This window comes from Bubalus kerabau, chromosome 6 (genome assembly GCF_029407905.1).
Source record: "Bubalus kerabau isolate K-KA32 ecotype Philippines breed swamp buffalo chromosome 6, PCC_UOA_SB_1v2, whole genome shotgun sequence".
Taxonomy (NCBI): domain Eukaryota; kingdom Metazoa; phylum Chordata; class Mammalia; order Artiodactyla; family Bovidae; genus Bubalus; species Bubalus kerabau.
This window is the reverse complement of record NC_073629.1, coordinates 98,311,966-98,600,323: the sequence shown is the minus strand read 5'-3', so window position 1 is coordinate 98,600,323 and position 288,358 is coordinate 98,311,966. Positions and strand designations below refer to the sequence as shown.

At 39.9% G+C, this 288,358-nt stretch overlaps 2 protein-coding genes and 1 non-coding gene across 6 annotated transcripts; 2 read left to right on the top strand and 1 right to left on the bottom strand.

Moving 5' to 3' along the window:
* The first annotated feature begins 55,238 nt into the window (after positions 1 to 55,238).
* SLC5A9 (solute carrier family 5 member 9) lies at positions 55,239 to 75,849 on the top strand. The gene is made up of 14 exons (XM_055586961.1): positions 55,239 to 55,400; positions 57,828 to 57,899; positions 60,667 to 60,771; positions 61,073 to 61,237; positions 62,390 to 62,495; positions 63,303 to 63,383; positions 63,693 to 63,898; positions 64,102 to 64,237; positions 64,711 to 64,818; positions 67,582 to 67,732; positions 69,241 to 69,409; positions 71,555 to 71,770; positions 74,672 to 74,831; positions 75,395 to 75,849. Exons 1-14 carry the CDS (start codon positions 55,239 to 55,241, stop codon positions 75,601 to 75,603), a joined length of 2,046 nt encoding a protein of 681 aa, XP_055442936.1. The 3' UTR covers positions 75,604 to 75,849.
* A 22,916-nt stretch (positions 75,850 to 98,765) lies between these two features.
* TRNAT-AGU (transfer RNA threonine (anticodon AGU)) lies at positions 98,766 to 98,839 on the top strand. Its single transcript has one exon. It is a non-coding gene; the product is annotated as a tRNA-Thr (tRNA).
* Positions 98,840 to 104,245: 5,406 nt separating this feature from the next.
* SPATA6 (spermatogenesis associated 6) lies at positions 104,246 to 264,417 on the bottom strand. Of its 4 annotated transcripts, none has more exons than XM_055585959.1 (14): positions 264,144 to 264,417; positions 242,580 to 242,717; positions 241,051 to 241,099; positions 212,816 to 212,923; positions 206,267 to 206,308; positions 205,096 to 205,220; positions 191,288 to 191,368; positions 184,322 to 184,615; positions 180,312 to 180,399; positions 174,773 to 174,813; positions 155,023 to 155,207; positions 151,045 to 151,144; positions 120,421 to 120,512; positions 104,246 to 106,174 (listed from the first exon to the last, which is right to left on the bottom strand). In XM_055585959.1, exons 1-14 carry the CDS (start codon positions 264,192 to 264,194, stop codon positions 105,994 to 105,996), a joined length of 1,575 nt encoding a protein of 524 aa, XP_055441934.1. In that variant the 5' UTR covers positions 264,195 to 264,417; the 3' UTR covers positions 104,246 to 105,993. The 4 variants fall into 4 exon arrangements, with proteins under 4 accessions (XP_055441934.1, XP_055441935.1, XP_055441936.1 ...); XM_055585960.1 differs by having other exon boundaries at positions 151,093 to 151,144; XM_055585961.1 differs by lacking the exon at positions 212,816 to 212,923.
* Between the last annotated feature and the right edge of the window lie 23,941 nt (positions 264,418 to 288,358).

The window sequence follows — 288,358 nt, the reverse complement described above, 5'->3', positions numbered from 1 at the left end:
TTTCTGGAGCTATTTCTCCACTTCTCCAGTAGCATATTGAGCACCTACTGACTTGGGAAGTTCATCTTTCAGTGTCATATCTTTTTGCCTTTTCATACTGTTTATGGGGTTAAAGAAACATGCCATTGTTATACACAATATTGATGAATCTCAAAAACTTTATATTGAGTGGAGGAAGTTAGTCTTAAAAGATTACATACTTCATGATTTCATTCTGTGACTTTCTCAAAAAGACAAAGTTATCATAATGGAGAACTGATCATTTGTTAGGAGTTAGAGGGTGGAGCTCATGTCCATTGAGTCAGTGATGTCATCTAACCATCTTGTTCTCTGTCATCCCCTTCGCCTCCTGCCTTCAACTTTCCCAGCATCAAGGTCTTTTTCCAATGAGTTGGCTCTTCCCATCAGGTGGCCAAAGTATTGGAGCTTCAGCTTCAGCATCAGTCCCTCCAATGAATATTCAGGATTGATTTCCCTTAGGATTTACTGGCTTGATCTCCTTTCAGTCCAAGGGATTCTCAAGAGTCCTATCCAACACCACAGTTCAAAAGCATCAATTCTTCAGTGCTCAGCCTTTTTTATGGTCCAATTCTCACATCCATACATAATTACTGGAAAAACCATAGCTTTGACTATATCATATGGTAAGAGTATTCTGTTTTTGTGAGAAACCACTCAACTGTCCAAAGTGGCTGTACCTTTTTGCATTTCTCTCCAGCAGTAAATGAGAATTCCTTTTGTTTCCCATGCTCAGCACATTTGGTATTGTTAATGTTTTGGATATTGCATGCTCAGTCACTCAGTCATGTCCAACTCTTTATGGTCCCATGGACTATAGCCCGCTGGACTCCTCTGTCCATGGAATTTTTCAGGCAAGAATACTGTAATGGGTTACCATTCAGTAACCCATTACAGTATTTCAGTAACCCATTTCAGGCAAGAATACTGTAATGGGTTACCATCCTTCTCCAGGGGATTTTCCCGACCCAGGGATCGAACACATGCCTCCTGAATCTCCTGTGTTGGCAGGCTGATTGTTTACCACTGAGCCAGTTTTGAAAAGCCAGTTTTGGATATTATCCCCTCTTAATAGTGTACAGTGTTATCTCATTGTTGCTTTCACTTACAATTCCCTCATAATTTATGACGCTCAGTATCTTCTCATATATGTATGCCGATCAAGAAGTAACAGTTAGAACTGTGTATGGAACAACTGACTGGTTCAGGGTTGAGAAAGGAGTTTGACAAGGCTGTTTATAGTCACCGTGTTTATTTAACTTATATGCAGAGCACATCATGAGAAATGCCGGGTTGGATGAGTTACAAGCTGGAATCAAGATTGCCAGGAAAAATATCAACAACCTCAGATATGTGGATGATATCACTCTAAAGGCAGAAAGTGAAGAGGAACTAAAGAACCTCTTGATGAGGGTGAAGGAGGAGAGTGAAAATGCTCACTTAAAGCTAAATATATATATAAAAAAAACTAAGCTCATGGCACCTGGCTCCATCATTTCATGGCAAATACAAGGGGGAAAGGTGGAAGCATTGACAGATTTTTTATTTCTATAGAAACTTTCATTGAGACATCGGCAGGGATTACACTGAAGCTGTATATGCTTGCAACATAATTATTGAAGAATTTTTCTCATTTGTTCTGTCATGTTTTTCATTTCTACAGTTGATGGATTGTATCTCTGTCACTTTGTATAGTGTATTCTTCTTGTTCTTTATGTCCTGCAAATTGGAGGTTAAAAGGGAGGTTTAATTTGATTCAGGTTTCTTTTGCTTCCTTTTTTTTTTCTGCCAAGAACACACATCATAGGTAGTATTTTGTTCCTAACATGCAGAATAATATAATCTCTGGTGGTTTCTCTTTCTGTGATATTAGCAACCACTGATGTTCAGAAACTAGGTTATTAATATATTTTCAAATTGCTTTATTTAAGTAGTCATTATTTTGCAACCATAACTATTTATTGTTAAATTAATATTTTATTGATAAAATTGTTTTTCATATTTCTTATTTATCATTCATCTAATATTTTAGACATTGTCATTTCCATTTGGGAAAATTTTTTTCTTAGATAATTTTCATAGAGTCTACAGTAATGGTACATTCTGAAAGTCCTTGACTAGTTTTCATTTTTACTTATGAGAAATTATTTGAGATGGACAAACTTGTAGGTTCAAAGCTCATTTTGCCCTCAGAATTCTATATACGTTACTGTTTCTTCTGACATCTAGTGATACACGTTGGGTGTCAATGTTCATTTAATATTATGAAAGAAATTATACTAAGAAAGCAATGATGATTACTCATGGCTTTTGAATTGCAATCTGATTACAGGAAAATTTGAAGGGAAGATCATTATCTGAGGTTTCTTGGCCTTCATTTATAACAGAAACAAAATTTTCACAACAAAATCAGATACATCTCTAACTTAATACCTATTACTTGGGATTCTTTGGGTGAACAAAGATGGAGAAATGGTGAGATTTGTTCAAGAAAACAGGGTGAATAGAGTTAATGTTCAAGTAGTATCAAGTCTTAGTAACTTTCAGTGAATGGAATAATGTATAAAGCAGGTTAAATTGACCTATGTGGAAAGCACTGTCACAAGATGTGCTTGGAGAGACATGTATTGTGTTTTTTTTGGGGGTGCTGGAGATAGAGATGTCAACAAAAAAATTGCCCACATATTACAGGAGAAGGGTAATAAGCCTGAGGAGCACAGCTATGATTCCGTGTGTTACTAGCCAAAAGAAAGGGCAAAAGAAGCTTGTTGTCACTCTTTGGTTCCACACTTGAAGGGCTATAACTTAACCTTAGTTATTAAGTGACCATAGTATGTTAATGTATAACTTGACAAAACATAGATTTGGGCCTTTGTCTTTTCTCTGGAAACAGGATGAACCTTGGGCTGATAGCCAGGTAGGAAGTGGGCCTTTTCAGGGAACGGAAAATAAATAAGTGCTGGAAAAATAATAGCCTCAGAGTCAAGACTCTCCCCACCCACTTACTTCTTAGCGTCATGCCTAAAACAATGATTAATAGACTGAAAAATACCATTGAACCAGCTATAACCATTGCCATATCCCACATCCAGTCATTGTACAAGGGAAACAAAGGATCTGAAATAGAGACTGAAAAAAAAAATTTAGTTGAGTTGTGAATTAGGGGGAGAGAATATTTAAGAAATAACAATTAATATTACTTATACTGAGAATTTATTCTTTAGAAGTCATTGTTCTACCACTTAAAATGGATTAATTCCGTTAATCCTTATATTAACTATATAAAATAGATTCATTAATGCTCTTTTGTTATAATCTTTTTTCTTATCAACTTTGAGTTGAATTTATAAGATGAAACCTTTGGATGAACAGAATGGCTTTTGTATTTGGGAGGAATGTGACTCTTTGGGAGCTAGACTATTGTAGACAGAATAGGCCCCTAAAAGTATCTGTGTCCCAAAACCTGGAACTTGTGAATATGTTACATTCCATGGAAATAGAGACTTTGCAGAGGTAATTAAGGTTATGAACCTTAACATAGGGAGATTATTCAAGTTTATTCATGCAGATCCAATATAGTTATATGAGTCCTTAAATCAGAGACTTTTTAAGACTGAAGTCAGAGAGATGTAGCAGAATGCAAGGTTAGAGAGAGTCAAATGATGAAATGGACTTTACCCACCATTGCTGGCAGAGCCACATGGAAAACATGTGAATAAATCCAGACAGGCTGCAGTCCTCGGGCTGACAGTTGATAAGGAAATGGGACCTCAGTCCCACAACTTTAAGGAACAAAAATTGGCCGACAATCTAAATGAATTAGAATGAATTAGAGTGAGGCTCTATAAGTATAACCCACACTGTGGCAAAATTCCTCTTCATCTTTGAAAAGTAAAAGTGCAAGTCTCTCAGTCATGTCCGACTCTTTGAGACCCCATGGATATACAGTCCATGGAATTCTCCAGGCCAGAATACTGGAGTGGGTAGCTTTCCTTTCTCCAGGGGATCTTTCCAACCCAGGGATCAAACCCAGCTCTCCCTCACTGCAGGTGGATTCTTTACCAGCTGAGCCACAAGGGAAGCCTTTCATCCTTGGGACCATGGAACTAGAAAACCAATTATTTACTCCTAACATATAATGGTGCCACAGGCATAGGAGAATATTTTAGTCATTCTCATTGAATTGTGAAGAAAATGAAAAGGAAAAAGTAGTCACTGCTCCCAAGTAATTTCAAAGGTCAACTGGGAAAACTCCATTAGGTTTCAAGTCCTGAGGATAAACATGTATGACTCATGACTCTAGCCTCTAGGCTTACAGCTTTGTTTTTGGAGACATTTTTCCTTCATGAAGGGCATGTGTGGGGGTGGTTTAGTTGCTAAGTCATGTCCGACTCTTGTGACCCCATGGACTGTAGCCTGCCTGGCTCCTCTGTCCATGGGATTCTCTACACTGAAAAATGATCCCAAAGATATTCAATATCTAATTACAGGCTGGAATAAAGGTTGCCAGATGAAATATCAACAACCTCAGATATGCAGATGATACCCCTCTAATGGCAGAAAGGAAAGAAGAGCTAAAGAACCTCTTGATGAAGGTGAAAGAGGAGAGTGAAAAAGCCTGCTTAAAACTCAACATTCAAAAACTAAGATCATGGCATCCAGTCCCATCACTTCATGGCAAATAGATGGGGGAAAAGTGGAAACAATTTTTTTTTCTTGCATTCCAAAATCACTCAGATGGTGTCTGCAGTCATGAAATTAAAAGATGCTTGCTCCTTGGAAGAAAAGCTATGACAAACCTAGACAGCATATTAAAAAGCAGAGACATCACTTTGCAGACAAAGGTCCATAAGTCATAAGTCAAAGCTTATGGTTTTTCCAGTAGTCATGTATGGATGTGAGAGTTGGACCATAAAGAAGGCTGAGCACCAAAGAATTGATGCTTTTGAACTGTGGTATTGGAGAAGAGTCTTGAGAGTCCCGTGGACAAGGGGATCAAACCAATCAATCCTAAAGGAAATCAGTCCTAAATATACACTAAAGGACTGATGCTAAAGTTGAAGCTCCAGCCCTTTGGCCACCTGATGGGAAGACCAAACTCATTGGAAAAGACCCTGATGGTGAGAAATATTGAGGGCAAGTGGAGAAAGGGATGACAGAGGATGAGATGGTTGGATGGCATCACCAACTCAATGGATATGTGTTTCAGCAAACTCTGGAAGTTAGTGAAGGGCAGGGAAGTCTGGCTTGCTGCAGTCCATGGGGTCACAAAGAGTTGGACACAATTTAGCAACTGAACAACAATAACCCATGGAACTCATGCATAGTACCTTATGTGATAAAAGAGTAGAGATGTCATTAAGTTATGAAACTCAAGGTAGCATATTATCCTGGATTATCTGGGTGGGCCCAATTCAATCACAAGTACTCAGAGGTAGGCAAAAGTTTACTTTATACACAGAGGAGAAGACAATGTGAAGATACAGCTGAGAGAGTTTTTAAATGTATTTCTACTGTCTTTGAAAATGTAAGAAATAATCCATTAACCAAGAAATGCAAGGAATGCAGCTCTAGAAACTGTAGAAGGCAAGAAAATGGATTCTCCCTAGACCTTCTGAAGGGATTGCAGGTTTTGTTACATATTGGATTTAGCCCAGTGAAATCCACTGTAGACTTTTGACCTCCAGAACTGTAAGATAATAAATGTATGTTGCTTTAAGATACTAAATCTGTGGTAAGTTGGTACAGTGGCCACAGGAAAAACTTTTGTGCCTCAAATAACATCAACAGGGGGAATTCCCTGGTGGTCTAGTGGTTAGGACTTGGTGCTGTCTCTGCTGTGGGCCCAGGTTCAATCCCTTTTCAAGGAACTAAGATCCCACAAGCTGTGCAGTATGACCACACACCAAAAAAAAAGAAAAAAGGGAAAAGAACACTATTGGGAAGCAAAAGATAACCTACAGAATGTGGAGAGCAGAGGTAAGTCATGTATCTGATAAAGACTGTGTATCCAGAATATATAAAGAAATACAACTCAACAGTTAAAAGACAAGTAACACAATTTAAAAATTGGCAAATGATTTAGACATTTATCCAAAGAAAATATGCAAATAGCTGATAAGTACAAGAAAATCTCTTCAACATCTTTGCTTATTAGAGAATTGAAAATCAAAAATCATGTAGAGCAATGCTTGAGCTCAACAAAAGGATGTACATATCATATGGCTAATAGTGAAAGATACACAATAATAAGTGTTGGTGAGAATATGTAGAAGTGGAACCCTCACATGGTGGTGAGAATTTCAAATAGTAAAGCCAATTTGGAAAATATTTTAGCTGTTATAAAAAAATATGAAACATAGAATTAATGTGATCCAGCAATTGCATTCCTAGGGGTATATCTAAGAGAAATGAAGGCATATATCCACTCAAAATATTATACTCAAATATTCATAATGGAATTATGAATAATAATCAAAATTGGAAACAAACCAAGAAGCATTATTAACTAATGAGTGAATGAACAAAATGTTCTATATTTATATGATGGAATATTATTCAGCAATAGAAAGGAATGAAGATTTGATACATATTAAAATATGAATAGACCTTTAAAACATATGCTAAATGAAAGGAGTCAGTCAAAAATGAGTAAATATCATTTGATTCCACTTATATGAAATGCTCAGGAAGAGCAAATTAAAACTGAGATGAGATACCACTGAACACACTAGCTAAAATTAGAAAGATTGAGGGAAACCCAAAGTGGAAAACATGAGGAATAAATGTTCTCTTATCCATTGCAGGTGATGTGTGAAACAGTACACACAGTTTAGTGGTTTCTTATAAAGTTAAAAAATTCACCTAGATTCCGTGGTTGCTCAGTAGGAAAGAATCCGCCCACCAAAGCAGCAAGACATGGGTTTGATCCCTGGGTGGGGAAGAGATGGCAACCCACTCCAGTAGTTTTGCCTGGAAAATCCCATTGAGAGAGGAGCCTGCTGGGCTAGAGTCCACGGAGTCACAAAAGAGTAGGACATGACTGAGCAACTAAACAACAACATATGATTTAGTTTAATTCCTAAGTATTTATTTAAAAGAAATTGCTGACCACAGCTAGGTGATCATTAAACCTGAGGGGGGAAAAATCTTTACAATCAGAAATAATTTATATTTCCTTGGGCAGCTCTTGTAAAGACTCAGTTGGTCTATATCCTGATCTGTTGGCCCCTCATGTCTACTTCTACAGAATCCTCAGGAGTTAGTGTTTTGACTTAGTTCAGATTAAGAAGTCCAGAGGAATTTTGGCTTAGGTCGACTATTTTTCTCAAACATCATATTCAAGTGCTCGGTTTGTTTATACAAACATTAATTTTCCTCTTGGCAATAGAAAGTAGGGTCTTTCCATCCACTGATATGGTAACTTCTGAGGCAAGGTTTGCAATTTTCAGTGGACAGATTAGAAATATAGGACTGTGCATGTTGTGGTTCAAGGCTGCCTGGCATGAGGAAGGGAGGAGAGGGGACCGAGAAAGTTCTACTAGGGACCATCCTAATTCTCTAAAATTCTCTTCTGTGGTTTGACAGGAATGCCTCAAGTAAAACAAAGGGTTTCTTTGCCTTGATTAGATGGCAATTGTCTCGTACACACATATTCCTTAGAAATCTCTAAATTATGAACTGCCAAGTGTAAAATCATTTTTTGAATACCATTCTATTAGTTTATCAATTTCACCTCTAAATGATGACCATATTTCATAATAGTCCAAGGAAAGAAAGTGAAAGTCGCTCAGTTGTGTCTGACTCTTTGCGACCCCATGGACTATACAGTCCATGGAATTCTCCAGGCCAGAATACTAGAGTGGGTAGCCTTTCCCTTCTCCAGGGGATCTTCCCAACCCAGATATCAAACTAGGGTCTCTTGCTTTGCAGGTGGATTCTTTACCAACTGAGCTACCAGAGACGCCCAAGGAAAGAATCATAAGCTTCCTGAGACTGCATGTAGATTTAAGAGGTATATGTGAGCACTGCAATTGGATTCATGTTAACATTATATTTTCAAAGTAGACTCTAAGCCTCAAAGAGATAAGAAACATTGACCTAGAGTCATGAATGTACACCAACAACGGCATAGTAAATTAGTGGCCGGACCCAGTCATGTTTTCTGAAGCCAGAATGTTTCTTATTCCTTATGGCAGGAGTTATGTCCTTAAGCACAGTTGATAACACTGGTGGCAGTCAAAGCAGCTCCAGTCTTTGACACCCACAATAATCAGTGTCAGAATTTGGTCCTCTGAGATGTCACCTAAACTGTTGATCTTCCTGGTTATGAGGAAAAAGTCGTACAGCTCTTGCTAAACAACACCAAGAAAACAGATATCCAGGGAAAGGAGATCTTTTAAGCTCTTAGTAGTCACCACGATTAACCCCATTTACCTCATTTCCGGAACTTCAGATATATAATGAGCATTCCAGAAAAGGCTAAAAGACACAATAATTGAGTGTTGCTTGAGCTCAACCAACCGAGGAAGTCATATGGGAACACTAGAACAGAGAGTTTGTATTAATGAAAGAGAAACGCAGGAATACGGGTTACCATTGACCTAAGAACCATTATCAGAAAAAGCACAGTCATTGCTTCATGCCCACTCAGCCTAGGTAGGGCTAGGATGTGAGTTTACTTTGTGGGTGGTGGCTGACCCTAGTAAAACTGGACACAGCAGAACTAGGAGGAGTTTTTTCCCTAATTCTCACCACCTAATCTAGCACTGAATTAGTCTCGGGGAACCAGACAGATGCCCTGGGATCTTCATTAGATTTCTGGGAGTTCTGAGGGTTGTGAGATTAGACAGATGGCGCCGTGGTGACACTGAGGTGACTGAAAGAAGAAAACACGCTTTAAACCCCTCAGCCTTAATTTCCCTGTCAAGGGGCTTATTTCTACAAATTTAACAGAAATAATTAAAATGTTTTACCATATATTACTAAAATAGTTATTCTTTGATCTCTATCAACTTTCAGAAGAAAATGACCAGAAATAATGAGATACTCCTCAAAGAAGCTCAGTTGAAGTGAAATTATGACCTCAAGCCTTTAAAAGACTTTCCTGCGGAAGACAGAGAAGAGCCACTCATTGTGATGTAATTGGTAGAAATCATGGATCAATAGATTTTATTTCCAAAATGAAGAAAATTCCCATGGTAACTATGGAATAGGCATGTTTCCTGAGTTTATAACCTCCTCAATCAGTAAGGTGTGCAAGTAGAAACCTGAAACCAGTTACTGCAAATAAGCATAATGACTGGAGCATGGGGATTGGAACCAGAGACATCTGCCTTCCAGGCTTGGCTCTATCACTTATAAGCTCTGATTTGTGACATTTTCATCTGTAAAATGGTGACAATAAAAGCAAGCCTTTAGGATTAATTTAGGTGACTTTGGTTAAATGAATATTATTGATACAATGCCTAGCATAAGGTAGGCACCGAATAAATGTGGTACAGGGTTTTATGGACTAGGTAGGGAAATGGGTCCAATAAATTATATCTTCTCCCTTGACTCATCTCCTTTAAAATTATCTAGAGTCAATTGCTAGATTCACATCCCCCATCTAGCAGCTTACACAACTATATAGAATCTATTTTGCCTGGACATAAGTTGGGAAAAGAATTGTTTTTAAAATTGTTCTATGTCTTTTTACCCAATGGGTCACTATCATTCAGTGATATGTTTACTCAGAAGGATGATACATTCATTCAGTTTAACCACAAAACCAGATAGAAGAGTCTGGTTGTAAAGAACGTGTTGGTTTCGAGACCTATTTCTTTTTCATGTTGACATTATTTAAGTTCTAAGAGGGAGGTGGTATCTTGAAAGTTAATGAGAATCTATATAAGCAAAAAGACTGTCATCAAATTAAGTGTATTCTAGAACAAGACTCATAGGATTCATCCATCACAAAGTGATTTTGAGTGAGGCAGATGCTGGATTAACTTCATGTTGATTGAATATTTACTTAAGAGAGAAAGCACTTACCTTGAGGGCATAGAACTAACTGTGGGTCTGAACCACTCAGGAAACATCTATACTGACCTCCCTTGTCCTGAGAAGTTCCTAATTAAGAGATGTGAAGTTCAACATTTCTAAAGTGAGAAACAAGCCCTAAATCTTCCTATGATTGGCATTCATTGACAAATGTTGTACAGCTTTGCCTAAACACCCCATGTGACTTACACATCACTTTAAGAGAGATTCTCTTAGTGACTCCACACTGGTTGCAGCAGTTATCTCCATTTGTGAAACATTGACAACAAAGGAGCACAATAGCCAAAAACAACATCACGAACAGAAGCAATACAGAGAATGTCATCCAAATGTGATCTGGGTAAAACAGGTCATCTGAAAGAAAGGGCAGAGCCATTTGAAGATCAATAAACCCACAACATGGAGCACCATTGGATTAGGAATTTTACTGCTGATAAAGCAAGATTCTCTTTCAGGTCCTGTTTTTTCTTCACTTTTTTGTATGTGGGTGGGGGCTAAAGTTCACTGGAGCTGTTTTAGTGGCAAATACAGAGCCTGGAATTGAGTTTGTTTTGCGGGTAGAATTTATTTATTTATTTATTTTTATTTTTTTATTTTTTTTTATTTTTTTGTACTTAATGATTTTATTTTATTTTATTTTTTTTAATTTAATTTTATTTTTAGACTTTACATAACTGTATTAGTTTTGCCAAATATCAAAATGAATCCACCACAGGTATACACGTGTTCCCCATTCTGAACCCTCCTCCCTCCTCCCTCCCCATTCCCTCTCTCTGGGTCGTCCCAGTGCACCAGCCCCAAGCATCCAAGACCAGAAACCATAAAACTCCTAGAGGAGAACATAGGCAAAACACTCTCTGACATACATCACAGCAGGATCCTCTATGACCCACCTCCCAGAATATTGGAAATAAAAGCAAAAATAAACAAATGGGACCTAATTAACCTTAAAAGCTTCTGCACATCAAAGGAAACTATTAGCAAGGTGAAAAGACAGCCTTCAGAATGGGAGAAGATAATAGCAAATGAAGCAACTGACAAACAACTAATCTCGAGAATATACAAGCAACTCCTACAGCTCAACTCCAGAAAAATAAATGACCCAATCAAAAAATGGGCCAAAGAACTAAATAGACATTTCTCCAAAGAAGACATACAGATGGCTAACAAACACATGAAAAGATGCTCAACATCACTCATTATCAGAGAAATGCAAATCAAAACCACTATGAGGTACCATTTCACACCAGTCAGAATGGCTGCGGGTAGAATTTAACTTGAGGCTATAGGTGATAGAAGAAAGTCTCTCTCTCTCTCTCCCTCCCTCACTCTCCCTCTCATTTCTTATTAACAATTGCAGTGCAAATGCTTCCTAATTATAAAGGAAACAATCAAGCAGAATCCTGTACACCCTGCTTGTGGTTGAGAAGCTCAGTGGCTATAAGACAGCCTCAAAACTGTCTCTAGTGAGTTCTTAGGGTGTAAAGATAATGGAGACAAATAGATATTTCTTTACTTTTATGATCTGCACTTCTTGATAAAGTGAGGTTGCTCAGTCGTGTCTGACTCTTTGTGACCCCATGGACTGTAGCCTACCAGGCTCCTCAGTCCATGGAATTTTCCAGGCAAGAGTACTGGAGTGGGTTGCCATTTCCTTCTCCAGGGGATCTTCCCAACCCAGGGATCAAACCCAGGTCTCCCGCATTGCAGGCAGACGCTTTACCGTCTGAGCGACCAGGGAAGCCCTTCTTGATAAGGTCTCTTTATTTATTTATTTTTTAATTTAATTTTATTTTTTAACTTTACAATATTGTATTGGTTTTGCCATATATCGAAATGAATCTGCCACAGGTATACATGTGTTCCCCATCCTGAACCCTCCCTTAAAAATGTTTATTGTTTCACTTTTAACCTTTGACTTCTAACCTATAGGTAGTTTATTTCTGTATATAATTATATGTGAGTTTTTGTCTTCCAGAAATATAGACAATTATTCCAACATCTTATAGGAACTTTTTCATTTTTTTCAATGCACTAAACTTTATACTTCATAATTTGTTATACTGTTTTTTTATGATTTGAATCTCTTTCTGCCCTTCTTAGTTTTTAGCGTTGATACAATGGCCTACTCCTGTGACGGTACATAATATTCTATGGTTGGAAATAACCACAAACTGTTTAACATTTATTCACAATTACTTTATTATAGTCAGTCAGTTTTTAATCTGATAAAGGAAATTCTTCCTCACTTTTAAAATTATTATTGCTAAATTTACAGATATTCATTTTTCCATACTAACTTCAAACTTACCTTATCCAACATATTTTCAAAGACTTCCAAGAGATTTCTATCTGGAATGTCTTTAAATAAATAATTATAATAATTTTGGTTTATTTTTGTCTTCAAGGTGGTGAATATTCTTGTTAAAAACTGACTATTCCTCCACAAATATTTATCTCTTTTTGAGGTCTTTTAGGCAGAATATGTGCTATATTTCATAGTTCTGTATTTACCTTGTGATGAAATTTTGTGGTTAATGTTAAGCACATGTTACTTTTTCCAGATTTTCCTTGGGATTGAGTTTCTTATTATTAGTCCTTGTTCTAGTTCCCAATTAAGGAAATTCATCATCCATAAATATATACCTTTGGGTTGCATATTTACCACATATTTGATATTTTTTAATATTAGCAACTGCATTTGAGGGGCTAGTTTTTCAGGGAAAATAAAGCTTACCTGGCAGTGTTTTTGTAGATTTCATATTTATTTTATGTTAAATTTTTAATCTGTATGAATATGTGTTTATTGGATAAAAGTCTGAGAGCTTTTTATATGGGATGCGAAAAGTTGTTACAATATTGTTCACACAGCCTATGAAAGCCATTTTTTTCAAAATTATTATTACATGATTCAACTTTAAATATTAATTTAATTGCTTATGATACAGTTTTTTCTCACATATTATGTTTATGTTGTAGCCTATTCCAATTTGAATCCTATCTGAAACTAATAATTGAATATATATGCATGAGTGCATGCATGTTCAGTCGTGTCTGACTCTTTGCTACCCCAGGAGCCTACCAGGCTCCTCTGTCCTTGGGATTTCCCAGGCAAGAATACTTGAGTGAGTTGCCATTTCCTACTCCAGGGAATCTTCCTGACCCAGGGATCAAACACACATCTCCTGCGTCTCCTGCATTGGCAGGTGGATTCTTTACCACTGTGCCACCTGGGAAGCCCAAATATATCTATATAATGCTTACTAATTTGAATAAGAAACAACTATCCTTAGTGAAACAATAAGAAACATTTGAAAGATTTAAAACAGGTTCTGAAGAAAATTCTTCTTTACCATTGATAAAAGAGATCAAAACAAATGCTTCTAAATATTCAATTTTGCCTGCTGTGTTTATGTGTTTTCCTCCTATCTGTCTCCCTACTCCTACTCAGATGATTTGCAGATTTCTCTTAGTCATCTACAGGACATCTAAAAAGTAAATGCTCCGAAATTCAATTCTAGGAACCTGTTTTTTTATTTTTTCTATCCTTATTCAATTTGTATCTTGTCCAATTCCATTGTTTTAAATATTCTTCTTAAAGACATTCACATATGTCTCAAGCCTGGTGTCCTCCATAGAACTTTAAACTCACTATCTAACTCCCAGTTGATATTTCCCTTGCAAGTCTTATCTCTAAGATAGGCTCATTTCACAAACTTCCCCATCTCAGGAGATGAAAACATTTTTTCATGACTCAAATTATCCTATTAATTTTTCTTTATGTCGATATATTTACAACGAAACTCTGACAAACACTCACCAGCCAGGATGATTTTTGTTCGTTTCTCTTCACCTGTTAGAGGATTGCGAATGTAGCAAGTCATGTTGCCCCATGACTGGTTTCTAAGGACAAGAGTCATCTTCATGTGAAACAATCTGGCTCCATTCTGTGAATAGGATTTTGATAAATGTGGAACTATCTCTCCTCTGCCGTCTCTGGACTCCATCTGGGGCTTTGGGAACCACCCTCCTGAGTTATAGTCCACCGTGAGTCCCTCAGTGCCAGGAGCCTGAACATGGATTTGTGTTTCCAAGCCTAATGCTGGGGACAGTTGTTGCTTTGAGGTTGGATTGGAAATCTGAAAAGAGTCTCATCAACATTGTGATCTTCAACAGAAGAAGAGGCAATACTCAAATTCACATCCAAATTAAAATTAGGCAAATTCTGATCACTCTGCATTGTCTGTCCACTACATAGTATATTCTTGCATTAGATAAATAGATTTTTATTGTTATAGTATTTGAAACATGTTTGAAAGTGTGAAAAAATAAAAAGAAACATTGATTTATTTTCATATATTTCAGCTTACAGGGTCACAAGGGCATTGGTATGCAACATTCCACCATGAAACTTACCTGCTATGCTCAGATTCATGCTGGCCACATCATTAATGCCACTACCTTTAAACGAACACTGATATGATCCATCATCAGAAACACTGATATTATGAAGTTTGAGAGTCACCTTGCCCTGTCTAATGGCCTCATTCACAAACTCTGTGCAGTTCACATATTCTGGGGCAGCTTCTCCATTCACTTCATGGCCATCCCTGTATAGGTGAACAAGTTTGGAATTGTCCCCTCTGAACCAGCGCACCTCCATGCGCTCTGCACTTTGTGGTGGGGACAACTGGCAGCTGAGCTCAGCGTGTCCTCCTACTGTAGCCACCAAGTGTCTCACGGGAATGGTTACTGTCCAGTTTTCTGTGGAAGAAGATAGAAAACCAGGATACATGTGAGGCCAACAACTTCTTTGTTGCTACACATTGTAGGAGACACTGAGTTCTTATCATCCGACCTGGCCATTCTAAACGTCCAGCTATGACTATATCCCTTTCTAAACATCTCACTACAAAAAAAATCAACTAGACACAGAAGAAGTATGTAATGAAGGAAATTAGAAGCAAAAAGCTATGAAATATACAAGAATAAAAATACCAGAAGAAATTCATTACTTTAAATGTAAATGGACTAAACTCTCCAATCAGCAGACAGAGTTGGGAGAAGGGATAAAAACTCATGATACAACTAGGTATTGTCTGCAAAAGACTCACTTTAGATCCAAAGACTTGAATAAGTCGCAAAGAGTCGGACACGACTGAGCGACTGATCTGATCTGATCTGATCTGAAAAGGATGGAAAAAGTTATTCAATGCAAATAGTAACCAAAACAGAACATGCCTTGCTATAGTAATATCATGCAAAATAGGCTTTCTCCCCAGCTTTACTGAAGAATAATTGACAAAAATCATTCCTTAATATTCATTGGAAGGACTGATGCCAAAGCTGAAGTTCCAATACATTGGCCACCTGATGCGAAGAGTCAACTCATTAGAAAAGACCCCAATGCTGGGAAAGATTGGAGGCGGGAGGAGAAGGGGACAACAGAGGATGAGATGGTTGGATGGCATCACCAACTCGATGGACATGAGTTTAAGCAAGCTCCAGGAGTTGGTGATGGACAGGGAGGCTTGACATGCTGCAGTCCATGGGGTTGCAAAGAGTTGGACATGACTGAGTGACTGAACTGAACTAACAAAAAATTGTATATTTAAAGTGTATAGTTCTCAGTCATTATTGTTTCAAATATTTCTTTTATTTCCTTCTCTTTTTCTTTTTGTACCAGCATTCCATTTTATTTTTTTAGTTGTCCCACATTTTTTAGATTTTTCTCTTCCATTTTTTTTTTTACTCTTTCTCTGGTTTTATTTTTTTTAATTTAAATTTATTTATTTTAATTGGATGCTAATTACTTTACAATATTGTATTGGTTTTGCCATACATCAACATGCATCCGCCACGGGTGTACACGTGTTCCCCATCCTGAACCCCCCTCCCACCTCCCTCCCCGTACCATCCCTCTGGGTCATCCCAGTGCACCAGCCCCAAGCATCCTGTTTCATGCATCGAACCTGGACTGGCAATTCATTTCTTATATGATATTATACATGTTTCAATGCCATTCTCCCAAATCATCCCACCCTCTCCCTCTCCCACAGAGTCCAAAAGACTATTCTATACATCAGTGTCTCTTTTGCTGTCTCGCATACAGGGTTATTGTTACCATCTTTCTAAATTCCATATATATGCGTTAGTATACTGTATTGGTGTTTTTCTTTCTGGCTTACTTCACTCTGCATAATAGGCTCCAGTTTCATCCACCTCATTAGAACTGATTCAAATGTATTCTTTATAATGGCTGAGTAATACTCCATTGTGTATATGTACCACAGCTTTCTTATCCATTCATCTGCTGATGGGCATCTAGGTTGCTTCCATGTCCTGGCTATTACAAACAGCGCTGTGATGAACATTGGGGTACACGTGTCTCTTTTCCTTCTGGTTTCCTCAGTGTGTATGCCCAGCAGTGGGATTGCTGGGTCATAAGTTCTATTTCCAGTTTTTTAAGGAATCTGCACACTCTTCCATAGTGGCTGTACTAGTTTGCATTCCCACCAACAGTGTAAGAGGGTTCCCTTTTCTCCACACCCTCTCCAGCATTTATTGCTTGTAGACTTTTGGATCACAGCCATCCTGACTGGCGTGAAATGGTACCTCATAGTGGTTTTGATTTGCATTTCTCTGATAATGAGTGATGTTGAGCATCTTTTCATGTGTTTGTTAGCCATCTGTATGTCTTCTTTGGAGAAATGTCTATTTAGTTCTTTGGCCCATTTTTTGATTGGGTCATTTATTTTTCTGGAATTGAGCTGTAGGAGTTGCTTGTATATTTTTGAGATTAGTTGTTTGTCAGTTGCTTCATTTGGTATTATTTTCTCCCATTCTGAAGGCTGTCTTTTCATCTTGCTTATTGTTTCTTTTGTTGTGCAGAAGTTTTAAATTTTAATTAGGTCCCATTTGTTTATTTTTGCTTTTATTTCCAATATTCTGGGAGGTGGGTCATAGAGGATCCTGCTGTGATTTATGTCGGAGAGTGTTTTGCCTATGTTCTCCTCTAAGAGTTTTATAGTTTCTGGTCTTACATTTAGATCTTTAATCCATTTTGAGTTTATTTTTGTGTATGGTGTTAGAAAGTGTTCTAGTTTCATTCTTTTACAAGTGGTTGACCAGTTTTCCCAGCACCACTTGTTAAAGAGATTGTCTTTTCCCCATTGTATGTTCTTGCTTCCTTTGCCAAAGATAAGGTGCCTGTAGGTGCGTGGGTTTATCTCTGCACTTTCTATTTTGTTCCATTGTTCTATATTTCTGTCTGTGCCAGTACTATGCTGTCTTGATGACTGTGGCTTTGAAGTAGAGCCTGAAATCAGGCAGGTTGATTCCTCCAGTTCCATTTTTCTTTCTCAAGATCACTTTGGCTATTCGAGGTTTTTTGTTTTCCATACAAATTGTGAAATTATTTGTTCTAGCTCTGTGAAAAATACCGTTGGTAGCTTGATAGGGATTGCATTGAATCTATAGATTGCTTTGGGTAGTATACTCATTTTCACTATATTGATTCTTCCAATCATGAGCATGGTATATTTTCCCATCTATTAGTGTCCTCTTTGATTTCTTTCACTAGTGTTTTACAGTTTTCTATATATAGGTCTTTAGTTTCTTTAGGTAGATATATTCCTAAGTATTTTATTCTTTTTGTTGCAATGGTGAATGGAATTGTTTCCTTAATTTCTCTTTCTATTTTCTCATTATTAGTGTATAGGAATGCAAGGGACTTCTGTGTGTTGACTTTATATCCTGCAACTTTACTATATTCATTGATTAGCTCTAGTAATTTTCTGGTGGAGTCTTTAGGGTTTTCTATGTAGAGGATCATGTCATCTGCAAACAGTGAGTTTTACTTTCTCTTTTCCAACTTGGATTCCTTTTATTTCTTTTTCTGTTCTGATTGATGTGGCCAAAACTTCCAGAACTATGTTGAATAGCAGTGGTGAAAGTGAGCACCCTTGTCTTGTTCCTGACTTTAAGGGAAATGCTTTCAATTTTTCACCATTGAGGATAATGTTTGCTGTGGGTTTGTCATATATAGCTTTTATTATGTTGAGGTATGTTCCTTCTATTCCTGCTTTCTGGAGAGTTTTTATCATAAATGGATGTTAAATTTTGTCAAAGGCTTTCTCTGCATCTATTGAGATAATCATATGGCTTTTATTTTTCAATTTGTTAATGTGGTGTATTACATTGATTGATTTGCGGATATTGAAGAATCCTTGCATCCCTGGGATAAAGCCCACTTGGTCATGGTGTATGATCTTTTTAATGTGTTGTTGGATTCTGATTGCTAGAATTTTGTTAAGGATTTTTGCATCTATGTTCATCAGTGATATTGGCCTGTAGTTTCCTTTTTTTGTGGGATCTTTGTCAGGTTTTGGTATTAGGGTGATGGTGGCCTCATAGAATGAGTTTGGAAGTTCGCCTTCCTCTGCAATTTTCTGGAAGAGTTTGAGTAGGATAGGTGTTAGCTCTTCTCTAAATTTTTGGTAGAATTCAGCTGTGAAGCCGTCTGGACATGGGCTTTTGTTTTCTGGACGATTTCTGATTACAGTTTCAATTTCCGTGCTTGTGATGGGTCTGTTAAGATTTTATATTTCTTCCTGGTTCAGTTTTGGAAAGTTGTACTTTTCTAAGAATTTGTCCATTTCTTCCACGTTGTCCATTTTATTGGCATATAATTGCTGATAGTAGTCTCTTATGATTCTTTGTATTTCTGTGTTGTCTGTTGTGATCTCTCCATTTTCATTTCTAATTTTATTGATTTGATTTTTCTCCCTTCGTTTCTTGATGAGTCTGGCTAATGGTTTGTCAATTTTATTTATCCTTTCAAAGAACCAGCTTTTGACTTTGTTGATTTTTGCTATGGTCACTTTTGTTTCTTTTGCATTTATTTCTGCCCTAATTTTTAAGATTTCTTTCCTTCTACTAACCCTGGGGTTCTTCATTTCTTCCTTTTCTAGTTGCTTTAGGTGTAGAGTTAGGTTATTTATTTGACTTTTTTCTTGTTTCTTGAGGTATGCCTGTATTGCTATGAACTTTCCCCTTAGCACTGCTTTTACAGTGTCCCAAAGGTTTGGGGTTGTTGTGTTTTCATTTTAATTCGTTTCTATGCATATTTTGATTTCTTCTGTGATTTGTTGGTTAATCAGCAGCGTGTTGTTCAGCCTCCATATGTTGGAATTTTTAATAGTTTTTCTCCTGTAATTGAGATCTAATCTTACTGCATTGTGGTCAGAAAAGATGCTTGGAATGATTTCTATTTTTTTGAATTTACCAAGGCTAAATTTATGGCCCAGGATGTGATCTATCCTGGAGGAGGTTCCATGTGCGCTTGAGAAAAAGGTGAAATTCATTGTTTTGGGGTGAAATGTCCTATAGACATCAATTAGGTGTAACTCGTCTATTGTATCATTTAAAGTTTGTGTTTCTTTGTTAATTTTCTGTTTAGTTGATCTATCCATAGGTGTAAGTGGGGTATTAAAGTCTCCCACTATTATTGTGTTATTGTTGATTTCCCCTTTCATACTTGTTAGCATTTGTCTTACATATTGTGGTGCTCCTATGTTGGGTGCATATATATTTATAATTGTTATATCTTCTTGGATTGATCCTTTGATCATTATGTAGTGTCCTTCTTTTCACAGCCTTTGTTTTAAAGTCTATTTTATCTGATATGAGTATTGCTACTCCTGCTTTCTTTTGGTCTCTATTTGCATGGAATATCTTTTCCAGCCCTTCACCTTCAGTCTGTATGTGTCCCTTGTTTTGAGGTGGGTCTCTTGTAGACAACATATATAGGGGTCTTGTTTTTGTATCCATTCAGCCAGTCTTTGTCTTTTGGTTAGGGCATTCAACCCATTTATGTTTAAGGTAATTATTGTTAAGTATGATGCCGCTGCCATTTACTTTATTGTTTTGGGTTCGAGTTTATACACCCTTTTTGTGTTTCCTGTCTAGAGAATATCCTTTAGCATTTGTTGGAGAGCTGGTTTTGTGGTGCTGAATTCTCTCAGCTTTTGCTTGTCTGTAAAGCTTTTGATTTCTCCCTCATATTTGAATGAGATCCTTGCTGGGTACAGTAATCTGGGCTGTAGGTTATTTTCTTTTATCACTTTAAGTATATCTTGCCATTCCCTCCTGGCCTGAAGAGTTTCTATTGAAAGATCCGCTGTTATCCTTATGGGAATCCCCTTGTGTGTTGTTTGTTGTTTTCCCCTTGCTGCTTTTAATATTTGTTCTTTGTGTTTGACCTTTGTTAATTTGATTAATATGTGTCTTGGAGTGTTTTGCCTTGGGTTTATCCTGTTTGGGACTCTCTGGGTTTCTTGGACTTGGGTGATTATTTCCTTCCCCATTTTAGGAAAGTTTTCAACTATTATCTCCTCAAGTATTTTCTCATGGTCTTTTTTTTTTTTTTTTTTGTCTTCTTCTTCTGGGATGCCTATGATTCAATTGTTGGAGCATTTAATATTGTCTTGGAGGTCTCTGACATTGTCCTCATTTCTTTTCATTCGTTTTTCTTTTTTCCTCTCTGACTGATTTATTTCTACCATTCTATCTTCTACTTCACTAATCCTATCTTCTGCCTCTGTTATTCTACTATTTGTTGCCTCCAGAGTGTTTTTTAATCTCATTTATTGCATTATTCATTATATATTGACTCTTTTTTATTTATTCTAGGTCCTTTTTAAACCTTTCTTGCATCTTCTCAATCCTTGTCTCCAGGCTATTTATCTGTGATTCCATTTTTATTTCAAGATTTTGGATCATTTTCACTATTATTCAGAATTCTTTATCAGGTAGATTCCCTATCTCTTCCTCTTTTATTTGGTTTAGTGCGCCTTTATCCTGTTCCTTTACCTGCTGGGTATTCCTCTGTCTCTTCATCTTGTTTATATTGCTGCATTTGGGGTGGCCTTTCTATATTCTGGCAGTTTGTGGAGTTCTCTTTATTGTGGAGTTTCCTCGCTTTGGGTGGGGTTGTATCAGTGGCTTGTCAAGGTTTCTTGGTTAGGGAAGCTTGTGTCAGTGTTTTGGTGGGTGGAGCTGGATTTCTTCTCTCTGGAGTGCAATGAAGTGTCCAGTAATGAGTTATGAGATGTCAATGGTTTTGGAGTAACTTTGGGCAGCCTGTATATTGAAGCTCAGGGCTGTGTTTCTGTGTTGCTGGAGAATTTGCGTGGTATGTCTTGCTCTGGAGCTTGTTGGCTCTTGGGTGGTGCTTGGTTTCAGTGTAGGTGTGGAGGCGTTTGATGAGCTCCTATCAATTAATGTTCTCTGGAGTCAGGAGTTCTCTGATGTTCTCAGGATTTGGACTTAAGCCTCCTGCTTCTGGTTTTCAGTCTTATTTTTACAGTGGCTTCAAGACTTCTCCTTCTATACAGCACCATTGATAAAACATCTAGGTTAAAGATGAAAAGTTTCTCCACAGTGAGGGACACCCAGAGAGGTTCACAGAGTTACATGGGAAGAGAAGAGGGAGGAGGGAGTTAGAGGTGACCCAAATGAGATGAGGTGGAATCAAAAGAAGAGAGAGCAAGCTAGCCAGTAATCACTTCCTTATGTGCAGTCCACAACTGGACCTCTCAGAGATGTTCATGGAGTTATACAGAGAAGAGAAGAAGGAGGAAGGAGACAGAGGCGGCCAGGAGGATAAAAGAGGGGAATGAAAAGGAGAGAGACAGATCTAGCCAGTAATCAGTTCCCTAAGTGTTATCCACCGTCTGGAAAACACAGAGATTCACAGAGTTGGGTAGAGAAGAGAAGTGGGAGGGAGGAGACAGAGGCGACCTGGTGGAGAAAAAGGAGAGTCCAAAGGAGGAGAGAGCAGTCAAGCCAGTAATATTGCTCCCAAGTAAAAATGGGTACTGAAGATTGGGTTCTTAAAGGTACAAAATTGATAACAAATACCAAAAAGCAAAGATTAAAAATTTAGAGTAGAGGTTGGATTTTCAAAAATACAATATTAAAGAAAAGAAGAAGAAAAAAAGTCACAAAAATTATTTAAAAAAATATATGAAGTTTGCTTTAAAAAATAGGGTCTTTTTTTTGAAAAGTAATAGTAGGTTATAAAAATGAAAATTAAAGGAGTAATAGAGGACTTAAAAATTAAAAAAAAAGTTAAAAAAAAAGAATGATCATAAAAATAGTAAAAATATATCTAGGACTTTCTCTGGTGTTTTTGTGGGCAGTGTGGGGTCAGTTCATTTTCAGATAGTTCCTTGGTCCAGCTTATATTTCTCAAGATCTATAGGCCCCTTCCTATGTAGTCGATACTAACTACAGGGTTTTAATCTATTGCACCTGTCACTTCCAAGGCGGTTCCCTCTGTTTTAGCTTCTTCTGTTTTCTGGTCTCTTCAGTGTCTGATTTCTGCCCTGACACAAGGTGGGCCATGGTGGACACTTTTTTAAGGCTCACTGTTCAGTCGTGCTGTGGGGAGGGAGGGATGCTGCAAAAAACACTGGCATGTGCTCGCAGTGTCTCGGCCACACTGGACCTGCCCCTGGTCACGTTGCATGTGCTCTCCCTGCCCACACAGCTCAGGCTCTAGGTTCTCTGCTGGGAACCCTCCAAGGCCGGCCCTGGGGTGCATGCACCTCCCAGGTCTAAGCCGCTCAGGTTCAGGCACTCTGGTAGTCCTCAGAGGCGCAGACTCTGTGGGGCCTGCGTTTTGTGCCCTTCCCAGGTCCAAGCAGCTCAGGTGATGAGGTGTTTGGTGAGCGCGGTTGCTGCGACTTTTCACCTCCCCTGGCCCTGCTGCTCGGTTTTCTGGGTGTACAATCGGCACACCTTCTCAGGCGGATGATGACTGTCCAGAACCCCAAGAAGTCTTAGTTAGCAAAGAAGCCTGCTTGCAGTTTGGTAGATAATGTCTCTCTGCGGCTGCGATTGCCCCCTTCTGGCTCTGGCTGCCTGTCACGGGAGGGGGATGGTCTTCATCTGGCTATTTCTGTTCAGTCCTTTGTTCTGTGCGCGGTCCTGGTGGTGTCTTAGGTTAGAGCTTTTAGCGTGGTATCTATCCCACAGTCTGGTTTGCTAGCCCAAGTTGGTTTACTCTGATTACCCTCGGGGCATTCAGGTCAGATCCTTACTCTTAACCATTGCAGCCCGTGCCTCCCTGCCCAGCCCCCACCTGCTAGTGGCGGATGCAGGCGTCTGCGCTGCTTCTTCACTGGGGGAGTTACCGTTGGGCTCCTAATCTGTATGCTTTTGAACTGTGGTGTTGGAGAAGACTCTTGAGAGTCCCTTGGACTGCAAGGAGATCCAACCAGTCCGTTCTAAAGGAGATCAGCCCTGGGTGTTCTTTGGAAGAAATGATGCTAAAGCTGAAACTCCAGTACTTTGGCCCCCTCATACGAAGAGTTGACTCACTGGAAAAGACTCTGATGCTGGGAGGGATTGGGGGCAGGAGGAGAAGGGGACGACATTGGGTGAGATGTCTGGATGGCATCACCGACTCGATGGATGTGAGTTTGAGTGAACTCCAGGAGATGGTGATGGACAGGGAGGCCTGGCGTGCTGCAATTCATGGGGTCACAAAGAGTTGGACACGACTGAGCAACTGAACTGAACTGAACACATGATGTACCAGGAGAAAAACAAAACCTGATTAATGCCTGATTAAAGGCATTTAGTGGGAGAAGGCAATGGCACCCTACTCCAGTACTCTTGCCTGGAAAATCCCATGGATGGAAGAGCCTGGTAGGCTGCAGTCCATGGGGTCGCTAAGACTTGGACATGACTGAGTGACTTCACTTTCACTTTTCACTTTCATGCATTGGAGGAGGAAATGGCAACCCACTCCAGTGTTCTTGCCTGGAGAATCCCAGGGATGGTGGGGCCTGGTGGGCTGCCGTCTGTGGGGTCGCACAGAGTCAGACATGACTGAAGCAACTTAGCAGCAGCAAAGGCATTTAGTGAGTTAGTGGTAAGGTGTAGGAGGAGGGGAGATATCCTTTAGTTCTGTGATTAGATTTCAGTCTTTTAGTGAGCGTATGTCCTTGACTATGAACTTCATAATTGCTTCTCAGTTGCATCCCTCCTTGCTGCGTGCTTGTGCTCAGTCCCTTCAGTCATGTCTGACTCTGTGCGACCCCACAGACGGCAGCCTGCTAGGCTCCTCTGTCCATAGTATTCTCCTAACAAGAATACTGAAGTGGGTTGCCATGGCCCCCACTTGGCATGGATCAAACTAATCTCTCCTGTGTCTCCTGCATTGCAGGCAGATTTCTTTTACTCATGAGCGAACAGGGAAACCATATCCCTCCTTAATGGGACACAAAGGATACAGCGGATGGAAGTTGGATGTTTTCCTGCCCCCAGGTAATTAGACTCTGAGAAAATACCAATAGGTTAGGTTCTGGTAAAATATTGTCTCTTGAGGGCGGGCCTTGCTAAGAAGAACTTATTTCAAAGTAGTTGCTCTTCCCCTCCTCCTGCTAAAAACACAATGGCATTTCCCCCAATAGTCCCTGTGAAAGCCTAGTAAAAACCATGGAGGTAAAACACAAAAGTGAGCTTTCTCATGATTGGGCCCTCTTGGAGTTTTTAACTTTCAGACTTGTCTACACTTGAGCCTGAAAGTGAAAGTGAAGTCACTCAGTCATGTCCGACTCTTTGCGACCCCTTGGATTTGTAGCCCACCAGGCTCCTCTGTCCATGGGATTTTCCAGGCAAGAATACTGGAGCGGGTTGCCATTTCCTTCTCCAGGAGATCTTCCCGACCCAGGGATTGAACCCGGGTCTCCCACATTGTAGGCAGACGCTTTACTGTCTGAGCCACCAGGGAAGTCTGGCCTACAGCAATTCAATTATTACAATTTAGATTTTCCTACCCTTGTACTGGCTTCCACAAAGATTTATGGCCTGGAAAGTTGTGAGTCTGTCTCTCCACTTAGGGCTTCCCGGATAAAGTGAAAGTGAAGTCGCTCAGTAGTGTCCAACTCTGTGGCCCCATGGACTGGAGCCTAGTGGGCTCTAGGTGCCAGTCTGTGGAATTTTCCAGGCAAGAGTGCCAGAGTGGGTTGCCATTTCCTTCTCCAGGGGATCTTCCTGACCCAGGGATTAAACCTGGGTCTCCAGCATTGCAGACAGCCACTTTTACAGACTGAGCCACCAGGCTTCCCTGATAGCCCAGTTAGTAAAAAATATACCTGCAATGCAGGAGATCCTGTTTTGATTCCTGGGTCAGGAAGATCCCCTGGGGAAGGGATAGGCTACCCACTCCAGTATTCCTGGGCTTCTCTTGTGGCTCAACTGGTAAAGAATCCACCTGCAATGTGGGAGACCTGGGTTTGATCCCTGGGTTGGGAAGATCCCCTAGAGAAGGGAACTGCTACCCACTCCAGTATTCTGGCCTGGAGAATTCCATAGACTGTATAGTCCATGGGGATGCAAAGAGTTGGACACGATGAGTGACTTTCACTTCAGTATCCACTTCTGTATTTCTCTAATTTGGGAAGGAGCAATTTGTCCTATTACCTCAATTCTCTGTTGGATCTAGGAAGAGTTGTTGACTTTCAGTTTTTTTCCATTTTTTACTTGATAGCAGGCCATAGTAATGACTTCCAAGCTCCTTACATGCTAGAATGGACACTGTATACCTGCTCTAGCTTCTTTCCACAGCTGTGACTCAGTAAGAAGAGAGTGGATGCTCTTACCTGAAGATGATGTCATCACTTGTCGAAGAAAGCTCACACAGGACCCAGAAAAAGAAGAGGGTTTAAGCTTCATCGTGCCTGGAAAAAGAGACAAGTAGAAAGTCATAGACTGAGATATGAGGCAGGAAATGTCAGGATACTCAAAATTAAATCAAGATCATCAATAGGTACAACTTGGGACTCTTCTTTCAGAGTATAACCCCTCTCAGTATTCAGTAAAATGTCTGAATTTTACCATGTCTCCCCACTTGGTTCTTATCAGGAGAGGCCTTCTTAATCCCTCTTTCCCGTAAATTCACACTCTGCTTTTTTTCTCTTTCATTTTATGACCTAACTGACTAAATGAGCATTTCCTATGGCACGTGTAACAAATGGAGCAGAAAAAAATATCCTAAGTGAATAAATCAGGGGAGGGAATAAAAAATGGCAAATGCAAAAGCCTGAATGCTTAAATATGCATGATAAAATAAGGAGAGTCTTTTTTGGATTTATGTCCTTGAACAATTAAGATGAGATCAAATTATGGTGGAACTAAAATAGCTTGTCAACAATTTTATACATTAATTATAAAAAAGGAAGAGTGCTGAAATATTAGCTAGGTATCTTGTATTTTATCTGGCAACCCTCCTGTAACTCATAGAAACATGTGAGTTGGATTACAAAGTCAGTAAGTAAAAAACAAAAAAACATGAGATAATAACAAGAAAAAAAGGGGTTCAAATATTTATATATCTTTAAGGGAAATGTAAGACTGTATTCACATCATAGCTGTGTGCTAAAAAAATGAGTTAAGAGCTGAAGGAAGAAGTTCCTCTGGTCATGGGAAACAAAATCTGTCTACTATTGAAACTAAACAAAATTTATCTACTTTTGAAAAAAAAAAAAAGAAAGTCCTATTTGGCCTTTATAAAGCCCATGTGAAAATATTTAAAGTAATTGTGCTTTAAATTTTATTATTGTACATATCTGATAGATATGACAAATGATTATCAGCAATGCTAGCCTTTAAACAATTCACATCAATGGATAAAAGTAGGCATTTGGTTGGCATAACACCCAGAAAAACAGATTACAATTTCCAAAGGAATGTAATCTCTAAATGACTCATAGTTATTTTGGTATCTCCCTCCACTACCTCTCATTCCTATTTAGAATCATTAACTTAAATTTTGAATTTATGAAAGATAGTCCTTTTTAAAAGCAAGCTACAAAAGAAATAAAGGCACATGTTCAGACTTATAACAAATGTTCATATTTTTATTTGTAATACTCAATAGCTGAAAATGGCTCAAAAGTTTACATACAGATAAATGGATAAGCAAGTTGTGATATGTCCATATGATGTAATTAAGTCAGAAATAAAAAGGGATGAATCATTTTTACATGTGTGTGAATTTTGAAAGGATAGTGCTGAGTTAAAGAAACCAGACAGAAGATTATACACATTATTCATTTAAAAAGTATTTAGTTTATTATATTTCAATTATTCCTCATTAAATTTTTTAATCTACTTTTAAAAATACAGTTAAAACACTAGTAATACTCTTGTATGGGATACGTATATTTAATAACAATACGACATACACTTAAGGAAAGGATTCTTGGTTGCTGAGGATACCTACCATAGCGTCTAAAGATTGGCATCACTGTAAGCTTTTTGATGTCTTTAAAAAAAGAGGCTAGGGAAGGGGTTCCATTTCTGGGACCCAGTGCAGATAGGCTCGGTCTTTAATTGTCAGCAATCGAAAAATGAAATAATGAAAGCAGATCTTCCTTTTTTTCTTTTTTTTAGCTGCCCTGGATCTTCACTGTGGCTCATGGGTTTTATTTGCCCCATAGCATGTGGAATCTTAGTTCCCTGACCAGGGATGAACTGTATCCCCTGCAGTGGAAGGCAGATTCATAACCACTGGACCACCAGGGAAGTCTCCTAGATCTTCTCTTTTGAAACACCTCACCGTCTGTTACTTTTCTTTTTTTTTTTAATTTTTTATTTTTTTAAATTTTATTTTATTTTTAAACTTTACATGATTGTATTAGTTTTGCCAAATATCAAAATGAATCCGCCACAGGTACACATGTGTTCCCCATCCTGAACCCTCCTCCCTCCTCCCTCCCCACTCCATCCCTCTGGGTCGTCCCAGTGCACCAGCCCCAAGCATCCAGTATCGTGCATCGAACCTGGACTGGCAACTCGTTTCATACATGATATTTTACATGTTTCAATGCCATTCGTCTGTTACTTTTCTAAATCTACAAGTACCACTAGTCTCTGATGAAAAGATTGGCAAAATACTACACAATTAGAGCTAAAAGAACCCCTAACACCATGTTTAAGGAGGTGGAATATAGCCTTATGCCTATCTATCTTGAACAGTCTGGTCACTTACTTGAGCTCCAGAATCCAGAAGAAATTTCTTTCCAGGTCCTTCATTAAGTTGTCTCAATGTCCAAGCGTGAATCAGCCATGCTGCTGTACTGATAGTTTGTAAGAGATACTACAAAGTGGGTCCTGTGTGCCACAGCGTCCACCTATTGCCTGCCAGCTGAACTTGGTTTTATTCTAAGTTGAAATCAATATGCTTTAATAGAGACAACAGCAAGGTGCCTGTTGTCTGTATTATAAAATCTCAAAACCACTTGCAGCTGCAACTTCATCACCTGAGAGAACTCATGTTATCTTTGCAAGAGACATGTACTGACATAACATGCCTTAGCCTGAAATGACATCTGAGCTCATCAGTCTTTATGTGTACTCCCCTGGAATTTTCCTTTACATCATGAGAATTCTGGGGAAATCTTAAGGGGAATTCTTTCTCTTATTAACAGACATATGCCATGCAAGTTACCTATGTAAGCACAATTTAAAATTTCCTCTTACTCATCCAGCCCTACTGAATACTATCTATTCTTCCCTCCAACTGTTTTGTTTTCCTGCTGAAAACCATATTACATTCAATTTAGAGAAGGGCACAGGACAAACACTGGGAAAATAATTTTCAAAGCTGTAATGAAACAATGGAATTTTTAAATTAAGAGGAGCCTAGAGAAAGCTTAGACAGTCTGTGCTAGAAATTATCTGGTCCATAGGGGACTTCAATGATAGTGTTCTAAAAAGGACATGAACCTAGGTCACCAGTGACACAAAGTACAGCTATACAATGAGGCTTATGGAGGACAGAACTTACAAGCTGATACATACAGGACCATGGACTAACCTCTAATTCTCCCTCTTTCATAGAAAGCTGTTCTGAGGCCAGGCACTGCTGAACTGAAGGCAGCATGGATAGTGTTCCTCCTGTAATCCTCTGCTGTAATGCTCTACTTCTAAGACATGAGAAGTAGGAAGCATTCATGTGACTTTAGTCTTGTATGCATGCTAAGCTGCTTCAGTCATGTCCGACTCTGTGTGACGCTATGGACTGTAGTCTGCTGGGCTTCTCTGTCCATGGCATTCTCCAGGCAAGAATACTGAAGTGGGTTGCTGTGCCCTCCTCCAGGGAATCTTCCTGACCCAGGGGTCAAACCCAAGTCTGTAACAAGTCTGTGAATATGTCCTGCAATGGCAGGTGGGTTTTTTTCCACTAGTGCCACCTGGGAAGTCCTGACTAGTCCTAGCCTGCTTATTTGAGCTAACTCAGACCTTTTGAGCCATTTCTGCTGAGCTACCAAAAGGAGGGTTTGGAAATGAGGGCCATCTAGACTTTTTCCTCTATATCTCTGACACTTGGACGTTCAGTAAATATTTCTTCCCACTGTGTACACAGACTGGACTAATCTGTTTTTGGACCAGAGGAAAGTTTCACAAGGATTCAAAATTTGCTATTCTTTCATCCACATAAACTTTAGGATTATCTAATAATTTTCAGTTAAAAACTGTTGGGATTTTGATTAAAGATAATTGACATATTGAGACTTCTGATCAATGATTATGGGTATTGTTCAATTTATTTGAGTCATCTTTATCTGATTACTAGCAAGTGTAATTATCTTTTTGTTAGACAGTAGGGGATTTCCCTTTGTGGAAAACACATAATAAAATTTTGTCTTAGATGAGGATCCTGGGAAACTGTCTCTAAAATGTGGAATTGGATATAGGAAGTTTAATTGGAGTATATACTTGGGATCAACACCAAGAGTTAAGTGAGTGAAGTAGGATTTAGCAAGAACAGTTGTTGAACTGTGATGAAGCAACAATGAAGGTTGGTATCACAGGAAGCTAGGATGGTCATTTGGGTTGCTCCACCATGAGGTGCGCTTGGGAGCTGTAGACCCATATACAACTATAAGGACAGTCGTTGGTACAGATTTTCCTTGTACCTGAAGAGGATGCATGACCTGTGACAAGGAAGCTTTGGTTTGCTTTGGTTGAGGACAACTCCCATGAAGGCACTTAGCAGAGAAATTGTAATCACTGGCAACTTGGGAATGGGTGACTCAGTCTTGAAGGGAGATCTGGAGGGCCTACCAGAGCATCTGCTCTATACCACCCCATGAACTGCTTGATCCATGTGCATTCAATACTAAATTAATCTAGAAGTCTCCATGCTGTCTTTTCCGAGTGAGCTTACAGCTGATCTTAGGGCCACAACTAACACCATCTCCCTCTTCTGCTACTTATTCTAGACTCCTCAACCTTTCAGCTATTCCTCTCACAGCATCTCTGTGAGCCTATGTAGCTCAACTAATGTGATGACTGAGCTTCTGATCCCTGAGGTATGTAAGACCTTTATTACCACAACCTTCTCAAGTGATGAATGTTACATTTTACCATTTGCTATTAATATTTGACAAGTTGGGTGTCAAGCAGCAAGAAAGAACTTTTGGAGGTCATGGAAAGGTTCTATACCTTGAAGGTGGTCATGACTACAAGATAGAGATTTCTAAAAATGCCTCACACTACAAAAAGGTGCATTTTGTTGTATATAAATGGTATTTCAATAAAAATTTTTTAACTGAGAAATGGAGTAACAAATGAAGCTCCAATGGATTATCTGGCTGCCAAACTATGTAAATTATATTCTAAGAACCTTAAGTGTTTGTTAAAATGATTCAGAAGACTTAGTTTATTAAAAACTGTTTTATTACAAAGGACATAATCCAGTAACAACAGAAGGACATGCACTGAACAGAGTTTGGAATTCCCAGAAGTGGTCTTCTTGGTCTACCTGTAGGGTAGCCTCACGCAGAATATGCATTGCCTCCAGATCTCAGATCACCACTGTGTTTGGTGAAGCATTCCAGGGCTAGAAAGCCCCAAATCTACCTATGGTGGGGGTCTCATATTGAACTGTTCACATAAATCTATTCCAGCTATGTGACTAAACTTAGGCTTTGAACCCTGACATTACCTACTCCCTCCCCCCACCAAAATCTGGTGCTAATCTTAAATAAGATTATCATTCCTAAGCAATGAAGACAGACTGATGCTTCTTGCTTTGTAACAACTTACAGACCCATGGTTTCAGAACACCATTTATCTTTAGTTGATAGATTTTACATTATTTACCAAGGGTCAATAGCTCTAGAGATAAGCATTCAGTCAATCCAGACCAGCTGAGATTAACTGATGCTGTAAACAAACATAGTCTTCCCTCTCTCCTTTGTATGCCTCTTCCTGATGATAAGCATAAATTGCCCCTGTCAAGATAGTGGAAACTTTCCTCACCTGCTATTTACTTGGCCTGAGAAACCCAAACATTGAGTGGAACTTCTGATTCCGGCTATGATGAAGTAACAAAGATAGGACCTAATATTAATAAACAATGATTAAACAAGAAAAATAAATAAAATACATGAAATAAATTTTAAGAAATGGATTTTTTTAAATTGTGGAAACAGACACAATAAAATCAGTGAGGCAAGTTCTAAATCATTTAGGCTTCTGGGAGGCAAGAAGAAACGGTACCACAGGAGGAGAAAACTGTATCCTAAGGAGGAAAAAATTAGTAGGAATCTTTCTGAGCTTCTGGAATGAGGCTTACAGGCTTTGAAGATCAGTACATTTGTATGTGGGGAGAAACCATAGCTGTGTTCATGAGCTAGCAAATAGCAGTCAGTTTTGATGTCATGTAGCCCATGGGGTCGCTAGAGTTGGACACGACTGAGCGACTTCACTTTCCCTTTTCACTTTCATGCATTGGAGGAGGAAATGGCAACCCACTCCAGTGTTCTTGCCTGGAGAATCCCAGGGACGGGGAAGCCTGGTGGGCTGCCGTCTATGGGGTCGCACAGAGTCGGACACGACTGAAGCGACTTAGCAGAGGAACAGAGAAAAGAAACAAAAGGCCTGGCTGAGTTGAGAAGATCTAATAGATTTCAGGAAGGTAAGGTAGAAGGAAAAAGTAAGGCTGAATTCCAGGAAGAAGGGATCCATGAAGGAAAAGAGCTACCGAAATCTTCAGTTAAAGCACCTTGAACATTTTCTGATTATTAAATAGTGCATGTATAAAGTAAAACTCCACAAAACTGGGCAAAGGATGATAAATATTGCCTTAATACCAACACCAAAGGCACTACAAGAAAATTGCAGACCAAAATGCCCTGTGAAAACTGATACAAAAATCCTCAACACAATACTAGTAAATAGAAGCCAATAGCATATTAAAAGGATTATACAACATGATCAAGTAGGATTTATTCTTAGATTAAAAGGACGGTTCAATACAAAAAAATTGATCTAAATAATATACCATATTAACAAAATGAAAGGAGAAAAATCACATGATCATCTCAATTGCTGCAGAAGAAATATACAACAAAATTCAAAATCCTCACATGATATTAAAAAAAACAACTAGAAATAGAAGAAAACTGTCTCAACATAAAATATATGAAAACCCACAGTGAACATCATTCAGTTCAGTTCAGTTGCTCAGTCGTGTCCGACTCTTTGCTACCCCATGAATTGCAGCACGCCAGGCCTCCCTGTCCATCACCAACTCCCGGAGTTCACTCAAACTCATGTCCATTGAGTTGGTGATGCCATCCAGCCATCTCATCCTCTGTCATCCCCTTCTCCTCCTGCCCCCAATCCCTCCCAGCATCAGAGTCTTTTCCGATGAGTCAACTCTTCGCATGAGGTGGCCAAAGTACTGGAGTTTCATATTCAGTGGTAAAAGATGGAAAACCTTTCCTCTAACATCAGGAACAAGGTAAGGATGTCCACTTTTGGCACTTCTGTAAAATGGTAGATCAGCAGTAAAATAATCTGCTTGCCAATTCGGGAGACATGTATTCAATCCCTGGGTTGGGAAGTTCCCCTGGAGAAGGAAGTGGCAACCCCACTCCAGTATTCTTGCCTGGGAAGTCACATAGGCAGAGGAGCTTGGTGGGCTCCTCTATTGGCAGATGTATTCTTTACCAATGTGTCATCTGGGAAATCCATGTATATACCACTTACATCTTTTGTCTATTGATGGATACTTGGATTGTTTCCAAATCTTCAGCATAGTGTCTAGTTCACAATGTAGTATTGTGCTCTTCAAATTTTGTTGAAAGGATAGACCTCATGTTAAGTTGTCTGACCACAAACACACACACACACAAAATCAAACATAAAACAAAGGGATACAGGGAAACTTTGGGAAGTATTGGATACGTCTGTTACCTTGATTGTGGTGATGAAATCACAGGGGTTTGGGTTTGTTTGAACTCATCAAATTGTACTCATTAAATATGTTTAGTTCTTTGTATGTCAATTATACTTCAATGAAGCTCTTTTAAAAAAGAAAAAGAGTTAATGATTAAAGTACAAGTGCTCTTTCTCCTAAGCTATTGACAGAAATGTTGCCTCTCAATGCTGACAAAGATTCTTTGCTTGATCTAACATTAGTCAGGGTCATGAGGCTTTCCTAGGCCCATCTGTGCACTTCCTTATAAAATTTCATTTTACCAGGAACCTTGCTAAATCAGTTTAACCAGAATCCCCACACCCTCTCCTCACTATCCAATAGCCCCAATGTCTGACCAGGTTCCTCATCCTCCACCATTACCTGTATCATGCCTGATCACCTTGACCTGTCTTCATTCAGCAAAAATCCCTTGTCAGATTTCCCCTTACTCTCTCTGATGTTTCCTCTTAGTGCTTTTGTTCACTGACTTCCACCCTGCTGCTTGGCAATAAATTCCCATTTGCCCCTGCTGAATTTGGAGTTGAGACCAATCTTTCTCCCCCACTGTAAAATTCCATTCCATCCTACTTGATGGTCCTGCATAAAGAATGTATTACCATCTTTAACAAGTGTTGTTGAATATTTTTGGTACCATGGTGGCTCCCTTGGAGAGAGAGTTTGGGACTTCATCCTAGTGGTCTTCAATATTTTGTTCGCATGTCCTCTAAAAGGATTTAAGTAACTCTGTAATCCCTTGAGAGCGTCCTAGGTGGTTCAGCGGTAAAGAATCAGCCTGCCGGTTCTTTGGCAAAGGCAGCAGATGATCTAACCAATTTAGATGTTGCTGTAAAAGTATTTTTAAGATATGATTAACATTTAAATTAGTAAGCTTAAAGAAAAGCAGACTACCCTCCACAGTATGGGTAGGCCTTATTCAATCAGTAGAAGACCTTAAGAACTAAAACTAAGATTTCCAAAAGAAGAAAAAAGAAGAAAACATCTGGCTCATGGCTGTAATTTAGAAACCCTACTTTTATTTCCAGTTTGCAGAAACATCCTGCAGATTTTGGACTCAAGACAGCAATGTCAACTCTTCGTCAGATCTCCAGCCTGCTGGTTTGCCTCACAGATTTTGAACTTGCTAGTCCTCACAACAATCTCCTGACTCAGTTCCTCTAGTATATATATTTATACACAGATATTCATATATATGTGTATTATATATATGATAGACTAATATATATCAAAAATGAAAATTAATATAATTACCTCTCCATGACCCAACTGACAGAATTCCTTAAAATCGCTGAACCTAAAGCTAAAATCCTAAAAATAACCTTGCTAAATTAGCAGTTTCTCTCTCCATTAGTCATTTGGAGACCTGAGTTTGATATCTTTTATTATATTTTTACAGTTATAAGTGCTGATAAAAGTTTCCAAGAAACAAGCAATATCCCTCCATTTCTAAAACTCTGCTAGAGAAGAGAAACTAAGCCAGAAGCTACTTCTTCAGAGAGATACAACTGATGAATCTTTGACAATACTAATCATGGGGAAAAAGTAAATATGAATAAACAATATTAAGAATGGAAATCACAATGTAATTGCAAAGTCAAGAAAAAATAAAGGTAATAAGATTGAAACAATGATTGTATACTAACATATTGGAAAATAGATGAAATGAGAAAATTCACAGGAAACAATCAACAGATTATGGCAGAGACTACCATTTTTCCTATAGTATTTGTTATCTTGTCCTTCTATCTCATTAGAACATTTGTTTTAAGTGAGTATGTAGCCCAGTGAAATATAAACCACATTACTTAGCATCCTTTGTAGTCCTGTAGACAGATGAGACAATTAAATATAAGGGTAATGATGGTCCTACTCTGAAGAAATATCCACAGAAAGAGGATGTGTTCTCTTTACTTTGGTTCAGGTACTTTTATGAACTACATGGAAAAACAATACAATTGAAGCGATAACTGGTGATTGTGGAATGGACTTCCTGCCTTAGTGAGAGAGAGAAAAAAAGACATTGCCATCCTGTTTAAGCCATGATTACTTGGAGTTTGAATTAACTTGCATCTAAACCTAATCTAGAAAAAAACAAAATTGATGAACTGGATTTCATCAAAATTAAAAACTTCTTATCAACAATACCATTAAGAAACTAATGGAAAAGACTTCAATCAGAAGAAAATATTTGCAATATTACATCTGACAAAGGGTTTGCATCCAGAATATATAAATAACTTTTACAACTCAATAAAAAATTTTAAAACAACCCAATTGAAAAAGATTTAAACAAACACTTCAGAAAAGAAGATATATGAATGGCCAATAAGCACGCTAAAGCGTGTGCAATATTACTAGGTGTTAGGGAATTGCAAAGTAAACTACACTGAGATTTCACCTCAGAGTCACTGAAATAGCTAAAATAAAAACACTGGCAACACAACACCCTGCCAAGGATGTGACAACTGGAACTTCTATATACTGCTGTTGTGTCCAAGACTAGCAGTTTCCAGTAAAGTATATATCTACCCAATAACTCAAAAATTTCTACCCCAAGGCATTAATCCAAGAGAAATGAAAACACATCTACAAATGTCTTTGTATAAGAATGTTCATAGTGGTTGTATGGTCAGGCCACTCAAGATGGCTGTTCTCTTGCTCTCTGTACCTCTCCTCTGTTCCACCAGTGTTTGCTTTAGCTATGCCTTAGTTACATGACGGATCTTCTTTCTTGCCCCAGGTCCCAGATAATGATTGTTCCAGCTTAGGTCAGAACACTCCACTATGCTTCTCAAAAGGATGGTTAGGGACATGCCCCTTTGCTGTTTTCCCTGGTAAACAATGAGCCCACTAGATATCAATTGCCACTATAACTGATAACCTCCCCTGCCATCAGACTTCCCTTGTGGCTCAGCTGGTAAAGAATCTGCTTGCCATGCAGGAGATCCAGTTTCAATCCCTGGGTTAGGAAGATCCCCTGGAGAAGGGAATGGCTACCCACTTCAGTACTGTTGCCTGGAGAATTCCATGGACAAAGGAGCCTGGTGGGCTACAGTCCATGGGGTCCCAAAGAGTCAGGCACAACTGAGCGACTAACATTGTCACTTTCCCCCTGCCACCAGGAGTGAAGTCTGTCACCACGTCTTGGCTTGCCATCCACAGTACATGGTGGAGTGTGTCTCTAGGACCTTCCTTCAGACATGTAAGCTCCCCCATTCATTAAACCATTGATATCTCTGTTGCCGACTCTGGGCTCTTTCTTCAGTCTTGAAGCTGGGTAAGCACAGCCCTTGTAGTCCTGTCAAAAACCAGAAATAGTCCAAGTGCCCATCAAAAGGCAAACAGATACACTGTGGTGTATGGATAAAGGAAATATGCTATAGGGCACAATAAACAAGTACATGCATTTTTCAAAATTCTTTGAACTGCACACATGATTTATTTGTTGCACTGTAGTGTTAAATTATCAGAGAAGGCAATGGCACCCCACTTCAGTACTCTTGCCTAGAAAATCCCATGGACGGAGGAGCCTGGTAGGCTGCAGTCATGGGGTCGCGAAGAGTCGGACACGACTGAGCGACTTCACTTTCACTTTTTACTTTCACACATTGGAGAAGGAAATGGCAACCCACTCCAGTGTTCTTGCCTGGAGAATCCCAGGGACGGGGAAGCCTGGTGGGCTGCCGTCTGTGGGGTCTCACAGAGTTGGACACAACTGAAGCAACTTAGCAGCAGCAGTGTTAAATTAACCTTGATTATAAACAAGAGAATGATTCTATTGCTTATCCTCATTGTTAAGGGTGGGGAAAGATAAATTGATTGATAATCAGTTGACCCAGGATGGGAATTTTTCTAACTCCCCCTAATTTTTTCCTCCCCTGGGGACGTTTACCTGTTTCTACATGTTAGAATCTCCTTGACATTTAACAGAGCTCATTCCTGAGGTATGAGTGGGAAAGACAAAGGATAAAGAGGAAAATACTGAGCCGGGGAAATCTTAGAAAATTTTATCTTTGAATATTGGCCAAAAGCAATAGTAAAACATGGTAAGTTGTTCATACATGAAAAGATTCACTATAAAGAAAATCCCAAGGAACTGAAAACATGAAACAAAACAAAAAACTCCTGGAACTGATAAGCAGTGATAGCAAGATTGTAGGATACATGGTTAATATCCAGAAATCAATTGCTTTTGATTCTATCTTTGCCATTCCTTGGGAATATGTAATTATCTAAAAATTAAGATTCTAAAGTGGGAAATTTTATCTACTCTCATAAACTACAAATATCTGTAATCTTGCCTACTTTTGATAACTTGAATGCTGATAATCCATCAAATGACATCAAAAATTGCTGCTCCACCCTATGAGATTTATTGATGGGACATAAGCCAAGAAACCCACAAAAATATCTGAAAAATGAGGTAATTTATTTTAAAATCATCTTATACTGAAACACATGCACATCTGTAGCCCTGTCTCTCAAAGAAAATTACTAGTAATGTAAGCAGCTTTTGGCAGGATGTAGTTTTTTGCAGGAAAGAGCTCTTTACAGAAGGACCCTTTGTCTTGTCACCAACCTTAAACCAGGCACCTCTGGCTCTACTCATCTCCAGCCTAAGTGCAACTTTCAAATATTTTGATCACACAATGCCTTGACTAATCTATTGGTTCTTTCCATACATCAAAGCAGAAAATGAAGAATAAATAATTAACAGATGACTAGATCTTTTCTCTAGCATCCCCTTCAGTAATTTTGGCAACAAACCGTGTGAACAAGACAGAATCTAAAGAAAAATCACAAGAAGTTGACAAGCCTGCACACAGTGGGGGATGGAGTCTACCTTGACCCCTATCTCAGTGATTAACTGAGACTGTTACTGAATTCGAGCTTGCTCTGCTAGCCACATGAGAGGCCAATAAATCTGAGGGACAAGATACTGAGACAAAGAATATGGCTATTTGGAAAGTCGGCTGGCCTAGGAGATGGGAGACAAAGTTTGTCAGAGTCCAGATGCCAGGTTCTTTTAGAAGGTCAGAGAGAGAGGCCATGAACAATTTACGTAAAAAGGCAGAATAGAGAGAGACGGGGAGTGAGGAACTAAAGTCAAAAGAGTCCTCAGTCTTGCAAAACATCTCAGGGAAGGGCCAGCCTTTGGAAGGGGGTGTGTTAATCTCTTCTATTCACAGGTGGGCAGGGTCAGATTATCTTTCCGAACCAAGGCACTTTAGTTTACAATCAGGCAGAGGGGCAGGGTCTTCTGAGGCAAGTTATTATGTATGACTGTAATAACAAAAAACGAAAAGTAAATCAAAGAAACAGCTTCCAACATGGACTCAGAACTGGCTTCCTATTGACTCAATGGACATAAGTTTGAGAAAACTCCAGGAGATGGTGAAGGACTGGGAAGCCTGGCATGCTGCAGTTCATGGGGTTGCAAAGAGTTGGACATGGCTGAGGGACTGAACAACAACAAAGCTGGCTTTCCTTTTTCCCTTTAAAGAACGTTCATGACAAAGCAGAATCTTCAGAAGTAGTTTTTTGGGGGACATTGAGTTCATCATCTCCCCAATTTGCTGGCATTCTGACTAAAGGCAACTTTCCTTTCTACCAACAACTGCTTCTTGGGTACTGATCTTCCAGCAGCAAGCAGCCAGTCCTAAAATGGTATGAGTAACATTTTAGTAAGTGTTTCCCTGGTGGTTCAGGTGGCAAAGAATCTGCCTGCAATGCAGGAGACCTGGGTTTGATCCCTGGGTCAGGAAGATTCCCTGGGAAGGAAATGGCAACCCACTCCAATATTCTTGCCTGGAGAATTCCATGAACAGAGGAGCCTGGTGAGCTACAGTCCATGGGGTCGCAAAGAGTTGGATATGATTAGATAACATTTTGGAATATTTTCATGAGTGCTTACAAAACTTCAGCATGCATGGGAATCACTTAGAGAACTTGTTAAAACATGCACCACTGGGTTCCACCCAGAGAGTAGGTGGAGTTTCTGATTCAGTAGATATAGGCAGGTGGAGTCCAAGAAGTTCCAGGTAGTGGCAATACTATCTATGGATATCCAGATCACACCTTTAGAATGACTGATAAACACCATAATTGTATTTTCCAAAATAAAACTAAACTAATTGAGAAATAATACAAAGATTAAGGCAGATTGTGAAATAAAATGTCATTGCAACATTTTAGTCACTCAGTCATGTCCGACTCTTTGCGACCCCATGGACTGTAGCCTGCCAGTCTCCTCAGTCCATGGAATTCTCTGGCAAGAATATTGGAGTGGGTTGCCATTCCCTTCTTCAGGGGATCTTCCCAACCCAGGGATCAAACCCAGGTCTGCATTACAGGCAGATTCTTTACCATCTAAACTACCAGAAAAGCAATAATAAATCATTGGTATAAGATAAAGTTAGCATATATGAGTGGGTGGGTGATTCATGACTCTAGGATTTAGGCATATGACATAGAGTCAGACAGCTGCTAAATTTACCTCTGCTGAGAACACATGTGGTCCACTGGAGATGGGAATGGCAAACCACTTCAGTATTCTTGCCTTGAGAACCCCATGAACAGTATAAAAAGGCAAAATGATGGGATACTGAAAGAGCAAATCCCCAGGTCAATAAGTGCCCACTATGCTACTGGAGATCAGTGGAGAAATAAATCCAGAAAGAATGAAGGGATGGAGCCAAAGCAGAAACAATACCCAGTTGTGGATGTGACTAGTGATAGAAGCAAGAGCAATATTGCATAGGAACCTGGAATGTCAGGTCCATGAATCAAGGCAAATTGGAAGTGGTCAAACAGGAGATGGCAAGAGTGAATGTCAACATTCTAGGAATCAGCAAACTAAAATGGACTGGAAAGGGTGAATTTAACTCAGATGACCACTATATCTACTACTACTGGCAGGAATCCCTCAGAAGAAATGGAGTGGCCATCATGGTCAACAAAAGAGTCTGAAATGCAGTACTTGAATGCAATCTCAAAAACCACAGAATGATCTCTGCTCGTTTCCAAGGCAAACCATTCAATATCACAGTAATCCAAGCCTATGCCCCAGTCAGTAACGCTGAAGAAGCTGAAGTTGAATGGTTCTATGAAGACCTACAAGACTTAGAACTAACACCCAAAAACGATGTCCTTTTCATTATAGGGGACTGGAATGCAAAAGTAGGAAGTCAAGAAACATCTGGCAAATTTGGCTTTGGAGTACGGAATGAAGCAAGGCAAAGGCTAATAGAGTTTTGCCAAGAAAATGCACTGGTCATAGCAAACACCCTCTTCTAACAACACAAGAGAAGACTCTACACATGGACATCACCAGATGGTCAACACCGAAATCAGATTGATTATATTCTTTGCAGCCAAAGATGGAGAAGCTCTATACAGTCAGCAAAAACAAGACCAGGAGCTGACTGTGGCTCAGACCATGAACTCCTTATTGCCAAATTCAGACTTAAATTGAAGAAAGTAGGGAAAACCACTAGACCATTCAGGTATGATCTAAATCAAATCCCTTATGATTATACAGTGGAAGTGAGAAATAGATTTAAGGGCCTAGATCTGACAGATAGAGTGCCTGATGAACTATGGAATGAGGTTTGTGACATTGTACAGGAGACAGGGATCAAGACCATCCCATGGAAAAGAAATGCAAAAAAGCAAAACGGCTCTCTGGGGAGGCCTTACAAATAGCTGTGAAAAGAAGAGAACCGAAAAGCAAAGGAGAAAAGGAAAGATATAAGCCTCTGAATGCAGAGTTCCAAAGAATAGCAAAGAGAGATAAAAAAGCCTTCCTCAGCAATCAATGCAAAGAATTAGAGGAAAACAACAGATAAACAGTGGATATTTATAAATAGGCCTGTGGTCATATCCCGATAAACATAATAGAATTTACCACTTTGTTCTGTTACAGAGACAATTAGCATATTCTCTTAGGCAAAGGAGAGTCCAAGTACGAGTCCTGAGGCTCTTTTATTGGGGGGTCTTATTTTCCATTGGTATGCCATTTCTATAGACACCAGGCACAAAATTCAGAGTCCATTGGGAGGGTGACCATGCGTGTACCCTAATGTTCACAGCCTGGCCTAAGATGGAGTCCAGCTCTGTCTGTTTCCTCCTTCAGAACCAGAGATCAAATTGCCAACATCCACTGGATCATCCAAAAAGCAAGAGAGTACCAGAAAAACATCTATTTCTGCTTTATTGACTATGCCAAAGCCTTTGACTGTGTGGATCACAATAAACTGTGGAAAATTCTGAAAGAGATGGGAATACCAGACCACCTGACCTGCCTCTTGAGAAACCTATATGCAGGTCAGGAAACAACAGTTAGAACTGGACATGGAACAACAGACTGGTTCCAAATAGGAAAAGGAGTACGTCAATGCTGTATATTGTCACCCTGCTTATTTAACTTATATGCAGAATACATCATGCGAAACACTGGGCTGGAAGAAGCACAAGCTGGAATTAAGATTGCCGAGAGAAATATCAATAACCTCAGATATGCAGATGACACCACCCTTAGGACAGAAAGTGAAGAGGAACTAAAAAGCCTCTTGATGAAGGTGAAAGAGGAGAGTGAAAAAGTTGGCTTAAAGCTCAACATTCAACAAACGAAGATGATGGCATCTGGTCCCATTACTTCATGGGAAATAGATGGGGAAACAGTGGAAACAGTGTCAGACTTTATTTTTCTGGGCTCCAAAATCACTGCAGATGGTGATTGCAGCCAGGAAATTAAAATATGCTTACTCCTTAGAAGGAAAGTTACGACCAACCTAGATAGCATATTGAAAAGCAGAGATATTATTTTGCCAACAAAGGTCCGTCTAGTCAAGGCTATGGTTTTTCCAGTGGTCATGTGTGGATGTGAGAGTTGGACTGTGAAGGAAGCTGAGCACCGAAGAATTGATGCTTTTGAACTGTGGTGTTGGAATAGACTCTTGAGAGTCCCTTGGACTGCAAGGAGATCCAACCAGTCCATCCTAAAGGAGATCAGTCCTGGGTGTTCATTGGAAGGACTGATGCTGAAGCTGAAACTCCAATACTTTGGCTACCTCATGCGAAGAGTTAACTCATTGGAAAAGACCCTGATGCTGGGAGGGATTGGGGGCAGGAGGAAAAGGGGACGACAGGATGAGATGGCTGGATGGCATCACTGACTCGATGGACATGAGTTTGGGTAAACTCTGGGAGTTGGTGATGGACAGGGAGGCCTGGCGTGCTGCGATTCATGGGGTCGCAAAGAGTCGGACTCCAAATGCCCGGCTCTTTTCTCTGGGTCCAGTTCTAACTGAAACTTCCCTGTGGGAAGGGATCTGATTTCCACCTTCTTCTAAACCAAGACAGTTGTAGCACAGAATTAGAAAATGCAAATTCCTAAAGTTTGTCCCAGATAGCACCTGTTTTTTGTCTCATATCCATTTATGAAATGATTACAAGCTGTCATAGACAGCTGCCACAAAGGGTAGAGATGGTCAGAAAAGGACCCCCCTGATGAGAATAAATGAGTCATTGGAAAAGACCTTAATGCTGTGAAAGACTGAGGGCAGGAGGAGAAGGAGATGACAGAGGATGAGATGGTTGGATGGCATCACCTACTTCAGTTCAGTTCAGTCACTCAGTCACATCTGACTCTTTGAAACCCCATGGACTGCAGCATGCCAGGCTTCCCTGTCCATCACCAACTCCTGAAGAGCAGCATGCTGCAGTTCATGGGGTCCCAAAGAGTTAGACATGACTTAACAGCTGAACAACAACAACAACAACATAGAGATTTTTAATTTTAGAGACTTATAGAAAGTCAGCATTTTGAGGAGTTTCAGAATATTTCAGGGAGATAGTTGGTGCCCCAAAAGTTTCAGAGAAATACAGAAAACTCTAGATATTTACATATTTTAGAGAGATATTGAGAGAGTTGATCAGAAAGTGTGAAAAAATCAGAGAAAGATTGAGCTACTTCTCTGACACACTGACTCCTACATGCCGGGAATGTCTCAGAGAACTTTTGACATCTTGCTGCAATTGAAAAATGCCATGACTCCCTCATCTATCTACAGATATTGTCTGTGGGAGTTTAGCTTTGATCATGGGTGTGAGAGGGAGTGAAGAAAGAATTCTCACCTATTGGTTTCTCACCTATTAGAACTAAAGAGCCTCTTGAGAGAATGAAAAAGCTGGCTTAAAACTCAACATTCAAAAAAGTAAGATCATAGCATCTGGTCCCATCATTTCGTGCCAAATGAGAAAACAATGAAAACAGTGACAGACTTTATTTTCTTGGGCTCCAAAATCACCGCAGATAGTGACTACAGCCATGAAATTAAAAGATGCTGGCTCCTTGGAGGAAAAGCTATGACCAACCTAGACAGCATATTACAAAGCAGAGACATCACTTTGCCAACAAAGGTCCGTCTAGTCAAAGCTATGGTTTTTCCAATAGTCATGTATGGATGCGAGAGTTGGACCATGAAGAGAGCTGAGTCCCAAATAATTGATGCTTTTGAACTGTTGTTGGAGTCTTCTCCAACTGTTGTTGGAGAAGACTCTTAAGATTTCCTTGGACTGCAAGGAGATCAAACCAGTCAATTGTAAAGGAAATCAACTCTGAATATTCATTGGAAGGACTGGTGCTGAAGCTGAAGCTCCAACATTTTGGCCACCAGATGCGAACAGCTGACTCATTGAAAAAGACCCTGATGCTGGGCAAGATTGAAGAAGGAGATGACAGAGGATGAGATGGTTGAATGGCATCACTGACTCAATGGATATGAGTTTGAGCAGGTTCTAGGAGATGGTGAAGGATGGGGAGGCCTTATGTGCTGCAGCCCATGGGGTGGCAAAGAGTCAGACAGGGCTGAGCTGAGCGACTGAACAGCAGCATTGGTTTTTCTGCCCAGGATGGTGGAATGGAAGATGCTAAAATTTGTCCTATGTCTCCTCCCTGTGGTCATCTGTTGAACTTCACATTCTGAAAACTGTTTCAGGGGCCCAGGCCCAGACTCATCCCAGTCAGAATTACCCGCTTTAAAAGCCTAGATCTTATAATTCACACATGAGTATCTCCCTTCTCTAAATCCCTATCTCAGTTTAAATAGTTATAGTTGTGTGCATTCTTCCTGCATTTGACACCACCAAGAGCATTTCCCATGGATGCAGAACTGAGCAGTGTTTTCTATTCTCTCTTTAGTATTCACAAGCAAGCCAGGGATCCTGAACACTGAGCCTAAAAGACGTGAATTCACTTGTCCACAGTTAAACAGTTAGTAAGCGGAAGTGTTGTCATTAAGACCTACCCCTGTCTTACTTCAAATCCCTCATCCTTATTCTCTGTCCCCACCTCCGAGCTCTTCAGCTGAATTTCCTTAAAGGAAGGCATCTAAGATCTGCTTTATTTCTGCCAATCACAGGCCAAGCACAGGGTTGGGTACACAGTAGAAACTTGGTGAATGATGATAATGTAAAACTAATTGATGACTGACGGATTGATCACTTATTGATCAATGCCTGATTGGGGTCAGTGACTGCTTAGAAAGCCCTCCTAGGACAGATGGCTTTCCTGAAACCGAACAGGCTTGGTGAGACCACTGAGATATGTTACACCTCCATTTGCTGCATGATACAAAGGCAATTTTTTCCTGCATCACATTTGCCAGCATCAGCACGGGGGAGCCAGGAGCCCTACCGAAGCGGGTAAACTTCCAGAGAAAAGTTCCACAGGGAAAGGAGAGGAGGGGTAAATGCTGCAGACCAACCAGAGTGTCAGAGTCTAAGCTTCACACTATGGAGTCTAACAGAGCAAGCATCACACGCCTTCTCGTTGTTGTTCAGTCGCTGAGTTGTATCTGACTCCTTGCAACCCCATGGACTACAGCATGACAGGCTTCCCCGTCATTTAACTGTCTCCTGATGTCTGCTCAGATTCATGTCCATTGAGTTGGTGATGCCTTACAAGGGGCAAATCTCTCCCTCGGTGAGACTCCTTCTCTCCAGTTGTTGGCACATGACGCTGACAGCTCATCACAGGCGATTAGGCTTCTAGCTGCAGAATAAACTCCAGGTGAGGGGCCTGGTCCAGTCTGGCAGGCGTGGGGCCTGGCTGGGGACTGGGCAGTGGGAATGGGCTGGCGAGTCTCTCAGACTCCAGTGCAGGAGGAAGTCCAGCTTAGATGTTGGGATACTGTGCTCAAGCCTTGCTCTACCACTCGCTTTCCTCCTGACCTTGGATAGTGACTGGAGTTCTCTGAGCAAGGACTCTAACTTGCTTGTGGTCCTTTCACTGAGTCCTTGGGGAGCCCCCAGGCTGTTCAGGGTCTGAGCTCACAGCGGCCCATCAGAGCTGTTGTCAACCTAGCTGGGGACACAGCCAGGAAAAGCCCAGAGTGGGCAGTGCTCTGATGGGGAGTGCATGGCCCCAACCTGGCCACTAGAAAGGCAGCAAAGAGCAGTCTGAGGAGAGGAGGGGAGGAAGGCAATGATCTGTCAGTCAGCAAATCCCCTGGAGGAGCAGGAAGGGCAAGGGCTATGCAGCCAAGGCCTTGACCACCCACCCTAGTCCCGTGTGCCCGAGCAGGAATCCTCTGCAGTCTCCTGACAGTGGGAGCTGTCCAGCTTTAGCGCTCCAGGCCCTGGCCTATCCTGCTGGTGTCTCTCCTCCTTTCTCGATGCCCTGAGCCTAGACCACCTTGGACACATATACAGTTCTGCACAGACCCTCCGAAACTCTTCTCTCTCATTTTCACTAGAGGGTGAAAGAGGCCGCCTCCACCCCTTGCCGAAGGGAAGCGGGAAGGGTCACCAGGTCACTTTAACAACTTTTTGCAAAGCAATTGCCATGGGATTCTAGCTCAGTTCAAACAAAATTTCAGCTGGCCCATGGAGTGCTCTCCAGCCAAAAATGTCATTATTTGAGCCACACCTCCTGAAGTAAAAGGCCAGTCATCTGGGCTCAGTCACGGGCCAAGAGCGCCAGGGCAAGTGAGACCTCAGGGTGAGTGTTCAGTGCCAAGGGAGTGGCTGTGGCTAGGGCAGCAGGTGCCCTGAGCTTAGCTGTTGCCATGGTCTCCATGGCATGACTCCCCGGGTGTCCTGACTCACTTTTAGAATTCCAGGGAGGATACTCGGCCCCTATTATATTGTCCTCATCCATTGGACCTCAGCCAAAACTGAGACAGAAACTATCCCATTTCAACATCTCACTGCATACGCATTATCTCATGTAATAATCCTAACTCTTTAAGAGGTACATATTATTGCCTCACTTTGCAGATGCAAAATCTTGGCCTTGGTGGGTTAAATGATTCTTCTGTCACAGGTAAGCTAGTGAGCAGCAGAACCAGGACTCATACTCTGACTCCAAGTCTTGGCTCCGCTACTTCAGGGATGTGGGACTCCCCCTGGGAGCTCAGGGAACACAAGCATGTGCTGGTCACGCCTGTGCATGGGCTGTGGCCCCACGCCAAGCCCTTCTTCCATGCTCCAGACAAAGCCCCAATTGCCAAGTGTCAGCCCCACCTCTCCTCTTAAGAAACCTGTTTACCAGGCATGTGGGGACAATGGCAGCCACAGTAGCTGACTCTGAGCTGTAGGCTTCAGATCTGACCCTGGGGGCAGGAGAGCCCCAAGTCCAGGACAAGATCTCTTTCTCAAGTTCAACATCAGGAAGTAAGGACAGGCACTGTCCCTCAGAACCTTGGGCCCAGTGGGCTGGAGTGAGATTTCATCACCACAGGGAGGAGCCAGGCTGGTCTACATCCTAGATTTGAGTTGTCAGAAGCCAGGTCAGAGTCACATCAGACTTGGCAGCTTCTGCCCAGAGCTGAGGCCGAGACACTGAGCTCTGGAGGTTCCAGGCTGCGCTGTGCAGGTAGGGGTCTGACAGGGATCATTTAGTGATGAGTGTTTTTACTTCCTTCTTTTTCTTTCCTCTCCTTTCTCCATCCCTGGGTCTCTGTTATCATCTTTCTCAATCTTAGCCCCCTATACAGATGGCAATCCTTTCTTCTTGGAATTAAGCCTCCGATCTGTCCACATGAGCCCCCATCCTACCTGGGACCTGGGAGCAGGTGTGATCTGGACCTGGGCACAGTCCAGTGACTTGGCCCTTTGGTGGCTGGAGCGGGAGGCCCCGTGAAGAGGTTAGTGCCTCCCCTGCTGCACAGATGGCATAATTTTCTCCTCCATCACAGCCCCTCCTCCAGGATCAGGCCTGCTCTCCTCTCTCTGCCCAATACAGAGCACAGCCACTGCCCCAGGTACCACTGACATTGCATTCTTGGGAATGGTGCCCCCTGGAGTTGTGTGATGGGACAGCCCTGACAGAGGGCGTGGCCCAGAATGTGCTCAGTGAGTAACTGGGATCAGTTAAATGGAATTGCAATTGGATTTGAATTTAGAAGAGCATGTGAAAAAACAATAGCATCACCAGACCACGTGGGCTGAGGGCTAGGACACTGGCAGGAAGGGGGCAGAGGTGGCCAGGGGAAGAAGGGTGGCTGGGGGCTAGGGTGGCAGGAAGGGGGCTGACAGGTCTCTGGAATCAGGATCCAGACCCAGGGGGGGCTCCTGTCCTCTCTCAGAGCCCCTACAGGAAGGGAAAAAATGAAGCAGTTTCCTACCCACCCTGAGAAGGGATAAACCTCCATCTCTCTCCCTGTAGACATAGGACTAGGACAAAAAGGGTTGTGTGAGGCAGCCCAGCTTTTAGAGTCAGTCAGGCCTGAATTCAGAACCCAAACAAGCCACAGTTACAGGATGTCACCAGTGAACCTCAGCCTCTCACCTGTAAAACAGTGATGAGAAAACCAGCTCATTCAGTTAATACAAAATTGTGATTGTACTGGGGTTGTGAGCTACACAAATCTTCTGCCACATGCTGGTAGATATTAGTCCTTACCTCCTGTTGTTCTGGAAGAGGAAGTTCTCAGCAGGAAGGTTGGCTGCTGAGAGTGGTTTTTCAGGAAGAATTTGCCAGCAGCCAGGGCGGTGCCAGCCAGAAGAATAACACCATGTGCCCTGGTTTCTTCCTGGGCCTGGGAGCACCCCCAAAAGACAGGAATGTCCAGGCAGCAGTATGAAAGGGGGTTTCCTTCCACATGGAAAACTCAGCTTTCACAGTGTGGACTGGGCTCTGGGCCCTGAAAGCCCTCTCTGCATCAGCATTTCATTCTCAAGCTCAGGATCTCACCTTTAGAGCTTCACTTCCTCAGTCAAAGGTGTCGCTGGTTAGTCAGTCCCTTTAGGATTTGAACAAACCCAGGGCTGCTTCTTACCCAGAGCTCCATGTCAGGGATAAGTATTTGCAGGTTCTGGGAGCTGAGTGGAAGGTCTGCCAAGGGCTGGGGACACTGACATGGATGATTCTGGACCTTGGCATCACAGGTAGGGCAGGGACCCCAGGGGAGAGGAAGCCACAAAGGTCTGCATGCTTCCGGCTCAGTAAGAACAGCCGAAACCCTGTGCTCTCCATCCTTTCAACTAGGTGCCCTTCTCTGCCTGAACCTCTGTGCCAGCTTCCTCAGCCCCATCCACCCCCATGCTGGCCCCAGAGGGGTTCTCTAAACTGCCAGTCTCAACACCATGTCTCCTCTGGTATCCGCCAGTCTCCCTGCAGACCCTGCGCCAGGCACACTGCAAGCCCTCCCCTGAAAGCATCACTGCTGTTCACTCTTCGGTGCCTGCTGGTCCCTCTGCCTGGAGGCCCTTCCCCTGCTCCTGCCCCCGGCCCACCTCCTCGCTCCAACACCATATGTTAGACACAGTTTCCACTCTCAGTGCATTGATCCTGCCCATCACTGGGAACACAAATGTGAATGAGATACCAGGCTCCACATCTAAGAGAGACACACTCTAAATTGACAAGTACCTTCAGGGAGATAAACAGGGCTGCAGGCTGGGACTGTGGACTCCCCCAAACTGGGAGTCAGAGAGGACTTCCAAGAAACGATGATGATGGAGGACACAGAACAGACCGAGACCTGGTCGGCACGGCCCTGTTGGGAGTGGCACGTGGGCAGTGCGGGAATGAGGAAGCACACGCTGAGTTCTGACCCCAGCTCCAGGGGCTCGGGAGAAGGAAGAGCTTCCACATGAGCAGATGACCAAGGATGAAGGTGCTGTGGGACAAAATGGTCACTGTGACAGAGGATGGTGGGTAGCAGTGACGAGCTTGAGGATAGCAGTATGTTTGCTCACCATGGGCCCTGTGGATGCTGGAGGCGAGCAGAGGAGCAGAAGGTTGGGAAGGAGCCGGGCAAACCCAAGCACATGGGGACAGGGAGACAGGAGAGGTGAGTTGTCCCACTGGATTGAAATTTTGGGTAGTGACCTCAGAGAACAAGTTCATGAGGCTAGTAGGAATAGCTGACCCAGAGTCCAAGCAGAACTTTGGGCTCCAGAATCTTCCATGAGGGCACATCCTGAAGGCTAAGGGACACCCAGGCTGCAGGTGGCAGCAGTAAGGGGACTGATCTTCCATTTACTGTGAGCTACACATGGGGCTTCCCTGGTGAATCAGTGGTAAAGAATCCACCTGCCAGTGCAGGAGATGCAGGTTTGATCCCTGGGCCAGGAAGATCCCCTGGAGAAGGAACTGGCAGCCTGTTCCAGTATTCTTGCCTGGAAAATCCCACAGACAGATAAGCCTAGTGGGCTACAGTTCATGGGGTTGCAAAAGACTGGGACATGACTTAGCGACTAAACAACAGCACCACATGGGCTGAACAGGATGCAGGGAGTGAGAATCGGAAAGCAAGTGTCTCAAGCAACTCATGTGAGCAGCCTGTTCAGTGGGGTGTAGTTCCCCCTTCACCCCCCAAAACACAGGCTGTTCTGTGAGTGTCCTGGTTACATTTAAACCATGACAACACCCCACTGTCACTAACTCTGACAGCACAGATATGATTCAGAAATGATAACACCCAGCACCATATCCTATTCCACACTCCTTTCTTCACTTGAAATTAAGGCTTCTCCCTGCAGTTCCTGCCCTCAGTTGAGCTGGCTGCAAGCTGGCCTGCCATGGGAAGACAGACTACTGTTGACTTGCTTTTTTCTCACTCCCCTCATCCTGCTGCTCCCCAGGACCTGCAGTGCCAAAGAGGAGAAATCGGGGCAGGAAGGCTTTGATTTAAAGGCTGTGGCTCAGCTCATGACCTAACAAGTTTTAGTCTGACTCTTCCTTGTGGGTGCTCCCATGGTCCATTGGGGTTTGCTCAGTTGGAAGAGCCTCCCCAGGGCTCCCTGCCTCCACACCACATCCCTAATCCATTCTCCCATGGCTTCCAGGAATCCGGAGCTTCACTGCCCAACTCTTCCAGCTTAAGCCCCAGGCCCTTTCCAGGTGGTCCATTGGACAGGGTCTCGGAGGGTCCCCATGCTGTCTTTTTCATGCATGTGATCCATACCTAGTACACACGCATACACAGGAGGAAAACATGCACTCTTTGCCCAGCCCCAGGGTACAGGTCAATCCCACACTGATAACTCCTGTCCACCCCATGTGTAAGCAGCCGGGCAGCCACAGCTCCTGCCTTCTTCACGCGTCAGGCTGAGGCAGACTGCAGTGACCCCAGCTGCAGGGATATGCACCAAGCTCTCCAAGTTTCCCTGCCAAAACCCCTCTACTCAAAATCTTGGGGCAATGGGGAAGCAACCCCCAACACCTTTCTCCCTTTCTTTTGGGAAAATATAGCAAAGATACACCCAGAGAAATAGTCACAAAATACTTTATATACTCTTACAGAGCCTTTTTGTGATCCACAAGGCTTTAGTGTAGCCAATGAAGCAGAAGTAGATGTTTTTCTGGAATTTCCTTGCTTTTTCTATGATCCAACAGACCTTGGCAGCTTCATCTCTGGTTCCTCTGCCTTTGCTAAACCCAGCATGTACATCTGGAAGTTCTTGGTTCACATACTGTGAAAACTATCTTGGAGGATTTTGAGCATGACCTTACTGACATATGAAATGAGTGTAATTGTATGAAAGTCTGAATATTCTTTAGTATTGCCATTCTTTGAGATTGGAATGAAAACTGACCTTTTCCAGGCCTGTGGCCAGTGTTGAGTTTTACAAATCTGCTGACATATTGAGTGCAACACTTTAACAGCATCATCTTCCAGGATTTTAATTAACTCAACTGGAATTCCATCACTTCCACTAGCTTTGCTGGTAGTAATGCTTCCTAAGCCCCACTTGACTTTGTACTCCAGACGTCTGGCTCTAAGTGAGTGACCGCACCATTGTGGTTATCCAGGTCATTAAAACCTTTTTTATATAGTTCTTCTGTGTATTTTTGCCACCTCTTCTTAATCTCTTCTGATTCTGTAGGTCCTTACTGTTTCTGGCCTTTGTCGTGACCATTCTAGCATGAAATGTTTCCTTGATATCTCCAGGTTTCTCAACGAGATCTCTATAGTTTTTCCTACCTTATTGTTTTCCTCTATTTCTTTGCATTGTTCTTTGAAGAAGGCCTTCTTGTCTCTCCTTGCTGTTCTCAGTAATTCAGCATTAAGTTGGGTGTATCTTTCCCTTTCTCGCTTGCCTTGCACTTCTTTTCTCAGCCATTTGTAAAGTCTCCTCATGGGAATACCAGACCACCTTACCTGCCTCCTGAGAAACCTGTTTGCAGGCCAGGAAGCAATAGTTAGAACCAGATGTGGAGCAACTGACAGGTTCCAAATTGGGAAAGGAGTACGACAAGACTGTATACAGTCATCCTAGTTATTTAACTTACATGCAGAGTATATTATGCGAAATGCCAGGTTGGATGAATCACAAACTGGAATCAAGACTGTCAGGAGAAATAGCAGCAACCTCTGATATCCAGATGACACCACTCTAATGGCAGAAAGTGAAAGGGAACTAAAGACTCTTTTGATGAGGATGAGAGAGAAGTGTGAAAAAGCTGGCTTAAAACTCAACATTCAAAAAACCAAGATTATGGCATCCAGTCCCATCATTTCATGGCAAGTAGGAGGGAGAAACACAGAAGCAGTGACAAGTTTTAATTTCTTGGGCTCCAAAATCACTGCAGATGGTGACTGCAGCCATGAAATTAAAAGACGCTTGCTCCTTGGAAGAAAAGCTGTGACAAACCTAGACAGCGTATTAAAACACAGAGACATCACTTTGCCAATAAAGGTCCATATAGTCAAAACCATGGCTTCTCTGGTAGTCATGTATGGATGAGAGGTGGACCATAAAGAAGGCTTAGTGCTTAAGAACTGATGCTTTTGAATTGCAGTATTGGAGAAGACTCTTGAGAGTCCCTTGGACTGTAAGGAGATCAAATCAGTCAATCCTAAAGGAAATCAGTCCTGAATATTCATTGGAAGGACTGATGCTGAAGCTCCAATCTTTTGGCCACCTGGTGTGAAGAGACAACTCATTAGAAAAGACCCTGCTGCTGAGAAAGATTGAAGGCAAAAGGAGAAAGGAGTGGCAGAGGATGAGATTGTTAGATAGCATCACTGACTCAATGGACATGAATCTGAGCTAATTCTAAGAGAGAGTGAAGGACAGGTCATCAACAGGCATTTGAATCCTCAGCTGCCATCCAATAGTGCCTTGGTTGAGGGTGGGTTTGCCCTATTTTCCAGGTCTGTTTGCCCCAGTTTGGCCTGCACTTTGTGGCATCCTTTCTGCTTTGCCTGGTTTTAATGATGACTAGTGCACTGTCTGGCCATAAGTAGCAATTCTCCCAGCTATTCCTGTGCCGCCCTGCCTGCCTCGGGCAGCTTCTCTCCTGCTAAATTGTTGTTTCCAACAGGCTGTGAGCAGGAACATAAATGCCAAAGCACAACTGCCAGGCCCGAGTTGGGGCCTTAGGACTCAATGATATGGCAAAGGCTTGGGGTTTGAGCAGAGGCTCTATGATAGATATTCTGGTGGTTTCATAGCCTTTTGCGCCCCCACACACAGCCCCTTTTGCCCACCCTCCACACTCTCTAGGCTCTGAATCTCCAAGTTGCCTGATGACCTAACAGATAGTTCACAGGAGTGGCTGAAGCCAGCCCAAACCAATTTGTTTGGGGTTAGGGACTCCGGGAGATACTGAAGGGCAGGGAAGCCTGGAATGCTGTAGTCCATGGGGTTGCAAGAGTTGGACACAATCTGGCGACTGAACAACAACAAAAATGTCCAATGGGTTGCAGCTCAGCCTCAGGCATCTGTGAGGGGTGGCTGGGGGGCCAGTGCATGAGCAGCAGAACCCAGAGGGCCAGGGTGGGTCCCTTGGGTGGTGGGCATAGGAGAAAGTGCACACTCAGGTCATGTCCCCACTATACTCCTCTTCTCTTCTCTGGAGTGATCAGTCTGGATTTCTCACTGTGGTTGAGGAGCCTGAGCTCAGACATCTCTCTCTCTCCCTGATTAACACTCAACCATGTGGCCAGCCTCGTAGCCTCTACACTCACCCCCAGAAAACATGGGGCCCAGAGAATTCTTCTTTGTTTTTAAATATGAGCAGGGAGTTCGCTGGACCCCTGAGCTGCTCCCAAGCTGAGTCTACTCCAGCCTCTCTCTCAGTGCAGTGGCCCTGTCCCTGAGCTCAGCATGGCCTATGCCTGATGTTCTGAGCCAGGGGTCCAAGGAGCTAGGAAGAGGGGTGTCCCAGGAGCTATGTTTCACTTCCCTTTCTCCAAAAGGGGAGGGAAGAGGGCGTGGCCCTCTACACCCAGGCCTAGAATCCTCATAGGGTGCTGGGTTGGGTGTGGATGGCAGTGAACAGGGCCCCCTGCTCCCCTGGCCTGGCCCCCTGGCCCCTGAGTGTACAGCTGAATGCAGAGCAGATGCTCCCAAGACTGAAACGTCCCCAATTCAGCAACTTTCAGGGGGCAGTATGGGCACACCTGTGTGCCTGGTGCCTGGGCCCCTTGGTGGTTCATGTTTGTTTCTTGATGTGGCCCCCACCCCGCCCAAAAGCGGGCAATCAATCAGGGTTTGCAGAGGCCCTCAGGAGTGCATCCCAAACTCAGTTGCAATGTGAGGCTTCACTGAGGAGGACACAGGCTTAGAGTCACTGAGAAACCTGCCCATGGTCAGCCTGCTGTTGGAGACGTGCAGTGGGAACCTAAAAGCAGGCTGCCCAGGTCTCAGGCCTGGCCTGAACCCCCATCTCCTGACTCCATGTCTCAGGGCATCTGCATCTCTCCCTGGACCTGGGGGGGGGGCCCTCTGTCCTTTCCAGGAGCACTCCTTTGTCACAGCACAGGGCAGGAGTGTAGATGCAGCAGGTGTGAATTGTAGCCTTGCTCTGTAGCTTGGAGGAAACCATGTCTCTGCCCAGGCCTGTTTCTCATGTCCTGAAAAAAGGAAAATGACACCTGGGTATGTTGGAGGTAGGAGCACGTGACATGGTGGACCCTTTGCAAGGGTCACAGCAGACCCCCCTTCTCCCTGTGCATGGATCTGACCATTAAGATACCCCAACTCCAGGCCCAGCTTCACCTTTACTTCCGGGGTCCCTTTCACTTCTTGGGCCTCAGTTCCCTCTCCACATAAGCATGACCTTGAGCATCTTGATTCTGAAGTCTCCCTTCCACCCCCTGCCCAGTCCAGGTCACCAGGACCCTGCTCTTTGCCTCCTGTTCTTCCTCCTACTCCTGCTCCTCTCAGGGGTGGGAGTGTATGTGTGCAGGTGCGTGTGTGTGCACGTTTGTGTGTGCGTGTGTTTGCAGGGAAAGGGAGAGGCTTGGGGCTGGCAGTTAGGGGAAAGGGGCGGGAGTATCAGGACTTTATGTGCCAGTGGGGCCCAGGGATGGCTCAGCGGCCAATGGCGCTCGGGCCTGTTTAATCATTACAGGAAAGGAATGAAGCCAGGAGCACCTCAAAGTCCAGTCTGGTTGTGACTGACTAGCAGATGAGCACGGAGCTGGCAGCAATGGGGCCTGGCACTTCAGGAAGTGGGGTCAGCACTGCGACAGTTCCACGCTCAGCACCGGGGCCCAGAGGCAGCCTGCACGCCTACGATATTGCCGTCCTGGTCGTCTACTTTGTCTTCGTCATCGGAGTAGGGGTCTGGGTGAGTAGCCTGGAGGCTGGAGTTTGGCAGGGGAGGCAGAGACAGGCTCTCATCTGCAGCCGATCGTAGAGCTGGGGGCAGGGGTGGGCAGAAGGCAGGCATGTCTGGGAAGCACAGGGACCACTGTAGAAGGACTTTAAGAGGGGATCACCCTCTCAACCCCTCCATTTAGAGATGGGCAACTGAGGCCCAGAGAGGGCTGTGACTTGTCTGAGCGCATACAGTGAGCCCGAGGCAGGCCAGGCCTGAACCCCAATCTCTGGACTCCCTGTCTCTGTGCATCTGATGCCTTTGACCCCATGCACCCTTGGCTCCCTGAGTCCCATTCCTGCCATCTTCCTCATGCCAGGATCCCCAACTCTGTGAGTGCTTGACTCCTGACCCTACCACACCCTCCACTGGGCAGCATCTTGGCATTGAGCTGAGCTTTCTAAAGGAGCTGGGGCAAGTGTGCTCATGGGAAGGGAGCCAGGTGGCTCCCAATGGGTTCTGGTCTCCAGCTTTCACTGGAGCCTCGGTGCCATGTATGGCGGCCAGGCTTGGAGGCCATGGAGCCCTGAGTTCAGATGCCAACTCTAACAGTTAGGGCAGCGTGGTCCCGGGACTATACTACAGAGCCTTAGTTTTCTCACCCAGACAATGAGAATAAAAAGGACTACTTGCTTTAGGAACATGACACATTTAAGGATCTGGTACAGTGCCCAACACACAGCCTGCAGCAATAAATGACCCCTATTGTCTCCGCAGCAGTCGAGGGAAATGCCAGCACCTTTAGACTCCGCTGTGTGGCAGAGAGGGATCTGAGTCCCAGCTGGTCACTTACAAGGCTGTGGCAAGGCCAAGAACCCTCTCTGGGCCTCAGTCTCCTCATCTGTAAAGTGGGACAAGCAGTCCCTGCTTCCCGAGGTGTGTGAGGAAGAACGGGGCAAACGGGCTCGCTGGCTCCCAGGAGACTGCTGTCATGAGAAGCACCAGCTCCTCTCCTTCATGACTTTGGATAAACTGCTTCCCATCTGGGGACCCCAGTTTCCTCATCTGTAGTGTAAATTCTTCGGGTTCATCTATCCTTCCCGAGGACCAGGACTGGCACAGAAAGTCCAAGCAAAGGCTTGACAAGCCTCAGACCCTGCACAGCAGTCCTGCTCTACTGAGTAATATATGTCTTTCTCTCAGGGGAAGAGATGCTTCTTTCAATTTCCCTTCATTCTTCCAGTCCTTCAGGCATTTCTGATGTATGTAGACCCAACCAGATATTTACTGTCTTCAGCATCTTAATTTGTTTCGTCACTAAGTCATGTCTGACTCTTTGTGACGCCATGGACTTCAGTATGGCAGGCTTCCCTATCCTTAACTATCTCCTGGAGTTTGCTCGAACTCAGTCTGTTGAGTCAGTGATGCTATCTAATCATCTCATCCTCTGTCATCCCCTTCTCTTCCTGCCTTCAATCCTCCACAGCATCAGGGTCTTTTCTAATGGGTTGCCTCTTCCCATCAGGTGGCCAAAGTATTGGAGTTTCAGCATCAGTTCTTCCAATGAACATTCAGGGTTGATTTCCTTTAGGATTGACTGGTTTGATCTCCTTGTAATCCAAGGGACTCCCAAGAGTCTTCTCCAGGGCCACAGTTCAAAAGTATCAACTCTTCGGCACTTAGCCTTCTTTATAGTCCAACTCTCGCATCTTAATAATGGCTTTAAGTTTATCCCCTCTACCCTCTACCCTGTCTCACTTTCTGCATTCTGAGAGAAAGTTTTTTCATTCCTCACTCCTTTTCAGTCCTCAGAGTAATTCTTCAAAAAGGCAGCCACTGCCCCCCTCCCCGTGCAGGACAGGGTTTGCTCCAGGGTCCTGGGTGGGCCTCAGGGATGTGATCTGACTTGAGGCAGTGGCAGGAGACCCTGCCCACCCCCCATTCTCACCCCTGGCAGAGCCCTGCCTCTGTCTGGGACTAAGTGCTTTGTGTCCTCCCAGCCCCCAGGATGGGAGTCTGGCTGGGTGGAGGGAGCAGGGTGGTCCCACCATGGTAGCCTGAGGATGAGATCCCAACTCACTTCCTGAAGGAATATTTGGATGGGGTGGAGGGCAGGATAGGACACAAAAGGACATGCCAATAATCTGGGCACATGCACAGTGCCATGCATTCAGTAGGGCATTTCACATACCCCACCCCACCTCCAACCCAGCACCCCCACCCCATTAGCTCCTTTGTTCTTCGCACCAGTCCTGGTGGGTGAGGTGATGAACAGGGGGGCCCAGAGAGAGCAGCTGACCCCACCAAAGCCCCATAGCTTAAAGATGGTGAAACCTCCAGCCTCGGTTCGCACCCCATGTCCCCACAGTGCCAGCAACCAAAGGGCAGGGAATCTGGGGCAGAGGGCAGAGCCTGGGGAGACTCGGGATTTCCTCACTCTTGCCGTTTCCTTTCCAGTCATCCATTCGTGCAAGTCGAGGGACCATCGGCGGCTACTTCCTGGCGGGGAGGTCCATGAGCTGGTGGCCAGTGAGTTCACCTTCCTCCTTCTCCTTCCTCCACCTCTCAGTCCTACCTCATCTTCTCCAACCTGGACCAAGGCTACAGCCTCCGAGGGGTTTCCTGGCTCTGGATTCCTTCTCTCAGGTCCAGAGACACCTAGCAACCTGAGAGATGTTGCAAATGCACAGCTGGGACCCATGTCCACTGGGCGCCTCCTGAGTGTGGGTCCCAGGCAGGACGCTGGACCTACAGAGTCTACCCAGAGTGTTCCCATTCTAGAGGGGCTCAGAGCTGAACCAGGAGGACAGACTCGTAAAAAACTTGTTGGTTGCTCAGCCGGAGGGGAGCATGGGGCCTTTGAGTGCGTGGAGGAAGCCTCTATCCTCCGGACAGTGGAAGTGGGCTTAGGAAAGATTTTCTTGGGAAAGTGACACATAAATACTGCAGTTCAGGGAAGGAAATCCTAGCGGTAAAATTCCACCACCCTCAGGCCTTTGTGAAGCCCAGGCCCTCCCAGCAGGCCTCCCCACTTGCTCCCTTGGTCCTTCAGGCTAGCTTCCTCTTCCTGAAATAAGGAGGGAAGTGAGCCCTGCCTCAAAACTGACAGTGCAGAAGTCCACCCTGGGGTCACCAAAGCTGGGCACATGCCCGGGCATGCCTGACGCATGGCACGTGTGTGCATGGACACACACACCCACATACTCATACTCCTGTCTTGATTCTCACCAGCCTCCCCACCCAAAGAGCGGAGGAACCCAGGAGGTCCACAGGGCTCTCTGGAAGGTTTGGTGTCTGGGACAAGGAGAGGTGCAGGCAGGAGTATGACAGAATCCCCAGGGATGTGGGGGCTGTGGGCCTGGCAGCTCACAGGGACGGGGCAGGGCCACTGGCGCTGCCAGCACCCCCTCACCAGAATAATGAGAGCCCCTTGGAGGCCGTTCTGCTCAGCTTGTGCCCCCACCACCAGCCCTAAACTGCAGCCCTGGAAGTGAGTCTGTGAGAAGGACAGAAGAGGACTGGCACATCTCCTCTGGTCCATCAGGAGAGTGAGCAGGGACTGGCCTGGATGTTCAGTCCTGCAGAGAACAGAGCTCTGGGGTGTGAGGAAAGTTAAGGGTTTGGAGCAGGACGGGGTTTCCCAAAGATGGAGGTGGAGCCAGGTCTGGGAATGTGCACCTCAGGAAAGAGGATGTGGGGCGCCCTCCTCGGGGGACAGGGCTGGAGCTGAGCCACCTGCAGTGAGAGCAGCTTCAGTCTGAGTTGGGGCGGAACCAGCCACGGATGAGGACTCTCGGCCCCTCTGCCCCACTGGAATGTGTGTTTCTGGTGTCTATGATGATTGTCCAACAACTTGCCTGCTTCCCTACTCAGCCAGTCCTGAGAGGTGCCTGGTTACCCTCGTGTGTCCTGAGAGCAGTGTGGCTGGGAGTTAAAAGCAGAGGGAGCAGCAGCATCGTTGTTTCAGAGGGGCCATCTCCTGATGACCTTGTGGGTGTCTCCTTGAGTGACGAGTTAGGAGCCCTGGGCAGGGTGGAGGTGAAGGCACCTCGCTGCCCTGAGAGCAGCCTGGGGAGCCTCTTCCTCCAAAGTGGAAGGCCCAGTGCTCTGTGCTCTGGCCAGGGGTCCAGCCCAGCCGCAGCATCCCAGGACCACCAGACAAAGGGAGGGAGTATGCGCAGGCGGCAGGGTGGCTCAGAGTCCTCAGCTAGGTCAGACGGGTCATTATCTCTGTGCCTTTGCATGGCTGCTTCTTCTCTGAATGGCTCAGTACGTCCTGCTGCCCAGCGCCACGATTTTATTAAGGTGACAGAGGGTCCAAGACTGGCTCTTCCCCTCCAGCCCGCAGCCCCTCCTCTTACCAATAATGATCCTGTCTAATAATAAATGCTAACACTAACGAACGCTTACTAACTGCCTAGCACCCGTCAAGCAGTGGTTACTGGAGCAGATGGCCAGGGTCGAAATCCTCGTTCTGTCGCTGATTAGTTCTGGAACTTGAGCTAGTTATTTACCTTTGCCTCAGTCTCCCTGAGAACAATGGGGATGATAACAGAACCTTCCTCCTGGGGTTGTCATGAGGAGTCAGTGAGTTGCTATATTTAGAACAGAACCTGGCACTTGGCAATGCTGTTGTGTACGGACCGCTATGACTGTCATCATTATCTGTCTAACAGCATGGCCTCGGAGTAGCTGGCTGCCTCCAGGAGAAAAATTAACTCAGAGGCTGGCCCATCCTGTGCTTAGCCCCCGTGGCTCCTCCCCTGGAGTCTGCAGGAAAGGTGTGGCAGAGGGCCTCCCCCATCCCTCTCATGGGGGACTCTCCTCCTCCCTTTAGCCTTCTTCTCTCCAGAGGCCCTTAGACCCATGGCCCCAGAGCAGAGCTTCATGCTCCCTAATGGACCTTCCTTTCCATGTCTTTTCTTCTTTCCCACTTTGCCTCCCAAATCTCTGGGTGTTCTGGAGATGGTGACTTCATGTCTCCAAACATTAACTCCTTCCTCTGTAAAGTGGAAAGATTAGTACCATCCCTCCAAATACTTTTGGAGATTAAGTGTATTAGTGCATATAAAATGCCCAGCACAGTGCTCAACATACAGTAAGTGCCTAGTATGTGTCTGTTCTGTTCAGCCTCCTCATTGCTCCCCAGTTTCCTCTCCTCCCTCTGATCTCACATTTATGAGTTCAGGTTCTGCTTTCTCTGCCTCCATCCCAGATACTGAAGCTCATAGTCCTGACTCCAAATTGATTCAGATGAAAACTGACCCCTGACCCTCGACCCCCCTATGCCTTGCAGATCGGAGCATCTCTGATGTCCAGCAACGTTGGCAGCGGCTTGTTCATCGGCCTGGCTGGGACAGGGGCTGCTGGAGGTCTTGCTGTGGGTGGCTTTGAGTGGAATGTAAGGAAGCTGGCTGGAAGATTCTCAGGGATAGAGGGGTCTTAGCCCACTCCACCCTACCCTGTCCCGGACCTTAGTGCTGAGAGAAACCTCAAAGGTGCCTGGGGAGGCTGCATGGTAAATGGAGAACCCATTTTATAGATAAGGAAACCAAGTCCTAATGGACCTCATCAGAGGTCACACAGGACTGAAATCAGGCCTCCGGTCCCTTACTTCCCCGCCCAGGGCTCTCCTCTGCATGGACCACCCCTCCTCCATCTGCATTAAGAACATGGATCCCTTTTTCTCCCCATTCTCCCAGGCAACCTGGCTGCTTCTGGCCCTTGGCTGGATCTTCGTCCCCGTGTACATCGCTGCCGGTGTGGTCACAATGCCGCAGTACCTGAAGAAGCGATTCGGGGGCCAGAGGATCCAGGTGTACATGTCTGTCCTTTCTCTCATCCTCTACATCTTCACCAAGATTTCAGTGAGTACCGTTCCCATGTGGCCATATCATGTTGCTCTGAAAATGCTTAGTAGAGGGCACAGCATGTTGCTGCTATATGTATGTACAGATGGATAAATTGATAGCTGGATAGATGGATGGATAAATGAATAGATGGATGGATGGGTGGCTAGATGGATAGAGGAAGGATAATAGAAATGGAGGATGAATTCACACCCCTTCATCACATGCTCCCTGTCCACCCCCACTAACAGCAGGGTAATTAGAGATGGACGATAAATGTTTGTTGAGTGAATAACAGTCCCTCTATCCAAAGAACTCACAATTTCAAGTTCATTCACTCGCTTATCTTCCCATTAAATTAGTCTTCATTCAGCACTGAGAATGTTACCATTAAAAAGGACGTATTCCTCCTCTATTGATGCAAACTTGGAAGACAAACTCAGGTCAAATGATTTGCAAAGGTCCACACAGAACACTAGCTCTGGGGCTGGAACTAATGTTTGGGTCCCATGGCCCATTCCAAGCCTCCTGCGGCTCTGTCATGTTGTAGCCCGTCATGGATCACAAAACACTCAGCGCAAGGGACCAGGAAGCATGCCCTGAGTTCAGGGCTGGAAAAACTATAGCCTCTTTTCCACCAATGCTTGTAAGCAACCCTAAATCAGCTCAGGCCAAGTCTGTGACCCCAAGTCCTCCAATAAAGCCCAGCACGTGGGTATCCAGGATCTGCGTCATCTGCGGCTCCTGCTCTGTCAGGTCACCTGGGGCCCACATCAGGTCCGAGTGGGCTGGTGCTCTTTCAGGGAGCAGTTGAAGGCCCTCTGGGTTCCCACCCTCTCCCCCAGGGGCCTCTTCCTCCTGACCCCGACTCCTGCCTCATTTCCTCAGCGTGCTACTCCATCCTCTCACTGCCAGCACACGCCCCTGGGAGTGCAGCTGGATCACAGGGCTCTCAGGCTCAGAACTGTGTGCTCCTCTGCGCTGCAATCCCCCCGGCTCCTCAGGGTCCACAGGCCAAGCCCATCCTCCAGAGCACATCACTTAGGGCTCATCCTCATTGTGCTCTGAGGGCCAACAGCACCTGGCATCACTGAGCAGGAAGGAGACATTGCCCAGTGGCCACACAGAGGGCCTCGGGTGATCCGGACTCCTGGGTCCCTGTCCCTGCAGACTGACATCTTCTCTGGAGCCCTGTTCATCCAGATGGCCTTGGGCTGGAATCTTTACCTCTCCACAGTGACCCTGCTGGTGGTGACGGCCGTCTACACCATCACAGGTATGGCCAAGGGGAGGTCACGTCGGGTGCAGGTGCCGGGAACAGAGACACGGAGAGGTGGAATGGGAAGCTCCGGACAGCAGGGGCACAGAGGTCCAGGGAGGGACAGAGTGAAAACTGACCGGGAGAGTGAGAAAGAGAAGTCTGAGGGGGAAAGAGAGAGGCAGGCAAAGATGCAGAGTCAGAGGAAAAGATGGAAAGGCACAGTGCATCAGAGAAAAGGGGAGTCAGAAAGGGAAGAAACAGAAGGAAGCAAAGCCAGCCCGAGAGAGCCAGGGAAGGAGAGACACTAGGTGACACAGAGAAAGATGGACAGCAGGGACCTGGGTGACGAATGGGGGACTGTCACCCAGGCCAGAGTCACCACAGGCTGCTCCAGACAACAGCCTCAAGCCTGCCTTCTCCTGTCTCCTCCAGAGCCCCTCACGCAGGCCTGAATGCCCAAGATGTGGGCTCAGGCAGACTTTCTGCTGGTTAAGGTGTGGGGGAGTTTAAATGGGTGCTGGGTTGGGGAGGAAGGAAGGGAGGCCTCCTGGGGGAGCTAATAGTGCAGCCAAGGACGGGACTTGGTATTTCACAAAAGCACAGCTGGAGGACAGAAAGAGCAGGACCTGAGGGCCCGACCATGACCAACTTCACCTGCCAGGCGGACTGGAGGAACATGAGCGGCGGGGAAGACAGAGGCCAGAGTCCACTGGCTGAGGGCTCCGCGTGTTCTCTGGTCTCCCCAGTATGGCCGAGCACAGGGCGGGCGCCCTGAGAGGAAGGCCCTGCTGGTACTGATGAGCCCTCTCCTTGGGTCCCCAGGGGGCCTCACGGCCGTGATCTACACAGACACTCTGCAGACCGTGATCATGGTCGGGGGAGCCCTTGTCCTCATGTTTCTGGGTAAGGAAGAGGCCTGAGTACATCCCTGCCCCTCTAAACTCCTCTCTGATCTGGCTCTGGATGTCACCTCCATGGTCTGCAGAGCGCAGAGCCATTCCCCACTTCAGGCATGGCTCCCAAAGAACAGGATTCTCTCTACACCAAACCAGGGCTCTTGAGCCTGAGCCCCACTTCCGTCTCTCATCCCCAAGTCCCATATGAGTTCCAAGCTCAGGGATCCCACACAGGACCGGGATCTGGGTGTGGGGGTAGGTGACAAGCCCAGTGGGGCCCCAGGGCTGTTTCGTTCACTGAGGTCTCTCCCTGCAGGCTTTCAGGAGGTGGGCTGGTACCCAGGCCTGGAGGAGCGGTACAGTCAGGCCCTCCCTAACGTCACCGTCCCCAACACCACCTGTCACCTCCCCCGGCCCGACGCCTTCCACATGTTCCGGGACCCTGTGCGCGGGGACCTCCCCTGGCCAGGCCTCATCTTTGGGCTCACGGTGCTGGCCACCTGGTGCTGGTGCTCTGACCAGGTGATGCCCTTGCCAAGCTGGGCCAGCTCGCCACCAGCTGGGAGGGCTCCTGTGGGCAAACTGCATGTGCCAATGCACAGAGGGCTGGGACTGGCTCAGGGGGATGGGTGTGGGGCACAGTCAGCGGCCATGCCAGGGCTCACCAAGGCTGAGTGGAGCCCGAGCCCAGCCCAGGCGGCACACCTGCCCTGCTGCCTTTCCAGGTCATTGTGCAGAGATCTCTCTCCGCCAAGAGTCTGTCCCATGCCAAGGGCGGCTCCATTCTGGGGGGCTACCTGAAGATCCTGCCCATGTTCTTCATCGTCATGCCCGGCATGATCAGCCGGGCCCTGTACCCAGGTAAGAGCCAGTCCCCCTCTGGGCAATACTGGGCCAGAGCAGGGACCACACACACTGTTTCTATTAAGAACACATAGTAAATATGTTAGGCTTTGTGGGTCTGACATAACAGTATGTATTTTAGTAGAAGAAACTTGTATCTGAATGTCATTTTAAAGTCCATCTTTCTCTTTATAAGGGAAAGACAAACTGAGGCACTCATGGTGCCTTGTAATGATGTTTACTATTTGTTAAAATAAAAGGCCTAAAATCTAAAGGAGTCTATCAGGCTTTGCAGGGTGGTATGTGGTTGAGAAATTTACCAGATACCAATAAACCATAAGACCCAATATCAGCCTATTCTTGGACCCTCTAGATGCTGGTTCCTGCCAGAGTCACCAGTGAACATTTTTTCTATAGGGTCAGAAAGCACATATTGAGCCAACCCGAGAAGGCATGGGATAATTTGGGTCTAACTACCATCACTTCTGCAGATGAGGTAGGCTGCGTGGACCCCAACGTCTGCCAAGCGATCTGCGGGGCCCGTGTGGGATGTTCTAACATTGCCTACCCCAAGCTGGTCATGGCTCTCATGCCCGTGGGTAAGTCCATCTCCCTTGCAGCATGCCTCATACCAGCTTTCCAGCAAAATCCAGAACCCACTATCCAGAATAGATTGATTGCATTAAGGATGCACATGGATGGGAAGAGAAAATGGGAACATTTACCTCCGCACCCCACTTCCTAATACACACACACACACACACACACCCCTTTTCACAGCATCTCTGAGGTGCTGCTCTGTGCCCTGGCAGGGAGAGAGGCAGGGATAAAAGGCAGGACCCTGTGCAGTCTCCAGGGTAGAGGCACAATGCAATGTGACCAGCATGAGACACAGTGGGGATGAGGGACCCATATGAAGGCACCTGACCCACTTTGGGGAATGTGAAGGAAGGTTTTCCAGAGGAGAGGAAATAGAGCTTAGTCCCAGGGGATATCTTAGGCAGACAAAGGGGGAGGGGTGTGGGAAATGTCATTCTGGGGAGGAGGGCTGCATGTGCAAAGGCCCAGGGTTGCGAGAGAGCGTGAAGTCTGAACTGAAAATTGCCAGTGTGGACTCAGATGCAGCAGGAATGAAGATCACCTTTGCAGGGAGGACATGGTGGCCATGCCCCACTGTGTAGCATGGCCTTTACTCTGAGGGCAGTGGAGGGTCACGGGGGTTTCAGGCCAGCATGCATGATTAGGGGCTTCCCTAGTAGCTCAGATAGTAGCTAGTAGCTCCTAGTAGCTCCTGCCTGCAATGCAGGAGACCTGGGTTCGATCCCTGGGTTGGGAAGATCCCCTGGAGAAGGAAACGGCAACCCACTCCAGTATTCTTGTCTGGAGAATTCCATGGACAGAGGAGTCCTTTGGGTCACAGAGAGTTGGACACGACTGAGTGACTAACACACACATACTTATGATCAGATGTATGCTTTAGAAGGATCACTCTACATGGAGGGTTCAGCTTAGAGGGAGGCAGGGAGATGATTACTAAGGGATTTCCAGTGGTCCAGGTTGTGATGGTGGCTTGGCTGGGGTCAGTGGCTTTAGGGATAGACAGAAAGGGTTTAGTTTATATTTGTGAGAAAGAATTGGCAAGACTCGATGACCAATCGCATTTCAGAGACAAGAAAGACAGAGAGATCCAAAGAGGGCTCGTAGGTCTTGAGTTTATAGTAATATTGAGACTGGGGACACAGAAAAAAAGGCAGATTTATGGAAGAAAGTCGAGTTATTCCCTCCCTCCAGTAGAAACAGTGGAGGTGAAATGAATGTAACAAATAGTGGAGGTGGGTGGAGGCCCAGCTATGATGGAGCATATGCAGAGGGACCAGATGAGAGAGGTGGGAAGGAGGTAGAGGAAGAGGCCCGGGATAACTTGGAGGTGTCCGCTTAGAGACCAGAATTTATCATTAACCAACAGAAGAAGCAGGGGCCCCAGAGGAGACGCTGTCCTAGATTCGGGACCCCTTGAGCCTTCTAGGGAGGCATGCAGGGAGTGGTTAAATATTCTACTGAGGGGAAGGAGGACTAAGGTGGATCTGGCCAGAGAGTCATGTTTCTAGATGCTTCCTCATCAGAATCATATAGACCAGATATCAGCAGGCCCCACCCTCCCTTGTTACAAGTGTAAAACAGGCCCAGAAAGGATCAGGGCTGGTCCAAAGATCACACAGCTAGGTACTTGCAAAATCAGGAAACAAACCCATGGCTTCTGACCGTGGGAAACAGTAAGGAGTTTTCTCAAAAAACTAAAAGGAGAACGACCGTCAGACCCCGCAGTTCCACTCCTGGGCGTATACGCCAAAAACCCAAATACTAATTCTAAAAGATACATGCACTCCGTTGTTCATAGTAGCACGAGTTATAATTGCCAGGGTAAGGAAGTAAACTAAATGTCCATCAACAAATGAATGGATAAAGATGGTATGCACACACACACAGACACATAAATGGAATACTACTCAGCCGTAAGAAAGAACAAAGTTTTGCTATTTATAGCACCATGGATGACCTCAGAGGGCATTATACTAAGCGAAATAAGTCAGAGAGAGAAAGACAGATGTGGTATATTATCACTTGTATGTGGAATCAAAAAAAACAAACTAGTGAATATAACAAAAAAGAAGCAGATTCATAGATACAGATAAGGAACTAGTGGTTCCTGAGAACGGGGGACCCTGGGGTGGGGAACTGAAAGATGCAAATTACTGGGTATAAGATAGGCTCAAAGATGCAGTGTACAACACAGGGAATATGACCAATATTTTTTAGTAACTGTAAATGGGAACTAACCTTTAAAGTTTGCATTACAAATTAAAATAAATAAAATAAAAATTTTAAAAAGCTCAGAACATTCTGCTGTGCAGGCTGGGGCTTTAGCCTGGCACCATAGTGTCCATGATAAAGGTACAAAACACTGAAAAAAACTCAATAATTAATCATCACCCTTCTCCCAACCAGGGTCCACTAACCAAGTGTCTACAGGTTTAAAACCCAGATTGAGATGGCCAAGCTGAAGAGAACTTTAAAGGCCACCTGGTCCCACATCCTTTAACGTGCAGATGAGGAAACTGAGGCCCAGGGAGGGGAGATAACTTGGCCATGGCCGCAGAGGAAGGCAGAGGCAGAGGGTGGCTGGGACCAGCCTCTAGTTCTATGAGTTTCCTGGGTTCCTGGAAGGGCACCTCATTCAATACCTCTGCCATCCCTTCTCCTCCTCTGAGCTCCTGACTCTGCTGGACGCTGGTAGCCTCTATAGCTCCTGGCAGATCGGCTTTCACGGGTCAGTGGTCCACAGACACCTCGTCTCTCCCCAGGTCTGCGGGGCCTGATGATCGCGGTGATCATGGCTGCCCTCATGAGCTCACTCACCTCCATCTTCAACAGCAGCAGCACCCTGTTCGCCATTGACGTGTGGCAGCGCTTCCGCAGGAATGCGACAGAACAGGAGCTGATGGTGGTGGGCAGGTGCGCAGGCCCATCCTTCCTGGGTCCTCTCCCTGTAGACAGACGTCTTTCCCCCCTGCCCCCTGCCCCAGGTTACCCCAAGGAGATGTGGCTGGGTCTAGACGCTGCCCCGGCAGCCAGAGCACCTGGGTCCTAGGGCCACCTTTCTCTCTGACATGGGTAAGTTCTTCCCCAACTCTGGACCATTTATCTCCCTCCAGATAAGGAGAAAAAAAGTCTCTTCCCTGCCTGCCTGTTCAACTTTATCTTGGAACTGATCAAGAGGGTAAATGAGAGCAGCTGACAAAGCATTTAATCAATGAAAGATGAACTGTATTGATGGGAAGGAGTTAGCAAGCAGCTCACCCCCAGTGTCCCCCAGACCAGCTCTGGCTGTCACCCCAGGATACCAGAAAGACTCACTCTCAGCAGGCATCCTGCATCATACTTTTCTGCTGGGGATGCAGGGGTGATTTATATGGTCCTGCCCCGAGGGTGCACACAGTTTAAGAGAAAGGCAGAAACACAGGTAATGCAGTGAGGGGCATGGGTGGATGGAGATGTTCATAGAAAGTTTGTCTCCAAAGGATGCAGAGCTTTAAACACTCAGCTGAAAATTTTGAACCTTATCTCATAGGTATTCATTTTAAGGTTTTCAAGACATAACTTGGTGGCTATTTTTACTTTTTCTCCCTAGGTTGGGGATTTATAGATTACATAAAGTTAAGAGGACCTTTCCGAAATCTTTGCTTCATAATTTAAGGTCCTATAACTCAAGTTTCTGAATGTTCCTTCTCCCTTCTGGTAGATGGTACTTGAGTTTAGATAACTTACTCTTGTCCCTCTCCTTACCTTTGCCCTCACTGTTTCTTCCATCACGAGGCCTCCTGCCCACGGCTGCCCAAGGGACCCCTAATGCCCACTCATCTGTGCACCCCCAGCTCTACGCCCAGGGGCTGACCATTGAAGGATCTGAGTGCAGGACAGACTTGTACAAATGGGTGGAGGATGAGAGGGGAGTGAATGGAGGAAGGCCATTAGGTAGCTGCTGCTCTATTGGGGCCAGAAAGAGAGAGAATGGGAGGGAAAGGTGAGGAGAGGCCAGAATCCTTTTCTCTCTGCCCACCTGCCAAGTTTTACAGCAATCAGTGGGGATTGGGCGCCATCTCCTGGCAATATTCACTATTGCACCCAACACACCCAAGAACAGTTTTTCAACAGAGGCCCTTTACTGAGGTGTATGGTAAAGGGGAAAGGTATGGATTTCTTCCTGAAAGCAGGTGGTCCACACACCCCCTTCAAGGGATCTAATTTTTAAATTCTAGAGTTTTATTTGGGTTCTATAATTCTAATGTTCTGGGATTTTACGAATATAAATTTCTGTAATCTTTGCATCTGTGATCCTGGCCTTCTATCCGTCTCTGATTCAGTGGCCACGTGTTCCTCTCCTTTCTCCCTTCCTGGTTCCCACTCACCCCCCTGCTGTGCTGCCCTGAGCACTTCTCACAGCGCCCTGTGCTCTCCCGCAGAGTGTTTGTGGTGGTCCTGGTCCTCATCAGCATCCTCTGGATCCCCATCATCCAAAGCTCCAACAGCGGGCAGCTCTTCGACTACATCCAGTCTGTCACCAGCTACCTGGCCCCGCCCATCACTGCTCTCTTCCTGCTGGCCATCTTCTGCAAGAGGGTCACAGAGCCTGTGAGTACAGAGCACACCTGTCTCTCCCAGAACCCCAGAGGGTCAGGAGAGCTACTCGGTCCATAACCTGACTGCCCTCTCCAGGCTTCCAACTCCCTGTCCACATCGACAGGTTGAGATTTACTCATTCCCTCAACGAACATCACTCCCATTATGGAGGCTCTGGGGATGCAATGGTTTACAAAGTTCACGTCTGCCACCACTGGGCCAGAGGGAGGAGAGATAATTCAACATGTGGTAACATCAAAGTCAGATGGCTTCCCAGGTGGTGCGAGCAGTAAGGAATCCGCCTGCCAATGCAGGAGATGAAAGAGACGTGGATTCAGTCCCTGAGTCAGGAAGATTCTGTGAAGTAGGAAATGGCAACCTGCTCCAGTATTCTTGCCTGGACAATTCCATGAACAACAGAGCCTGGTGGGCTACAGTCCATGGGGCCACAAAGAGTCGGACACAACCGAGCAATAAAAAAATATACACAAGTAGGATGGCTGCTAGGGGAGCAAAAAGCAGGAGCACCTAACCTATGGGACACCTGGGATGGGGGTCACAAAGTGACATCTGAGCTGAGATCTGAAGGATTAATGGCAGAGGAAAGAGTGCTCCAGACAGAAGGGTCAGTGTGTGTAAAAGCCCATGGGGTCAGGAAGATCTCTAACACTGCTGCTGCTGCTGCTAAGTCACTTCAGTCGTGTCCGACTCTGTGTGACCCCATAGACAGCAGCCCACCAGGCTCCTCTGTCCATGGGATTCTCCAGGCAAGAACACTGGAGTGGGTTGCCATTTCCTCCTCCAATGCATGAAAGTGAAAAGTCAAAGTGAAGTCGCTCAGTCGTGTCCAACTCCTAGCGACCCCATGGACTGCAGCCTACCAGGCTCCTCTGTCCATGGGATTTTCCAGGCAAGAGTACTGGAGTGGGGTGCCATTGCCTTCTCTAACACTGTAAGGTTCTACATGTCAGCAAATTTACAGCAAAGAGGATGATGAAACAAATGTGAGCTTACAGGGGTGCACGTGTGCCATTCATGGAGCTGCACTGAAATCTAACAGGTCCTGGGAGGTGCCAGGAGGGTGACCTTGGTCACTCCCTGGGATAGTCTGGAAAAGAGAGCCCCAAATCCATTGGCTGTACCTTGGGGGAGGTAAGAAACGTTGCAGACATGACTGCACAGGGCCATGTGATGAACCTTCCCAGGGTCATCAGGAAGGATACCACAGAGTCCCCTCACCCTCAGTGGGGTAGCTGAGCCAGGCCTCTGCTGGGTCTACTGTTTGCAGAGCTTAAGGCCCCCTGCTGATAACCAGCATGCACACTGGGACTCTGTTAAGTTCTGGAGGTTTCTATTCATTCCAGAATTTTTGAAACTGGGCCAGCATCTCATATTTTGCAAATAAAAGCCTTCTAACCCTTATACCTGGGAAACAGGTGTAGGTTAGGGTCCAACAGTGCTACAGAGAAGATATGAAATTGAGCTTTTCTTTTAAAAAGGAAGTGCTCTAATTCTGATTTATTATGACAGGAATTTGGGGAGGAAGATCCTGGTTTTCCCCACTGATTACAAAGATTCCATTCTAGTTGAACATTAAACATCTATCCTTAGTACTTAGTAATTTGCTTATCGCTGCTCGTGAGTGAGGTCGAGTCACTGCTTTGGTCATTGTTCCACCGTGGAGCCTGGCCTGTCTGGTTCTGGAGCCCCTGTCCTTTCCAGTATATCACTCTGCCCGCTTTAGGATAAGACAGCACCTCAGCATTCATGGGAGAAGGCAATGGCACCCCACTCCAGTACTCTTGCCTGGCAAATCCCATGGATGGAGGAGCCTGGTAGGCTGCAGTCCATGGGGTTGCTAGGAGTTGGACACTACTGAGTGACTTTACTTTCACTTTTCACTTTCATGCATTGGAGAAGGAAATGGCAACCCACTCCAGTGTTCTTGCCTGGAGAATCCCAGGGACAGGGGAGCCTGGTGGGCTGCCGTCTGTGGGGTTGCACAGAGTCGGACATGACTGAAGTGACTTAGCAGCAGTAGCAGCATTCATGGGGAACTCACTCAGGCAGGCTTGCACACACTGTGACAACCTGTGGCTTTTAGCTTCTGAGGCTCTCCTGCCTGGATCCCACCCCTGGTGTGCCCTCTCTCTGCAGGGAGCCTTCTGGGGCCTCCTGTTTGGCCTGGTGGTGGGGCTTCTACGCATGATCCTGGAGTTCTGCTACCCAGCCCCAGCCTGTGGGGAGGAGGACCGCAGGCCAGCCGTGCTCAAGGAGTTCCACTACCTCTACTTTGCACTCCTCCTCTGTGGGCTCACTGCCATCGTCATCGTCGCTGTCAGCCTCTGCACAGCTCCCATCCCTGAGGAAAAGGCAAGTGGAGTGCTTGGAGTGAGGCCCCATGCTCCCCTTTCCCAGTGCCTGGAATTCCACCATTGACCTTCACTCTACTGAGTTGTGGTCACAGATGTCTTAGGGATGGTGAGCTCCTTGTGCTGTTAATTCCCAAGTGAAAAGTAATTCATTCAGTTGGAAAATTATTCAGTGGGCGCCTACTCTGGGCCAGGCCCTGTCCTGGGCTTACAAAGATGAACGGTCCCTGCCAGCCACTGTCCATGGGAAGTGGGGAGCGGGGGGAGGAGGAAAGGAAGACCTCAACACCACCAACAGTTACTCTACCAGGAGAAAGCACAGAGGACCAAGCTCAAGGGGAGCAGTCGAGAGTAGGAGAGGCAGGCACCCCTGGGGGAGGGGAAGGGTGGTCTGACAAGGCCACTTTGAGTTGGACCTTAAAGAAACCAGTCTATGAAAAAATAAACAATCAAGCAAAGTAAGAGCTCAGCTTGAAACCCTCACAGCTCCCATGCTGATGGATTTACCAGTCCCCAGACACGGACAGGGAGGCCTGGCGTGCTGCGATTCATGGGGTCGCAGAGTTGGACACGACTGAGCGACTGGACTGAACTGAGACAGGGATGCTCTGTCTTTTGAAACTTTGTTTTCTTTAGAGCAAAAGGGCATTAGTTCGCTCAGGCTGCCATAACAAAGTACAACATACTGAGTGGCTTCAACGATAGAAATTATTTTCCTGCAGGTCTGCAGGCCAGAAGTCAAGGTGTCAGCAGGGTTATTTCCTCCAGGGCCTCTCTCCTTGGCTCATAGATGGCCATCTTCCTTCTGTCTTCATGAGGGCTTTTACCTATGTCTGCCTGCATCCTAATCTCCTTTCTAAGGACACCAGTCACATTGGATTGGAGTTCACTCATCAGACTTCATTTAACCTTAATCACTTCTTTAAAGAGGAGCTTCCCAGGAGGTGTTAGTGGTAAACAATCCACCTGCCAATGCAAGAGAACTGAGAGATGTGGGTTCAACCCCTGGGTCGGAAAACTCCCCCAAAGGAGGGCATGGCAACCCACTCCAGTAATCTTGCCTGGAGAATCCCATGGACAGAGGAGCCTGGTGGGCTACCATCCATGGGGTCACAAAGAGTCAGACACAATCGAAAGGACTTAGCACACACCTCTTTAAAGAACCTTTCTCCAAATACAGTTACACTGTGAAGTAGGAGGTGATTAAGACTTCAGCATGTGAATTTGGCGGGAACAGTATTCTGCCCGTAACAGAGCCCATGCCAAAAGTTGGTCCCTGACACACTGGGTGGAAATAACTAATAACACTCCTTACCTTTAGAGTTGGCAAAACAATCTAGACCTTTGGCGTAATGAAATCCTACAAACAAGCAGCATCTTCACAGAAGAGCCAAGAGGTTGACTTCCCCAGGGGACTCACTCCAGAAATGATCTCTGCCCACTCCTTGATCCTGCAGCTTCCCCACTGTCTGCTGTCTCATTCCGCACCAAAATCCTTCCCAATGAAAATTCTCCTCCCTGGCTCCTGGTCTCCTCCAGATACAGTTGTCTCCCTCTCTGAGCCTCAGCAGCAAACTGTGAAGAATGGTCTCCATCCCCAGCCTCCGCTTCCCTCTCATCTACTTCCCATCCCACTGCCGTCTGGCTGGTGTCCCACTGCCCTCTGGGGTGGCTCACACCAAGATGCCCAACAACCTTGTAACTAAAAATCAACAGCCACTTTCCCATCCTCGTTAAGTGGATTCTGAGAAGAACCAGATATCACTGCCCACATGCTGCATCCTGGAGACCTCTCTTCTGCTCATTGTATTTTTTTCCTGCCAGCTGACTGCCCCTCTGCCATCGTCATGGGGTTTTCTTCCTGCTCCTATAAATATCATTGTTCCTTGTGTGAGCCGTCATTTCCTCTCTCCCCTGCCTGCTTACTCAGTCGTCACAACCTGCAGAGCTCACTCCTTAACCTTGACACTGCCCCCTCCTGTGACCTCTGGCTGCTCCTTTTTCCTTGTTTCACTTGCACAGCCGGCTCCAGGCTGGATCCCACCAGTTCACTCCAGGAGATCTTTCTAAAGCCTAGAACTCAACCTCTTTCCTCTGCCTCTGTCTTCCGTGACTCTCCACTGCCGGCCAGTTTCATTTACCGTCAGCTCCTCCACCTGACCACAGAAGTCGCTACGTGGGGCATAAAGGAAAGTTACATGGATCAAAATAGCCTGGAGTTAAAACTTCCCTTAGGGTCCTCCCCACCGTTCTATGCAAAACAAAGAACTCGCTCACCTGAAGGAAAAAAAAAAAAAAAATGGACATTAAGGTTGATTACGCCCAGCTCACAGCTGGTCCAGCCTCTGGCTGATCTCCAGAATTCCTTGCCCCAGCCGTTTAAGAGATAACTACTCTGAACAACCTTAGAAAAGAACAGGCCCCCTTAAGACAGTAGATTTCCACATATATGCCTATATATACTTACTCTTTTCTTGGGTTAGTGCAGCAGCTCACTAATCTGACTACTGCCCCTTCTCACCTCATTAAAGGTGATCTGTTCCTGTAAAGTGCCGGTCTATTTCCGAACCTCGCCTTCTCTAACTCCCTTACCCTACAGGGCACCTGTCTGCCTGTCCCCAGTCTTGCTTCTCCCTGTCTGTGAGCTCTGGGAGGTCAGGGGCCCATACTGATCCGCTGAGATTTTGGCCCCTGGCAGGAGGCCTGCGTGGAGCAGGTGCAAGGAGTTCAGGTTTTCAAAGGACGGGTGAGTCAGGGCTCAGAGCCCGGCCTCCTCCAGCCGCGAGCTTCTTCCTTGTTCTCCACGAGGCTCTGCTGGCCTCCCAGGAATAGGGTCCTCTCTTCTTACAGTCCTACTGCCCTCCAAAGGCACCTGAGCTGAGACTGTTTGCTTTCCCTCCAGCTGGCTCGTCTGACTTGGTGGACGCGGCATTACCCCTGCTCTGAGCTGGAGAAGGAGCCCCCTCAGAGTACAGCGGGGACAGCGGAGGTTGCCTCTGGGGAGGGCCCCACGGGGGCCAGAGGAGCAGAAGACCCCGGCCAGGGCCAGGAGCAGCCTGGAGGTAGGCTGAGGGCATACGGGGCGGAAGGGAGCGATGGAGACAGACACGAAGTCATGGGTCCTCGAAGACCCCATTTGGGAGTTCACTGGGGATGGGGTCTCTAAGGGAATCCTCAAAATATCACCCTTCCTCTTCCCAGACGACTACTGATATTAAACGAGTAAGGCAGATGGGAGCCAAAATATTGTCCTCATTACTGCGAAAGTGCAGGTGTAGGATCTGGTTTATACCGCAGGGCAGTGTGCTTCCTAATGCTGAGCCACTGGGTCCTCAGTCGCTCTGAACTGGAAGGAGCTTCATTACCCTCACCCCCAACACCCCCGCCCCTGGAGATGAATCTGCTATACAACAGTTTGGGGTTTCAGCGTGATGCCCTAGCTCAGCACTCCTCCTGCGGCTTGCACCACGGCTAAGCTGACCTGCCTCTGCCCCTTCTGTGCGCCTCGCTCCTTTCCTGGGTTTCTCACCATCTCTCTCCCGGCCCTGCTCTCTCATCATCTCCTTTCTCCCACCTGTGCTCTGCTGCTCCCCTGCCTCTCTCCCCTCTGACTCCTCTCCCTCAGCCCCACGCAGGTCCTGGGGACAGTGGCTCTGGCGGTGGCTCTGCGGGCTCTCGGGAGCCCCGGAGCAAGCGCTGAGCCCCGCCGAGAAGGCTGCCCTGGAGCAGAAACTGACCAGCATCGCGGAGGAGCCGCTCTGGAGGAGCGTCTGCAACATTAACGCCGTGCTGCTGCTGGCCGTCAATGTCTTCCTTTGGGGCTATTTTGCATGACTCTGCAGGCCTGGCTTCGGCCCAGGCAGGTTCAACACCTCCATTTGGCCCAGGCAGGTTCAGCACTGCCAGGCTTGGCCGGCTGCAGACAGGCTTTCCTCCAGCCTCGCTGTCCACATGGAACCCTCAGAGGTTGAGACTGCAGGGGGCCCTGACAAGTACCCCGGCCAGGCTGCACACTGAGGAGAGGAGCCAGGAGGCCCAGAGAGGGCGCTTGGTCTGCTCAGGACACACAGCAGGCCTTGCACTGGGCCTCGGGCTCCAGCTCTCTCCACCTCAGAACCTTTCACTCCTACCTCAAAAATAGTTTTCCCTCCTCTGGTGAGTCTGTTCAGGAGCTTTTACTCTACATGTGTCATGAGGTCAAAAAAGTGGAAGATAAAGAGTGGCAAGAAAGTTGCAAAAATCCTCGGGTGTCTTTGCTCACGCTTATTCTTTCCTTGTCCACCATCTCCCCCCTTTACCCTCTGGCTCCCAATCCCCGCTCATCCATTTCCAGCCGGAACCTCCCCAGGGCTTTATACTCTCATTGGCAGCTCTGCAGTGGTGGCTGTCAGACTGGAAGGAGTGAGGGACCAGGTGGAGGGTAAGCAAGGTGGCAGCTGGCATTGGGGCAGGGAGCTCTTCTTGGTACACTCAGATCTCCCAGCTTCCTACTCTCACATCCAAACATGCACCAAGTCTTTAAGCCCTTGAGGGACTTGGAGGCCAGCTGGAGAAACAGGGCTTGTTGGAGACGAGAGAGATGAAGACCGGCTGCTTGGTGCTATGAGTAAGCCTGGCAGAGGGGCAGCGAAGACCACCTAGGAGCCCCTGCAGCTGTGCCTCTGCCCTCTCCCTCTGCCTGCCAGGCATCCAGCTACCCTGGAAAACACCACGACCTTGCCTGGGTGTCCCTCTTCCAGGAAGCTGCCTGATGCCCACGACTGGATCAAAGTCCCATTCCTGCTCCCACACCCTCTGGGCCTGCTTCTGTGACAGTGCTGATCACAGGACTATGAGATTTGCCTCCCAGACCAGACAGCACTCCAGGGGCGGGGACCAAGTGACTTTGTACCCAGAAAGTAACAGGCGTTGCATTAGTAACAGTAAATGGTGGATGGTAATTCTACAAAGTCCTGGCTGGGTAGGGAGCTGGGGGTGGGGAAGAATCTATTTCAGCTGGAGTTTACACTGAGTATCAGATGTCTAGAATGAAACCACGGCCCTGTCCCATTGCCAGAGACACCCATGAGAATGTCCCTTCCTTCTTTTGTCTTCGTCCAGGCTGTCCCTACTCTCATGGGATCCATTTTAATGCTGACTTTGATCATCACTTTATGTTAATCACTCATCATAATTGAATACAAATAAAATTATTGTTTTGAGGGCTTCAATACATCTGTGTATATGAATACCTCTTGTGGCTGCTGCCTCTGCATTTCTGTGCCCCTCAACCTTTTCCCATTCTGTGTCACCTCCCATGTCTATGCTATCCTTACTGATCATCAGGACCCTTTCTGGGCACTCAGCTGTTTCCCCCAATTTCCCTCAAACCATCTACATAAGGCATTTATGTGCAACCGATTATACTGAAGGTTTGGGGAGGGGAAGAGCTGTAAGCTACAGAAGCACAATTTAAAATTAAATATTGAACATCTCCATTTCTCAGAGCTCTTCAGCCTGCTCTGAGAACTTCCCATGGGTCTCACCAAGTCCAGCCTCCTGCTACTCGCTGTGGTCCCCAGCTCCCTCTCCCAGCAGCTTCTCTCACGTATCCCTCTCCTCTTTTCTCTTTTGAGGACCTCTTCCTCAGTTCCCCTGCCTTTGTTGTACTGAGTCTCATCTGAACTCCAAATCTATAGAGAAATAGATTCATGAGCACACTGTTAACCACAGTCAGACAGCAGGAAGGGTGGTTCATTCTCCTTCTCTACCCTCTGTGCCTGGTTAATTCCTACTCATTGCTCACATCTCAACATGAAAGTCATGTCCCTCCAAAGGGAAGTTGTCATCCCAGGCACCATCTCAACTTGGCCACCTGCATGCCAGAGCAGGTGAGTCCCCAGTATCCAGCATGGAGTCTCATGGTTCCAACTTTACCTTTAAAGAAAGTGTCAGAGTAACATATTTGCATAATTACTACATTTACACTTATCTCGTCCCCTAGATTGTAAAGTCCCCATCACCTAGGAAGTTCCTTGGTCCATGTTGGGTGCTAAAAATATGTAAGTAAAACAATGAATGAATGAGTGAAAGAGCATCCTTACCAGAGGAAATCAAATATTCAAAATAGAGGTGGGGAAACTCATGACATAATTAGGAAAGGGAAAGTAGTTTAAAATGTCTGGATTGGAGGGAAAACTGGGCAGGACCGCCGCTACTCCACATGGCTTCTCTGTGCTGCAAGCAAGCAAAAGGCACCCTTCCTTCTTGTATCTGAGACGCCTCACCAGGGCTCACAGGTGTGGCCAGAGCCCAAGCTGCATCATCTCTGCCCCCACATGGCCCTCGGCCTGGTGCATTTGTGCAGGACCCCCACACATCTAGAAGTAGCAGCCCCACAATGTTGGGGAGTGGCTGGGGAGGTAAGGGGGGTTAGTCCAGGGAGGAGGAGCCCTGCTGAACTTGGGACTTCATCATACCTGGATTATTGCACCGGTCAGAATGCTGTTATCTCTTCTCAGTCTCTCCTCCTCCGATTCACCCTGTGCATGATGGTGAGAGTGACCTTTGTAAAATGCAAATCTTGAGTCATTTACCTGCTTAAGATTCTTTGCAGACAGTGTTTCCTAGCCTAGCATGAGGCCTTACCAAAACTGCCAGAAACAGTCCCGGAGTTCAGTACTTGGCCCCTTTCTCTACCCCAGCCAAAGAGAGTAGGGACTTGGAAGCCTGACCTTCTGAACCAAATCCCAGCTATGCCACTTGCCAACTGTAAGACATTGGGATAGTCGCTAATCTCTGTCTTCATTTCCAGTCTACAAAATGCAGATGGTAATTGCAGATACTTCATTGAGTTTTTGAAAGTTTTAAATGAGCTAATTCACATAAATTACTTAAAACAGGGCCTGGAGCAAAATTAGTCAATAAACAGTAGCTATTATTACTACCATTAGTAGCAAGTGTGACGAAGGCAGGACATGCTGTTAGAGCAAAGCAAGAGAGCAATTAATTCTGCCTGAGGAATCAGCAAAGGACATAATAGACAGTTCTTATTGGAACTGGACTTTGTAGGATGAATAGGAGTTTTCTAGCAGTTCATACAAGATAGAGGAATAGTATGTGCAAAGTTGGTAACGTGCAAAAGTGCATGGTGGGTTCTGTAAAATAAGGATAATGCCTATTTATTTGCAAATACCAACCCTGTACATTTAATTTCCCCTTATAAGTCATGTTTTGTTTCAGCCTCTTACCTCTAAGGCAGTTAAAGTTTATTGGCCAGGGCAGGAGGGAATGAGCATTTGGCCGCTGCAGCAGGGGATGTCACTGCCCCACCCATATCTCCTACGCATGATTGCTGCGTGACTCCCACTGAAAGACTAAAACTCTGCTGAGGGCTTCCTCCAGCTGCAGAAAAATACTCAGCCCCCTCCATAGAACAGGCTGGAAGTGCTGGGGAATTAACCACCCTTCAGCCAATGAGAAACAAGAGCTGCTGGGTCACTGTGGAACCACGGGTTCCTTGACCCCCTCCAGTGGGACAGCTCGGAGGCTTATTCGAAAGCATCTCCTGAGGCTCTCAGGGGGATTGAGCCCCAGTTGCCCACAGAGTTAAGGTGCTCATTACAACATCCTGAAGAGCTGCCTTCCCTTCCCGTCTTATTTCACCACGCCCTGCTCTGTTTCCCGGAATCACCTCCTAAATAAACTGCTTGCACTTGGTTTCCTGTTCCATTTCTGAGGAGGTCAAACTAAGAGAGTCTTAGGGACTTGAAGGTCCTCACATCCTGGCTTAATTTTATACACAATGGAGTATTACTCAGCCATTAAAAAGAATACATTTGAATCAGTTCTAATGAGGTGGATGAAACTGGAGCCTATTATACAGAGTGAAGTAAGCCAGAAAGAAAAGCACCAATACAGTATACTAACGCATATATATGGAATTTAGAAAGATGGTAATGATAACCCTGTATGCAAGACAGCAAAAGAGACACAGATGTATCAGATCAGATCAGATCAGTCGCTCAGTCATGTCCAACTCTTTGTGACCCCATGAATCGCAGCACGCCAGGCCTCCCTGTCCCTCACCAACTCCCAGAGTTCACTCAGACTCATGTCCATCGAGTCAGTGATGCCATCCAGCCATCTCATCCTCTGTCGTCCCCTTCTCCTCCTGCCCCCAATCCCTCCCAGCATCAGAGTCTTTTCCAATGAGTCAACTCTTCGCATGAGGTGGCCAAAGTACTGGAGTTTCAGCTTTAGCATCATTCCTTCCAAAGAAATCCCAGGGCTGATCTCCTTCAGAATGGACTGGTTGGATCTCCTTGCAGTCCAAGGGACTCTCAAGAGTCTTCTCCAACACCACACTTCAAAAGCATCAATTCTTTGGTGCTCAGCCTTCTTCACAGTCCAACTCTCACATCCATACATGACCACAGGAAAAACCATAGCCTTGACTAGACGAACCTTTGTTGGCAAAGTAATGTCTCTGCTTTTGAATATGCTATCCAGGTTGGTCATAACTTTCCTTCCAAGGAGTAAGCGTCTTTTAATTTCATGGCTGCAGTTACCATCTGTAGTAATTTTGGAGCCCAGAAAAAAAAAGTCTGACACTGTTTCCACTGTTTCCCCATCTATTTCCCATGAAGTGGTGGGACCAGATGCCATGATCTTCGTTTTCTGAATGTTGAGCTTTAAGCCAACTTTTTCACTCTCCACTTTCACTTTCATCAAGAGGCTTTTTAGTTCTTCTTCACTTTCTGCCATAAGGGTGGTGTCATAGAATAGTCTTTTGGACTCTGTGGGAGAGGGAGAGGGGGGGATGATTTGGGAGAATGGCATTCAAACATGTATAATATCATATAAGAAATGGATTGCCAGTCCAGGTTCGATGCAGGATACAGGATGCTTGGGGCTGGTGCACTGGGACGACCCGGAGGGATGGTACGGGGAGGGAGGTGGGAGGGGGTTTCAGGATGGGGAGCACGTGTACACCCGTGGTGGATTCATGTTGATGTATGGCAAAACTAATACAATATTGTAAAGTAATTAGCATCCAATTAAAATAAATAAATTTAAATTAAAAAAAATTTTGCTCCTTGCTTTGGGATGCTCCATACCTCAGCTTTTTCATCTTTAATAAGGGAGGTGCAAGGGTTTGAATTCATTGAGATGAAATCTTGGGAGCCTTCTAATGCTGACACGGTATGCTTCTAATTTGATTTCACAGAGTTCTCCTCGGGGCAGGGAGGGCGGGGGGAGCAGAGGGGTGAGTGGTAGTGGAGAGCATCCAGGAAAGCAAGTCACGTACCTTCACTTGAATAGAAACAGCACAAAGAGAAAAACCGACTAGTTTCAGAGAACTGAAATGTGATCGCCATGAGCAATAATAACATTAAGCAGCAGCTTTGGATGGTCAAAGGAAGATGTTTAAAAACAAGTAGCTGTTCTAAAAAATACCGTGAAGAAGCTATTCTTTGAGTGATTTGCAATATAGTTTAGATCCCAAAAGCACTCAATATGTGAAACTCTCAACTATGTCCCTGGGTGGGAACTGCCAGAAGCCCAGGCAAAACAGTGTCAGTTTTCCATTAACCTAGAGTGAGCGTCTCTCTAGACTTGCAGCCCTAAGTAAGATGATTGTTATTTCTCCTTTTCTCCAGGGTGATAAGTTGGGAGAACTTTAAAGTCTATCAGATAAATACAAATCCTAGAGGCTTAAATTGAGGTAATTACAGTTTACTTTCGTATTTCAAGATCAAATCTCAGCTTTTGCCAGGACTCACAAAATAGAAATATCAGACTTTTTACTGAGATCTTATATAAACATTACAACTTTCATTTAAAGAGGAAAGGAAAAGCACCATTATATCTTCCCCTGAATAGAATGCAAAAGCCTGGGTCCATCTCTCAATATAGTTCATATGTAAAGTTTAGAATAATATACGTCCAGAATGGGAAGGAACCTCAGGAGTCAACTAGCTTAGCCCTCCCACCCTCTTCAGTCAAGGTCAGTGTATCTCAGACAGCCTCCCTGACAGGCAAGTTTAGCCATCATCTGCTTCATTCAGTCAGTTCAGTCTTTCAGTTGTGTCCGACTCTTTGCGACCCCATGGACTGCAGCACGCCAGGCTTCCCTGTCCATCCAACTCCCGGAGCTTGCTCAAACTCATGTCCATTGAGTTGGTCATGCCATTAGCATCTGCTTGCACACCCCCAATAAAGAGAAACTAACTACCTGCCACCCCCCGAAAACAGAGCAACCATCGTCAGATGACACCGATGATAAGCAAGTCCTTTATTTTGCTGCCTAAACTTTGCATCCCTGAATTTCCACCATTTACATCATACATGTCACATAATTTGTGACAGCGTCACATAAATCATTTATGTTAAAATTACCCCACCACCCCCACTATTTGTGATCTATTCACAAAACAGGGAATATCCTGTAGAACTTCACATTTATCTGGGATGGGCAGCACACAAGGACTAACATATGCATGCTCAATTGCTTCAGTCAGCTCTTTTTGACCCCACAGACTGTAGGCCACCAGGCTTCCCCATCCATGGGATTAATCCCACCAAGAATACTGGAGTGGGTTAACATTTTATCCTCCAGGGGATCTTCCCGACCCAGGGATCAAACCTGCATCTCCTGTATTGGCTGGTGGATTCTTTACCACTTGAACCACCTGGGAAGCCCCACATAGAGACTAATAAAATAGGTCATTTTCCAAAAAAGAAAAAACCCTCACAACTATTGATATGAAAGTGCTTTTAGGCAAGAGCACTTTCATATCAATCGTCTCATTTGGTTCTCAATCCCACTCTGGGATGTTGAATTGTTTACAGATGAAGAAGCAACTGGGAGAGGTGCAGTGATGTGGCTGAGGCCTGACACTCAGTAGCTGTGCTGGCCTTTGAACCCAGAATTCTGCCCCCACCTTTAGGACTCTCCCCCTTGCACTACTCACGTATGCAGCATTCTTTGGGAATGAGACTCTAGGTTCTGGGCACATGGTATAAATGGGCAAAATATCTTCAGCCCCAACAGAGGCAATTTATTCATAACAATAAGGCAGGCAAGTAAGTAAGTTACTGCAGTCCCTTGCAATAGGACACAGATTAGAGGTAGGAACAAAATACTTCAGGAAAACAGAGAAAAGAGTAACAAATTCTTGGTAGAGTGGGTAGGAAGGGATTTACAGACTTGGATTTTGAAGGGTGAATAGAAATTTCCATGTGGAAAATGGAATGAATCCTATTTCCAAGCCGAAGAAACAGCACAAAGCTAGAAAGTTATGCTTAAAGTAAACTGAGGTACTTAGTGTGGCTGAAGCATCTGGTGTGTAGGAGAATAAAGCAGGTCAGCTAGGAGAAGTAGACAGATGTCATCCTAAGGACATGAATGTCACTATGAATTGGGTGCAATGATGTAGCCAAAAATGGACAGGGTCAGGGAGGGAAAGTGGGATTCCCAGATGGCTTAGCAGTAAAGAATCCACCTGCTGATGCAGGAGATGAAGGTTCAATCCCTGGGTTGGGAAGATTCCCTGGAGAAGGAAATGGAAATCCACTCCAGTATTTTTGCCTGGGAAAATCCCAAGGACAGTGGCATCTAGCAGGTTACAGTCCATGGGGTCACAAGGAGTCAGACAAGACTGAGTGACTGAGCTCGCATGCAGGGAGGGTGAATGAATAAAGGCAATGAATATACTCAAGGAGCATCTTTTGTTTTTAGAAAGATTGTTATCAACACAGAAAGAGAACACAGAAAGGGAATAAAGGATCAAAAGCTGTTGAGGGAGGGAAATTTATGAGGTGAGTGCAGTATCATTGAAAATAATAAGGATGAATAGACAAAAACAGTATGCTGTATACCCGCCCTGGAACACTATTAAGCCATAAAAAGGTATGGAATTTTGATGTATGCTGTAATGTGGATGGACCTTGAAAACATTATGCTTAGTGACATAAGCCAGACACAGAAGGAAGACAAAGGCATGATTCCACTTATACCAAGTACATAAAATAGGCAAATTCAGAGACACAATGTAAAATACAGGCTACAGGGTTGGGAGAGAGGCAGGAACGGGGAGCAATTGTTAATGGGTACAGAGTTTATGTTGGGGAAGATGAAAGAGTCTGGGCATAGATAGTGTGATGGTTACACAGGATGTGAATGGACAGAATGCCACTGAATTGTACACTTACACATGGTTAAACTCAGGTTAAGAATTTTACAGTTACAAGAATAAGGGCTGGTGGTTGTATAGAAATATCCTAAAGCAAATATAATAAAATGATGGGTTTAGATTTGAGCCCACTGATGCTGAGGTATCTGTGGGATGACCCACTAGGACTGCCAAAGAACTTTTTTGTATCTGTGGGTCTGGAGCTTGGAGGAGGGATCAATTCAAATTCTTGCCTGGGAAAAATGGAACCTGCCTCATAGAACTACTATTAGAACTGTGCTTCTGTGTTGGGGGTAGCGGTGCTGCCCAGTGGTGTAAAATAATTGAGGACAGGGAGTTACTTGAGTCTTTTATTTGGTGGGTACAACGGAGAAAGGGAGTGGGTGAGGCCTCTCTCTGTCCAGTCAGGCTTCTGGGAACTGGTTGGTTCACATATAACAGACCATGGAAGAGGAGGGGGAGACAAGGACAGGGCTTATTGCCCAGCTGCTGGCGGTTCTGGGGGGAGGCAGCCCCAACCAGCAGGGATGACCTCTGCTACAGAGCTACCCTGCCTGGGGTCCCACCCTTCTGAGGGCAGCCTGGGAAAGTGAAAGTGAAGTTGCTCAGTCATGTCCGACTCTTTGGGACCCCATGGACTGTAGCTTACCAGGCTCTTCTGTCCGTGGGATTTTCCAGGCAATAGTACTGGAGTGGATTGCCATTTTCTTCTCCAGGGGATCTTCCCAACCCAGGGATCGAACCTAGGTCTCCCACATTGTAGACAGACGCTTTACCGTCTGAGCCACTGCTCACCCAGTGACTAGTAAGTATAAAGTCCCAGACATTTCAGCCATGTCAGCCTAACATGAAACAACTCTGATGGGTCATTTGGTTCCAGAGCCCACACCCAGTGGGGTTGGCCAAAGCTGCTATCACATCTACATCACAACTTAACCATCCCTCCCATCCACTGGAATGGTCCAGGGTGCTCCCTCACAAACATCCTGCATGCTAACCTGCAGTCTCTGAGTCTGAACCTCACCTGTGACAGGAGACTAAGTAGCTACCAGCTTTTTCAACTTTACCTAGAAAAGACTCTGATGCTGGGAGGGATTGGGGGTAGGAGGAGAAGGGGACGACAGAGGATGAGATGGCTGGATGGCATCACTGACTCGATGGACGTGAGTCTGAGTGAACTCCGGGAGTTGGTGATTGACAGGGAGGCCTGGCGTGCTGCGATTCATGGGGTCGCAGAGTCGGCCACGACTGACCGACTGAACTGAACTGAACTGAACTGAGAGTAGTCATCCCAAACTGTGCTGACTGGATCCCTTAAGGCAGTCCCAAACTCTGGATTCTCCATGTGGACTGGTGAGTAGCTAATGGCTATTTTCTGTTTTATGAGATAAAGTGTTAACAGGCTTCAATTAATCCACTTGGACAACTAACAAAAAGACTATGTGTTCAGCAAATAATTCCATCCTGGCTACCCCAAAGCCCTCCTATAACAAAAGTCATTAAACCTTAATGTGTTTTATTTTCTTTCCTGCAGCCCTGAAGTATTTGCTGACATTTGAAGCCTGGTAATAATCACTGTCCCCCAGCCATGTTTCTGAATCTTCAGGCAAATTCTTGGCTGTCCCATTTTCTAAGTCAGATGTTCTAATCAACTAATTCATTCTAAACAGCCTTGCTTCTGGATATAAAGAAGGAAGAAAAAATAAACCTCTTTAAACTTTAGGGTCACAAAACTGCACTAGAAAAAGTCCCCAGTGGAATCACTGGATGGTCACAGATTACAGATTGATAAAAATCAATATAGTTGAGATGGCATGAATCAAATGAACCAAGATTGAAGACAAAAAAGAACTGCTCATTCAAAACCTCTTAGAGGGATTTGTTTTGGTTTTGCTTTGGTCTTCAGCTGCTTTTTCACAGTACATTTTAAAGCCCAGTAAACTAAGAAAAGCACATTTTGCATTGTATTTAAAGTAATCTCAGGAACATATAGACTGATTAACTAGGATATAGGTATATAAACCTTTATAAATAAGAGATTTCAAATGGACTCATTCTTTAAAATTGCATCTGCCTGATTAACAGTAGCAAATGTTTATTGAGCACTGATAATGTGCACATATAACTGTTATACATGTATTGTCTTGCTTAATCTTCCAACCCACCTGAGACAGGTAGAGCCTGTAGGCGTAAGGTGAATGATACCACTTGAAGTTGTGCAACGTGGCAGCCTGAGGATAGGCTCACTTTCTCTTTTTCTGATGAGGGAGGGAGGCGTGGAGGCACACAATGATTCAGCACCTTGCCACCAACTCGCACAATTGATGCATGACACAGATAGGACTCCAACTGGCTGACTGACTAAACCAGGGCTGTCGCATTACCCTGCACCTTGCCCTCTGCTGCAAGCCTCAAGAGCTCACTGTGGCAAGGAACAGCGTCATCTCTGTGATAACTTCCTCTGTGCTCTAGCTGTCCCCTTTGCTTTCACTCTCCTTTTGCACATCTCTTCCTCCCCAAATCCCATGCATCCATTAAGGTCCACAGAAAATGTCTATAAAAATCTCCCTGGACCCCCTTCTTCCTGTAATAGAATTAACCACATCCTCTCTTTGTCCCCAGAGTACTCTGTACCTGAATATTTTCTCGTTTCCCAAGACAGAATAGTAATAGCATTCAAAAACATTTAATGAATGCACTTCTAGTACTTATAGCAGTTATCTTATTCCTTGAGACACAGAAGGAGCATTTTCTCTTGCCCTTCTGCCCACCCGCCATCCCTCATCTCTTCTTTTTTTTTTACTCTTCTTTTGGACTCTACAGTTACCCGACTTGTTTATACTCACTATAGCATCTTCTGTAATGAAGGGTTACCACCTGTTTTTCCCTTTCTCCTTAGGACTCTAAATTTCTCAAGAGCAATGATGAAGTTTCATTCACTTCTGTATCCTCTTTCCTTGGCACCTGACACTTTTCCTAACTGACTTCTCCACGAAATTCAAAGAAATCTCTCTCTGGCCAGCTAAATTTGTCTACTGGATGTGGAATTCCATGTCTTAGTTCAAGGAGAGAAAAGCTCTTATCAACTGCATCAACTGAATTATATCCTATAGGATATAATTCAAAATGTAATTTCAATTTCTTGAAATTAAGGTCAATGTTACTGAAGGAATAAAACATTTATTAGCCCATTTCAAAATAGCTGCACAGAATATACAAAGCCCTGCATTTAGTCCTTTCATTTGTATTGGAATTGAAGAAAGGTTTCCATTTCAGAAAGAAAACACCATGAGTGTAAATAAAATGTACCATCATGTCTGTATTGGGTCAATGATAATTCTTGCATCATAGGCTGTATGATACGATAGTTTAAAACATACTTTCGAATCTATCTGAGGGTGGAAGGTGTATGATATAGTAAATCACCATACAAAGGAACCTCAATGTACCCTAAATGCACTTATGCTTCTCTCATATTAAAATTTATGTGAAAATTTATTAGAACATTAGGCCAAAATAATTTTATCCTTAGATGTCCAACTGGATTTGGAGAGACTATTAACATTTACACTAACACCTATGCTACGGACACAGCAAGTTCATCCACTTAGATGGAGCAAGAAGGAAAAAGAACTCTTCATGATAGTCAACATTGGTGACACAAGATCAGAACCTCAAAGCTCCCCAACAGGACATTTTCATTCTTGTTTTATACAATCATATCAAACTAGTAACCTCGTCCCCAAGCCCACTCTACATCATAAACATAAAAGGAGGAGGAAAAGAAATTCTGCAATAATGAGATGAATGGTGAACGAGGGAAGGACTAATACCAAGGCAGCATAAATGCTAAAGACTAAACAAAAGTCACATTAGGGTGGAGGCAGTGCTCGTTGGCACAAGTGGGTCTCCTCCACCTTCACAGCCCTGCATTTATGTTGGCCGATATAACTACTGATGTTGACTGGGAAGCCAAAATCATCAAGAATGCATTGAGGTATATCCGGGATCCATTTTTTTTTTCCCCTAAAAAAAAGGAGGTTAGGAAATATGTGAAAAATTTAGATGTTTCTGTCAATTAGAAGAATATTATAAAGTACAACAGAACTACTTGAAAAATTCAGATATTCAGAACCCATTCATTAGGGTTCAAGGAATAGAGGTTTCCATTTAGAGGACTTAACAGAGTGGAGAATATAAAGCCTGTCCAGACTAGTAGTTTTCTTTAAAGGCAAAGCAAACTTTTAAATGCTATCAGGTCCAATCCCTTTCTCAATTCAGACTCAACTTGATATGCCACTGCTTTTCAAGTTAGTTCATCTCTGACTACACCTAACTCGAAGTGTAACACCAGTCATCTCAAAACCACCTACATGGTGTGGACAATCCTACAAACAGACTTTCAGATGGGAGCAGGATGGTGTGTGGCTGAAAAGTAATCTGATTTTTATGCTTCCTTTCCCCTTCCCTCCCTCTTCACATTTAGTTTAAAAATCAATACTAAAGAATTGCAGTTTATATAATGTGTGCTATTGCCAAGTAGCACCAATAGTACCTTTTTTCTTTTTTTATTGGAGTATAATTGCTTCACAATGTGTTAGTTTCTTCTGTACAACAAAGTGCATCAGTTATATGTATACCCATATACATATATCCCCTCCCTCTTGGGCCTCCCTCCAGCCCCCACCCCCATCCTACACATGGAGGTCATTATAGAGCACCGAGCTGAGCTCCCTATGCTATGCAGCAGCTTCCCACTAGCGATCTACTTTACACATGGCAGTGTATATATGTCAATCCTAATCTCCCAATTTGCCCCACTCCCCATTCCCCATATGCTCATTCTCTATGTCTGCATGTCTATTCCTGCCCTGCAAATAGGTTCACATATACCATTTTTCTAGATTCCACACATATATGTTAATTTACAATATTGATTTTTCCCTTTCTGACATTTCACTCTGTATGACAGACTCTAGGTCCATCTACATCTCTACAAATGACCTGCAGCAAACATAATTTTCAATGTCAAAAACACCAATAGTATCTTAATTATAATTACTCACATCTGGCCAGACTTCAGATCTCACTGGACACATTTTCAATCTTACAAACATTAGGAACTCAAGGCTATATCCTTTATCATCATGTATAACCTAACACCTCAAAGAATCATTCAGTGTTTCCAGTTTGCTGGTTTACCTTCTGACAAGTTTTCTGAGAGAGATGGGAATGAAATTAACTTGCATTACATGCAAGATGCTGCCCACACAAATGCCAGAAAGGGAAGCAAAATGAACAGCCAGACCATATGGCATGAGCTGACAGCATAAAGAAACTAGTTCTGCATGAGCAACAAGGAACATCTTGAAATGTACAAGACATATGTGTTTTAGAAAGAAGGCTGAAGTGTTTCATAATAAAAACAGGACAAAGTGAACCATGAGTGCTGAAAAAAGTTTTAATTAAAAATGGTTTTTTAGCCTTCAATGTGAATATACAATATGCTTCACAGATGGATTTTTATATTTAAATCTTATCCAAACCAAAAAGTAAGTGAGAAAAATAAAGCTTCTGGAAATGACACAAGAGGCTAAAATGTATGTAAACAATAGAGGATTCTGGTACAAACAAACAAGAAAGGAAGAACAATCCTTCTGTCACCCATTTTCTGCTTGCACACTGCGTAAGTAGATCATATAACCCACCTTTGGTGCAGACACGTTTCTCCCTGGTTTAAATACATAACAGAAACACAGACTTGGGAAACGACCTAAGTGTGCAGCCACAGAGCAATGATTAAATCAACTCAGAGTATATCAGTGCATTATTAAATAGTCATTAAAATACATTTATGCACCACTGTAGAAAAATAAAGAAATGCGTATGTGTTACCATTAAAATAGAAAGGTACAAAATTTGTTTGTAAAAACAAATGACTGTAGAAATGCATAGAATATTGCCAGTAAAATGTACAAAATATTACAAGTTATCTCATTTTTACTTTCACATGAGTACTTTATAAGTCTTCCAATTTTTATGTATCTTTTTAAAATCAGAAAATAACATTTGAAAAATCCAATTAAAAATATTTCTAGAAATATTTTCCTAGAAAAACTGATATAAAAACAATGACTCTAAGTTTATTAGAAAATGTTCTTATATTAATCTTTGATGTCTGACTTGTGGACCTTGTCTATATGGTTCTGCTCTGGGTCCAAGAAAGGAAGGAATTATTCCTAAAGTTCACCGGCTATGGGCAAACAATGAAAGAAACACAGACATTTAGCAGATGAAGACATGAAAATTATGCTCTGTGTGTACACAGGGCCAATGGCTATACTTTTCTACCTTTTCCTTGAAAAAAAAAGTCTAAACCAAACAAAAAGCTATCTAAAGCTCTTCCAAATGCATTTAAACAGCTTGACGTTAAGCTGGAAAATCTCTGGCAATGATTTTAGTGTTTGAAAGTATCTTAATGCCAGGAATTACTCTTCTGTACAAAATATTTATTTTTTTAAGTTCAGCTGGGGTTTGAGCTTTATGTGAGATCTTTAAGATGGATCAAAAGTAAATTCAGGAATAGCATTTCTTATGAGGTTCTCTGAAGGTTTCATTTCAAAGCCATATTTATTTATTGTCAATGTTCCTTCCCTATGTGAAACTCTAGCTCCAGGCAACCAATCAACTTGTGATCCACGAACACACTTCGCAAACACTTACTTCCACACCTTTATGCATTGTTCAATTTTTTTTCCATTTAAAAGCACTTTTCTCTTTTCCCACCTATTCTAACCAACCCATGCTGCAGACTGGACTCATGTCCCTCCTCTGTATTCATAAAGCCTTTTCAGACAAGTGACTAGTTCTCTCCATGTTTTGAACCTTTACTACTCACTGACTCTTCAGCAATTATAGATTCTTATCTCTTACTAGATATTTAATACTTACTACAAGAATAAATTAAAAAGCAAAGATATCACTTTGCTGACAAAAGTCCATATAGTCAAAGCTATCGTTTTTCCAGTAGTCATGTATGGATGTGAGAGTTGAACCATAAAGAAGGCTGAGCACTGAAGAACTAATGCCTTTGATTTATGGTGCTGGAGGAGACTCTTGAGAGTCCCTTGGACTGCAAGGAGATCAAGCCAGTCAATTGTAAAGGAAATCAACCCTGAATATTCATTGGAAGAACTGATGCTGAAGCTGAAGTTCCAATCTTTTGGGCTACCTGATGTGAAGAGTCAACTCATTGGAGAAGACCCTGATGCTAGGAAAGACTGAAGGCAAAAGGAGAAGAGGGCGGCAGAGGATGAGATGGTTAGATAGCATCACCAACTCAATGGACATGAATCTGAGCAAACTTGGGAAGATAGTGAAGGACAAGGAAGCCTCGTGTGCTTCAGTCCATGGGATCAGACATGACTTAGCAACTGAATGACAACAAGAAGTATGTCATCTGCTAAATTAGAGTGAAAATTCAATGAGAACATTTAATAAGTATTTTTTATATTATCCAAAGTGTTTTGACATGCAAATGTTCAATAAATATGCAGAAGGATGAACAAATGGCTGGAGAAACAGACTACACAACTCTTGCCTTAGATCATAATATGACTTTGGGATGTCAAGTATATTCGCAAATGATACTATGAGAATGAAATGGTATTACATGAGTCCCTAAAACTTTCGGGGGTCTGAGGACAGAATTCAAATTCTATAGTAAGGCATATGAAGAAGGACCTTGATATAATGTCAACATACCCCCATTTCACCATACACCCTTGTACTCTAACCACAGTGAACTCCTGCAGTTCCCTGAAGATGCTGTGCCTCTTTCATGTCCACACAACCCCTGATGCACGGCCTCTTCTGAGAAAATCATCCACTAAGACCCAGGTGAAAGACTGATTCCTTTGTGATGTCTTCCTTCACTCATTAAGGAAGTGGCTGCTTCCTCTTCCATACAGCTTCCTCTTCCATACACTGACCCAAATATCACTCACATACATTTACAACATTTTACAACTCACTGTATGTATGTTTGAGAGGTCAGGATTCAGTTCAGTTCAGTTCAGTCACCCAGTCATGTCCAACTCTTTGCAACCCCATGGACTACAGCATGCCAGGCCTCCCTGTCAATCACCAACTCATGGAGCTTACTCAAACTCATGTCCTTTGAGTAGCTGAGGCCATCCAACCATCTCATCCTCTGTTGTCCCCTTCTCCTCCCACCTTCAATCTTTCCCAGCATCAGGATATTTTCACATGAGTCACTTCTTTGCATCAGGTAGCCAAAGTATTGGAGTTTCTGCTTCAGCATCAGTCCTTCCAATGAACCCCAGGACTGATTTCCTTTAGGACGGACTGGTTGGATCTCCTTGCAGTCCAAGGGACTGTCAAGAGTCTTCTCCAACACCACAGTTCAAAAGCATCAATTCTTCGGCCCTCAGCTTTCTTTATAGTCCAAGTCTCACATCCATACATGACCACTGGGAAAACCATAGCCTTGACTAGACGGACCTTTGTTGGCAAAGTAATGTCTCTGCTTTTTAATATGCTGTCTAGGTTGGTTATAACTTTCCTTTCAAGGAGTAAGCATCTTTTAATTTCATGGCTGCAGTCACCATCTGCAGTGACTTTGGAGCCCCCCCCAAATAAAGTCTGTCACTGTTTCCACTGTTTCCCCATCTATTTGCTATGAAGTGATGGGACCGGATGCCATGATCTTCGTTTTCTGAATGCTGAGCTTTAAGCCAACTTTTTCACTGTCCTCTTTCATTTTCATCAAGAGGCTCTTTAGTTATTCTTCACTTTCTGCCATAAGGGTGGTGTCATCTGCATATCTGAGGTTATTGATATTTCTCCCAGCAATCTTGATTCCAGCTGTGCTTCATCCAGCCCAGTGTTTCTCATGGTGTACTCTGCATATAAGTTAAATAAGCATGGTGACAATATACAGCCTTGACATACCCCTTTCCCAATTTGGAACCAGTCTGTTGTTCCATGTCCAGTTCTAACTATTGCTTTCTGGCCTGCATTCAGATTTCTCAAGAGGCAGGTCAGGTGGTCTGGTATTCCCATCTCTTTCAGAATGTTCCAGTTTGTTGTGATCCACACAATCAAAAGTTTTGGCATAGTCTAGAAAGCAGAAATAGATTTTTTCTGGAACTCTATTGCTTTTTCGGTGTTCAGCAGATGTTGGCAATTTGATCTCTGGTTCCTCTGCCTTTTCTAAAACCAGCTTGAACATCTGGAAGTTCACGGTTCACATATTGCTGAAGCCTGGCTTGGAGAATTTTGAGCATTACTTTGCTAGCGTTGAGATGAGTGCAATTGTGTGGTAGTTTGAGCATTCTTTGGCATTGCCTTTCTTTGGGATTGGAATGAAAACTGACCTTTTCCAGTCCTGTGGCCACTGCTGAGTTTTCCAAATTTGCTGGCATAGTAAGTGCAGCACTTTTACAGCATCATCTTTCAGGATTTGAAATAGCTCAACTGGAATTCCATCACCTCCACTAGCTTTGTCCATCAGATCAGATCAGATCAGATCAGTTGCTCAGTCATGTCCGACTCTTTGCGACCTCATGAATTGCAGCACTCCAGGCCTCCCTGTCCATCACCAACTCCCGGAGTTCACTCAGACTTATGTCCATCGAGTCAGTGATGCCATCCAGCCATCTCATCCTCTGTTGTCCCCTTCTCCTCTTGCCCCCAATCCCTCCTAGCATCAGAGTCTTTTCCAATGAGTCAACTCTTCGCATGAGATGGACAAAGTACTGGAGTTTCAGCTTTAGCATCATTCCTTCCAAAGAAATTCCAGGGCTGATCTCCTTCAGAATGGACTGGTTGGATCTCCTTGCAGTCCAGGGATCTCAAGAGTCTTTTCCAACACCACAGTTCAAAAGCATCAATTCTTTGGCGCTCAGCCTTCTTCACAGTCCAACTCTCACATCCATACATGACCACAGGAAAAACCATAGCCTTGACTAGACGGACCTTTGTTGGCAAAGTAATGTCTCTGCTTTTGAGTATGCTATCTAGGTTGGTCATAACTTTCCTTCCAAGGAGTAAGCGTCATTTAATTTCATGGCTGCAGCCACCATCTGCAGTGATTTTGGAGCCCAGAAAAATAAAGTCTGACACTGTTTCCACTGTTTCCCCATCTATTTCCCATGAAGTGATGGGACCAGATGCCATAATCTTCGTTTTCTGAATGTTGAATTTAAGCCAACTTTTTTACTCTCCACTTTCACTTTCATCAAGAGGCTTTTTAGTTCCTCTTCACTTTCTGCCATAAGGGTGGTGTCATAGTGATGCTTTCTAAGGCCCACTTGACTTCACATTCCAGGATGTCTAGCTCCAGATGAGTCATCACACCATCGTGATTATCTGGGTTGTGAAGATCTTTTTTGTACAGCTCTTCTGTGTATTCTTGCCACCTCTTCTTAATATCTTCTGCCTTTGTTAGGTCCATACCATTTCTGTCCTTTATCGAGCCCATGTTTACATGAAATGTTCCCTTGGTATCTCTAATTTTCTTGAAGAGATCTCTAGACTTTCCCACTCTACTGTTTTCCTCTATTTCTTTGCACTGATCACTGAGGAAGGCTTTCTTATCTCTCCTTGCTATTCTTTGGAACTCTGCATTCAAAGGGGTATATCTTTCCTTTTCTCCTTTGCTTCTCTTCTTTTCACGCTATTTGTAAGGCCTCCTCAGACAGCCATTTTGCTTTTCTGCATTTCTTTTTCTTGGGGATGGTCTTGCTCCCTGTCTCCTGTACAATGTCCTGAACCTCTGTTCATTGTTCATCAGGAACTTTATCAGTTTAGTCCCTTAAATCTATTTCTCACTTCCACTGTATAATTGTTAGGGATTTGATTTAGATCATACCTGAATGGTCTAGTGGTTTCCCTACTTTCTTCAATTTAAGTCTGAATTTGGCAATAAGGAGTTCATGTTATGAAACCTGTGACCCCACAGGAGACTTGCCTATGGGTGCCCGGGATTCTCCAGTGAAGGCATGGGTCAGGTGGCTTGCTGCAGGGTTGGGGGCATGGACTGTAGCAGTACATGCATGGGATCTTTTGAGGGAGGTCATCATTATCTTCATTACCTCCACCATAGTTTGGCCCCAGATAAGTAGCAGGGAGGGAACACAGCTCCACTCCACTCATCAAAAGAAAATTGGATTAAAGATTTACTGAGTATGGCCCCACCCATCAGAACAAGACCCAGTATTCCCCTCAGTCAGTCTATCCCATTTGGAAGCTTTCATAAGCCTCTTATCCTTCTCCAACAGAGCACAGACAGACTGAAAACCACAATCACAGAAAACTAACCAATCTAATCACATGAACCACGGCCTTGTCTAACTCAATGAAACTATGCATGCCGTGTAGGGCCACCCAAGACAGACAGGTCATGGTGGAGAGTTCTGACAAAATGTGGTCCACTGGAGAAGGAAATGGCAAACCACTTCATTATTCTTGCCTTGAGAACCCCATGAACAGTATGAAAAGGCAAAAAGATAGGATACTGAAAGATGAACTCCCCAGGTCCGTAGGTGCCCAATATGTGATCTCCACTGGAGATCAGTGGAGAAATAACTCAAGAAAGAATGAAGAGACAGAGACAAAGCAAAAAGAACACCCAGTTGTGGATGTGACTGGTGATAGAAGCAAGGTCTGATGCTGTAAAGAGCAATATTGCATAGGAACCTGGAATGTTAGGTCCATGAATCAAGGCAAACTGGAAGTGATCAAACAGGAGATGACAAGAGCGAATGTCGACATTTTAGGAATCAGTGAACTAAAATGGACTGGAATGGGTGAATTTAACTCAGATGACCATTATATCTACCACTGTGGGCAAGAATCCCTTAGAAGAAATGGAGTAGCCATCATGGTCAACACAAGAGTCCTTATGGTTCAGCAACACCTAGGCAAAGATCACAATCACCTAGAGAGACTCTTAAAAACTCTTTAATAAGTTAAATTTATTGTATCAGGATCTCCAGAGATTGAGAGGAGGAAACTTTCTAACTGCTTCCTGAGTGACTCTCAGTCAGGATTTGGAAATACTGAACTGGAACAGAAAAGCTTTACCAGCTTTAGACCTGGATGCTACATAATCACACTTTCAACTAATGAGTGGAATGTTAGGTATGTCTCAGATACTCTTGGCATCCTACACCTAAGTTACTTTCAAATTATGACAATTTCCAATTATTTGGAGTAACTAGATCACTGAATTCTTTAAATGTCATGGAACTCTTTACTACTAACCCTTTCTAGTACAACTCCTCATAAGTTATAAGCTGGCTAGCTTAACGTCCCTTGCTCTTCAATAGACTGGCGGTGTGTTCATAAGTGGGAGAATTAGCCAACATGTAGGGCCTGGGTAGAGAGAAGGAAAAACAAATGGCTGGAGATAGTCACAAACATATTGAAGAGTCTGAATGATGAAAACTAAGCCTTCTCCAAATATAGATGTGATCAATCAACGAGAACCAAGTATCACCTCTTAAAATCCAATATTAAAACCAATATTTAAGAGGAATATCAAGCAATAGCAGGAAAAGTTCAATAGGATATTTATGAGAAAATACTAATATTTGGTTTTAAGTCCTTACTGAGCCACTTATACACCCACTTATATCCCCACTGTGTGACCTGCAAGAGACACTTAACCCAAATTTGTAAAACTGTAGATTATAACCCTGTCCTACCTAATTTATGAACATGTTATGGAGAAATACAACAAAGATAACTTATGTTAAAGTGCTTGAAAATGGTAATAGGTATACAAAATACAAGTTATTACTTATCATAGAAGTCCAGTGGAAATAGTTTTTCTAAGGTTTTAATGGTTTGGTGGATTAAATTCACTGAAGTAAAATGTTCTTTTTCTTCCATTTTCCCCACATAAACACTTGGAAATACTTACTAACACAAAAGCTGGCATCTTCTCTCTCATTTGGAGAAAACAATTACCCCCTTGGGTTTCCAGTGGAACTGAAATTAGTTTGACTGTTTTAGTTTAAGATTATCAACAAAAATATCTCCAAATTATGCAGTTTCTATGCCAAAACACATTCTTTATTCCATATAGCTGTAGGAATGTATAATAAGTGAACAACTGCTGGGCCACAAAGGAGAGTCAGGATAATGCGAAATATTTTTAACTTATTCCTGTTGAGTGGTAGATTCCATTCAAGTATATCCTTTTATTTAGCAACAGAATATTACTATAAACAGGATAAATAGGGGCTGTACTAAATAATTGTTTCAGAAAACATACATGTTATAGGTAAGTCCAGTAGATAATCTGTCAGCCGTGTAACAATAACAACAATAACTGTAGTAACCATATATTTATGCAGTCCTTACCATGTGCAAGGCATTGCTTTAAGCACTTTCTATATGTTAACTACTTTAATATTCATAATGATCCCATGGGATTGGTAATAGTATCTTCATTGTATTGATGAGAAAACTAGGCACAAAGAAATCAGATAACCTGTCAAAGCTCACACAGTTATTAGGTGGCTGAAGTGGAACTGGAATCTAGAAGAGTGACTCCAGAGGCTGTGTATTTAATCACTAGGCTATTTTTCTGAGCAATGAATAATTCATATACAGTAAGATGCAACAGCTAAAATATAATCATTCATCAGCAATTTCCAAAAACAAACATATTTTAAAATTTATTTTATTTATATCTTAAGTTATAAAGGAATTTTTTGAAATTACTATTTTTAAAATTTAAGACTTCTAAAGAATTACATAGCAACCTGAGATGGGTCTACAGCTTTATGTGCATGTGTGTATGTAAGTAAGTTTTTCACATTCATAACAAATTCTTAAGACTTACAGGGATGTTCATCTGACTGAGATGATCCAGGGTTACTTCTGTTGAATTATGGAGATTTAACTCTAACTTCCAAATGGGGGTTTCCCTCATAGCTCAGTTGGTAAAGAATCTGGGTTGAGGAGTCAATCCCTGGGTTGGGAAGATCCCCTGGAAAAGGAAATGGCAACCCACTCCGGTATTCGTGCCTGGAGAATCCCATGGGCAGAGGAGCCTGGCAGGCTACCGTCCACGGGGTCCCAAGAGTCAGACACGATAGCAACTAAACCACCACCACCAGATGGGTAGATAGAGCCACTGAATCAATGGACATGAATTTGAGCAGACTCTGGGACATAGTGGAGGACAGAGGAGCCTGGCATGCTGCAGTCCATGGGGTCACAAAGAGTCAGATGTGCCTTAGTGACTGAACAACAATTTTAACTTCTGCCTCTAACATCCCCCAGATCAAAAGAATAGAGTTAATTTGCAAAACATAACTGTGCTAAGTCCAAAATAAACAGAGGACAAAATAAACTTCCTAGTATCAAAACTGGTTAATAGGACAGGCCCTCAAACAAGTGAGAGAAGCCACATATAAAGTTCAAGTGGACAGTACTCTCAAGGACTAAGTCATGTGTTTAGTTTCACTTGTAAAATCTACGGAAAACCTCTAGCAAAGTGCACAACATATACAAGGTTAATAGGATTCTAAATAATAAAAATAAATGATGCTAAGGTCTATGCCTGGGTGGATTTATACACAAAATAATGAAAGGGAAAGCGAAAGATGTCTACTTTAAGCATCTACTATTTTTTAGGTATAATACTAATCACTTTGCAACATTTACCTAATATATTCTTCATAGTAACCATTTTAGGTAGGTATCATTCCCATTTTGTAAAAAATAAAATTAAGGTCTAATATCTTCAGATGGCACCACAGAATAGAATACAAGGCTAAGAAAGGCTCTGTGGCTTAGCTGGTTAAAGCGCCTGTCTAGTAAATAGGAGATCCTGGGTTCAAACCCCAGTGGGGCCTGCTGGTGTTCTATTTAGGCTCTGGAAGTTGGTGAAGGACAGGGAAGACTGGCGTGTTGAGATCCATGGGGTCACAGAGTCGGACACGAATAAGTGACTGAACTGAAATGAATATTATACAACCTACATAAACTAAATAACTAGTAAACTTAAGAGCCATAATGAAAGAAATCTGATTTGGTCTTGTGTCCTGAAATAATTTTGAAAATTTTTTACATTTATTCCACTTTCTGTCCAATCAGATCCTCAAGATCTATCAGAATACTATCTCTACACTGACCTGGAAGTATAGCTACTACGGTTACCCTTTATTGAGCGCCATGCTTTGTATGAGGTGTTTCACATGCATTAACCAGTTAAATGAACTCTACGAAAACAGCTTCCACTTCACAAATGAGAAAATAAGTTCAGAAAAGTTAAGCAGCACAGAGGTTACAAGAAAACACAGAGAACAAAATCTGAAGTTCATTCAACTCTGCAACCAACAGTATTGTTATTATGCCAGATGGATTATTTTTAAAATTGTTGATTTCTTTTCCCAGATCATTTCCAAAAAATAATTAGGATAGTGCCTAACATGTGTCAAAGAATGTCCAGATTATGTTCCTACTTAATCCTAATACTTTTATGAGGAATGGAGGGCAATGTTTATTAATATCTTATTTCACAGGCTAAAAAAAAAGGTTCAGAAAAGTTGTGAAGAAAGCACTTTTTCTCTTATTCAGTGTTGTTGTCAATCTCCTAGAAATAGATGTTACTGGAAATGTATGTACATAAATCTTTCAACATTTTGTTTGCATATATCACTAATTTTACTGAAAAACAAACACACACAAAAAAACTCCAGTGAAGAACGTGTTTCACTGATGAAAATAAGTCTCTAAGAGGATACACCTATTCTCAAATCTATTACAGTGTTCAAGGTTTCCTCTCATTTCTGAACTATATCATAAACTCAAAAGATTAAACTTTTAAAAACTTAAACTGCAACAGAAATGTAGTGATGCTTTTGACAGACTTAAAGTCTATTTTTTTCCTGATAATACTATAGGCACCTGTGCCCTCTTGTTTAATATTTACATGGAATACTATTTTGCCATTCCTCCACTTTTAGCCTATGTGTGTCCTTTAATATAAAGCGAGTCTCTTGTAGATAGCATATAGTTGGGTCTTGCTTTATTATCCATTCAGCCACTCTATGTCTTTTGGAGAGTTTAATTCATTTACATTTAAGGCAATCATTGATAGGAAAGGATTTACTTTTGCCATTTTGCTGTTTTCTGTTTTATATTTTGTCCCTCTATTCCTCTCTTGTGATCTTCCTTTGTGCCTTGTTGATTTTTTGTAGTAAGATTCTTTAATTCTTTTCTTTTTTAATTTTGTGTGTCTTCTTTACATGTTTGTGTGTGTGTGTGATTATCATGTGGTTGGTTAAAATGTCCACTTCCCAAAGTGATATACAGATTTCCTATTATGCCCATCAAAATCCCAATGACATTTTTTACAGAAATAGAAAAAAAAAATCATAAAATTGTATAGAACCACCAAAGACTCAGAATCACCAAAGTGATCTTAAAAAAGAGCAAAAAAGCTGGAGACATCACACTCCTGATTTCAAGCTAAATTATAAACCCACAGCAATTAAAACAGTATGGTACTGGGATAAAGACAGAAAAAGAGCAGTGGAACAGAATAGACAGCCGAGAAATAAAGTAACACACACAGAGTCAACTGATCTTTGAAAGGGAGTCAAGATCATACAAAGGGGGAAAACCAGTCTCTTCAACAAATGATTAGGAAAATTATATATCCACATGCAAAAAAAAAAGAAAGAAGAAATCAAACCCTTAACTTACATTATACATAAAAATCAAGTCAAAGTGGATTAAAGATTTAAACATAAGACCTGAAATTGTAAAACTCCTAATAGAAAATATAGGGGGAAATCTTGACATTGGTCTTGGCAATGATCTCTTAGATACAACACCGAAAGCAAAAGCAATGAAAGTAAAAATAGACAAAGTGGAACCACGTCACATAGAACCACATAGAAAGGTTCTTCAGTGCAAAGGAAACAATCAACAACAAAAAGACAATCAATGGGATGAAAGAAAATACTTGCAAACCTTATCATCTATTATAGTACTTCTTTCATTGTAATAAGTAAATGTCAGTTTTTCCGCCTATGAACTTGGGTCAGGAACTAGGTTTTTGTTTATCTCTGGACATTAGACCTTCAATAACATTTGTTAAATGGATGAATACTCACAAGTTCTGGTTGTCTAAGGATCTTCACATAATTAAACTCAAAGTATATCATTCGGAGATAAATAATACTCTCATAACCCCAACAACAAAAAATTGAGTTTCTCTCTAACTTTTTCATTTTTGTAAATAAATTTCTAGCTAGTTAGATAATCTGGGATTGGGAGGACAATATCTTTCTTAATTTCTAAAAGGGTGTTCCTCAAACTAACTTTCTCTCACCAGGGCCTCAATAATAAGTAAAAAGCACAACTGCTTGGGGTCCACTACTCTCAAGGTGCTTATTATGGTCACATACAAATTAGGACAAGAGCAACATAGGTTTTTTTTGTTTATTTTGATCTGACTTCAAAAATCCATTTTCAATTCTTGAGTTCTCCCAAGTTTTATATCTTTAACTGATCTCTGGACATTTTCCTCAATCTCGCCTCCACCCTCGTAAAAACTGATCAATATTGAGTATATCCCATCTTGGTTTCCTGTTCACAAAAGTCCTTCCCATCTTCCAGTGTCCAGCTAAAAGGTTGCCTCATTTAATGCGGCTCCAAGTCTGTGGTTCTCTTTGTGGTCCATTTTAGCATTCATCATATCCCATCAAAGTTTTTGCAACCTTGTACACAATCTCTAGTTAACAGCATTTGGAGTTTTCTGAACAATCATTTTCTCTCCCATTTTCATGCTTTTATAAGTTCTGCTGCATCAAGCTAGCATACTCTGTGCTCATTCTTGTATTATTTTATCATAGAAGTTACCAAACCACTATAAATGCTGGAATATATTGTTTTCTTGTCTCTCTCAATAGATTCTTTGTGCTTATGGGAAGATACATTTAAAAATTTTATACTCTATATCTAACACAGTGCTCAATAAATATGTGATAAATGGGTGAATGAGTGGTTGAATGTGTAACTAGCCTAAGTTCCTAAGATAACATAAAAATAAACATAATAGTTGTAAAATGATTGAGTCACTTTGGAAAGCAATTCTTCAAAATGTTAAACAAAGAGTTTCCATATGACCCAACAATTCTACTCTTAGGTGTATATTCAAGGAAAATAAAAACATATATCCATCACAAACTTCACAAATGTTCATAGTACCAGCATTTTTCATAATATCCCCAAAGTGAAAGCAATGAAAACGCCCACCAACTGAATGGATAAACAAAATATGATATATCCATACAATAGATTATTTTTTAGCAATAAAAAGAAATAAAGTACTGACACATGTTATAACAGGTATGAGTCCTGAAAACATTATGCTAGATGAAAGAAGCCAGACAAGAAAACTCACATATTATATAATCCCATGTATATGAAATGTCTAAATGTCCAGAGTAGGCATAGAAACAGAAAGCAGATCAGTAAGAGTTGTGACAAGGGAAAAAAGGCATGGGGAGCAATTGCTAATGGATACAGGATTCTTTCTGGGGTGATGAAATATTTTATAATTAGCTAGTGGTTACAGTTGCACAACTCTGTGACTATACTGAAAACCACTCAACTGTATACTTTTAAAGGGTGCATTTTATAGCATATGAACTATCTCAAAAAAGCCATTATTAGGAATGAGCACAATAATGAGAATTCTCTCCTTTTGGTCCAGACTTTTAATCAAGGGCTTAATCTTTGAAATCAGAATACAACTCTGCTGCCAAAAACTTCCTAATCTACATCAATCAATTACACAATTATAAAAATGTTGGAACATTAAAAGATCATTCTAAATTAACCTCTTCCTCACCTTATAGGAAAGAAAACCGAGGTCTAAGAAGGATAGATGACTTAAACAAGGTTATATAACTAGTAGTGAAACCAGGGAAGACACACTCTCAGTCCAATGATTTAATTTTTTTCTTAGCTGAATTAACATTTTCATTCCTGAAATTCCTAGGATTTTTTTAAGAGAAAAATTACATTAAAAAGGAGACAGACCAATTTATCTTTCATATTGTCTAATAACTATTGCTAGGAAATATTAAAAAGGGGGTTAAGATGCCATAAACTATGGCATCTTTCCGCTTCTTTCAATGAGAAAAGGCAGCTATAAGTACTTAGAGGTTTTACTCTTGAAAGATAATACAACATAAGAATTCATCATAATAGTTAAGGAAAACAACAAAGACTACTCTTTCCTCTAGGGAATGGAAATAGACACTTAGCAAAAATGTTAAGTATGTGGAAATTTATATTTGATCCTTCAGGGAGATGTCAAATTTAATTCAGAGGAAAATGTCTCTCAAATATTTTCTAAAGTTCCCCTCTGAGACCCATTTTTTGGTGGCCTTTGTATGATAATGGCAAATATAGGTGCAAAGTAATATATATATATATTTTTTGGTACTTACTCACTCAGGAAATTTTCTATGATAGCAAATATTTTCTTTAAAGTTCATATTTGCTCTTTTTACCAAGGAGCCTGGGCTTCCCTTGTGGCTCAGCTGGTAAAGAATCTGCCTGCAGTGCGGAAGACCTGGGCTCAATCCCTGGAGAAGGGAAAGGCTACCCACACTCTAGTATTCTGGCCTGGAGAATTCCAGGGACCATACAGTCCATGGGGTCACAAAGAGTCGGACATGACTGACTTTCACTTCACTTCACTGATCTTCCCAGGTGGCGCTAGTGGTAAAGAACCTGCCTGCCAATGCAGTAGACAGGAGACTCAGGTTCATTCCCTGGGTCAGGAAGATCCCCTGGAGGAGGCCATGGCAACCCACTCCAGTATTCTTGCCTGGAGAATCCTATGGACAGAGAAGCCTGGTGAGCTGCAGTCTGTAGGGTCTCAAAGAGTCAGACATGACTGAAGCTATGTAGCACACCAAGAAGCAACGTTTAAATGGGGGAATTTTTCATTTGTTTCCATCAAGGAGGAAAAGATATTAAGTTTTATTGATGTATGATTTTTTAAAAAACCATCATTCAATGCTTACCTTCAAAAGCTTATACAAAAAATCATCAGAAAACTTAAAACCAGAGGGTAGCTGAGTGATTGTGGAGTCCAGTATTTTCCCAACTCTGTCAACATGTGTCTGCAGATGGCATTTCAGAGGAAGTCTCGGGAGATGGGGGAGAGGAATGGGAGGGGAAAGATAACCATAACAGCAAACACTGTTACACACTCAATTTAGTTTAGGAAAGTCTGGGTTAATCAATAAATATTTAATGAGCACCAAGTATGTATCAGACTTTCTATTAGATGCTAGAGCAAAGCATGTTTATGCCAGGATTTCTTACAGCCTCAAACATGCTAATGTTTTTACTAAGGTGACCATATGTAGTTTGCCTGAACAATTTACCACTGTTTTTTTCAGTATTACTAGCAACCCCTTTTTATTCCTGTCATCTTACCCATGACTCTCTAAGTTTGAGTGGTACACAGATTTTTCCTAAACTTACATGACCAATGTAAATACTTGTATTTACATTCCTAAAGCCATCTCTTAGAACAGCAGTCTACAAACATGGTTCAGGAAATGCTGACCTATTCCGTTCCCTCCACTGATAACTGAGGAAACCAGGACCAGAGATCTGTAGCCTAGGATACCTGGCTCATGTCTCTGATGTGCTTCCAATACATTGCAGATTGCCACAGATAAAACAATCAACATGAAGCTGAAAAGTCTTATTATTAGATAACAGGTATTACGTACTTTCTCCAAGTAGAAAAATAAATCGCCCAATTTACATACCAATTCCAACTTAAATAGAGTTCAACTCAAGTATTTTAAGATCATAACTATAAAATTAACCAAAGATGGAATCAATGAGAAAACATTATCTTGTAGTCAACTCTTAAAGTTTGTAAGTCAAGTTTATCATTTCCTGTTCTCTGCATTTCTTCTACTCTCTTTAATAAATACAAGGTAACTGATTTCTTTGTATCTTCAAAGCCTAACTGTCCTCAGATGTGTTTGGAGCCAGGGTAGAGGGGAGAGGGGGAAGAAGTTAATTTTATCAACCAACAACTTTTGAGTACAAAGAGTTATGCTCTAATATTTCCTCCCCTTTATGGTTCCCAGGTTTGTTTGTTTTTTTTTAAAGTAAGGTTGCTACTTTCATGGGCTATTTGATACCTATGAATACTCTAAAGAGATTAAATTACAACATAAATCCCTTATTCTTTATGAGTTTCTACAAGCTTTTTAACAAAGGCTATTTTCCGATTCTGGTTCCACCAAAAGTTTTGACTCTAGGAAAAAACAAAGCAAAAAAAAAAATCTATCTTTAAAAATCAGTTATTCATATCTGGGGTCACATTTGGCCATTCCTATTTCTCGCTATCTGTTAGGCATTTTAGGTAACTTAGCTAGCTCTTTTAGAGGAGAGGGAGTAAAGGATTATAGAAACTTTAAAAAGAAAGCTATATCTTAGGAGCTAAGACATTAATAGCCTTTTCTTAGGGAGCAAACAGTAGAAAATACTAGTTAAAATAGAGTTTAAACTCCTGGGAAATTCATCTCTGTATATGTTTTTTTGCCCATGACCAAGAAATGAAAATTAATAATAAAAATAATCTTAGACAAGATAACCAGTCGAGCAAATGGAAAGAAAATTACAAGGTGATGAAGGCAGGAGAGCATTTTTAGAGAGAATATGTTCTTGGATTTGTAGCTGGTGACATGAGAGACATGTGACAGGACAGCCTTCTTGTAATCAGAATGGAGGTTTTGACTGTGTTGCAGAACTGTGAGAATACAGCACTCTCTACTGTGACTGGAAAAAGAAGGCTTGCCCATGTTACTTTATCATTTGAAATAATAAAGTCTAACTACTGTGCTCAATTAGAACCACCTGATTAAAAAAAATAAAAGAGTACAGATATTGATCACATCAAACATTTTCATTGAGAAGTTGACAAGGACACTCATACAGTTTATCGCGGCTGATCTCAGAAGCTTTCCTGTGTACGAGAAACAGAACTACAGGCCTTTTTGTATAAGTTCCTGTATATCTTGTCCATGCTGTTCTCAAAGATGGGTCGGTGGGATTTTCCTTTATAAGAGGCTGCCCTGTTGGACCAGTATTCACCATCATCCAAATGGAGAGTGCCACGTGGCCGTTGAAATGAGCTATAGAAAAGGATATAAAAGATTAAAACAATAGTGAAGCAAAATGAGAGGTGGGATATAAAAATTAAATATTTACTAAGAACTTTATAGGCTTGATAACACTTTTTTATTTGTTAGAAATGAAATACTGACTTTTTAAAAGGCTAAGTTTATTTTTTAAACAAATAATGAACCCACTTCAATAAATCAAGTACTTATGATAGGTAAGACCTCTCAGGCATGTTAGATGTGCCATGTAAAACTGTTACGTTCTTGCTATTAAAGGTTACAAATATTTTAATCATCTATTTGGAATCTCAATCCACAGAAAACAAACAATTTCTTCCCTGACTTATCAGTCTCATGATTTTACAGTACTTGTGAACTGTGAAACAAGAACTCTTGAAGCTGGATATCTATAAAAAGAATCTGCTATTTCACCTGCAGTCAATCTGCCACATGAACACAATAAAAGTGGTCATGAAAAAAGGCACAAAGTGGCTTAGAGCCTGACACATCCTTAGAGCCTGACACAGTGTCGATGAGGATGTAAAATAATGAGAACACTTATACACTTTGCAAAACTGTTTGGCATGACTCAGTAAGGTTACATACACAACTCTAGCCAACCCCTTGGCTCCTAAGTATCCCAGCAAAATTCTTGCATGTGTGCACCAGAAGATATGTGCCAACATGTTCATAATCACACGCTTCGTAATAGAACTAAAAACTGCAAGCAATCTAAATATCTGTTTATGTTACAACAAAAAATTGAGCTGTGGTGAGTGCATACAGTGGTATAATATGCAGCAGGGAGAATTAAAGATCTACGGCTACATGCATCAACATAGATGAAACTAAAAAATCAATTCAGTGGAAAAAAGAAAACTTCAAACAATAAACAGTTAAAATTACATTTGTGTAGAATAGTTTAAAACAATGAAAATTAAATAATTCATTGCTTAAGGGTAGATACATGTGTGGTGTAACTATAAAGAAAAAAGAGAAGGGTTATCAGAAAAATCACAATAGCAGTTATTTCTATGGAAAGAGGTGCGACTTGTTAGAGGCATAAGGTTATGTTCTATTTCTTAAGTTGGATGATAAGTAAATGGGCACTCCTTTTATTGCTGTTGCTATTTAGGACACACAAGTCTTAAGTATATACCTCTGTTACGGTTGACATATTTTATAATAGCATTAAAAAATGCACTTCTGTAAATCGTGTTAAGAGGTGTCTCTATCTCCTGAAGGCTTTGCTAAAATGGGAATCTACCTCATATATTCCAGCAATCTTACTAGATTTTATCAAACTTTCTTTACACCTGGTACCACCTCTTTCACACTGGAAAATTTTGAAAATGATAACATGATTAACCTTACTTTTACTTTGTCCATTCAGTTTCAGAGAGATAATTAGCACAATTTTAAATAATGTTAGTATAATCTTTAAAATATTTCAAAAGGCCTTAGCCAAGTCTGCAATGCTATTGCTTTCATATAGTTTACACCTTTTATTAGCTTAGCTTCATAAACAGTCTAGCCAAATAAACACAAGTTCTTTCATACAGTTTCTCATAATCCAAACTTCTGCCTAAAAACAGTCACTCAAAACAGTTTTTTGGGCATTTTGAGTCAAATGGTAAAGAAATCACATACATAAACACATTAATAGAATATTTCTGCATATACTCTGTACCTCTGCAAATATTCTACAAGTCTAAGGCCCCACGTTTGCCTCTGTTCCCTCATACTACTTTCAGTTCGGTTCAGTTGCTCAGTTGTGTCTGACTCTTTGTGACCCCATGGACTGCAGCATGCCAGGCTTCCCTGTCCATCACCACCTCCCAGAGCTTGCTCAAACTCATGTCCATCAAGATGGTGATGCCATCTAACCATCTCATCCTCTGTCGGTCACTTCTCCTCCTGCCTTCAATCTTTCCCAGCACAGGGTCTTTTCCAGGGAGTCAGTTCTTCGCATCAGGGGGCCAAAGTATTGGAGTTTCAGCTTCAACATCTGTCCTTCCAATGAATATTCAGAACAGATTTCCTTTAGGATTGACTAATTTCCAAGGGACTCTCAAGAGTCTTCTTCAACACCATGGTTTAAAAGCATCAATTCTTCAGCACTCAGCCTTCTTAATGGTCCAACTCTCACATTCTTACATGACTACTGGAACAACTACAGCTTTGACTAGATGGATCTTTGTCAGCAAAGTAATGTCTCTGCTTTTTAATATGTTGTCTAGGTTGGTCATAGCTTTTCTTCCAAGGACCAAGCATCTTTTAATTTCATGGCAGTGGTCACCATCTGTAGTGATTTTGGAGCCCAGGAAAATAAAGTCTCTCACTGTTTACATTGCTTCCCCATCTATTTGCTGTGAAGTGACGGGACCAGATGCCATGATCTTAGTTTTCTGAATACTGAGTTTTCAGCCAGCTTTTCACTCTCCTCTTTCACTTTCATCAAGAGGCTCTTTAGTTCCTATTTGCTTTCTGCCATAAGGGTGGTGTCATCTGCATATCTGAGGTTACTGATATTTCTCCAGGCAATCTTGATTCCAGCTTGTGCTTCATCCAGCATGGCGGTACACATGATGTACTCCACATAGAAGTTAAACAAGCAGAGTGACAATATACAGCCTTGACATACTTTTTTCCCTTGACATACTTTTTCCTGGAACCACTGTTCCATGTCCAGTTCTAAATGCTGCTTCTTGACCTGCATACAGATTTCTCAGGAGGCAGGGAAGGTGGTCTGGTATTTCCATCTCTTTAAGAATTCTCCACATTGGAAAGCCCTCATAATACTTTAGGAGTCCCCATATGTTATCTTTTGTTCATTTTATTGTATTTGCTTTATTTGTTGCTGTGTTTTGTTTTACATCAAGTCATGCACTAATTAATATTCACAAAGCACAGATCTGTACTTTATGTCCCTGTTGTCCATAGTCATCAACTTTACTGCATAATAATGTCCTTTTCTGAACTCTGTATTTTGCCAGGCTAGTTCTACCACAATAAACCTACTCAACACAAATTTGAATTTCTATTAAGCCACTACCCAAATCTCAGAAAAGCAAGCAATAGTAGGGACGTTAACTTTGAAAATCATTGTGTAGGTTTTTCTGATATTTTAAATCTAATTCCTAATATCTATCATAAATTATTATATTTAATGCCATCAGGCATAGATTTGCTACTGCTTTGGTATTATTAGACAATACTTTTTTTTCATATCACAAAGCTGCTTTAAAATATCAATGCCATCTCAATGGCTTGCAATGAATAAATAAAGTCCAGTAACCTTTTTAGAAGCAACTGTGAACCTGGAAAGTTTCTGTAAAAAAAGAGCTGAAGTGGTCAAAACAGATATCCTAAAATGCTTTAAAAATCTTGCAGATTTTGACAGGGAGATATTTCTTTTTAAAATTGTAAAATTCTCACTTTAGTAGACAGTATTGTAGTTCTCTGGAAGGAACTGGGAATTGGCTCATCCTGTAAGTCTGAATTGCAAAGTAGAGATGTTTGCAAAACAGGTCCTAATATAGCCCATGGATAGGTGCAAACAAAGAACAGCAGAATCTTAAAAGCAACATTTACTTCTAGACATAGAAGCACTGGCTATCTAACTAATAGATTGTGAACATATTGAGTCAATTCTAATTTTCCATTACTGAGAACATTAATAAGCTTAAAATTGGTAAGCAACACTAGAACATCTTATTATAGTAATAGGCTTTTAAAGACCACACTTCTGTATTTTACTAAGAATATCTCCAGCATTCATTCATTCAAAGCACTCAAAGTTCCTACTCTACAAAGCATAGCATCAGTGTTATGTAACATAAAATGGTTATCTTCAAAGCAGGATAAAATTGCTATTTTATTAAATGCAGCATAGATATATTTTTTTTTAGCAATTTTCTCTTGCTACTTCAATAGGGAGCTCTCTATTTAATTATGACAATGCTATAAATTAAAAAAAAACACAAAAAAGAATAGAGACTAGATAATATCTGTGAACTAAGCACTTTCAAAATTTAAATGTTGTTAAGATATAAATTATAAATTTTTAAAGCCTTGCATATATTTAGAGAAGAGAAAGGTCTTGCGCAGCTTAATATGTACTAGGATACCAAGGGCATGACTAGGTTTTATACTCAGAAAAGGAGGAACTCACTTGAAACCCTGACAGTGTTTTTTGTATCAGTATGAAATGAAGACCAGGTACATACCACTTTACACACGGTATTCAGATAACATATCTATAAAGTGATATACATGAAAAAAAGGTCAGAGGGTAAGATATATGGCACACAAATGATATATATTAAGAACAGGTGGCAAGAATACACAAAAGAACTATAAAAAAAGATCTTTATGACCCAGACAATCACTATGGTATGATCACTCACCTAGAGCCAGACATCCTGGAATATTATGTCAAGTGGGCCTTAGGAAGCATCACTATGAACAAAGCTCGTGGAGGTGATGGAAATCCAGTTGAACTATTTCAAAATGCTGTTAAAGTGTTGCACTCAGGTCAGCAATTTTGGAAAACTCAGCAGTGGCCACAGGACTGGAAAAGGTCAGTTTTCATTCCAATCCCAAAGAAAGGCAGTGCCAAAGAATGTTCCAACTATGGCACAACTGCACTCATTTCACACGCTAGCAAAGTAAAGCTCAAAATTCTCCAAGCCAGGCTTCAGCAGTATGTGAATCGAGAACTTCCAGATGTTCAAGCTAGATTTAGGAAAGGCAGAGGAACCAGAGATCAAATTGCTAATATCCGTTGGATCATCAAAAAAGGAAGAGAGTTCCAGAAAAAACATCTATTTCTGCTTTACTGACTAAGCCAAAGCCTTTGACTGTGTGGATCACAAAAAACTGTGGAAAATTCTTCAAGAGATGGGAATACCAGACCATCTTACCTGCCTCCTGAGAAATCTGTATGCAGGTCAAGAAGCAACAGTTAGAACTGGACATGGAATAGCGGACTGGTTACAAATTGGGAAAGGAGTACGTCAAGGCTGTATATTGTCACCCTGCTTATTTAACTTATATGCAGAGTACATCATGTGAAACGCTGGGCTGGATGAAGCACAAGCTGGAATCAAGATTGCCTGGAGAAATATCAGTAACCTCAGATATGCAGATGACACCACCCTTATGGCAGAAAGCGAACAGGAACTAAAGAGCCTCTTGATGAAAGTGAAAGAGCAGAGTGAAAAAGCTGGCTGAAAACTCAATATTCAGAAAACTAAGATCATGGCATCCGATCCCATCACTTCATGGCAAATAGATGGGGAAATGATGTAAACAGTGAGAGACTTTATTTTCTTGGACTCCAAAATCACTACAGATGGTGACCACTGCCATGAAATTAAAAGATGCTTGCTCCGTGGAAGAAAAGCTATAACCAACCTAAATAGCATATTAAAAAGCAGAGACATTACTTTACTGACAAAGATCCATGTAGTCAAAGCTATGGTTTTTCCAATAGTCATGTATGGACGTGAGAGTTGGACCATAAAGAAAGCTGAGAGCCAAAGTTTTGATGCTTTTAAACTGTGGTATTGGAGAAGACTCTTGAGAGTCCCTTGGACTGCAAGGAGATCCAACCAGTCCATCCTAAAGGAAATCTGTCCTGAATATTCATTGGAAGGACTGATGTTGAAGCTGAAACCTGTTGTAAAGAATAGACTCATTGAAAAAGACCCTGATGCTGGGCAAGATTGAAGACAGGAGAAGGGGCTGACAGAGGATGAGATGGTTGAATGGTATCACCAACTCAATGGACATGAGTTTGAGCAAGCTCCAGAAATTGGTGATGGACAGGGAAGCCTGGCATGCTACAGTCCAGGGGGTCACACAAATGAGTGACTGAATAAATATACTGGATGTATGTATGATGGATGTATGGATAGATGTAAGTAAGGAATGTAGGAAGGAAAGATTCAAAATCCTGGAGATCAGGATAGATGATAGGGAGAGGCTTTAATATGAGGTAATAAAATCGTGAAAGCATTTTGCATCTTTAAAGATACAACAGAAAATAAAATGTCATAAAATATCATTAAAGCCATGAAGAGACTTCTGGTTCAAGATGCTGGAATAGAAAGATATGTGCTCATCTCCTACTGCAAGGGCACCAAAATCACAACTAGCTATTGAACAACCATCCACAGGAGGATCCTGGAACCTACCAAAAAAGATACCCCATGTCCAACGGCAAAGAAGAAGCTGCACTGAGATGGTAGGAGAGGCACAATCACAATAAAATCAAATTCCACACCCGCTGGGTGGGGGACTCACAAACTGGAGACCAATAGTACCAAAGAAGTTCTCCCACTTTTGTGAATGTTTGGAACCTGACATCAGGCTTCCTAGTCTGGGCACCCGACAAAGGGACTGGGAATCCTCAGGGAATCCGACCTTGAAGGCCAGAGGGATCTGATTATAATACTTCCACAGGGTTGGGGGAAACAGAGACTCCTGTCTTGGAGGGCACAAACAAAACCTTGTGTGCACCAAGACTCAGAGGAAAGGAGCAGTGATTCCACAGGAAACTGAACCAAAACTACCTGCTAGTGTTGGAGGGTCTCCTGTGGGGGTGTGGGTCAGCAGGGGCCCACCACAGGGATGGGGGGACTGGTGGCAGCCGTCTGGGAAAGCCCTGTTTTGGAGGTCACCCTTAACTCCCAAGGGATGGGTCACCTCAGGCCAAAAAGCTACCAGAGAGGGAGCAAACCCTTCCCATCATCAGATAGTCAGATCAAAGATTTACTGAGCAAGACCCTGCCCACCAGAGCAAGACTCAGTTTTTCCCACCACAGTCCTTCTCATCAAGAAGCTTACACAAGCCTCTTAGCCTCTGCCATCAGAGAGCAGACAGAAGAAGCAAGAATGACAATCCCACAGGGAGTAAAACAAAACCATGTTAAGAAAGTTAATTAGTATGAAAAAGCAGAAAGTTACATCCCAGATGAAGCGACAAGATAGTGTCAGAATAATGATAGTGGTTGATCCCGCTGTCAGAGGATGTCTGCAGAGGGGTAATTTTGGCCAAGATCTCAAGTTCCCTTTTGACTTCTGCTGAGAGAAGCTTCAAGGCAAGCAAGTGGGTAATTACTTTGAGTGTGATTCCCTCATATTTGAGATGGAAAGTAGAATGGGAGTGACTTCTTGCCCTATTATATAACTTGGGGATAATATCATAATCATTCATCCATGGACTAGTGTCTCCCTAATACACTCTCTAGTCTCTCCTGAACATATTTACAGCCTATGCATACACATAATATTCTAGACGACCAGGGATAGATAGAACTTTATCAAGGACAACTGTGGCTATCTTGTCCCTGGAATTTTATTGTCTGTCCATTAAGCAGTAAGTAAGATCTCAAGTACTCCCTTACTGTTTGCTATTATCAGAATAATGATAGTGAATATGATTCAGGATCTTGGAAAAAGAATGGAGGTAAAGATTGAGATGATGCAAGAAATGTCTACCACAGACCTAAAAGAACTAAAGAACAAACAAACAAGAGATGAATAGTACACTAGAAGGAATCCATAGCAGAATAACTGAAGCATGGATAAATGACCTGGGGGACAGAATGGTGGAAACCACTGCCACGAACAGAATATAGAAAAAAGGATGAAAATAAAAGAAGCCAGCCTAAAAGACCTCTGGAACAACATTATCACATGAACATTCACATTATAGGGATCCCAGGAGGACAAAGAGAGAAAAAGGACCTGAGAAAATATTTGAAGAGATAATAGCTGAAAACTTCCCTAACATGGAAAAGGAAATAATCAACCAAGTCTTGGAAGCACACAGAGTCCCAGGCAGGATAAACCCAAGGAGGAATACACTGAGACACATAACAATCAAACTGACAAAAATTAAAGACAGAGATAAAATATTAAAGCAACAGGGGAAAAACAACAACAACAAAAAACATATAAGGGAACTCCCATAAGGCTGATTTCTCAACAGAAACTTTACAAGACAGAAGGGAACAGCATGACATATTTAAAGTGATGAAAGGGAAGAATGTACAACCAAGAATACTCTACTCAGCAAGACTCTCCTTCAGATTTGATGGAGAAATCAGAAGTTTTACAGACAAGCAAAAGTTAAGAGAATTGCACCACCAAACCAGCTTTACAACAAATGCTAAAGGAACTCTCGGCAGAAAATAAGAAGGAAAAGCCCTACCTAAAAATAAGCCCCAAACAATTAAGAAAATGGTAATAGGATTACCTTCAGGCAAGATTTAATTACCTTAAATGTAAATGGATTAAATGCACCCAAAAGACACAGATTGGCTGAGCAGATGAAAATATGTGCATGTATGCACTTCCACTTACATTACTCTACTTGACCCCCCAAATTGTATGCAGTTATTTTATATTGTTAGGTTAATCATGTTCCCATTATGACTTGCAATTGTAATTATCTTTTATTTTTCATCTGGCTATTGATTGTGAAAACTGATAAACATCTTTTACTATTGTGATTATGTAACTATTACTCACTTAATACTACTGTATCATGATTGGTCAACAGAAAAATTATAGAATTCTATCTCACCAAAACTACCATTTAATAGAAAAACCTGTAATCACTTTTAAAAATCCATATGCATATCAGAATTACCTTGGAATTTTTTGAAAAAAAAAAAAAAAAAGACATCAAGATTTCTTGATAAATTATAGCAGTAGTTCTCAAACTTTAACACACATCAGAGTCATCTGAAGGGCTTATTACAACTCAGATTATTGAGCCTCACACCCAGAATAACTAAATGAATATGTCTGAGATGGGGTCCAAGAATTTGGATTTCTAACAAATGCCAGGGTATTTATGATACTACTCATCTAGGAACTACAGTAAATTATTGGCTTTTCTATAGAAATGTGAAACTTTAGGGAAAAAACTGGATGTTGTTTAACTTCTTTTACTATTCACATAAACTATACAGTAAACATTAATAGAAGTTTATTCAAACAAATTTACTGAAGACTGGTTACTTACAGGTCACTTACTTCCCTTTCTTGGATGTGTAGAAATGAGTCACTGACAAGAAATAAGATCTTATAGCTTTCATCATCATTAATTCCACTGTTGATTCCTCATCTAGAGATGTTAGTAAATATCACAACCATAAAATGTGTTTACTTAAGTAATGCCTTAAAGCTTCAACAAATGCAATTGATCATCATTAATAAAGGGCTTAATTTTAATATCTGAACTTTTTTTTTAAAAACTGAGCTCCTAGTATACATCAGAGACCTTGATACACAGTCAAAAACAAAGGCAGGCAAAACATCGGTGCCTTATGCTTAACACGAGGAGGCAAGACAGACACAGAATTAAACAATCATTATGAGATAAATACTGCCAATTGAAAATATATATGTGAGAGGAAATGGTAGGATAAAGGAAAAAATGACAGTCTAAGGAGATCCAACCAGTCCATCCTAAAGGAAATCAGTCCTGAGTGTTCATTGGAAGGACTGATGTTGAACCTGAAACTTCAATACTTTGGCCACCTGATGCGAAGAGCTGACTCATTTGAAAAGACCCTTGTTGGGGATTTTCTCCCCGGGACTTGGAAGAGATGAACCTGAAAGAATGACACTCGGACAGTCTCTTGCAAGGACTGACAAGTTTATTTCTGCAGTCAAGCCTTTTTATAGAAGCAGGAACAAACAGCTTAAAGTATACGGCCAGCAGAGCACATACAGGGTTAACACATAATCAGTAAAAACATTTCAAGGACAGTGCGCTCTAAGTGACTCATGTGCTTATCCCACAACCCGTTTTCTCAAGTAACATCCCTATTTATTACTAAATCTTGGCGCCGAGCATAACCAAAGGCAGGAGATGTTTTTCTGTCCACAGTACACAAAGCCGGGTACTTCTGGCCCTTCGCCATTTTCCCAAGGACTTTCTCCTTTTAGGGCTATTTTGTACTACACTTCCCAACAACCCTGATGTTGGGAAAGATTGAAGGAAGGAGGAGAAGGGGACAACAGAGGATGAGATGGTTAGATGGCATCACTGACTCGATGGACGTGAGTCTGAGTGAACTCCGGGAGTTGGTGATGGACAGGGAGGTCTGACATGCTGCGGTTCATGGAGTCGCAAAGAGTCAGACACGACTGAGTGACTGAACTGAACTGAACTGAACTGCTGAGGTCATATAAGGTATCTCAGAAGATGGAATAACTTGAGCTTAGTCTTAAAGAATGGATATAGACATTCACTAGATAAACAAGATTGCATTGGTTATTCTCTATATCATACTATAACAGAACCAAGGCACAAATTATCTGAAACATCATAATATACCAGGTCACACAAAATCCAAAGAATTCAAATCAGTATTAAGCAACATTTTTCTCACTTAAAACTGAAAGTTTATTCTTGTTCAAGGGACTTTAAATCTATATATTATTTCAAAATTTTTTTCCCATTTACTAGGACCAAAGACAGCTTTTTGGCTATGTGTTACACCTTGGTAAATTCATCAAGTTAATTTGATAGTGAGCAATGGTAGGAGATTAAAACTACAGTCAATCTGTGTTATTCAAAAACATATAGTCAAAGTTTAAACTAGTCACTTTGAGATTATGTTATAAACAATTTCATAATGATAACATTTATGTTGAGCATATTCCTACTGTTAGTAACCTGCAAAATATGTACAAGTAAATAGAAAACAGTTTATATAAATAGTCAGTTCCATAAAAGGACAACATAGCTAAAAGTTCAGGGCAATAGTTATAAATGGCCATCTCATGTTCTAAACATGAAATTAAAATTATTTTTATACTCTTTTCTATTTCTGCAGCCAACTCCCATCATAAAGTATCACCCCTTGCCTGATCTTTAGTTAGGACTAATTCTCAAGCTGGATAGTGATGCTAGAATTATACAACAATGTAGAGAATTTTCAACATCCATAAAACTGAAGAAATTTGAAATATATACAGAAGGTATTAAACAGAGAAAGAGCATCTCAGGACCCTGGTAATTGGTAACTGTACAATAGCAAATGTCTAAAATTTCCTGAAAGACAGGCAGTACGAAAGTTGAGAAGGACTATCTTCATGGTAGTACATTCTTTCCCCAATCCAGCTCTCAAATCCCAAATTATTAGAAGTAAAATGTCGCTTAATAATTTCTTAATAAGAGATTTTCTTTCAAGTGAATTTCATATTCAAAGGTGATAGAAGAGACAGGATAGTTAGCATGGGAAATACAATAACAAGTACTCTGATAACCACAATGAATATCTAGACCATAAGATAAAGGATTGAGTCCTGGGCATAGATTTTTCTGGGAAAAAAATATGAAAGAAAATAATTTCTCATTATGAATATTCTTTATTTGATTGTCATTATATTTCCCTTTAGTTCTTTAATCATAGCTGCTACATCCTCAGGCCTAGCTCGAGCTGTTTTTAATAATTCATTTTCCATGTGTATGGGTCACACTTTACTGTTTCTTTGCATATCCCATAATCTTTTGTAAAGAACAACAATTTAGATAAAAATTGCAGCAACTCTGGGTTCTGTCTCCTTACCTAGAGCTGTTGTCATTTGTTAGTGACTTGCCTAGACCTATGCCGTGGAGTCTGTTTCCCTTGCACGCTGTAGTTGCTGGTGTCTCTTGTTCTTTTCTTCTTTTTTTTAATTACTGTTTCCATTTTTAAGCCTGGCCTTCTAGAGGTTGCCCCGGGTCAGCACAGCTTAGTGACCAGCAAATGATTGGTCAGAGTCAATAACCCTATAAAGTTTCCATTTTTTGCCAATGGATCTATGTGTGGCTTAGGGAATATATTTAACGTTTATCTGGTTGACAAAACTGCCCTGGAGTTTGCTTTCTGCCTTAACAAGTTCTGACATTCATCCATGGACTAGTGGCTCCCTAATACACTCTCTAGTCTCTCCTGAACATATTTACAGCCTATGCATATACATAATATTCTAGATGGCCAGGGATAGATAGAATTTTATCAAGGACAACTGTGGCTATCTTGTCCCTGGAATTTTATTGTCTGTCCATTAAGCAGTAAGTAAGATCTCAAGTACTCCCTTACTGTTTGCCAGTAGGATCATTATTGTTTCCATTAATCCCTCTACACATGTCATTTCCTATACTATGCTCCATATAAAGTCAGTCCCCTCTGGAAGAGGAACTGCCTGTCTTTTGGCATAACTGCCCCAGAACTTTTGTGCCAAGGATCTGGGGGTCCAGGTGGGCCTTGGAGCTCCAAGGAAAATGGCATAGACTCCTAACACTCTTATAGAACTTCAGTAGATTTTCTTGATAAATGCTTCTCAATTTGTAAGTTTTTAGTCAATTTCCAGAGTCCTTAAGTCTTTTTTTTTTTTTTTTTTTTTGATAATTCCATTCACTTTTGTTGCTTTTGGAGGAGAGGATTTGCTGCGATCCTCACTCAGCCATTCCAGAGGTCCATGTGGATTCCCCTTGACCCTGGTGTCAGAGGATGTCTTCAGAGGGGTAATTTTGGCCAAGATCTCAAGTTTTGACTTCTGCTGAGAGAAGCCTTAAGGCAAGCAAGTGGGTAATTACTTTGAGTGTGATTCCCTCATCTTTGAGATGGAAAGTAGAATGGGAGTGACTTCTTCGCCTATTATATAACTTGAGGATAAAACAAATAATATCATGATCAGTTCAGTACCTTCTGGAGCTAATAACAAAGGTACTCTTATAAAATGTCTTGAAGCATTAACCACTCTGTCCTATTGTTTCAATTATGTCCTAAGGGTCCAAGAGAAGAGGCAAGGAGTATAATGTAATCTTAAAAATGTGTCAGCAGAACTTTCCTGATGCTCTGCTTAACTCTCTCACTGGAGGGGTACTAAAATAGTCTCAGGTGACCTAAAGCTTAGCTATTAAGATTGCCTATGAACTGGAAAAAGAACCAATACTAAGGTTTAAGGCAAACTTTAAATAGAAACAAGTGCTTTTCCAAATATGGTCCTTATATTACTTGCATTAGAATCATATACAATATTTTTAAAAATGCTGATTTCTAGGTCTCACTCCTATATATAAGGAACCAGAATCTATGGAAGTAGAAAGTAGAAATCTATATTTTTAGAAGCAATATCAGGCATATAAAATTTTGAAAATCAGACCGTTTACCAACCCTTTATCAACCCTACTCACTTCTTACCCAAAGTAGAATTAATTATGTGGATATAGAACACAAAATTGGAATGCTAATCCATATGACAATAATTTAGGGAACAGAAGTCTAAGTAACAATAATAAATGGTAAAAATTCTTCCTAAGGTATGTACTTTCTTGAACCTTCCTTTTCCTGTTTGGATTGTTTCTTCTTCAAACTCATTTAAAATACAGGGAAAGTAGAGTATTTCTCTAAGATTGGAAAGCATTAACTTTGGACAGGAGTTTACATTTATACTCTGTGTAATGAACACAAGGAAAAGTCCTCACATGTTCATGAAATACTTACATGAGCCTACCATGGTAAAGATCAGAGATTTCAGTCCATATCCCTGGTTAGCAATAAAACATATTCCATTATCTGGAACTTTTTTCCTTACACTTGTTCAGAAAACTCAGGAAGGTGGAAGACATAATAATCAGTGGTATAGCATCAATCAGTCATACAGACTCAGAGAAATTTTAGTTATATAAACTCAAAATTTACACATTCAGTTTTTAACACCACACTTAACGGCAATTAATACAGAGTTTTCAAAAGTTTTCATGAGATTTGTTAGTATAATTTTGCAAAACATTTATTATTACTACAACATTTCTGAAATTTTAGGCTAGAATAGCTGAATTTCTCCTATACTATTGAAAAATAATTTTTAAATTATAATAAATTAAAATAATTAATTTAAAATAATATGGACAAAAATTATGAAACCTGTTGTTTGGATGAGAGTTAATACATCCTGAAATAAATTAGGACTATGTGGATTTGCAAGACAGCCAAATACACTGTAAATTTTAAGTAGAAAGAAAGGCAACACCATTAACTGACCATATCTGTTTTCATTGAAAATTTTCAGTAATGCAAACATTAAAATATTTTACTAGGATTTTATATAGCTAAAATAAAATATAAATAAGTAAATAAATAAATATAAAAATTTGCCACAAATCCTGCAGATTAAAAACAAGGTTATTCTGATACTAACTATGAGAAGATCTCTGTACACTGCATTAGTCAAGCTCATACCTATACTCTGGGTCACTGTCATAGGCAGAGTCTCTATATAAAAGACCTCTTTTCAGTTCCAGTTCATCTTCTTTCTCTGGGTCTCGCTCATCCTGAAAAATTTAAAGATTTCCATTAATTTATTTTATAATTAAAATTACACCCATGTTTCTTTGGTAATTGTGATCCCCCTCTCCCAATACAAGAGATTGAATTAAATGCTGAATTTCTTAGGGAAAGAAACAAAAAGGTAAATGAGAATTTATTATTCTGTTAAATAAAACTAATATAGCTTTTTTTCTGTTATAGTATCACTTACACTGTTTATCAGAGACTAGCACACAGATGTTTTTTGCATCAGTGAATGATTAGGAATGGATACTATGTCAAGATACATAATAAAATGTGCAGAAGTGATAGTTCATATACTTTTCCCTGGTGGCTCAGATGGTAAAGCATTTGCCTACAATGCAGGAGACCTAGGTTCGATCCCCGGGTTGGGAAGATCCTCTGGAGAAGGAAATGGCAACCCACTCCAGTACCCTTGCCTGGAAAATCCCATGGACGGAGGAGTGTGGTAGACTACAGTCCATGGGGTCGCAAAGAGCCAGACAAGACTGAACGACTTTCACTTCACTTCAAAAAGATTATACCTACGCTCTGAAAAATAAGTATTTGGAAAAACTATGCAGATATAAGCATTTAGACATACCAATGACCCCCCAAAGAAGTGACTTAGCTTTATTACTCATATGCCAAAATGCAGTAACAAGCCGTGAGAAGCGAAAACAAAAGCAAAGTAGTTGCAATCAAAACGCATGGCTCCTCCCACTCCAGGCAGCCTCTTCTTTACTCCTGATAGACCCACTCAAAGGCAGAAGAAAAAGAATTCTAAAGAGATAGCTTTTTTTGTAAACTATGTCATTCACAGTAGTGCTCTTATATATATTAACTTTATATAATTCAGTATCAAATATCTTTCTCAACTATTGAATAATACTCTTATTCTACAGTCAAATAGGCACAGAAATAGAACTGATGGTAAAGGAACTAGTAAGCACAAATAGACTGTTATAAGGATTAGTATTAATATGTTATTCTTCATTTTATGTAAGAAATTTGTTGAATAAAGATTATGAAGAAAAGTGATTTTAAAAATTTGGTGATGGCATGAAATTAATTAGGAAGAGAGCATTCAGTTAAAAAAAAGTAGGGACTTCACTGATGGTCCAGTGATTAAGAATCCACTTTGCAGTGCAGGGGATGCAGGTTCAATCCCTGGTCAGGGAATTAAGATCCCATATACTGTGGAGCAACTAAGCCCACGTGCCACAGCTACTGAACCAGCATGCTCCAGAGAGTCCGCATTCTGCAGCAACTGAAGCCCACGTGCTCTGCAGCCTGTGTGCCACAACTAGAGAGCCTACGTGCCACAACTACTGAAGCCCTGGGCACTCTGGAGTCCACACATCACACTAGAGAGTCTGTGGGAGGCAAGACCCAGCATGATGCAACAAAGATTGTGTGCTGCAACTAAGACCCAACACAGCCAGATGAATAAGTAAATAATGTAAGCAATAAATACTACAACAAGTTTGAAAATCATGGAAAATATGAACATATATTTAGAATTATTATAATTTCCAGGTGAATTGAGCACATTACCATTATGAAGCAACTCCATTTATTTCTATTAATGCTTTTTCCCCTGACATTTTTTGGTTTACTTTTAATATAGCTATAATAGTGCTTGGATGATAAGTATTTGTACTTTTATTTTCAACTTTTCCTTATATCTTTTTCTTAAATACTATATAGATGGATGTTGCTTACTTTTGTCCAGTCTGATAAATCAATGAAGAAGAGTATATACTATATTAATATCACAGAAAATGTTATTGCCAGTAGTGAGTACAAAAAACATTACAAGAGAAAGTGCAAGGAATAAAAGAAAAAATGTTTACTCATTTCTAGATCATATAATAAATGACATCAGAAATAAACATAAATCAATATTCCTTATTTAATTTTGTCAGTACGGTTGAAAAAATTTTTTGACCAGAAGTAATAAAAACGTAGACTGAATTTTAAAAGTTTTTGTATGAAAAAATACAGAACTGCCTTTAAGATCTGAATCTCAAATATTCATTAAATAACCCGTTTTGAGCTGAGGAGACATGGGTTCAATCCCAGGGTCAGGAAGATCCCCTGGAGAAGGGAATGGCAACCCACTCCAGTATTCTTGCCTGGAGAATCCCATGGACAGAACAGCCTGGTGGGCTACAGACTATGGGGGTCTCAAAGAGTTGGACATGACTGAGTGACTGAGCATACACAGCACACTTACTATCCTAGACTCTGAGGACAGAAAGATGATTAAGACATGATTCCTGCATATACATGAAATAAGATTAGTTTATTCTGTGAATATATACAAGTAGAATGGATCGACAGGTAGAATTATTATGAGATACAATAAAGGACAAAATGAAGAAGACCTTTCTAATAAATAGAACATTCTAAAGCCAGAACAGTGTCTTAAGAGGGAGTACGATCACAGTCACTAAAGCTATTTCTATAGAGCACTGATACCTATCTAGAACCAAGGAGTTCAGGGAGGGAAATTCTGCCCCAAGAAACAAAAAGACTATATAGCCTTCATGGCTATTCTTTTCAAATTTTAAGACTGTATTTTGGGACATTTATTATACATATGCAAACACATACATATCTCTTACAAGCATCCTTATAGGCTTTTTTTTTGAAGATTAAATTGTGAAAAAGCAAAGAGGCAACAAACAACACACTTTATCCAAAGCTATCAACTATGAGTAAAGCAAGTATTTGAAGAGATATATCAGTCTCATTAATGCCAGAAAAATTCAGTTCTGGGGCATGGAGGAGGGATTCCCTTCTTATTTCTCATCAACATTCCCATTTGCCCACATGTAAACACAGATGAATGACACCAGTATTTGCTGAGTTCCTTCAAGGTATCTAGGACTGAATTAGGTACTTCTCATATGAATATCTTGTAAGCCTTCAATAACCTTATAAAAAAGGCACTGAAACTTGGAAAAATTAATAACTTACCCAAAGATTCAAGTTATTAAGTGGCAGAGCTGGAATTTAAACCCAGATAATTTACATTATCTTGTCTGCTACAATGCAAATAAGTTGGGCTATAAAATAAAAATCTCCATTCTAAGCCATTAGATTATTCCCCTATATGAAAATTAAGGTCAAAGTCTTTCAGCTAATATCTATTCAGTTAGTTTTTTAAGAGGGTATTCTGTAATAATTTAACCCAGAAGAAACTTTTTTAGGAATTCCATTAAGAAAAATTTTTCTTTCAGCAAAAGTCATTAATAAAATGACACTTTATTAAAAGAAGCTGTGGGCTCTCCTTCCCTGAAACTGGCAGTAAGTTAAAGATTCTCTTAAGGTTCCTATCATTGATGATCACTATCTTACACATGCAACTGACATCATACTTAGAACAACCCTGGAACAAAGAAATAAAAGGTATCTAACTCATGCTTGCAAACTAAAAAACTTAGGACAAAAGAAGTTCAATACTCTAAGATAAAGCCACAACTAAAAAGGTAGTCATCTCACTCATTAAATAGTATTTAATAAATTATACACCATCATTCTCAAATGAAATTCTCACATATAGTTAAAATACTTACAAGATGTTTTATTGCCATCAAATTCAAAACATTATTTAAAATGAATTGTGTACAAGGATAAGAATTCAAATAGAATTTAACCATTAGTTCTAATTTGCATTATCACCCTCGACAATTAATGGATTTAAATTTCTAAATCATAATATAGAGAAAATTTAGTTCAGTTCAGTCGCTCTGACTCTTTGTGACCCCATGAATCCCAGCACGCCAGGCCTCCCATGACTCAAACTCATGTCCATCGAGCCGGTGATGCCATCCAGCCATCTCATCCTATGTCGTCCCCTTCTCCTCCTGCCCCCAATCCCTCCCAGCATCAGTCTTTTCCAATGAGTCAACTCTTCGCATGAGGTGGTCAAAGTATTGGACTTTCAGCTTCAGCATCATTCCTTCCAAAGAACACCCAGGGCTGAAGTCCTTTAGTTTGGACTGGTTGGATCTCCTTGTAGTCCAAGGAACTCTCAAGAGTCTTCTCCAACACCACAGTTCAAAAGTATCAATTCTTCGGTGCTCAGCCTTCTTCATAGTCCAACTCTCGCATCCATACACGACCACTGGAAAAACCATAGCCTTGACTAAACGGACCTTTGTTGGCAAAATAATGTCTCTGCTTTTGAATATGCTATCTAGGTTGGTCATAACTTTTCTTCTAAGGAGTAATCGTCTTTTAATTTCATGGCTGCAGTCACCATCTGCAGTGATTTTGGAGCCCAGAAAAATAAAGTCTGACACTGTTTCCACTGTTTCCCCATCTATTTCCCATGAAGTGATGGGACCAGATGCCATGATCTTCATTTTCTGAATGTTGAGTTTTAAGCCAACTTTTTCACTCTCCACTTTCACTTTCATTAAGAGGCTTTTTAGTTCCTCTTCACTTTCTGCCATAAGGGTGGTGTCATCTGCATATCTGAGGTTATTAATATTTCTCCCGGCAATCTTGATTCCAGCTTGTGTGTCTTCCAGTCCAGCGTTTCTCATGATGTACTCTGCATATAAGTCAAATAAGCAGGGTGATAATATACAGCCTTGACATACTCCTTTCCCAATTTGGAACCAGTCTGTTGTTCCATGTCCAGTTCTAACTGTAGCTTCCTGACCTGCATACAGGTTTCTAAAGAGGCAGGTCAAGTGGTCTGGTATTCCCATCTCTTCAGAATGTTCCACAGTTTATTGTGATCCACACAGTCAAAGGCCTTGGCATAGTCAAGAAAGCAGAAATAGATGTTTTTCTGGAACTCTCTTGCTTTTTCCATGATCCAGCGGATGTTGGCAATTTGATCTCTAGTTCCTCTGCCTTTTCTAAAACCAGCTTGAACATCAGCAAGTTCACGGTTCATGTATTGCTGAAGCCTGGCTTGGAGACTTTTGAGCATTACTTTACTAGCGTGTGAGATGAGTGCAATTGTGCGGTAGTTTGAGCATTCTTTGGCATTGCCTTTCTTTGGGATTGGAACGAAAACTGACCTTTTCCAGCCCTGTGGCCACTGCTGAGTTTTCCAAATTTGTTGGCATATTGAGTGCAGCACTTTCACAGCATCATCTTTCAGGATTTGAAATAGCTCAACTAAAATTCCATCACCTCCACTAGCTTTGTTTGTAGTGATGCTTTCTAAGGCCCACTTGACTTCACATTCCAGGATGTCTGGCTCTAGGTGAGTGATCACACCATCCTGATTATCTGGGTCGTGAAGATCTTTTTTGTACAGTTCTTCTGTGTATTCTTGCCACCTCCTCTTAATATCTTCTGCTTCTGTCAGATCCATACCATTTCTGTCCTTTATCGAGCCCATCTTTGCATGAAATGTTCCCTTGGTATCTCTAATTTTCATGAAGAGATCTCTAGTCTTTCCCATTCTGTTGTTTTCCTCTATTTCTTTGCATTGATCACTGAGGAAGGCTTTCTTATATCTTCTTGCTAGTCTTTAGAGTTGTTCAAAGTCACAAGGGTAAGAAGTTGCAGAGCTGGCCTTGAACTAGGTTTTTCTAATTCTATAAACTGCTTTTTATTGTAAGTATAATAGAGGATAACAAATTCTAAAGGGAAGATCACTTAAAAGAACACTTAAATGCTAACTTTGACATATTTCTGGAGGCAAAGTGTGGAAAAACATGGGTAATGGTTAACTTTATGTCAAATTGGATCAGCCATGGTGCCCAGATATTTGGTTAAACATTGTTATTGATATATCTGTGGGCCTTTTATGGCTGAGATTAACATTTATTTTTTTCTTTAAGATATAATTTTATTTCTGGTTATAGAAACAAATGCTAAGAGGAGAAACAAAATATCCCAGTCCACATCAACAATAGATAAAAGAACAGTTAAAATAATGAAACACAAAAAGGTAGAAATTTTAAACATTGTTATAGCTTTAAAACATTAACATCTGGTACAATTAGAAATCACATTCAGGTCTCAAAATTTTTTTTTAAAAGTATGACTCCCTATTTAAAAAAAAAAAAAAAAAAGAAAAAACTGTATCCCATTTGAAATGAAAACACAGGCCGGCTCAGCTGCAGTGGGTTTCCCCCTGCCCAGGTGCCGGGGTGTGTGAATTCCTCCTGGGTGCCCCAGAGCCCAGAGCCCACATGCAAATGGTGAAACACTCCCACCCAGTGTGCCAGGGAACCTAATTCCCAGGACTCTATAGGACTCAACTTTCTAAAGCACTGATGATAAAACATAATGTGAAAAATAGTCACCGTAAAAAACAAACAAACAAACAAAAAAAGAACATCAGCCCCCTATTAACATCCCTCCCCCACAAATGACCTTTACAGGAAAATTCTCAGTCAGATAAGAAAACACAATTCGTGCTGGGTTTATCCCTCGCCCGTGTGTGCCCAGCTACCTGGGGTCAGAGTCGGACTGCAACCGATAATCAGGGATGCGCTTTCCTCTCTCCTCCCCATCCCTGTCCTGAAGCAGAAATCAAGCTGGGTCAGTAGCCCTCGACTAGGTACCCAGAAAGCCCATCTTGGAAGAAAGCTGGAAGAGGAGGAGAGAGGGGCCAGACTTAAAAGTGCTTAATTGTTAAATCCTATTTTACTTAAAAAAATTTTAAGTAAAAAAAATTAAAAAAATTTTTTTGGACAAGTTAACCCAGAAATTTAGAGGCTATGGTCTTAAGAGGCCACAGACCTGGTTGAATATCCTTTAGGCCAGTTAACTTCATGCACAAAAATTCCCTTTTGGAGTCACAGGCCTTGTTGAAATTAACACTTAAATCATTGGATTTGGAATAAAGCAGACTGATCTCCATAAAATGGGTGGGCCTCATCTAGTCAGCTGAAGGCCTTAATAGAACAAAGACTGACCTCCCCTCAAGAAGGAATTCCACCAGCAGACTGCCTTTGGATTTGAACTATAAACTCTCTGCTGAGTATCCATCTGACTGACCATCAGACTAACCCTCTGCAATCACATGAGCCAATTCTTTAAAATTTCTTTCTCTCTCTGTTATACACACACACATACACACACACACACACACCCCTCCTGTTTCTTCTGTTTCTCTGGAGAATCCTAAAACAAATGAGAATAAGAAACTCCTGATGCATATTACTTGGAGCCTTTAGCACTTCATTTTCAACAATGGACAGTACAATCAGATAGAAGATTAACAAGTAAACAGAAGACCTGAGCAACACTATAAACCAGCGAGACCTAACAGACATCTACTGAACACTCTATCAGACAACAGAAGAATATACATTCTTCTTAAATACAGGAAATTCTCCAAAAGAGACCATATTATGTTAGACCCTAAAATGAGGCTCAAAAAATTTAAAAGGACTAAAGTCATACAAAGATTTTTCTGGCCACAATAATTAGCTAATTAAATCCATTATTAAGAACTGTCAAAGATGGGCTTCCTTAAAACATTTAAGAAATAAATAATCTTACAAAGACTCTTTCAGAGAATGGTTGGTAATATTTTTCGACTCATTTTTATGAGGCAAGTGAAACCCTGAGGAGGACACCACAAGATAGGAAACTTACATACCAAGCACTATCATTAATTTAGATGTAAAAATCTTAGGAAAAATATCAGCAAATTGAAACTAGTGACATGTTTTTTAAAAATTATGACAAGAATTCTGTTCCAAGTATCCAAGTATGGTTTAACATCTGAAAATCAAGTAATTTACCACATTAAAGTAAGGAAAAAAGCATATAATTATCTCAATAGATACAATGTAGTAAAATTCATATATTTATAATTTAAATCTCTTAGAAGATAAGGAATATAAGAAACTTCTGTAACCTGACAAAGCATGCTCACAAAAAGTCTACATAAATCATCACACTCAATGTTCAATAATGATAGAAAACTTTCTTTGGATGGCAAATAAGCCAAGCCTTTTCTATCACCACTTCTATTGGACACTGGAAACCCTAGAAGTGTAATAAGGCATAGATAAATAAATAAAAGAAATAAAGATTAAAGAGGAAGAAATAAAATGTCATTATTTTCCGATTTTATGATTACACATAAAAATATCCAAAATCTACCATCTATTAACATTAATATGTGAATGTAAGGTCATCACTGGATACAGATAACTATACAAAAATCTATTCTAAGAAATCATCATACCAAGAATTAATAGACAATAGAATTTTAAAAGATACAACTTATAATAACATAAATATCAGACATTAAGGAATAAATCTATTGAAATACATGCAAGTCTTCTAAAATAAAAATGACAAAATTGGAAGAAATAAAAGATCAACATTTATTTTTAAAGTCACCATCTTTATGAATTAGAAGATTCAATACTGGTAAGATATCAGTTCTCCTCTAATCAAAGCACAGATTTAATGTAATCCCAATCAAAATCCTAGCAGGGTTTTTAAAACTGACAAGTTGACACTGGAATGCAGATAAAAATACAAAGAACCAAGAATAATCATAGCAATCTGCAAGAAAGAATAAAGCTAATGGACTTATGCCATAGGATATCAAGTTATTATAGACTTCCAGAAATTGAGAAAGTATGGTATTAATACAAAATTAGACAATTAAATCAATTAAATAGAAGAAAATTCAGAAACAGACTTATGTATCTAAACTCCCAATGGAACAGAACAGAATCCAGGACTATCTCCAAGAACTTACAGTGAGGAAAAGAAAGGCTGTTTAGAGAAAGATGCTGGATCATAATCATATGAGGATAAAATGAATCTTGATCCAAATCTCACATTATATATACAAATCAAATCCACATGCATTGTTGATTTAACGTGAAAGGCAACATGATTAAAGATTTTATAAATAGGAGAATATTTTTAGAACCATGGTTAGCCAAAGTTTTCTTACATGGGGTAAAGCAAGTGCTAACCAAAGCATTAACCAATGTACCAATGCAACTGAGCTACATTAAAGTAAGAACTTGTATTCCCAAAAGGACTCTCATTAAGAAAACAAATATGCAAGTTACAGATTGAAATATATTCATAATATAAAACATGCCCATCAGAAAATGTCCAGGAATGAAAACAAAAGACCTTAAGAGACACATGGCAACAGAGAACAAGTCTAATGTGTCTAATGTGTGCTCTTTGAGAAGCTCTATAAATGTCAAACAGTAAATACAAAGAAAACCACACATAAGTGTGTAATATTTAACTGCTAAAAATAAATTACAAAGAAAAAATATTTTAAGAATTGCCAGAGAAGGGAATTCCAGGAAGATGTTACTGGCACTGTGGTGGATAGAATAATGGTTCCCAGTGATATCCAAGCCTTAATTCCCAGAACCAGGGATTATGTTACTGTGGATTGTACAGATTTGAGGTGGCTGCGTGGGCGCAGGAGGGCCTAGAGGAGCTATCCCACGTTGAAGGTCAGGAAGGGCGGCGGTGAGGAGATACCCCTCGTCCAAGGTAAGCAGCAGCGGCTGCGCTTTGCTGGAGCAGCCGTGAAGAGATACCCCACGCCCAAGGTAAGAGAAACCCAAGTAAGACGGTTGGTGTTGCAAGAGGGCATCAGAGGGCAGACACACTGAAACCATACTCACAGAAAACTGGTCAATCTAATCACACTAGGACCACAGCCTTGTCTAACTCAATGAAACTAAGCCATGCCCGTGGGGCAACCCAAGACGGGCGGGTCATGGCGGAGAGATCTGACAGAATGTGGTCCACTGGAGAAGGGAATGGCAAACCACTTCAGTATTCTTGCCCTGAGAACCACATGAACAGTATGAAAAGGCAAAATGATAGGATACTGAAAGAGGAACTCCCCAGGTCAGTAGGTGCCCAATATGCTACTGGAGATCAGTGGAGAAATAACTCCAGAAAGAATGAAGGGATGAAGTCAAAGCAAAAAGAATACCCAGCTGTGGATGTGACTGGTGATAGAAGCAAGGTCCCATGCTGTAAAGAGCAATATTGCATAGGAACCCGGAATGTCAGGTCCATGAATCAAGGCAAATTGGAAGTGGTCAAACAAGAGATGGCAAGAGTGAATGTTGACATTCTAGGAATCAGCGAACTCAAATGGACTGGAATGGGTGAATTTAACTCAGATGACCATTATATCTACTACTGCAGACAGGAATCCCTTAGAAGAAATGGAGTAGCCATCATGGTCAACAAAAGAATCCAAAATGCAGTACTTGGATGCAATCTCAAAAACGACAAAATGATCTCTGTTCGTTTCCAAGGCAAACCATTCAATATCACAGTAATCCAAGTCTATGCCCCAGCGAGTAACGCTGAAGAAGCTGAAGATGAACGGTTCTATGAAGACCTACAAGACCTTTTAGAACTAACACTCAAAAAAGATGTCCTTTTCATTATAGGGGACTGGAATGCAAAAGTAGGAAGTCAAGAAACACATGGAGTAACAGGCAAATTTAGCCTTGGAATATGGAATGAAGCAGGGCAAAGACTAATAGAGTTTCACCAAGAAAATGCACTGGTCATAACAAACACCATCTTCCAACAACACAAGAGAAGACTCTATACACGGACATCAACAGATGGTCAACACCGAAATCAGATTGATTATATTCTTTGCAGCCAAAGATGGAGAAGCTCTATACAGTCAGCAAAAACAAGACCAGGAGCTGACTGTGGCTCAGATCATGAACTCCTTACTGTCAAATTCAGACTTAAATTGAAGAAAGTAGGGAAAACCACTAGACCATTCAGGTATGACCTAAATCAAATCCCTTATGATTATGCAGTGGAAGTGAGAAATAGATTTAAGGGCCTAGATCTGATAGATAGAGTGCCTGATGAACTATGGAATGAGGTTTGTGACATTGTACAGGAGACAGGGATCAAGACCATCCCCATGGAAAAGAAATGCAAAAAAGCAAAATGGCTGTCTGTGGAGGCCTTACAAATAGCTGTGAAAAGAAGAGAAGGGAAAAGCAAAGGAGCAAAGGAAAGATATAAGCATCTGAATGCAGAGTTCCAAAGAATAGCAAGAACAGATAAGAAAGCCTTCTTCAGCGATCAATGCAAAGAAATGGAGGAAAACAACAGAATGGGAAAGACTAGAGATCTCTTCAAGAAAATTAGAGATACCAAGGGAACATTTCATGCAAAGATGGGCTCGATAAAGGACAGAAATGGTATGGACCTAACAGAAGCAGAAGATATCAAGAAGAGATGGCAAGAATACACAGAAGAACTGTACAAAAAAGATCTTCACGACCCAGATAATCACGATGGTGTGATCACTCATCTAGAGCCAGACATCCTGGAATATGAAGTCAAGTGGGCCTTAGAAAGCATCACTACAAACAAAGCTAGTGGAGGTGATGGAATTCCAGTTGAGTTCTTTCAAATCCTGAAAGATGATGCTGTAAAAGTGCTGCCCTCAATATGCCAGCAAATTTGGAAAACTCAGCAGTGGCCACAGGACTGGAAAAGGTCAGTTTTCATTCCAATCCCAAAGAAAGATAATGCCAAAGAACGCTCAAACTACTGCACAATTGCACTCATCTCACACGCTAGTAAAGTAATGCTCAAAATTCTCCAAGCCAGGCTTCAGCAATACGTGAACCGTGAACTTGCTGATGTTCAAGCTGGTTTAGAAAAGGCAGAGGAACCAGAGATCAAATTGCCAACATCCGCTGGATCATGGGAAAAGCAAGAGAGTTCCAGAAAAAACATCTATTTCTGCTTTATTGACTATGCCAAGGCCTTTGACTGTGTGGATCACAATAAACTGTGGAAAATTCTGAAAGAGATGGGAATACCAGACCACCTGACCTGCCTCTTGAGAAACCTGTATGCAGGTCAGGAAGCTACAGTTAGAACTGGACATGGAACAACAGACTGGTTCCAGATAGGAAAAGGAGTACGTCAAGGCTGTATATTGTTACCCTGCTTATTTAACTTATATGCAGACAGAGTACATCATGAGAAACGCTGGACTGGAAGATACACAAGCTGGAATCAAGATTGCTGGGAGAAATATCAATAACCTCAGATATGCAGATGACACCACCCTTATGGCAGAAAGTGAAGAGGAACTCAAAAGCCTCTTGATGAAAGTGAAAGTGGAGAGTGAAAAAGTTGGCTTAAATTCAACATTCAGAAAACGAAGATCATGTCATCTGGTCCCATCACTTCATGGGAAATAGATGGGGAAACAGCGTCAGACTTTATTTTTCTGGGCTCCAAAATCACTGCAGATGGTGACTGCAGCCATGAAATTAAAAGACGCTTACTCCTTGGAAGGAAAGCTATGACCAACCTAGATAGCATATTCAAAAGCAGAGACATTACTTTGCCAACAAAGGTCCGTCTAGTCAAGGCTATGATTTTTCCAGTGGTCTTGTATGGATGTGAGAGTTGGACTGTGAAGAAGGCTGAGCACCGAAGAATTGATGCTTTTGAACTGGGGTGTTGGAGAAGACTCTTGAGAGTCCCTTGGACTGCAAGGAGATCCAACCAGTCCATTCTGAAGGAGATCAGCCCTGGGATTTCTTTGGAAGGAATGATGCTGAAGCTGAAACTCCAGTACTTTGGCCACCTCATGCGAAGAGCTGACTCATTGGAAAAGACCCTGATGCTGGGAAGGATTGGGGGCAGGAGGAGAAGGGGACGACATAGGATGAGATGGCTGGATGGCATCACTGACTCGATGGACGTGAGTCTGAGTGAACTCCGGGATTTGGTGATGGACAGGGAGGCCTGGCGTGCTGAGATTCATGGGGTTGCAAAGAGTCGGACAGGACTGAGTGACTGAACTGAACTGAACTGAACTGTACAGATTTGATTAAGGTTAAGGATCTTGATAAGAGGAGATTACCTTGCATTATTTGGGTGGACCCAATCTAATCAATCATATGTGAGAGTTGGACCCTATAGAAGGCTGAGTATCCCTTGGACTGCAAGGAGATCAAACCAGTCAATCCAAAAGGAAATCAACTCTGAATATTCACTGGAAGGAGTGATGCTGAAGCTGAAGCTCCAATATTTTGGTCACCTGAGGCGAGGAGCCGACCGTCTTTTCTCAATTGGAAGAGACTCTGGTACTGGGAAAGATTAAGGGCAGAAGAAGAGGATGACAGAAGATGAGATGGTTGGATGGCATCGCCGACTCAGTGGATATGAGTTTGAGCAAACTCTGGGAAACAGTGAAGGACAGGGAAAGCCTGGTGTGCTTCAGTCTGTGGGGGTCACAAAGAGTCGGACAGGACTTAGCAACTGAACAACAACAATGTAATCAAATGATTTGTTAAAAGCAGAGAAACCTTTTATGGCTATGGTTAGACAGAGGGAAATGTGACTAAGAATAAGGATCAGGGAGATGGAATTGTTCCTGGCTTTGCAAATGGAGGAAAGTGGCCACAAGCCAAGAAATGTGGGTGGTTGCCAGAAGCTGGAAATAGTAAGGAAATGGGTCTTCCCTGGAAACTCTAGAAAGAAAACAGATACCTTGATTTTGGCCCCATAAGACCCATTTTAAAACTCAGGTCTACAGAAATGTAAGATAATTAATTTCAGTCACCAAATTTATGATAATTTGTTATGGCAGCAAGAAAAAACAAATATACAGAGGTATAAATCACCTCATAAGAACAAATAGAAGTTGTTTTGAGGTTAGATGGAATAATTCATGGCAGACCAATGCTATTGCTAAAAACTAGAAAAGCCAGAAAAAAATAAAAATTTACATTTTTTAAACATATTAGGTGCAGAAACAATGAAGACTAGAGATACTAAAATTTCAGAGGATAGAATCTTTCAAAAGTGGACTAATGATCTATAGCTCTATTTTTCCTCAAAGCATTTATACATTCTGAGCATGGACAAGAGGTGAAGAATCAGGGCTTATATTATGACAAGGGTCGCTGCTGTGACACAGAGAAACTAACAAAGCTTTTGATGGCTATAGGGAAATGGAGTGATGAAACTAGTGATGAAACTGACATACAGCCAGTTTCTCAATCATGACTTCTACTGATTTATAAAGCTGTATGGGACTGCTAGGTAGATAACTCAAAAGTATCTGAAAAGTAGAGCAGATATTAGTGCAGTATTACGGTGCTTAAGAAATAAAGATATACCAGGGCAAGAAGCCTTGAAAATACAAGAAGCAAAATCCATAGAAGTAATATTGACATTTGAGGAACTGTATTCTTAACCTGAAGACTCAACAATCTGGACTAATGAGGATAAAAAAACTTGGTCCTGGCTTAAGCACAGGTTATTTCTGGGGGACAGAGCACCCAGCAGAATTGTTTCATGAAACACACTAGGCTAGAGAGGTAAAACTGAAGACTCGAAGAGCCTCAAACACAGAAAAGGTCCTTATTAAGGTATTTACTAGATTTTGAAGGTGTGCTAGGTATAAATCAGGTAACTTCAAAATAACAAAAGAGTTTCACTCAAAAGCTCAGGTGGGGGAAAGAAAAACCACAGGGGGCCAATTTGAGAACAGTGAAATTGGAAAAAGTTTTCCTACTTCCATAGTGATGAGTACAAATGGTTTACAGTAAATTCTGAAGGGGCTGGAGCAGTCTGGGATCCATTAACTTTCAAAACTAACATCCCAAAGTCACCTGTCAAGATAAAACTTTACACTGAATAAAAACATCTGGGAAAAGAATCTAAATTGATCAGGGAAATAAAATTAAAATAAGAAAAATTCTATATAAAAGTTGGAAAGAGAAAATCAGGAAATCTAAATTGCCATATTTTCAAACAAATGACCAAAACAGAAAAAGAAGAGCTCTCAATCTACAAAGTTAGAAAAGTAAATCTAAATCATATGTCCTTCTAAAATTTAAGGAAAAAATAAATTTGCACACACACAAATCATCATAAGTGGGTTAAGCTTCATAAAGTTTTTTAAGAGGGGGGGAAAAAAGACCAAATAAGAGCCCTCGACAAAAGCATGCCAGGAAAGATATGTTTGCAAAACAGATAAAAAATATTAAATTATCTATGCCCTCATGACAGACAGTTGACTTACCAAGAGTAAGTGGTCTTACAGGAGAACAACACAGAAACTTCTACATCTTTTATGATCTAGCCTTGGAAGTCATACATTATAATTTCTGAAACAGTCTGTTGTTTACACAGATCAGCCCTATTCAGGCACAGTGGGAGGAAATCACACGTTAATCACTTACACACGGAACTAACACTAATTGAAGGATAGAAGGGACAGAGTATAGTATACAATATGTTCTATGACAAGGTAGGTAAGTACAATTGTTCAAAAGTAGATGAGATAAAAATGTGGAAGGCATATGTTTTAAAAAAAATTAACTGTTTTTGGGTCATCTTTGGTGGTAGTTTGTTATTTTTGTCCTGAGAACATTTTGCTGAGAAAGCAAACAAGGACTTGTGTTATATTCTTTTTATATTGTATGTTTTATCTTATATATATGTATATTTTTATATTCTCTGGTATCTTTGAGAAATGAGACTTGATGTGGGAAATAAGGAGACACATATAAGATATACTGCATTGGCCATAATGCTCGTTTGTTACAGAAAAAAATCCTAAACAAACTTTCTGGCCAACCCAATAAATTAAGGGGAAGAATCTGTGATCCTAATTTAGAATCTGAATATATGAAGTATCATTTGTTTAAAAATATGTCTTTTCTAGTTCTGCCCGATGAAAACACCTAAAAAACAATGACCAATTCTGTAGCATGAACACCACTAGCACACAAGTTTTGTTCTGAAAATATAACTGCCCATCAAAACAAACTAGAATTTCTTAGAGAAATGGCTGCCATCAGATCTAGGTGAGGGAATGTGCAAGACGAGCCTGGAACTGTTACAGCCTACCAAGGTCACATCCAAAAGACTTGGGAGCCAACACGAAGAGCTTCCCATTGCCCAAAGTTACGCTCATTAAATAAATACTGTAACTCCACTTATATGCATTAATCACATATAATGTATATGTGTTTGTGTGTGTCTGTGTATGTGTGTGTGTGTGTATATATATATGTATATATATAAAATCCAAAATACACAAAGCTCAAATTGTTAGAACAGGGAAATTAAAATAAGCAAATTACAATGGGAGATTTTTAAAAACTGTTCTCTCAGTATCTGATAGAATTAACAGACAAGAAAAAATCAGTAAGGATAAAGAAAAACTGAACCATATTAACAAACCTGACCTAGTTGTCAAGAACACTAAACTCAACAAAAAGATATTATGTGTTTTTTTTCTAAAATGCACTTGGAAGAAAAATGGACCACATATTGAGCATAAAAGAGATCTCAAAAGTTTCAAAAGACTGAAAACTCACGTGTATTCAAGCTACAGTAGAATGAAGCAAAATTTTCTTAAAAAAGAAAAAACAGACTCTTTCCACACCAAAAATGTTTGGGAATCTAGCAATATACTTTTAAATATCCGAAGGATAAAAGAAAAATTACAATGGAAATGGTAGCAAAAATATGACATTGATTAGATGGTTATGAAATCTATAGTTTTAATTAAATACATGTAAGCAACAGTTAGAACTGGACATGGAACAACAGACTGGTTCCAAATAGGGAAAGGAGTACGTTAAGGCTGTATATTGTCACCCTGCTTATTTAACTTCTATGCAGAGTACATCATGAGAAACACTGGGCTGGAAGAAGCACAAACTGGAATCAAGATTGCCAGGAAAAATATCAATAATCTCAGATATGCAGATGACACCACCCTTATGGCAGAAAGTGAAGAGGAACTCAAAAGCCTCTTGATGAAAGTGAAAGTGGAGAGTGAAAAAGTTGGCTTAAAGCTCAACATTCAGAAAACGAAGACCATAGCATCTGGTCCCATCACTTCATGGGAAATGGATGGGGGAACAGTGGAAACAGTGTCAGACTTTATTTTTGGGGGCTCCAAAATCACTGCAGATGATGATTGCAACCATGAAATTAAAAGACGCTTACTCCTTGGAAGAAAAGCTATGACCAACCTAGATAGCATATTAAAAAGCAGAGACATTATTTTGCCAACAAAGGTCCGTCTAGTCAAGGCTATGGTTTTTCCAGTGGTCATGTATGGATCTGAGAGTCGGACTGTGAAGAAGGCTGAGTGCCGAAGAACTGATGCTTTTGAACTGTGATGTTGGAGAAGACTCTTGAGAGTCCCTTGGACTGCAAGGAGATCCAACCAGTCCATTCTGAAGGAGATCAGCCCTGGGATTTCTTTGGAAGGAATGATGCTAAAGCTGAAACTCCAGTACTTTGGCTACCTCATACCAAGAGTTGACTCACTGGAAAAGACACTGATGCTGGGAAGGACTGGGGGCAGGAGCAGAACGGGATGACAGAGGATGAGATGGCTGGATGGCATTGAGTTTGAGTGAACTCCGGGAGTTGGTGATGGACAGGGAGGCCTGGCGTGCTGCAATTCATGGGGTCACAAAGAGTCAGACACGACTGAGCTACTGAACTGAACTGAACTGATACAATAGGAAAAAGCCTAAATTTCATGATGTGAATAATCACTGAAAGTTTCTAAGAGAAAGAACAGCAAATTAACTGCAAAGAAAGAAGGAAGTGATATAGACCAAAAATTAATAATGTAGGAAAAATATATACAACAGAGCCAATAAAACCAAAAGTTGATTTTTCAGGGGAAAAAAGTAACAAATCTCATTATTCCTTTGTAAGACTGACTTCTCAGTTGCTTATAATAATCTCTAATTTATTATCATCATATAAAAGTGATTTTAAAAAAAGAATAGCAAACATTATTAAACACTTTCTATATGCCTGTGCCATTCTAAATATGTTATATATACCAATTCTACTAATACCAGAAACCTATCAGGAAACTGGAATAGAACAGTACTTGCTGAACAGACTGGTTCCAGACAGAGCCTCCATAAAATAGCACACAGTCCTAGTTGCAGGCATACAGTAGCAATTTATTTATTAAATTTGTTAAACTTACTAATAAGCTTCAAAATTTTAATATTTAAACCATACTATTCCCTGGAAAATCATATACCCTTCTTGATTTATTCTTTCATTATATTATTTTCACAAATCTCACTCTAAATTGTCATTCTTTCCACAAGCCAACTGACTACTTAATGCTATCAAATTCATTTCCTAAGAAAAACACTGATTATATACTGATCACACAAGAAGAGGTTGCCAGTTAGCAGTGGGTATATGTGCTTTGTTTGGACCACAAAATGTTTTGTTTTAATGTGAATTAAAGACAACAAATTTATATAAAAATGAATACTTTTAAAAAATAATTGGAAGATCTGGCAACATTGTGCCTGAATTCCTATATGGCAACACTTTTATCTAGAGCTGAGTAGTGGTTTTCTCATCCAGAGAGGTTACAGACTTTCCCTATTGGTCACAGTACTCAACACCTACCCTAACTCTTGAATGCATCTGACTCCATGACTCCTGGATTTCAGGATAAAAGTCTATGCTTCCTATTCTGTTTTTCCCACAATTTGGCCCAACAAGAACCTTTCAGTTTAACTGGATTATACCTCACAGTTTCCAGAATGAGTTTTATGTAAAAACATGAATTTCTAGACAGTATAGGCTGATAGGATTACATCACACTCTTATTTGTGCCAAAGGCACCGGAAATTGGGGTTTCAGATGCTATAACAGAAGAACTGGGGTCTTTTTGTTGAAATGATTTTAGATTTTCTTGAAAAAATGTTTAAGTCAAAATGTCGAGAGTCTTCTCCTTACTCAACTGGGTTTTATTTCCAACGGGATCTTTCATGATCACTAACTTTCATTAACTTGTTTGAGACGGGTTCTCTTCATTTGTAAATGATTGTCAAATTTCTGATACAATATGTTTTACTCTCCTCTCTATTAATAAAACATTTAAGGATTTATGAAGGACCTTTTTACTGCCCCAGAAGAGGTTGATATTTAAATTCTTTGTGAAATAAAAACTTTTTATTTACTTTAAAAAATTCTTTGTGATGTAATTTTTTAAAAAACCCCAAAAACCTAATGTTTGTATTCAAGACGGTATAGCTTTGTCTGTGAGTCTCTTTCAGGCAGGACCAACATGAACTTTGGCCTGATCTGTATTTAGGGAGTGTGTTTTAGTGCGCAGTTTGCAACGTGTGCCTCTGGTATGCTGCTGTTTGTTTCTGAACATGGATCTTGTGTTTGCATGTTTCCACATGTTCATGCTTAGGCATATTGTTAGATATATGTATAAGATTGTATGTATTCTTAGAGCTTAGTGTTCAAGATCAAAGAGTATTAATATAAATTTAAATCTTGGCTCCAATCATCCTAAGTAGCTATGTGACCTTATATGGAAGTCATAACTTTTCAGAGGCTCAGTTTCTCATCTGTGAAATAGTACTTCTTAATAGTACTCACTTTGTAAAATTATTATGAGGATAAAATGGAATAATAAATACATGCATGGTGTCTGGCCATGTGAATGTTTAATAAAGTTATTATTCTTATGTAACCAATTTCAGTTTTTCTCTGGAAAAACAATAACATTTCCTACTTATGCTTTTTATTCTTATTCTTCATCATATACTGTGCCACACTACTTTTTTAATCTTTCATATTTTTTTTTGGTTTAAAAATAATAACTGAATTACATAAGTTCCTTATGGAAAACTTGATTTCACGAAAATATCCCCAGTGCTTTGCATAGTCCAAGCAACAGAGGATGCAGATACTTGATGAAAATGTTCAATATATACCACAAGAAAGAACTGAGGCAAAAAAAAAAAAAAAGAATAATTTGAAGAACTTGTGTTCAGACTGCTCTTAATGTAAAACAATTTAAGATACTGAGATTTAGTATACCATGTAAGTCAACATGAGCAACCTTACTGCCTTCCACTCAAGAAAGGCAGGCCAGGGACAAAGACAAATTAAAGGAATTAAAAGAAGTGATGCTAAGGTCTTTTACTTTCGAGTAGGAAGGGGCTGTTTGTGTGTGTATGTGTATGTGCATGTATATGTATACTTACATTGCTTTTGTTTAAAGGCATTAGAAAGCTGCTTAAACAACACTGTGAGTAGTGCCAAGATTCCTGAGGGGAGGGGTGAGTTAACAGCCTACAGCTGTTATTTTCCTAGGGGCATTTGTGAATTCTGAGAACAGAACAAAAAGTTGAGAAAAGCATGCTTTGTCACAGGTCCACTGCTGGAGGACAAACCAACCAGCAGTGTTTTGGCAGTCTTACTATGTTGGACAAAACTGAAAATCCGAGAGGCCAAAACTCAATGAGACACACTGGGTGCAAAACCGTGTTGACGGGTCCTCAATACACTTGCAGAATATCTGAAACTGTACAGGGTGAAGGGACGAAAAGCTCCGCAAAAGCCTCTGAAAAGCAGAAAGAGTTTTCTGCTATCTTGCCTGAGAAGATGAGCATTATAAATAGTACCTATGAGAACGAAGGGACTTCTCAGGTAGCGCAGTGATAAAGAATCTGCCTGGCAATGCAGGAGACACAAGAGATGTGAGTTTGCACCCTGGGTCAGGAAGATCCCTTGGAGTAGGAAATGGCAACCCACTCCAGTATTCTTGCCTGGAAAATTTTATGAGGAGCCTGGTGGGCTACAGTCCACGGGGTTGCAAAGAGCTGAACATGATTGGGTGGCTGCTCATGTATTCACGTGAGCAGGAAGGGGTCTGTAATCACACCAACTCTCAGGTAGAAGTCAGAAGGACTGAAAATGAAGAATTCAAAAGGTTTTTAGTTCAGGATGGGGAACACATGTATACCTGTGGCGGATTCATTTTGATATTTGGCAAAACTAATACAATTATGTAAAGTTTAAAAATAAACTAAAATTAAAAAAAAAACAAAAAAACAAAAGGTTTTTAAAAAAATATTTAGAGAAAAATTACAAAGATGAAGAGTTCTTGTACACAGGAATGTCACCCTTCATCCAAGTTCTCTTAATGTTAACATCTCATATAAGTAGAGTAAATTTTGCAAAACTAAGAAATTAACATTGTATACTATTATCTAAACTACAGACTTTATTTGGATTTCACCAATTTTTTCAATAATGTACTATTTCTGTTCCAGGATCCAAAATAGGATGCTGTGCTGCATTTAGTCATCGTTTCTCCTTTGTTTCCTCCAATCTGTGATAAGTTTCTGTGCTCTCTCTTTCTCATGATTTTGACATACTAGTCAGCTATTTTGTACAATGGAGACGGCAATGGCAAGCCACTCCAGTACTCTTGCCTGGAAAATCGTGTCCAGCTTTTTGTGACCCCATGGACTGTAATCTGCCAGGCTCCTCTTTCCACGGGATTTTTCTCAGCAAGGATACTGGAGTAGGGTGCCATTTCCTCTTCTAACGCAGAGATCAAATCTCTGTCTCCCACATTGTTAGGTGATTCTTTACCACTGCGCCACCTAAATTATTATTTCTTTTTTCCATGTTCTATTCTTAGACATAAATCAAGCCCAGCCCAAGAGCAAGAGGAGAATTAAGCTCTATTCCTTGGAGTGGGCAATATCAACAACTATTATTTAGGATTCTTCTGTAAGGAAGATTGGTCCATTCTCACCATTACTCATTCATTGTTTCACTTACATCAGTGTGGACTCATGGATATTTATTTCACTGTCTGGATTATAATTCAATACTAACGCTATTTATTTTGTTGCTCAAATTATTCAAGAAATGGCCAGTTGGGGGGCTCATTCAGGTTGCTCCTGTGTCCTTTAGATATGCCCCTATTTCTCTTACATTTTGAACAATTCATCACTTTCCATAACGTAAGATGTTCCAGGCTCTACCCTGAGAATTAACTATCCCTCCAAGAAAAAAGGCCTGTTGATTTTTATAGAAAATAAATATTCAGAAATAATAGGTATTAGATCTGGGAGCTGGGTATGCTTATTGCTATTGGGTTGTCACTCCCTCTAGGCCCTTTCAAAGGGTAAAGACAGGAAAATACATGAGTATACTAACACATGTATACTCATATCTATAACTCTGAATTAATCTGTCTGTATATATCAAAAAAAACCGTGAATGAAAATTGTCATCTCAGACTCTAATCCAGCTTCAGAGTTCATTCTAGCTTTATCCATCTTGTTTCTTTGTAACTTCTTTTTCTGACAGTGAGAAACCTGGTTGTTTTATCCACAATTTATTTACTTATTTGTCCAACTCTCATATAAATGTAAAGCATTTTCAGAGTTGTAATCCATATCACTGTGTAAAGCACATTTATCTACTAGAGCAAGGGTTGGCAAAAAGCTCCCAGGGCAATTCTGGCCCTTTGCCTGTTTTGGTATGACTGATAACTGAGAGTAATTTTTATATTCTTAAATGACTAGGTGGGGAAAGACAGAATATTTCATGAAAATTTCATGGAATTCACATTTTAGTGGACATGGATAAAGTTTTACTGGAACACAGTCATGACCATTTGTTTATGTGCTGTCTATGACTGCTTTTGTTCTCTATTAGTAGAGTTGAGTAATTATATGACAGAGATCCCACAGCATACACACAGAAAATAATTACTATCGGACTCTTTCCAGAAAAAGTTTGGTAATTTCCAAATAAGAATAGAGTGATCATGTAGTTCTTTTTGGCTTTAGCTTTACAGTATCCAGCCAAAATACCATATTTCAAAGTTATTTAGATAAGCTAATTTAAAGACAAGTCTTATAATTTTAATACTGCTAGTTCATTATAATCTACATTAAATCTTCAAGTCAACATCACACTTTAAATTTTTATATAATAAATTTAACTCTTTCTAATGTGCATTAGAAGAGTAAAATATTCTGTGTCCCCCCACCAAGTCATTTAAAAATATAAAAATTACTCTCAGCTATCAGCCATTTTCCTAGGAGTTTTGACAAATATATTAAGTCATATATCAGTCATACCAGTATATTAATCAGTCCCTGCACCCTAAAAATTCCCGTGAGGCAAGTTTCTTTGCAGTTAACAGCTTCTGTGTTTCCTAACCTTTGCTATTTTAACAATGTCATATAAATAAAATCATACAATGTGTAGCTTTGGGGTTCTGGCTTTTTACATTTAGCAAACTAAATTTAAGATTCATCATGTAACATACATTAATAGCTTACTCTTTTTTATTGCTGAATTGTATTCCATTGAATGGCTGTACCATAGTTTGTTCACTATTCACAATTAAAGAACATACTGTTTTTGGAAATGATGAATAAAGTTTCTATAAACATTCATATACAGGTTTCTGTGTGAAGACAGGCTTTCAGTTCACTTGGGTAAATAGCTAAGAGAAGGACTGCTGGGTAATATGGCAAATAGGAAAAGGAGTTCGTCAAGGCTGTATATTGTCACCCTGTTTATTTAACTTATATGCAGAGTACGTCATGAGAAAGGCTGGACTGGAAGAAACACAAGCTGGAAACAAGATTGCCGGGAGAAGTATCAATAACCTCAGATATGCAGATGACACCACCCTTATGGCAGAAAGTGAAGAGGAACTCACTTTGATGAAAATGAAAGTGGAGAGTGAAAAAGTTGGCTTAAAGCTCAACATTCAGAAAATGAAGATCATGGCATCTGGTCCCATCACTTCATGGGAAATAGATGGGGGAACAGTGGAAACAGTGTCAGACTTTATTTTTCTGGGCTCCAAAATCACTACAGATGGTGACTGCAGCCATGAAATTAAAAGACGCTTACTCCTTGGAAGAAAAGTTATGACCAACCTAGATAGCATATTCAAAAGCAGAGACATTACTTTGCCAACAAAGGTCTGTCTAGTCAAGGCTATGGTTTTTCCTGTGGTCATGTATGGATGTGAGAGTTGGACTGTGAAGAAGGCCGAGTGCCGAAGAATTGATGCTTTTGAACTGTGGGGTTGGAGAAGACTCTTGAGAGTCCCTTGGATTGCAAGGAGATCCAACCAGTCCATTCTGAAGGAGATCAGCCCTGGGATTTCTTTGGAAGGAATGATGCTAAAGCTGAAACTCCAGTACTTTGGCCACCTCATGTGAAGAGTTGACTCATTGGAAAAGACTCTGATGCTGGGAGGGATTGGGGGCAAGAGGAGAAGGGGACGACAGAGGATGAGATGGCTGGATGGCATCACTCGATGGACGTGAGTCTGAGTGAACTCCGGGAGTTGGTGATGGACAGGGAGGCCTGGCGTGCTGTGATTTATGGGGTCACAAAGAGTCGGACACGACTGAGCGACTGATCTGATTTGATCTGATGTTTAAACTTACACAAAAGTACCTTCAAACTGTCCTCAAGAGTGGCTGTAAGTTTAAGCATTCCCACCAGCATTAAATGATAATTCCTGTTGGTCCATATCCTTGACAGTATTTTGGGGATTTCTTTTTAGGGAGGCACTGGGGGATAGTTTCATTTAACAAATTCTAATAGGTGTGTAATAGTATCTCAGATTGTGTTAATTTGCATTTCTATAATGACTACTGAGCATCTTTTCATATGCTAACTGGATAAAATGTCTGTTCAGATCATATGCCCAGTTTTAATTTTATTTATTTTTTTATTGTTGAGCCTGAAGAGTTGTTTTATATATTTCAGTTTTGGATACAAGTCCTTAATTATATATGTGATTTGCAAATATTTTCATTCAGACAAGGGTTAATCTTTCTATTCTCTTAACAGTGTCTTCATAGAGCAAAAAATTTTAATTTTAATAACATTTATCAGTAACTTGCCTTTTCCTTTATAGGGCTTCCCTGGTGGCTCATATGATCCCTGGATCAGGAAGATCGTCTGCAGAAGGAAATGGCAACCCACTCTAATATTCTTGCCTGGAGAATCCCAAGGGCACAGAAGCCTGGCAGGCTACAGTCTACAGGGTCACAAGAGTCAGACATGACTGAGCGACTAACACTTTCACTTTCCTTTTCCTTTATAGACCACGTGTTTGATGTCGTATCTAAAGTCATTTTAAAATATAAATTAAATGGATTTTCTACTGTGTTTATGCTGTGCTTAGTTGCTCAGTCATGTCCAGCTCTTTTGCAACCCCATGGACTGTAGCCTGCCAGGCTCCTCTTCCATGGGGATTCTCCAGGCAAGAATACTAGGGTGGGTTGTCACGCCTTCTTTTAGGGGATCTTCCCAACCCAGAGAGCGAACACAGGTCTCCTGCATTGCAGGCAGATTCCTTACTGTCTGAGGCACCAGATAAGTCCCAATATACTGGAGTGGGTAGCCAATCCTGTCTCCAGGGGATCTTCCTGACCCAGGATTCACACCTGGGTCTCCTGCATTGCAGGCATATTCTTTACCAGCTAAGCTACCACAGAAGCCCCTACTATGTTTTAGGTCTATGATATATTTTTGATATATTTTTAATTATGTGTCAGCAGTTTGTTTTTGGTCATCCACAATCATGTGTTAAAAAGAGAATAAATGCAAAGACTCCATTTAATTGGGTTTATACTTTTGTTAAAGATCAGTACTTGTGTGGGTCTATTTCCAGAGGATTTCTTCTATTCCTTGATACCTGTGTCTATAAGTTAATCAATACCACAGTCTTCACTGGTGGCACGGTGATAAAGAATCCACTTGCCAGTGCAGGAGCCACAAAAGACTCGGGTTCAATCCTTGGGTTGGGAAGATCTCCTGGAGTAGGAAATGGCAACCGGCTCTAGGATTCTTGCCTGGAAAATTCCAGGGACAGAAGATTCTTGCAGGCTACAGTCCATGGGGTCACAAAGAGTTGGACACAACTAAGTGCCTGAGCGCGCGCGCGCACACACACACACACACACACACACACACACACATACACACAGTCTTCACTGCTGTGCTTTACAGTTAAATCTTAAAATTAGGTGGTGGATCCTCCAATTTTGTTCTTTCAGAACTTCTTTTGTATCTCAAGTACTCTTTCATTCACATTTTAGAATCAGCTTATCAATATCCACTTGAAAGCTCGATGGGGTTTTATGATTTCATTGAAAAATAGAGTTCAAACTGGGAAAAACGGACATCTTAACATTAAGTCTTCCAACCAATGAATATGGTGTAACTCTCTGTTTTAGTTCTATCTTCTTTGATTTCTTTCAACAGTGTTTTGTAGTTCTCAGAATGCAGATCCTGCATTCTGTATAATCCTGTTAGAATTATATGTAAGCACTTCAGTTTCTGGTGCTATTGTAAACTATATGGATTTTCTTTTTTAAAATTCCAATTGTTCATGGCTAGTATATAGGAAAAAATTACTTTCTTTTTATCCTGTGACATTGATAAACTTACTTCTTAGGAGTTTTCCTGTAGATCATTTGGAATTTTCTACATAAATAACCATATCCTTTGCAAATAGTTTTGTTTCTTCCCTTCTAACCTTTATGCCTTTTATCTATGTTCTTATCTATCTGTATTATCTAAGACTCCCAGTATGATGTTAAAGAAATGGTGAGAGAGGGCTTGCTTGCCTTGCTTCTGAGCTTAGGGGGAGAAAGCATTTAGTCTTTCACCATTAAGTATAATGTCAGCAGTTAGGTTTTTTAAAGATGCTTCTTAATTATGTTAAGGAAGTATGCTTCTACCTCAACTTTACTGACAGTGTTTAACATGAATAGAGTTTAACTTTGCTGTATACTTTTTCTGTCTATTGAAATGACACAGAACAAAATGTATTTACTCTGTTAATAGGATGAATTTACATTGTGTTTCTGGAATAAGTCCACTTGATTACAATACATTTTCATTTTTATATATTGCTGATTCTAATTTGCTAACATGTTGTTAAGGATTTTTATGTATATATTATATGGGATTTTGGTCTATTTTTCTTTTCTTGTAATGTCATTATCTATTTGACATTAGAAGAAATGTTGATATCATGAGATGACCCAGGATGTATTTTTTCTTCTATTTTCAGGAATGTGTAAAACCAGCATTATGTTTTCCTTAAAGGTTTGGTTGAATTCACTATAGAAAGCCTCTGGGCTTAGGGTTTTCTTATATGGGAGATTCCTAACTTTAAATTAAATTTCTTTAATGAGATAAAGAATTAAAAGCATCAAAACAAGCATAAGATACATATGATATACAGTCTAAAGACCCTATAGAAGTGTAATTTGAAATTCCAGAGGGACAGTATTGGAACAGAAGCAATGTTTAAAGAAAGAATGAATGAGTTTTCCAAAACTGATGAAAGATATCAACTTAAAAATTTAAGAAGCTCTGCAAACAATGTAGAATTAATCCAAGAAAACTACATTTAGGCATATCATAGTAAGATTACTAAACACAAAGTTGAAGAGCAAATCTTAAATGCAACAGCATGGGGAAACCCTACAGTACTTCAAAGGAATGACAGGTGACTATTCAAGTGACACAAAAGAAGCCAGAAGACAGTGAATGGCTTCCTTAAAGTGTCAAAGGAGGAAACTCCCTAGTGGTCCAGTGGTTAGACTCCATGCTTTCACTGCTGAGAGAAGAGGTTCAATCCCTGATTAGGGAACTAAGATCCTTGTGGTATGGCCAAAAAATAGGAAGATAAAGTGCCAAAAGGAAACAGCCACCAACCTGGATATAATACAGAATTTTATATCCAGTAAAACCAGCCTACATAAAAGTAGAACCATGATGTTTTTAAAAAAACAAAATTGGAATTCAAAGCCAGGATAGTAACATTAAAGAAAGTACTACAGGGAGGAGGAAGATGACTCAAAAACTGAAATTGGAACATGGAACCTCAGGAAAGGATGAAGAATAACAGAAATGGTAAATATGTGATTAAAATGAATAAACATTACTACACAAACAAAATGAATTTGTTGTATGTTTTATATATGTAGAATCAAAATGCAAGATAATAGATATCCAAAAAATGAGGCAGGTTAAAAAAACAGTTAAATGTTTTTAGGTCCCAACATTATTGGCGAGGTCAACAAAGAAATAATTTGTTATGGATGCAAGTTGCAATCTCTAGGGCAACCAATAACATAGTTTAAAAAAGTGGATAACAAGTTAATAAAAAGGAAAAGGATTATAAAAAAGTTATTAATTCAAATGAAAGCTGCATCAGTCTACATAAAAATTCTAGATTTTCAATCTGGAACAAAATCTCATGTGCTATTCACAAGGTACACACTTTAAATATAATGATTAAAAACAGGATGGAAAATATATACCATGTATATATGGCCAAAATAAAGTTGCTGTAACTGTACACCTAGCAGTGTAGGTGCTGCTACATAGTACTATGAAACAAGAAATAATACTAGAAATAAAAAAGACACTTTACAATAAAAGATTTGTATCACAGTCTGAAATCTGTATCCAACCAACATGGCTTCAAAAAGAGATATCCACAGTCATAGAACTTGAAACTTTCTTGAAATTTGCCACCTTCCTACCACTATGCAGAAAAAATAATTCCAACTAGATCATATGTTTAAATGTGAAAGAAAACAAAAAGTCTTTAAAAGAAAACATAAGATGGAGTCCTGAAGTGGACTAAGAGAAGAAATTTTCACATACTGAGGGATGGAGAAGTCATTCTGGCCTGTCCGTCATGTGGCTTGAACTTTACGCTAACTACAGCCAGCAGTTCTTATGAACTTTATCAAACTCAAGGATACTAGCAGTTCTCAAGACAACATCTGCAGCACCAATCAGCTGCAATCTTAAGGTCACAGGGTCTCCTCTTGTGACTACACAGCCATTTCGGACCATAACCAACCCTAACTTATTAACTCATCTATCTATAACTCTGTGGGTTTTGCTGATATAAGCCTCCTCCATTTTGCAGTCTGGCAGAACACAATTCAAGAGCTACTCCTTCACAGTTCAAATTTCTTGGGCTATAGTTCTCAGTCTGGCTCTAATAAAACCTTTCTATTCTTATTTTAGATTGTTTATTGATTATTTCCATTGATAAGACAAACATTCTAAAAATGCTAATACAAAAGATAAATTGGATTCATTGGACTTAAGAACTTCTTTTCATCAAAAGATATCATTAAAAGAAAGAAAAGGCAAGGTACAGAGTGGGAAAAGAAAATTATGAAACATATATCTGACATATCAAGAATCTATATGGAAATTTTAACAAATTAAAAGAGACAATGCAGTATAAAAATGGGCAAGTAACTTGAACAAATACTCACAAAAGAGAATACCCAAATAGTCAATAAACTAGTCACCAGGAAACAGCAAATTAAAACCATTATGTGATAAAACTACTTCTCACAGTCAAAATGCCAAAATTAAAATGCACGTATGCACACATGCATATACATGCACACAACCTATCAAGCAGAAGTGAGCATACGAAACAAACTGAACTCATTCACACTAGTAGTGGGAGTGTAAATCGTTAAAATCACTTGGAAAAGCTTAATGTTTATACAGTTTATGACTGAGCAATACAGTGGTGGCAACATACCCAAATAAAATGTATACAATGTTATCTGAGGATACATACTGTTCATAACAGTTCTAAAATAGCTCAAACCAGAAACAACCTAAAGGTCCATCAATAGATGAATGCATTAACCAATGGTAGTATTTTCACACAATGAAATACCATGCAGCAGCAAGAGTGAAGAACTAGGTAACAAGATGTCTGCATTGCAAAAATATCTGAACTGGAAAAACAAAATGAAGTAAGTAAGAAAAAAAAGGGAAAAGACACGGTAGGATGTCACTGCTATAAACATAAAAACATGCAATACTTTTACTTCTAATCTTCTAACACTTCTAATCTTGTTATTAGAAGTTAGGATAATGTTAACCTTGGGAGAGGCAGTCACTGGGACTATCTGTAATTATACTTTGAAAACAAGTTTAATTTAAAATCGGTATGCATAATAGAAGCTTTCAACTATATAAAATGATGCCAATGTCACATAATCCAGTTACATTCCCAGGACCAAGCTTGGTGTCCAACATGACTCCTGATAAACAATTGTTTTTAAATAAATGACTGAAACAAGATACCAAACATAAAAAGAATAATATACTGTAATTATTTCCCACCTGTCATTTATTTATATGTTCATTTGCCTTATGTCAGATTTTCATACTGATGTTATTTAGTACTAAACTGATAAACCTGACCTCTTCTTTTCCTCTTTTAAGCATTTAATTAGCATAAAAATCAGCTGGGAAACTTCTCCAAAACACATGTCTCATCCCTCCTCTCATTCTACCATTCAATCAAATCTATTTGCAGGAAATGGAATTTATTCTGGGTCATAAAACAAGAGTTCCCATATTTTGAAGGCTGTGAAAAATTATCATGAAGTCACTACTTACTGACTCTTTATGAGATAGGTATCACTAATATTTTTTTTATAGTTAACATGATCTGTGTCAAACATTTTGCATAATGACTCAGGTCAGGCAGGAAGTTAGATATGTTCCCTTTAGCTAAACCACTGACTTCCATTAAATGGAGGTTGTATCTTTTCTTTTCCTTCCCAGGGATTAAATATTGTGAGCGTTAAACATCTTGGGTGGTTTTCATGCCTAATTTAAAAAAAAAGCCTTCAAGAGAAAACTTTAGAAACTAACATATAAATGTCTTTGATGAGCCTGATGTGATTTCAAGACATTCTTTACCCGGTCATGGATCTCATCACAGTTGGAAGGTGAACACCAATCAGAATGGAACCTGTAGGCATAAAAAACAAAGATGACTTGCATCCAGAGGGAGAGAAAAATAAATCACCAAATGCCAGACACACAGTTATTTTTTATTATCTCTTTGTGATAACATATAAGGATTAGAATAACATATTTTCTTTCTTTGACTGAGGATGAGAGACAGGTATAAAATCAAATACTCAACCTCAACTGTAGTATTAGGTCCTCACAATATGTTCAATTAATAGTCTAACAAAGTTGGACATGCTTTGGGGACAGCAAATCTATATACCTAACCATTTTAACAATGTCCATATATAATTCTTTAGAGCTTTATCTCTAAACAAAGATATAAATTTTTATATTAGAGCAATAATTCCACATATAGTACCTTTAAAATTATTTTCCGTTCTTGGAATTAAACATGCCAAAGAAGAACTAAAGCGGCCCATCATTTCTCTTTCTCATGCTTTCCCAAACACAAAGCTGGCACTAGTATAATTAAGATATTTTGCTTTATATAAGTGATAACGAAAATTTCTACATCCATCTGATTATAATGTATCTACATGACATATTCTTGATAATTCCTTTATAAAGGAAGTGAGTGAAAGTCACTCAGTCGGGTCCAACTCTTTGCGACACCATGGACTATACAGACCATGGAATTCTCCAGGCCAGAATACTGGAGTGGGTAGCTGTTCCCTTCTCCAGGGGATCTTTCCAACCCAGGGATCAAACCCAGGTCTCCCGCATTGCAGGCAGATTCTTTAACAGCTGAACCACAAGGGAAGCCCAAGAATACTGGAGTGGGTAGCCTATCCCTTCTCCAGTAGATCTTCCCGACCCAGGAATCTAACCGGGGTCTCCTGCATTTGCAAACGGATTTATTATAAAGGAATGAGTTACTAAAATGCTAATAGTTTGCTTAAAACCTTCTAGCTTCTAGTTTGTCCTTACAAAGTTATAATTTTATGTGTTTACACAAAGTATAAACTATTAAGCAGGATAAATGATTTACATAATCTGTTTTAAAGAATGCAATCAATAATGGATGATCAACTATATCTAAATCTTAATCTCCTGCATTTGTAATAGGAAGTGTTGCCTGCACTGATGGAAATATATTGGCAGGCCTTATTACTGGCTACGTATGTAACACATCTTGAAAATCAGAGACTTAAAAGTGCAGCTCCAGGAGGATCTCTTTGATGATACTGTGAGAGGATCCACTAGTCTGTGCTGTGGTATAAGGAATGACTGACTAACAGTTTTACTCCATTTAGAAAGCAAAACCTTTAGCATGAGAATATCAGCTCCTATTAAATTAGATTTGCTATTATTTCTTAGTCTGATTTTATTAATAACTCTATAAGCTAATATAATTATTATGCCATAATATTAATATTTATACTTTGAAGAGAAAACTGGTTTTGAAACATAACACTTATAATCAGAAGTGAAACCCGTTTATGGTGTACTAACTCTACTGGAGTTATTCTTTTAAAAGGCTTAAAGCAAAAAGGACCTTCACGATAAATAAAGTCATTTGCTTAGAGTCGCTGATAAAGCTTTCAAAAGTGTGTTTATTCCTATACATGATAAGGAGTCAGCATTTTACAGCAATCTTAGAGGAAAACTTACTTAATTTTAATGAATATGTACCTAGAAAAAATAGAGCTGTATGTTCTGTCATACTCCCAATTTTGCCAAGGACATACAATCTATGTTTACATCAGTTTAAATTGTTTATTGATTCCAATGGTTGTATAAACACTCTAGTATATTTCTCAGTGACCTAAAAGCCAGATCATAGAAAGTCTTATATTTAAACATGTGGTACTAAGCATGCTAAAAGGAAAAAAATGTTTTTTCTCTTGGTAATATGTCTTAAAGACATATTGTCTGATATATTTTACTTTTCTTTACAGACTAGATCTAGATTTTTTTAGAAAATACACTCAAAGTAGAGGTGTTCTGTCTTAGTGAAAATAAAAAAGTTTATTTATACTAGAAAGTACTCAAATAAAATTTTATCGACTTATTTAGATGTGTCCAAACTAAACAACTATTATATTCTTTAATTTTAAAAGTACCTCAAATTTCTTTCAGTCATAGGTAAAATATGTAATGTTTAATATTTGAATCACTGGTATCCTTCTAGCAAAGAACTTATTTATCTATATCTACTATCCAATGCCAAAATAAATGCTGTCACCTACTCTAAACCATCCCCTGCACTGAAATATGAAAAAGGGACAGCTGACATTAGCTAGCCTCAATAAAGAAGTTTTGAAAACAGCCTCAATGAAGAATTTATCAACCTGACTTCAAAATACTGAGACAAAATTATAAACAAGGAAAAAAAACAACACAAGATTAAATTTGATATTTTACTATAGCAGTAGACAATTGGAGATTTCTTCAAAATATGCAAAAACATAGAAAAATAAATCAAGATTTATAATAAGATATTCAAGGAATTATAGGTTTAAAAAATGCTTGAAAACCTACAGATATAGCAAAGAACCTAATCAAGAAAACCTCAAGTGCTTAATTCTAAAAGTAGGGAAAAGTAGAGTAGCGCCAACTGAATGTTTGAACATCAGAGCAGTCGTGGAATGCAAAGAAAGTCCCCTGATAACAGAGACACAAGTTATCAGACTTCAGTAGAAAAACCTCTCTTTAAGAGCTTCTCTTGAACTTTTAAAACCTACAGATACACAGACATATATCTCTCTATATAGATGTACCTACCTACCTATATGAACTTATATCTATATAGATCTTATACCTATATATAGAACTTATACCTATATAGATCTACCTACCTACCTACCTACCTATCTGAACTTGATTTCCAGAGGCATGATTGACTTGAAGTAACATTCGTCAAACTTCCCTAATTTAGGATGAGCATATCTAGCATTCCTTCATATACCTATTTCAAATGGTTACAGGACTAACGATGAAACAAATTTATGTGTTCATAACAGGGGTGCTTTAGTACAGTTCCCAAACTGGCACACTCTTGTTTGAATCATAGGTTTTGAGATGAACTTTTGATAGATTCTCTACAGCTCATTTAAACTTTCTTATTTATGCCTGATGCCCCTAGCACGCTGTAGAGATTTAGTGTGCCTCTTTAGCTTTTTGATACCATGTGTGATGATAGATTATATTTCTATGTGTTCACAGTATATCTCTTATGTTTTCAAATTTCTACAAAATTTCTTAAATACCTAGGGTTGGGTTTGTTTGCTTTTTTTAAATTTATGACAATTCTTGTTTTCTATGTTACTAAATGTGAGGGAGTCAAGGAATTTTCAATTTGGATTCAACAACAACAAAAACAGATGAAGAGGAATTATTTCTTTCATATTCAAATTATAACAAGTGTCTTAACTTTGTTTGCCAAAACGTTTTTAGAGGGAGAACTAGATCATTAACATGATTAAGATTCTCTTGGCAGTTGGGGATAGGTAATTTGATGAAAGCAGGTGCCATGAACCCATAATATACAGTATCATTATTATCAGTAAAAGAAAAAATATAACCTATGCTATTTTTGTACATAAGTCATGACTATAATGTTAAATTCCTATGAATCTCTTAAAAACAATTATCATATACTCTATTTTTCACTTTGGGAACTACAATATTTAATTAGGGTTAAAGTGACTCTAATTAATAAACTCACTATAGTTAATAAACTCACTTTGAGAGAACTGGGCTGGGGAGGAGTATCTGACACTGTGCAATACATTCTAAGCAAAAACAATTTAAAGTAGCTCTCTTAAAATCAAATTACCCTTTTGCAAAATATCACGTGACATACATAATTACTGCCTGCTCTTTTCTAATGATTATTCAAAAATTAATACAGACATAGAAACTAAGCATTACCTTTCCCTGAGAGAAGCTCGATTTAACACAGGGCTTGGAGAATGCTTCGGCATGGTAGAGGGTGCTGAATGAACAAGTAAGGTCCTGGCTGAATGCTGGGGCTTGCTGCATGACCTTGAACTCAAGTAGTCTTCGCACCTTTCCAAAGACTCATCGAAGTCTCTCCCATGAGGTGTTCTGATGACCTGTTTAAAAATTACATACGTATACACAGGATATATATATATATATATAGTGACATACATATATAGTGACATTATACACATATACACAAGACATTTGTAAAAATAAAAAAAAATCTAATATAATGTCACAGCTATATTTGAAGATAAATTTCATTAGGGGGTTCCCTGGTGATCTAATGGCTAGAATTCCATGCTTTCACTACCATGGCCTGGGTTCATTCCCTAGTTGGGGAACTGAGATCCCACAAACTGCATGGCAAAATAGGTTTTAAAAAAAAGATAACGTATGTAAAACACATGAAAATTCTCGACACAGAACAAGTTCTCAGTAAGTGGATTCAAACGTTAAAAGCTATTTTGGGCTTCCCCAGTGGCTCAGCAATAAAGAATCAGCCTGCTAATGCAGGAGACGTGGGTTCGATCCTTGCGTTGGGATGATACCCTGGAGAAGGAAATGGCAACCCACTCTAGTATTCTTGCCTAGAAAATCCCCTGGATAGAGGAGCCTGGCAGGCTACAGTCCATGGGGTTGCAGAGTCAGATAAAACTGAGCTACTGAGCATAGCAATCGTTACTACCACTATATGACTAAACACTGAATAATCTGACTATTCAATCCACATGTCCAAAATCACTGCAGATGGTGACTGCAGCCATGAAATTAAAAGACACTTGCTCCTTGGAAGAAAAGCTATGATCAACCTAGACAGCATATTAAAAAGCAGAGACATTATTTGCCAACAAAGGCCCATCTAGTCAAAGCTATGATTTTTCTAGTAGTCATGTGAGGATGAGAGTTGGACTATAAAGAAAGCTGAGCTCCAAAGAATTGATGCTTTTGAACTTCGGTGTTGGAGAAGACTCTTGAGAGTCCCTTGGACTGCAAGGAGATCAAACCAGTCAGTCAATCCTAAAGGAAATTAGTCCTGAATATTCATTGGAAGGACTTATGCTGAAGCTGAAGCTCCAATACTTTAGCCACCTGATGCTGGGAAAGATTGAAGGCAGGAGAAGCGGATGATAGAGGATGAGATAGTTGGATGCCATCACCGACTCGATGGACATGAATTTGAGCAAGCTCCAGGAGTTGGTGATGGACAGGGAAGCCTGGCATGCTGCAGTCCATGGGGTCACAAAGAGTCAGACACAATGAGTGACTGAACTGAAAATCTATAGAACTTTATCAATTCCAAGGCCTTTTGAGTAGGAATGGGGTAAAGGTAGGGATGGATATATAAAGCAAAGGACAAATACACATGAACTGATGATAGTCTAGCTATGAGGCCAAACAGAACAGAATGCTAGTCCTCATACTCAATCATTGCTTCATAATAAATCAAGGTAGATAAATGAATAAATTCCTACCCTTGTAGAACTTACATTCTAGTAAAATTTACATTCTAGTAAGGAGAAAAAGATTTAAAAACACAACCCCCTCTAAAATAAATAGGTAAAACATACAGTATATCGAAGGATGGTAAATACCATGGGAGGAAAATAAAGGAAATAAGAAGTGCTGCCAGGTGGGGTGGGAGGAATATGTAGGGAAGCAGCTGTAATTTTACATAGGGTGGTCAATGGAGACCTCACAGACAGAACTGCCCTAGCAAAACTCTATGAAGTATAGGCCTGAGATCAGACACTCATTCGTGTCTGACTCTTTGCGACCCCATGAATCGCAGCACGCCAGGCCTCCCTGTCCATCACCAATTCCCAGAGTTCACTCAGACTCACATCCATCGAGTCAGTGATGCCATCCAGCCATCTCATCCTCTGTCGTCCCCTTCTCCTCCGGCCCCCAATCCCTCCCAGCATCAGAGTCTTTTCCAGTGAGTCAACTCTTCGCATGAGGTGGCCAAAGTACTGGAGTTTCAGCTTGAGCATCATTCCTTCCAAAGAAATCCCAGGGCTGATCTCCTTCAGAATGGACTGGTTGGATCTCCTTGCAGTCCAAGGGACTCTCAAGAGTCTACTCCAACACCACAGTTCAGAAGCATCAATTCTTTGGTGCTCAGCCTTCTTCACAGTCCAACTCTCATACATGACCACAGGAAAAACCATAGCCTTGACTAGACGAACCTTTGTTGGCAAAGTAATGTCTCTGCTTTTTAATATGCTATCTAGGTTGGTCATAACTTTCCTTCCAAGGAGTAAGCGTCTTTTAATTTCATGGCTGCAGTCACCATCTGCAGTGATTTTGGAGCCCAGAAAAATAAAGTCTGACACTGTTTCCACTGTTTCCCCATCTATTTCCCATGAAGTGATGGGACTGGATGCCATGATCTTCGTTTGTTGAATGTTGAGCTTTAAGCCAACTTTTTCACTCCCCACTTTCACTTTCATCAAGAGGCTTTTGAGTTCCTCTTCACTTTCTGCCATAAGGGTGGTGTCATCTGCATATCTGAGGCTATTGATATTTCTCCCGGCAATCTTGATTCCAGCTTGTGTTTCTTCCAGTCCAGCGTTTCTCATGATATACTCTGCATATAAGTTAAATAAACAGGGTGACAATATACAGCCTTGACGAACTCCTTTTCCTATTTGGAACCAGTCTGTTGTTCCATGTCCAGTTCTAACTGTAGCTTCCTGACCTGCATACAGATTTCTCAAGAGGCAGATCAGGTGGTCTGGTATTCCCATCTCTTTCAGAATTTTCCAGAGTTTATTGTGATCCACACAGTCAAAGGCTTTGGCATAAGCAAGAAAGCAGAAATAGATGTTTTTCTGGAACTCTCTTGCTTTTTCCATGATCCAGTGGATGTTGGCAATTTGATCTCTGGTTCCCAAACCAGCTTGAACATCAGGAAGTTCATGGTTCACATATTGCTGAAGCCTGGCTTGGAGAATTTTGAGCATTACTTTACTAGCATGTGAGATGAGTGCAATTGTGCGGTAGTTTGAGCATTCTTTGGCATTGCCTTTCTTTGGGAGTGGAATGAAAACTGACCTTTTCCAGTCCTGTGGCCACTGCTGAGTTTTCCAAATTTGCTGGCATATTGAGGGCAGCACTTTTACAGCATCATCTCTCAGGATTTGGAATAGCTCAACTGGAATTCCATCACCTCCAGTAGCTCTGTTCGTAGTGATGCTTTCTAAGGCCCACTTGACTTCACATTCCAGGATGTCTGGCTCTAGGTCAGTGATCACACCATCATGATTATCTGGGTTGTAAAGATCTTTTTTGTACAGTTCTTCTGTGTATTCTTGCCATCTCTTCTTAATATCTTCTGCTTTTGTTAGGTCCATACCATTTCTGTCCTTTATCGAGCCCATCTTTGCATGATATGTTCCTTTGGTATCTCTGATTTTCTTAAAGAGATCTCTAGTCTTTCCCATTCTGTTGTTTTCCTCTATTTCTTTGCATTGATCACTGAGGAAGGCTTTCTTATCTGTTCTTGCTATTCTTTGGAACTCTGCATTCAGGTGTTTATATCTTTTCTTTTCTCCTTTGCTTTTCCCTTCTCTTCTTGTCACAGCTATTTGTAAGGCCTCCCCAGACAGCCATTTTGCTTTTTTGCATTTCTTTTCCATAGGAATGGTCTTGATCCCTGTCTCCTGTACAATGTCACAAACCTCCATCCATAGTTCATCAGGCACTCTATCAGATCTAGTCCCTTAAATCTATTTCTCACTTCCACTGTATAATCATAAGGGATTTGATTTAGGTCATACCTGAATGGTCTAGTGGTTTTCCCTACTTTCTTCAATTTAAGTCTGAATTTGGCAATAAGGAGTTCATGGTCTGAGCCACAGTCAGCTCCTGGTCTTGTTTTTGTTGACTGTATAGAGCTTCTCCATCTTTGGCTGCAAAGAATATCATCAATCTGATTTCGGTGTTGACCATCTGGTGATGTCCATGTGTAGAGTCTTCTCTTGTGTTGTTGGAAGAGGGTGTTTGTTATGACCAGTGCATTTTCTTGGCAAAACTCTCTTAGTCTTTGCCCTGCTTCATTCTGTATTCCAAGGCCAAATTTGCCTGTTACTCCAGGTGTTTCTTGACTTCCTACTTTTGCATTCCAGTCCCCTATAATGAAAAGGACATCTTTTTTGAGTGTTAGTTCTAAAAGGTCTTGTAGGTCTTCATAGAACCGTTCAACTTCAGCTTCTTCAGCATTACTGGTTGGGGCATAGACTTGGATTACTGTGATATCGAATGGTTTGCCTTGGAAACGAACAGAGATCATTCTGTCGTTTTTGAGATTGCGTCCAAGTACTGCATTTCGGACTCTTTTGTTGACCATGATGGCCACTCCATTTCTTCTGAGGGATTCCTGTCCGCAGTAGTAGATATAATGGTCATCTGAGTTAAATTCACCCATTCCAGTCCATTTCAGTTCACTGATTCCTAGAATGTTGACATTCACTCTTGCCATCTCTTGTTTGACCACTTCCAATTTGCCTTGATTCATGGACCTGACATTCCAGGTTCCTATGCAATATTGCTCTTTACAGCATGCGACCTTGCTTCTATCACCAGTCACATCCACAGCTAGGTATTCTTTTTGCTTTGGCTCCATCCCTTCATTCTTTCTGGAGTTATTTCTCCACTGATGTCCAGTAGCATATTGGGCTCTTACTGACCTGGGGAGTTTCTCTTTCAGTATCCTATCATTTTGCCTTTTCATACTGTTCATGGGGTTCTCAAGGCAAGAATACTGAAGTGGTTTGCCATTCCCTTCTCCAGTGGACCACATTCTGTCAGATCTCTCCACCATGATCCGCCCGTCTTGGGTTGCCCCACAGGCATGGCTTAGTTTCATTGAGTTAGACAAGGCTGTGGTCCTAGTGTGATTAGATTGACTAGTTTTCTGTGAGTATGGTTTCAGTGTGTTTGCCCTCTGATGCCCTATTAAATATCACAAGACCTAAATCATGGTGACATTCCAAAAAGAGAGAAACAAACAAACAAACAAACAAAACCACACAAAGATCCTGTGGGTGGGGTAGGGTGTATGCCTGATAATTAGAAATACCAAGAAAGCCAACAGGCTAGACTGAATAGTAGGAAATAAAGTAAAAAAGGCAAATTTTAAGGATTTAGACTTCTATTTTGAAAAGACAAGGTCTTTTATTTATTTTTTGGGGGGAAATAATATCTTCTTGGCTACTGTGTCAAGAACAGTCTATAGTGTGACAATGGGCAGAGTCAAGGAAATCAATTAAGAGATTATTAACAACAAAGCATGGAAGAGAATGCTGTCTTGCCTCTGAGTGATGGCAAAAAGTGATCAGATTCAGATGCCATCTGGAAGATACAGTCCACAGGAACTGCTGATAGACTGTCAATGAGAACATCAAAGTTTTTTGGTGAAATCAGCTGGAAGAACTGAGTTTGTGTAAATTAGTTATACCCTTCCAATGGGACAGATGGAAGAATAAGATATTATTAGGAGACTGGTTTTTGATATGTTGAGCTTCACGTATCTATCAATCATCCAAACTATCAGAGTAGAGGTTCAGGGGAAGACTCAAGGTTAAACATATAAACTGGTCATTTTTAGAGTCTAAATGGTATTTAAAAATATGGCACTAAGTGATATAACCAAGGAAGTGAGCATAAATAGGAAACCTCTGAAAACCGAGCCCTAGGAATACTCCACTGTTTAGAATCTGGGAAGATGAGAAGCAGACTGAGGAATGGCCAGGAAATAAGGGGAAGAAAATGGAGAATCTATTATTCTGGAAGTCAATTAAATAATGTATTTCAAGGAAGGGGAGTAACTAGTTCAGTCTAATGTTGCTGATAAGACAAGGTAGGAAAGACTTGGAATAGTATCAATAATTTTAATAAGAGTAGCTTTGATGGAGTGATGGGAGTGTTAATCTGAAGTTAAATAAATTCAATTTCTCTTTCTTGTTCCTTAACACATATTTAACTTCCCATCACCATATTACTGGAGAAGGGAATGGCTACACACTCCAGTATTCTTGCTTGGAGAATTCCCTGGACAGAGGAGCCTGGCGGGCTACAGTCCATAGGGTCTCAAAGAGTCAGACAGGACTGAAGCAACTTGGCAAGCAAGCACCATGTTAAGTGCTGAGACTACAATAGTGAACAGGACAAAGTCCCTGCCTTTATGAAATTTTGTCCTAGCAGTTATTATCAACTAAATATTTGACCTTTAAGAAGGTCACTATGACCTTTAATCTTTTTCAGACGCATTTCTCCAGGTTTAATAATGGCTACCTTATATCTAAAAATCTTCCATAATTTAAGTTTCCTGCAGAATAGGCAATGGCACCCCACTCCAGTACTCTTGCCTGGAAAATCCCATGGATGGAGGAGCCTAGTAGGCTTCAGTCCATGGGGTTGCAAAGAATCAGACACAACTGAGCGACTTCACTTTCACTCTTCACTTTCGTGGATTGGAGAAGGAAATGGCAACCCACTCCAGTGTTCTTGCCTGGAGAATCCCAGGGACAGCAGAGCCTGGTGGGCTGCCGTCTATGGGGTCGCACAGAGTCGGACACAACTGAAGCGACTTAGCAGCTTAGCAGCAGAATATCTAGATGTGTGAATTAGTTATAAAACAAATGTAAGCAATTTATTATTAAAACACCACTCCTCCTTCAATACTACCACAATTTTCACTGCTTTCCAGAATTACAGCAACATATGGTGAGCCAGCAGTCAACAGAGAGAATCAAACTTTCATTCCAGAACCAAATAGCATGTAATTCAAATGACTCAGTTATGGTCCCAAATAACTGACCAAGAATATGTGATCCAGACTGAATGAGAGAAACAAACTGAAAAATGCTCTAAAGACTGAGAGAAAAGGGGAAAAAAAAAATGCTCTAATGCTGTTTCTCGAATTATATCCAAATCTGAGCCACTTGGCTTATAGAGATTATTTCTCTTCATTAATTTTAATGCCCATTGAGTCATGTTGGCTGCAGACCATTTCACTTTTTGTTTACTAAAATTTCTCCACTAACTAGTCAGCAGCGCTCTACATAAAGCCTCTTCTAGGTGACTACAACTGTTTCTCTCTTTATCAGACTATTCACTAAGAATCTCTTGGACAACACATTAGCTAACACAGAGATCTAAAGAGGTACAGGGATTTGAACTCACAAACCAGACGAGAGAGGGTATTAACACAAAGAAAACTGACAGTTAGATATGCTAGGGGGCAAATCTATCCTAACGACAATACCTGCAGAAGGACATTTATAAACTTCTAATGGTCTAAATGGTGGCAGTCTCATGGAGGAGGTAGGTTGGAATCAAGGTGCTAAGCAGAGAAAAGGGGGAGATAGGGCATTCCAAGTGGAAGAAAAGGCACAAGGAATAAACAATGAAGATACAATCACATGGCTAGTTGTGCAGGAAAGTAATTGGAGAGAATATCACAGAGGCGGAGAGGGGCACACTGCAGAGAACCTTGAATACTGTATGTAACTCAATACTATCCAATATTTATTAAGCACCTTCTATGTATCAAGTACTGAACAAGGTAGGAGACAGTAATCACAGATAAATATAACAGGAGACTTCAAAGATATTACCATCCAGAATGAGAGACATGAAAAAACAAATAATGATAACACAATGAGGAAGGAGATTAGAACTAAATAGATACACAATGAGTAACAGTGCAGTGGGGATACAGCTGGGATGTATTTCTTCCATGGAATTAGAATAAATATTTTGGAAAATTATATTTCGAAAAGAGGGAATGGAAGGTATAACAAGGGGATGAGATAAGAATCCACGACAAATTTCCAACCTAGACTTAGCTTAAGAAGCATTTTCATAGCTCTTGTGAGTCTTCCATAGGTTGATCATTCACCTCCAGGAATCAAATGGAATGTCCTTACTTTGGCTCATAATGGAAGAGGCATATTTCTTGGATGATTCCTCAAGAACCCTAGCTTAGAGTGTTCAAAGAATTGGGTTCAAATCCCTGCTTGTTATGTGACCCTGAGCAAGTAGTTTACTCTAAGTTTTCATTTCCTTATCTATAAACTGGGGAAACAATCTTACAGGTTTGCTACAGAAAATAAGTAAGACAAAATTAGTACAAACACAAAGCAGAAAGCTTGATTCATGAAAGACAATAGTATTTATTTCTTCTGTTTACATAAACCTTCATATTTCAGCATAAAGAGTTTTTTCCTTTTTACATTTATGGAAATATTCTTTAAATCCTTTTTATAAGATCACAGAAATGTAACAATTCTAATATTGCAGATGTTGAAATGCATCAAGATAAAATCTAATAGTTTTAAACCAATCTGAAATTGTTATAGGTTAAAAAAGAAAATTTCATTTCACCAAGTTCATTGTAACTACATAAATGTAATTATGTAGATAACATAATTTTCAAATATGTGATATATAATGGTTGAGTTATCCCATATTGCAGAAATAAGCTTCCTGAAAAGCTGCTTATACAATAAGTTAAGTTAAATCATATTTGTGCCCATAAAATTTATAATTTATAGGAACTTCAAAGTTAAATTAATGGAAGAAAGAACCACTAAGTATAAACAGGAACCAGGAAACTCACTTATCCAAAAAATATTTGTTGAAGACTGGAACTACATGCCATACTTGACAATTTCTCTTTCATCATGGGAAATAAATTAAAAAATAATAATTCTAATGGAATTTGCTGGGAAGTAGTTGAGGAGGATGATGACAGGAAAGAAGTGTGGTAGAAGCACTACTTTCAGGATAGTAAGGATAAGGCAGGTGGCTGCTTCAAGTGCCAAGTTGCTTCAGTTGGGTTCGACTCTTTGCAACCCTATGGACCATAACCCGCCAGGCTCGTCTGTCCATGAGATTCTCCAGGCAAGAATACTGGAGTGTGTTGCCGTGTAGTCCTCCAGGGGATCTTCCCAACCCAGGGACTGAACCCACATTTCTTACATGTCTCCTGTATGGCAGGCAGGTTCTTTACCACTAGTGCCATAGTTCTGAGTAAAAAGGAAGAGAAGCAGATATTTGCAACTGAGATGAATTTCTCAATTTTGCTGAAAACATTCCTTTTGAATCCTACTCAAGTGAATGATCAATTCCTACCTCACCCAATTTAAAAATCCATATGCTCAACTATGCTGTTTAGTTTAAGGAAAACGTACTTTCTTTATACTAGAGAAAATTTTAGAAGAAATTCCAAAATAATGCAATGAAATTGATATGTAATTCTTAGGTGTGCCAATCTTTAGGGGGTAGGGGGAAATTCCTTCCTTCTTAGATTACTCCTTGCACTTACATAAATAATTTGTTTAACCCTCACAACAACCTTTGTGGTATTTTTACTATCTACACTTTATAAGAGAGGAAACTGAAGTAAAGTCAAATAGCTACTGTTTGGTGGTAGTAGTCCCAGGTCAGTGAACTATGAGAGATCCACGACAGAAAAAAAAAAAACAGAAAACTCCCACAGCCCAAGCCTCAAAGGACACCTATGAGGAAAGTTCCACAGAAGATACACTAACAGTCGGATTTACTAACAGCCCAATAAAGAGTGAAGGAACAAATTGGCAAACTGCTTCCAAGAAAGAAAATATCCCCCAATTAATTTTATGATGTGATCATAACATTGCTACCAAACCACTGAAGAAAAGTAGGAGAAATCTAATTATAGATCTCTCTTGGCACTAGTGGTAAATAACAGATGAGGGTTTGATTCCTCAGTAGGGAAGATCCCCTGGGGAAGGGCATGGCAGGCTACAGTCAATAAGTCGCAAAGAGTAGGACACAACTGAAGTGACTTGGCACACATGCATGACAATATGTGGAAAATTATCTTAAACAAAATATTAACAAATTAAAGTTAGTGATGATCAAAAAAGAATACAACATGATTAAGCTGGGTACTTTCAAAGAATACAAGAACGGGTTATCAATAGAAAATCTATTAATTCACCATAGGAAAAACATTATCAACTCACTAGAAGCTGAAAAAAGTACTCAGTAACATCCAACATCCACTCATAATTCAAAAATGTAAATTCTTTGAAAACAAGGAATTTCAAAGGGAACTTCCTTAACTTGCTAAAGGATATCCAACAAAAATCTACTGCAAACAACATTCACAGGTGTGAAACCTTCGACATGATCCTATCTAAGACAGGATCAAGATAAGAAGGCACATAGTATTAGTTTTCTGCTGCAACCTATCAGGTTGCACTGCAAGAGCAAATTAAGTCTGAAAATTAGTGGCTTAACATAATAAAGGTTCATTTTTCCCTGTACTTTATGGTAATACAGGTTAGCAAGAGAATCACACTTCACAAAATTGCCCAAGGACCTGTGCTGATGAGACAGGCTGAACAACTTGCAGCTGTACCATCTAGAACAGGCGACCTCACTGTCACTATAACAACAGAGAGTTCTTGTCAATTCTTCTATGCCGCTCCCTGGAAGGGATCCACATAATTTCCATTTATAGTCTACTGGCTGGAACTAGGCCCTATACACCTGCAAGAGGGCTTGAAAATATAGGAGAGGAAATGATAGCCAGTAGGCAATAAATATCTCTGCCACATGCACAATCACCACTTTTATTTCAGTACATTAAAAATTCTAGTAAGTCAAGACAAGGTAATCTGTAAGGCAGAATTAAAATTCATTGTTTGTAGATGATATGGCTTCCTCTACTAAAAAATTCAAGAATATCTAAGACAAGAATGTTACACAAAAATCTATTTCAAAACCATAGATTAGCAAAACACATACAAAAGTAGTTTTACATAAAAAACTGTTTACAATGGAAACCAAAACTATAAGGTTTCTGAGACTAAATCTAACAATGTGTAACACATTAATGGAAAAGTGTATATAACTTTAGTAAGACATGTGAGAACTGAGATGACTTGCATTCACAAGGCTTGGCTAACAGAACTAAAATCTTAGGCTCACCTACCTCAGTAGGACTTTACCATGAGTTTTAATGCTATAAACCAGTAAATAGCTTCATTATTCGCTTTAGTATCTTCCCATAAATCATTTGCCTGAACAACAGTCTGCTCAATCATCATTCGGCTCCCTTCTCATAATGATAGATTGTTAATCTGAGCAAACAGTCCCCTTCTCAGCCCAAGAGATAACTCAGGAAGACAAATTTCTTCCCTATTAAATACTTGCTTACTTATCAAGATTTGCTTTAAGACTCTAATCTTCATGTCCAACGTTGTTGTTGTTTAGTCACTAAGTTGCATCCAACTCTTTACAACCCCATGAACTGTAGCCTGCTAGGCTCTTCTGTCCATGGGACTTCCCAAGCAAGAATACTGGAGTGACTTGCCATTTCCTTCTGCAGGGGATCTTTTCGAACCAGAGATTGAACCTACATCTCCTGTTTGGCAGGTGGATTCGTTACCACTGCACCACCAGGGAACCCCTAATCTTTTATATCACAAACATTGCCAATGAGATTCCCTGCTTTAAAGTTCAGTTCAGTTCAGTTGCTCAATCATGTCCAACTCTGTGACCCCATGGACTGCAGCATGTCAGGCCTCACTATCCATTACCAACTCTCAGAGTCCACCCAAACTCATGTCCATTGAGTTGTTGATGCCATCCAACCATCTCATCCTCTGTCATCCCCTTCTCCTCCTGTCCTCAATCTTTCCCAGCATCAGGGTCTTTTCAAATGAGTCAGCTCTTCACATCAGGTGGCCAAAGGACTGGAGTTTCAGCTTCAACATCAGTCCTTCCAGTGAACACCAGGACTGCTCTCCTTTAGGACGGACTGGTTGGATCTCCTTGCAGTCCAAGGGACTGTCAAGAGTCTTCTCCAACACCACAGTTCAAAATCATCAATTCTTAGGTGCTCGGCTTTCTTTATAGTCCAACTCTCACATCCATAAATGACTACTGGAAAAACCATAGCCTTGACGGATCTTTGCTGGCAAAGTAATGTTTCTGCTTTTTAATATGCTGTCTAGGTTGGTCATAACTTTTCTTCCAAGGAGTAAGCCTCTTTTTATTTCATGGCTGCAGTCACCATCTGCAGTGATTTTGGAGCCACACACAAAATAAAGTCAGCCACTGTCTCCACTGTTTCTCCATCTATTTGCCATGAAGTGATGGGACCAGATGCCATGATCTTCGTTTTCTGAATGTTGAGCTTTATGCCAACTTTTTCACTCTCCTCTTTCACTTTCATCAAGAGGCTCTATAGTTCTTCACTTTCTGCCATAAAGGTAGTATCATCTGCATATCTGAGGTTATTGATATTTCTCCCAGCAATCTTGATTTCAGTTTGTGCTTCATCCAGCCCAGCATTTCTCATGATGTACTCTGCATATAAGTTACATAAGCAGGTGACAATATACAGCCTTGACGTACTCCTTTTCCAATTTGGAACCAGTCTATTATTCCATGTCCAGTTCTAACTGTTGCTTCCTGACCTGCATACAGATTTCTCAAGAGGCAGGTCAGGTGGTCTGGTATTCCCATCTCTTTCAGAACTTTCCACAGTATATTGCGAGCCACAGAGTCAAAGGCTTTGGCATAGTCAATAAAGCAGAAATAGATGTTTTTCTGGAACTCTCTTGCTTTTTCGATGACCCAGCAGATGTTGGTAATTTGATATCTGGTTCCTCTGCCTTTTCGAAAACCAGCTTGAACATCTGGAAGTTCACGGTTCACATATTGCTGAAGCCTGGCTTGGAGAAATTTGAGCATTACTTTACTAGCATGTGAGATGAGTGCAATTGTGCGGTAGTTTGAGCATTCTTTGGCATTGCCTTTCTTTGGGATTGGAACGAAAACTGACCTTTTCCAGTCCTGTGGCCACTGCTGAGTTTTCCAAATTTTCTGGCATATTGAGTGCAGCACTTTTACAGCATCATCTTTCAGGATTTGAAACAGCTCAACTGGAATTCCATCACTTCCACCAGCTTTGTTCGTAGTGATGCTTCCTAAGGCTCACCTGACTTCACATTCCAGGACGTCTGGCTCTAGGTGAGTGATCACACCATCATGATTATCGAAGTCGTGAAGATCTTTTTTGTACAGTTCTTCTGTGTATTCTTGCCACCTGTTCTTAATATCTTCTGCTTCTGTTAAGTCCATACCATTTCTGTCCTTTATTGAATCCATCTTTGCATGAAATGTTCCCTTGGTATCTCTAATTTTCTTGAAGAGATCTCTAGTCTTTCCCTTTCTATTATTTTCCTCTATTTTTTTTGCACTGATCGCTGAGGAAGGCTTTCTTATCTCTTCTTGCTATTCTTTGGAACTCTGCATTTAAATGGGTATACCTTTCCTTTTCTCCTTTGCTTTTTGCTTCTCTTCTTTTCACAGCTATTTGTAAGGCCTCCTCAGACAGCCGTTTTGCTTTTTTGCATTTCTTTTTCTTGGGGATGGTCTTGATCCCTGTCTCCTGTACAATGTCACAAACCTCTGTCCATAGTTCATCGGGCGCTCTATCAGATCTAGTCCCTTAGTTCTGTTTCTCACTTCCACTGTATAGTCACATAAGGGATTTGATTTAGGTCATACCTGAATGGTCTAATGGTTTTCCCCACTTTCTTCAATTTAAGTCTGAATTTGGCAATAAGGAATTCATGATCTGAGCCACAGTCAGCTAAAGCCCTTCTTGCTTTAAAGCCCTTCCTTAAAACTCTGGAGCCAAGACTCCCAAACACTTAACCTTTAAATATTTACCTATAAATATCCACCCTTAACTTTTCAGAGATATTACTCTTAACCTTTCAGAGATACTACTAAGTCTGCAAAGGTGATGTTCTCCCTTACTGCATAATCAAAGCTCTGCTTTGCTTGATATCAACAGATTCTTCAGTTATTGTGGTGATGTTTTGGTGAGCTGGCAATTGACAACCCTGAAATCCAACAAGATCCAAACAGACCCACCTTGTTGCCACATCTAAGACACTCAACTCAGAAATAGTTTTTTCCTCTGGGACTCCTGGGCCTCCCTCATTGGGGGGTCTCTCTAACTATCAATACAATGGTGTGGTAACTGAATCTTCTTATTAGGTCTGGACTCTGCTCTCCTTTTGGTAAAGCTCCCAAATGCTGAGTTACTTTGTCTTATAGGAATGGAGAACCCTTGTCATTATCTGGTCAAATCTGAAAACTTGTATCTCAAGTGGAAACTTGTCTTGTTATATATGTTACTAATATGTCTCTCTGTCACTTTTTGCTCTGAGTCTGTAAGAGGAAGTCCACAGCAAATGACCAGGCATGAACTACTAAAGCTATCCTGTAGCCAAATCTAAGAACTGACAGATTCAGATGTCCTCAATCTACCAGAATGCTTAGTAAAAACTTTGCCCTGGGCCACCTGTCAGAAAATCATGAAAACTTTCCTCAGTGTCTTCTTTTTATTTTCCTCCATGGGAGAAAATGCTTCTGGAAGAAACCACTACCAGACCTTCCATCTTCTTAGAATTACAGATTTGTCAGGTCTCTAAGATACCAATCACTAGGTTGGCACCCAAGACATAAGCTGTATCAGCAACATAATGACCAACGCTGTCAGATTCTTATGCCTGTGTTTCAGTTTAGACCAATGCCCCCTCCAAGTCAGATTCAATCTTTTGATCATCTTACGTATATTTATACTATGATTTTAAATTGCACATTTACTGTTCCAAAAAGCATAATTTCACTAAGTATTTTTAAAATTACAGTGGCTACCTTGGAGGGTGTTTTATATGAACAAAACTGTTTATGTAAAAGATGCCTTAGAATGAAAAAGAGCAAAATCCTACATATCCAATAGTCTGCACTTCTCAACTGGCACAATAAAAATTGAAAAAAAAAATATTTCAGCATTTACAAATTGCTTCCTTAAAAGATCTGTTGGCCAAGGCCCATTTTTAAGAATGTGAAAATGTAAAATCATGTCTTATTAGAATACCCTCACACCCCGTGAAAGAAATGGCCTTCAGCCCACTATTTATCTCCTGCCCTATCCTCTCCCTTACGTGAGAACCCTATCCTCCTTCTGTGTGCTTTCATTCCCATCTGAAGTGCCAGAAACAAACGCTCAGTGACTTCTTAAAATTAATCCCCTTCAGATTACATCAAGTGCCATATGGTTTACTTTTAAGCTCTGATCTTTTTCTGAGCTGAATAGTCAAGACATTCTCCAAAGTCTAATAAACAAGTTAAACAAGAAATTGCAGCAGAATTTAGAATTCTGTATACTTAAATAATTCGGCTTTTCCACATTTCCTATCTCAATAAAAGGTATCAAGAAAACACTGAGTTGTCAAAATCAGAAATACAAAAGTTATTCATAATACTGCACGGCTAAGAGCCTTTCAATACTCTCTGATTTCAAACTTTTCTTGACTATTTTTGCTTAGTTCCTAGAATTAAAAAAAAAAAAAAAAAAGGGCCTGGAGATATTTTTATTGAGATTTTGTTAATTTTTGAATTACCCTGCATAGAAGTGTATCTTTATGACACTGATGTTTTCTCTAGGAGAACATAGTACATCTTTTCCATTTGTCAAGTCTACTTTTCTGTCAACATTAACCCTAAATATCTGTCTAATATCTCCACTGCAGCTGACCTCCATTATTATCATCTTAATCCAAGCCATCATTTCTCACATTGACTACTCAATAGTCTACTAACTTGTCTACTGTCTCCATTCCTTTCCCAGTCCACGCTGCTATCAAGACTAATATTTTCAAAGTATAAAGCCAACTGTATCATCTTGTTTAAAATAACGTCATTTGCTTCCCATTGTACCTAGGATAATAATCAAAATTCTTAACATGGCAAAAAAGATTTGATCCCTATCTACTACTCTAGCCTAAGCTTACACCGTGTGCCTGCTCATGTCTGTCACTCCTAGCAACACTGGTCTTTTAGTTGCCTACCCACTGAACCTTTATAAATGCTGCTGCTGCTACTGCTGCTAAGTCGCTTCAGTCGTGTCCGACTCTGTGCGACCCCATAGACGGCAGCCCACCAGGCTCCCCCGTCCCTGGGATTCTCCAGGCAAGAACACTGGAGTGGGTTGCCATTTCCTTCTCCAATGCATGAAAGGGAAAAGTGAAAGTCAAGTGGCTCAGTCGTGTCCGACTCTTCACGACCCCATGGTCTGCAGCCTTCCCTCCAGAGCAGTCACCGATCCTCAAAATCCTTTTTCTGTTCTCCTTCACCAGATCAAATCCTCCTAATATATAACTAGTTGAAGCCAGCATGCATATCCCTCATGATATTTGTCACAGTTCCAATATATATTGATTTTTGTGATTTTATTATCTCTCTCATTATCATAAAATATCCATGAAGGCAGAAACAGTTACTAGTTTTGCTGATTTTTTGCTAATTTCTATTAATAACATAATAGAGTTTTAGTCATATCATCTTTCTTAATAGTAAGAGAGAAGCTGGGAGTAGAGAGGAACAAGGCATTCTAGATGTAACAGAACAAAGGACTAGCTTTCCATCACGATTCATCTTTGCTTCCTTCAGAGCAGAATTACTGCTGAGAAGCAATCCCTGCATGTAGGTGTGGCCATCTGGTTAGTTCTTGGCAAACAGAGTGTAGGTAAAAATGTCATGTGTCAATTCAAGGCCAAGGCTTGTAAGAAACTGATATGCCTCTTCAGGTTCTCCTTTGTTTTCCACTATGTGAAGAGGACAGCAATGCTCTAGAATAAGGTGAAGACACAAAATGGGGTCACTTCGTGGACCTCTCTTCTCTTGCCTCTGCAGAATATATTTCTCAGCAGAGCTTAGGCAAAGTCTTGCTTTTCTAAAAATTTCTTGCAAACACTCCTAGTTTCATAACTCTTTTCCTTATAGATACCGTATAGTGTTCCACTACCAGCTATTATACGCCTATATGAAAACAATCCTTTATTTTTCCATGGGAAAAACAGCCCTGTTCAATGATGAATATGTATTCCTATGGAAATCTACCTCTTCAATACAAAAAATAATCCTGTGAGCTGACTTACTACCGACAGCCTTACAAAGGTAGTATGAATGATTAACTTCTACTCTAACCCTGAAAGTGAAATATATAGAGTTGAGGGTGGGCAGATAGTTAAGGGATAGAAGCGAAGCTCTTTAAAATAATTCATTTAGAAAAGGGGATTCTGAATATATACACTACCTTTAAATGGACCAGTCAACACAGAACTGGATTATAGTTGCTGCTGCTGCTGCTAAGTCGCTTCAGTTGTGTCCGACTCTGTGCAACCCCATAGACGGCAGCCCACCAGGCTCCCCCGGCCCTGGGATTCTCAAGGCAAGAACACTGGAGTGGGTTGCCATTTCCTTCTCCAATGCATGAAAGTGAAAAGTGAAAGTGAAGTCACTCAGTCGTGTCTGATTCTTAGTGACCCCATGGACTGCAGCCTACCAGGCTCCTCCGTCCATGGGATTTTCCAGGCAAATTCAATTCCAGGTAAAAGTACTGGAGTGGGGTGCCATTGAGTGTCTGATAACCTTTCTCTCCTTTCTATAGTTTTATATACTTGGTTTACTTGTTTTCTCCTTATAATCCACTCATACAACACACATATTTTAGGAATCTACACTATGTATCAGACAATATGCTAAGTACCACTCCAGTACTCTTGCCTGGAAAATCCCATGGATGGAGGAGCCCTGTAGGCTGCAGTCCACGGGGTCACTCAGAGTCGGACACGACTGAGCGACTTCACTTTCACTTTTCACCTTCATGCATTGGAAAAGGAAATGGCAACCCACTCCAGTATTCTTGCCTGGAGAATCCCAGGGACAGGGGAGCCTGGTGGGCTGCCGTCTATGGGGTCGCACAGAGTCAGACACGACTGAAGCGACTTAGCAGCAGCAGCAGCAGCAGCAGTGATTATCAATAAGTAAGACCAATAAGATCCTTGCCATTTTGGAACTGACAGATTAGTTTTTTTTTTTTTTTTTTTTAAAGGCAGACTATAAACAAAGATGCAAATAAAGAAGAAAATAAATATATAAAAATTGTGAAACATGACTTGAAGAAAATGTACAAAGACAGGCTTATCCCTTGGTGTTACAAATAAGGTGGTTTCCCCAGCTCCCATGCAAGACAATGAACACTATGCTTTTTGATGTATGTGTGTGTGTGCATGTGTGTGTGTTTACAGGCACACTCACAAGCATATATATCACACAGATTGGTATACATGTATGTGTTTGAGTATATTCCACATAATAGAGTGGGTCTGCACCAGGTGAACTATGCCAGGCCCACACTCCTCTAGGGACAGGCTTAAACAAGGGCACAGCCCTATACAAACACTATATGAGGGATGGTTCTATTTAAGTGCTATGATCTCAGATGCCAATGCTTGCATAGACAGCGAAAGAATCACCTGGAAACTTGTAATAAAAATTTCCAGTCTCCATTCTCAGCAATTTTCATTTAGTAGGCCTGGAATGGATTTTCATAAAGTTCCACCTATATGATTCTGACACTCTGGTAGATTTGGACCCTCAGTCACAACTCTGCATTGGCTCTTCTGTATTTCTTTCACCACAATCAATGCATGGCAAAGAACTATGCTATTCAGTGCCCTAAAGCACAGAATAAATTGTCTTCAAGTAAATAAACAAAGGTATTATAAAGAAAGGTGTGATTTTTGTTTTGTTTTCCTAAATATAATATCTCCTCTTATTAAGAAGTTTTCACTTAGAGGCAAAAAAGATAAATCCTGGGGAAATACTTCTCAAAATGAAGAACATGAACTACTAGTGATATAGCAGGTTTTTAATATGCTGCCCAAAATAAATTTACATAATACACAAGATTATTTTACATGGTGCATGGACATACACTAAAAGACAGTGAATCACAAAGGAAAAAATGTACTTTCTTTTCAATTCTCTTTCAATCAGAAATCTTCAGTTAGCTATTGGTAATGTCTGCTACACCTGTATGTCATTGCTTATCTCATTTTAAGAAATAGAGAACATGTCTCAGAGTCTTGTTATCTAGCTAGAATTTAGTACCATTGTTTTGTTTTCACTGTATTTTTAAGGCTATAATCCATTTAAAGCAAATGATACTGGTTTTCATTTATTTTAATTTTCAGTTATACTTATAAATGAAAAGAAGATGAATTTTCAGTTTTTGAATTTTTAAAATTAATTTCTATTGAAGTACAGTTGATTTACAATATTTTGTTAGTTTCCGCTGTACAGCAAAATGATCAGTTATAATATATATATATCCACTTTTTTAGATTCTGTGGGTGTTTTAAAGATAGCATAAATTACATGAGATATTACAAAAATTATGAGGATGCTGCTGTATGAATGAATAAATGAAATTTAGAATTACTACTGTGAGGTGTCACTGAAAGTAACAGCCAATTTTTCTTTCTTTAACTCTCTGTCTCTCTCACACACACACAAACACAAATAACTAATCCAAATGAACAATCAAAAGTCACAAAATACTTATAAGAAGACATGCAATGAAAAGTCTATTCCAGACAAAATAATGATATTCCATAATATGACAATTATTGTTTGTAAATTTCTTGACTAAATGAATATGATAATATCTGACCATACATATCAGAAATTTACATATGCTCTAACCTGAAAGTCAGGATAACTATCACATGTAGTTTTTATTACATACCTTATAATCCTTGGGTCGATAGCAGCCAAGATGAGAATGATCTAAAAAAGGATGTATAAAAGAAACTATAAATATTTCCACCAAAAATAAATTTGGTTTAATATTTGCTTTTTCCTACAATCACTGTTTCTATGATTATAATTCACACAGCAGTTTACAGAAATACCTTCAAAATCCTTCAACAATGTTACAAAGATGATAAGCATAAGTTCAAATCTGGAAGTTCTTTAGCAAATAAATGATTTCACAAATATTATTTTCATTACAGTAGGAGATATCTGATATAGACCATGTTAATTTTTATTTGATAAACCAATCTGTGTGCATGAAAAGGACACTTTTTAGTTGACAAACCAGTTTATGATGATACATATTTTGAACATGCAGACTTGATAGATATTGCCAAACTACAAGTGTTCCTAATCTTGGAGTCTATGCCTGAATCAAGTGAGTGTAATGGAAACAGGACCAGCTTTAGCAAGTGGGAGCACACTGTCCTGTAGTCTTTAGATCTTTCTGACAAATAGATGTGCATTACAGTTTAGGCACCAGCACTTCTAATATGGTGATGGGCATATTCTCTGACTTTTCCAGTACTTCAACTGTCCCATGTACCTCTTTCATTAGATTACATTAGATATTACATGTGAGGCAGTAAAATAAACGCTAACTATTATTACTAACAGCTTTCCTGGTGGCTGCAATGTAGGAGACCTGGGTTCAATCCCTGGGTCGGGAAGATCCCCTGGAGAAGGAAATGGCACCCCACTCCAGTACTCTTGCCTGGAAAATCTCATGGATGGAGGAACCTGGTAGGCTACAGTCCATGGGGTCGCAAAGAGTTGGACATGACTGAGCGACTTCACTTTCTTTCTATTATTACTAACACAATATCAACATCATTACTATTGAATTCTAACTCAAACAAGGCCAGGTTCAATTTACCATAGATGCTAATTTGGTCAAGTTACACAATTAATTCCATGCCTCATTTTAAAAGTATAAAGACAATGCTTACCTTACCTCAAAAGAGAGTTATAGTTATGATTAAATTATACAATTCATAAAAGTACCTATTCTCAGTATTTACAACAGTGGGTTATAAAATTATTTCAAATCTCTCCCTAAAACAAACCACTACATTCTAAATGTACATTTGGTGTTCTATTTATTACTTAAAGGAGTCAACTTTGTAGAATTATAATCTCTATTATATAGACAGATGAGAAAATCAGAACCATATTTTGAAACTCTACTTTACTAATACATTTCAATAAAAAACACTCTTGACAGTCTCTATTTTACCTTCCCTAACCACTTTGTACAGAAAAAGAGGCTATACAGATACAGACCCAGGATAATCTGTGCCGTGCTGTGCTTAGCTGCTCAGTTCTGTCTGACTCTTTGTGACCCCATGGACTGTAGTCCACCAGGCTCATCTGTCCATGGAATTCTCCAGGCAAAAACCATTTATAAACTTACTCTAATTCAGACAAACTTCTACAATTTTCTTTCATTTTTATAAATTAAACTAATACTTTGATCTGAGGTTTCCTAATGTTCATATTTAATCACCCTTACTAACAATTAGGCACTAACTATATCCTAAATGTAGGAGATAAAGGAGATAAAAATCATGGCCCATGGTTGTACAGTGCTTCTAATTTACTTAAGTTATTACCAAGTCAAATAACAGCAGCATAAAAGGACAAGCTACGTCAGAATGGTACTGGCAATTAATGCTATCAAAAAGTCATATCAGAGCCCAGTGTCTCAAAGTTGAAGACAATCAGGCAAAACTTCCTATAGGGGGAAAAAGTTGAGCTGGGCCTTAATGTATGGGTCACACTAAAGAAAAGTATAAGGAAAACGAAAGAACTAATTTAGATTGTGTGTGTGTATATGTGTGCTCTTGAACAATTTACATTTCCTTAAATCTCAGATTTCTTCATCTGTAAAGTGAGGATAACTAATAGTACCTAAAATTTTTGAGGTTACTGTGAGTAATGAATCAATGAAATGTAAGTACTTAGAATAGTGGCTAGCAGAAAACACAATATATATTAGCTATTATTTGATTCTCCTCTAATCTCATGAAATCAGTGTTACAAAATGAATATTTGTGTCCTCCCAAAATGTGTATGTTGAAGCCCTACTCCTCAAAGTAATGGCATTTGGAAATGAGAGGTATTTGCTAAATCCTAAGCAAATTAAAAAAGGACAGCTTTAAAATGCTCAAATGACCAGATGAAGCTTCCAAATATTCTTAAGGTACGAGAGATACTAAGTTTCTTCAAAAGGACTGCATAGATTAGAATTATATTTCATGGAAATTCTAGCCAGAGAAAACTTGGAGATTTTATCTAAAAAAAATAAAATATATCTAAAGGATAGTAGGGAAAGGAGTAAGAGAGTGGTGGAAAAAAAAGGAACTTGGGGTTATAAGATCTGGGTTCAAGTTCTATAGTGCTCCAACAGGTCACATAGCCTCTCTAAGCTTTGGTCACTCTCTTCCTGATCAAACATAGTTAAATACACCTTCACATGACTCGAATGAAGACTAAATCAATCAACACTGGTGAAAATGGTATCCAATAGGAACTTAAAAATTATTCTGCAAGATAATTTGGTAAGAAAATTTTCAAGAAGAATTTCCAAGATAGTCATAAGTGAAAATTTACCATGCCTAAGACAGTCTATCGTAAGAAATTTCCACAAGTATTTAAATAGCTGATGAGAATCCGAAGTACAGTTGCTCAACTATGAGACAGAAAGAAAAGCAGTCCAAAGAATAGGGGCATTAAAATTAGAGAAAAGAGAAGGGAAACTCTTTATGGTAAAAGGCAAATAATAAATGTATAAAGAAAAATGGAATTTAAAAAATATTTGGTAAAAATCACCATAATAAACTGTTTCCAGCAAGAACCATCAACATATGGTAAAGAGGTCAAAGTCAAGGAGTATTAACCGAGTCTTGATCGCCCCAAAATTACAAAGGGAAGGAAGAAATAGCAGCTTTTTCCTGCAGAAACCTAGCAGATACCACCGTAATCAAGTGAGCAAATTAACATCATCAGTAACAAAGCAACATCACATACATCTTGATGTGCTGCACTGAGAGTAATAGATCACTTCTGTTGTATTTTGGGAGAAAAAGAATAAATCTAATAAAGAGGAAAATAGTAAAACAAACCCAAATTGAGGGATTTTCTACTAAAAAAGTGGCCTTTACCCTTAAAAATGATCACAAACACAAAAGGCCAAAGAACTGATCCATATTAAAGAAAACAAAAGAGATGTGGCAACTGAAGGTTACGCATGATGTGGCATTCCTTTTGCTATAAAGGTATTAGAACAAGTGGCAAAATCTGAGTTAGGTTTATAGATTAGTCAACATTATTATATTGTTAGTTTCTTGTTTTGATAATTACATCACCTTCAGATAAAAACTGTGTTAGTTTTCTCGGGCTGTCTTCTACCATAAATTAGGTGAATTAAACAATAAACATTTATTTCTCATACTTCTAGAAACTGGAAGTCTGAGATGTGGGTGCCAACACAGCCAGGTTTTGGTGAAAGCTCTCATTCTGGCTTGAGGATGGCTGCCTTTTGGTTGTGTCCTTACATGACAGACAGAAAGGAACAAAACTCATCTACACCTAATTACCTCCCAAAGGTAATGACCCATCTCCAAATAACACCACTGGGGGGTTAGAACTTCAACATGTGAATTTTGAGGGACACAATTCAGTCCATAGCAACGTTGGGAAAAATTTTTACACAGACACACATACAGAGATGGAGGCAAGGAGGAGAAAGAAAGAGAAAGATGGAGGGAGAAGGAAAACCAAATATTAATATTTGTAGATTCTGAGTAAAAGGCATAGGGGAATTCTTTGTACTATTTCAACTTTCTATAAGTCTAAAATTGTAACAAAATAAAAAGTTAAAAGAAAAAGCACCTCATTATTGACCTAATTGTACCTCTATATAGGCAGCTGATTGCTTTGATATGAAGTTACTAGAAACTATAACAGTTCTCCTGGGAAATATATAATAATTGTTAGGGGAAATTAGATATTTAAGTGCATTCCAAAAACATCTTCCCAAGAAAAGTCTATATTGAAGTCATTTTCAATTTTTCTGGTCTTTAAAGCATATTTACTCAATGTCTATAAATTTAGTCCAAGAGGGGAAACAGTATAACATCTGTTCCTAATTTCATATCATCTATTATTCAGAGTACAAAAGGCTTATAAATTACCCTATTTATCTCCCAATTAATGCTAAAAAAGGAAAATAGGTGAGCACAAACTCTTCATGTTCTTAGATAAGAATGTTTTATATCCTAATTTTAAAAGAGAGAGAGATTATATACTAGAGTTTAGAATCAGAAAGAGACAAAGCTCACAATATGTTAATTATATTTTTTTACTCTCACTTTTCTATGCCTTTTTCGTAGTGTGCAATAAATTAACTTAAAGGCTTCTGGTGAATTGACTAGCCAGCGTCTACAGATATTAATACTTAGACGTCCCTAATTAGGCTTCCCAGGTAGCTCAGAGGTAAACAATCCTTCTGCCAATGCAGAAGACGTGGAGATGCTGGTTCAATCCCTGGGTCGGGAAGATCCCTTGGGGAAGGAAATGACAACCCACTCCATTTTTGTGACTGCCTGAAGAATCTTATGGACAGTACAGCTTGGTGAGTTACAGTCCGTAGGGTCACAGAATCAGACACAACTGAGTGCGCGTGCACGCGCGCGTGCGCGCGCACACACACACACACACACACCCCCAACTATAAAATACTATTTAATCTTCTTTATTAAAATCATCTTCATATTGAACTTAGAAATAACCTATCTAACTATTAGGATCAGGCCTAAAAATGAAAAAAAATTGTTATAAACTAAATCTAAAGAATGTTATCTTTCCTGAAATATAAATTTTATTGTGACAGTTGATATTAAGTGTCCTGTGTGCTAGCGCATCTTGCATAGTAATATTTATCATGTTATCTTCATTCTTCAATAAGCTGATAATCAGAGTAGTTAAGATAATTTGTTCAAGAATGCTCCATTTATAAATAAGTGGCTGAGCAAACATTCAAATATACGTGTAAATGTATGTCTGAAAGTATCAGCTTGAACTCTTTTTACAACTGTATTTCCCAAAGCCTGTTCCACAAGCAGTAATGCATGTTAAAGCAGGAAAAAGGTTTCATGGCCAAATAAATTTAAAAATTGTTGAGCAAAACAAAATCAAAGTTTTTTGTTGTTGTTTTGTTTTACTAAAAGGTATCACAGTCTTTAATATGCTAATATGTGTTTTGAATCACAAAGAAGATGGTTTATAGCAGCATTTAAATTCTATTATTTTTAGAGAGTATCCACCTGGGTGTCCCATAAGTTTTAAAAAGTGTCATTGTAACATTACTTTCCAATATAGCTAAGATTCTGTTTTTTTTAATTGATGCCAAGATAAACACTGGAATATAGGAAAGATAACTAAAACAATGGAGATAACTTGTATATTACCATTGTGCAGCCTGGACCATCCATCTCTTTCACAGTCTCTGCCAGGAGATCCAAATAGAGCATCGGCCCTGGGACTTGGGGGATCGACCTAGAATAAGGAAAATTTCAATGTAACAAAAAGCTTAATTTTTTTTCAGTCTAATGGTAACAGAAAATCAAGTAAGGTGCATAGATCACATATCATCAGGTTAACACGATACTGCCTACATAGTTCGAAGGCACATTCCAAAATCAGAGCTTAGCCAAGTATTTTGCTATTTGTTTTTAAGTAAAATTTAAATCCCAGAAATTTTAAGTTATATTCTGAATCCACTCTAAAATCAACAGATTTACAGTTGAAATGTCCATTACTCTATTGCCTAATTTGCTTCTCACTACAGAGTTAAAAGGCAATGGCACCCCACTCCAGTACTCTTGCCTGGAAAATCCCATGGACGGAGGAGCCTGGAAGGCTGCAGTCCATGGCGCGACTTCACTTTCACTTTTTACTTTCATGCATTGGAGAAGGAAATAGCAACCCACTCCAGTGTTCTTGCCTGGAGAATCCCAGGGACGGCAGAGCCTGGCGGGCTGCCGTCTATGGGGTCGCACAGAGTCGGACATGACTGAAGCGACTTGGCACAGAGTTAAAAAGAAATCTTACTTTGCTACATTTCAAAAACAAGTTTAGCCTTTTATTACTTGTCTCCTTAGCATACAAATTTTGAATTTAGTGTCTTTACTTGGCTGTGTTTAGGAGCCAGCATTCTGAGTACAGGAATAACATATTAACAGTCATCCATGTTTTCTAACAGAGTCAGGCTGATTTAAATCTGTGCAAAAAAGACAGCTCTATCTACCAAAATTAAAAGTTTTTTACATAAAAGGGCAATATCAAGAGAGTGAAAAGGTACCCATGTAGTAGGGCAAAATATTTGCAAATTACTATCTGACAAGGCATTAATATCCAGAATATATCAACAAACTTCAAAAACTCAATAAAAAAAAATTGAGCAAAGGACTTTAAAAAGACACTTCTCCAAAAAAAAGATATACAAATGACCAATAAGCACATGAAAAACCATTCAGCATCACTAATCATTAGTAAAATGCAAGTCAAAAGTCTATTTTACCCCCATCATGAGATACCACTCTACACCCTCAGGATAGCTACAATAAAAATAAAACAGAAAATAACAGACATTAGTGAGAATGTGGATAAATTGGAAACATCATACACTGCTGGTGAAAACACAACAGAACAAACTCTGGAAAACAGTTTGGCAATTCTTCAACAAGCTAAACACAGAATTACCATGTGTTAGTCCCTCAGTTCTGTCCGACTCTGTGAACCCACGGACTGTAGCCCCTCCAGGCTCCTCTGTCCATGGATTTCCCAGGCAAGAATACTGGAGTGGGCTGCCATTCCCTTCTCCAGGCAATCTTCCTGACCCAGGGACTGAACTTAGGTCTCCCGCATTGCAGGCAGATTCTTTACTGTCTGAGCCACAAGGGAAGCCCATATGGCCCCATAATCCCACTCCTAGGTATTAAAGCAGTTGGAAATTAAAACAGATATTCAAACAAAACTTGTACACGAATGTTCACAGAAGTACTATTCACATAACTAAAAGGTGAAAACTCAAATGTCCATCAACAGATTAATGGATACACAAAATGTACACTGAATTATTCAGCCATAAAAAGAATCAAGTACTGATACATGCTGCAACACAAATGAAACTTGAAAGCACTGTACTAAATGTACTAAATGAAAAAAGACAAAAAGGCAAAAATTGTATGTTTCTATTTATATGAAATGGCAGAATAAAAATATTATATTATGACTATTTTACTAGAATAGAAAAAAATACTAACTTCCACATAAATAAAAAAAGCAAAGAATGTAGCTTAACTCATAGAATGGTTGTGCTGGTTTGTTTGGGAGCATACTAGTTTCTTGAAACTTCTTTATTCTTTAAGATTACTTTTTATACAGTACCTATAAAACTAGAATGTCTTTCCTAAGAGTATTATATTTTGTATATTCATATATCAAATTAAAATTTTGCTTGGTTACCAATTTTGTTAAGTGCTTTGAAAATCATGAATGGTTACAGAGGTGGGAGGCATATGTTTATAAACACAGTTGGAAAAATCTAGTCCTTTACAGTCACTGTAAGTAATTTTGTAGCTATAAACTTAGAAGCATGTATTTCTTCCTGTTCATTGGAAATTTGAAAGGGAAATCATTTAATAAAAATCTCAAAATTTATGCCAAGAATTAATAAAATTATTCTATTTTAAGTAGTGACATGAAAATAATACTAAACATTTTAAGAGTAGTTATTTCCCTAAGCAATTTTTATGTGGCTAATGCTCAAAATATTCCTAGCTATCTTTGTACATAGGTATTTTAATTAAAGTGCTAATATTCCTTCAGGTTAGAATTTAGCATGTCCTTTCTTTTCAATTTAATTTGCAATTGTGGGCAAACAAAATTAAAGGCATTCTGGAACTGCCATCAAACAAGCAAGTAATCATATCTGGATATTGTTCAAACAACCAAAAACAGTGACCAGAACCTATAAACAAGTTCTATAAATAAGACAAGTGCAATTACAATGATCTCAATAAAATGTAACCATTTAAAAGTTACCGTAACTATTAAAATTTTTATTTTTTACAATAAAAATCTATTACTTTAGGCTAAAATAATAAAAGATACATAGTCAAAATAAGAAAATGGAATGAAATATTGCTTAAAGTGTATTTAAATTTTTTTAAAATGGTATCACAAATGTTAAAAAAGCTATTAGACCATCAAAGGAACATGTTTACTTGTTTGCATTTACATTCACATTTTAAAATTTGGGAAAATGCACTGGAAACATTAAAGTAAGAAAGTGTTTTATAGATACCTCAAAAAGTTGTTTTGCTTCTACAGGCACTTAAATCTTCAAGTTTATTATTATATAAAGCATTTTTTAAATTAATTTGCAATTTTTGTTACTGAAATGCTTTTAAGGTAAAATACTTTTATAAAAATTAAAGAAATTATGAAGATTCTGAGAAAGATTTTTATTAAGTATTATTCAGTTCAGTTCAGTTCAGTTGCTCAGTCGTGTCCGACTCTTTGCAACCCCATGAATTGCAGCATGCCAGGCTTCCCTGTCCATCACCAACTCCCGGAGTTCACCCAAACTCATGTGCATCGAGTCGGTGATGCCATCCAGCCATCTCATCCTCTGCCGTCCCCTTCTCCTCCTGCCCCCAATCCCTCCCAGCATCAGGGTCTTTTCCAATGAGTCAACTCTTCACATGAGGTGGCCAAACTATTGGAATTTCAGCCTCAGCATTAATCCTTCCAATGAACACCTAGGACTGGTCTCCTTCAGGATGGACTATAGACCCTTAAAAATTAGCCAAAATCTTTTTGACTATCATATGGATACAAGCTTTAAACACAAAACACATCATAACAGGCTTCCATACAGAAAGATTAGAAACTCTATTACCCTTAAAATTGAGTTGTCTCTTTCAAAGGCCTTTCCGTTCCCATCAAATGATTTGCTTCAAACTCCATTATATAAGGTTTACCCAAGGGACATAATTACAAGGGAAACTTTTCCATTACAATTTTTTAAAGGGCTGAGGGGTGGGTGTCTTCCTTTTCACAAAGAAAACTAGTTCCTATTTTAAAATCCTACTCTGCCATTTTAGTACTAATGTCAATTATATATCAGTTCAATTTGTAAAGTTATTACACTGTCCACTTATAAGAAGAAAGGAAACGGCTACTTAGAGGACTTATGGGATTCATAATGGAGCTTGATCTCTGTCAGGTTTAAAGGCTGCAAAAGAATGTTCTTTTATTAAGTTAATTTTCCATTTTAGATTGCTAGGCTAACATACAGTTCATGAAGAAAAATTATTCATATAAGCTAGAAGTTGAAAGAAGTTTGAGTAATATTTTAGTGCAATTACAAATTAGATCAGTTTCAAATGGAAATGTTTCAAAGAACACATACATGTCTAATCACAAATGGAGGTTTATCTGTTTCTTTTTTGAATTCATAAGGGCCGAGATTTAAATGGGCCAGCCGCCGCCTGGTGTCTTCTGATAGCTCACACATGCGTCTTTTTGTGTAGGGAGATGGAGAGTGTGATTTTGAAGAAATTGTAGGCTGTTCGTAGTTTTTTGCATTTATGCAATACTTATTCCTCTCAGGTGACTTGGATTTTTTCTTTTGTGACCTCGATGTTCTGTTTTGCAGTCTGCCGTGTGGTTTTTCAACTGGAGCCGTATGGTAAATAAATTTATCCTAAACATAAAAAATAAAAATTAGTTTGGCCAGGAGAATATACTTTATACATATTATGACCCTTGGGTAAACCATATATATAACCAAGGTTATAAGGTACATATAATCTATCAAAACCAACTAATCAGTCTCTCTTATTTGTGCAGATTCTGGGGGAAGTCAAATCCATATCCTCCCAAATAACTCTGTCTAGTAACAAGTAAAATATACTGTATCACACTTCTTCTTAAGTATAATAAGTACTTTATAAAAGTTAAAGCCCAATATTTAATCATTTGAAAAATCTAAGAAAAAATTAAAAAGTTATTTTTCAATATACTAAAGATTAATGTAAATGTTGGTTTATCATTTATAACTATGTATTCAAATAATTGGCTATATAATTTAAGAGGGTAAGTTTAATAATCTTAAAAATACACATCTAATTAGTTGATTATAAAATCCTAATGGAGAAAACTATATATGTTTTATTCATACTATTATAATTACATACACTTGCACAATATGAAAATCTGAAGTAAATCTTTTTACATATTTTCATTGAACATATTATTTGAATTATACAAGGTGATTAGAATTTTAATATCTCTTCCAAACTTTAAAATTCAATGGCAGGTAACCATAACGTCTTAATTATGTACTTTCATAAAAGTAAAAATGTCCAAAAGACATGTTACAAATTTTAATAACTAGTACTCTATCTTCTAATAATATTGGCTAATAGTCCAAAATTTTAAAAACAAACATGATTGTTTTTCTAAAATTTTTGAGTTATTAGGATATTTTATTCAAATAAAAATTATTCTGCCTTACAAAAGCTGGGTCACAAATAAACAATGTTAAGACCACTTCAAGCATTATCTAGATTTATAAGCTTTCCAATATTAGAGAAAACAGACGGTTAAGAATCTGTGAATGTCCTCCTAACTTTATAACTTTAAAAAACCACCTAACCTACCTCTGCCCTTTTCTACCTTTTCAGTCTCCCTCCCTACCTGCTACGGGTATCTATTTTAGAGTAAATAAAATACAAACATAAAATAGAAAAGTCATGCATTTTTTAAAGCAGATAAACAGAAAAGAAAATAGGAAAACAAGAAAACATTTCCTGATTAGGAAAAAAGTAAGTCCACAAGTTTCATACAGACCAGCAGCATCAGATTATTTCATCATCTTTCTTTCTTCTCTAGCTCTTGTTAATGCTCCTGGACCTTCTCCCACCTTGTTCAATGACTTCAACAAGTAATTCAGAATTTTCATCCCATTTCATGCATCTTTATGACATCACACTGACTCAAAGCAGCAGCAATGTTAGCACATGAACCTTTGAGGTTTAATAAAATGTTCAAGCAATGACTCTTTCCAAGACCTTGGACTTAGACTTTTTACTGCTGAGCTTTAACTACTTCTTTCTACTTTATCTTAGATTTCATCATTATTCAGATCCACTGCACCCTAAACTCTGAAAAATCTCTTGTTGACCAAACCTTCTTTTCCTCAACCTACTCCTTTTATTTTCACTGAATCTGTTACTTGCCCTCCTGTCCTCTTCAGCCCCTAGATCTCTTTCCCCTAGATCTTCATACATTTTTAGTGTCTCTTACTTTCAGATGCAGATGAATCCATCATTACCTATTTCAGCAATGCTGTAAAGTTCCTTCTTACCCACTTTTGTTTATACCAAACCAAAACTAACTCGAACTTTCTTCTCCATTACACTTTTTGAATGCTGAATATCATACAGAAAGTGAGGCATATCTGTGCTGCATCTACCACAGATTCATGCTTTCTAACCTAATCAATCCTTAATGTATTCTATTAATGTCTAACAAAACTTAAAATAGTGGCTGTTTTATACTGTTTCATACAAAATGGCTCCCTCCATCAGCTACCAGGCAATAGCAATTGTAACAAAAGGAGACAACAAAACTGCTTGTCTTCTTTTACTCCAGAAAAACTTTTCTGCCATATGTGAAGGAGCTGAAATTTGCCTGCTAGATGAGGACAGTCTATGGCCATCACCCCAGTTGACATCAAGCCAAATACCAGGAATGTAAAGTCCCTCTCAGATCAAGAAGTCATCCAGCTACCAAACATTTAGGTGAAGCCATCCTAGACCACTCAGCCCTAGCCTAGCCAGCCCAAACCAAAAGAACAACACAGCCAAGCCACAACAGTGAGAAACATCTTAAGTTACTTAGTTACACAGGAAACCTGATATAGATTATCAAACATACTAATAAAGTTACTTTATTAATATGTAATATTTAACTACTTACTACTAATGATAAACTCTAATCTGTGGTAGGTAAAAGAAAGTAAATAGAAATGATTTATTCCAGAAAATCCCAATAATATACCTTATTATTATCAGTCCATTCAATTGGTGACATCAATTGTGATTTAAAAAACTTGAAAAAAAAATGTTCCCAAAGGAATAAAGATCATTATAAATATTTATAAACCTAAATTATCATATGAAGTTTATTTTACTCTTAAAAATTAAAATGGTTTGTCTTATTTTAAACTATTTAAAGCTGAAAATGCTGTTTTATAACCATTAAAATTTTTTTTTAATTTTATTTTTTAACTTTACAATATTGTATTGGTTTTGCCATACATCAAAATGAATCTGCCACAGGTATAGAAACTAGTTGTTGATGTTAGTGTTTACGAAAATATTCTTGAAAATCAGACAGATTTGGTTTTAAGTTCCTCATAAGACTGATTAAAAGATTTGAGAATATATGTGCCTAGCATGTAACATATAATTAATAAATTGTGTGACTGTTTCTAAGGTTATGGTTTTAATTAAGATAATTGAGATGTAGAAGACAGAGATGAGATATTAGAATATATTGTCTGATAGGTGCAACAGTATACATTTTTACATTAAAATTGTGGATAATAGGCAGAATTTTAATTTTATGTGATATTGTTTGAGAATTTTAATTTTATGTGATATTGAGAATTTTAATTTTATGTGATATTGTTCTCAAACAATATCACATAAAATTAAAATTCTGCCTGTTATCATCTACAATTTTAATGTAAAAATGTATACTCTGTTGTACCTATCAGACAATATATTCTAATATCTCATCTATGTCTTCTACATCTCAATTATCTTAATTAAAACTATAACCTTAGTAACAGTCACACAATTTATTAATTATATGTTATATGCCAGGCACATATATTCTCAAATCTTTAAATCAGTCTTATGAGGAACTTGAAACCAAATCTGTCTGATTTTCAAGAATATTTTCTTAAACACTAACATCAGTAACTAGTTTCTCACATTTCTGTTCCACAAAGAACAAATGACAAACGCTGAAACAGCAAGTCAGCCGAAAGCTTAGAGAGCAAACGCTAGTCCAGTGAAACTACCAGTGGGATGACAGCTCTCATTAGTAAGGCGTCCCCACCAAGCTGTACACTTAGAGCGTGTGCACTCTTCTGTGTGTACGCCACACCCCTGGCCGAAAAAGAGAACTTCCCACCCATCAGTAGAAGCGAACACCCCAGCGTGGAAAGGAAACTTGTTCTGATCAGGGAAAGAATTTACGACAATTTATAAATGTGCACAGAGCATATCTCCAAACAAGTCAGTAAGCCAGCTCTACATCTGGCAAGCAAATCATCAGACCTCTAACAGCAGTATTTCATCTTGCATTTAAAAGACAAATAATTAGGCTAAATTCTGACATAGCAAATGTCTTGCTAAACAAAGTAAAAAAGATCCCCTTGATAATCTTATAACTATATTTTACCTTTCTTAGCTTGTTGTCACCCTGAGAAAATTTACTGTTAAACTGTGAATGTAGGAAATTAACATTCTAGTTTTCCCACCATAGGTCCAGTCCTGCCCTGTTTGGGGCCACTAGGCTTTATATAGTCCTGGCTCATCATCACAGGCTGCCCATTGTTACCTGGTCATAATGCAGCCACATATGTATGAGTAATGCCTGGACATTGTTAGATCATCTGCGGACAGGGTAGCAAGATGAGCCTGGTGACTCAGCAGAAAGTTGGACCAAAATGGAGTATTAGATCCAGATATCTGAGTTTACTAAAGACAGTTTTTACAAACATAGAAGGTACTTAAACTGAAATAGCCAAGCTTCTCTTGATCTGATAGCATTAGAACAGCTACCAAACTTCAGCAACAGTCCCTTAAGGAATCAGAAACACTCAAGAAGCTATACCTACTAAACACCTATAACCCAGTCTGAGTACCTGTGGTCCCATTTGATAAAAAGGGAACTTTTTAGCAAACCCTTTGAACTTTAAGTTCTTTAAGATTTATAGAAGCCTCCAATCTGGTTCTCTGTGGGACTTCTTGATCCCAACATCTTTCTGGCAGTTTAATTTCTTTCCATTTAAAACAAAAAAAAACCATGAAGTAAGTAAGTCAATGTACCATCTACCAATGGTAACAAGCTTTTCACATTAACACTTATTAACATGTAAACAAAATGCTAAATACCTATGATAATTGCCTTAAAGATTCAAATATAATCCTTTACGATTATACAGTGGAAGTGAGAAACAGATTTAAGGGACTAGATCTGATAGAGTGCCTGATGAACTAAGGATGGAGGTTCATGACATTGTACAGGAGATAGGGATCAAGACCATCCCCAAGAAAAAGAAATGTAAAAAAGCAAAAGCAAATGGCTATCTGAGGAGGCCTTACACATAGCTGTGAAAAGAAGAGAAGGGAAAAGCAAAGGAGAAAAGGAAAGATATACCCATTTGAATGCAGAGTTCCAAAGAATAGCAAGGAGAGATGCAAAGAAACAGAGGAAAACAATAGAATGGGAAAGACTAGAGATCTCTTCAAGAAAATTAGAGATACCAAGGGAACATTTCATGCAAAGATGGGCACAATTAAGGACAGAAATGGTATGGACCTAACAGAAGCAGAAGATATTAAGAAGAGGTGGCAAGAATACACAGAAGAACTATACAAAAAAGATCTTCACGAGCCAGATAATCACGGTGGTGTGATCACTCACCTAGAGCCAGACATCCTGAATGTGAAGTCAAGTGGGCCTTAGGAAGCATCACTACGAACAAAGCGAGTGGTGGTCATGGAATTCCAGTTGAGCTGTTTCAAATCCTAAAAGATGATGCTGTGAAAGTGTTGCACTCAATGTCAGCAAATTTGGAAAACTCAGCAGTGGCCACAGGACTGGAAAAGGTCAGTGTTCATTCCAATCCCAAAGAAAGGCAATGCCAAAGAATGCTCAAACTACTGCTCAATTGCACTCATCTCACACGCTAGCAAAGTAATCCTCAAAATTCTTCAAGCCAGGCTTCAGTAATATGTGAACCGTGAACTTCCAGATGTTCAAACTGGTTTTAGAAAAGGCAGAGGAACCAGAGTTCAAATTGCCAACTTCCGCTGGATCATCGAAAAAGCAAGAGAATTCCAGAAAAATATCTATTTCTGCTTTATTGACTATGCCAAAGCCTTTGACTGTGTGGATCACAATAAACTGTGGAAAATTCTGAAAGAGATGGGAATACCAGACCACCTGACCTGCCTCTTGAGAAATCTGTGTGCAGGTCAGGAAGCAACAGTGAGAACTGGACATGAACAACAGACTGGTTCCAAATTGGGAAAGGAGTACGTCAAGGCTATATATTGTCACCCTGCTTATTTAGCTTATATGCAGTGTACATCATGAGAAATGCTGGAGCGGATGAAGCACAGGCTGGAATCAAGATTGCCGGGAGAAATATCAGTAACCTCAGATATGCAGATGACACCATCCTTATGGCAAAAAGCGAAGAAGAACTAAAGAGCCTGTTGATGAACGTGAAAAAGGAGAGTGAAAATGTTGGCTTAAAGCTCAACATTCAGAAAACAAAGATCATGGCATCTGGTCTCATCACTTCATGCCAAACAGATGAGGAAACAGTGGAAACAGTGACAGACTTTATTTTTGGGGGCTCCAAAATCACTACAGATGGTGATTGCAGCCATGAAATTCAAAGACGCTTACTCCTTGGAAAGAAAGTTATGACCAACCTAGACACCATATTAAAAACCAGAGATATTACCCTACCAACAAAGGTCTGTCTCATCAAGGCTATGATTTTTCCAGTAGTCATGTATGGATGTGAGAGTTGGACTATAAAGAAAGCTGAACGCTGAAAAATTGATGCTTTTGAACTGTGGTGTTGGAGAAGATTCTTGAGAGTCCCTTCGACTGCAAGAAGATCTAACCAGTTTATCTTAAAGGAGATCAGTCCTGAGTGTTCATTGGAAGTACTGATGTTGAAGTTGAAACTCCCAATACTTTGGCCACCTGAGATGAAGAGCTGACTCATTTGAAAAGAACCTGATGCTGGGAAAGATTGAAGGCAGGAGAAGGGGACGACAGAGGATGAGATGGTTGGATGGCCTCACCAACTCAATGGAGATGAGTTTGAGTAGACTCCAGGAGTTGGTGATGGACAGGGAGGCCTGGCGTGCTGTGGTCCATGGGGTTGTGAAGAGTCAGACACGACTGAGTGACTGAACTGAACTAACTGAACTGAAAGATCCAAAAAATGTGAAATGAACTGCAGCCAAAATAAAAAAAATAGCACTTGCCACATGACCAATAAATATGAACTAATACATTAAATCATTAAATACTTTAATTAAATTATTTTAACCTGAGTGCGGCACTTCCTTGAACTTATCAGACATTCAGTAATCACTGAGGTTGTAGAAAATTCCAGCTTTGGAGCAATTCCCTGAAGAGAAAAGACAGGGTATTATTAGACATTTTAACTTTTAAAAAGATAATTATTATTGATGAAAATACAACCTACAGTAACAAACATTTATCAAGGTTCAGCTGCTTTATTTGTTAGTTTGAACTTCTTATTAAGGATAAAGACAACAAACTAATGTTAAATGTTATCAAGAAACAGTTTCACTAGTGATGATTCCCTTACAAGTGATTATATCACTTTTATGGAGAAATTAAGAAATTTTTCATTTTCAAGTATTTCCCTATAAAAAATTTTAAAGATTGTTAATAACATTAAAGTTCTAAATATGTGAAAATACTTAGTGGATTCCAACTCTTTTTACTCTTAAAAATTGAGGCATACACAACTACATAATCAAGAAATACTTTCATACTCTAGACGCTAAAAAATATTCACAGCTCCTGGGTATATAGTTCTTGAATATAGAAGACAGATAAGTCTCTACCAATTCTTCCAACAGTGTTTCCCAAAATGAAGCTTAAATCCAGATCTATGAATGAATGAATCTGGTTTCTATTTCTTGCAACATTTCAATCATCAGCTTACACACTGTTTTGAGATAAGTAGAGGAAAATGGTAAAATTCAAAGGAACAGTCACAAAGTACCTGAGAAAATATCTGGAAGCACACAAGTGACAGCCACACAAATTACAGTTCATCAAAACATCAAACATACAGTGTTGTCCATGCCCAGGGCTGCTTCATTCTAATATAATGGAAGTCAAACATTTCACCCTGTCTTTGACTTACTAACTTTAAAGTTTCAAACATTATACACTACAAAAAAGTTAAATATGAGCTACCTATGAATTAAGTGGATGACTTTTTCAGCAAACATACTTTTATTGATGATATCCACTATGCTTATTTATTAGTTATCTATTGTTGCAAAGCATGTTACTTAGCAGTTTAAAACATCATTACACATTTATTATGTCACAGAGTTACTAAGGGTCAGCAATCTGGAAGAGGCTGAACTAGGTGATTCTGGCTTGAAATCTCTCCTGGGATTTGAGTCAAGATGTTGTTTGGGCTGTAGTTATCTGAACGCTTGTCTGAGCCAAGAGGATTTGCATCCTAAGATTCATGCAGCTGCTGACTGGAGGACTCACTTCTTTTCCATCTTTTAAAAAAGAGGATGTGGCTCCTTATCATACACACCTCTCCACAGGACCTCTTGAATGTCCTCATGATATGGTAACTAGTTCTCCCAAAGAAAAGCAAGGAAGAAGACACAGCTCTTTTTATGCTTTAGTCTTGTAAGTCTAACACTGTCACTTCTGTCACTTTCTATTCATTAGGGCTCCTAAGTACAATCCACATTCTAGAACAAAAGAAGCAGACTACACTTTTAGCAGAAGGGCATCAAAAATTTGGGGAGGGGCATGTTTTTAGACAATCACAATTCACTCTTTGATCATAAATTACTTAGATTTCTCTCATGTGCAAAATAAATGCATGCCCTACTGAAGGAAATAGAAAGAAAGGGAAAGGAAAAAGTTTCACCCTTTTAAAACATCAGCTTGAAATCCAGGATGTTGACATCTAAATCAAACCATTATTTAGCAGTCTCTGGTATGGTTCTTTAAGTACAGTTCCAAGAATATAGTTCCTTGCAATTAGAATATGTATGAACTAATAAAGAAACAAGTTATGTGCCCCACATATAATCAAGGTACATATGTACGTATGTAGCAGACAGAGAGTAATCACTATAGAATACAAGAGGCAAACAGGAATCACTGTTATTATTCTTGTTCAATGGCTAAGACATGTCTGACTCCTTACGACCCCATGGACTGCAGCACACCAGGCTTCCCTGTCCTTTACCATCTCCCGGAGTTTGCTCAAACTCATGTCCATTGAGTGAGTGATGTCATCCAACCATCTCATCCTTTGTCACCCCCTTCTCCTATACTTCCTTCAATTTTTCCCAGCATCAGGGTCTTTTCCAATGAGTAGGCTCATTGCATTAGGTGGCCAAATGATTGGAGCTTCTGCTTCAGCATCAGTCCTTCCAAAGAATATTCAGGGTTGATTTCCTTTAGGATTGACTGGTTTGATCCCCTTGCAGTCCAAGGGATTCTCAAGAGTCTTCTTCAGCACCACAGTTTGAAAGCATTAATTCTTTGACACTCAACCTTCCTTATGGTCCAACTCTCATATCCATACATGACTACTGGAAAAACCATACCTTTGACTATTCAGACCTATAGGCAAAGTAATGTCTCTGCTTTTTAATATGCTGTCTAGGTTTTTCATAGCTTTCTTTCCAAGGAGCAAGTGTTTTTTAATCCCATGGATACAGTTACCAACCCAGTGATTTTGGAGCCCAAGAAAAGAAAATCTGTTACTGTTTCCACTTCTCCCCCTTGAATTTGCCATGAAGTGACTGGTCCAGATGCCATGATCTTTGTTTTTTAAATGCTGAATTTCAAGGCAGCTTTTTCACTCTCCTCTTTCACCCTCATCAAGTGGTTCTTTAATTCCTCCTCACTTTCTGCCATTTGAGTGGTATCATCTGCGTATCTGAAACTGCTGATGTTTCTCCTGACAATCTTGATTCCAGTTTGCGAATCATCCAGACTGGCATTTCACATGATGTACTCTATATATAAGTTAAATAAGGAGGGTGACAATACACTGCCTTATCATACTCCTTTCCCAATTTTGAACCAGTCCGTTGTTCCATGTCTGATTCTAACTGTTGCTTCTTGACTCACATACAGGTTTCACAGGAGATAGGTAAGGTAGTCTGGTACTCACATCTCTTGAAGAATTTTCCAGTTTGTTATGATCCACACAGGCAAAGGCTTTAGTGTAGTCAAGGAAGCAGAAGTAGTTGTTTTTATGGAACTCCCTTGCTTTCTCCATGATCCAACAAATGTTGTCAATTTGATCTCTGGTTCCTCTGCCTCTTCCAGAACCAACTTGTACATCTGGAAGTTCTCAGTTAATGTACTACTGAAGCCTAGCTTGAAGGATTTTGAGCATAACCTTGTTAGCAAGTAAAGTGAGCCCAACTGTATAGTAGTTTGAACATTCTTTGGCATTTCCCTTCTTTGGGATTGAAATGAAAACTGACCTTTTCTAGTCCTGTGGCCACTGCTGAGGTGGCCATATTGAGTGTAGCTGACATATTGAACGCTGACATATTGTATGTAGCACTTTAACAGCATCACATTATCTTTTAGGATTTGAGATAGCTCAGCTGGAATTCCATCACCTCTACTAGCTTTGTTTATAGTAATTCTTCCTAAGGCCCACTTGACCTCGCACTCCATGATGTCTGGGTCTAGGTGAGTGACCAAAACATCTCATTAAGATTTTTTTGTATAGTTCTTCTACGTATTCTTGCCACTTCTTTTAATCTCTTCTGCTTCTAATAGATTGTTATCGTTTCTGTCCTTTATCATGCCCATCCTTGCATGGAATTTTCCCTTGGTATCTCCAGTTTTCTTGAAGAGATCTTTAATCTTTCCCATTCTATCATTTCCCTCTATTTCTTTGCTTTGTTCGTTTAGAAGGCCTTCTTATCTCTTCCTGCTAGTCTCTGGGACTTTGTATTCAGTTGAGAATACCTTTCCCTTTGTTCCTGGCCTTTTGCTTCTCTTCTTTCCTCAGTTATTTATAAAGCCTCCTCAGACAACCACTTTGCCTTCTTGCATTCCTTTTTCTTTGGGATGGTTTTGGTTATTGCCTCCTGTACAATGTTACAAACCTCCACCCATAGTTCTTCAGACACTCTGTCTATCAGATCTAGTTCCTTGAATCTATTCATCATCTTCACTGTATAATCATAAGCGATTTGATTTAGGTCATACCCTAATGGCCTAGTGGTTTCCCCTACTTTCTTCACATTACCAGTAGGGAGAAGGAAGGGGGGATATAGAGTGAGGGGACAGAGAAGTACAAACTACTAGGTGTAAGCCAGCTTCAAGTATGTATTGCACAACACAGGAAATACCCAATATTTTATAATAACTGTAAGTGGAAAGTTACCTTTAAAAATGTGATAAAATTTAACATCCTTTTATAATATATATGCTCTAGAAAGTGGGCGCAGAGGAAATATACTTCAACATAATAAAGGCCATATGTGAGAAAGCCACAGCTAACACCATTTTCAATGGTGAAAAGCTGAAAGGCAACAAGGACACCCACTCTCACCACTTTTCTTCAATGTAGTTTTGGAAGTTCTAGCCACAGCAATCAGAGAAGAAAAACAAATAAAATGAATCCACGTTGGAAGGAAGAAATAAAACTATTTGCATATAACATGATACTACACAGAAAATCCTAAAGACACCACCAGAAAACTACTAGTGCTCATCAATGAATTCAGTACAGCTGCAAGATACTAAATTAACATATAAAAATCAGTTGCATTTCTATACACTAACAATGAGCTATTAGAAAGAGAAATTAAGGGACCAATCTCATTTATCATGACATCAAAAGGAATAAAACACTTAGGAATAAAACCTACCTAAGGTGGCAAAAGATCTGTACTCCAAAAATTACAAGACACAAATTGGAGACAACACAAACAAATGGAAATGCATGCCATGTTCTTGGATTGGAAGAATCAATATTGTTAAAATGACCATACTATCAAGGCAATCTACAGATTCAATGCAATCCCTATCAAATCACCAACAGCATTTTTCACAGAACTAGAATGAATAATTTTAAAATTTGTATTGAAACACAAAAGACCCCAAATAGCAAAAACAATATTGATAAAGAAGAATGAAGTTGGAGGAATCATGCTAACTTGAGACTATACTACAAAGCTACAGTCATCAATGTAGTATGAAACTGGCATAAAAACAGACACACAGATCAATGGAACAGGTTGGAAAGCCCAGAAATAAACCCAGACACTCATGGGGAAAAGATAGTCTCTTTAATAAGTGGTGCTGGGAAAACTGGAAAACTGGATGGCTACATGTAAAGGAATGTAATTAGAACACTCTAACACCATATACAAAAATAAACTCGAAATGTATTAAAAACCTAAATATAAGACCAGATACTATAAAACTCCTAGAAGAAAACATAGGCAGAACACTCTGACATAAATTGCAGCAATACTTTTTTTTGAATCAATCTTCTCTAATAATGGAAATTGCCGGGAGCCGGCGAGAGACATTCCACTCGTGACAAAGGTCATTAGGAAGGAGGCTCGGCATACGCAAAGGCGGGATCGAGCCTCGGGAGTGCCCCCGGATATTCTCGAGCATCTACCCCCAAAAAACCAGAGTCTGCCTACTTTATTGCCTTGTGCTCTCACCTCTGACTTTACTGGGGGCTGTCCCCCACCACCATCTCACTCTCTCTGTCAAAGAGTTAACTTACAGCTTCAATTAATAAAGTTCCTGGGCAATTAGGAGTGTTTAAATCCAAACCCCTCAGATGGCTCTCTAACTTGCCTGACAAGTTTACCCGGACACCTACAGCTATGCATACGATTGTTTACAGTCTCCCAGCCTCAAGAGGCACAGGAAGCTTAAGATATTCAAATAGCTTAGAGCCTCTCAGAGAGTTAGAAACTGTCAGAATAAAACTAGTAAAAGATTTCATTGATGAGCCAATGTTTGTTGCCAAGTTTCCACATCCCCTGAATTGTGTCCTTGAATATGTATTAATTAATAGTTGGTATGTAGAAAAAATAAGTAGTGGCCTTGGTGTTAGTAACTTTAGACCCTTAAGGTAATAAATTCTTTCCTTTGTAAACCCATTACACATCCGCCCTATAGGAATGTAATCTTATCTTTGGAAGATGGCGCCAAACCTTAAAATAATTACTCTTAGAGAAAATAAGTCTTTGTTGATAAGTCCTTGTCAAGAAATGTTAATAGGCCTTCTGGCCAGAAGATGATGTAAATCACCTAAACCATTTGTATACGATAAATTTGCAGGAAAGAAACCCTGGTTTTTGACAAGCATCAAAGACTGCTGACTTTGCATCCCCTATTATCCTCTATGTGTAACTTAGGGTATATAAGCCCCTGTTGAAAATAAAGCTATGGGCCTTGCTCACCAACGCTTGGTCTCCCCATGTCATTCTTCCCTTTAACTTCCAGCTGAGTCTCCATCTGGAGCGCGGAACCCACCATGCTTACTAATTATGCCTGGGCTTCTAAGATCCGACCGGGGAGGCCTCAGTGTCTCCTCTCCTTCGGGAGAACGGAAGGACGCCTGCGGCCTACGTAAGTGGTGCAAACTTCTTGTCTTGAAGTTTTATTGGTCTCCCGCGTAAACCAAGCTACTCAGCTTCTTTTCTCCACTGAATTTTCCCACTGAGCTATCCTCATTCTATTATTCTTTATATCTCTGAATAAATAAATAAATAAATAGGTCGCCTACTCCGTCTCCCCTTCGAATACCCTGGATCAGCTGGGGCTGGACCTCGGCAGGAAATAAAGGCAAAAATAAACAAATGGGACCCAATTAAACTCAAAAGCTTTTGCACAGCAACAGAAATCATAAACAAAATGAAAAGACAATGTACAAATGGGACAAAGTATCTGTAATGGGATCAACAAGGGCTCATACAGTTCAATACAAAAAAAAAAAAAAAAGCAGAAGACCTAAAAAGACCTTAATGGCCATCTATATGTTCATTTTTAGATTTATTTACAACAAGCACATGAAAAGATGCTCAACATCACTAATTATTAGAGAAACACAAATCAAAAATACAGTGAGGCAATACTTCACACCAGTCAGAATGGCCATTATCAAAATTTCCACAAATAATAAATGCTGGAGAGGGTGTGGAGAAAAAATAATCCTCCTACACTGTTGGTAGCAATATAAATTGCAACCATTCTGGAGGATAGTATAGAGGTTCCTTAAAAATCAAAATTGAAGGTACCATATGATCCAGCATTCCTACTCCTGGGTACGTATCTGGAAAAGACGAAAAATTCTAATTCAAAAACATACATGCACACCAATGTTCACGGCAGCATAAGTATTTACAACAGAAAAAACATGGAAGCAACCTAAATGTCCATCGACAGATTAATCAATAAAGAAGATGCGGCATATATACAATGGGATACTACTCAGCCACTAAAAAGAATGAAATAATAGCATTTGCAGCAAAATGGATGCACCTAGCGATTTTCATACTAAGTGACATAAGTCAGAGAAAGAAAAGCATTACAGATTACTTATATGTAGAATCTAACAAATGATGCAAGTGAACTTGTTTAAAAAACAGAAATAGACTCAGAGATACAGAGAACAAACTTGGTCACCAAAGTGGAAATGGGAAGACTAAAAAATTACGAGTATGGGATTAATTAGATACTACTTAGATACAATTAGATATTACTATGTATATAATTTAACAACAAGGGAACTATATTCAATATCTAGTAATAACCTATAATGGCAAAGAATTTGAAACAGATGTGTATATATACATATATATACACACATACATATACATGGGTGGTTCAGTGGTACAGAATCTGCCTGTAATCCAAAAGACCTGAGTTCCATCCTTAGGTTGGGAAGATCCCCTGGAGGAGGGCATAGCAACGCACTCCAGTATTTTTGGCTGGAAAATCCCACGGATGGAGGAGCCTGGCAGGCTATAGTTCATAGGTTTGCAAAGAGTCAGACACTACTGAAGCAACTTAGCATGCATGGATGCACATAGACACATATATACATATACAGAGAAATGGATAACTAAATCACTTTGCTGTATACCTGAAACTAATAGAACACTGTAAATCATCTTTACTTCAATTTTTTAATTATATAAAAATTTTAATTAAAAAATTTAAAAATAAAATACAAAAAATAAAGTAGAATAAAACCTGCTTCATTAAATTATTTTCTGAGGCAACAGCTTAGATATGTGTAGATTTTAATAAAGGATTTTATAGTTATAACCTTGGTTTTACCATCAGACCATAATTTCCTGAAAGTGCCCTAGAATAATTTTTGCTCATAAGTCATTCCTTAATTTCAGCATTACTTGCCATGGGGGAAGGCTGAGAATCCTTAAAAACAGTAAGTTCTACCTCCTTTTTGTATTATTAACAGCATTTCCTTTTGCATTTCTCTCTCCTCTCACATTTTTCTATAAGCAGCAGTAAGAAACCAGAGAATCCCTCTAACACTCTGTCAGAAAGCCTCCTTAAAAAGACCACCCATTTCATAAGTTATTTTTAATATCCTACATGGCTGCTAAACTTTACACCATTACACAAGGGTTCCTTCTTTCACTAATTTCCAATAACATTTACCTCATTTTCCTTCAAACATTCATTTGATAGTTTCTTCAAGGCTCTTCAAGCTCTTATCTACACTCCAAGAAAGCTGTTCCAGCTTCTGCCCTCTTCAGAGAGGTGCCTGAATGTCCTCCAATATGGCAATTGGCTTCCCCGGGAGTGAGTGATGTAAGAGTGAGAGCAAAGAGGAAGCCACAGTGCATTTAATGACCTGGTCTCAAAAGTCTAACACTGTCACTTCACCACATTGTATCTGTGAGAATCACTAAGTAGAGTCCATACTTAAGAGCAGCAGAGTTGGCTCTGCATTTGGAAGACAGGAGTGTCAAACCGTTTGAGCACATATTTTATAACTACCACAGCCTGGACTGCAACTTATCACTTTACCTCTCCCCATATATTGCTGGTCATACAGTAAATATTTGGTGTTTTAGCCATTAATTAGATCTTTCAAGAACCATATGTATCAGTTGAGATTTCAGGGAAACAAAATTACTAGCATATACACAGAGATGGATATTTATTTTAAGGAATTGGTACATGCAATTGTGAGAATGACAAGTCCAAAATCCATAGGGAAAGCTAGCAGACTGGAAACTCAGGCAAAGTTGATACTGTAGTTTTGAGTGTGAAATCTCTAAGCAAACCAGAAGGCTGGAAACTCGGGATTTCTATATTACAGTCTTGAGGCAGAATTTCTTACTCTTTGGGAAACTTCAGTCTTTGCTCTTCATGTCTTCAGTTAATTGGATGAGGTCTACCTACATTATCAAGGGTAATCTCCTATACTTAAAAGTCAAGTGACTATAAATATTAGTCACATCTACAAAATACCTTTACAGTAACATCGAGACTAATGTTTGACTAAACAATTGGGCACTACAACCTAACCAAAATAAATATAATCATTACACATCTGAAATGTCAGTTTCCTCTATGAAGTCTACAGTAAGATGTGATTCATTATTCAATTCAATCAAGGGGCATATAAGTACTTTATGCAAAGAATAGTGCTAAGAATTAAGATCAAAGACAAAGTCACAGATTTTGTTTTTATGGGGTTCACAGTGTAGAGACGATATTAACATCACCACTACCATCCATAACAAACAGCACCTTGCTATGATCTCCCTGGCCATTACCATATCACTAATATTTATTGATCATTCTCTATGTGCCATGTTACTATAGTAACCATTTACAAGCATTCATTAATCCACCAAAAAACATGCTATCTCCGAGGTATAGCAGTCTCGTTTACTCGGGCAGTCTGTGACAGTGCCAAGATTTAAGCCCAAATGTGACTTGGATTCTTGCTATAGTGATAGGTTCAGAAAGATGCCCTAAAACCTAGATAGATGTCTATGCTAAGAACTCTGAGGAGGAGTGCATTGTGTCCTGCCAGGACAATGAACTACTGATTATAGAGTGTGTTGTTCACTCACATTTAAATACAATAACTGATGTGATTGAATTTACATCTGTTATTCTGCTGTTCAATTTATATATGTGCCATATCTTTTTTTTCTATTCTTTCTAGTGGTCTCATCAGAGTATGCATGACTTAGTGGTCATCCAACAAACCTGTAAGGGTTCTACTCCACTGACTATCTGTGTGTGGGCTGGGGAAAGGCACTCCAAGATACAGCAGGTCTCTAGTTCCCTCAGCTTTCCCTGTTTGTTGGACTCCCACTGTCTCCCCCAAACATGCATAGTTTCAGCCAGCAAGGAATGAGTGGAAAGCTCGCTTCTGCCTTTTGATTGCACCCTCATTTCCAGGGCATCCCAGTCAACTTTCTGGCAGGTGTGCAGCTCGCTAATTGGAACTGCAATCAGCCTAGCAAAGCTGTAGGTTTCCTCATGTGTTTCCAACTGAATAGTCCGCATTAAGCTGGTAAAGCCACGATATGTGCCCCCATGATTGTGACACCAATTCCAATGTGTGGGTTTTCTAGCACCATCAAGATGTTATCATCACAAGTCTCTGTGACACCATTTGGGTGTCCTGCAATTTAACCCAGTTCTGACTATCTGGGGATGGCATCAGATCCCATAGGTTAAGGGCTCAGTTCCACAAGACTGTTCCCATCTGACTTCGGTTGCTAATCACAAGTCTTAGGTTGTCACCCATAAGCTACAAGTAAGAAGCTTTCACAACCCCCTCCGCGGGTTCCATCGATTTGCTACAGCAGCTCATAGAACTCAAGAAATATTTTACTTCCTGTTTCCCAGTTTGTATAAAAGGATATAATGACATGCAGATGGAAGAGATGTACAGAGCAAAATACACAGAAGTCTCTGTGCCCTCACCCTCTGCGCCACTTTCCCAGTACCTCCAAGTGTTCACAATGTGGAAGCTCTCCACACCCCATCATTTTGGATATTATACCATCATTTTGGGTATTATAATCACTTCATTACACAGGCGTGGTTGATAAAATCACTGGCCGTTGGTGATTGAACTCACTCTCTAGCCCCTCTCTTCTTCAGAGATGTGGCTGAAAGTTCCAATGTGGTTGGTTTCCCCGGCATCTAGTTCCCATCCTTAGGTTCCCAACCAGCTCTCCTCATCAACCTCTTAAACACAGGAAATTCCAAGGGCTTTATGAGTTCTGTGCTAGGAATGGGGTAAGAAGACCAAATACATGTTTCTTACTACAAATTACAATATCACTGCCCCAAAATCATTCTGACCTCTCTGCTTGTGAACTGCTGACTTTTGCACCCTGCCACATGCTTGGTGAAGCTACAATTCTCACTGGCCATGCAGGGTATGAGAGCAGCCTATGCTGGATGACCACATACTTCTGCCATTTTTACCAAAAGTCTTAGTAGTTATTCAAGCAAAGATACTTCTTAATTTGTCCTAATTGCTGATGACTTTCCAGTTCCCTGAAACTGTTGTTTGTGACAATTTTGTCCAGTTTTATACTTGGGTGGTGAGAGTAACTGATAAACTCTTTGCACCACCATCACCAGAAGTCTCAGTTTTTATATTGTTAAAAACAAGACAAGAGGCCCAAACTGGAGTTGCTTACACTAAGCTCCATGTCATCAAACAGATTAAAATTAATTACAGTTTCTGTTCTTCCAGAAATAGAATTTTAAAGCAATTCATCTGGAATAGCCTAATTAGCTAAAGGAAGCAAATCTTGTAACAACCAACACACTTTTTAGCCTAGTATGATTTCCTTGTTCCTATGCCCTTCTGAATATAAAAGTATTTCATTTTGTGCAGCTCCTTGGAGCTTCTATCTGCTAGATTAGATGCTGCCTAAATCAAATCAATTTTTGCTCCAATAAACTAAAACTTTTTAATATGCCCCAATTTATCTTTTAATAAAATATATAGATTTTTTTGCCTTAGTAATCCAACCTTTTCTGATATATGAAAAGGTAACTCAAATTCAATAAAGTAAATACCTGTTAATGGTCCATATTATGTTTATATTGTCAAATTTAGTATAAAACAGCATTTTAAATTACTTTAAAAAAAGCTAATTTTAAAATTGGAGTTTTTTCTCCTTGCAAGTTTCTAGAAAGGTCCTGCAACATTCTTTGAAGTCTTTTTTGGCTAAAGGACACTGAAAATATCTCAAAGGAAGTATATTTTAATAAATTTGCTAGTGAACTGTTAAAATTTCAACAAGCTGAAATTTGCTATTTCTTATAGAGTGCCAAAGAATTGATGCTTTTGAACTATGGTTTTGGAGAACACTCTTGAGAGTCCCTTGGACTGCAAGGAGATCCAACCAGTCCATTCTAGAGGAGATCAGTCCTGGGTGTTCATTGGAAGGACTGATGCTAAATCTGAAACTCCAATACTTTGGCCACCTCATGCGAAGAGTTGACTCATGGAAAAAGATCTTGATGCTGGGAGGGATTGAGGGCAGGAGGAGAAGGGGATGACAAAGGATGAGATGGCTGGATGGCATCACCGACTTCATGGACATGAGTTTGAGTGAACTCCAGGAGTTGGTGATGGACAGGGAGGCCTGGCGTGCTGCGATTCATGGGGTCGCAAAGAGTCAGACACAACTGAGCAACTAACTGAACTGAACTGAGGATAGAATATATCAAAACCTAGACCTACAGGAAATATTACTTAATTTACCATATTGACTCATATATCATGCTAATTTCCTTACTTTTATAAAGTTAGCAAAAAAAAATTATCCCCAAAACTTCACGTAGACAACTTTTACTTTTTTTTTCTTTGAAACAGCAGGGGCTTCACTCAGTCTTTCTTAACAGAAAGTATTTTCAGGAATAATAATATGATTAAATCATCCCGTGAATATTGAAAAGGTTGTTAGGAAAAGATGAGAGTTGGCTATCACCTAATGCAGTTTTCACTTTTAGGTGTATGAATACCTATTTCCATTACATGAACATATAATAATTATTCTATCTAAACTCCTGCAACTCAACAGACATGAATTTGAACAAACTCTGGGAGTTGGTGAAAGACAGGGAAGCCTGGTCCATGGGGTTGCAAACAGTTGGACACAGCTGAGCGAATTAACAACAAAAAACTCCTACTAATGGACATTTAAATTACTTCCATTTTTCATTATCATGAATAATGCTACAAATGAACATTCCTAAGAAGGTTCTTAGTATGTCAGACAGAATATATCTCAAAGACATATACCTAGACCAGTGCTATGAGAATCTTTGCCTTTACTAGATAATTCTGAATTATGGTTGTTCCACTTCACACAGCATACAAACATACACATTTCCACTTTTCCACACTTTTGGTATTTGTCAGATTTGTTAAATTTTACCAATCTTATAGCTATAAAAATGAAATCGTCTGTTTAAATTTGAACTTTCCTAAATGCTAATGGGATTATGTACATTTTCAAATGTTTATTGGTCATTTTTTTTGAGAGAAAAATAAAGAGAGAGAATAAAAATAGAGACAAGGAGACAGATAGGGCCAGTGGGGAGGGGAGATAAGGAGGAGAGGAGAGAAATCTGAAGAATATAAGGTAAAATAATACTTGTTAATTTTGAAAAGTAGATGCATGCATTCTGGTAAATTATTTTCATTTAGGTTTCAATGTGTTTACAATAACATCATAAATTCATAGGGCTCCCCCAGTGGCTCAGAGGTAAAGAATCCGTCTACAATGCAGGAGTCTCAGGAGAAGCAGGTTCAATCCCTGGGACGGGAAGATCCCCTGGAGGAGCGCATGGCAGCCAACTCTGGTGGTCTTGTCTGGAGAATCCCTTGGACAGAGGAGCCTGGTAGGCTATAGTTCATAGCATCGCAAAGAGTAGGACATGACTGAAGTGACTTAGCATAATTTCATAACACAATTGTTTTAAACAGAATTAAACTTTAAATTAGTTCTTCACATTTCAGGTACTAAGGGCTATGTGGTAGTTTTGGCAATGATCCTGCATCACAATTTGATTCAGAAAATAGTAAGCACTTACTCGAAGGCCAGAAATCCTCCTCATGGTAACCTGGCGGTTTGAATCATGGTGTCCAGAAATTTGATTTGGACCCGGGAACATGAAATCTCGTGTATTCTCATCATATGTAGACAATGTTTCACCCACTACAAGAAAGATATCCTATGATTCAAATTATAACAAAATATGCTATTTAGAAACAGTATCATCAAGTACAAATATATAATGCCTGATGCCTTAAAGAAATACCTGCTTCAGGGTCATGCTTTTAATTTTTTTCTATAAAAGGAAAAAAATTAAAATAAAGTTATGTTAAATGAATTAACACATTTCCTTATAAGAGATGTCATACATACTACTGATTCTCTCTTCCCTTTTGTAGAAAGGGGATATTCATGTAAATTTTTTATGTACCTATGAATTCCTAGGGGAAAAAAAAATTTTAAACATATAAAACTGACATAATATTTACACATTAAAAACTTAATTACCATCTCCACAATTTATTTTTCTATCTTCCATTCCTTTCTACCTGCCATTGTAAGACATTAGACTACATGTTGAAAAATATATATACATTTTTTAGAATTTGTGGTTACCAGAATTAGGTAATATGTGACACTCAAAAATTTTAGATTACTAGCTTTCAACAAAATATAGCCTCCTGTGACTCACATAAAATAAGGACTTAAGATAGATTCTTCTATAATCATAGAAATCAATAATATAAATATAACTATCCTTCAGGTTTTAACTGTACCTACCACAGGGATCTATACTGCTTAGGTACAGTTTTAATTCCCCAACATTTCTAATAACATCCAATACCCAAAAACAAAGATAATGAACTACTTTATCAGTAAAAGCATACTGTTTTAGAAAAATCACAAGAACTTTTAAGATGTTAATTTTTATGAATGTCACAAAATATGCTAGGATGATATCAGGTTTTTTTCACTTTCAATTATGATTATTTATTCAATTTTAGAACAACGTGTTCACATATAATTTATGTCAATCTTTCTGTATATATTATTTTGGCCTACTGACATTTCACACATAGTGGACCAATGCTAGAAACTCAACATTGCTCTTAAGGTGGCAAGAAGTGGAAAAGATGACATTTTTTTAAAAAGCATTTCATTAAAATGGGTTCACATGTCAATTACCTTATCAAAATACAATACAGTACCTGGTGGAACTAGCTGAATCAACTCAAACAATGCTGTATCATCTGAAAGTTTAAAGAAAAATTTCCTTAAATAAACAAATTTATAATAAACAATAACTACTTTACCACAGAAATACATAAAAGACAAAGTAATTTTCAGTAGACTACACATATGTTTATATCTTAGTATGAAAGTGAAAGTGAAGTCGCTCAGTCGTGTCCGACTCTTTGTGACCCCTTGGACTGTAGCCCACCAGGCTCCTCCGTTCACGGGATTCTCCAGGCAAGAATACTGGAGTGGGTTGCCATTTCCTTCTCTAATATCTTAGTATACTGTGTGTATTTTTGGTTGCTCTTTATCATATAGATTTATTAATCTGTAGTAGAAATTGATCTTTTCTAGGTTTTTTCCTGATTTTAAGGCCTTAATTTTTTAGAGTACTTTTATTTAGGTTTACAACAAAATTGAGACAGAGGCACACAGATTGCCTCTATATATCCTCTGCCCCTAAACATGCATAGCCTCCCCCACTATCATTCACATGAATGGCACATTTTTTAAACAAGCATGAACCTACACTGATACATCATAATCACCCAAAGGCTGTAGTGAACCTTAGGGTTCACTCTTAGTGATGTACACTGTGTGGGTTTCAGTTCAGTTCAGTTCAGTCGCTCAGTCATGTTTGACTCTTTGCAACCCCATGAATCGCAGCACGCCAGGCCTCCCTGTCCATCACCATCTCCCAGAGTTCACTCAGACTCACGTCCATCGAGTTGGTGATGCCATCCAGCCATCTCATCCTCTGTCGTCCCCTTCTCCTCCTGCCCCCAATCCCTCCCAGCATCAGAGTCTTTTCCAATGAGTCAACTCTTCGCATGAGGTGGCCAAAGTACTGGAGTTTCAACTTCAGCATCATTCCTTCCAAAGAACACCCAGGACTGATCTCCTCTAGAATGGACTGGTTGGATCTCCTTGCAGTCAAAGGGACTCTCAAGAGTCTTCTCCAACACTACAGTTCAAAAACATCAATTCTTCAGCGCTCAGCCTTCTTCACAGTCCAACTCTTACATCCAGACATGACTACTGGAAAAACCATAGCCTTGACTAGATGGACCTTTGTTGGCAAAGTAATGTCTCTGCTTTTGAATATGCTGTCTAGGTTGGTCATAACTTTCCTTCCAAGGAGTAAGCATCTTTTCATTTCATGGCTGCAGTCACCATCTGCAGTGATTTTGGAGCCCAGAAAAATAAAGTCTGACACTGTTTCCCCATCTATTTCCCATGAAGTGATGGGACCAGATGCCATGATCTTCGTTTTCTGAATGTTGAGCTTTAAGCCAACTTTTTCACTCTCCTCTTTCACTTTCATCAAGAGGCTTTTTAGTTCCTCTTCACTTTCTGCCGTAAGGGTGGTGTTATCTGCATATGACAAATGTAATAATGACATTGTGTGTTAGTTGTTCAGTCACGTCCGACTCTTTGCGACCCCACGGACTGTAGCCTATGAGGCTTCTTTGTCCACGGAATTCTCTAGGCAAGAGTATTGGAGTGGAATGCCATTCCCTTCTCCAGAGGAACTTCCCAACCCAGTGATCAAACCCTGGTCTCCTGCATTGCAGGCAGATTCTTTACCGTTTGAGCTACAGGGAAGTCCTAATAATGACATTATCCACCATTATAATACCATACAGAGTATTTTTCACTGCCCTGTTCCTCTGTTCTCTGGTTATTTACCTCTCTCCTCCCCGCAATCCACCACCACCACAAACACTGATCTTTTTGTTGTCTCTACAAAGTTTTGCCTTTTCCAGAATGACATGTACTTGAAAACACACAGTATGTAGCCTTTCAGATTGGCTTCTTTCACTTAGGAATACGCATTTAAGATTCCCTATGTGTTGTCAGAAGGAAATGACAATCGACTTCAGAACTATTGCCTGGAAAATCCCATGGACAGAGGAGCCTGGTAGGCTACAGTCCATGGGGTCACAAAGAGTCGGACACGACTGAGCGACTTCACAACACTTTATGTGTTGTTAAGAATTGATGCTTTTGACCTGTGGTGTTGGAGAAGACTCTTGAGAGTCCCTTGGACTGCAAGGAGATCCAACCAGTCCATTCTGAAGGAGATCAGCCCTGGGATTTCTTTGGAAGGAATGATGCTAAAGCTGAAACTCCAGTACTTTGGCCACCTCATGCAAAGAGTTGACTCATTGGAAAAGACTGTGATGCTGGGAGGGATTGGGGGTAGGAGGAGAAGGGGATGACAAAGGATGAGATGGCTGGATGGCATCACCGACTTCATGGACATGAGTTTGAGTGAACTCCAGGAGTTGGTGATGGACAGGGAGGCCTGGCGTGCTGTGATTCATGGGGTCGCAAAGAGTCGGACACGACTGAGCGACTGATCTGATCTGACCTGATGGCTTGATAGCTCATTTCTTTTTATTGCTGAACCATTGTCTGGATATTCCACAGTTTACTCCTTCACCTATTGAAAGACATCAACTGCTTTCAAGTTTTGGCAATAATGAATAAAGCTGTATAAATATCCATGTGCAGACTTTTGTGTAGACATAAATTTTCATTTTTTTGCATAAAAACCAAGGAGCAGTATTGCCCGATCATATGGAAAGGATGCGCTAGCTTTTGGAAAAAATCCACCAAACTGTCTTCCGAAGTGTCTGCACCATTCTGCATTCTCACCAGCAATAAGTGAGAGTTCTTGTTGCTCCGTATCCTCACTAGCATTTCATGTTGTCACTGTTCCAGATTTTGGCAATTCTAAGGAATGTACAGCAATTTCATTGTTTTAATTTGCATTTCTCTAGTGATATACAATGTGAAGTATCTTTTCACGTGCTTGTTTGCCACCTGTATATCTTTGGTGAGGTATCAATTAAGGCTTTTGACCCATTTTTTAATTAGGTTGTTTTCTTATCATTGATTTTAAGCATTATTGGCATATTTTAGGTAATAGTCCTTTATCAGGTGTGTCTTTTGCAAATATCTTCATCCAGTCTGTGGCTGGTCTTCTAATTCTCTTGATTTTTCCTTTCACAGAGCAGAAGTTTTTAATGTATCAGTTTCAGCTTATCAATTATTTCTTCCATAGTTTCATTCAAAAACAACTATGGTGTCTTTCGTGTTGTCTCTAAAAACATATCACCATGCCCAAGATCATCTAGATTTTTCTCCTGTGCTAACATCTAGGAGTTTTATAGTTTTGCATTTTCCAGTTAGGTCTATGATCCATTGGTGGTGGTGGTTTAGTTGCTAAATTGTGTCAGACTCTTGTGACCCCATGGACTGTACCCCACCAGGTTCCTCTATCCATGGAATTTTCCAGGCAAGAATATTGGAGTGGGTTCCCATTTCATCCTCCAGGGGATCTTCCCAACTCAAGGATCAAACCTGTACTATATTGCAGGCAGTCTCCTGCACTGCAAATGGATTCTTAACCAATTGATTCATGAGGGAAGCTGATAGAATATACATTTAAGAGTATATATTTCCCTCTAAGTACTACTACAGCTGCATCCCACAACTTTTGTTCTATAATATTTTTATAATTCAATACAAAACATTTTCTAGTTTCTTATATGCTTTTCTCTTTACCTAGGTGTTCCTGAGAAATAAATTTAATTTCCAAACACAAGGCAATATTCTAGTTGTCTGTTACTGCTTTCTAGCTAAAATTTAACTGTACAGTGTGATCAGAAAACATAATGATTATGGTTTCAATGCTTTGAAATTTGAGACTGAATTTGTGGCTTAAAATATGATCAAATGAAATAATTTTGTAGTTGGAAGGTGTTGATTAAGCATTTTATATATGTCCATGTAAAAATATGGTAATCCTTTTGTCCTAATCTTCTATATCCTTATTGATTTTATGGTTGTTCTATAACTACTGAGAAAGGGGTGTTAAATCTCCCATTGCAGTTGGTTACAGTTGGTCTTTATATCTCATTTACTTTGAGGCTATACTATTAGACCTGTTCAAACTGGAAACTATTGTCTTCCTAGTTAAGTTTTATCAATATGACATGAGCCTCTTGAACATTTTTTTCTCAAGGATTATATCTAAGTCTTAAAAACTACTTGATTAGGTTTTTTAAATCCAGTCTGACAATGTTTATCTTTTAATTGGAAGTTAATCCACTTACATTTAATGAGAATTACTTCTGAATCTACATCTACCTCTATCTACTTTGTCCTGCTTTGAATTTATTAAAAAGAATTATTCTAAATGTTTGGAATAATTCCAAAGAATTATTCCAAAACTCCAAATGTTTGGAGTTTTTATGCTCAAACTGTGTTTTTTAAGCAGTTACCCTTGAAAATATTACATGTATCCTTTTAATTTATCAAAGTTTAATGTTAACACCTTATAAAAATACCTTTTTCATTACGCCTGATAGGTTGCTGTTAGTTTAACTCTGTGTATTTTTTAACTTTCATAATTACCTTTTTAAGCAGTCAATGCTCATTTATATTTATTCATACAAAATGACTTTCATTTTTCTACTATCATTTTTGCATCTATGATCTTCATTTTCCTTCTGCCTGAAATATATTCTTTAGAATTTCCTTTGGTAAGCTGACTGGTGGCACACACTTTCAACTGTGTGTCTAAAGGTCTACTGTACAATCACTCTTACAAAATATTTTTTGCTTAGTGTAGAATTTGTGGTCAGTTGTTTTCTTTCAGGCCATTACAGATATCCCACTCTCGTATAGCTTCCACTATTGCTGCTGAAAAGTCATCTATCAAACTAACTAACGTGACTTTGAGGGACTTCTGAGATGTTTCATATTTGGTTTTCTGTAGTCACCATAACTTTCTACATGTGTATTTCTTTTAATATAGACATCAAATCAGAGGATAAGTAAGTCTAAAAAATTCCAAAAAAAAATATGATCCATTAGGAGTTTTAATTTTTGTGAAAGGTATATGGTCTGTATCTAGATTCGTTCTTTTTTGAATGTGTATGTCCAGTTGCTCTAGCACCATTTACTGAAGAATCTATAAATATGTTTGTTCTACAGTATTGTCTTTGCTCCTTTGTTAAAGATCAGTTGACTATATTTACAGAGGCATATTTCTGTTCTTCTCATATATTTTTATAAATATAAATTAAGTTTACTTCTTAAACAGAGTGATGGGCACAGCTGGGTATATTATACAACTCCTTAGACTTTTAATATGTCTGAAATACTTTATAATAAATTTATAAAAATAAGAACAAAATATAAATTACATCCTTTCTCCCTTCTAAGAACCCATGAATGAGACAAATCTTTTTCTTCCTTTAAATTCTGTTACTTTCAACCAAGGGAAATCTCAGTCATTTAACTCAATAACTATATGCCCAATTTATGAAGAAATAGTAACTATTCCTTGTAACTCATAAATTGGGGCTGTAATAAGGAAAAAAATAACTGATACAGCGCTTTCCCTCAATGATCTGACATTGTGTTGAAAAGCCAAACATTAAATAAAATAAAGAAACAAACATTTATAAACTACAACAGAGGCATTCAGGTAGGGCTGTAAGAGTATTATAACAAGATAATCCAGTCAGGGAGTCAGCAAAGTCTGAAGAAGAGAAGATCTCTTTAGGACTTAACCCATAGCATGAATAACTGTAAACCAGGAGTTAGGAAAGTGAAAGAAAAGAGAGAAGTCACTCAGTCGTGTCTGACTCTGTGACCCCATGGACTGCAGCCTACCAGGCTCCTCCGTCCATGGAATTTTCCAGGCAAGAGTACTGGAGTGGGTTACCATTTCCTTCTCCAGGGGATCTTCCCAACCCAGGGATCAAACCTGGATCTCCCACACTGCACGCAGATGCTTTACTGTCTGAGCCACTAGGGAAGCCCATGAGACTCAGGGGGAGTGGGAAACTAGAGATTGAAGCAGGACAAACAGGAGGTACAAAGGCTCTTAACAGAACATAGCAGGGTAATATGAGAGATTAGTGGTTCAAAAACAAACTTATTCAAATCAACTTGAAAAGGTAGACACCTAAAAAATCTGCTTGAGGCAGAAGAGACCCAAGAAGATAAGTATACAAATTACAAATCTGAAACTCAGTATAAGAAATAAATACAGAGAAGTAAGCCTGGTATTTGAGGCTGCTTCTCTTTTTGGGTATCTGACAGTTCTGACAGAGGTAGCTAACAGGGTAAGAAGCAGAGTATAACTTTTTATAAGATCATGAAGTACAGTTACAAAAACTGGAGTATCATGATCTTGGGAAGAGATGAGAAGGGAGGTCTACAGGTAAGAGACAATGGCCTGTAAAGTAGCTAGGCCTTAGGACTGAATCTTGAAAAGATAAACCATAAGAGTAAACTAAAAATAGATAACCCATGCTATATACTGAATGTCTGCATCCCCTCAAAATGCATATGTTGAAATTCTACCCCCCCCCCACCCCGCCCAAGTGTGATATTTAGAGTTAGGGCCTTAATGAGGTTATTAGGGCTAAGGCTTCATTAATGGGATTAGTGGCCATTAGTGCCACTGGTGACCAAAAGACCCCAGAGAATGTCCTTACCCTTTCTGCCACATGAGGAAACAGAGAGAAGATGGTCATCTATGAACAGAAAGCGGACCCTCACCAAATCTGCTGACTCCTTGATCTGGGATTTTCCAGCTTCCAGAACTATGAAAAATTAACTTCTATTATTTATAAGCCACCCAGTCTATGGTATTTTGCTGTACCAGCCCAAAAGGACTAAGACAGTCAACTAAGAATTTAGGCTTAAATCTGAATCATCCCAAATCTTGTCTGAATTAAGTTGGTCTAGAATTCCAAGTGCACTTTAGAAATCGTCTAAAACAATCATCAACCTTGTCTGAAGGAAAATATCTTCACAAAAAGTTTTTAATAATTTCTAAAATTTTTATATACAAAATCTGACATTTAATGAAAATCAACCAGGGATATAGGGAAAAAATCACTGGGATCAAAACACAAAAGAAATAACAGAAAATAAAAACAAATCAACAGGAAATCCAGAAAAAAATAGTTATCAGACTGCAACTTAAAATATGCTTACTATGCTCAAGAAAATAAAATACAAGATTGAAAATGTCAGCAGACAACTAGAAAGTATTACAAGAAACAAGTGGAAAATTTTTAAATAAAAAATAAAATAACCAAAAATTAACCATAACAAATGTATTTACTAACAGATTATAAATTACTCAAGAGAGAATTATGGAATTGGAAGACAAAAGCATCTTGAGAGAAGCACAGAAAACCAAAAAGATGGAGTAACATAAAAAAGAAAAAAAAAAAACAAAAACAGAGTAAGAAGATATAACAATGTGTAATTGGATTTGTAAAAAAAGATAAAAGGAGAAAAATATTTGAAAAGTTAATGTCTGAGAATTTATCTTAAGAAAGACATCAAGATACAAATCCCAAGAGAACAAATTTTAAAACACACACACACACAGAGTTGGGTACACTGAAGTAAAGCTACAGGAAAGCAGAAAAAGAAAAAAATACCTTCAAAGAAGTAACAATAAAATTAACAGATGATTTCTCATCAGAAAGGAAGGGAGCAAAAAGATAATGGAATAGTGTTAATATTTTCTAAGGGCTGGATGACACTAACACCAACATTCAGCACATGTGTAACTGAATCACTTTGCTGTATACCTGAAACTAATACACAGTGTTAATCAACTATACTCCAATATCAAATTAAAAAAAAATCCTTCAGAAAAGGTGAAATAAAGATATTTTCAGAGAAATAAAAATCAAGATAATGTATCAACAAAAGACTGTAAGAAAGGAATCGTGAAAGGATATTCCTTAGAAAGAAGCACTAAATCTAGAAGATTTTCAAAAAATGAAAGGAAATAAAGAACAACCAAAAAGGCAAAATATAAAGTGAAATAAACGATGCCTATATAATAATAGCAATACTATTTTGTGTGGTTTAATTGCACACTAAATTAAAATGCATAACTAAAAATAATATATTATCTAGAAGGGTTACAAATGAAGTGAACTGTGAACTTCCAGATGTTCAAGCTGGATTTCAAAAAGGCAGAGGAAACAGAGATCAAATTGCCAATATCTGTTGGATCACAGAAAAAACAAGTGAATTCCAGAAAAATATCTACTTCTGCTTCATTGTGTATACCAAAACCTTGGACTATGTGGATCACAACAAACTGTAAAATTCTTCAAGAAATGGGAATACCAGACCACCTTCACTGCATCCTGAGAAATCTATATAGCAGGTCAAGAAGCAACAGTTAGAACTGGACATGAACAACGGACTGGTTCCAATTTGAGAAAGGAATACATCAAGGCTGTGTATCGTCACCTTGCTTATTTAACTTATATGCAGAATACATCATGCAAAATGCTAGACTGGATGAAGCATAACCTGGAATCAAGATTGCAGGGAGCCATCTGTATGTTTTCTTTGGAGAACTGTCTGTTTAGATCTTTTTCCTACTTTTTGATTGAGTTGTTTGATTTTCTGGTATTGAGATGTATGAGATGCTTGTATATTTTGGAAATTAATCCTTTGTCAGCTGCTGAAAAGATGCTCATTATTAGAGAAACGCAAATTAAAATTACAATGAGATATCACCTCACAGTGGTCAGAATGGCCAGCATCAAAAAGTCTACAAACAATAAATGCTGGAGAGGGAATGGAGAAAAGGGAACACTCTTGCGCTGTTGGTGGGAATGCAAATTGATACGGCCACTATGGAAGACAGTATGGAGATTCCTAAAACTCTAGGAATAAACCCACCATATGATCCAGCAATCCCACTCCTAGGCATATACCCTGAGGAAACCAAAATTGAAAAATACACATGTACTCCAATGTTCATTGCAGCACTATTTACAATAGAACATATTTACAATATGTTTACAATAGAATATATTTACAATAGCTAGTAAGCAGCTTAGGTGTCCACTGAAAGATGAATGGATAAAGAAGTTGTGGTACATATACACAATGGAATATTACTTAGCCATAAAAAGGAATGCATATGAGTCAGTTCTAGTGAGGTGGATGAACCGAGAGCCTATTATACAGAGTGAATAGAGTCAGAAAGAGAAAGATAAATATTGTATACCAACACACATATATGGAATCTAGAAAGATGGTACTGATGAATTTATTTTCAAGGCAGCAATGGAGAAACAGACACAGAGAACAGACTTATGGACACAGGGAGAGGGGAGGAGAAGCTGAGATGTATGGAGAGAGCAACACAGAAACTTACATTACCATATGTGAAATAGATAGCCAATGGGAATTTGCTGTATGTCTCAGGGAATTCAAATAGGGGCTCTTATCAACCTTGTGGGATGGGATGGAGGGGAGGTGCGAGGAAGGTTCAAGAGAGGGGACATATGTACGCCTATGGCTGATTCATGTTGATGTTTCACAGAAAACAACAAAATTCTGTAAAGCAATGATCCTTCAATTAAAAAATAAATAATTATTTTAAAATGTGCATAAAAAAGTTTGCAGAGAAAAATATCAATAACTTCAGATATGCAGATGACACCACCCTTATGGCAGAAAGCGAAGAGGAACTAAAAAGTCTTTGATGAAAGTGAAAGAGGAGACTGAAAAAGCTGGCTTAAAATTCAACATTCAAAAAATGAAGATCATGGCATCCTGTCCCATCACTTCATGGCAAATAAATGGGGAAACAATGGAAACAGTGACAGACTTTATTTTCTTGGGCTCCAAAATCTCTGCTAATGGTGACTGCAGCCAGAAATTAAAAGATACTTGCTCCTTGGAAGAAAAGCTATGGCCAACCTAGACAGCATATTAAAAAATAGAGACATTACTTTGCCAACAAAGGTCCTTCTAGTTAAAGCTATGGTTTTTCCAGTGGTCATGTATGGATGTGAGAGTTGAACCATAAAGAAAGTTGAGCACAGAACTGATGCTTTTGAACCATGGTGTTGGAGAAAACTCTCGAGAGTCCCTTGGACTGCAAGGAGATCAAACCAGTCCATCCTAAATGAAATAAGTCCTGAATATTCATTGGATGGACTGATGCTAAAGCTGAAGCTCCAATACTTTGACCAACTGATGTGCTCTGACTTATTGGAAAGGACCCTGATGCTGGGAAAGGTTGAAGACAGGAGGAGAAGGGGACGACAGAGGATGAGATCATTGGATGGCATCATTGACTTGATGGACATGAGTTTGAAAAGCTCTGGGAGTTGGTGATGAACAGGAAAGCCTGGCATACTGAAGTCCATGGGGTCGCAAAGAGTCGGACATGACAGCGACTGAACAACAACAATCTTATCGTATATACTTAGTAATTTTATCTCCTCTTTTTAAGTTTTTATGCTTCTAATTTCTTTTTTGTGTCTAACTGCATTGGCTAGTACTTCTACAACAATTTTAAAGGATCATCTATTTTCTCTCTCTTTTTTTTTTTTTTTTTTTGGCCATGCTGCATGGCTTGTAGGATCTTAGTTCCCTGACTAGGACTGACCTCAGGCCACCAGAGTGAACACACTAAGTCCTTACAACTGGAGCATCAGGGAATACCCAGAGATTATTTAGTTTCTAAGATCTCTTCCCTCTCTGAGAGTCTCGATTTTACCTGGAATAGAAAAGGGTCTAGGAAATTAACCTGCATGGGGTCTGAGCTGAAGTTCTAGTTCTTTTTCTTCTTCATTGCACATATTCAGCACTTTTCTGGCAATACCAAAGACCACAGATACTAATTTCATCACCATCTTACTATGTTTTGTGCCTAAACTGGCCTGATGGGCTCGTATTGGTCCATAAGAACAGAGGAGGAAGGCAGGCAGAGTTCCTAACTCTGGTTCTAATGTTCACATAATCTATAACCATGAACAGTAGCAGCCATTCGCTGTACCTCAATTTCTGCATCTTTAAGTGGCTGTTGGATGAGAGAAAACAGACATGGCTTTCTTAAGTTTTCCATGATTTTGTCTCATATTCTGTTAAAATAAATCCCTTCATCTTCTGCAAACAACTTCTTGCTTGGGCCTTGATGTCAGTACTCGTTACTGTATAGGTATCCTTGTGTACTGTATAGATATACTTGTTACTGTATAGGTATCCTTGTTACTGTAATCTGGTTAGAAAGTATGTCTGTCTGCCTAGGACCACATTGAGAACACGGACCGAGTCTGACCTCATTCTATCATCTCTTTCTTGTTTTACTACAATAGCTTCTGACCTGGTTTCCTTGCTGCTTCAGAGCAATCTTTTAAAATGTAAACAAATAATGGCACTTCTTTAAGTGAAACTGCTCTATCCCTCCCTATCACCCACAGGACAGACTCCAAACCCCTTCATATATTATAAAAGGCCCTGTGTGATCTGGCCCTTGCCCCCTGCCTACTATCAGCTCTCACAACTTCTGGTCTGATACTCTATACTTCAGTCCATGGAGCTGCCTGGAGTACTTCAAACCTCTAGGCTTGTGACTTTCATCTCCATATTTACACATAATGAATATCTCCTCTGCCTGAAATACAAGTTCTTTATCTGGGTAACCCTGAGACAACCTTAAGACTTAAGGCAAACTAAGGAGATGCTCACCAGTTCCATATCCTTTTCCTGGACCCTGGACAATATCTCTCAGTCTCCCTTGGTATTTGGTTGGGATCAAAAGGGATGTGGGCAGTGGTAATAAGTACCACTTCCAGGCCTGGTCATCAAACACATATACAATTGCCCAATTCTTGCTCTTGGGCATGGAAGCTACAAGTAAAATCAATGGTATCGTAATCAGGAAAAAGGCTAGTTCACCAAGTCAACACTGGGAGGAAAACTGCCAGACAAGTCACTTGACCTGCATCAGACTGTAAAAAACCTTTACTGTATTAAGCCATTGAGATTTGGGGACTGCTTATTAAAGCATCTAAAATTGTTCACCTGACTCGTACAAAAAGACAAATTCAAATAGCCATTTTTATCCCTCAGGGATGAGTGAACAGCCTCCTGTGTGCTCTCACAAGTCTCTCTCCTGGCACTGACCACATGGCATAATCATGCTTTGTTTATTTCCATCTCCCATTAAAATGTGAACTCTTTCGGGGAAGGGATCATACATTTTGGTTTTTTAAATTCACAGGACCAGAGCAAGCCCTGGTATATAGTAGGTTATCACTGGAAGTTTAGTGGGAGAATCAATAGAAAATGAGTCAATTAACTGATGGAAGAATGAGTGAATTAAATGAATGAACAGCTACATCTGAACTTTTTCACAGCAGTCAAATGAGGTACTTTTTTGTGGCTATGTTAGAGCACAGGGTGTGCTGCTAATGCAGGACCCTTAATCATGTGAGGATGTGAGAGTTGGACTATAAAGAAAGCTGAGCACCGAAGAACTGATGCTTTTGAACTGTGGCATTGGAGAAGACTCTTGCAAGTCCCTTGGACTGCAAATGACCAAAACAGTCAATCCTAGAGGAAATCAGTCCTCAGTGTTCATTGGAGGGACTAATGCTAAAGCTGAAGCCACTTAATGTGAAGAATTGACTCACTGGAAAAGACCCCGATGCTGGGGAAGATTGAAAACAGGAGGAGAAGGGGACAACAGAGGATGAGATGGTTGGATGGTATCACCAACTTGGTGGACATGAGTTCAAGCAAGCTCCAGGAGTTGGTGATGGACAGGGAAGCCTGGCATGCTATGGTCCATGGGGTCGCAAAGAATTGGACAGGATTGACCGACTGACCTGAACTGAAAAAGTCAAGAAGGCAAGTTGTAGCACTGACTCATGAATGGACATTAATAAGGGTCTCCTATATATTAGCTTTGATGTAACACCTGACATAATGCAATCAGTAAGCTAAAGTAAGATATAGAAAGAATGCTTCAAATGTTGTTACCAACACAAAGGGAACACACCTTTTTAAGCAAACAAGTCATGTTTATATTTGATTCCTAGCCCAGATGCTCAGGGAAATCACCATTAAATTCCAAGAAGCAGTACTATTATAGGCCACATGCTGTGATTGAAATGCAAACTAACAAATTTTTAATACTTAGACTAATCATGAATAAATATCTGAAACAGACTGAAAAAAACAACAGCGCCAATATGAAGGGTCAGTGAAATGACTGGCTCCCCAACAAATATTTTTTCACTTTCTTCATACTAACTACAAAAAAAGGGAATAAAGGAAAATCATGCGAAGAATCTTATTCTCAAAAGTCACAAAACATGCAACAGATAGAAATAAATATGAAAATAAACATGAAATACATGGCAACTATACACACATACACACACTCACACACATACCTCAAAACCTTGGTAACAGGGTGAAAGAAAACATAAGTTTAATAAATCAATATATATCACTTATCTACATGGGAAGAATGAATAATATAAAGATGCCAGTTCTTTCAAAATAATTAAAATTCAAAGAGGTTTATCTTAGATCTTAAAAATGAGTTTAAGTTCATCTAGAAAAATAAACAAGTAGGAATATAAATGTGTGCTTTTTAAATGAAAGAATATGGATTATAGAAAGATGTAGTAATTAGCTATGCAATGTTAGCCCACATATAGATACTTAGGATAGGTAAATAGATACAATGAGGTGGGGACAAATAGGAGAGCACACAGACACACAGGACGAGGGTAGAAAGGGTATTGATGAACAGATTTCTGCTTCAGATAATGGCAACTTACATAAAGCACACCAATTATCTTACTAAGAAGACTAAGAAAATCTGGTCAAGTTATTTTTTAAAATCTGCTTGAAGGCACAGAGAAGCTAATAAGGCAGTGAAGAATTACAGGGCCAAGTTCTAAGAAAACAAAGAGTCAGGGAGATGAGCCAAACATTGGAACTGCTTTCTCCCCGAGGGCATCTGCTAATTCCAGAAATGGCAAACTAAGGATTAATAAACTTAGCTGAGATTTTGATGGTCTCATAGACCTAGAAGAAAAATATCACTACAGGAGACCTCCCCAGCGGTCCAGTGGTTAAGAATTTGCCAGCCAAAGCAGGGGACATGGGTTTGATCCCTGGTCTGGGAAGATTCTACACGCTGCAGGGCAACTTAGCTCACATACCACAGAGCATGTGCTCTAGAGCCTGTGAGTCACAGCTACAGAGCCCAAATGCCACAACTACTGAAGCCTGTGTACCTAGAACCTGTGCTCTGCAACAAGACAAGCCATCACAACGAGAAGCACACACACCGCAACTAGAGAGTAGCCCCCCACTTGCAACAACTAGAGAAAGCTCACTCTCAGCAACAAAGGCCCAGGGCAGACAAAAATTAATTTTAAAAAATCACTATAGGGCCTACACCAAGAAGGAGAGGTCTTCATAAATTCTCCACAGTTTAGGTAAGAGTGTCTAAAAGACAACATCACAGGAACAAGGATAAATTGCAAATATCCTCCCCTAGTCCTTGCACTCGGAAAGAAACCCAGCTTCCAATCACCTTAATTTCTGACATCAGACTGACATGATAGAGGTTTGCTGGTACCACTGACACCCTACAGAAGGGAAATAAAAGGCAAACATAAAGCCTATCTGGAGAACAATAGTATGATGTTATGTCCCCAATTATTTCCATAATTTTTCACATACAAAGTTCAATACTCAAAAGGAATTGTACTATTTTTAGGAAAGTGTTCAGCAGTATCAAATAAAGCTAAATATACATCTATTCTATGACCCAGAAATTCCTCTCCAAGAGAACTGAATATAAATGTTTATCAAAAGATATTTGTAAGAATATTCATAATAAGCCTAAAAACAATCCTCATTTACAAGAAATGAATAAATTACTTTTATATAATGGAATAATAAAAAGCAATAAAAAAAGAATGGACTAATGAAATACAACATCATAGGTGATTCACAGACATTAGGCTGAATAAAAAAACTCAAACAAATATATATTTATGATTTAAGTTATAGGAAGTCCAAAAATGGACAAAAGTAATAATTACTAACAAAAGTTACAACAGTGATTATCGTGAGGGGGTTACTGACTGGCAGAGGTACAAAACCTTTTCAGATGTTGGAAATATCCTCTGTCTTGATGAATGGTGGTTATGGAGTACTCAAATGTGAATATTCATTCAAGGGTACATTTAGGGCTAAAATTAGCATACTTTAGGCACTAAAAATACCTAAGACAGTCTTCATAAGGGATAAACCTGGAGGGCTAGATATCAAAACTGAAGTTCTAGTAATTAAGAAACCATAAGGTTTATGCAAGGATCCATGAAACAAAACAGAAAATATATAAATTAAAAAAATCCACAAGTAGGTAGGCATTTAGCTTGTGATAACATTAAGAGCAAGGGGAATAAAAGTCTCTTCACCAAATGGTATTGCCCAATTAGATATACATAAAATAAAAATAAAATATTATCCTTACTTCAACCATATATAAAAGTAAAATCAAAGGAAGACAGCAAATCTGAATGTATATGATAGAAATAAGTCTTCTACAAAATTATATAGAGTATCTTCATAACTTGATTGTGGGAAAATTAACAAGATGGTTCCAGTCTGGCTCTTTTAACCCATGCTCTCATGCTCTTTCACTCCATGTTCTGAAAACATGACTTTGCACAATTGTGTAATGGCTGAGATCACTTATAGCACTGTGTATGACTGTCACGAGTTACTCACTTGGTTATGGGCTACTTTGTGCAGTACCGCCTGTATGAGCTTCACCATGAAAGCCCTGGCTGCTGCTGCACTGGGGCTACACTGGAGTGACATTATGGTTACGTTACATGAAGTTATGTTATGGCAACCTTATGGCTACATTATGGTTATGTTACGGCTGCAGCTTCAGCTGCCATGTCAGCCAGGAGAGAGACTGAGTTGTGGCTGCTGTGCCAGCCAGAAGAGAATAACCGTGTCTGCAGTTTCCATGGCTGTTAGAGTCTTCTTCCAGCCTCTTAGCTTGCGCCTTGCCTACCCTAGGTGCAGTGAATGGGGGAACAGCAAGAAAACTGGCATCACAAACAGAAACAGCGACATACTGGGATAGGGAAAAACACAACCCCAAAAGCACTAAGCATAAGGGGCTTCCCTGGTGGCTCAAATGGTAAAGAATCTGCCTGCAATGAGGAAGACAACAAGAATCACTAATGGATTGAAAATGCAAGCCACAGAGTGAGAAATTATTGTACTTACAACACACATAAATGACATAAATCTTGTTAACTAGAATATATTGAGAAACCCTACAAATTAGTAAGAAAGTAATAAACAGCCAAAAAGAGAAATGAGCAAAAGACAAGCATTTCACACACACACAAAGATGTCCAGAAAAGATGATGTCATTTATCTTCACAGAAATGCAAAATGAAACCACTGTCCACGTACCATAATGACTAAAATGAAAAAGTCTGGCAATTCCAGGAGTTGGCAAGGATGTGGCGAACAGAACTTTCACCAATGGCAGAGTGTATATCGACAGAGCAACACTGGAAAACTGATTGGCACTGTCTACTCATATTCACCTTAAGACTCAGCAATTACACACACACACACACACACACACATTTTATATATATATATATATATATATATATATATGTATGTATATATATACACACACTCATATATATGTGTATATATATATAAGTGTATGGGTTTCCCAGGTGGCACTAGTGGTAAAGAACCCACCTGCCAATGCAGGAGATGTAAGAGACACGGAATCAATCCTTGGGTTGGTAAGATCCCCTAGAGAAGGTCACATCAACACACACACACATACCAAACAGATGTACATGCTCATGAACATCAAGGCATGTAATCAAGAATGTTCATAGTAACTTCATTCATAGCAGCAAAAATGGAAATAAGCAAAATGCCCATTAATAACAGAATAAACAACTTGGAGTATAGTCACATAAGGAGATACTACATAGCAACAATGACAAATGAAACAGTTATCAAAACAAAAATCAATTTCTCAGCAAAAATGCTAAGCAAAATAGGCCTGGAACAAAAGAATTTGCAAACAATGATTCCATTTATTTAATTTTCAACAATAGGCAAAACTAAACTACAATATCAGACTTTAAAATGGAAATTTCTTTCTGGAGCATAGAGGAAATAGAGATTGAACACAAAAGTAAAAGTGTTACTGGCTCAGCTGTGTCTGACTCTTTACAACTCCATGTACTCTAGGCCACAAGGCTACCCTGTCCATGGAATTCTCCAAGCAAAAACATTGGAGTGGTTAGCCATTCTTTTCTCCAGGGGATCTTTCCAACACAGGGATAGAACCCAGGTCTCCTGCAAAGCAGGCAGATTTTTTACCATCTGAGCCACCAGGGAAGCCTTTAGGTCAATAAATAGATATAGCCAAATTTCAGATGTTCAAGCTTCATTTTAAAAAGACAGAGGAACCAGAGATAAAATTGCCATCTGCTGGATCATTGTAAAAGCAAGAGAGTTCCAGAAATATACTACATCTGCTTTATTGACTATGCCAAAGCCTCTGACTGTGTGGATCACAATAAACTGTGCAAAATCCTGAAAGACATGGGAATACCAAACCACCTTACCTGCCTCCTGAGAAATCTGTAGTCAGGTCAAGAACCAACAGTTAGAACCAGACATGGAACAACAGACTGGTTCCAAATTAGGAAAGGAGCATGCTAAGCTGTATATTGTCATCCTCCTTTTTAATTTCTATGCAGAGTATATCATGTGAAATGCAGGCTGGATAAAGCACAAGCTGGAATCAAGATTGCTGGGAGAAATATCAATAACCAGATATGAAGATGACACCACCATTATGGCAGAAAGTGAAGAAGAACTAAAGGGCCTCTTGATGAAAGTGCAAGAGGAGAGTGAAAAAGTTGGCTTAAAAGTCAACATTCAGAAAACTAAAATCATGGCATCCAGTCCCATCACTTCATGGCAAATAGATGGGGGAACAAGGGAAACAGTGACAAACTTTATTTTTGAGGGGGCTCCAAAATCACTGCAGATGGTGACTGCAGCCATGAAATAAAAGACACTTGCTCCTTGGAAGAAAAGTTATGACCAACATAGACAGCATGTTAAAAAGCAGAGACTACTTTCCCAATAAAGGTCCATCTAGTCAAAGCTATGGTTTTTCCAGTAGTCATGTATGGATGTGAGAGTTGGACTATAAAGAAAGCTGAGTGCCAAAGAATCGATGCTTTTGAACTGTGGTGCTAGAGAAGATTCTTGAGAGTCCCTGGAAAGCAAGGAGATCAAACTAGTGAATCCTAAGGTAAATCAACGCTGAAGATTCATTGAGAGGACTGATGCTGAAGCTGAAACTCTAATATTTGGCCACATGATGCAAAGAACTGACTCATTTGTAAAGACCCTGATGCTGGGAAAGATTGAAGGTGGGAGGAGAAGGGGACGACAGAGGATGAGATGGTTGGATAGCATCACCAATTCGATGGACAAGTTTGAGTAAGCTCTGGGAATTGGTGATGGACAGAGAAGCCTGGTGTGCTGCAGTCTAAGGGGTCGCAAAGAGTCAGACATGACTGAAAGACTGAGCTGAACTGAAATTTCAGAAAGCTTTCCTTATCAGTTCAATCAGCTGTGTCCAACTCATTGCGACCCCATGGACTGCGGCATGCCAGGCCTCCCTGTCCATCACCAACTCACGGAGTTTACTCAATCTCATGACCGTTGAGTGGGTGGTGTCATCCAACCATCTCATCCTCTGTCGTCCCCTTTTCCACTCGCCTTCAATCTTTCCCAGCATCAGGGTCTTTTCTAATGAGTCAGTTCTTCACATCAGGTGGCCAAAGTATTGGAGTTTCAGCTTCAGCATCAGTCCTTCGAATGAATATTCAGGACTCATCTCCTTTAGGATTAACTGGTTGGATCTCCTTGCAGTCCAAGGGACTCTCAAGAGTCTTCTCCAACACCACAGTTCAAAAGCATCAATTCTTCACTACTCAGCTTCTTTATAGTCCAACTCTCACATCCATACATGACTACTGGAAAAACCATAGCCTTGACTAGATGGACCTTTGTTGACGAAATAATGTCTCTGCTTTTTAATAGGCTGTCTAGGTTGGTCATAACTTCTCTTCAAAGGAGTAAGCATCTTTTTATTTCATGGATGCAGTCACCATCTGCAGTGATTTTGGAGCCCAAGAAATTAAAGTCTGCCACAGTTTCCACTGTTTCTCCATCTATTTGCCATGTAGTGATGGGACTGGACGCCATTTTTGTTTTCTGAATGTTGACCTTTAAGCCAACTTTTCACTCTCCTCTTGCACTTTCATCAAGAGGCCCTTTAGTTCTTCTTCACTTCCTGCCATAAAGGTCGTGTCATCTGCATATTTGAGGTTATTGATATTTCTCCCAGCAATCTTGATTCCAGCTTGTGCTGTATCAATCCCAGTGTTTCTCAAGATATAGTCTGCATATAAATTAAATAAGCATGGTGACAATATACAGCTTTGATGTACTCCTTTTCCTATTTGGAACAAGACTGCTGTTCCATATCCATTTCTAACTGTTGCTTCCTGACCTACATACATTTTCTCAAGAGGCAGGTCAGGTGGTCTGGTATTCCCATCTCTTTCCGAATTTTCCACAGTTTATTGTGATCCACACAGTCAAAGGCTTTGACATAGTCAATAAAACAGAAATAGTTGTTTTTCTGGAGCTCTCTTGCTTTTTTGGTGATCCAGTGGTGGTTGGAAATTTTATCTCTGGTTCCTCTGCCTTTTTTAAAACCAGCTTGAACATCTGGAAGTTCATGGTTCACGTACTGGCTTGGAGAATTTTGAGTATTACTTTGCTATCATGTGAGATGAGTGCAATTGTGCAGTAGTTTGAGCATTCTTTGGCATTGCCTTTCTTTGGGATTGGAATAAACACTGACTTTTTCCAGTCCCATGGCCACTGCAAGTTTTCCAAATTTGCTGGCATATTGAGTGCAGCACTTTCACAGCATCATCTTTCAGGATTTGAAATAGCTCAACTGGAATTCCATCATCTCCACTCACTTTGTTCATAGTGATGCTTTCTAAGGCCCACTTGACTTCACATTCCAGGATGTCTGGCTCTAGGTCAGTGATCACACCATCGTGGTTATCTGGGTCATGAAGATCTTTTTTGTACAGTTCTTCTGTGTATCCTTGCCACCTCTTCTTAATATCTTCTGCTTCTGTTAGGTCCATACCATTTCTGTCCTTGATTGTGCCCATCTTTGCATGAAATGTTCCCTTGGTATCTCTAATTTTCTTGAATAGATCCCATTCTATTGTTTTCGTCTATTTCTTTGCACTGATCACTGAGGAAGGCTTTCTTATCTATCCTTCCTATTCTTTGGAACTCTGCATTCAAATGGGTATATCTTTCCTTTTCTGTTTTGCTTTTCGCTTCCCTTCTTTTCATGGCTATTTGTAAGGCCTCCTCAGACAGCCATTTTGCTTTTTTGCATTTCTTTTTCTTGGGGATGGTCTTGATCCCTGTCTACTGTACAATGTCAGGAACCTCCATCCATAGTTCATCAGGCACTCTTTATCAGATCTAGTCCCTTTAATCTATTTCTCACTGCCACTGTATAATCGTTAGGGATTTGATTTAGATCATACCTGAGTGGTCTAGTGATTTTCCCTACTTCAATTTAAGTCTGAATTTGACAATAAGGAGTTCATGATCTGAGCCACAGTCAGCTCCCAGTCTTATTTTTGCTGAATGTATAGAGCTTCTCCATCTTTGGCTGCAAAAAATATAATCAGTATGATTTCAGCATTAAACATCTGTCAGTGTCCATGTGTAGAGTCTTCTCTTGTATTGTGGGAAGAGGGTGTTTGCTATTACCAGTGCATTCTCTTGGCAGAACTCTATTAGTGTTTGCCCTGCTTCATTCTGTACTCCAAGACCAAATTTGCCTGTTATTCCAGGTGTTTCTTGACATCCTACTTTTGCATTCCAGTCCCCTATAATGAAAAGGACATCTTTTTTGGGTGTTAATTCTAGAAGGTCTTATAGGTCTTCATAGAACCGTTCAACTTCAGCTTCTTCAGCATTACTGGTTGGGGCATAGACTTGGATTACTGTGATATTGAATAGAGGTTAGAGAGTATAAGGTAGGTTTTCTGAAATTTGGCAATGTTCTAATTCTTGACCTAGGTTGCAGTTACACAGGTGGTCATACTGTAATATTTCAGTCAGCTACTGTTAGAGATAGCAGGTTAAATGTATGCATATAGTTCCTTTCTGAACTCTCACTAAATGAATAAAGGAATTAAACACACACATACACACCAACTCACAATGACAAAACTAAAGAGAAAAAAATTTGAACAAAAGTGGTAACTGAGTTAACAGCCTAAAGAAAGAACCTTAAGCCAATAGAGAGAAAAGCTTAGAAGCAAGCTTTTTAATACTAAAGAACTCCTAAAAAACATAGCAATTGGTGGTACAATGTACCTTTGGCAATGACAAAATCAGTGGAGCTAAAACCAGAGAAATAACTGAAAATTTCAGAAACAGTCCACCCCATATCCTTCTTCTAACTTACTGCTAGGAAACTGCCCTTACCCATTCTCAGACACATGAAAGGGAGTTATTCTCTAAAGAGTTAGAACAGGAGGGTAAGGGGAGATGGATTGAAAGTTTTTTAGGGAAAGGAGAAGCAGAGGGAAGAAGAGGGTTAGGAGGAAGAGAAAAAGAAGTAACAGTAATAGTCACTGTTGTCCTCACTGTCATGGAAACAGCAAGTACAAATGAAAACAGGTAGATTAAGAATCTCAGCTATGTAATGAGACTTTACTATAGGTCCTTACACCACAAGGTTCTAAAAACAGGTCATCAAGTATATAGCTTCCAGGAGAAATATGTAAATGATTTTTCTACTGAATATGATCTGTTGAAGAGAAAAGACATTAAAAGATGCTGACATAATTTCCAATAACATAGCTCAAGAAATCACCCTACAATAAAGTTCACACTGAAATCTCCATCCTAGAGGAACCCCAATAGACTTAGTAATTAGTGGCACCTCTGGGAAAAATTGAGGGCAGGAGGAGAAGGGAACGACAGAGGATAAGATGGTTGAATGGCACCACCGACTCAATGGACATGGGTTTGGGTGGACTCCAGGAGTTGGTGATGGACAAGGAGGCCTGGTGTGCTGTGGTTCATGGGGCCGCAAAGAGTTAGACACGACTGAGCGACTGAACTGGGACTGGAACTGGATGTTCCTATTGCCATTTTAATTGTTTGGGGTTGATTTTGTAGATCTTTTTTCTTCTCTTCTATTTCTTGACTATATAAGTCCCTTTAACATTTGTTGTAAAGCTGGTTTGGTGGTATGGAATTCTCTTAACTTTTGCTTGTCTGAAAAGCTTTTTATTTCTCCATCAATTTTGAATGAGATCTTTGTGGGGTACAGTAATCTTGGTTATAGATTTTTCCCTTTTGGTACTTCAAATGTATCCTGCTATTCCTTTCTGGCCTGCCGAGTTTCGGCTGAAAGATCAGCTGTTAAGTGTATGGGGTTTCCCTTGAATGTTACTTGTTGCTTCTCCCTTGCTGCTTTTAATATTCTTTCTTTGTGTTTAGTATTTGTTAGTTTGATTAGTATGTGTCTTGGCGTGTTTCTCCTTGGGTTTATCCTGTATAGCACTCTTTGTGCCTCTTTGATTCAACTATTTCCTTTTCCATGTTGGGGAAATATTCAACTATAATCTCTTCAAAAATTTTCTCATACCCTTTCTTCTTCTCTTCATCTGGGACCCCTATAATTCAAATATTGGTGCATTTGATATTGTCCCAGAGATCTCTGCGACTATCCTCGGTTCTTCTCATTCTTTTTACTTTATTGTGCTCTTGAGAAGTTATTTCCACCATTTTATCTTCCAGATCACTGATTCATTCTTCTGCTTCAGATATTCTGCTATTGATTCCTTCTAGAGTATTTTTAATTTCAGTAATTGTGTTGTCTAGGTATGCTTATTCTCTAATTCCTCTAGGTCTTTGTTAATTGATTCTTGCATTTTCTCCGTTTTGTTTTCAAGGTTTTTGATCATCTTTACTATAATTATTCTGAATTATTTTTCAGGTAGTTTGCCTATTTCCTCTTCATTTACTTGGACTTCTGTGTTTCTAGATTGTTCCTTCCTTTGTGTAGTATTTCTCTACCTTTTCACTATTTTTAAAATCTTATTGTGTTTGAGGTCTCTTTTTTCCAGGTTTCAAGGTTGTAGAAAGAAACACATCATAAAGATTTGAGCATGGAACCAACCTAGATGTCCATCAGCAGATGAATGGATAAGAAAGCTATGGTACATATACACAATGGAGTATTACTCAGCCATTAAAAAGAATACATTTGAATCAGTTCTAATGAGGTGGATGAAACTGGAGCCTATTATACAGAGTGAAGTAAGCCAGAAAGAAAAACACCAATACAGTATACTAACGCATATATATGGAATTTAGAAAGATGGTAACAATAACCCAGTGTACGAGACAGCAAAAGAGACACTGATGTATAGAACAGTCTTATGGACTCTGAGAGAGAGGGAGAGGGTGGGAAGATTTGGGAGAATGGCATTGAAACATGTAAAATATCATGTATGAAACGAGTTGCCAGTCCAGGTTCGATGCACAATGCTGGATGCTTGGGGCTGGTGCACTGGGATGACCCAGAGGGATGGAATGGGGAGGGAGGAGGGAGGAGGGTTCAGGATGGGGAACACATGTATACCTGTGGTGGATTCATTTTGATATTTGGCAAAACTAATACAATTAAGTAAAGTTTAAAAAAAAAAAAGATTTGAGCAGAAATAAATGAAAAAGAAATGAAAGAAACAATAGTAAAGATTAATGAAATTAAAAGTGGGTTCTTTGAGAAGATAAACAAAATTGACAAATCTTCATAAAGATAAACAAAATTGACAAGCCAGACTCATCAAGAAAAAGAGGGAAGAATCAAATCAACAAAATTAGAGATGAAAAAGGAGAGGTAACAAAAAACAATGCAAAAATACAAAGGATTATAAGAGACTATTATGAACAACTATATGGCAATAAAATGGATAACCTGGAAGAAATGGACAGATTCTTAGAAAAGTTCAATCTTGAAAAACTGAACCAGGAAGAAAGAGAAATTATAAACAACTCAATTGTAAGCACCAAAATTGAAGCTGTGATAAAAAATCTCCCAAAATACAAAAGCCCAGGACCAGATGGCTTCACAGGAGAACTCTATCAAACATTCAGAGAAGAGCTAATGCTTATCCTTCTAAAACTCTTTCAAAAAATTACAGAGGAAGGAACACTTCCAAACTCATTCTACAAGGCCAATTACCCCGATACAAAAACAAGACAAAGACAACACACAAAAAAAGAAAACTACAGCCCAATATCACTGATGAACACAGATGCAAAAATCCTCAACAAAATGTTAGCAAACAGAATTCAGCAACACATCAAAAAGCTCAGATGCCATGATCAAGTTGAGCTTATTCCAGGAATGCAAGGATTCTTCAATATATGCAAATCAATGTGGTATACCATATTAACAAACTGAAAGGTAAAAACCATATGATAATCTCAATAAATGCAGAAAAATCCTTTGACAAAATTCAGCACCCATTTATGAATAAAACTCTTCAAAAAGTGGGCATAGAAGGAACCTACCTTCACATAGTAAAGGCCATATATGATAAGCCTACAGCAAACATTATTCTCAATGGTGAAAAACTGAAAGCATTCCCCCTAAGATGAGGAACAAGACAAGGGTGTCCACTTTCACCACTATTATTCAACATAGTTCTGGATGTCCTAGCTATAGCAATCAGAGAAGAAAAAGAAATAAAAGGAATCCAGATCAGAAAAGAAGTAGTAAAGCTCTCACTGTTTGCAGATGACATGATACTGTACATAGAAAACCCTAAAGATAGTATCAGAAAATTACTAGAGCTAATGAGTGAATTTAGCAAAGTTGCAGGATATAAAATCAATACACAGAAATCACCTGCATTTCTATATACTAACAATGAAAAATCAGAAAGAGAAATTAAGGAATCAATCCCATTCACCACTGCCACAAAAAGAATTAAATATCTAGGAATAAACTTACCTAAGGAGACAAAAGAACTGTACACATAAAATTATAAGACAGTGATGAAAGAAATCAAAGACAACATAAACAGATGGAGAGATATTCCATGTTCCTGGTAGGAAGAATCAATATTGTAAAAATGACTATACTACCAAATGCAATCTACAGATTCAATGTGATCCCTGTCAAATTACCAATGGTATTTTTCACAGAACTAGAGCAAAAAATTTCACAATTCATATGGAAACACAAAATACCCCAGGATAGCCAAAGCAGTCTTGAGAAAGAAGAATGGAGCTGGAGGAATCAATCTTCCTGACTTCAGACTGTATTACAAAGCTACAGTCATCAAGACAGTATGTTACTGACACGAAAACAGAAATATAGACCATTGGAACAAGATAGAAAGCCCAGAAATAAACCCATCCACCCATGGGTACCTCATTTCTGACAAAGGAGGCAAGAATATACAATGGGGCAAAGACAGCCTCTTCAATAAATGGTGCTGGGAAAACTGGACAGCTACATGTAAAAGAATGAAATTAGAACACTTCCTAACACCATACACAAAGATAAACTCAAAATGGATTAAAGACCTAAATGTAAGACCAAAAACTATGAAACTGTTAGACAAAAACACAGGCAGAACACTCCGACATAAAACAAAGCAAGATCCTCTATGACCTACCTCCTAGAGTAATGGAAATAAAAACAAAAGTAAACAAGTGTGACCTGATTAAACTTAAAAGCTTTTGCACTGCAAAGAAACTTTAAGCAAGGTGAAAAGACAACCCTCAGAATGGGAGAAAATAATAGCAAATGAAACAACTGACAAAGGATTAATTTCCAAAATATACAAGCAGCTCATAGAACTCAATACCAGAAAAACAAACAACCCAATCAAAAAGTGGGGGAAAGACCTAAATAGACATTTCTCCAAAGAAGACACACAGATGGCTAACAAACACATGAAAAGATGCTCAACATCACTCATTATTAGAGAAATGCAAATAAAAACTACAATGAGATATTACCTCACACTGGTCAGAATGGCCATCATCAAAAAGTCTACAAACAATAAATGCTGGAGAGGGTGTGGAGAAAAGGGAATGCTCTTGCACTGTTGGTGGGAATGCAAACTGATACAGCCACTATGGAAGACAGTATGGAGACTCCTTTAAAAACTAGGAATAAAACCACCATATGACCCAGCAATTCCACTCCTAGGCATATACCCTGAGGAAACCAAAATTGAAAAAGACACATGTATCCCATTATTCACTGAAGCACTATTTACAATAGCTAGAGCATGGAAGCAACATAGATGTCCATCGACAGATGAATGGATAAAGAAGTTGTGGTACAAATGCCCAATGGAATATTACTCAGCCATAAAAAGGAATGCATTTGAGTCAGTTCTGATGAGGTGGATGAACCTAAAACCTATTATACAGAGTGAAGTGAGTCATAAAGAGAAAGATAAATATTGTATTCTAATACAGAATCCAGAAAAATGGTACTGAAGAATTTATTTACAGGGCAGCAGTGGAGAAACAGACATAGAGAATAGACTTATGGACATGGGGAGAGGGGAAGGGAGAGTGAGATGTATGGAAAGAGTAACATGGAAACTTCCATTAACATACATAAAATAGATAGCCAATGGGAATTTGTTGTATGGCTCAGGAAACTTAAACCAGGGCTGTGCAGCAGTCTAAAGGGGTGGGATGGGGAGGGAGATGGGAGGGAGGTCCAAAAGGGAGAGGATATATGTATACCTACGGATGAAAGTGAAAGAGGAGAGCGAAAAAGTTGGCTTAAAGCTCAACATTCAGAAAACTAAGATCATGGCATCTGGTCCCATCACTTTATGGCAATTAGATGGGGAAACAGTGGAAACAGTGGCTGACTTTATTTTGGGGAGCTCCAAAATCACTGCAGATGGTGATTACAGCCATGAAATTAAAAGATGCTTACTCCTTGGAAGGAAAGTCATGGTCAACCTAGATAGCATATTAAAAAGCAGAGATATTACTTTGCCAACAAAGGTCCATCTAGTCAAGGCTATGGTTTTTCCAGTGGTCATGTATGGATCTGAGAGTTGGACTGTGAAGAAGGTTGAGCGCTGAAGAATTGATGCTTTTGAACTGTGGTGCTGGAGAGGACTCTTGCGAGTCCCTTGGACTGCAAGGAGGTCCAACCAGTCCATCCTAAAGGAGACCAGTCCTGGGTGTTCATTGGAGGGACTGATATTGGCCCATGCTGACTTTGCATGGGCCACCTCATGCAAAGAGTTGACTCATTGGAAAAGACCCTGATGCTGGGAGGGATTGGGGGCAGGAAGAGAAGGGGACGACAGAGGATGAGATGGCTGGATGGCATCACCAACTCGATGGACATGAGTTTGAGTAAACTCCGGGAGCTGGTGATGGACAGGGAGGCCTGGCGTGCTGCGATTCATGGAGTCGCAAAAAGTCAGACACGACTGAGCAACTGAACTGAACTGAACTGATGGCTGATTCATGTTGAGGTTTGACAGAAAACAACAAAATTCTATAAAGCAATTATCCTTCAATAAAAAAAATTTTTTAAAAGAAAGACTTTAAATTACTAAAGAAAAAGCTTTTACAGAACTAATGTTCCTGGAAACCAAATAGTAAGTTCCAATTACTGGAACATATAATTAGTCCCATTTTACTGTTGTTTTTTTATCTTATAACTAAGTAATGACAATTTCCCTTCTTTCTCTGTAAAAATTCAAATTTTTACATATACTTTCAATGTGAGTTACAAAGTAAATGTACTACAGCATTCCAGAAATCTTAGTCATGTGCAGCAAGTCAAAAGCTATAGTAAACTTAAGAGAAAGTGCCAGAATACCATTAATCCTTTGTACCAACAAGAGTAATCGCTATAACAATTTCTAATAAATGCCTATTTATCCACTTTAACTACAAGGGCAATTGGTGGGAATGCATTTGCCATCACGGATTTAAAATATGAATCCTGAGTCCTACAAGCTCTCCTGATGACTGAGGCAGGGAGTCTCTCACTCATAGACACGAAGGATTTATTCTCAGCCTTCAAATCTTCATGTGAAAGCATTTTAAATACTGCAGACACCAAACAAGCAGCAATTCTCAGAAGCGATAAAGTAGGAGCTATAATGAAACTGCTATTTTTCCCTATAGGCAAGAGAAAACAATAGGGACAGCTAGTAATCTACCGCAATAAAAATAAAGATCTTATCTTTTCTTTATCCAAACATTGAAGGGTATGAAACCAAGGTAATTATTAATATATTACAAATTTTCAAATACAACATATATTTCCTAATCAAAGGATTATAGTGCAAACAGGTATCTTTCAATTGCACAGTTCCAGCACTCATGAAAAGAGTAATGAGAGGCAGTTATATGATATTTATGGTATTTTATTTAACTCCTTTGAACATTAAACATCTAGTATGTATCAGGTATTGTCATATGCACACAGCAGCTACAAAAAAGGAAAAGTCAATGCTCTTATGAAACTATCATTCTGATGAGAGAAAAAATAAAAAATAACGTATCAGTGCTAAGAAGAAAAACAGGAGAACTATCTCCATCCCTATTTACCCTGAGCAGTACCCTTTTCACAGCTGTTGTCTTAGTGGAAATACTAAAAACACTCTCTTACGCTCAAAGTATCCTGCTAGAAGATAGGATAACCTTAAAGACAATGGGATAGAGATGGAGATATTGACCAAAAGGCAATGCCATTATTAAATACTTGGATGAGAAAAGATCTCTCATTATAATGATAAATTTGAGGAAGGACTGGAGAGAAGAGAGGGAGCAAGCAATACCCACATCGGCAAGAAGAGCTTTGAAGGCCGTATATTTGTGGCAGTATGTAGCTCACCCTTAAACAATGTGAGGGCCAGGGATGCCCATTCTCTCTGTAAAAAATCCACATACAGCTTATAGCCAGCCCTCCATATTGGTTTCTCTGTGTAAGTGGTTCCTCCGTATCTGTTCAGTTCAGTTCAGTTGAGTCACTCAGTCGTATCTGACTCTTTGCGAGCCCATGAATCGCAGCACACCAGGCCTCCCTGTCCATCACCAACTCCCAGAGTTTACTCAAACTCATGTCCATCGAGTTGGTGATGCCATCCAGCCATCTCATCCTATGTTGTCCCCTTCTCCTCCTGCCCCCAATCCCTCCCAGCATCAGGGTCTTTTCCAATGAGTCATCTCTTTGCATGAGGTGGCCAAAGTATTGGAGTTTCAGCTTTAGCATCAGTCCTTCCAATGAACACCTAGGACTGATCTGCTTTAGAATGGACTGCTTGGATCTCCTTGCAGTCCAAGGGACTCTCAAGAGTCTTCTCCAGCACCACAGTTCAAAAGCATCAATTCTTCAGTGCTCAGATTTCTTCACAGTCCAAGTGTCACATCCATACATGACTACTGGAAAAACCATAGCCTTGACTAGATGGACCTTTGTTGGCAAGTAATGTCTATGCTTTTTAATATGCTATCTAGGTTGACCATAACTTTCCTTCCAAGGAGTAAGCATCTTTTAATTTCATGGCTGCAATCACCATCTGTAGTGATTTTGGAGCCCCCCAAAATAAAGTCTGTTTATTTGTTTCCCCCTGTATTCGCCATGAAGTGATGGGACTGGATGCCATGATCTTAGTGTTCTGAATACTGAGCTTTAAGCCAACTTTTTCACTCTCCTCTTTCACTCTCATCAAGAGGCTCTTTACTTCCTCCTCACTTTCTTCCATAAGGGTGGTAGCATCTGCATATCTGAGGTTATTGATATTTCTCCCGGCAATCTTGATTCCAGCTTGTGCTTCATCCAGCCCAGCGTTTCTCATGATGTACTCTGCATAGAAGTTAAATAAGCAGGGTGACAATATACAGCCTTGACGTACTCCTTTTCCTATCTGGAACCAGTCTGTTGTTCCATGTCCAGTTCTAACTGTTGCTTCCTGACCTGCATACAGATTTCTCAAGAGGCAGGTCAGGTGGTCTGGTATTCCCATCTCTTTCAGAATGTTCCACAGTTTATTGTGATCCACACAGTTAAAGGCTTTGGAATAGTCAATAAAGCAGAAATAGATGTTTTTCTGGAACTCTCTTGCTTTTTCGATGATCCAGCGGATGTTGGCAATTTGATCTCTGGTTCCTCTGCCTTTTCTAAAACCAGCTTGAACATCTAGAAGTTCATGGTTCACATTATTGCTGAAGCCTGGCTTGGAGAATTTTGAGCATTACTTTACTAGCGTGTGAGATGAGTGCAATTGTGCGGAAGTTTGAGCATTCTTTGGCATTGCTTTTCTTTGGGATTGGAATGAACACTGACCTTTTCCAGTCCTGTGGCCACTGCTGAGTTTTCCAAATTTGCTGGCATATTGAGTGCAGCACTTTTACAGCATCATCTTTCAGGATTTGAAATAGCTCAACTGGAATTCCATCACCTCCACTAGCTTTGTTCGTAGTGATGCTTTCTAAGGCCCACTTGACTTCACATTCCAGGATGTCTGGCTCTAGGTGAGTGATCACATCATCGTGATTATCTGGGTCGTGAAGATCTTTTTTGTACAATTCTTCTGTGTATTCTTGCCACCTCTTCTTAATATCTTCTGCTTCTGTTAGGTCCATACCATCTCTATCCTTTATCGAGCCCATCTTTGCATGAAATGTTCCCTTGGTATCTCTAATTTTCTTGAATAGATCTCTAGTCTTTCCCATTCTATTGTTTTCCTCTATTTCTTTGCGTTGATTGCTGAGGAAGGCTTTCTTATCTCTCCTTGCTATTCTTTGGAACTCTGCCTTCAGATGCTTATATCTTTCCTTTTCTCCTTTGCTTTTCGCTTCTCTTCTTTTCACAGCTATTTGTAAGGCCTCCTCAGACAGCCATTTTGCTTTTTTGCATTTCTTTTTCTTGGAGATGGTCTCGATCCCTGTCTCTTGTCAATGCCACGAACCTCTGTCCATAGTTCATCAGGCACTCTGTCTATAAGATCTAGTCCCTTAAATCTATTTCTCACTTCCACTGTATAATCATAAGGGGTTTGATTTAGGTCATACCTGAATAGTCTAGTGGTTTTCCCTACTCTATCTATCTGATCTAGGCCCTTAAATCTATTTCTCACTTCCACTGTATAATCATAAGGGATTTGATTTAGGTCATATCTGAATGGTCTAGTGGTTTTTCCCTACACAGCCTTGTCTAACTCAATGAAACTAAGCCATGCCCGTGGGGCAACCCAAGACAGGCGGGTCATGGTGGAGAGACCTGACAGAATGTGGTTCACTGGAGAAGGGAATGGCAAACCACTTCAGTATTCTTGCCTTGAGGACCCCATGAACAGTATGAAAAGGCAAAATGATAGGACACTGAAAGAGAAACTCCCCAGGTCAGTAGGTGCCCAATATGCCACTGGAGATCAGTGGAGAAATAACTCCAGAAAGAATGAAGGGATGGAGCCAAAGCAAAAACAATACCCAGTTGTGGATGTGACTGGTGATAGAAGCAAGGTCCCATGCTGTAAAGAGCAATATTGCATAGGAACCCGGAATGTCAGGTCCATGAATCAAGGCAAATTGGAAGTGGTCAAAGAAGAGATGGCAAGAGTGAATGTTGACATTCTAGGAATCAGCGAACTGAAATGGACTGGAATGGGTGAATTTAACTCAGATGACCATTATATCTACTACAGCGGATAGGAATCCCTCAGAAGAAATGGAGTAGCCATCATGGTCAACAAAAGAGTCCGTAATGCAGTACTTGGATGCAATCTCAAAAACGACAGAATGATCTCTGTTCGTTTCCAAGGCAAACCATTCAATATCACAGTAATCCAAGCCTATGCCCCAACCAGTAATGCTGAAGAAGCTGAAGTTGAACGGTTCTATGAAGACCTACAAGACCTTTTAGAACTAATACCCAAAAAAGATGTCCTTTTCATTATAGGGACTGGAATGCAAAAGTAGGAAGTCAAGAAACACCTGGAGTAACAGGCAAATTTGGCCTTGGAATACAGAATGAAGCAGGGCAAAGACTAATAGATTTTTGCCAAGAAAATGCACTCGTCATAGCAAACACCCTCTTCCAACAACACAAGAGAAGACTCTACACATGGACATCCCTAGATGGTCAACACTGAAATCAGATTGATTATGTTCTTTGCAGCCAAAGATGGAGAAGCTCTACACAGTCAACAAAAACAAGACCGGGAGCTGACTGTGGCTCAGATCATGAACTCCTTATTACCAAATTCAGACTTAATTTGAAGAAAGTAGGGAAAACCATTAGACCATTCAGGTATGAACTAAATCAAATCCCTTATGATTGCCTTCTTAGTCTTAGTCAATTACACAACTCAGTTTAAACTCTGTACTAGGGATTATACAACAACAATGTATCCTGCTTGAGGACAGTTTCCCCTTCCTGAAAATGTTCTGACTAACCCTGATAGTTTAGAATGTATATTATGGAAGTAGGTCTGGGAGGATCTTTCTATTGTTAAATTCTAATCTTGTTATCCTAAAATGTAAATTGTGGGAGTGGGTCTGGTAAAATTTTCACAAACTCCAGACATTCTTTTGATTCATTGTAATAACTAATTAAAAGGTATATAATTCCATTGCTAACACTAGCAAGGGGTGGGGGGGGCACTCTCTATCCTCCTTCTGATAACTGTGCCAGAAGCTTTCTCTATCTCTTTTATACTTTAATAAAACTTTATTACACAAAAGCTCTGAGTGATCAAGCCTTGTCTCTGGCTCCAGATTGAATTCTTCTCCTCTGAAGGCCAAGAATCCCGGCATCTTTCATGGTTCAGCAACAACCTTTCAAGGGTTAACATACAGTACAATAGGCAAATGTCAAAAACTATTAAAGCTGATAGGTATTATGGGATTTCATCATTCCATCCTTTCTACTTTTAGTATAGTTTTAATTTTCATATCAGTAAGGTTAGGACATAACAAAAAGTTGCAAAACTGATAAGAAAATAAAAGAAAAAGGAGCCCAAAGCTCACCAGAGAGGTCAGGGATAAAGACTCTCGTGAAGTCATCAGAAGACAGGTTAAAAACAAAAGACAGGTAAAACATGAAGCCAAGTGCTTGGAGAATATCATATAAGGAGAGAGTAGAAACTAAGTAAAAAGAGACCATAGAAGTAAAGCCAGAAGAATGCCAATATTTAAAGACAGGACGGACAAACATGAATTTGAGAAAGATACCAAAAAGTAGAATATCAGTGACAAGAGAAGAGACTTAACAGCAAAATTGAATCAGGGAAATCAAGGCAAGAAAGATTCCAGATAATAATAATCATCAAGTACCCTTCTTAGAGTTCCTAAATTTCAAATCAAAGAGAAAAATAATTATGTTTAACAAAATTTCAGCATGATGAGAGAAATAATTATCTTCATATTTTCTGAGATGTACAGTTTACCAGATACTGAACAAGATGTTCAAAAAAATTAGAAGCCATTTACCCACTAGCACCTGGTGGCTCAAATGGTAAAGAATCTGCCTGCAATGTAGGAGATCTGGGTTTGATCCCTGCGTAGGAAAGATCTCCTGGAGAAGGATTTCCAAGGGTAGAAATGAACCACCCCTATTTCTATCTGTATGTCCAGATTCTAGCATGGTGACAAGTTGCAATGTTTCTATATTGCCAGATTCCCAATGGGGTGCAAACCCCATGGAAGGGACAGCTGACACTGATGAGGCTCAATATCGTTGATGTTTTGAGCCACAGTTATACATTAGACCAATCTGGTAATTCCTAATCCCTTTCTGATTACAAAGATAAGTAACAGAGCTTTTCACTTCATATTCAGAACTTGAATAACTTCTCCCCAATATACTTTGCATTGATGTTCCCACAAATAACTGGACCTTTTTATAGTTGGTTCCTAGCACTTTGAGGAACTTACTGCTAACCACAACCTTGAAAATGTTGCTTTCAAATAATTGATTTACATACTATGTACAATAAAAACACAAAAGCAAATATATATTTTAAGCTACTATTACTTTAATCTTCTATTATTTACTCTCTTGACTTGATGTTAAAGCTGAAACTCCAATACTTTGGCCACCTCATGCGAAGAGCTGACTCATTTGAAGAGACCCTGATGCTGGGAAAGAATGAGGGCAGGAGGAGAAGGGGACAACAGAGGATGAGATGATTGGATGGCATCACCGACTCAATGGACATGGCTTTGGGTGAACTCCGGGAGTTGGTGATGGACAGGGAGCCTGGCGTGCTGCGGTTCATGGGGTTGCAACGAGTCGGACATGACTGAGCGACTGAACTGAACTGAACTGACTTACAACACGATGAGGTTAAAGACAGATTTTTGTATGCAGGGCAGAATCCCACTTAACACAAATCATAATCCTTACATCATTAACAACCCATAACATCTTAGTCAATAAAAAGTTCAAATAACTCTTTTTGTTATTTACAGATCAAACCCAGAAAAAGGAAAGAGTCCCCATCTCTGCAGCACATGTATTTTTTTTTTATTATTGCTTCCGGGTATATTCCGAAATTCTAAAAAAAGTAGGAAAAAAAAAAAAGGCCTCACCTTGAGATTTATCAAGTTCTTATTAGACCCTCTTTGACTTTTATCTAACTCAGGATTAAACATCATAATTCTAAAATCTCTCAGAATCAGGAATTAAGAGTTAAAAACTTACATTCAAGCTGTGCAACCACATCTCCAGGGTCCACTGCTTCAGGGAACACCTATGAGAGAAGGCAGAGAGAAGCAGGATGGAGAAGAGAAAGTAAAAGGAAGACATATATGAGACAGTCTTTGTGCTTTCCTCCTCTTTACCAGAATATTCCTTTCCCAACCAAAGAAACTTTTGACATTATTGAGAATTGTCACTTCTCTGTTTCCCATGATCACCATGCAAGATTTTACCAACAAAAAAAAATTACAGCTGGCTCTGATTCCCTCTCCAATTTCATCTGCTAGCAGTCCTCTCTTTGTTACCATGGTCATATTTGCCTTCTTGCTGTTCCTCCTGCTCAGTAAGCTTATCCCCAAGAAGACACCTTTATATTTGCTGTTCCTCTGCTTAGAATGCTGCTACCCTAGACATTTAAATACTACCTCATAATTCAGACTCAATTTCAATGTTATTGCCTTCTCTGACCACCATCTTCAAAACAGACAATCCTCTTAATCCCTCTGTTCCCTTACCCTCCCTTTATTCTCTTCATGACAGCTCAGTTCAGTTTAGTCACTGTCGTGTTCAACTCTTTGCACCCCCATGGACTGCAGCATGCCAAGCCTCCCTGTCCATCACCAACTTCCAGAGTTTACTCAAACTCATGTCCTTTGAGTCAGTGATGCCATTCAACCATCTCATCCTCTGTCGTCCCCTTCTCCTCCCGCCTTCAATCTTTCCCAGCATCAGGATCTTTTCAAATGAGTCAGTTCTTCGCATCAGGTGGCCAAAGTATTGGAGTTTCAGCTTCAACATCAATCCTTCCAATGAATATTCAGGACTGATTTCCTTTAGGATGGACTGGTTGGATCTCGCAGTCCAAGGGACTCTCAAGAGTCTTCTCCGACACCACAGTTCATGACACTCACCATCTAAAAGTGTATTACTCATGCATTTACTTGATTACTGTTTGTTTTTCCTATTATAATGAAAGCTCCAAGAGGGGAAAATGTTTGTCTTATTTATTCAGTGCCTAGAATAGTACATAGAACAGAGCTGGTACTCAGTATTTATTCCTGGAGAAGAGAAAGGAAAATAAGAAAGGAAGTAAGGAGGAAGGTAAGAAAGGGAAGGAAAGAAAGAGGGAAGTAGGAAAGGAAACAAAGGTGAGGAATACAATTGGTAATAATTAATCAAAAGCATCAGATTTAAGGGGAAAAAAAAAAAAAAGGAGATCTAAAGAAAGAAGCACCACAAGACAGCCATAAGTAAAATATGACCTATTCTTCCCTATTAAAATCTCCCCTTTCTAAGATAAGTATTTATAATTCAAGGTGCTATTTTTTACATAAGGACCACTAAGACAATTTTAGAAGTAGACTGATACATCAAGAAAAAGAGGTAACTGACTCAGTGTATAATATAAGGAATATTTATTTTCAAGCTTCCAGATTTAAGTCATAAATCTTTTCAATTAAAGTGCATATTCAAATTTTGGAACCACTTTAATTTTTTAATTTGTTAACCTTTGATAGAATATTTGAACTCACCTTTTCAAACACCATTCTGGCATTGAAGACCAATGGAAAATTGGCTGGGACACATTGTGTCTTTTTGTATTGGCCAAACACACAGATGCTAAGATAGATGTCCTCCTTGTCTTTCAGCACCACTCCTGGGCAAGTTACCTGAAAGAAATTAGAGAGATGAATGTGACTGCTGCATGAATTCCCTAAACTATCATATTAAAATAACTTACCAAACCTTACATAAAAACACTAGTCTGCTAAGCTAATAAAAACGTGCACAGGTTAAAAAAAGAGAGATTCTAGTGTTTACAGAGTTAAATGAAATGCCTTTATAACTTCCATCCCTCTGAGAAATCTATGATTTTCCACTTGGTTACTTGTGCGACATTTGAAGCTCTATGTACTGGCTCTTGGGACAGACACTAATAGTTTTAAACAGTTAGCCTTAGGCTTCCACTTTATGTAGAATGCTGACATAAACTTATTCAGCATCATTTAATCACAAAGGATAAAGATTCAGCAGAAATAAAGCACTATACTAGAAGACAAGAAAATACCAAAACAAAGCACAAATCTGACCTGTAGTGCCCTAAGTCACAGCCCATATACACCCTCATCAAAAGAAATATGACAAACTTCCAAAGCAAGTGAATTGTATAGTTTCCAGCCTGTGAAATATTTTTTAAATATAAAACTGTACTTAACTAGTCTCAGGATTGACAAAATGATGTAGGGCTTCTAAAACATACACAGCAAGATCTTTCCAGTTTCTGCCATATTTCATTGCCAGTGATCAACTATCCTTAGTAGAATATAGAAGACTGTCTAAGATTTGAATCCAATTTATCACATAACTATATTACTCAATATCTCCTAAAACTACAGAGTATATGTGTTATTATTTCCTGAACACACACATGGATTTCTTGCCACATTATCTGGATTACTACTCCATTCTATCTCCTCTTCACCTACGTCTATCTCCCAAGGCTTTCATTAACTGACGTCTCAATACACAAAACTTCTCTTGATTTTCCAATTATCACTACTGAATTCACTCTAATTCAAACATTTGTTGTGAATTTATTATATTCAAGTAAATAAGTCGTAGCTTCTCATAGCATTTCACAATTCTTTTAAGGCCCTAATTATTGTCTCCCTGCACGTCAATCAAATAGGTACACCCCACCTCTTTAACTGGAGAAAGCAATGGCGACCCACTCCAGTACTCTTGCCTGGAAAATCCCATGAATGGAGGAGCCTGGTGAGCTGCAGTCCATGGGGTCACTAAGATTCGGACACAACTGAGTGACTTCACTTTCACTTTTCACTTTCATGCATTGGAGAAGGAAATGGCAACCCACTCCAGTGTTCTTGTCTGGAAAATCCCAGGGCCGGGGGAGCCTGGTGGGCTGCCGTCTATGGGGTCACACAGAGTCATACGCAACTGAAGCGACTTAGCAGCAGCAGCCGCAGCAGCACGTCTTTAACTTGACTATAAACTCCTGAGAACAGAAACTCTAATTTCCTCATCAATGTATCCAAATACTCAGACTCTCAGTATTAAAAAGCAGCTTAGAAATAATCTAGTAAAGCTTCAAATTTTTTATGTAGGGAAACAGTTCAGTTCAGTCGCTCAGTCGTGTCCGACTCTTTGCGACCCCATGAATCACAGCACGCCAGGCCTCCCTGTCCATCACCAACTCCCGGAGTTCACCCAGACTCACGTCCATCGAGTCAGTGATGCCATCCAGCCATCTCATCCTCTGTCGTGCCCTTCTAGACCCCCAATAAAGACAAGGTAATTTACTACTTAAAGTCACACAATAAATGAGTCACTTCATGTCCCTTTGTATATAGCAGCTAAAATTATTTTCTATGCCAGTTACTTTGAGTCTATCTACCTCTTATTCTATTTTGTACTTTTGTCCTAATAATTCACTGCTGCTACTGCTAAGTCACTTCAGTCGTGTCCGACTCTGTGTGACCCCATAGACATCAGCCCGCCAGGCTCTCCTGCCCCTGGGATTCTCCAGGCAAGAACACTGGAGTGGGTTGCCATTTCCTTCTCCAATGCATGAAAGAGAAAAAGTGAAAGTGAAGTCGCTCAGTCGTGTCCGACTCTTCACGACCCCATGGACTGCAGCCTACCAGGCTCCTCCGCCCATGGGATTTTCCAGGCAAGAGAACTGGAGTGGGGTGCCATAAAATCAATCAAGGTCCTCAGAAATTTCACTCTGTCTGAAAGCTTCATTTTCTACTGCCTCATTTAAACCAAACCTGTTAGAGTCCTTCTACATATCTGCTATGCTTACAGATGTGACTGCTCCAAATTGAGATGATGGTTAGTATAAAACACAAGATTTTGAAGATTTTTGAAGACTTGTTCTAAAATATTTTAAGGAATTTTTACCAAAAAAAGTGTAAAATATCTCATTAACAACTTTTATATTAACTACATGTTGAAAGGATAATACTTTGATATACTGAATTAAGTAAAATTATTATAAAGTTAATTTATCATTTATAATTTATGACTTACTTAGTGCAACTAGTTTATACTGCACAGTACAGCTCTAATTATCCTCACTGGAAACTGCTGAGTGTTTTCCCAATTTGTTGTATATGTAAGAAGACATGACATTTTTTCTTATCTACAATTCTACAAATTCTGCCATTCTTTAAAGGAATACCATGGAACATTCCAAAAAGAAGGCATTAAAAGAAGGTTTAAAGACAATCCTATGGAACAAACAGAAAATAAATAGCAAACTGGTTGACTTAAAACAGTCATATGGATAATTATTGCTTTTGTTTTTGTTGTTCAGTTCCTAAGTCATTTCCACCTCTTTGCAACATCATGGACTGTAGCATACCAGGCTTCTCTGTCCTCCACCATCTCCTGGAATTTGCTCAAATTCATGTCTGTTGAGTTGATGATACTATCTAACCATCTCATCTTCTGCTGATCCCTTCTCTTCCTGCCCTCAATCTTTCCCAGCATCAGAGTCTTTTCCAATGAGTCAGCTCCTTGCATCAGGTGGCCAAAAGACTGGAGCTTCAGCTTCAGCATCAGTCTTTCCAAAGGATAGTCAGGGTTGATTTCATTTAGGATTGACTGGTTTGATCTCCTTGCAGTCCAAGGGACTCTCAAGAGTCTTCTCCAGCATCACAACTCAAAAGCATCAAGTCTTTGGTGCCCAGCCTTCTTTATGGTCCAGTTCCACATCTGTACATGACTACTGGAAAAACCATAGCTTTCACTATACTGACCTTCGTCAGCAAAGCAGTGTCTGTGCTTTTTAATATGCTATCTAGGTTTGTCATAGCTTTTCTCCCAAGGAGCAAGCATATTTTAGTTTCACGGCCACAGTCGCTATCCGCAGTGATTTTGGAGCCCAAGAAAACAAAATCTGTCACTGCTTTTACTTTTTTCCCTTCTATTTGCCATAAAGTGATGGGACTGGATGGTCTGATCCTAGTTTCTTGAATGCTGAGTTTCAAGCTAGCTTTTTCGCTCTCCCGTTTCACTCTCAAGAAGTGTTTTAGTTCATCATCACTTTCTGCCATCAGAGTGGTGTATCTGAGGTTGCTGATATTTCCCCCAGCAATCTTGATTCCAGTTTGTGATTTATCCAGTCCAGAATTCCGCATGATAAACTCTGCATAGAATTTAAATTAACAGCCTTCCTGTATATTATCACTCCTTTCCCAATTTTGAACCAGTCAATTGTTCCATGTCTGGTTCTAACTTGCTTTTTGACCCACATAGATGTTTTTCAGGAGACATCTCTTAAAGAACTTTCCAGTTTGTTATGATCCACACAGTCAAAGGCTTTAGCTCAATCAATAAAGCAGATGCTTTTTCTGGAACTCTGCTGCTTTCTCCATATAAATGTTGGCGAATTATAATTTATATAGGACAACAAGTTTATCCTTGTTCTTAGGGGATTTACACTGAAATATTTAGTGGTAAAGTGTCTGAATGAAACTTCCTTTCAAATATCTCATCACTATATTTATATTTCCATATCTCTACTTATATCATAGAGAGAGAGAAATAAATCAGATGTGAAACAATCAGACCCTCTGTAAAACAGTAAGAATGTCAACAAAAACTGTCAAAATCAACTCTTTAGAGGTCTGGAAATTAACGAGAGGTTTGCAACAATCTAAAGAGCATTTATTCAAGAAAAACAGTTGACATACTTTATTCCCAATGTCCTCCACTCAGGTCTACTATACGCTTGAAAACCAAGATTCTTATGAAAACTAGCAGCCCTACTGTCATTGTAGGAATTTAAACTGCAGATTTAAAGCTACCCCAAAGGCCCATGCCTAAAGAACTGTCATTATTTGACCTGTCGGACAGTACTCTGGAAACCCCCATTCACAGGGCTTCTCTTTATTTGACCTGAATCAGAACTTGGTTACAACAAACATCCTTTACCTGCAAGGCATCTGTAAAGAACAATAAGCAGCTATTATTTAACATCATGGATGCTTGAAATTGGAGCAAAAAATTAGTGATCAAAACATTTAAAAGGCAAAGCTGGATAACTGTGTGTGTGTGTGTGTGTGTGTTGTCTGTGTGTCTGTGTGTGTGTATGTGCTAGGCAGGGTGTCTTTGACAAGCTATGATATTCTTGGCAATTGAGAAGAACATGCACATGTGCGGGGATGTGTATGCATCTAGAAATTACCTAAGGAAACCCTAATCTCTCACCTCTGACTGATCTGAGGCTTTGAAATGTTGAAAGTGAAGACTAAGACAGAGTTGAAAACCGCGTGCATGGCATAGAAAGCATGTCCCAACATGCAACAGAGATACTGAGCAAAGGCTGGGGGACTTACTGGTTCAAGGCATTTAAAGAAGTATAAATCCTGTTATTAAAGGGCCATAAAGCTAACTAAGCAGAGACTTCAATGATGACACTCAACAGAGATTTTACAGAATACAGACTTTAGCTCAGGAAAGTAACTAAACAAACAAAAAACAACGGCAAAAATAAACTCTGAGAGATAGAGGGGGTCTTATTAACACAGTGCCACATTATATTATTTAAAATATCTAGTTTTCAACAAAATTTATGACATGTAAAGAAACAAGAGAATGACCTATACATGAAGACAGTCAACAGAAAGTGTCCTTGAGGAAGCCCAGAAGTTGGGCTTACTAAACAAAAGCTTTAAATCATCTGTTATAAATATGCACAAAGGACTAAAGAAAACCTTACCTCAAGATCTAAAGCAAAGTATGGTGGTGTGGCGATGATGTCTCATCAAATAAGGAATATCAATAGATAGCTAGAAATTACTTTAAAAAATAGAAATTTTAGAGTTGAAATACATAATAAATGAAAAATTCACTAGAGAATCTCAAGAACAGATATATGCTGGCAGAAGAAAGAATAAATGAACCTGAAAAGTAGTCAATTGAGATTATCCAGCCTGAGGTACAGAAAGAGAAAAGAAAAATGAATAGTCTCTGAGACCTGTGGGAAACCATAAGGCACAGTACCATAGATACAGTGGGGCCCCTAAAATAGAAGACAAATAGCCAGAAAGAACAGTTGCTGAAATAATGGGTGAAAACTTCTGAAAGTTAAAGAAAAACAATCTATATATTCAATCCAACAAACTCTAATAACTCCAGTCACACACATCATAATCAGATTTTTCAAACACAAAGATGAAGAATCTTGAAAGAAGCAAAGGGAAAATGTTTCAGTAGGTACTAGAAAGCCTCAGTAGTAATAACAGCTGATTTCTCACGAGAAACATGAAGCAGAAGAAGGTGGAATGACGTATTCAAATCACTAAAAGACGACATTTGATAGTTCAATATCCAGGACATTCTCCTTCACAAAAGATGGAAAATTAAGGCTTTTCTTAAACAAAAAGATAATTTATCGTGAGAACTTCCCTACAAGAATTACTAAAGAAAATCCTTCAAGTTAAAATGAAAGGACACCAGCTAAAATGTACAGGAAAAACTAAACACCAGTAAGGGAACTACACAGGTAAACCTAAGACAATATAATTGCATTTTTCTCTCATTTATCCATTCTTATTTAAAATAAAATTGAATAAAGCAACAATGACTAAATTATGTTGAAGAGTGTATATGTATAAAGATGTTCTGCATGATAATGAAATTATAAAGAACAGGAGAGGGAACAAACTAATAAAAGCAAAGGTTTTATGCATTATTCAAATTAAATTGGTATTAATCCATACTATATTGTTAAAAATTAAAATATTAACTGTGAACCCCAGAACAACCAGTAAGAAAATAACTCAAAAAATACAGTAATAGAAACAAGGGAATTAAAATGGTACACTAGATAATAGTTAACACAAAAGAAGTCCCTAATGTAGAGAATCTAGAAACAAAAAAAGCATTAATACAGAAAAGACAGAAAACAAATAGCAAAATGACAAAGGTAAAGCCCACCTTATCTTACATTAAAGGTAAACTGATGAAACACTCTAATCAAAAGGTAGAGTCTAGCAAAATGGACTAAAAACTATAATCCAGATTTCCCTGGTGGCTTGGTGGTAAAGAATCCACCTGCCAATGCAGGAGACATGGGTTTGACCCCTGGTCTGAGAAGATTCCACACGCCATGGAACAACCATGCACCACAAGTACTGAGCCTGTGCTCTAGAGCCCAGGAGCCACAACCACCGCGCCCACATGCTGCAACTACTGACGTCTACACGCGCTAGAACCCGTGCTCTGCAATGAAACCCCATGTACCATAACTAGAGAGGCGCTCCTGCTCGCCACAACTAGAGAAAAGCTCGTACAGCAGTGGAGACCGAGCACAGCCAAAAAATAAACTAAACTTTTACAAAATATGTTAAAAAAAAATTACAATCCAACCCTGTGTTGAAAACAAGAGACTCACTTTAAATTCAAAGACACAAATGGGTTGATAAATAAAAGAGTGGAAAAAATAACCTATGCATTATAAATGACATAACAATTAAAAACATAGGCAATAATTAAACTTTAAGAAGACATAACAACATAAAGATATATGTACTTAACAACCCCAAAATACATGATGGAAAAACCAAAAGGCATCTTTCTAAAGAACATTAACAAATGGCCAAAAAGCACATGAAAACATGTTCAACATCATTAGTCACTAAGGAAATATAAATCAAAATCACAATGAGATTTCGCTTCATACTCACTAGGATGGCTATAAATAAAAAGATGGACAAAACAAGCGTCAGGGAGGGTGTCAAAAAATTGGAACCCTTATACTGTGCTGATAGAAAAGTAAAATGGTGTAGTCACTATGGTAAGATTTTTGTAGTTCCTCAAGAAAAGTAAACAGTTACCACAAGAACCAGCAACTTGCTAGGTATACGCCCAGGAGTAATGAAAACATACATCCACACAATAATATGTACAAGAGTATAACAGCATTATTTGTAATAGCCAAAACGTGGATACAACCCAAATGTCAACCAACTGATGGATAAGCTAAATGTGGTATATCCATACAATAGAATATGATTTGGCCATAAAAAGGAATAAAGCACTTATAAGATACTGATATATACCATGACATGGATGAATCTTAAAAACATTATGCTAAGCGAAAGCCGTCAGACACAGAAGTCCACATATTATATAATTCCACTTATAAAAATGTTCATTATAGGCAAATCCATAGATCTAGAAATTAGCTTAGTGGTAGGCAGGGGTTGGAGGAGAGGGAGATGAAATTATGAAATTTCTTTATGGGGTAATGAAAATGTTCTGGAACTAGCAGTGATTATTGCACAACTTCGTGAATATATGAAAATTTACTGAACTGTATACTTTAAAATTGTGGATTTTATGATATGTGAATTATTTCTCAAATTTTTAAAAGATTCAGGATTAAACTAAAATTATAGAAAAAGATATACCATACATTCACTAATCATAAGAAAGCTAGGGTAGCTATTTTAATATGATATAAAGTAGATTTTAGAGAAAGATTACCAAGGTTAAAGTGGAACACTTCATATTAATTAAAATTTTGATTTATGAAAAGATATAGAAAATTAAATTGTATGTACCTAAATAATACAATAATAAATAATACACTGGAAACAGTGTCAGACTTTATTTTGGGGGGCTCCAAAATCACTGCAGATGGTGACTGCAGCCATGAAATGAAAAGATGCTTACTCCTTGGAAGGAAAGTTATCACCAACCTAGATAGCATATTCAAAAGCAAAGACATTATTTTGCCAACAAAGGTCCGTCTAGTCAAGGCTATGGTTTTTCCAGTGATCATGTATGGATGTGAGAGTTGGACTGTGAAGAAAACTGAGCGCCGAAGAATTGATGCTTTTGAACTGTGGTGTTGGAGAAGACTCTTGAGAGTCCCTTGGACTGCAGGAGATCCAACCAGTCCATTCTAAAGGAGATCAGTCCTGCGTGTTCTTTGGAAGGAATGATGCTAAGGCTGAAACTCCAGTACTTTGGCCACCTCATGCAAAAAGTTGACTCACTGGAAAAGACTCTGATGCTGAGAGGGATTGGGGGCAGGAGGAAAAGGGAATGACAGAGGATGAGATGGCTGGATGGCATCACTGACTCGATGGACGTGAGTCTGAGTGAACTCCGGGAGATGGTGATGGACAGGGAGGCCTGGCGTGCTGCGATTCATGGGGTCGCAAAGAGTCGGACACAACTGAGTAACTGAACTGAACTGAACTGAAATAATACAATGTCAAAGTAATGAAGCAAAAAATTATATAACTGAATTTTGACACTTCCCAGTAACTGATATAAAAAGAAGAAAAAAATCATAAAGGGTATAGAGGACATAGACAACAGCATTCAAGTAATTTGACATAACTGACATTTACATAATACTCTATACAACAGAAGGATATACCGTTTTTTACAAGTACACATGAAAACATGCAATAAGATGGATGATATGAGCCATAAAACAAGTCTCAATAAACATAAAAGGATATAGGTTCAATATGCAAAAAATCAATTTTATTTCTATATATTAGAAACAAAATTTTAGAAAATTTAACACCATTTATAATATCATTAAAATCTAAGGCATGTACTACTTAGGTACAAATTTAATAAAACATGTGTAAGACATGTATTCTGAAAACTACAAACATTACTGAAAGAATATGAAAGAAAATTAAAGAAATTTACACAATCTGAAAATAATGTTAAATATTTAGAATCTTTCATCTAATAAGGGGAGAAAATCTGATAAAAAACAAAAATTATGAAATCAAAATAGGTAAAAATGTAATTATTTGGCATATGTTTAAAAAGAGACACTAAATGAAAAATCCTAGAATATGTAGTCAATGAAGTTAAAAATCTTAATAGAGAAGATTTAAAATTTTAATAATAATACTACAGAATTATCTCAAAACAAGAGGATATAAAAATAAATATTAGAACTGATTCAAATGTATTCTTTTTAATGGCTGAGTAATACTCCATTGTGTATATGTACCACTGCTTTCTTATCCATTCATCTGCTGATGGGCATCTAGGTTGCTTCCATGTCCTGGCTATTATAAACAGTGCTGCGATGAACATTGGGGTACATGTGTCTCTTTCAATTCTGGTTTCCTCAGTGTGTATGCCCAGCAGTGGGATTGCTAGATCATAAGTCAGTTCTATTTCCAGTTTTTTAAGGAATCTCCACACTGTTCTCCATAGTGGCTGTACTAGTTTGCATTCCCACCAACAGTGTAAGAGGGTTCCCTTTTCTCCACACCCTCTCCAGCATTTATTGCTTGTAGACTTTTGGATAGCAGCCATTCTGACTGGTGTGAAATGGTACCGCATAGTGGTTTTGATTTGCATTTCTCTGATAATGAGTGATGTTGAGCATCTTTTCATGTGTTTGTTAGCCATCTGTATGCCTTCTTTGGAGAAATGTCTATTTAGTTCTTTGGCCCATTTTTTGATTAGGTCATTTATTTTTCTGGAATTGAGCTGTAGGAGCTGCTTGTATATTTTTGAGATTAGTTGTTTGTCTGTTGCTTCATTTGCTATTATTTTCTCCCATTCTGAAGGCTGTCTTTTCACCTTGCTTATAGTTTCCTTTGCTGTGAAGAAGCTTTTAAGTTTAATTAGGTCCCATTTGTTTATTTTTGCTTTTATTTGAATCAGTTCTAATGAGGTGGATAAAACTGGAGCCTATTATACAGAGTGAAGTAAGCCAGAAAGAAAAACACCAATACAGTATACTAACGCATATATATGGAATTTAGAAAGATGGTAACAATAACCCTGTATACGAGACAGCAAAAGAGACACTGATGTATAGAACAGTCTTTTGGACTCTGTGGGAGAAGGAGAGGGTGGGATGATTTGGGAGAATGGCATTGAAATATGCATAATATCATATGTGAAACGAGTCGCCAGTCCAGGTTCGATGCACGATACTGGATGCTTGGGGCTGGTGCACTGGGATGACCCAGAGGGATGGTATGGGGAGGGAGGAGGGAGGAGGGTTCAGGATGGGGAACACATATATACCTGTGGCAGATTCATTTTGATATATGGCAAAACCAATACAATATTGTAAATTTAAATAAAATAAAATTTTAAAAAATATATTAAAAAAATTAAAAAGAGGGTATTTGACTATAAAATAAATAAATAAATAAATATTATACCAAAAAGTACTTAAGAAAGAAAATATAAAAGTTCCAGTATATGTCTAATTGTACTGTCAGCAGAAAAGAGAGAACAGCATAAAAACAATATTGATAGATATAAAAGCTAAGAATTTCCCAGAACAGCAGAAATCCATAAATTCTCAGATCAAAGTACAAACTCAGTGCAAAACAGAATATAAATGAATATATAATTCTATACATCATAGTGTACTAGAATGCATCAAGGATAAAGTGAAAATACCTTATCATAGTGAAGATTTTAATATAAAGACTGAAGATTTTATTACCTCCATTACAGTCTGATACAGGTTATATGCAGACAAAAAATTTAATGTAGACTTAAAGATATTTCAGAGAAAATAAACGATCTGATAATGGCAGATAGAACCCTACATCCAACAAATAAATTAATATATCATTTTCAAGTAAATACAGAACACTTGCAATAATTGGATTATTTATAAATATACACATAATAATTGGAAAACAATACATTGGAAATTGCAACAAAAACAATCAGTATCACCCAAATTTCATTCAATACTCACAATGCAATTAAATTAAAATACATTAGGACTTTGCCGTTGGTCCAGTGGTTAAGAATCTGCCTTCCAAGGCAGGCGACACAGGTTCAATGCCTGGTCTGGGAAGATCCACATGGGGCAGGGCAACTAAACCCATGAGCCACAACTACTGAGCCAGTGCTCTAGAGCCTGTATGCGGCAACTACTGAAGTCATCTGCAACAAGAGAAGCCACCAAGACGAGAAGCCTGTGCACCACAACTAGAGAGCAGCTCCCACTCGTCACAACTAGAGAAAGCCTGCACACAACAATGAAGACCAGCATAGCCAGAAACAATTAAATAAATGAATGACTTAAAAAAAAACACACAATAAAAGACAGGATGTATGTGTATGTGCGTGTGCATGCATGGAGAGGGTGGGAAGAGGGAAGGGAAGGAAGAAAAAGACACATATAAATCCTATATATCTTGTAATTTAAACAAACTCTTAAAATAGCTCATAAGCCAAAGTAAATAGTATAAAATAAATTTTATAAAAATTATAAAATATTCAATATTTTCCTGGAGGAGGAAACGGCAAACAATTCCAGTATTTTTGCCAGAAAAAAATCCCATGGACAGAGGAGCCTGGTGGTGTGCTACAATCCATGGGGTGGCAAAGAGTTGAACACAACTGAGCAACTGAACAACGCAACATTAGACTTAGGGAAAACCATTCAATATAATTCAAGCTCAGAATATTTTTAAAATTATGGGGAATTCCGTGGTAGTCCAGTGGTTAGGACTCTACACTCTCACTTCCAAGGTCCCTGGTTCGATCCCTGGTAGGGAACTAAGATTCCACATCACATAACCCAAACAGTGTGGGGGAAAAAATTAGAAATAGAAGGGAACTTTCTTAACTTAATAAATAAAATCCTACATCCAATATTATATTAGGTTGAAATATATGAAATTGTCATTGCCTTTTAAAGTCAAAAACTAGTCCACTGACAACATTTTTGTAAGATTCAATCTAATACTGGTGACTTCAGCATAACTTAAATAAAATGACAAGTATATGTACTGTTATTCCCACTACTTAACAATGTACTAGTCAAGACATAAGTAAGAAAAAGATTGTACAGAAGTCAAAACTGGCTTTATCTGTAAACATGATTTTCCACATAGAAAATCCAAATAACTTATATGAGATTTCAGCAATGTTGCTGAATTCAAAATATGCAAGGACATGTACAGAAATGTTCATAGGAGCCCAATTCATAATATTACAAAATTGGGAAAAAATGAAAATGTCATCAACAATAGAATTGACATAGAGAAAAGGAATAGTCTTCCAAGTTCAGTTCAGTTCAGTAGCTCAGTTGCAGTCGTGTCCAACTCTTTGCGATCCAACGGACTGCAGCACGCCAGGCTTCCCTGACCATCATCAACTCCTGGAACTTGTTCAAACTCATGTCCATCGAGTCAGTGATGCCATCCAACATTCTCATCCTCTGTTGTCCCCTTCTCCTCCCACCTTCAATCTTTTCCACTATCAGGGTCTTTTCCAATGAGTCAGTTTTTCGCATCAGGTGGCCAAAGTATTAGAGCTTCAGCTTCAGCATCAGTCCTTCCAATGACTAATTTCCTTCAGAATGGACTGGTTTGATCTCCTTGCAGTCCAACACTCTTGCAAGAGTCTTCTCCAACACCAAGTTAAAAGCACCAATTCTTAGGCACTCAGCTTTCTTTACAATCCAACTCACACTTATACATGACTACCGAAAGAAACATAGCTTTGACTAGACAGACCTTTGTCACCAAAGTAACGTCTTTGCTTTTTAATATGCTGTCTAGGTTGGTCATAGCTTTTCTACCAATGAGCAAGCATCCTTTAATTTCATGATGTAGTCACCATCTGCAGTGATTTTGGAGCCCAAGAAAATAAAGTATCTCACTGTTTCCATTGTTTCTCCATCTATTTGCCATGAAATGATGGGAGAGGATGTCATGATCTTAGTTTTCTGAATGTTGAGTTTCAAGCCAACTTTTTTGCTCTCCTCTTTCACTTTCATCAAGAGGCTCTTTAGTCCTTTTTTGCTTTCTGCCATGAGGGTGGTGTCATCTGCATATTTGAAGTTACAGATATTTCTCTTTGTAATCTTGATTCCAGCTTCTACTTCAGTCAGCCTGGCATTTTGCAAGATGTACTCTGCATATAAGTTTAAAAAGCAGCATAACAATATACAGCCTTGATGTACTCCTTTCCCAATTTGGAACCAGTCCATTACTCTATGTCCAGTTCTAACTGTTGCTTCTTGACCTGCATACAGATTTCCCAGGAGGCAGGTAAGGTGATCTGGTATTCCCCACGCTTGAAGAATTTTGCACAGTTTGTTGTGACAAGCACAGACAAAGGCTTTGGTGTAGTCAATAATGCAGAAGTAGATGTCTTTTCTGGAACTCTCTTGCTTTTTGTATGATGCAATGGATGTTGGCAATTTGATCTCTGGTGTCCTTGTCTTTTCTAAATCCAGCTTCACAGTTCATGTACTATTGAAGCCTCACTTGCAGAATTTTGAGCATTACTTTGCTATTGTGTGAGATGAATGCAGTTGTGCAGTAGTTTGAGCATCTGGAACTCTCTTGCTTTTTCTATGATGCAATGGATGTTGGCAATTTGATCTCTGGTTCCCCTGTCTTTTCTAAATCCAGCTTCACAGTTCATGCACCATCGAAGCCTCGCTTGGAGAATTTTGAGCATTACTCGGTATTGTGTGAGATGCGTGCAGTTGTACAACAGCTTGAGCATTCTTGGGCATTGCCCTTCTTTGGGATGGGAATGATAACTGACCTTTTCCAGTCCTGTGGCCACTGCTGACTCTTCCAAATTTGCTGGCATACTGAGTGCAGCACTTTCACAGCATCATTTTTTTAGGATTTGAAATAACTGGAATTCCCTCACCTCCACTAGTTTTGCTGGTAGTGATGGTTCCTAAGGTCCACTTAACTTCACATTGCAGAATGTCTGTCTCTAGGTGAGAGATCACACCACTGTGATTATTTGGGTCATTAAGATCTTTTTTGTATAGTTCTTCAGTGTATTCTTGGACCTCTTCTTAACATCTTCTGCTTCTGATAGGTCTGTACCAATTCTGTCCTTTACTGTGTCCATCTTTGCATGAAATATTCCCTTGGTGTCTCTTAATTTTTTTGAGGAGATTTGTAGTCTTTCCCATTCTATTGTTTTCCTCTATTTGTTTGCACTGATCACTGAGGAAGGCTTTCTTATATCTTCTTACTACTCTTTGGAGCACTACATTCAGACGGGTGTATCATTCCTTTTCTCCTTTGCCTTTAGCTTCTCTTCTTTTCTAAGCTATTTGTAAGGCCTCCTTAGACAACCATTTTGTCTTTTTGCATTTCTTTTTTTTGGGAATAGTCTTGATCACTGCCTCCTGTACAATGTCATGAACCTCTGTCCATATTTCGTCAGGTACACTATCAGATCGAATCCTATGAATTTATTTGTCACTTCCACTGTATAATCATTGAGTTAGACAAGGCTGCTGGTCCATGTGATCAGATTGGTTAGTTTCCTGTGATTGTAGTTTTCATTCTGCATGCCCTCTGTTGGAGAAGGATAAGAGGCTTATAGAAGCTTCTCGATAGGAGAGACTGACTGAGGGGGAAACTGAGTCTTGTTCTGATGGGCAGGGCTATGCTCAATTCAGTTCAGTTCAGTCACTCAGTTGTGTCCGACTCTTTGCGACATCGTGAATCGCAGCACGCCAGGCCTCCCTGTCTATCACCACCTCCCGGAGTTCACTCAAACTCACGGCCATCGAGTCGGTGATGCCATCCAGCCATCTCATCCTTTGTCATCCCCTTCTCCTCCTACCCCCAATCCCTCCCAGCATCACAGTCTTTTCCAATGAGTCAACTCTTTGCATGAGGTGGCCAAAGTCCTGGAGTTTCAGCTTTAGCATCATTCCTTCCAAAGAACACCCAGGACTGATCTCCTTTAGAATGGACTGGTTGGATCTCCTTGTAGTCCAAGGGACTCTCAAGAGTCTTCTCCAACACCACAGTTCAGAAGCATCAATTCTTCGGCGCTCAGCTTTCTTCACAGTCCAACTGTCACATCCATACATGACCACTGGAAAAACCATAGCCTTGACTAGATGGACCTTTGTTGGCAAAACAATGTCTCTGCTTTTTAATATGCTGTCTAGGATGGTCATAACTTTCCTTCCAAGGAGTAAGCATCTTTCAATTTCATGGCTACGATCACCATCTTCAGTGATTTTGGAGCCCTGAAAAATAAAGTCAGCCACTGTTTCCACTGTTTCTCCATCTATTTCCCAGGAAGTGATGGGACTGGATGTCATGATCTTAGTTTTCTGAATGTTGAGCTTTAAGCCAACTTTTTCTCTCTCCTCTTTCACTTTCATCAAGAGGCTCTTTAGTTCTTCTTCACTTTCTGCCATAAGAATGGTGTCATCTGCATGTCTGAGGTTATTGATATTTCTCCTGGCAATCTTGATTCCAGCTTGTGCTTCCTCCAGCCCAGTGTTTCTCATGATGTACTCTGCATATAAGTTAAATAAGCAGGGTGACAATATACAGCCTCAACATACTCCTTTTCCTATTTGGAACCAGTCTGTTGTTCCATATCAACTCAATTTAAGCAGAGCTGCCAGTGATGCTATGATTTTCTGAAAAAGTAAACTCTTAACAGAGTTCCAAACAAAACAAAGTACACTCTTTCCTCACTTTAGATGGTAATTGCATCACTGGAAAAGTCACTGTACTTAAAACTTTTACACACACACACATACACACACACAAAAGGTCTGTCTTTATACATAAAACAGAGTTAGATTCTTAATCTCTAATCATAAACAGGCTTTCATATATATGTATAGATATATATTCAAGGGAATATTCAAGTCATGCAGAATACCAGACAATCAACACCAATAGAAACTCCCCCCTACACACACACACTGCAACCACTATGACAAACAAAGGTAGCCAACAAATTTCTTAGAATGATCCCTAGGGCATAGTACCAGCCCTTGAGAACAACAGATTCACGGACACCAAGATATGTATGAATATTCTCACTGCAATGTTATCTGTAATACTCAAAAAGAGGAACACTGGTACTTAAAATTAAAAGTCCATCAATAGGTGAATAAGAATTAAATCTCTCATGCAAACATACAGCATTATGCAACAATCAGGGCTTCCTAGGTAGTTCAGTGGTAAAGAATCTGCCTGCCAATGCAGGAGATGCGGGTTCTATCCCTGCGTTGGGAAGATCCCCTGGAGAAGGAAATGGCAATCCACTCTAGTATTCTTGCCTGGGAAATCCCATGGAGAGAGGAGCCTAGTGGGCTATAGTCCATGGAATCACAAAAACGTCAGGCGTGACTTAGCAACTAAACAACAACAACAAAATGTAACAATTAAGGAAATGAACTAGATTTGCAAGAATGAACACTTGGCGACACATTTTACAATCAGTGAAGTGGGAAAATAGATTTGCAAAAGGACACCTACAGTATTTCCTGCAGTCTATGGGGTCGCAAAGAGTCAGACACAACTTGGTGACTGAACAAGAACCTACAGTATTATACCATTTGTGTAAGATTTTAAAACAGAACAATAGTATACAGATTATGTAGGCATACACAAATATGTAGCAACTGTAAAAAACCTAAATGAAAAGAATACAGTCCGACTTCAGGATACTGATTACATTACCTTTAGGAAGGGAGGGAGGAAAACTGGACTCAGAAAGAGGTGCAAAGGGCCTTAAACTAGATCTGTAACATTTTCTTAAAAACAAAAATCTTCAGGAAATGTAAAATGAGCGTTTGTTAAATCAGGGTGGGGAAAGATTACAGAATTTGGATTTTCTTTTTCTGTAAGTCTGAAGTACTTTATAGGCAAAGTTTTAAAAAGTCTGTATTCCAGGGAAACACCAACTGCAGCATAACTGAGTAAGGAAACCAGATAACCATCACAGACAATCTGATGAATAGTGACAGAAAAGGACTTAGATCTTTTTGCTTCAATGCTGTCAATAATTTCAGTGAGGTAACACGGTGAGGTAAATATAGAGAAGAAAAAATGGGAATTATATAATACTGACTAACTCCAAACTTGACACTATTCAGGCAAAGCAAATTGGCTGGTTTTACTGCCCAGGCATTGGGCTTTACTCTTATACCTCCAATTTCTTCTGTCTATATTCCAAAAAAAAAAAAAAAAAATCTCATGGAAACTGCACTACTGAATAAGAAGAAGGTAGAGAGAAGCAGCGGTAAATATACTTTTATATATCACATTTGTTTCAAATATCAAAAGTGTAAGTGATAGGAAATATAATTTTTGGCTGCTCTTTAAAATTGAGTTATTTGGCATATTATATCATTCTCCCAAGATTCTTTGAGAAAAGTCACACTTTCTTTCCCAGCGATATATTTTCTCTCAAATCTTGGTTCTGTTGAGCAACTCAAAATATTGTGTTATGCACCAAAACCTTTCCTGTTTACTCATTTTTGCTCTCATGTGATCATAGTATCAAAGATGAGCTTGCCACAAATACAAGACTGCAACAAAACATAAACATGGAAAGGGGAGAAGAAAATGAAGTGCCACATTTTCAATAAGCAAGTAGAAATTAAACACCTAATTTCCAGTTTAGAAGAGCAAATTAAATGTCACCACAATGGGAAAAAAAATCAGACAATAACATGGGATATTCTGTATCTGAGTCTGGTCTCCTTAACATAATGTGCATAAAAAGACCTTTTCAGGAATGAATGTGCCTAGTAGCTTTATCCAAGACAGTCACAACCTGGTAACAATCCAAATAATCAACAATAAAGAGAAGGCATAAACATGCTGTGGTGTACAACAAAATCTGGTGTGAACCATATGATAGAAATCTGGTGTGAACCATATATATACATGATATATATAACCATATAACCATATGATAGCTACTACACAATATAAAGGAATAACTACTGATAAGCAAAGCAACATGGATGAGTCTCAAAAATACAATGAGCAAGAGAAGCCCACAGAAAATAGTATACACTATATAGCTCATTTAATATGAAGCTCGAGTACTGGCAAACTAATCTGTAGTGAGTGACAGAAATCAGAGTAAGTGTTCCCTTTGTGCAGGGCTTAAAAGAAGGAACAACGGAATTTACTGGGGTGCTGCAAGAGTTCTAAACCTTGATCTGAATAATGGTTATATAAAAGTGTATGAATTTATCTAAATCCACAAAAGAAAAGACATTGTGGAAATGAAAAAGTAGAACTGCTTTATATCAAAATGAACTAAAATGATCTAATAACCAAATGCCACATGTAAACTCTGACTGGATCCTGCTTTGGAAAAGCAAACTATACAAGTCATTTCTGTGACAATGAAGAAAACCTGAAAATGGACTAGATACTAAGAAAGCATCGATAATTATCATAGCTGTGATAATAGTATTGAGGTTATGTAGAACAATGTCCTTATTTTTAGAACACATATACTAAAGTATTTAGGAGTCTCATAGCAACAATTCTGTCATATTTTAGCAAAAAAAATTATTATACATATACAAATGTACAGATATATCAAACTAATGAACACGGTCATGGGATATAGTTATTCATTGTACTATTCTCTCAACAACTCTGTATGTTTGAAAAATGTCAGTAAAAAATTGAGGGGGAAAAGAAGATGTCAACTTTTTTAGATCTTGAGTGATCTTCAGGATACATTATAGAAAGTATAAAAGCAAAGTGCAGAGTAGCTTATGTAATAAGCTATCTATCATGAAGGAAAGAAAGGAAAGTAAAAAATATATACGGGAAGGGGCAGTGTACTGTGTGTGTGTATCTAATGAGATTATATTACAAAAGGAAATACTAGAAGAATCAATAAAAATGGTTTCTTATAGCAGATGAAAATAGATGGAAGATATGTTTGAATAGGGCTGGAAGTGAGACTTCTCAGAATGTATCATTTTATACAGTTTTGACTTTTAACCCATAAATGTAAAGAATTGAATTAAATTGAAAAAAAAAATGAAATTGAAAAGACATTAAAAATATCTTTGCTCATATAATTCCTCTATTCAATCAAAGCCGAATCAAGCTTGTTTAACCTATACGATTATTAACAGTTTTTATATATATATTTTTTGCTCCTTCTGAGCATCAGAGTAATTTAATGGGGCTTTTGCTGGTCAGAAATCTTAGCCTGTTGCTGCAGATCTGCCCCTAAAAATAGTCATGCTACTTTCTCATCTGTAAAAAAAAATAATAATAATAATCCAATGAAAGTTAAGATTTCTTAGAACTGTAAAATTCTTGATTCAAATGTTTGTTGAAAAAAACCAGGAATGTTTCCACATGCATAATTTCTTAAGCCACAATGAACAACAAAGTTCCACTGTATTTCACTTTCCCTCCACTTTCCCTCTGATAATACTGGAGAGAAAGGCTGGTGAAATAACTTTTCTCTCTTCAACCCCTTCAAGCAGTAGTCAGTTACCACAAAGCACTGATACTTCTCTAAGCAAGACTGGATTGGCCAAGGAAGGGACGCAACAGCCAGCCCATCAGGCAGCTGCTCTCCGCAGGCTGCAACACTCCATTGGTCAGCACAGGAGGAAGCAGCCAGAAACAAAGTCTAGAGAGGCTGAACTCCAGAGTTTTACTAACTGCCAAGCAGTTCAGGAAGCTTTGTGTATTCTTTTGCCAAATGAATCCTCCTTTACAAAAAGGCAGCTGTGGGATTAGAAAAGCATCTGAAACCAAAACTACAGTTTCTGACATTGCAAGGAATAAAATCTCTGCAGCCTTAAACATAAAACAAGGGAGCCAGAAACTTTGTTCTTCACCCCTGCCTCACACTCTGCCCTACCTGGCCTTCCTTTCTTTAAGACCCAGCAAAAGATGTAAGACAGTCTTGTGACTTCCCTGGAGGTTTCAGGGGCTGTGCCTCAGTGGCCTCACTGTAATGTGAGGAAGAACAGACAGGAAAGCAGGGGATGCTTTCGGAGAGGTTGGGGGGCGGGGGCCTGGATGGCAGGGTGTGCAGGAAGGAAGGGGAGTTACTGGCTACGTAAAGTATTAAAACACACCATATATCCCTCACCCATACACACACACACACACACACACACACACACAGTTTTGCTGGGAGATGAAAGAGCTGAGAAATAAAAGGACTTAAAGAAGTAGAAAAAGAAAAAAAAAGGATTGAAGGAGGAGGAATTGTTTCCAAACTGCTTACAGGTCTAAAACAGAGGTATAGAAAGACTTTTGGGTGGATTTCCTCTAGAAGAGAGAAGCTGGGCTTTCGTCTTAAGAGGAGAAGGGAGGGTTCTGTAAAGAATGAGGGGGAAGGAGATCAAAACCCCTTGGAAGGTCCTATGAGATTGTTCAGAGGGATGACGTTTGCTCAGAGCTTGGAAAGGTCCAGGGCCCTTCTCTTGAGGAAGGACACGGGAGTTCTCTGCCTCAGCTGGATTTCCACAGCAAGGTCGGGGACAGGACCCTCTTTGGCATCTCTTCCGTAGGGTTGCGGGTAGTCTCCAGCAAGTTGAGAGAATGAGTAGTTTCCTCTTAACGTTGGTGCCTTTCTTGGAGTGAAGGGAAGGATAAGGGATCCCTCTCAATATTGGGAGAGTTTGGGGACTGCAGGAACCTGAAACAGTTTCTGAGGGGTGGCCCTAGGGTGGCGGGGCGGGAGGCGGGGGGAGATGGCAAGCTGCCGCGCGCAAGGATGACACACTTCGGTTGTGGAGTGCGGGGATTCTACTTTGGAGATTTGAGAGGAAAGGCCCCTTCACTAATCAGAAGCTTGCTAAACAGTTTCGAAGGAATCCACCAGCACTGATTTGAGAAGAAATCCATCCCCCAGTCCCCGCCCCTAAGACTGGGGAGAACTCAGGTCAGTAATAATCTCTCACGAAAAGAACAGGAGCAGATAAGAAGAATTTTTAAAAGAAACCCCTACCCCCTACCCCAATCCACTGGAAAGTTAAGCACGCGGAGAGCAGGACTTTAAAAAGTGGTTTAGAAAGGATTTGAAGAAACTCGAACTGGAAGCTGAGAGGAAGTTAGGGGAGCTGAGGGGTGGGGATCAGAACTCTGTGTGGCTGGAGTGGGAGGGCACTCATGATTTTTGAGGCTGAGGAAGACCCAAGTGACACGGGGTCAGGGCTCCACAGGGATGACTCGGAGGGTGGAGGAAGTTTCTAGGTGAACCGGGGTTCTCGGAAGTAAACGCAGGCGGCGTCCCGAGTAAATTCCCGAGGCTCAGGACAGCCGGGCGGCGGCGATGGGGCCGCGACCAGTACTCACAGAGCGGATCTCCAGCGCCAGGGCGCATTGCAGCGCCTTCACCTTCGGCATCCGGGCGGGGTTGGGGCGGCGGGGACAGACCCCGGCCGCGGACCCGAGGGAGGCGAGGAGACGCAGGGCGGGGCTGGGACGGGGAGGAGACGAGGTGGCGGCGGCGGTGACGGCTGTGGCCCCCAGGCCGGGGCCCGCGGTCCAGCCTGGGTCCCGCCCGAGCAGCAGCGGTGCGCGGGGCGCGGACTCGTTGTCATAGCAGCTGGGAGGGGCGGGGCCGGAAGAGAAGCCCGACGGGAACGCGCCGGAGCCGCCTCTGGAGTACGATGGCCTGGGGGAGGGGCTTGGCGAACGCCGGGAGGGGCAGGGCCGCGCGAGGAGGCGGGGCCGCCGAAGAGGCAGGGTGGGCGGGGCAGTTCGTCTGTGACGTCAAACTATGAGCCCAAACCCAGAGGAGGAAGAGAATAGCTGTATTAATAGCACAGTATGCAGAGCAGGGAGGAGGACTCCAGAGCCCTGAGTTCCAGCGTGGCAGTGGCAACTTGTGGTAGTGGCGTCTCCAACTATAAAGAATTATAATGGTTTTTCGTTTTCTTATTTGAATTTCACGATATAGTTTTCAAAGCCAGCATGAGAAAACAGGGTTGGAGAAGATCCTTGTTCAATTCAAAGTTATAACCAAGACTGCACCTTAAGAACTCTCCTGTAAAACTCTGGTTCCTCCCTGAGAAGAGGGTTGTCAGTCAAATCACCTATCTCTTCCTAATCTCCTATTCTGTGACTTTTTTGTTACTGCATCCACCTTCCCTTCAAGAATTCCTGTCTAACAACTGTGTATGCATCCCAGAGTATATTGTTTTAAATTGTTTAAAATTGAACTGTCAGTGAAGTGCCAACAGTGTTTATTGTTTTAAACTGAACTGTCAATGAAGTGCCTACAAATCTAGTTGTGAAGCACCTGAGCCATAGACTGTCAAAGATTAAACGAATCTAAGATTTTGCTCAAATCAATCATTTTAAAACCATGTTTAGGGTGAAATTTAATCTCTGGTTCCTCTCTTTTCTAAGTCCAGCTTGAACAACTGAAAGTTCATGGTTCACATATTGTTGAAGCCTGGCTTGGAGAATTTTGAGAATTACTTCACTAGCATGTGAGATAAGTGCAATTGTGCAGTAGTTTGAACATTCTTTGGCATTGCCTTTTTTGGGGATTGAAATGAAAACTGACCTTTTTGAGTCCTGTGGCCACTGCTGAGTTTTCCAGATTTGCTGGCATATTGAATGCAGCACTTTCATAGCGTCATCTTTTAGGGTTTGAAATAGCTCAACGGGAATTACATCACCTTCACTAGCTTTGTTTGAAGTGATGATTCCTAAGGCCCACTTGACTTCACATTCCAGGATGTCTGGCTCTAGGTGAGTGATCACACCATCATGGTTATCTGGGTCATGAAGATCTTTTTTATATACTTCTTCTGTGTATTCCTGGCACCTCTTCTTCTGCTTCTGTTAGGTCCATACCATTTCTGCCTTTTATTGTGCTCATCTTTGCATGAAATGGTCCCTTGGTATTTCTAATTTTCTTGAAGAGATCTCTGGCATCTAGCAGATGCCAACATCCACTGGATCATTGAAAAAGCAAGAGAGTTCCAGAAAAATATCTATTTTTGCTTTATTGACTACACCAAAACTTTTGACTGTGTAGATCACAACAAACTGTGGAAAATTCTGAAAGAGATGGGAATACCAGACCACCTTACCTGCCTCCTGAGAAATCTGTATGCAGGTCAAGAAGCAACAGGTAGAACTGGACATGGAACAATAGACTGGTTCCAAATTGAGAAAGGAGTACGTCAAGGCTATATATTGTTACTCTGCTTGTTTAACTTCTGTGCGGAGTATATCATGGGAAATGTTGGGCTGGATGAAGCACAAGCTGGAATCAAGTTTGCCGGGAGAAGTATCAATAACCTCAGATATGCAGATGACACCACCCTTATGGCAGAAAGTGAAGAACTAAAGAGACTTTTGATGAAAGTGAAAGAGGAGAGTAAAAATGTTGGCTTGAAACTCAACATTCAGAAAACTAAGATCATGGCATCCAGTCCCATCACTTCATGGGAAATAGATGGGGAAACAGTAGAAAGAGTGGCTGACTTTATTTTGGGGGTCTCCAAAATCACTGCAAATGGTGACTGCAGCCATAAAATGAAAAAACGCTTGCTCCTTGGAAGAAAAGCTATGACCAATCTAGCTGCTGCTGCGTCGCTTCAGTCGTGTCTGACTCTGTGCGACCCCATAGACGGCAGCCCACCAGGCTCCCCCGGCCCTGGGATTCTCTAGGCAAGAACACTGGAGTGGGTTGCCATTTCCTTCTCCAATGCATGAAAGTGAAAAGTGAAAGTGAAGTCGCTCAGTCGTGTCCGACTCTTCACGACCCCATGGACTGCAGCCTACCAGGCTCCTCCGTCCATCGGATTTTCCAGGCAAGAGAACTGGAGTGGGTTGCCCTTGCCTTCTCCATGACCAATCTAGACAGCATATTAAAAAGCAGAAACATTACTTTACCAACAAAGGTCCATCTAGTCAAGGCTATCATTTTTCCAGTAGTCATGTATGGATGTGAGAGTTGGATTATAAAGAAAGCTGAGCACCAAAGAATTGATTCTTTTGAACTGTGGTATTGGAGAAGACTCTTTAGAGTCCCTTGGACTACAGGAGATCCAACCAGTCCATCCTAAAGGAAATCTGTCCTGAATATTCATTGGAAGGACTGATGCTGAAGCTGAAACGCCAATACTTTGGCCACTTGACGTGAAGAACTGACTCATCTCAAAAGACCCTGACGCTGGGAAAGACTGAAGGCAGGAGGAGAAGGGGATGACAGAGGATAAGATGGTTGGATGGCATCACCAACTCAATGGACAAGAGTTTGAGTAAGCTCTGGGAGTTGGTGATGGGCAGGGAGGCCTGGCGTGCTAAAGTCCATGGGGTGGCAAAGAATTGGACATGACTGACCGACTGAACTGAACTGAACTTAGTGTGAAATACATTATACATACAGAAGTATATAAACCAATTTCATCTTAAACAATAACAATACAGCAATACCTGTGCAACTAACATCCAGCTTAATAGAACATTATCAGCGTCTTAGAAATGTCCCAAACATTTCATTGCCTTCCTTGCCCTGAAAGTAACCACTACCCTGACTTTGTCACAATAATTCCCTTGGTTTTCTAAATACTTTTGAGTTCATGATTGCATTTCTAATCAAGAAATTATTTAACTTTTTTCTGTTATTGATATGATATAGACATAATTAATACTATATGTATTCTGTAACTTGCTTCTATCACTCTTACGCTGTAGGATTCTCCCAATGTTGATGCTGTGTAACAGGAAGCTTTTTCCATGATTGGACAGTGAAATATGTCCGACATAACACAAGAATGTACATTGATTTAGTTATACTTAAAGAGCCCCTTGATGAAGGTGAAAGAGGAGAGTGAAAAAACTGACTCAAAATTCAAAAAATTAAGATCATGGTATCCAGTCCCATCACTTCATGATAAATAGATGAGGGAAAAGAGGAAACAGTGACAGATTTTATTTTCTTGGACTCCAAAATCATTGTGGATGGTGACTGCAGCCATGAAATTAAAAGACACTTGTTCCTTAGAGGAAAAGCTATGACAAACCTAGACAGTATGTTACAAAGCAGGGACATCACTTTGCTGACAAAGGTCATACAGTCAAAGCTATGGTTTTTCCTGTAGTCATGTATGGATGTGAGAGTTGGACCATAAAGAAGGCTGAGCACCAAAGAATTGATGCTTTCGAAATGTGGTGCTGGAGAAGACTCTTGAGAGTCCCTTGAACAGCAGGGAGATCAAGCCTAAAGGAAATCAACACTGAATATTCATTGGAAGGACTGATGATGAAGCTGTAGCTCCAATACTTTGGCCACCTGATGTGAAGAGCTGACTCATTAGAAAAGACCCTGATGCTGGGAAAGATTGAGGGCAGGGAGGATAAAGGGATAACAGAGGATGAGATGATTGGATGGCATCATCGACTCAATGAACATGAGTTTGAGCAAATTCTGAGAGATAGTGAAGGGCAGGGAAGCCTGACATGCTACAGTCCATGGGTTCAAAAAGAGTCAGATGTGACTTAGAGACTGAACAGCAGCATTGATGTTTACCTGTACTGTTTCCATTTTTAGCTGTTAACAACAATGTTGTTGTAGACATTCTAGTCCATGTCTACTAGTGCATATATGCTACAGGAGTGGATTGACTGGGTTTTAAGTTTTGCACATGTGGGACTTAAATAAGTAATGACACACCATTTTCCAAAGTTGTTGTATCAATTAATATTCCTACTGGGAGTGTATATGAGTTTTTATTTTCCACAGATCTCATGATATTTGGATAGAAATCCAGGATCCAGGTTTTGTTTTGTTTCCTCTAATGAATAAGCTAGATTTCCCAACAATATCTACTAAACATTTTATATTTTATCTCATTGATTTGTGGCACTGACTGTATCATACATTAACTATCCAAAGTTCTGTCTTAAAGATTTCTATTCTGTTCTTGTGTTCTATTTGTCTTTCTTGAAATAGTAAAACACTGCATTATTACTAGGCTTCTTAATACCCCATTTAGCAAGTTTCTTTCTCCATCTTTCTTGATTTATTTAACTCTGTGATCTTTTATTCTTTTTTTATTTTAGAGTAAGCTTATCAAGTTTCTCATACAGTTCAACTGGAATTTTTATTGAGATACATTAAATTTATAGACTAATTTGGGGAATTGACATCTTGGTAATATTGCATCATCCTATCCAAGAACATAAAATGTTTCTCTCTCAGTTCATCTTCTATATTCTTTGCTAGAGTTTTCAAATTTTCTGCATAAAGGTCTACTTAATCCTGGGTGTTTAATTATAGTTTTTTTTCTTTTTACTATTGAAAACAGTTTCTTACTTTTCATTATATTTGCTAATTATTGCAACTGTAGAGGCATTTTTATTTTTATAAGTTTAATCTGCCAAATCTGTTAAACTTGTACTATTTGGAATAGTTTTTCTGTTCCATTGTTATTGATTTTTTTAATTGCAGAGATGATAAGCACTGTATTGCATTTTGATTGCCACCATAACAAATCACTACAAACTTGGAGGTTGAAAACAATACATGTTTATTATCTTACTGTTCTGTAGGTCAGAAGTCTGATGCAGGTCTTTCTGTGCTAAAATCAAAGGATTTTATTGGGTTCCTTTTTAGGAGAACCTGTTTCCTTTTCAGCTTCCAGATGCCACCAACATTCCTTGGCTCATGATCTCCTTCCTCCATCTTCAAAGCCAACAGCAAAGAGTCAAGTCTTTCTCAACTTGTTTCACTCTGACCTACTCTTCTGTCTCCCTCCTTCCTCCTTTAAAGACTCTTATGATTACAGTGAGGCCACTCAGATAATCACCTTTCTCAAGGTCACGTGATTAATAATTCTAATTCCATGTGTCAACTTAATTCTCCCTTTGCCATTTAAGATAACATGTTCATAGATCCAGGGATTAGGATATGGACATCTTTGGGGGATTATTATTCTGTCTCCCACAAGCACCAAGTGAAAGTGAAAGTTGCTCAGTAGTGTCTGACTCTCTGCGACCCCATAAACTATACAGTCCATGGAATTCTCTAGGCCAGAATACCAGACTGGGTATTCTTTCCTTTCTCCAGGGGATCTTCCCAACCCAGGGATCAAACCCAGGTCTCCCTCATTGCAGGTGGATTCTTTACCAGCTGAGCCATAAGGGAAGCCCAAAAGGAATTATAATTGTATTGCATCAAATTGCTTCCCAAGTGGTGCTAGTGGTAAAGAATCCTCCTGCAAATGCAGGAGACACAGGAGACATGGGTTCAATCCCTGTGTCAGGAAGATCCCCTGGAGAAGGAAATGGCAACCCACTCCAGTGTTCTTGCCTGGAAAATTCCATGGGCAGAGGAGCCTGGCAGGCTAGTGTCCATGCAGTCTCAAAGAGCTGGACACAACTGAGCATCTGACCACACACACATTGCATCAAAATACATCAAATGTGTTAAAAATCCCTGAGTTGGTAAAAATCCTTGAGTTGGTAAAAATACTTAAAGGGGAAAAAAAGCATGAGTCAGCTTTGAGTAATTTAAGAACCAACTCATTCTCTAATTTGATAAATAAAAAGAAAGAAGCAAGCATTCATACTGAATTTCTTGTTGGAATTATACCCCAGGGTGACCAAAGAATTGATGAGTGGTCTTTATAGAAGACTCTGAGTGATAAATGAACAGAGAGAATGAAGAATTAGAATATTCATGGCTACTAAAACCATTAGTGAAAAGCTGAAAAGGATTTTTATCATGGGTTGGGTCAGTCTGACAACATTCAAACACATTGATCAATCTTAATATCACAAAAAGAGAGAAAATCAGACACTATATCCCTTTTGGTACAATAAAATATGAAATTTCATGACAAAAGAATCAAACTTGAATCTCACCAAAGCATCCAAATATATCACCAATGTACAGGAAATATAATGTTTAAAGTAACTAACTTGTTAAATAAAACCATAGGGATTTAAGCAGAAAAATGAAGACCATATGATTTTTTTCAACAAATTTCAAAGGAAAAAATACAAACAAAAAAGAGACCCTGTGGACCCTGTGTATTAAAAGAGCTAAAAAGACAATCTAATATGAAGTGCTTATGAAGCAAGAGTAGAAATTTGAATGCTGACTTACTTAAGATAATCTTAAATAATTTTTAAAATCTTTTTTTTTAGGAATGGAATGGTGCTGGGATCTAGTTATTTAAAAAAAATAGCCTGTATATTTTATAAGATCATATACACTAAAGCATTTATGGATGAAATATGATGTCCGGGATTTGCTCCAAAAACTTCCAGTGGAGGTGGGAGCTGTTAGTGATGAACAGTGGTTGAGGTATGGATAAAACAAACTATCCTTCTAATTGTTGATGGTAGGTATGTTGGAGTTCATTATAGTGGTTTTTTCTATTTTTTGTATGAACTTAATTCTTATTCAGTTCAGTTCAGTTCAGTCGCTCAGTCGTGTCCGACTCTTTGCGACTCCATGAATCGCTGCACGCCAGGCCTCCCTGTCCATCACCAACTCCTGGAGTTCACTCAAACTCATGTCCATCGAGTCGGTGATTCATGCAAAAGTAGTAAGTAAGTGTTGAACAGTGCCAAATGCTCTTTCTATACTGATTGTTGAGATAATCATGTGAGCTTTCAAATTTAGCCTATGTGCAAAGTGAGTTATTGGTTCCTGATATTATACCTTTCTTGTTGTCTTATACTTCGTTATTTTGTAAATATGCTTTTTATATGATTATAGGTAATATTTTATTTAGGTTTTCTCATCTGTGTTCATATGAATATTGGACATATAATTTCCCTTTGTCATTGTTTCTTGATTTTAGAATATCGATCATAAAAGCATATAATAGACTGCATGTTTACTCTTGTCCACATAGCCCTGATGTTCTCTTCATTTTTCTTCAATCTTTTGTTTCAGATTTTCAAATTGTATAATTTTTTGGATCTGTATTCAAAGTAACTAACACCTTCTGCCATCCCTAATCTTATATTAAGCCATTCAGTAAAATTTTCATTTCATTTACTATACTGTTTAGCTTTTACTACTGTTTCATCTAGTATACTAATTAAATTTCCATTAAATCTTTCTTTTAAGTTTCCACATGACTGCTGAGATTCCCGTTTTGCTCATACATTAGGATCATATTTTCCTTTACCCTCTGAGCATATTTTGCTTTAATTCTTTGAACATATTTACAGTAATTGTTTTAAAGTCTTACATCTGACATCAGACATCTATACCATATCAAGTTCTGTTCCTATTAGCTGCATGTTTCATAATCACATTTTCCCGTTTCTTTGTATGTCTAATGGTTTTTTAAATTGAATATTGGATATTTTGAATAACACATTGTGAAATCATGGATTCTGGGTTATCTATTATCTTTTCTCTAAAGAGTGCTGTTTTAGCAGTACTGATGCAGACTTAATGATATACTTTGTTACTGCAGATATGTGGAAATCCTAAGATGTTTTTATAGCCCTTCTAACTTGGTAAAACTCAACTTCTAAATTCTGTCTCTCCTATGAGTTTGTCAGTCTTGGTTATAGATTTTAAGGCAAATCTGCTGCTGTGCTTAGGCATTCAGTTATGTCTGACTCTTTGCTACCCCATGGACTATAGCCTGCCAGGCTCCTGTATGCATAGAATTTTTCAGGCAAGAATACTGCAGTGGGTTGCCATTTCCTCCTCCAGGGAGGCAGATTCTTTACCACTAGTGCCACCTTCTTCCCTCTAGTGTGGGCCTTACTATACGACATGGTCCTTTCTTCTAAAGTACAGCCATCCTGGTGTATCAGCTGGATTCCAGGAATATTAAGAGTGTTAAATAGATCTCTCCACAATGGAAAGTTCAGAATTCCAATGTCCCCCAGCACTGCTTGATCTCAAGTATCTCTCTTCTGTTCCCAACCCTGGAACAGCTGCTAAGTGGCAAGCCTGAGGTGCTCTCACTTGCACATGTAAAGCTCATCCCTCATCATTGAAATTTTGAGGGAATCGCTCATAGTTTCTAGGCTCTCTCCACACAGCTCCTGTCTTATTAAAGTCTGCTAGAACAGTACATCACAGTTTGAGTGGTTTGTAAACCACAGAAATTTATTTCTTACTATTGTTGAGGCAAGAATTCAAGATCAGGGTGCCAGCACAGTTGGGCTCTGGTGGAAGCCTCTTCCAGGCTCTTCCAGAATCCTTGTATCCTCACATGGTAAAGTCGGTGAGAGAACTCTCTGTGGTCTCTTTTATAAGTGTATTAATCATATTAATGGGGCTTTCCTGGTGTCTCAGTGGTGAAGAATCTGCTTGCCAAGGCAGGAGACACAGGTTTGATCCCTGGGTGGGGAAAATCCCCTGGAGAAGGAAATGGCAACACACTCCGGATTTCTTGCCTGGAAAATTCCACGGGCGGAGGAGCTTGGCAGCCTACAACCCATGAGGTCACAAAGAGTCGGACATGATTAGTGACTAAACAACAATCACATTAATGAAGGCTCCATTCTCATGACCTACTTACCTTTCAGAGGCCCTAACATCAATGCAAAGAAATAGAGGAAAATAACAGAATGGGAAAGACTAGAGATCTCTTCAAGAAAAGTAGAGATATCAAGGGAACATTTCATGCAAAGATGGGCTTGATAAAGGACAGAAATGGTATGGACCTAACAGAAGCAGAAGATATTAAGAAGAGGTGGCAAGAATACACGGAAGAACTGTACAAAAAAGATCTTCATGACCAAGATAATCATGATGATGTGATCACTCAACTAGAGCCAGATGCTGGAATGTGAAGTCAAGTGGTCTCTTAGAAAGCATCACTACGAACAGAGCTAGTGGAGGTGATGGAATTCCAGTTGAGCTATTCCAAATCCTGGGAGATGATGCTGTGAAAGTGCTGCACTCAATATGCCAGCAAATTTGGAAAACTCAGCAGTGGCCACAGGACTGGAAAAGGTCAGTGTTCATTCCAATCCCAAAGGAAGGCAATGCCAAAGAATGCTCAAACTACCGCACAATTGCACTCATCTCACACACTAGTAAAGTAATGCTCAAAATTCTCCAAGCCAGGCTTCAGCAATACATGAACCGTGAACTTCCAGATGTTCAAGCTGGTTTTAGAAAAGGCAGAGGAACCAGAGATCAAATTGCCAACATCTGCTGGATCATGGAAAAAGCAAGAGAATTCCAGAAAAACATCTATTTCTGCCTTATTGACTATGCCAAAGCCTTTGACTGTGTGGATCACAATAAACTGTGGAACATTCTGAAAGAGATGGGAATACCAGACCACCTGACCTGCCTCTTGAGAAACCTGTATGCAGGTCAGGAAGCAACAGTTAGAACTGGGCATGGAACAACAGACTGGTTCCAGATAGGAAAAGGAGTACGTCAAGGCTGTATATTGTCACCCTGCTTATTTAACTTCTATGCAGAGTACATAATGAGAAATGCTGGGCTAGAAGAAGCACAAGCTGGAATCAAGATTGCCAGGAGAAATATCAATAACCTCAGATATGCAGATGACACCACCCTTTTGGCAGAAAGGGAAGAGGAACTAAACAGCCTCTTGATGAAAGTGAAAGAGGAGAGTGAAAAAGTTGGCTTAAAGCTCAACATTCAGAAAACGAAGATCATGGCATCTGGTCCCATCATCTCATGGGAAATAGATGGGGAAAACAGTGGAAACAGTGTCAGACTTTATTTTTCTGGGCTCCAAAATCACAGCAGATGGTGATTGCAGCCATGAAATTAGAAGACGCTTACTTCTTGGAAGGAAAGTTATGACCAACCTAGACAGCATATTAAAAAGCAGAGACATTACTTTGCCAACAAATGTCTAATCAAGGCTATCGTTTTTCCAGTGGTTATGTATGAATGTGAGAGTTGGACTGTGAAGAAAGCTGAGCACCAAAGAATTGATGCTTTTGAAGTGTGGTGTTGGAGAAGACTCTTGAGACTCCCTTGGACTGCAAGGAGATCCAACCAGTCCATCCTAAAGATCAGTCCTGGGTGTTCATTGGAAGGACTGATGTTGAAGCTGAAACTCCAATACTTTGGCCACCTCATGCGAAGAGTGGACTCATTGGAAAAGACTCTGATGCTGGGAGGGATTGGGGGCAGGAGGAGAAGGGGACAACAGAGGATGAGATGGCTGGATGGCATCACCGACTCGATGGACGTGGGTTTGGGTAAACTCCAGGAGTTGGTGATGGACAGGGAGGCCTGGCGTGCTGTGATTCATGGGGTTGCAAAGAGTCAGACACGACTGAGTGACTGAACTGAACTGAACTGAACTGAACCACAGATCCATTGCATTGGGGGTTAGGATTTCAGCATGTGTACTGGGGAGAGGACACAGACGTTCAGTACATAGTGATAGTTTGAAGGTGTTACCTCTGTCACAGTCTTCAAGTTTCAACCTCATACAAAAATTCAGCTGCAAATTTCTAAGTCCCAGTCCTAGAATTTTCAGTAAAAATTCTAGCAGGCCTGGAATAGCAGCGTTGTGAATGGCACCACTATAATTAGTGATATCTCAGGAAGATTTATAACTGCAGGTAGCAGATAAAACAGAAATAGTGCTGCTTCTACACTTCCCCTCCTTTTATCCTCTATGAAATTTTATGGGAAGCAGGTCTAATAAAAAATGTAAGCCCTTAATCTTTCTCAGAGATCTTATCTCATTTGATGAATACTTGGAGGGAATAAATTATTTTTTTTTCTTTTATGTAGTCGACTTTGTATGAAGGGAGGATGGTAACTGACTCCCTGGCCAAATGGCCAGAAGGTCAGAGACATTTTTAAAGACCTCTATTATCTTTTGTTTGTGTTCAGTTTCCTAAAGGGATTGATTTAGTAATAACAAAGTCAGTGTCTTCATTAGTTATAAGCCAAACAAATAGCCATAGTAACCATTCAGTGATGGTGCATTATATACAGGCATTGCACGGGGTACTTTATATAAATAATTATATACCTCACACATCTCTACAAAATGAGTACTTGAATCCTCATTTAAGAAATGAAAAAACTCAGACTAAAGACTTACCCATGCTCACACAGATAGTACCTGGCACGACAGGAATGTACACCTTAGTCTGCCCTATTCCAAAAGCAGCCTTCTTTCTGTTATAAAACGCTGCCTCTCATTACATATTAGCTTTACAATATCAAAAGCAAACATGCCAGTTAGTTTAAGATGCAATACAACCAGATAATCATGATGACAGCGGTAACTGTTATATTAATAGAATCTGTTACATATGTTATTATGATCTTTCATCTGAATATAAATTTATTTCTGAAAGTATGTTTCTACCACTTGATTCTCAGAATGATTCTGTGTATTTTAAAATAGAACTATTTCTAAACCCCTAACACTAGACTGTAGGCTTATTTATCACTGACCATGGTGTGGAAGGTTTATGAGAAATAAGACTTTTCAAATTTCAGATAGAGATTGAAATGAAAAGAAAGCAGGAGTTGCCCTGTGGTAAAATTTTCTTATATAGAACAGTATGAATTTCACCCCTTGGAAAAATGTACTTTGTCTTGATATGCATTATGCAACTATAATAATATGTACCCAAAAGAATATTTTGTTTTATTAATCTTGCCTCCCTATGTAAGATATGCTGGTTCAGCCAATAATAATTATGCTGCCATTCCCCTGATGGGGTTTTAGAAATTAATAAGCCAATGAGGAAACATTTCCAATTTTTCATATAAAAGTCTTAGAGACAATGGCTGTGTAACAGGCCAGCTTGCTTTGGATAAGCAAGAAGTTAGAGTGGGAGGAGACACTGTCAAAGTTCTGAGCCCAAGTTACAAACTGGGTCTGCTGTAATTGGGCATTACTTCCAACTTGGGGGTCATGGTCTTGAGATTTACCCACACTGTCTCCAATGTGCAAAGGTCCCCAAATGGCTAGGAGCTTTGCATCAACTGTAAGCCATATCAATCTTAGGGAAGACTTCTGAACAAGGAAGAGCCTCTTGTGATGTTGGACTTAGTTGTTGGGAGAAGGAAGATATTCTGATGTATGTACCATTTGTTTTTGTCCACAACTACCAAGCTGGAAGCTCCTGGAACACTGAGCACTTGTGGTAAACTGAATAATAGTCTCCCAAAGATGTCTATGTACATATCTCTGGAACATATGGCTATTACTTCCTATAGCAAAGGACTTTGTAGATGTGATCAAGTTAATGATATTGAGATAGGGAGATTATCCTGCATTATCCAGATGGGCCTTATGTAATCACAAGGGACCCAGAAGAAGTCAGAGTCAGAAAGAAGGCAATGTGATTAGGGAAGCAGAGGGAAAAAAAGTGATGTGGGGCCCTGGCCTGAGAAATGAGGACAGGCAAGGAATGGATTCTCCCCTAGAGAGTCTAGAGGAACCACACTGTCAACACCTTGATTTTATCAGACTCATTTATAAGACATTTCAGACTTATGACCACCAGATTTTAAAAAAATGTGTTGGGCTTCCCAGGTGACTCAGTGGTAAAGAATATGCCTGCCAATGTTAGAGACACAGGAAATATGGGTTTGATCCCTGGGTCAAGAATATCCCTTTAAGGAAGAAATGGCAACCCACTCCAGTATTCTTGCCTGAAAAAAAAATCCCATGGACAGAGGAGCCTGGGAGGCTACAATCCATTGTGGTTGCAAAAAAGTTGGAAATGACAGCGACTCAACACACAAGCCATTAACCTTGTGATAATTTGTTACAGCAGCAGTAGGTAATTAATAACAGTACCTGATTTGGTCAAGTTACACATGGATTGGGAATTCCCTGGAGGTCCAGTGGTTAGGACTCAGAGCTTTCATTGATGGGTCCCCGTGTCCCCTGGTTAGGTAACTAAGATCCCACAAGCTGCAGGGCACAGCCTCCAGCCAAAAGAACTGCAGGTGAATTGAGTTAAATGGGCTGACTGTAAATTTCTTAAACTAACCCAGAATTAATTTTGCAACAGAAATTACAAATTTAAAAAGCATGACACAAATAGTGTCAAAGGACTTGTTAAGCCGTGCTCTCGGGAAATGAACAATTAATTCCTTGGCAGTGTCTATTGAGGGTGGTTTCTTGGCACACTGGGTGATAAGCAGCCTCTTCCAGTCCTTCTTAGGCATCTGCAAGTTTCAACAAAGTGAAAGTGAAGTCACTCAGTCGTGTCCGACTCTTTGCGACCCCGTGGACTGTAGCCCACCAGGCACCTCCGTCTGTGGGCTTCCCCAGGCAAGAATACCGGAGTGGGTTGCCATTTCCTTCTCCACGGGATGGTCCCAACCCAAGGATCGAACCTGGGTCTTCCGCATTGGAGGCAGACGCTTTAACCTCTGAGCCACCAGGGAAGCCCAAATATAAGTTTAATACCAGTTCCTGGGGGAAAAAAATCAGGCATATTAATTGATGGCATAGACAAAAAACATAAGGCCATGTTGGCACCAAATGATTGGCTTCCGGCCCTGTGCACCCCTGTGTATTCCATTTCAGATATTCTTTCTCAAACAGAGGTGGCTGCCAGTGCCTCTGGGCATCTTCATCTGCCCTGTTCTTATAAGGACCAAGAATGAAGATAAGCTGGGTTTCTCCCCATTTTATGGACAAGACATGCAGTTTGACCCCAACACAAAGACCTCTTTTTGTATTACTCCTCCCTCAGCATCTACCCAAGAGAACAAGGTGGGCCTCTCACCTCTCCCTCAAAGTTCTGGGAATTTTTAAAAATAAAGTAGACGACTCTCATATGAGAAATAATGGTTGCCAATACCTAACATTATATATCTGGCCCAACCCAGACTAATGGAATCACCTTTGGGAGCAAGGCTTGTGTGTGTGTGTCTGTGCGCGCTCAGTTATGTCCAACCGTTTGCTGCCCCACGGACTGTAGCCCACCAGGCTTCTCTGTCCATGGAATTTTCCAGGCAAGAATATTGGAGTGGGTTGCCATTTTCTTCTCCAGGGGATCTTCCCAACCCAGGGCTGAAATGCAACATTTCTGTCTCTTGCATTGGCAGGCAGATTCTTTATCACTGTGCCACCTAGGAAGCCCTGGAAGCAAGGCTTAGGCATCTATAGTTTTACAATTTCTCCAGGTGATTGTAGTCAGGATTCAGAACAACTGATCTAAGCCAATCATGAAAATCATCAGTTAGGTTCAGTTCAGTCGCTCAGTTGTGTCCGACTCTTTGCTACCCCATGGACCACAGCACGCCAGGCCTCCCTGTCCATCATCAACTCCTGGAGTCCACCCAAACCCATGTCCATCGAGTCGGTGATGCCATCCAGCCATTTCATCCTCTGTCATCCCCTTCTCCTCCTGCCCCCAATCCCTCCCAGCATCAGAGTCTTTTCCAATAAGTCCACTCTTCGCATGAGGTGGCCAAAGTATTGGAGTTTCAGCTTCAACATCAGTCTTTTCAATGAACACTCAGGACTGATCTCCTTTAGAATGGACTGGCTGGATCTCCTTGCAGTCACAGGGACTCTCAAGAGTCTTCTCCAACACCACAGTTCAAAAGCATCAGTTCTTCGGCACCCAGCTTTCTTCACAGTCCAACTCTCACATCCACACATGACTACTGGAAAAACCATAGCCTTGACTAGACCTTTGTTGGCAAAGTAATGTCTCTACTTTTTAATATGCTGTCTAGGTTGGTCATAACTTTCCTTCCAAGGAGCAAGTGTCTTTTAATTTCATGGCTGCAGTCACCATCTACAGTGATTTTGGAGCCCCCCAAAATAAAGTCAGCCACTGTTTCCCCATCTATTTGCTATGAAATGATGGGAACAGATGCCATGATCTTAGTGTTCTGAATGTTGAGCTTTAAGCCAACTTTTTCACTCTCCTCTTTCACTCTCATCACTTTCACTTTAGTTCCTCTTCACTTTCTGCCAAAAGGGTGGTATCATCTGCATATCTGAGGTTATTGATATTTCTCCTGGCAATCTTGATTCCAGCTTGTGCTTCTTCCAGCCCAGCATTTCTCATGATGTACTCTGCATATAAGTTAAATAAGCAGAGTGACAATATACAGCCTTGATGTACTCCTTTTCCTATTTGGAGCCTGTCTGTTGTTCCATGTCCAGTTCTAACTGTTGCTTCCTGACCTGCATACAGATTTCTCAAGAGCCAGGTCAGGTGGTCTGGTATTCCCATCTCTTTAGAATTTTCCACAGTTAACTGTGATCCACACAGTCAAAAGCTTTTGCATAGTCAATAAAGCAGAAATAGATGTTTTTCTGCAACTGTCTTGCTTTTTCTATGATCTAGTGGATGTTGGCAATTTTATCTCTAGTTCCTCTGCTTTTCTAAGTCCAGCTTGAACATCTGGAAGTTCTTGGTTCACGGATTGTTGAAGCCTGGCTTGGAGGATTTTGAGCATTACTTTACTAGCGTGTGAGATAAGTACATTTGTGTGGTAGTTTGAGCATTCTTTGGCATTGCCTTTCTTTGGGATTGGAATGAAAATGGACCTTTTCCAGTCCTGTGGCCACTGCTGGGTTTTCCAAATTTGCTGGAATATTGAGTGCAGCACTTTGACAGCATCATCTTTCAGGATTTGAAATAGCTGACTATGCCAAGCCTGTGTGGATCACAATGAACTGTGGAAAATTCTGAAAGAGATGGGAATACCAGACCACCTGACCTGGCTCTTGAGAAATCTGTATGCAGGTCAGGAAGCAACAGTTAGAACTGGACATGGAACAACAGACTGGCTCCAAATAGGAAAAGGAGTACATCAAGGCTGTATATTGTCACTCTGCTTATTTAACTTATATGCAGAGTACATCATGAGAAATGCTGGGCTGGAAGAAGCACCTGGCCTACCTCTTGAGAAACCTGTATGCAGGTGAGGAAGCAACAGTTAGAACAGGACATGGAACAACAGACTGGTTCTAAATAGGAAAAGGAGTACATCAAGGCTGTATATTGTCACCCTGCTTATTTAACTTATATGCAGAGTACATCATGAGAAATGCTAGGCTGGAGGAAGCATAAGCTGGAAGCAAGATTGCCAGGAGAAATATCAATAACCTCAGATATGTAGATGACACCACCCTTAGGGCAGAAAGTGAAGAGGAACTAAAAAGCCTCTTGATGAGAGTGAAAGAGGAGAGTGAAAAAGTTGGCTTAAAGCTCAACATTCAGAACACTAAGATCATGGCATCTGGTACCATCACTTCATGGCAAATAGATGGGGAAACAGTAGAAACAGTGGCTGACTTTATTTTTCAGGGCTCCAAAATCACTGCAGATGGTGCTTGCAGCCATGAAATTAAAAGACGCTTACTCCTTGGAAGGAAAGTTATGACCAACCTAGACAGCATATTAAAAAGCAAAGACATTACTTTGCCAACAAAGGTCCATCTAGTCAAGGCTATGGTTTTTCCAGTAGTCATGTATGGATGTGAGAGTTGGACTATAAAGAAAGCTGAGTGCCAAAGAATTGATGCTTTTGAACTGTGGTGTTGGAGAAGACTCTTTAGAGTCCCTTGGACTGCAAGGAGATCCAGCCAGTTTATCCTAAAGGAGATCAGTCCTGGGTATTCATTAGTAGGACTGATGTTGAAGTTGAAATTCCAATACTTTGGCCACCTGATGGGAAGAGCTGACTCATTTGAAAAGATCTTGATGCTGGGAAAGATTGAGGGCAGGAGGAGAAGGGGATGACAGAGGATGAGATTGTTGCATGGCATCACTGTCTCAGTGGACATGAGTTTGGGTAGACTCCAGGAGTTGGTGATGGACAGGGGGGCCTGGCATGCTGCGGTTCATGGGGCCGCAAAGAGTTGGACATGACTGAGTGACTGAACTGAACTGGAATTCCATCACCTCCACTAGCTTTGTTCATAGTGATGCTTCCTAAGGCCCACTTGACTTCACTTTCCAGGATGTCTGCCTCTAGGTGAGTGATCACACCATTGTGATTATCTTGGTTGTGAAGATCTTTTTTGTATAGTTCTTCTGTGTATTCTTACCACCTCTTCTTAATGACTTCTGCTTCTGTCATGTCCATACCATTTCTGTTCTTTATTGTGCCCATATTTGCATGAATATTTCCCTTGGTATCTCTAATTTTCTTGAAGAGATCTCTAGTCTTTTCCATTCTTTTTTTTCCCTCTGTTTCCTTGCCCTGATCACTGAGGAAGGCTTTCTTATCTCTTCTTGCTATTCTTTGGAACTCTGCATTCAAAATTGCTGACCAAATTTTAGTCATCAGTATTATGGATAGAGGGCTTCCCAGGTGGCGCTAGTGGTAAAGAGCCCGCCTGCTAATGCAGAAGTTAGAGACATAGGTTTAATCCGTCTGTCGGGAAGATCCCCTGGAGGAAGAAATGGCAAAGCACTCCAGTATTCTTGCCTGGAGAATTCCAAGGACAGAGGAGCCTGGTGGGCTACTGTCCATAGCCTTGCAAAGAGTCAGACATGACTGAGTGACTAACAAACACACATACACACACACACACACACATTATGGACCTAACTTCATCCCCTAATACTCATACCTTGACATCTTAACAGTACCTCAGAATGTGATTGCATTTGTAGACAGGGTCTTTACAAAAGGTAATCAAGGTTAAATGAGAATGTTGGGGTGGGACTTAATCCACTGGCATCCTTATAGGAAGAGGATTTTAGGACATGGCACACACAGAGGAAAGAAAGTATGAAGACAGAGAGAGAAGATGGTCTCTCTCTAACAAGCTGAAGAAAGAGCCTCAGAAGAAATCAGTCCTGCCAAACTTTGATCCTGGACTTCTATCCTCCAGAACTATGAGAAAATAAGTTTTGGTTGTTTTATCCTCTCAGTCTGTAGTACTTTGTTATGACAGCCCTAACAAGCTGCAGTCAGTTAAAAAAAATTGACCTCAAATCATTGTACACTGTTATCCAAGGAACACTCATTTTCTGAACTCCTTTCAATCATAATAGCCTTTGTCCTAAGAAAATACCACATATGCGGGTAAATTGCTTTTACTCGCAAATAACAGAAAACTTGATCATCTTTGGCTTACAAAACAAAGATATTTAAGAATTTCAAATAACAAGAACTCTTGAGATGGTCAGGAGAGGGATGCTGCAGAAACTCACCTGGTCTGAAAACTGAGGCCTGTCTACCTTTCTCTTTCATTGTCTTTAGCACATATTTGTGGATATTGTTCTTGCTGTTTGAAAAGTTTTTTGTCTTCAGGCTGGTTGTCCATAGTCATACCAGGAAAAAGGAGAAATGGCAGCACCCATGAACCAGAATGTTATGCCTGTCCCTTTTTATAGGAAAATAAAAGCTCTTCCAAAAGTATTTCAACAGACCTCTGTTTACTACATCACACGGCTTCCTGAAGCTGTTCAGTTCAGTTCAGTTCAGTCACTCAGTCGTGTCTGATTCTTTGCGACCCCATGAATCGCAGCACGCCAGGCCTCCCTGTCCATTACCAACTCCTGGAGTTTACCCAAACTCATGTCCATCGAGTCGGTGATGCCATCCAGCCATCTCATCCTCTGTCGTCCCCTTCTCCTCCTGCCCCCAATCCCTCCCAGCATCAGGGTCTTTTCCAATGAATCAACTCTTCACATGAGGTGGCCAAAGTACTGGAGTTTCAGCTTCAGCATCAGTCCTCCCAATGAACACCCAGGACTGATCTCCTTTAGGATGGACTGGTTGGATCTCCTTGCAGTCCAGGGGACTCTCAGGAGTCTTCTCCAACACCATAGTTCAAAAGCATCAATTCTTCGGCGCTCAGCTTTCTTCACAGTCCAACTGTCACATCCATAAATGACCACTGGAAAAACCATAGCCTTGACTAGATGGACCTTTGTTGGAAAAGTAATGTCTCTTCTTTTGAATATGCTATCTAGGTTGGTCATAACTTTCCTTCCAAGGAGTAAGCGTCTTTTAATTTCATGGCTGCAATCACCATCTGAAGTGATTTTGCAGCCCCCCAAAATAAAGTCAGCCACTGTTTCCACTGTTTCCCCATCTATTTCCCAGGAAGTGATGGGACCAGATGCCATGATCTTCGTTTTCTGAATGTTGAGCTTTAAGCCAACTTTTTCACTCTCCTCTTTCACTCTCATCACTTTCACTTTAGTTCCTCTTCACTTTCTGCCATAAGGTTGGTGTCATCTGCATATCTGAGGTTATTGATATTTCTCCTGGCAATCTTGATTCCAGCTTGTGCTTCTTCTAGCCCAGCGTTTCTCATGATGTACTCTGCATATGGTGAGGCTAGAGTGAAATAGCTCACAAATGGAAAAAGAAGTAAGTATCTCAGAACCTGTGATTCCAATCCTGACTGGAATCACTTGGGGGAATTTTACACTATATATGCCTGGGCTTTAGTCTCAAAGGTTCTGATTACATATATATGGGTAAATTAAATTGTATATAATGTAAATGTTGGGCTTCTCTGATGACTCAGTGGTAAAGAATCTGCCTGCCAAAGCAAGAGACATGGGTTTGAGCTTTGGGTTGGGAAGGTCCTCTGAAAGAAATGGCAATCCACTCCAGTATTCTTGCCTGGGAAATCCCATGGACAGAGGATCCTGGTGGGCTACAGTTCAAGGGGTTGTAAAGAGTCAGACATGTCTTAGCAACTAAATAACAACAACATAAATATTATAAATCTATACTTTTATGTAAAATTAGCATAAACATAGATATAAATGTTTAATGTAAATACCTAATGTATATATAGCAGTAATATTTGTTTTACATGAATACTAATATAAATATACACATAAAATTTATATAAACAATATATAAAAATAACATTAATAAATATATAGGGAAATATAATGTTGCTATCATAAGCTTTATATAAACATTAATATAGACTATTATATATACTTTTATATAAAATGTATATAAATATATAAAATTCTTAACTGTATAGGTGATTCTACTGTGTAGTCAGGTTGAGAACCACTGGCATAGACCCAATATCCTTAATTCCATGGTACCGCCTGGAACAAAATTGGGATTCAAATAGCAAGTAGGCAGGACAGGAAAATAATAGGATAGAAATTAACATTTTGTGGTAGACACATCTAGAAACGATTTGCTCATAAAACAGGGAAGATGCAGCTGGATATGGGCATATTTGGATACTATAAGATTAAAATGATCAATCAATCTCTTTCTCTGCTCTTTCCCTTTCTCCTCCATCTCCCTTCCATCTCATCTCTCTTCCCCTCCATCTTCCTCTCTCTCCATCCCTCTCCCTTGTGCTTCATTATTTCTTCCCTTCATCTCCCTCTCCTTCTATGTCTAGCACATCTTCATTACAAAGGTTAGATCATAGTAAGCAGGATTATAAGACATATTTCCTATGGAACAAAAACAGATTATCCAATCATTGGCTGAATCCTCTCAGTGACAGAAATCTCACTGCCTTCCATGGAGTTAGTAAGTGAGACAGCATGAGTTATGTTCTGCACTAGGCCACCTGCCCAAACTAATAAGTGGGTGCTGAGGGCCATTGTGTCAGGCTTAAACTTGCTACAGAAGAAGAACCTTTTTCTAGTTCACATGAAGATGTCGCATAGGTTACCAGGGACCCTGGTATTATGAGGCTACCCTTTCTACTGCTACATGGCTGTAACCTTTATGAAGTTCTCTTCAGTAAAGCAAAACCTACCTCCTCAAATATTAATATTCCACTCAATGATCCATTTAGTGGCTTGGAGGTGCTTCGAGTACATTGACTTCCTTCTTTCCAGTCTCCATGACATGTTTTCCTCTCTAGGTTTCTCAGTCCCAGTTCATCCTCCTGCTTTAACAAGGCTTAGCTTCCCCCACCATCCCACCTCTCTCTTCTCTGAATATTCTGTTGAGTGGTCAGTGGCCCTCTTAAGCTACAGCATCCTGCCCTGATCACTGTAATAGGGAGAGACTTCCCACAGATGGGGTGACTTCATTACTCTTGAAGAAGAGAAAGATGATATGGAAAATCAGAGCCTCATATGCAGAGATCACCTGCTGCCAGCTGTGAAGAAGGTAGATCTAGGGAGGCTCAAAAACAAGTGGCAGTTTAATGGAAGTCATTCGTGGAATGAGTTTCAAGGATGTGGTGATGACCATTAGTGCTCTATGCTGTTAGAAGGTGAGCAGAGAAAATGCTTAAGGGATGGGGCAATTGGTCATCAGTGACTGTCATTAGATAAGTTTCAGTTAATGGATATATGCCAAATAAGGCAGTAGAGACAGCAAGTGCAACAGAATGAAGAGCTTGTAGATGGCAGTTACAGGGAGGAAATAGTCCAGAAGGTGGAAGTCAGGGGGCCTAAGGGTGGGAGAAGTTTGAGTGTGGCTAAAGGCTGACCCAAGAGAGGCAGTAGAGAATTGGAGAGAGGCTGAACCTGGGAGCAGGAAGATGATTATCAGAGCTAAGCCTGGAAGATTCAGAGGATTCAGATTTAGTTTGCTGATTTTAGGAGTCAGCAAACTAAAATGGACTGGAGTGGGTGAATTTAATTCAGATGACCATTATATCTACTACTGAGGGCAAGAATCCCTTAGAAGAAATGGAGTAGCCATCATGGTCAACAAAAGAGTCCAAAATGCATTACTTGGATGCAATCTCAAAAACAACAGAATGATTTCTGTTCATTTTCAAGGCAGAACATTCAACATCACGGTAATCCAAGTCTACGCCCTGACAAGTAATGCTGAAGAAGCTGAAGTTGAATGGTTCTATGAAGACCTACAAGACCTTCTAGAACTAACACCCAAAAAAGATGTCCCTTTCATTATAGGGGACTGGAATGCAAAAGTAGGAAGTCAAGAAACACCTGGAGTAACAGGCAAATTTGGCTTTGGAGTACAAAATGAAGCAGGGCAAAGGCTAATAGAGTTTTGCCAAGAGTACGCAGTGGACATGGCAAACACCCTTTTTCAACAACACAGGAGAAAACTCTACACATGGATATCACCAGATGGTCAACAATGAAATCAGATTGATTATATTATTTGCAGCCAAAGGTGGAGAAGCTCTATACAGTCAGCAAAAACAAGACTGGGAGATGACTGTGGCTCAGATCATGAACTCCTTATAGCTAAATTCAGACTTAATTGAAGAAAGTAGGGAAAACCACTAGACCATTCAGTTATGACCTAAGTCAAATTACTTATGATTATACAATGGAAGTGACAAATAGATTCAAGGGATTAGATCTGATAGACAGAATGCCTGAAGAACTATGGACAGAGGTTTGTGACATTGTACAAGAGGCAGTGATCAAGACCATCCCCAAGAAAAAGAAATGCAAAAAAGCAAAATGGTTGTCTGAGGAGGCCTTACAAAAGGTGAAAAGAGGAGAAGCAAAAAGCAAAGGAGAAAAGGAAAGATATACCCATTTGAATGCAGGGTTCCAAAGAATAAGAAGGAGAGATAAGAAAGCCTTCCTCAATAGAGGAAAACAATAGAATGGGAAAGACTAGAGATCACTTCAAGAAAATTAGAGATACCAAGGGAAATTTTCATGCAAACATGGGCACAATAAAAGGCAGAAATGGTATGGACCTAACAGAAGCAGAAGATATTAAGAAGAGGTGGCAAGAATACACAGAAAAACTATACAAAAAAGATCTTCACAACCAAGATAATCACAATGGTGTGATCACTCACCTAGAGCCAGACATCCTGGAATGTGAAGTCAAGTGGGCCTTAGGAAGCATCACTATCAATAAAGCTAGCGGAGGTGATGGAAGTCCAGTTGAGCTGTTTCAAATCTTTAAAGATGATGCTGTGAAAGTGCTGCCCTCAATATGCCAGCAAATTTGGAAAACTCAGCAGTGGCCACAGGACTGGAAAAAGTCAGTTTTCATTCCAATCCCAAAGAAAGGCAATGCTCAAACTACTGGTCAATTGCATTCATCTCACATGCTAGCAAAGTAATGCTCAAAATCCTCCAAGCCAGACTTCAACAGTACGTGAACCATGAACTTCCAGATGTTCAAGCTGGTTTTAGAAAAGGCAGAGGAACCAGAGATCAAGTTGCCAACATCCATTGGATCATAGAAAAGGCAAGACAGTTCCAAAAAAACATATATTTCTACTTTATTGACTATGTCAAAGCCTTTGACTGTGTGGATCACCACAAACTGTGGAATATTCTGAAAGAGAATGGAATACCATACCACCTGACCTGCCTCTTGAGAAATCTGTATGCAGGTTAGGAAGCAACATTTAGAACAGGACATGGAACAACAGACTGGTTCCAAATAGGAAAAGGAGTACATCAAGGCTGTATATTGTCACCCTGCTTATTTAACTTCTATGCAGAGTACATCATGAGAAACGCTGGGCTGGATGAAGCATAAGCTGGAATCAAGATTGCTGGGAGAAATATCAATAACCTCAAATATGCAGATGACACCAACCTTATGGCAGAAAGCAAAGAAGAACTAAAGGGCCTCTTGATGAAAATGAAAGAGGAGAGTGAAGAAGTTGGCTTAAAGTTCAACATTCAGAAAACTAAGATCATGGCATCTGGTCCCATCACTTCATGGCAAATAGATGGGGAAACAGTGAAAACAGTGTCAGACT

Bases quoted from the DNA above. Each gene is read 5' to 3' on its own strand.
- SLC5A9 (XM_055586961.1), top strand. From the start codon at position 55,239: ATGAGCACGGAGCTGGCAGCAATGGGGCCTGGCACTTCAGGAAGTGGG. The intron at 69,410-71,554 runs GTGAGTACAGAG...CTCTCTCTGCAG, and splicing joins GCAAGAGGGTCACAGAGCCT to GGAGCCTTCTGGGGCCTCCT. The intron at 71,771-74,671 runs GCAAGTGGAGTG...CTTTCCCTCCAG, and splicing joins CTCCCATCCCTGAGGAAAAG to CTGGCTCGTCTGACTTGGTG.
- SPATA6 (XM_055585959.1), bottom strand. From the start codon at position 264,194: ATGCCGAAGGTGAAGGCGCTGCAATGCGCCCTGGCGCTGGAGATCCGC. The intron at 205,221-206,266 runs GTACTGTATTGT...TCTTTCTTGTAG, and splicing joins GATTCAGCTAGTTCCACCAG to TGGGTGAAACATTGTCTACA. The intron at 151,145-155,022 runs GTAATGCTTAGT...TTATGCCTACAG, and splicing joins CGAGCTTCTCTCAGGGAAAG to GTTCCATTCTGATTGGTGTT.